Source organism: Capra hircus, chromosome 17, assembly GCF_001704415.2.
Source record: "Capra hircus breed San Clemente chromosome 17, ASM170441v1, whole genome shotgun sequence".
Taxonomy (NCBI): Eukaryota; Metazoa; Chordata; class Mammalia; order Artiodactyla; family Bovidae; genus Capra; species Capra hircus.
In genome coordinates this window covers 66,619,606-66,847,723 of record NC_030824.1, presented here as the reverse complement: position 1 = coordinate 66,847,723, position 228,118 = coordinate 66,619,606, and the positions used below count along the sequence as shown (strand labels likewise).

The 228,118-nt window shown below is 47.0% G+C and overlaps 1 protein-coding gene and 1 non-coding gene across 2 annotated transcripts; one reads left to right on the top strand and one right to left on the bottom strand.

Annotated features, from left to right (window-relative positions):
- Positions 27,041-199,959, bottom strand: KIAA0922 (KIAA0922 ortholog). Its single transcript, XM_018061620.1, has 35 exons — positions 199,780-199,959; positions 199,033-199,103; positions 186,118-186,161; positions 109,972-110,040; positions 105,774-105,897; positions 104,665-104,781; positions 103,703-103,813; positions 81,552-81,629; positions 81,214-81,367; positions 79,924-79,982; positions 79,491-79,599; positions 77,168-77,258; positions 76,489-76,642; positions 75,765-75,935; positions 74,396-74,465; positions 73,220-73,337; positions 71,314-71,455; positions 70,053-70,162; positions 68,960-69,032; positions 66,031-66,158; positions 63,412-63,554; positions 61,508-61,694; positions 61,117-61,302; positions 60,365-60,514; positions 59,455-60,056; positions 52,503-52,651; positions 44,110-44,234; positions 41,412-41,578; positions 39,923-40,108; positions 37,469-37,547; positions 36,529-36,608; positions 32,359-32,479; positions 30,228-30,319; positions 28,839-28,978; positions 27,041-28,236 (listed from the first exon to the last, which is right to left on the bottom strand). Exons 1-35 carry the CDS (start codon positions 199,901-199,903, stop codon positions 27,961-27,963), a joined length of 4,800 nt encoding a protein of 1,599 aa, XP_017917109.1. The 5' UTR covers positions 199,904-199,959; the 3' UTR covers positions 27,041-27,960.
- Positions 29,696-29,767, top strand: TRNAC-GCA. Its single transcript has one exon. It is a non-coding gene; the product is annotated as a tRNA-Cys (tRNA).

Below are 228,118 nucleotides of genomic sequence, written 5' to 3'. Positions count from 1 at the left end.
AACACAGAAATACAAAGGATCATAAGAGACTACTATCAGCAATTGTATGCCAATAAAATGGACAACGGGGAAGAAATGGACAAATTCTTAGAAAAGTACAATTTTCCAAAACTGAACCAGGAAGAAATAGAAAATCTTAACAGACCCATCACAAGCACGGAAATTGAAACTGTAATCAGAAATCTTCCAGCAAACAAAAGCCCAGGTCCAGACGGCTTCACAGCTGAATTCTACCAAAAATTTCGAGAGGAGCTAACACCTATCCTCCTCAAACTCTTCCAGAAAATTGCAGAGGAAGGTAAACTTCCAAACTCATTCTATGAGGCCACCATCACCCTAATACCAAAACCTGACAAAGATGTCACAAAAAAAGAAAACTACAGGCCAATATCACTGATGAACATAGATGCAAAAATCCTCAACAAAATTCTAGCAATCAGAATCCAACAACACATTAAAAAGATCATACACCATGACCAAGTGGGCTTTATCCCAGGGATGCAAGGATTCTTCAATATCCGCAAATCAATCAATGTAATTCACCACATTAACAAACTGAAAAATAAAAACCATATGATTATCTCAATAGATGCAGAGAAGGCCTTTGACAAAATTCAACATCCATTTATGATAAAAACTCTCCAGAAAGCAGGAATAGAAGGAACATACCTCAACATAATAAAAGCTATCTATGACAAACCCACAGCAAACATTATCCTCAATGGTGAAAAATTGAAAGCATTTCCGCTAAAGTCAGGAACAAGACAAGGGTGTCCACTTTCACCGCTACTATTCAACATAGTTCTGGAAGTTTGGGCCACAGCAATTAGAGCAGAAAAAGAAATAAAAGGAATCCAAATTGGAAAAGAAGAAGTAAAACTCTCACTGTTTGCAGATGACATGATCCTCTACATGGAAAACCCTAAAGACTCCACCAGAAAATTACTAGAGCTAATCAATGAATATAGTAAAGTTGCAGGATATAAAATCAACACACAGAAATCCCTTGCATTCCTATACACGAATAATGAGAAAGTAGAAAAAGAAATTAAGGAAACAATTCCATTCACCATTGCAACGAAAAGAATAAAATACTTAGGAATATATCTACCTAAAGAAACTAAAGACCTATATATAGAAAACTATAAAACACTGATGAAAGAAATCAAAGAGGACACTAATAGATGGAGAAATATACCATGTTCATGGATCGGAAGAATCAATATAGTGAAAATGAGTATACTACCCAAAGCAATTTACAAATTCAATGCAATCCCTATCAAGCTACCAGCCACATTTTTCACAGAACTAGAACAAATAATTTCAAGATTTGTATGGAAATACAAAAAACCTCGAATAGCCAAAGCAATCTTGAGAAAGAAGAATGGAACTGGAGGAATCAACTTGCCTGACTTCAGGCTCTACTACAAAGCCACAGTCATCAAGACAGTATGGTACTGGCACAAAGACAGACATATAGATCAATGGAACAAAATAGAAAGCCCAGAGATAAATCCACATATGGACACCTTATCTTTGACAAAGGAGGCAAGAATATACAATGGAGTAAAGACAATCTCTTTAACAAGTGGTGCTGGGAAAACTGGTCAACCACTTGTAAAAGAATGAAACTAGATCACTTTCTAACACCCCACACAAAAATAAACTCAAAATGGATTAAAGATCTAAATGTAAGACCAGAAACCATAAAACTCCTAGAGGAGAACATAGGCAAAACACTCTCAGACATAAATCACAGCAGGATCCTCTATGATCCACCTCCCAGAATTCTGGAAATAAAAGCAAAAATAAACAAATGGGATCTAATTAAAATTAAAAGCTTCTGCACAACAAAGGAAAATATAAGCAAGGTGAAAAGACAGCCTTCTGAATGGGAGAAAATAATAGCAAATGAAGCAACTGACAAACAACTAATCTCAAAAATATACAAACAACTTCTGCAGCTCAATTCCAGAAAAATAAACGACCCAATCAAAAAATGCGCCAAAGAACTAAATAGACATTTCTCCAAAGAAGACATACGGATGGCTAACAAACACATGAAAAGATGCTCAACATCACTCATTATTAGAGAAATGCAAATCAAAACCACAATGAGGTACCACTTCACACCAGTCAGAATGGCTGCGATCCAAAAATCTGCAAGCAATAAATGCTGGAGAGGGTGTGGAGAAAAGGGAACCCTCCTACACTGTTGGTGGGAATGCAAACTAGTACAGCCACTATGGAGAACAGTGTGGAGATTCCTTAAAAAATTGCAAATAGAACTACCTTATGACCCAGCAATCCCACTGCTGGGCATACACACCGAGGAAACCAGAATTGAAAGAGACACATGTACCCCAATGTTCATCGAAGCACTGTTTATAATAGCTAGGACATGGAAACAACCTAGATGTCCATCAGCAGATGAATGGATAAGAAAGCTGTGGTACATATACACAATGGAGTATTACTCAGCCATTAAAAAGAATTCATTTGAATCAGTTCTGATGAGATGGATGAAACTGGAGCCGATTATACAGAGTGAAGTAAGCCAGAAAGAAAAACACCAATACAGTATACTAACACATATATATGGAATTTAGGAAGATGGCAATGATGACCCTGTATGCAAGACAGGGAAAGAGACACAGATGTGTATAATGGACTTTTGGACTCAGAGGGAGAGGGAGAGGGTGGAATGATTTGGGAGAATGACATTCTATCATGTATACTATCATGTAAGAATTGAATCGCCAGTCTATGTCTGATGCAGGATACAGCGTGCTTGGAGCTGGTGCATGGGGATGACCCAGAGAGATGTTAGGGGGAGGGAGGTGGGAGGGGGGTTCATGTTTGGGAACGCATGTAAGAATTAAAGATTTTAAAATTAAAAAAAAAAAAGCATGTCTTTAAAGTTCTGTCATGGTGGAAAACTCTCATGGCTAAGCTCTCGTTATTACAGTTTCTATTCAGCCTGGTCTGATCATGGAATTTCAGATATCTGATTATCCATTTTCCATTTTCCTGAAGTATAGTCTTCCAGTTCTACATCCTCTAAACAGACTTTCAAATCATCTCGTTTAATAACTACAGCTTCTTTAACTATTAGTTTTTTCATGAGCCTGAATGTGAGATTCTCTTCTGTTGCCTATGATCTCATACAAAGAGCAATATTTTTCACTTTTAAACATTTTGGAAACTTGGAAGATTTACCAAAACCTTCAGAATAAAATTGACCTGTTCATATGTGGTCAAAAGGTACAAATTCTCAGTTATCAGATACATAAATTCTGGGAATGTAATGTTCAGCAAGGTGACTATAATTAATAATACTGTTATTATAACTTTGAAAGTTGCTGAGAGAATAAGTCTTAAAAGTTCTCAACACAAGAAAAAATGGTAACTGAAGTGATGGATGTTATTAACATGCCTGATATTATGTAAAAAGGTTGTAATAATTATTTCACAATACATGCATATATCAAATTATTAATAGTAATATCAAAATTATTATTGTTGTATTATTAAACTAATACAATGTTACATGTCAATCATATCTCAATAAAACTGGGAGGTGAGCTACTATTTGCTCACTGCGCTGTTGTCGGTCGTGTCCGACACTTTGCGACCCCATGGACTGTAGCCCCCAGGCTCCTCTGTCCATGGGATTCTCCAGGCAAGAATACTAGAGAGGGTTGCCATCTCCTTCTCCAAGAGATCTTCCCGACCCAGATATCAAACCTGCATCTCCTGCATTGACAGGCAGATTCTTTACCACGGAGCCACAAGGGAAGGCCACGTGCTCACTAGAATGGCTAAAAAAAATAAATACTGACAATACCAAGTGTTGGTTAGGATATAGAACGAACATGTTCATACATTGCTGCTGGCAGTGCAAAATGATACTCCAAGAAAGTCTGACAGTTTCTTGTAAAATTATATTAACACTTTATCAATGATTCAGTAATCTCAATCCTGGGTATTTACCCACCAGAAATGAAAAATAAGTCCACAAAAAAGCATGTACTTTATTCAGAGCTAGAAACAACCCAAGTATCTATCAACTCGTGAATAGATAAATTGTTGTATATCTATACCATAGACCACTGCTGCTGCTGCTGCTAAGTCACGTCAGTTGTGTTCGACTCTGTGCAACCCCATAGACGGCAGCCCACCAGGCTCCTCCGTCCCTGGGATTCCCCAGGCAAGAACACTGGAGTGGGTTGCCATTTCCTTCTCCAATGCATGAAAGTGAAAAGTCAAATTGAAGTCGCTCAGTCGTGTCTGACTCTTAGCGATCCCACGGACTGCAGCCTACCTTCTCCGTAGGAGAAGGCAATGGCACCCCACTCCAGTATTCTTGCCTGGAAAATCCCATGGATGGAGGAGCCTGGTAGGCTGCAGTCCATGGGGTCGCTAAGAGTCGGATACAACTGAGCATCTTCACTTTCACTTTTCACTTCCATGCATTGGAGAAGGAAATGGCAACCCACTCCAGTGTTCTTGCCTGGAGAATCCCAGGGACGGAGGAGCCTGTTGGGCTGCCGTCTATGGGGTCGCACAGAGTCGGACACAACTGACGCGACTTAGCAGCAGCAGCAGCACTCAACAATAAAAAGACAGAGGTACTGAAATATACAAGAACTGGTTGATCTAAAAGAATGATACTAAGTGAAAGAAATCAGACACGGGCAAATACATAGTATAGAATCCATTTATATGAAATTCTAGACAAAGCAAAATCATGACAGAGAGCAGAGATATCAGGAAACCAGATGGGGAAGAGGGCTGACTATAGGGGCCACAAAGGGACTTTGGGACATAATAGAAATGTTGTGTATCATGATTGTGACAGTGGTTACATGACTGTATGTCTTTGTCAAGCTCATCAAACTGTACTTTTTAGATTGATAAATTTTATTCGATATAAATTATCTCAATAAAACTGAGTTTAAATAATCCTCTTCTCTCCAAGAGCAAAGAATGGGTATATCAGGCCTCCAAAATAGAGGACCATTTGTCTGCTTTTTATAGAAGGAAGGAGAAAACACCTAATTTCTCCAACAGGTCATTCTGCCTTGCTTATAAAACATCTACTTTTACCTTAATAAGTTGACATTAATTTCTCACTTACAAGAGATCTGACTAAGGTATTTCTTGATGGAAAGAAAATTATTTCTTAAATAGCTCAGGAAGTCTAAACTACATAGAAGTATAAATCATAAAATCTTCTAATATCATATTCAGATGGCTTTATCCCTTTTGGAATGCTCATTTTCAGCTTTCTGTCTTGCCAATACTACTCCATGCATGGTCAGAGCAATTCATCACCCAAATTTTACAAAATCCATTCCAGGACTAGACTCATTGGGCTACAATGATTCTAGAAATTAATAGATTCCTAGACCACTCTTGATGGCCTAAATGTTCATTCTTTGAAAAAAAAATAAAGGAGGGAAGAAAGAAAAAGACAAAAGTTCTCAGAGTAAAATTGACTATTTCATCTGTTAGTCCAAGAGACTGGTCTACATTGATTTCACACTTGTTGGTACATATTTCTAAGGATCAGAAGCATCAGTCTTAAAATTCAGAACATAAAGCCCATAAAAGTTTGTTTCTTTTTTAGTTTAAAGAATTTGGAAGTATTTCAGGAATCTACAACTTGGAAAGATGAAAAAAGAGGGAAAGAGATTTTTCTCCAAGTTCTCTGATGCACTATCCCAGATGCAAAGGGCCGAACCACGAAGATGACATATGAGGTCAGCTGTTATGAGTTAGATTCAAACATACAAGAATCCAGACAAGGCAATAATCTTCACCTGTTGCAAGGCATGTACTAGACTTTAGACAAGGAGATTTCAAACTCACATCCAGCAGCTGGTTGTGGCTAGATGTATATTTCATGAGGACATGGCCTTTGTGCTCCTCTTTACAGGGACGCCTCACCAGCCCTGAGAATGCAGGGGCACTAATCAACTATTACTTGTTGAGTAATGGGTTGATGAGCCTTTTCGGAGTGTTAGTTGGGCTGGAGGAATGGCGTGTGGACATTACAGACACAGTGAGACTGCAAGGGACAGAGGTGTGACCTGACTTCTTGCCCCAACTTCCTATCCTTGCCACACAATAGCTGACCTTGTTTACAAACAAGAATGAAGAAATGTTGGTGTGTTCTTTCCAACCATAGAGTCAGACGGAACCACCAGTGAGCAGCTGGTATCATTTTAATTCTGCATGGCCTCATTCATCAGGAAGAATATGGAAAGAAGGCAGAATTTTTATCAATTTCCCAGTTCTCTGGAGTGCCTGGGGAAACATGTTGAAACATTTTAAGAATCAGATAGCTGCTAAATCCAACCATGTGATGTGGCAACCTGCGTAGAAGTCGCTGCCTTCCGTGTGGATGGAAAAAATGAGCTCATGATAATGACTCAAACCCAGGGACATTGCTGTGTGACCACTGCCTTCTCTAGCTTCAGTCCTATTACAAAGCACAATCAGGGCTCAGTGTGTACCAACCATGGCCACAGACAAGAATATCGCCAGCTTCATAGTCCATATCATTGGCCACCTCTCTATGAAGCAATTCACAGATTATGTATGATGATGTAATGATTTCTTATATGTGTATCTTTCAAAGCCTGGAGGTTGCTGTCTTCTTGGACACTGTATGGACAGTCACGCTTGACCCAGAAAGTTTCTGGATGCAAACTCTGGAAGACTTTAATTAGTATTTACATTAATATTTTGTGTTAAGGAATCTGTGAGCATTTGTTTTTTAAAGATTTGTCACTTTTTTTTAAAATTTGGCCTATTAGAGTCAAGGTCAGGCTTGTAATTCCAACTTAAAATGTTTACTTCATTTATTGTTATTTTAAGCTGAAATTTTTCATTGTTTGTATAATCATGTATTGAAGTACTTGTCATACATTGAAACATTTAACAGAATTTACAGTTTATCACTCTTATAAGTGTATTAGTTATATAAGCATTGTTTAAGAACTCAGGAAAGTTTTACTAAGTCAAACTAATACACTTAAAGAGAATATCAAATACATTACACTTATAAATGCTGCTAAAATTATTTAGGCTTCATTAGCAAAATTTGTAAACAGGATCAAAGGAAAGCCAAAGTCCCTTTTAAAGTGATGTTTAAATTTGGTAGATTTATGAATAGTGGAACCTGAACACTTAAGGAAGGACAAAGTTTTTAACTTGGCAAAGTTAGTCATTTAGGTATTAAATCACACAGCCAAAGCAAATTTCCAAATTCTTGCTTCTGCAGACAAAGAAATTCTGAACACATTTTTAAAAAAAGCCAACGCTGACAGAATTAAATTCGAGTCACTAACTAAAGTCTGTCGTGTCTTCCTTCCTTTCCTGCTGCCTGTCCCCAGGCTTCCTCTGAGCTGAGTCAGTTCCTCTGGCCTCAGATTTCGTCTTCTGCTCTGCTCCTGGGTGTCCTGCCGGTGTCCTTCCAGGCGCCCCTCAGCTGTGGCTTCCCCGAACCGTCAGTCACTGGGACAGATTCAACTGCGTATCCATTACTTACCGCCTACTACTAACAGTGCCAGGCCTCTTAGATTACTAAGAGATGATTCGTGCTAAATCTTGGTTTATACGATGGGATTAAACCTATAGGGTTAAATCCGCAGTGTCCCCCAAAAGCATCATCAGACCCAGGAACTCCACTTCCTGAGATGTGAGAGCCACTGACTCTTATCTCTCCAACTATTTGTAAGAAAACCAGTTCCTCTGAAGTTCCAGGCTCACACACACCATTTGACCTCATGGCCTCTTCCGTCTCACCATCTGCGGACCTCCTATTCCCTTCCGTTCACTTGTCAAAGACTTTGGCACTTGCTCTTAGACTTCTTAAGATCTACCAGGAGCCCAGCTTCACTGTTCATAGAGACGACCTCCTCATCACCTCTCAGTTCCTATGCCAGCTCCTCCTCCAGACCTCCTCTCCGGCACTACCTCCTTCACTCCCTGAACCTGGACATCACCAACAGCTGTCCAAGTTCAAAATGAGACTCACTTGGCTTCCTGCATCTTTCTCAGGGTCCACTTGTCCTGCCTCTTCCTCCAACTCATTTGTCATTTCTTCCCTTCTCTTTCTTCCCTCTTTAGATTCAGGCCCACACTTGGCACAAGCTGGAGCTCACTCACAGTGGAAGGGCTAGCAGACCCTGGGGTTCCTATTCTCTAAGCATTCTATGGAGAGTCATACTTGACTCCAAATTTCTGGTTCACTATGTTCTTCCCCCTTTTTGAAGGGAAAATAGCAGCCTGAGTGCGGCCTCCAGATGGTCTGAATATGCATGCCCACTGCACAGGGGCACCAGGGTAGCCAGCAGGAAGCCTGGGGGAAGTTGGGATGATGCAGCTTTTCTGACTTCAGAATCTGTGAGTCACACTTACCTCCCACACAGGCAGGCTCTTTCGTCAATCGTGTCACCAAACACAGGGTTGAAGGAGAGGGTTTTCCTTCCCCCCAGTCTCCAGAATCTTCCCTGTCCTTCCATGTGAACAACTGGAAGCACCATCACCACCACCAGGTTCAATCCCTGGGTCGGGAAGATCCCCTGGAGAAGGGAATGGCACCCCACTCCAGTATTCTTGCCTGGAGAATCTCATGAACAGAGGAGCCTGGCAGTCTACGGTCCATGGGGTTGCAAAGAGTTGGACACAACTGAGTGACTAACATTTTCCCTGCCCTTCCATATGAAGGGCTGGAAGCACTGTGACCACCACCTCTGCCAGCACCGTCCCCACCGTCTCCATCGTCACGGCGTCCCCGGCACCGTCCCCACCGTCTCCATCGTCACGGCGTCCCCGGCACCGTCCCCACCTGCCATAGAGACTCTCATTTCTCCTTCAGGTCTCCGCTCACCTTCACCTCCCTTACTCTTCAACCTAGATATGTGTTCCCTTCCTTCATAGAATTTAGCTTAGATTGCAACTAGATGCTCCCGCGTGTGTGATTAATGCCCATCTCTCTCATGAAGCCATAAGAAGAATTGTTTGTTTAGCTCACTATTGTCATCTTAATGCTTACCCAGTAACTTGTATATGGTATGTGTTCAATCAAAACTTTTGAATAAATCAAGATACTCAGGAGATAAAGCTACAAAATAGAGCTCAGAAAGAAGCTTGAGGAACTGAAGAACGGAGGAGAAGTCAGGAAACACTATCAGATTTGGCAGGTAGGTTCCAAAAGAAAAGTGGAGGCATGGGAGGCAGTTCCTCCTGTTGAGACCTCATTTTGTGTTAATGTCTCTGCCTGCAGTTTAATGCGTTTGTGTCTAATGCCTTAACAAGTCTGAGGCAAACATGACCTGCACTTTAAATATGAAGCGGCTCAGAAGGGTTCAGGACTTGCCAAGTGGCACAGTTAGCATTGGAGCCTCAGTCTGCGTGATTTCAAAGTCCCTATACCACGCCTGTCACGAGATCTGAATAAACAACTTCCTAGGCTTCATAATCTTGCTTGTCTTAGTAAGAATAATATTATTCAGTGAGAAGGTGAATGAACACTCAAGTCATAGGAAAGGCTAGAGTTTTTATAGTGTGTGTGTGTGTGTATACGCCCCTATTTTGTTGCAGGATTCCTTCATACAAATATTGTCCATACGAACTGCACAATTCAAGTGTGACTGCCTCATATGAGGCTCTTAAGCAAAACAAACCGTGCCTGAAATGATATCATTTACTATTTCGAGAAGGAAGTTAACTGATTTTTATGAATCAATATTCATTCCTGGCTTACAACAGCGTTTCACTTATTTTCCACAGACATACTAAACTATAGGTTTATAAGAAGATGTTATTCTGGCTCTAAAGCACTTACATGAATCACTGCCATAAGTCAGCTTCTGGACGGACTTAGGGCAGACATCAACCATGACCCACACACAGTACAAACACAGATCCAAAGCCGAATGGACTGGTTTCCAGGACTCAGCACAACCGGTCACACGCCTCCTCTGCAGCCTCGCGGGGACAGTGCGGCACGGCTTGGGAGGGCAACAGCTTTGCCTGAGAGGCGTGGGCTCAAACCTTGCCTCTTCCGCGTGCTAGCTTTACGACTGAGAAGGTCACGAGACTCAGTTTTTATGTGTGTTACAACGCCCCAAACCTGGTAAGCGCTCAGTGTTAGCTGCTGCTTTTAACAAAGGCCCCAGTATTGAGGGAGCTTCCCTGTGGCTCCACTGGTGGTCTGCCTGCAGCGTAGGAGACCCAGATTTCATCTCTGGGTCCAGAGGATCTCCTGAAGAATGAAATGTCAGTGCACTCCAGGATTCTTGCCTGGGAAATCCCATGAACAGAGGAACCTGGAGGGATACAGTCCATGGGCTTGCGAGACTAAACCATCACCACCAGCAGCATTTAAACTGTGGGGATTTACTTCCTGCTCTAGTTTGCTGTAGGTCAGTCAGTCTAATCAAGTTATTGATGGATCCGGAAATAAATAATGAGAATGTCTGTCCGGGGGGAAAGGAATCTCACATAGTCACTTGCTCTGCCCACAGCCGCATTTCTATTTCCGATTCAAGGGGCCACCTGTAATCTCCACCCCCGAATCTGGGAGAGCAGGGCACTCCCAGCAGGAACATCACTCACCAATCTTGGACCTGCTCTGTGTCCAGTGGGGTCTGGCCTCCCAATGTTGGACAATCCAGACTGACTTTTAGAAAGTTAGGATGCCGTGACTCTTGTTTGTTATGAGAAACAATATTTACAAGTGATTTAAAAGTATGTCTGCTGTGAAAGTGCAGTAGAAAGGGTGTGTGATCCTCACCAGTTATCTCTGTAAAAGGAACTTCATAGGATTGTTATGAAGATTAGGCACAGGGCCTTCTGCAAAGCACAAGCAGTGCCTGACCTTTGAGAGTGCTATGAGCTGTTTGTCAGTAAAGCCAAATGAATAAATGTATTTATTTCATGGAAAATCAACTGGAGAAATGAAGCTACCTTTCTGTATATGTACACGCACATTCAGCATGTGAATAATAATAATAGCTACAAAAGTATGCACTGATAGGGTGAATGAGAAGAGAAATTGGATTGTGGATCAATTGACTAAAGAACTCTTAGCTAGACACGTGAAACCACCGAGTGCAAAGCTGTGCTGGCAGAGAATAAAAATTCAGATGATGTGAATGGCTGTCGGTAGATTTTCCCCCCCACTCTTTCCAAAAAAGCATCTGTTTCTGTTCTTAAGCTGATTGCCAGGAAAATAACCACATAACAGCTGCCACTCAAATAATCAGATCCCAAACCTATCTTTCTGGTCCAGTGAGGGCAGAAGACCCAATAGGCAAAGAAAACCCTTATCCACAGTCGACCAAATACCAAATCACTGACCCTCCCCTTGTTTCACTCTGAAAGGCAGAAAGTTATCGAGAATGAATTATTCCTTGAGGGACCTGGGAAGGACTAACTGGGCAAGAAATCTCCATGAAAGTGGTGCCATAGAAAGTACTCACTTGGATGAATAAGGCCCTTGGTGAAAGTAAATGCACTAAGGAATAAAGATATTATGGATGGATCCTGTTTCCTTCTTACCGATGTCATGAGCTCGGTTTCTCTCAGAAAATGAGGGTGTTGGGGACACCGGTGGAGGTGCAGTTTGTGAGCAGAGGGTGTGGCCTCAGGCAGCTCAGAGGGGATGATGAAGGTCAAGCGCTGGGGAGCAGGGGGACCCCCGCAGCAGCAGAGAACAGAGTCCAGGAAAAGGGAAGGGGCCGAGAAAGGTGTGGGGGGGAACCCACGCCATGAAAACCTCATTTGAGGAAGCGAGTGTGTCTTTGTCAAGGGAGGGCTCCAGGCCAAACCCGCAGGCCCAACAATAACTTGTTGTTCCTGTCCGAGGAGAGAAGTCCCGGGCTCTGGGAGGGGAGGGACTCTCATTCTCAAGGCTGTGCCCAGCTCTGCCAGGGACACTTCCCCTGGCATTGCGACGCACAGGAAGAGCAACTGTGCCTGAAATCACAGAAGGTTGGGCAACGGAGCCCGCCCCAGCTCGGCCAGGAAGCTCTGTCCTGCCGCGGGCCACCCAGGGAGTGACTGCGCCAAAATTCCGCTCTTGCCTCACGTTTCCAGAAATTTCAGTTTTAGGAAACGAAAGTGACTGCTGTGGAGAACCTGAGCTTCCTACGGTGTTGAAACTGCCCCAGGCTGGCACAAGTCATCGTGCAGGAAGCCAGCCCAGAAAGCGGGGACCTGAAAAGGGAGGCTGGCAAGACAGCGGGACGTCAGGCCCCTACAGGCATCCGGGCCTTTGCTTTCTGTCAGCCAGATTTACTCAGCGTGTCCTTTTATCAGGCAGGGAGTTTGTGGCCAGCGTGAACAGCACAAAGTCACGGCCCCTGCCCTTGAGAAGCTCACAGTTTAAAAAAATGAACGGGCAGAAGGAAACAGACTCGCAGACACAGACACCGGTCTCAGGGTTGCCAGAGGGGAGCGGGGAGGGGGGCAGAATGAGCGAGGGGACCCAGGGGCACACACCCCTCGGAGTGACATGAAGAAGACATGAGGATGCGACGTACAGCACAGATATTACAGCAACGTTCTCTACTAACTTTACATGGAGTATACTCTATTAAAGTGTCATCACTATGGTCGACACCGGAAACTAATTCAATACCGTAAGTCAAATATACTTCAATCGAGAGCAAAAATTCAGTCTTATGGGCGCAAGTAATTCCAAGAGGAACACCATGAACATTACAAGGGAGGCGGCAGCCTCTCCGCATGCCCGTGAGAGAACTGTGAACCCCATTTTGCAGATGGGCAAATGGAGGCTCATAGAGGTCAGAGGATCTAGAAACACAGTCAGGGTCTGACTCCCAGACACCTAATTCTTTCTGTTAGCTGATTTGGTCTCTACAACATGCACGTCACCAGGGTGAGCACTTGAATACCTGTTTACATGGGTGAAGACCTGCACACACAATAGATGGATTTGCCAGGGGCAGTGGAATGGAAAGTGACAGGAAACAGTGGCCCCTCTCTTATAAAACCCCTCAGGGTCAGCGGTTTTATGCATGTCAGTCAGTGTTTCTGGGCCTCAGTTTCTTCAGAAAGTTACCTTTTTGCAGGGTTGTTAAGATAAACTTAGGTGGTAGAGGTGAAAAGTAGTTTGTAAGTTAAAATCACTGTTTCCATGCTTAATATTCTTACTACTACTTTTCAGCCTTGCAAGAGATAGTACCTGCCTTGGAAGCAAAGAGCAGGCATGCTGATTGGCCAGCTGGAAAGCAGTGTGTTCCCCAAGTTCAGGCTCCTCCATTACACACCCCACTGTGTATGCAGCCTCCTCACCCTGCCCTGTGGAAAGCTGGGCTCAGTGAACCATGCAAAATGCTGCTGCTCTAGCTGCTGCCATGGCTGAGAGAGAGCAGTTGGTCTCCTATGTTCTGTCAGTATCCGTGGGACTGTGACAAGCCAACTGGTTAGCTTGCCGTTGGGAGAAACTTCGGACACGATCACTTCTGGACCTTGCTGTGTTAGTTTCCTATTGCTGCTTTAACAAATTACTGAACCCTTAGTGTCTTAAAACAACAATTTTTTTTCATCTTACAGTTTTGGAGGTCAGACACTCAAAATGGGTCACTCTGAGCTAAAATCCTTTGCAGAGAAGTGTCCATTTCCTTGTCTGACCTTCCAAAGGGCCAGCTGCATCCCTAAGCTCTGCCTCCGTCCCACATCTTCAAGGCCTTCCTCTGAACTCGATTCTGATGCCCTGGCCTCCTGCTTTCACTTAAAGGGACACTTACACTGGGCCCTCCCAGAAAATCCGGAATAATCTCCCCTTTTCAAAACCAGTTGATTAGCATCTTTAAAGGCTTCCCTGGTAGCTCAGCTGGTAAAGAATCTGCCTGCAACACAGGAGATGCCGGTTAGATTCCTGGGTTGGGAAATTTCCCTGGGGTAGGGATAGGTTACCCACTCTAGTATTCTTGCCTAGAGAATCCCTATGGACAGAGGAGTCTGGTGGGCTACAGTCCATGGGGTTGCAAAGAGTCAGACCCAACTGAGTGACTAAACACAGCACACAGCATCCTTAATTTCATCTGCAGCCTTAATTCCTCCTTGCCATGTAACCATACATTCACAGGGCCTGGGGATTAAAACATGGACATCTTTGGGAGGCCAGGACCTTGCCTATCACGAGTTATGGTAGGAGAGGAATCCAGAAGTGTGACAGCTGGCAAAGGGAAGCCACTTTGCAATATAACAATGCCACAAAATACCCACACATCTGGCTCAGGCTGTCTCAATCTCCTGCATTGCTCAGGAGAATTATAACCGTCACTATGGAGTAAACCCGTATAATGGAGTTATGGAGTTCCCTGCGTGAGAAATGGCTCTACTGTAAACTGAGGCCCGTCCTCGTGGCTTCCATTTCGAGGCTCTTACTTGACAACCAGTGGGACTATGTGGCTTCACGTTCATTATGTAGCCTATGTTGTAAACCAGACTATTTGAGACCTATTCTCAAAGTTTGCAAAAATACAATCAGCCATTTTCTCATGACACAGTTAAGACCAATGGAAGTTTTGTTGTATTTATCTGTTAAGAAATACTCATTTATATTATCCAATTTTTTGTTTTAGCATAAATTTAGTTCTACCATGGATCAAATCATATCATCTTCAGCCATAATGAAAACTGGAACTCAGCAATAATTTTATGGGGCCTCCCAGGTGACTCAGTTTTAAAGAATCTACCTGCCAATGCCAGAGACACAGGTTCAATCCCTGGGTTAGGAAGATCCCCTGGAGAAGGAATTGGCAACATACTCCAGTATTCTTGCCTAGAGTCTCACGGACAGAGGGGCCTGGTGGGCTACAGTTCATGGGATCATAAAGAGTCAGACATGATTCAGCAACTAAACAATAACAACAGCAAGTAATCTATGACAGAGCTTTAATTGCTTTAGACTTTTCAAAACGTATTTAACATTGTATTTAAACGAATTTATTATGGGTAAGTATCTCTCCTAAGTTAAAGAAAACATGTTTTTTCCACTTATTCATTCATCCATAAATATTTATTGAGTGCCCTATGTGCCAAGCAATGCTGGAGAAACCAATGAAGAAACAAATGTCTGCCCTCTGCTGCTGCTAAGTCGCTTCAGTCGTGTCCGACTCTGTGCTACCCCATAGCCTGGCAGCCCACCAGGCTCCCCCGTCCCTGGGATTCTTCGGGCAAGAACACTGGAGCAGGTTGCCATTTCCTTCTCCAATGCATGAAAGTGAAAAGTGAAAGTGAAGTCGTTCAGTTGTGTCCAACTCTTCGCAACCCCATGGACTGCAGCCTTCCAGGCTGCTCCGACCATGGGATTTCCCAGGCAAGAGTACTGGAGTGGGGTGCCATCGCCTTCTCCATGTCTGCCCTCATGGAGCTTAATTCTTCTCAGGTGAGGGAGGAGGCCAACATGGCAGCTTCACTGCGTCCTGTGTTGAGTCTCATTAGACTGAAACCCAGAGGCTGACAGGGGCTCTCATCACTGCCTAAACCAGGACGGGTCACTTCTAGCACTTCTCGGGTTTTGGCTGAATGCCTTTCCTGAAGCTGTGGGCTGAGGACTTCAGTTTCTGCTTGGGTTCACTGTTGTCTCCTAGGGTGCACGTGAGTGTCGCCAGTACGACCACCTGTTTACAACAACTGCTTCTTCAAAGCTGGCGGTAGAGACAGAGTCACTAGCGAGACAGGGGTCTCACACAATGTGACATGATCAGAGACTGACCCCCCATCACCTTCAGCACATGCTGTTGTTGAGAAGTCAGTCACTGATCTTGCCCATTCTCAAGAGAAGGATCTTATAATGGGCATGAGCACCAGGATTCAGGGATCCTGGGCACCAGCCTCGGCTCTGTCTGCCATCCTGGGACCCAGGATGTCGGCACAGTGGAGACTCCAGAATGCGGCCCCATGTAACCCGCCTACATGCCCAGAAGTCGGAAAGATGGAAATATTTGGCGAGTAGCACTAATGACCTACGCTTCCCCGGTGGCTCAGCAGTAAAGAACCCGCCTGCAGTGCAGGAGACTCGAGTTTGAGCCCAGGATCAGGAAGACCCCCTGGAGAAGGAAATGGCAACCTACTCCAGTATTTTTGCCTGGGAAATCCCATGGACAGAGGAGCCTGGTGGGCTACAGTCCCTGGGGTCACCAAAGAGCTAGACACGACTGAGCGAGTAAGCAACAATAGCAAAAAACAATGACCTACATAAGCAAACATGTAAACATACAATGTGTCGCGTGATGATAAACACTATGGAAAAAATAGAGCAGTGTATGGGAGAGGGACTGACGGCATGTGAGAACGGGCATCAATCAGGAAAGCTTAGGCTATGCTGCTGTAACAAGTGTAGAGTCCCCAGTGGGTCCAGACAAGTCTCCAGGGAAACCTTGGTCCTGGTAGAGACTCAGCAATTTAGCCGATGTTGGTTGCACCACCCTGTGGTCAAATCATCTGGAACGTGTGGTCTGCCCTGTGACTGCAGAAGAGGGCAGACATCAACGTTATTCACTGACTCTGAAGTGCTTCAACCCGGGAGTGACACGATCCGTGCTCAAAGGCATCGTCTGAAGCTTCCAAAGTTCAGAAAATATGGAAGTAAAACCAGTGCAACACTGAAATAGAAATTAGTAACCTCACTTGCTGCGTAAAATAAGTTAAACTAAGCTTTATTTCTGTGACCCCTCGGGAAATGTTCAAGTCTGGTCTCTATTTGTGTTTGATTTTAACAGAAGCAGTAATGATGGGCAAGGAAGTACAATCTCCATGAGAGCGATCAGGTGATATTCGGACAAAAACCTCGACAGAGAGAGGGAGTACCGTGGGGCCACCGAGGGAGTGAGTGCTCTGGGTGGTGAGGAGAGCCGGGGTAGGAGATGAGGAGGTGGCAGCCAGTCCAGCAGGATCTGCGGTGTCACAGCTCTTGGGCAGCACGGGAAACCCCAAGTGGTACAGAGTGGAAGTGTGACTCGGGCCAGTATGCTGAAAGGACCCTTTCAGCTGTTCTCTTAAGAACAGACCATCTCGATACCCACTCTTTCAACCCAAAAGCCCCATACTCCGTGATCCAACTTGGCCAAGGGGTGGGGCAGGCAGAGCTCTCCTAAAGCCTGGCTCTCTCACAGGTAACTTTTAATTGGTCTCTGAGTATTGGTTGTTATTCAGTCGCGCAGTTGTGTCCAGCTCTTTGTGACCCCATGGACTGCAGCTTGCCAGGCTTCCCTGTCCTTCACTAACTCCCAGAGTTTGCTCAAACTCATGTCCATTGAGCAGATGACACCATCCAACCACCTAACTCATCCTCTGTCACCCCCTTCTCCTCCTGCCCTCAAACTTTCCCAGCATCAGGGCTTGTTCCAATGACTTGGCTCTTCGCATCAGGTGGCCAAAGTACTGGAGCTTCAGCTTGAGGATCAGTCCTTGCAATGAATATCCAGGGTTGATTTCCTTTAGATCTCCTTGCTGTCCAAGGGACTCTCAAGAGTCTTTTCCAGCACCACAGTTCAAAAGTATCTATTCTTCAGTGCTCAGCCTTTCCTATGGTCCAACTCTCACATCCATATATGGCTACTGGAAAAACCACAGCTTTGACAAGATGGACTTTTGTCAGCAAAGTGATGTCTCTCTCTTTTTTTTTCCCCACAATTCTTGGCATTATTTTATATGCTCTTTCAGAATGTATCAGTTCTCCATTTCACCTTGAATAATTACTGGCAAGAAGCTGCCTGTTCAGTCACTCTGAGATTTGATCCCATTTGCAAATAGTCACTTTTCAGTGATGTGCTTTTATTCTGCCATCAGCTTTGGGTATTCTAGAGAAAACAGAGAGAAAACCAGAGGCATTTGGTTTTCTCCTTCTGAATCCAAGGCTGAAAGAGAAGCCTCTTTCTGAGCGAGCCCTTCAGTGGCAGAAGCAAAGAGAACGAGATAAAGGGCCACGCAGCACCTGCTCAAGCTTCTCTTGGAAATTAGCACAGCGTCGCTTCCGCCCACATTCCGGGCCAAAGCAAGACATCAGGCCAAGCCTGACGACGGTGCTTGGAGTTGTGTTCCGTCCACAGGAGGTGCTATTCAGAGTAAGTGCGCAGGGTCTACCATGGTCTCTGAATCCAGTCAGTCTGGTCTGAGATCCCTGCAGGAGGTCTCCAGCTTAGAGGTGCAGGTTCCAACCCAGTGTGGGGCTCTCCGGGGAGGGGGACAAGGAGGCTGAGAGCCCAGTCTCGCCGTCACTCACTCTCCGAGGCAGAGCGAGGCCAGGAAAGGAATTAGGAGAGGAGGGGGTGTGGGGAGCAGAGGAGAACCTCCAGGCCACAAAGTTTGCAAGAGGAGAGGCTCACCAAGGAGAGGGGTCTGCAGGGGAATGAGGGGTCGGTTGCCTCGATGAGGGGTGACCGATCCCACTGGGACAATCTTTGAGCCACTGACCTCCTGCCTCAAGTCACCGGGATACAGAAAAGTGAGCAAAGCCAAGCCATGCCTGCAGCTTGGCCTGCAGCTCTCCCTGGTGTGGCCTGTCCAGTTCCATCACACTTCGCTGTGCACAGGTCACTGTCATTGGACCGCCAGGTAGCACCTCCAGGGGCCCAGCGCTGCGCGGAGCAGGAAGGGGAAGGCAGGATTCAGGCACGGGTGCGAGGCACCCACGCCAGGCGCATGTGTGCTGAGAGCAGGGTGCCCAGTGGGAAGCTCTCCGAGGCCCAGGGGGCCCTGCCCCGCTCCTGTGTCCTGCTCAGTGGCTGAGGATGGGGCGCCTGCCTCGGTCTCTCCCAGCCCTCAGGTCCCCTGGCCGTGCCTGTGTGCTAGGTCACTTTTCTCCCAGGAATGACCTGAGAAAAACAAAAGGCAACAGAACTGGAGGATTTAAACATCGTATTTTAACAGCAAGGCGGGACTGTGCCGCAGTTGATTCTGTCGGCAACAAAACACACAGCTGAGTCCCTCGGGCTGGCCGGCGGCTGCTGGCTTGGCCTGGGCTTAACACCACATCACAGAGCCCCAGCGCCGTGCTCACGAGGGGGCCAGCCAGGGTCGCTATCCTGCTGCCTCTGGACTGTCCTGGTCTCAGCCACGGAAGTCTCAATTCCCGGGAAACTGCTCCATCCTGGGCAGTTCATCCTGCAGGGAACTGCAGGATGCTGGCACCACAGACACATGGATCCCAACGTCAGGTGGACCCAAGTTCAAATCCTGCGTGTGCTGCGTCACCCCCGAGCTGTGATCTTAGGGAAGTCACTTGCTATTTCAAAGCAGGGGTAATGTTTGCCTCGTGCAATCTGTTAGGAGGTCTATGTTCTTCCCTAATCGGGCGTAGTGTCCCCCTCACATGTTCTTCTGTGTCACCGGCCTCTGTGCTCTTTTTCAAGCATGCAGAGCTCACGCTTCCTGCTCCTCCGTCAGGGAGGGCCTGGGTGTTCGCACACAGGCCCCTTCTTGCCGTCGTGTCCCCGCACCTGTTCTCGCCTGTGATGTCTCTCCTGCCAGCTCACTGAGGCGTCTCCCAGGCTCTCTTCGTTTTCTCCCCATTTCGTTTCCTTCCTAGTGCTGAGCTGGAGCTGGAGCTGTCTTGTCCACTTGTGATACGGGCAGGCAACCTTTGAAAACGGCTCCCCAGGACCCCCACTACTACTTGCCTCCACCCCGTAAGTGGGGGCAGGACCTCGGGACATACTTCTCACAAAGAGCACGTGGCAACGTGACGGCATGCCGCTTCTGAGATTACGTCCTAAAGATGCGGCTTCTTCCTCCCGTTTCTCTTCCCTTCCCTCTCTCTCTCCCGCCTCCATACCCACACCCCCGGCCCCTCGCCGCCCCCGGTCGCTTGTTCTGTTGAAGCCAGCTATCCTAATGGAGAGAGCAGTCTGCCGTCAACAACCTGCAAGATGCTAAATCCTGCCAACGACTATGTGAACGAGCTTGGAAATGAACTTCACCTTCCCCCACCGCCCCACTGCTTGCTTAACTCGGAGGTGACTGCAGCCCTGACTGACACCCCGGCTGCAGTTGTGGGAGCAACTCCGAGGCAGAAGGCGCCGAGCAGAGCCACAATTCCTGACCTGCAGAAACTGTGGCGTAAGAGCTTATCTTCAGTCACTAAGCTCGGGGGTCATTTGCTGCAGTAATCAAGAACCAGTGCAGCGCTGCACCGTTTATCTCCCCCCGTAGATCCCTGGCACCCTGGAAGAAGGGAGTATGCCTGTCTGGTTCGTCAGAGCACAACACAAAGTCTGGTACACAACAGCTGCTCAGCTTCGTTGAATGAGCAGATCATAAGGACACAGACCGCTCACAAGGCATTTCAGGACAGATGGAATGTATGTGCTGAATGAATGATTTAGTGACCAATTAAACATGAGAATGGTTGGGAAGAGAGAGTGTCTGGGCAGACTTCTCTGTGACTATCCAGTGCTCAGGCCCCTACTGTGGGCTCAGAAGATGCAACAAGGAGTATGTTAGTGACTGAACAAACTCAGGCATAGATTTGAGTTAGGGATAGATAAGAAGTGGTGTTTGGTGTTGACACACTGAATGAGAAATATCAGTAAAACTTCTGTTAGGCATTCAGAAAGAAATCTAACTTTTTACAGAACATTAATGAAAAGTATTTCACAGAAGAGTGTGCATATCCTATTCTTGTAAAAACACACATATACACAAGTCTGGAAGGAAATGTCCCAAAATGTTAAGTGTTGCCTGGTGGGTGGTAGGATTACACAGTTTTTGGTTTTTGTTTTTCTTCTTATCCACATTTTCTACAACGGACAGAAGAAACAATAAATGCATTTCCACTTATCCTTAAAAAGCGATGCAAGAGCCCACAGCGGTTTTAAGTCAGTACCATGTTTTAAGTCAGTACCCAGGTGGAAGAGTAACCCAGTGAGAGGGAGGGGAGAGGACTTGGGTTGCTGTGGGCAAAACCCTAGGTGTCTGCAAAGCAAGATTTCTGGCTGGGCTAGCGAAAAGCATTCGGTGTTGACTATCGGCAGCACTGACCCCTCCTCTGTGGCCACGCTCCCCCTGCCTGGCCCTACAGTCCCCATCTCTGAAACGCGTCTCAGGCCCGCTTCCGTTTCTGGCCGCTGTGCCAGCCTAACCGTTCTTTGATTCACAGGTGCACGCCCACTGCTTCATCTGGCATCTGCCCAGCCCCGGAGGCCGTCTTGCGTTGGACAGCTAGACCGACATCCCAGGATTGTTTTGATCATCCTTCTTAATACAGGCTGGGCATGAAATCATGAGCTTAAAACTGCCTCAGCCTTCATCTCATCCCCAGATGAACTCGACCAGGCTTTCACTTCCCATGGAGCAGACACAGGAAACCAACGAGTTACTTCCAGTAGAGCCACCACCTGTTTCTCCAAGTTCTGCCCCGCAATTCCTCCAGCAGTGACCCGCCGCTCGGCTCCCGGGAGTCCAGTCTTACCAGTTACTCTGGCAGCCTGTTTCTGAACAGCTACTAGGCAGCTGACATGCATCTGTGACTGTGATCTTAGGCCTTCTCTTTCGGAAGCAGCAGCCACACGGGAGGCACACACTGTTGGAGTCAGGTCCCCACGGGGGTGTGAGCTGCATCTGGCTCCCCCGGGATGCGGGAGCTCGTCGGCGCGGGCGCTGCGGCCTTGGGTGAGTGACTTCGGGCACTTCTGGGATGGCGGGGCCGAAAGGCCTCATCTGCTGGCTCTGCGGAGCCTCCTCCCCACAGGCAGCCTGGGCTGTGCAGGCCGTCTGGGGCTTAGGCACCATGAATCTCTCCAGCTAGCGGGCAAAGAAAGAGACTTCTCCAAGACGGTCCAGTGCTGTTCAATTTTAGGAATGCTCAGCAGCATCCACTTGCCTCAGCTCTGACGCATGGAAGCCTCTGTTTCCTCTCGACTGGGACCACGTGACTGGCTCCAGTCAACCGACCGGCTGTGGGCAGAAGTGACGGTCAGAGCACAGGGAGTCTCCGCCGCCCGAGCCGGGCAAACACGCTGCGCCCTGCTGCCGCTCCTGCGGGCGCCAACGGCGAGACCGCGGGCGAGGACGCCAAGCGCCCGAGCACAGCGGTCTGGAGGCCGAGTCCCGCCGGGGGACCCTTGCCCTCAAGTGTCACGGGGCCCTGTTTGTGTAACCTAGCCCATCCCAACTAATACACCACCAGTTCTCGATTCCGACACATTATTCTGATTTAATGTAATTCAAGAAGGCAGGCAAATGTGTGGTTGGTTTCTTATCGGCAGCACCGCGGTTCTGGAACGCGCGATGGGTTGGGGGACACGGCCTCGCCCAGCGCCGCCTGCTGTTCTGAGGCCGGACTTGCTTTGCAGAGTGAAGCAGGCCGAGGGCCGCGTTCCGTGTCAGTGTGCGGTCCAGTCCCGCGGTCCGGCACGTGGTCTGTTCCATGTCCGCTGTTGCTCTTCTTTCTATTTTTTCAAGGTTGTAAATAAGTTCTTCATCTACAGTGAGTGAATAAACATCCATCCAGATGAGATGATACTGGGTGAAGTTTTTCAGTTTCTAAATTAAGAGTTTTCCTTTGAATTATGCATGCTGCTGCTAAGTCCCTTCAGTCGTGTCCGACTCTGTGCGACCCCATAGACGGCAGCCCACCAGGCTTCCCCGTCCCTGGAATTCTCCAGGCAAGAACACTGGAGTGGGTTGCCATTTCCTTCTCCAATGCAAGAAAGTGAAAAGTGAAAGGGAAGTTGCTCAGTCGTGTCCGACTCTTGGCGACCCCATGGACTGCAGCCCACCAGGCTCCTCCGTCCATGGGATTTTCCAGGCAAGAGTACTGGAGTGGGGTGCCATCGCCTTCTCCGATATCATGCATACACAAATAATAAATACATTCTGTTTTACTGGCATCTTCTCTGTACTCCAGGGTGAGTATTAATTATGCAAATGTCTGGGTCACAGAAATAATCAATTTGAAATGTTAACTTGAGTTTGCATAAACATATGTATTTTAAGTTGTATTTTAACTAATTATAATTAGACGGCATTACATTTTGTATGTTGGCTATAGACTGTTTAAAGACATTCTTATGTGCCTTTAATCCTAGCCCAAGTAATTACCACATACCTCATTTTATAGGGTTTTTATTAGGGAATGCTTAGCGAAAGTTTCACTTTGCCTTTGCCTTTAAATTATGTTCTTTTACAGCATAATGTAAATTTTATTGACTTTAGCATTTGTTTTTAGCATACTTACTTTCACCGTTGTTAAATAAAACATACATTCCCTTAAGATTTAATTAAAAGGTTTTAGAGAAGGGGGAATAATAGTAATACATACTTATAATAGGAAATACCAAAAAAAGGAAAGAAAGTGAGCCACTCACAATGCCGCCCACCAGATGGTGCGACCCCTCCTCCCCCAGCCCAGAAGGGTTCCTGCTGCTCAGAGACTGCACCCTGCCTCTCGCTGCCTGTGTCCTTCTCCAGTGATTCTCAGAGGCTTCCTCGCACTCGGACATCTGCACGTACTGTAATTTAAACATACTCCTGTTGTAGAGAGCTTGTAGCTCAGCGCTGTTCTAAACACTGGAACAAATATACTAACACATCAGAGGCAGAACGATGCCCCTGCCCCAGAGATGCCCACTTCCTAACTCTGGAGGCTCTGAACGTGTGACTGCATGGCGAAAACGTGCGACTCTGAAGGCATGATCGAGTCAGGAACCTTCAGATGGGGAGATTCTCTGGGTGGACCCAATCACATCACATGGGTCTTTGAAAGAAGAGAACCTCTCCCAACTGTGGTCAGAGAAAAAGGTGTGGCAATGGTATCAGAGTCACAGAGAGGCCACGTCGCTGGCTTTGAAGATGGCAGACGGGGGCTGTGAGCCAAGAAATGTAAGCCGCTTCTGAAAGCTGGGGAAGCCGAGAAAGGAGCAGATTCTTCCCCAGAGCATCACCGTGCTCTAGGTGGTAATTCCTACAGGAATTCCGCCTTGCCAACACCTTGATTTTAGCCCAGCAGAACTTGTGTTGGCTTTCTGACCTACAAAGCTGTCAGATGATACATTCATATATTTTTAAGCCACTACGTTTGTGGGAACTTTTTACAGCAACAACAGAAAACTGATACCTGATTTTTGTGCTTGAATCTTTTTTTTACTTTTTTCCTTAACAGTCAATTCCTAGAAGACCTTTTCAAGGTCCCTAATCCACACTGCCAAACATGCTACCATCTCATCAGCAATGTATAAAGGCCTGCTTCACCTGGCCGCTACTCAACCTGAGATTTAACTTCCTATGTATCCTATCGTTTTAATTTAAATTGATGTTAGTCATTATATGGGATACCAATGGTAGCCAAGGGTTTACTATGTGCCAAGCACTATCTAAACACTCAACTCATTTAATCCTCAGGCTTCTCTGATAGCTCAGTTGGTAAAGAATCCACCTGCAATGCAGGAGACCCCAGTGTGATTCCTGGGTCGGGAAGATCCTTCCCTGAGGGGATAGGCTACCCACTCCAGTATTTTTGGGCTTCCCTTGTGGCTCAGCTGGTAAAGAATCCGCCTGCAATGCAGGAGACCTGGGTTCAATCCCTGGGTTGGGGAGATCCCCTGGAGGAGGGCAAGGCTACCCTCTCCAGTATTCTGGCCTGGAGAATTCCATGTACAGTCCATGAAGTTGCAAAGAGTGGAATACGACTGAGCGACTTTCACTTAATCCTCACAATTCTATGAAGTATGTAACCACTGTTATCCTCATGTTACAGAAAGAGGAAACCGAGGCACAGGAAAGTTGGCTCAGTTCAGTTCAGCTGCTCAGTCGTGTCCGACTCTTTGCGACCCCATGGACTGCAGCACGCCAGGCCTCCCTGTCCATCACCAAGTCCCGGAGTTTACTCAGACTTAACAATGGGAAAGTTAAATATATGATAATGCTGGAGTGGAGACCCCACAAAGTCTGGTCCCAGAGCGGATGTTCACTGGTAAGCCTTCCACTAAAATCAAAGCTCCCGGAAGGCAGGGCTGGCCTCCCCTGCTGCTTCGCTTACTCTAGAGGTCCGCAAGTTTTCCGGGTGGCAGTATTATGCAACATAGTAACGACTGTCCTGGAGAGCTCTGCACGTGGAGCTCAGCATGTGAAAGCAAGGAAGTACGTTTAGCACGGAAAGAACCGTGGCAGTTCGCTTGCCTTTGCTTGCGGTCAGCCCCAGAATAATGGAATTGTCCTCTAATCACCTCTTTAGCTATGAGATAATGGTGCTCACACACGCCCCTCCACTCACTCCTTTCCACACACTCCGTGATTCACACACTACGCCAGAGACAGGACGGGGAGGGGAATGAACAGGACGCGAGGGGAGGATCGGGTCAGCTCTGAGGCTGCCACACGAGCCCCACACGGCAGGAGCCGAACAAGCAGACACGCGTGCTGCCGCTGCGAGGCCCAGGGCCCTGCTCTCCTGTCGCTCCTGCCACCGGAGCAAAGGCCGCAGGTGTTCTCTGCGAGGGACTGGTGAGCATTTCAGGCTGCGCACTGCTGGGTGGAGGGGTGAGGAGGCGCTGTGTTCCAGGAAGACTTGATCCACACACACAACAGTCCACGCGGGCATCCTGCCCCTCTCCTAACAGGTGCTCAGGTCTCCGCTGCCCACCCGCCCCGGGAGATGCAGCGCCCTGTGTGCCAAGGCTCAGGTGCCTGCAGGTGACCCCCAGGCCTGCCCGCTCCCTTTCTGCCCAGCAATCCCTGCCCCTGGCACCCCGCACACCTACACTCAGCTCCCCCCGCGGGTCTTCTCCACGGCCACCTCCCAGGTCAGCTGGCTGTGGCTGGCCTGGCTGAGGGGACCGGGCAGGTCACAGCCTGACCAGCCCTCGGGGCTCCTAGTCTGACCACCTTCCTGTCTTCATGCCATCATGGCCACAGCCTCCCCTCCTGGCCTCTCCAGCAATTTCTCCCGTCTTCTCAGCCACCTCCTCCTCTTCGAAACAGGGGCCTTGGCTCAGAGCTCCAGCCCCGTCTCCCAAAGAGGCCCCTCTAGAACCATCCGGAGACCAAGGATGGATGCCCCCACTATCTCCAGCCCTAAACTCCCGCGACCTTCAGATTTCTTGAGGCCACAGTCCCCGTGCTGTCTGCACACGGGGTACCAGCCTCCCCCAGGCCAGCATGTACCTGTCCCCTGCCCCCAACCCGCCCCACTCCCCGGCCCCACAAGCCCCTGGTAACCTCTATTCCACTTCCTGACTAACCCTGACCACACTAAACTGTTCACAGTGGAATCACATACTCCTGGCCCTTAGTAACCAGCTACTACACTCAGCTTCTTTCCCGAGCTCACCCGCGCTGCGGCAGGCATCAGAACTCTCTTCCCTCCCAAGGCTGACTCGCAGGCTTCTTTTCCGAGCTCACCCGCGCTGCAGCAGGCGTCAGAACTCTCTTCCCTCCCAAGGCCGAGCTCACCCGCGCTGCGGCAGGCGTCAGAACTCCCTTCGCTCCCAAGGCTGACCAGTGCCCACTGCGCCCTCACCGCAGTCTGCTCAGCTGTCTCCCATCGGTGGACACTGAGGTTGTCCCCACCGTTTGGCTGCCGTGAACGGTGCTTCAGTGAACACAGCAAACAAGGGTTTGTTTCTATTCCTTTGGGTGCACACCTAGAAGCTAAACAACTTTTCAGTATTATTCAGTTTTAAGGACGGGGTCAGTAGCCTGAAAGCATTCCAGCAGCCATGCAGGCCAGCAGGTGCTCCCTGCAGGAGGGCAGTGCCAGATTACAGCCCATTTACCCTCCTCCCCCAGGCCCCACAAGACCATAAGAAAATGCGCGAACCTCACATCCCACTCAAATTCCAATATCGTGTCCGACTCTTTGCGACCCCGTGGACTGTAACCTACTAGGCTTCTCTGTCCCTGGGATTCTCCAGGCAAGAGTACTGGAGTGGGTTGCCATTTCCTTCTCCAGGGCATCTTCCCGACCCAGGGATCGAACCCGGGTCTCCCGCATTGGAGGCAGACGCTTTAACCTCTGAGCCACCAGGGAAGATAATAAAGACACAACAACATGTAAAAATAAGCCATTTTTATTAAAAGTTGAAAAGGTTTCAAAGTTTATACATGCAATCAGATAATTCCAACATCATGTGAGTCTCTAAAATCACTGACAAGCAAATACATACTGGCCTGGGGGCCACATACAAGCTCTGTGGCCTGCTCAGAGCTTGTCAATGGGCTCAGCCTGCTCGCTCGGAGGGAACCCTGACACACTTACCAGCATGTCCCTGTTGCTGTCGCCCCCCGGGGAATGGCCTGACGGAGGGGAGGGAACATGCCTGCCACGGCCGGGGAATGGCCTGACGGAGGGGAGGGAACATGCCTGCCACGTGTCAGCAGAACAGCGCCGGGCTCTGCTCCACCCAGCAGCCGTGCCCACCAGGATCAGTGTGTCTAGGCAAGTGACTGGCAGTGAGGTTCCCCAAACCGGAGGCTTGTTTCAATAAAAGAAGCGCTTGAAACAAAATCCTCCCCGCCTGAGCCATAGGCCAATTATGGCGGCATCCCTGGGAATGCTACCTGATCGAGGTGGCTTTTTGCAAGCTCCCGGGGAGCTGATGCTCCTAGAGGTGGATCCACCGCAGCCCCTTCCTTCCCCACTCTTACCTTCTTAGACACTGTCCTGGTCCCGATGTGAACATCTGGCATGTTGACGTGTTTCTGGAGTCATGATGCTTTGTTTCTATCACTGATTTGTGAAGGGTTAAAAAAACAGAGCACCCAGATTTCATACAAAAATTTATTTTCATATAAAAGTGCCAAAATATCCACCAACGTCAATCTATCTGAACCAGTTTACGCTAGTGATCCAAACGCAGGCCTCTTTATTCGCACTGTTTGGACTCGAATCCTTCTCACACGTCCCCACAGTAGCCCGAGCCTCTCGACAGTGCGCAGGCCTCTTCATTCGCATCGTTTGGGCTCGAATCCTTCTCACACGTCCCCACAGTAGCCCGAGCCTCTCGACAGTGGGAAGTTCGCGCTCCTGCTCGCTGTGCTAGTCCATATATCCAGGTCCATGTAGGCACGGAACGGGTTAAACCCGGGGTAATACTCCTTGCACATGGCCGCCTGGTTCTCCATGTGAGCCGAGTGTTCCGCGGTGGGGTTGATGGCGCAGCAACTCTCATACATGTCGCTTTGCGGGGCCCAGATGGAACCAAAAAGTCCAGACATTGGAGACAAGCTTCGGGTGCTTGTGAGGTAGGGCTGAGGCATGCACGAGGAGGGGGGAAGAAGGAAATACGTAAAGAAATAAAGAAGCCTTAGAAAGCAGTATCAAGGTTGCCTGCATCCTCGGGGCCGCCTGGATGCTGCCACACTAACCCTCAACCACCGTGGTGTCTCTAACTCCATTTTTCTCAAACAGAAGGCCATGAAATTCCCATCCAACTAGATAAGCTCATTTCAGGTCGAACGCCCTCTATCTGTAAAAACATGGTGGAGCGGGTGTGACCAGGGGAAGCCCTCCAGACCACGGGTGACCCTGCCTGACCTTCCTGGAAGGTTCATCTCCTCTCCTCCCGCAGGCGGAAGGTCAGCGGGGCCACAGGAGCCCACCAGCCTCCCGGAGGGCTTCCTGGCCCAGGTGCAGCATCACCGATAACCCTCTCTCCTTGATGCAGTTTAGGGCATCGTGGCTGCCAACGTCTGCGAGCCCCCGTCCATCTGCCTACCTGGGAAGCCCCTGCAGAGAGTGGCTAGCAACCCAGGGGAGCAAACCAGGGTCCGGCGCATCTGAACCCAACCCTAACCCAGGCTGACAGGGGCAGCGGGAGAACCCAGGGCACAGCAGGGCGGGCGGCACTGACCGGAGAGCTGATGAGGCCGGCGTGTCCCCAGGCGGTCGGCACGCTGGGGGGGCTGCCCCAGGCCGACGGGGAGCTGTGGTCAACGAAGTCCGTCTGAACCTCGGCAGGACAGGGGAAGCCGCTGGGGTAGCTCATGCTGTCTGCAAAGAGCGGAGACATCAGCAGAGGTGAACCCGTTTCAGGAGAGAACGGAATTCTCACCCTCAGGCAATAAGCTTTCGAGGACTTACTGTGTTGACAAGTTAAAGACAGACAGAAAATAATTACTCCGTGAAGACACAGCACCTGGTAAGCCCTCAGTGAGGAAGTTTTTCCTCTGGGCTTGCTTTCCTGTATGTGAACATCTGGTGGGCTCTGTAATATACAGAGGACGCTATAATACTGCTATGCTTTATAGCAGCAAATGCTACTGTAGACTCGGAGTATCGTGGTTCTTACTAGTCCTTGAACTTTTCTTTTATTGCCTGTCATGCCAGAGTCGGCCATCTGCACATATGCCACACGCATTGATAAGGGCAGTAGGAAACCAAGCGTTTCTCAGATGGCAGTAAGAAGGCATAAACACAGCCGCACACGCAGACGAGAGCGACCACAGCACCCCCTTGTGGTTACCACGGAGCACTGCATGCGTCAAAACGCAGGCAAGTACAAGCATCTGTCCATCAACATACTTGAGCGCAAGCATCTGCAATTCATCAGTTTCCCCTCCACGAGCTTTCCCTTCCTTCTGCAGCACTATCCAGGGGTATAAGAGTCAGAACATGCTGAGGAACAAGCACGTGAATCATTCTACCTCTCCTGGGACTTGTCTGCCTGAAAACAATAACTAATAGGTGGGACCTTCCTTAGTTTGGGCTTCCTGGATGGCTCAGAGGTTAAAGCGTCTGCCTGCAATGCAGGAGACCTGGGTTCGATCCCTGGGTCAGGAAGATCCCCTGGAGAAGGAAATGGCAACCCACTCCAGTACTCTTGCCTGGAGAATCCCATGGACGAAGGAGCCTGGTGGGCTACAGTCTACAGCGTTGCAAAGTCAGACACGACTGAGCCACTTCACTCACTCACTCACTCAAAGACCCAGCCCCCCCAACAGATAGAGCACACTCAGGTTCATGTAGGTCCAAAAGGCCCTGTTCTACCCAATCTGAAGGACTAAACAGAGCAGGGTTATTTGTACATGTCCCCAGACCCCCTGGGTCTAGCAGGCTTTTTGAGGCCATATAAAATTACACAGGGCAAGCGTGCTGCGCCCACGTGAAGGCTCAGCGGACAACTGGAAGATGACTCTCAAAGGCACTTTCTCTGCAGTTAGTGCCCTAAGTACACACGCCCTTTCGACTCTGACTTTCTGAGAATAAAAGGATGTTGCTGGGACTGTCCAAACAGCTTTACCTTCTGGAAAGGCATTGAAGTCGTTCAATTCCAGGGGGCAGTACACACTGGGAAACTGGCCTTCACACGTGGCGTTCCAATCAATGAAACTGCTACAGAAAACAAGGGGTCTAGTTTCAGAAACACGGTGTCGACAGATCACGGAAAGAAAGAGAAAAAGATCTTACTGCCCAGCATCCTCATCACTGCGAGTTCTCCAGTTTTGGAGAATAAAAGAAGTACTTTATCGTCACAGAATCAAAGACCAACTCAATACCAACAATACAGTGCTGCAGGAGGGACGGCTGGGACCGGACACCCCCTCCCTCCCTTCTCTCACTGGATTACAGCTGCTTTACGTCATGTGAGTTTCTGCTGTGCGATGATGTGAACCTCCGTGCGTATACACGCACCCCCTCCCTCGGGGGCCTCCCTCCCACACCCATCCCACCCTCTAGGCCATCACAGAGCACCGGGCTGAGCTACCAGGCTACACAGCAGGTTCTCTCTACCTACTCTGCACATGGGAGTGTATGAACGTCAGGGCTACGCTCTCAGCTCGTGCCCCCTCGCCTTCCCTTGGCGAGTCTACAGGTCTGCTCTCTACATCTGTCTCCAGTCCTGCCCCGCAAATAGATTCATCGGTGCTACTTTTCTAGACTCTCTATATACGCGTTAATACACATGTTTTTCTCTGACCTACTTCACTCTGTATGACAGACTCTAGGTCCATCCCCACTTCCTTCAAAGGGGTCGTGATTAATGCACAGCATAGGGAATGCAGTTAGTAATGCTGTAACTCTGGTGAGAGAGACGGACGTAATCTTTACGTGATGATCATTTTGTAATGTATAAAAATATCAAATCACCATGCTGTACACCTGACATTAACACAATGTTTTATGTGGATTATGATTCCAAAGAAAGTTAGAGGTGGAATTTCATCTCTTGAGTACAGTATTTGGGTGAAAGGGGGCAGGGGAGTTCTTTGTAAATGAAACAAAGCAAATAAATTATGCATGGATAGGGGAATGGATCAAAACCTGGCTTTCAGTTTGCCAGAGAAGTACTTTCACTCAGACTGCAAAAAGTTCTCACCCCTAGTCAGGTGTACCCCATGTAAGCAGGACTAATATTTGAAAGAAAACTGCTCTCCCTTCTAACTAATAGCTATCATTCTTTAAAAAAAAAAAAAGAAAAAACAAAAAAAAACCCCAGCCAGGTTTGTGAAGTGAAACCAGAGGCAGGACCCACGGCTCTGGCTCTGTCAGCAGCGGGAGAGCTGGATGCCGCTGGGGGTTCAGGCAGCCACTCTGGGACTCTCACACACCCACAACTAACGACCACCTCCACTCGGGGCCAGGCCAGTACTCAGCTCTCCTGAACCGCAACCATACAGAACGTGATTCTCGATAGATGCTTTGATCCCGATTGCAATCTGGATCTTCATTACAGAAATAAGTAAGTAACGACTTTGTAATAAGCTGGAGCCCCTAAAAAACCTCAAATGGATTCTGATAAAACACAGATATTAACATTTTCTCAAGTGTTCGTCATCATCAAATGATAATTCCAATGGCAAGTCTAAGATGCGATCTTTAAAAGCTTTAAATGTGTTCAAGATTAACGCTATAGAAAACGGAAGTTCCTATTCTGTTGGCGAGGAGCAAGTGTGAGGAACTGGTTTCGCTTTTTCAGTTGTGCCTCTGATACACGAATAGCTCATCTTTTCCATTTAAAAAGGAAAGCGCTGATGCGGTCACTGGCTGGATTGCTTTCTTCCTTCAGGGCTTCCCTCAGTTTCTGGCTTATAATTTCTCAGACATCACAACTCAAGTCTGAAAGGCAGATGGCAGCACGCCGAGGGGCTGCCGAGGAAGCCGGGTCGGACTGCCGTGCGGACCGGCTCCCAGCCCCGCCGTGGGTGGGAGCACATAACCTGCTGGGCACCGCGGCGGGCGGGGAAGGCACGGCCGGCCCGCCGCTCTCCAGGGCGCAGCCGAGCTGCCGTGGGGACCGGCTCCCAGCCCCGCGCGGGGTCTCCCGGATGGCTGCGGGAGCATGTACCTGGGGGCACCGCGGCGCTCTCCAGGGCGCAGCCGAGCTGCCGTGGGGACCGGCTCCCAGCCCCGCCCTGGGCGGGAGCACGTACCTGCTGGGCACGGCGGCGGGCGGGGGCAGCGCGGCCGGCCCGCCGCTCTCCAGGGCGCAGCCGAAGCCGCCGGTCACACACACGGGCTGCGCGGGCCACAGGTCCCCCGGAGCACAGAGACCTGTGGGAGAGAGCAGGCCTCTCAGCCCCGCTTCCTGCAGGGCAGCACACCCCCTCGACCCCAGACAGCGCCCCCACGTCACCCACGGGGCTGCCACGCCCGGCGCCGCGGATGAAGTCACATGGAGGGCCTGCTTCCTGCAAAGCCCCATCGGGGTCCCAGGACACGGGCATGAACAGGCTGACTTCAGGTGAGCAGAAACACAACAGGCAGGAGGAAGAACCTGGGGCAACCGCGGCGTGACAGGAGACGCACAATCCTGTGCAGAGGAGGGGCGGCCCGCCTCCGTCGGGGAGGGGACGCCCGGGCCCCAGGAGGCTCAGGGCGGTGGGGGGACATGAGTGAGCCCGGCTTTCCAGAGCCGCCCCCCCCCCACGCCTTCCTGGGGAGGGACCTGTCCCCGCTCCGCGTGCTGTGGAAGGCCTGTCTGCAGGGTCAGCTGACACCCGCCACGCAGTTCTGAACCGTCTCCCAAAGCTGCCCGGGGGGACCCAGGCCTCTGCTCCTCCCAGCCAGCACCTGCCAGGACCTCCACGGGCCTCCACCGTCACCACCCCAGCTGCTGCTCAGCCATCTGTGGGATGCACGGAGATGGACGGACAGACACACGCCACTGGTTGGTGGCACAGATTAGAGACAAGCTGGCCATCTACACACAGGCTGGGCCTCCACAAGGAAAGACTAGACTCAGCTGCTGGAAACGCTCTGAGGACCGAAGATTCACCAGCCACCTGGCTACATGGGGACACCGCCTACCTGTACTCCTGGAGGAGGCAGGCCCACCGTGGGGGCCCAACATGTGGACACAACACTCACTTTGCAGGCAGCCTACGAGCCCTCGGGGAGCTGGTGGTAATCACCCGCCTACAGACCTGGAGATGTGCAGCTCAAGATGGTTCCAGTGACCCTCCAGCATTTAAAGAAACACCACCGGAGACCACGTAGCTATCACAGCAGTGGGGGTCCCTCAAAGATGAGGCCTGCCTCCTAGGGCCAGCCTGGTGCTTTAGGGCTGGCTCAGCGGCTGGGCCCAGACCCTGTGCTCAGTCCTGAAGGGCAACGCATCCTGCCCCGAGTCCCAGTGAGAGCTGCTGGAACCAGAGGCTGGATGAGCTGATGAGGAGATCTGGTTCCCGTTCTGCCAGTCAAATTCACCAAGAACTGCTTCTAGAGTCACGTGCTCACGAGCAAACGGACCAGCGGCCAGGACCACACAGAGATGAGGGGCGTGCGTGCTGCTGTGAGACTGTCTCTGGGGGATCTCCACGCCACCGAGAGGGTGCTCTGGCCGCCCACATTCTGACCTGTCTTTCCAAGGACAGCCACTGAACAAGGTCTCGGGAGATGTGGGGAGGGTCTCAGTGTAGAGCAAGGGGCAAGTCTGCTTTGTCCATCGTGATAAAGACGTCATCTCCTACCTATTATTAAAAACCGAAACACGTAGGTTTCCTAAGCGTGGGGCTCCCTTCCTATAACACAACCACAGACCGCTGCAGGTGCAGGTGGGCCCTGCGTGCCCCCCACATCACCCCTCAAAGCCTGGGGACCTGCAGAAGTGTGCTTATGAGGCTCTCAGGCTGCTCGTTGTGCTAAGCATCTGGTGCCTCTGACCCAAGCCTCCTGTCCTCTAGCAGCATCCACAGAATCATGGCAGGCAGAGCTGAGCTCAGGTGAGCACTGCAGACCCCTGACCGGTCTCCACAGTGACGCGATCCGATTCAGACCCAACACCACCCTCTGGCTGCAGTACTAAAAACAGACAGTGAGGTGGCAACACATGTTAACTACACTCACTGTGGCGACTGTTTTGCAAAATGTACGTACACTGAAACCTGGAGGCAGGCACGGCAACCCACTCCACTGTTCTTGCCTGGAGAATCCCATGGACACGACTGAAGTGACTTAGCATGCATGCACACACATACATTGAATCACTGTATTGCTTATATGCCAGAAACTAATAAACTGCATGGATCAATTACACCTCAAAAGAACAAACAGAAGAGGAGACAGTGAGGGGAGGGGAGAGCGGAGGCAGAGGCTTGTCAGGAGATTGTGGTGATTTCCCAGGTGAGAAGTGACGGTGGCTGAGAGGAGACGCGCTCAGACTCTGGGTCTATGCAGCACAGGGGAGAAGGCTCAGCCGGGATGTGACAGCGGGGCAGGGGGCAGAGGCTGGCATGGGGGGTGAGGGGTGGGGCGGAAGAAGGGGCTTGGCACAGGCCCTGCGGACAAGGAGGGCAGTTTCTGAGGAGCTTAAGGGCCTACGTAGGGATTAACAGGTCACCAAAAAATAAGCAAACTTAATTCAACATTCAAAAAACTAAGATCATGGCACCTGGTCCCATCACTTCATGGCAAACAGATGGGGGAAAAATGGAAACAGAGACAGGTTTTATGTTCTTGGGCTCCAAAATCACTGCAGATGATGACTGCAGCCATGAAATTAAAACACGCTTGCTCCTTGGAAGAAAAGCTATGACAAACCTAGACAGCATATTAAAAAGCAGACACGTTACTTTGCCGACAAAGGTCTGTGTAGTCAAAGCTGTGGTTTTTCCAGTAGTTGTGTACGAATGTGAGAGGTGGACCACAGAGAAGGCTGAGCTGAGGAACTGATGCTTTCAGACTGTGGTGCTGGAGAAGACTCTTGAGTCCATCCTAAAGGAAATCAACCCTAAATATTCACTGGAAGGACTGATGCTGAAGCTCAAGCTCCAATACTTTGGCCACCTGCTGCAAACAGCTGACTCACTGGAAATGACCCTGACGCTGGGAAAGAGTGAAGGCAGGAGAAGGGGGACGACAGAGGATGAGATGGTTGGGTGGCATCACCGACGCAAGGGACACACGTTTGAGCAAGCTCCACGAGCTGATGGTGGACAGGGAAGCCTGGCGTGCTGCAGTCCATGGGGTTGCAAAGAGTCGGACACGGCTGAGCAACAGCAAAAGTAAACTGCAGACTGTTAACAAAGACGAGGTAACAACACACTTGAAACATACACACGACAAGCAGATGAGAAAAGATTCTCCAACTGACAGAGACACACAGGAGAAAGTGGGAGGTGCCTGCCTGCTTTGATGCAGATTCTCTTTCCTCATCATGAGCTAAGTCCTCTCTCCCCTCTATCACCCCAAAGAAAAAAGGGGCACCTCCTAAACCTTTCCAAATCTTGTCTCAGCGAATTACTGAATTTAAGTTTTTTTTTTCATAGAAAACACTTATTTTTATTGGACTCACAAATAACTTATTTCTGGTGATAATCGGACAGCACTCCAAAATGTAAGCATAAAGCCTTACGGAGCCCCCTCCTACGTTCAAAGTTAACACACTCCACTGCGCCAGGCAGCCTTTAACTTACACCAGGGACACGAACAAAATCAAGAGCTAGACGGTGCCCCTGAGGGTGACCAGCAGACGTAGCCTGCACCTGGCGAGGCAGGACGGAGGCCCAAGGAGAAAACAAGAGACGTGAGACAAGGGCACGAGAAGGGATGGGAAGGAGAGGGGAGGAGGGAGAGGGAGGAGGAGGGGGGGGGGAGGAAAGAGGGTTGAGGCCTCTGGGACAGACCCTGGGCGGAGCGGCTTTCCTTCCCACCAGCCCCAGGTCCACGCCCCGGCCACTGTCCCCACCCTTCCCCGCTGTCCCTGCTCAGAGGGGCCGCAGAGCTCAGCACGTGGCCTCAGCTCGTGCAGGGAAAGACGTGGGTGTGGTCGACGTGGCTAACGGAGGCACTGGACCCTCGGTCTGCTCCCTGCTTTTCCGCCCGCTCAGATGAGAAGGGGACCTACAGGCAGCGGCAGACCCCATCGAGGGGCCCCCACACCCGCTCTGGGGCCACAGGCCGCCTGCGCCTTGCCCCTCCAGGAACGAGGTCAGGGTCCTAGCAGAAGGGGCCCCGGCAACGCCAGGGTAGAGGGCAGGAATGCTCAGGAGCCCGAGGCAGCGGCCTCGTCCCGCCCTCACCCCTAGGCCGGCTCCGTCTGCCCTCAAGCTCCCCGGCCAGCAGGGTGGCGTGGACACCTGAGCAGGAGGCACGGGCCTCACCTTGATCTTCAGCAGCAGCAGGCCCAGTGGGGAGGCTGGGGCAGGGAGCGTCCGCAGGCGTGGGGAGGCTGCTCACGTCACTGGGGGAGAGCAAGGTGAAGAGAAGCCGCTGAGTGTCTGCAAACAACTCTGACTGGGGCTCGACATAAATCCTTCCCCAACCAAAACAGAGAGATACTGTAGACATGAAGGCATACACCCAAAAAAAGGCTGAAGAATATTAGGTTCCTAAGAGCCAGCCAAGTCGTGTTTTAATAAACAGCAACCGCGCAAGTTTAAAGTAACTCAGATGGTCCGCAGTTTCCAGTTGGCCCCACTGCCGCTGGCAGCAACCTTCTACCCTGTGTTTATTCTCTACCCCGAACAGAAAGAGCTCACGTAGAGCCTTCCTCATCCAATTTCATTTCTGTGACATCCCCCTGTCCTGTGGCACCTAAAACCTAACTGCCCCCTCACTGTGAAACTCAATCCACCTTACATACCCTACCCCGCCCACCCCGCTCAGTAAATGGGCTTGTTTATGTTGTCTGACGCTGTGGAAATCATCACACAGTGAAGCTGTAAACATGTGACTTCTACTAGGTCCTTGCACATTTCTAAGACCCATCAATGCTGTTTTATTTCAAGACCCAGCAGAGTACCTGGCTCCCATTCTTATTATAACTACTGTTCTTCCTCCTTTCAGGACAGAGAATTCTTCTAACAGCCGTATCACTGAAAGGACCAGGGATACCAGAGATGCTCCTGCACGAATGTGTTACCTTGGAAGGATTGTATGCTTTGAATTATTAATAAAATTAATTCTACTCTCTCATATCATTAAAAGGTTTTCCTATTTTTAGCCTGCAGAACTGAAAACAAAGAAGACAGACACAAAATGAAAAAAACAAAAAAGCAGTACTTGAAACATATTATAAAAGCTGGAATACCAAACACTTACGTGGGATTGCAGATGTTACGAGAGAGATTCAAGGAGATGGGAGCTTCAGAAGAAAAGTCATTTTGTAAAACACTGTCTCCTGCATAAAAATAAAAAGACGATCAGAACTTTTTACAAGCATAATTTAACTGTATCTATTCTGCATTTAAGATGCAGATTGCTAACATTATTAACCTCCTTGAGGGACTTGTTTTTCACTATTCACACATTCAGTAATTTTTTAATTAAAAAACCTTTAATGTATAAATATATACAAAATTGGGATCATACTTTAAAAACACTTTCTGCTTTTGGTCGTTACATGATTATTACATTGGGGAAATTTTCTGATATTTATTATGCAACTTCCAAACACAACTAGACTGCATCTAATGCCCTGTGTCACAGTAAGGCATCAGTCACTCACTCTTCTCTCTCTCTTACTGCTGGCTGCATCCCACAGGCAAGAGCTGCTTTTCTGTTCTTGTTCATGTTAAGCACCAGTTTAAAAACACCCCCATTGGCATCAACAGCCAAACTGCCTTCAATGGCCAAGAACACCAAGCCCACCACCAAACAAAATGCTGCAATCCGCCCTGCACCCAAGCCTGCCTGCGCTCCCCACGCGGGTGGTGTCGTGCCTGCTCAGGAGGGGCTGGGGAACTGCTGATGACTTGTGTGTCAGGCAAGGGACAGCTGCAGAGAGATGTCTGCTGCATGCGCGTGGCACTGAGATTTTATGGGGGTCACTAGGCAAGCAGTGTCTGAAAAGATGCCTGCAGGGGGAGCCAAAAACGAGAAGAAGGCTGAGAAGAAAGGCGGAAATCACAAGCGGGCGGCTGTCGGTTTTTATGGGACCAGGGCCCTGGTCCCCCAGACAAGAGCTTCTGTTTAGGTGTCACTGTTGGCAGGAGAGCACGCAGAGGTCACTGTGACGACCAGGAGGCTGGGCAAGGGGCTGGGCTCTGGGGAAGCCGTGGATTTCTGGGAGTCCAACAAGCCACGTGACCTCTCCAAGCCAGACATTTCGGGGCCAGGGAGCCAGCCCCCACCCGTGACCACGCACACACACACAGTGAGTGCCTCCAGGATGAACCCCTGTCTCCCCGCCGGTTCTGGTAAGAGCTCAACCTGTGCAACGCTGACTGTAACAGTGGAAAGAAGTGGATTAAATCTTCACACAGACACAGCTAGAGCAAACCACGCCGAGTGAGAAGGCACAACGCAGCATGCTCCCTGAAGCATGGTCCCCCTTATGCACGTTAAAGACGATTCTCTACTTTGTTGATGGATATAAGAATGTAAAATAAAACACAGTGGACAGTGAGTCAAGGAGGGGGAAGCGGAACAGACTATGACATATTACTTTAAAAAAAAATCAGGGTAAATATGACAAAATTAAGAGCTTATTCATTCTAGGTGATAAAAATATAGGTGCTTCATTGACATTTCCTGTATCTGTAAATTTTTCAAAAATAAGGGGAGGATCACTGTTCATAGCAACATTAGTACTCAAACGATGGAAAAATCCAGGTGTCCATCAAGAGATGAACAGCCAGATAAACTGTGGTAAGAAAACACAATGAACAGTAACTCAGCCTTAAAATGAAGGAAACCCTGGTCCATCACAGCGGGGATGAACCCTGAAGACATCACACTAAATGAAAAAGCCAGTTACAGAAGGCCAGGCATGTATGACTTGACTCACCAGATACTAGAGTATTCAAATCCATAGAGAGCAGAGCAGAGGCTCATAGGGTTGCAAGGCGTGGGGAAGGGAGAGCTGTGGGTTTATAGCTGCCGAGTTTCTGCTTGGGAAGGGGAAAAGGTCTGAAAACGGATGGTGGTGATGGCTGTGCAATAATGCGAGTATATTTAATGCCCCTGAACCGCACACTTAGAAATGGTTAGAATGGTAAATTTGGGGTTACAGGTATTTGACCACAATAAAAACATGTACAAGTGAAAAACATGGAAATTGTTTGAGCTGTTTACAAGATACAGACATAAAATAATAATAGAGGGAGGGAGGGAGGAAGAAAGAAAAAGGAAGCGAATAAAATCCAAAGCACAGGGCTTCCCTGGTGGCTCAGGGGTAAAGAATCCGCCTGCCCATGCAGGAGACACAGGTTCCATCCCGCCTCTGGGAAGATCCCACGTACCACAAGGCAATTAAATTAAGCCCGCGGGCCACGACTTCGGAGCCTGTGGTCCGGAGCCCAGCAGCTGCAACTACTGAAGCCCCGGCTGCTGTGTTCTGCAGCGAGAGAAGACGCCGGGAAGAGGAGCCCGCGCACCGCAGTTAGGCAGCACCCCCCACCGGCCCGACTACGGAAGAGCTTGTGCAGCGAGGAAGACCCAGCACAGCCAAAGGAGGTGAAAGAGATAACAAACATTAAACGGAAGCAAAGCAAACACTGGACGCACAGCCTTCTGTGCCTGCGCGGGCCCCGCTCGGGGCGGCCGCGGACTTACCAGGCGGCAGGCAGCGCGGAGGGCCCACGGCCGGCTTCCTGTCCCCGTCGGAGCTGCTGGCGCTGCTCCAGCTGCCCCAGCTGCCCCGGCTGGCGCGCACGCTGCCCGAGGAGCTGCCACAGTCTGAGCCGGAGTCTGAGCAGGACTTCTCTGCGCCCTTCTTCCCCGGTTTCTGAAAGCAACCCTCTGCGGGAAGCGGGAAGCGAGAGAGGAGCTGGGCCACTTCCAGGAAGAGAAGAGTGGCCGGGTGGGGAGGAAGGCGGGGCTCGGCTTCAGGCCGCGCTCCCTCTGCCTCTGAGACTGAGGACCGCCCTGAGCCAGCCGCGCGCTGACCACGCGCCCCCACACTCCACGGCGGCCAGGCGATCAGGACGAGGGATCTGGGAACGGCAAGGATTTCTCTCCAGAAAATCAAGACTACTCTCTTGGACTAGAGACATGGAGGTCATTTCTTCTATTCAAATGTCTAAATAAAACTGAAGCACGTTGCTGTACATCTGAAACTTGACAAAACATTTCAAATTGACTATGCTCTAATAGGGAGAAGGCGATGGCACCCCACTCCAATACTCTTGCCTGGAAACTCCCATGGATGGAGGAGCCTGGTAGGCTGCAGTCCATGAGGTTGCTAAGAGTCGGACACGACTGAGACTTCACTTTCACGCATTGGAGAAGGAAATGGCAACCCACTCCAGTGTTCTTGCCTGGAGAATCCCAGGGATGGGGGAGCCTGGTGGGCTGCCGTCTATGGGGTAGCACAGAGTCAGACACGACTGAAGCGACTTAGCAGCAGCAGCATACTCTAATAAGAATATTTCTTTAAATGTTCATCTCGAATTTCAGAATATTATTTACGTGAGGGTGGGAAGAACCTCCAGGAAGACCAGAAAGACCCAGGTCTGGGCAGACCCAGGTGTGCAGGGCAGGAACAGGAAACCCATCAGGTCTGTGTCCTGGGTGCAGCCCAGTGGGCACATGGCGGGGAACGTGGGAGCTGGTAGGAGGATCGTGACTGCCCGCTCTACACCGCCCCCCTGGTGCTGCCATATCCACGGCCTTCCCTCTCCCGCTTTCTGCCCTCCCTAGACGTGCCCTGGCACCTCCACCGCCCATTCCTGGGGGCACTGCCCACTCCTCTGCAGGTGGCAGCCGGCTCTGCAGGAAGCGCCTGCCCTCTGGGGCAGGGGCGGGAGAACAGCCACTGTTCCCCCCTGGCTCCCCTCTATCCAAGGGGGTCCTGTCTCAAGCAAGACCCACTGTTCCTCCGGCCGTCTACATGACACCATCGAAAATGGCCAGATTTCAGGGGCGTGGAGGTCAGAGGGCAACACAAGGGTTCAGGAGAGCCCCAGCCTCCTGTCCCATCCAACAGCTCTCCATTCAGGCGTGAGGACACACTGCCTGGGAAGCGATAACCTCTGACCCCGGTACTTCCCCGAGGAAACAAGCCCAGCAGAAGTGCAGCTCAGAGCTCAGGGCGGTTCCGTACCTGCCTCTCCCTGCGTGGCACGCAGGCTGCTCCCAGTGCTGGCAGCTGCTCTGCATGCTTCCCCAGGGCTTTCCTGGACACGCCAGTTCCTTACGTTGATGTCACCGCTCAGCTCAGACCTTTCAAACTCACTGCACATCAGCTTTAACTCACTCTGGTCGGAAGGCCTGGAAGAGCCACAGAAAATCCCGTCTGCACGGCATCCTGCGCACACACACCTGCTCTCCTTGAGACTGAACAGAGGTGAGAGTGTAAAACTGTGGTGACTCAAGCCCTCTTCTCTCTGGGGGTGATGATGAGTAGGGCACAGAGATCAGGAAAAACAAGATTTTGCCATTTTAGAACCAGAACTAAGGTGGAGTTCATTTACTCACTTTGCATTTTACAGTGAATGGAGTTGAAACTGCACAGGTTAAGTGAGTCACCCAAGGTCAACTGGTAAGTGGCAGGTGTGGGGCTAAAACCCACAACTCTCGGCGTGTCTTCCTTGGATTTAGTATAAAATGACTCTGAGTGGATAACCCTGCTTCTTGGGGTCTGGGGGAAGGTCTCAGTGTTAACTGTTGTCTTTTCTCATTCATTCATTTAGCAAACATTTATGCAGTGACCACCACGAGTCGCATATTGTTAGGAAAGGTATCTACAAAGAAGAATGTTTTTTCCCCAAGGAATTCACCGTCCAAAACTTACTTCTCTCTAACTAGACCATGAACTTGAGGGAAGACCTGAAATATAGGTCTTATAAACGGAGACACAGAACTGCGCTGAGAACATGCAGGAAGGCCTAGGTGATTATTTCACACAGTCTGACGTCTGCACCTCATGTCAGGTGCGACTGCAGGATCTGAGCGTGAGATGGAGTCCCCCCGGTTTCTGAGCACTCAGGGCAAAGAGTACAGAGACAGAAGCAGGAGCCGCAGGAGCAGGACGGCCAAGAACCGTCAGCTACAGAAGCAGCATACGCTCATCTGATCACCTATAACATACTTCACAGTTATTCTGTAATAACTTAAATTTGCTTCTTTCGCATGTCAGAAATCTGCTTTCAAAAATGTATCTTAACATTCAGTTGATGAAACTCCACCCTAACCTTTTATCTTTCTGTGTGTCCATATCAAGCAAATATACCACTTTAAAGGAACCACGTAAGTCCATCAACTTTTTATGAGAATATAAGGGATGACTTTCCTTTCTATAGGAGACCACATTGCAGCTTTCAAATAATGTAGCCTAAGAATAATTACCCATGAAAAGAGTATTTAATAATTTAATAGATCAATAATTACCCATCAATAATCTAACAGTGGGTATCTGTCTTTTTTTTCCTATTTGCATGCTGCTGATTGCAGGGCAAAGAACCAGAGCTTCAAGGCCCCCTGAGGGTGGGGAGGGGACTACCCTAGTGGTCCAGGGGCTAAGACTCCAAGCTCCGAGGCAGGAGGTCCAGGTTTGGCCCCTAGTCAGGGAACTAGATCCCACATACCTCAACTAAAGATTCGTGTGCTGTAGCTAAGACCCAGCACAGCCAAATAAATAAGTAGCTTAAAAAAAAAAAATGGTCCCCTGGGGTCATTTGGCCCACCTCCCTGTAAAGCAGGACACACAGGGGCGGTGGGGGGCGGCAAGTCACAGGGCTGCATCCCAAGGGTCCAAACAAAGGAGAGATGCTGTGAGCAACATCCAGATGCCCCCACCCGGGGGTCCTGGCTGCCAAAGAGACTCTTCTGCCAGATTTCCCTTCCAACCATGGCAGCAACCACCACGGCAACGTGGACTCTCCTCCACACAAACGTGGAGCTGCCGGAGAGCATCGGGGCAGACACCCATGGAACCATCTGGCTGGGCTCACAAGAAAGAGGAACCTCAGAAGCCAGCGCCCGACTGAAGACAAGCCAGAGCGCAGAGGGCCAGGCGGGAGAGCAGGCGCTGAGGCCCACACGGACAGGGGTCGGCGAGCCCGCCGGTGTGGGGCCGCTCAGCAGGCGCTTCGCACGTGGGGTCAGGATGCACACTCTACTCATCTAGTGGGGAAAACCCTCGAGCGGTGGAGCTGACGCGGAATTAGGGTTAGACAGCCACTTGTGGAAACTCAGACAAGTGGGAGTCCCACAAATCCTGGTGGAGCCTTCGTTTGGCAGATAAGCCAGGTTTACCAACAAGAGTGTCTGACTGCCTGGGGTCACATCTGGCTCTGGGTGCAGGCCAACCTCGTAGTATCGGTACCTCACTTCCTGCAATGGAAGAAGCTTTCTTCTGCAAGACGGAGCATGGATCCACTCTTTCATTATCAGGACCCCAGGCAGCCCCGACAGCTCAGGGTCAGGCTGGGAAGATGAGCCCAAGGCTTTCTCTACCACCCGCTCCCTGTCACTTCACAGGCAGAACAAAGGCCCTGGCAAGGTGGAATGGCGAGGCTTTTCCCCTAAAACCTTCCATGGCTTTTTGCATTTTACCAAGTAAAATTTTAAAAATTTGTTCATTTTAAGGGGCTTTCCACAACAACAAAAGTGACCAGAAGATATATTAATTTTAAGAATGTTAATTTTAACAATATATTTTCCTCTCAAAACACAAATACCTACACTCTCACATTATTGTATCCAACTCAACAAAAATAAGATTGAAAGGTAACAGCTAAATGTAAAATTACAAAGTAACTAATAGATGAAAATTTAAAGGGATTGTAAAAATCACACACCTCAAGACCTGGGCAGCACCCCTTTTTTTGTTTTTCTTGCACATTCGATTTTTATTCCAATTTAAATTTTGTACATTTCCTTCTTTCTTCTCCTGAAGCGCCTTCTTCCTATAAGGATCTTCCTGCTAAAGAGGAAAAAAAGAAAATGTTAGTAAAGGCTTCACCTTTCTAATACACAGAAAAACCTCTGTGTGATTTTAACTTTTGAGGATTAACCCCATCTGAATTCAGAACATTCCAGTACTAGCGAACACTGAGGACATATATTTCTCACTCTCTAGTCTGTTTTCATTTCCTTTCTTTTTCTACCTCCTTCAACCTCTGCAAAAAGAAGAAGAAGAAAAAAAAAAAAAAACACAAACTGTTGCCTATGAAATTTCTCAGGGGCTAAAAAGGAAAGACACGTGTTAGCAATTTATGGTCAGCTTGCTGTTAACCTCAGCAGCAATAAATCCTCCGACCTTCACCTGTTTATTTGGTATGTGCAATTCACATGAATTACTACTGAAGAAAAGTCATGTAAAAACTCAACTTAGAGGAGTAATTTGTGTGTGTATGTTTTTATTTGTTTATAAATGAACTTTAGGAGAACAGCCAAAACTCCAGAGAATACTCCAAACTAGTTTAAGCTTTTCAAGTAAATAAAGCCAAGAATATGCTTGATGTTTTTAAATGTGGTTCTGAAAAACTTAATTTAGCATGAGACATACATATATGATATAATACATATCAATTTTTTTAATGTGGGTTTTTTCCTCTTTCAAATGTTGAAGGGCATGTGTGCTCAGTTGCGTCTGGCTCTTTATGACCCTGAGGACTGCAGCCCACCAGGCTCCTCTGTCCATGGGATTCTCCAGGCATTTCCTCCTCCAGGGGATCTTCTCGACCCAGGGATCAAACCCGTGTTTCCTGAGGCTCCTGCACTCGCAGGCGGATTCTTTACCACTGAGCCGCCTGAGAAGTCCCTTCAATGTGAGGCATGCTCACATTTTTCTAACAGGCCCGAAGGGAGGAGGGGTCCACTTGCCCTTTAAATAAGCAGCCCATCTCTTTAATGTCCTCTAAAACTTTTTTTCTTTCTTCTACCATGCTGCCCCTTTAAAGCAGAAGAAAAATAAAAGGTTTTAGATGCCTGCATATCACATGTCTGGGACAGTGAAAGCCTCATGTATCTATCAAAGAAATATGATAGATATCACTACCATAAACAAACACTAGAAATAAAATGACATTTTTAAACTGCATATGTGGTGGGATTACGGTATTTTTGCTATCTTTAACCTTTATTTTTCCCCCCAAATAAGTATTAACCTTTTCCTGATTCTGAGAGTACTTTTAAAACACGGCAAGTCAAACACACAAAATCCTGTCCTATAGGACTTAGTGCTGAAAAGTTTGAAACTAAATAGACACACTAAAGATGTGTGGTCAGAGAAGTTGCGATTTTAAACATCAAATACACACCACATTTATTTGAGTATTGCTCTCTTTCCAACCTGTGGTGGGGTAGGGGAAACGCCGGCTCCTCCCCACCTCACTCTGCCCCTCCCCCACCACGAGTTGCAAATACACAGCACAGCGGGGATCTGAGCCTTTCTGTCCCAGGGTCACCCACAAGTGAAGGGTGGTCACCCACAGGTGAAGAGCCAGCTTCTAATGGGGCCAGAAGGGCGAGCTGGGCCGGAGCCGCTCTGCCCCGTGGCCGCCTTCTCCATGCAACCTGGGGAGCGGCGCCGTGGCTCACAAGAGGGGCGCGCCGGAGGGCTACCCCAGAGGGAGGGCTGCCGGAGGGCTTCAGGGGAGCGAGCCTCCGGAGAGCGGGGGCCACGCTGCATGCTGGCCAAGGTGCCCCAGCAGACACGTTAGTGGCAGGGGAGAAGGTGTGTGTGTGTCTGTCTGTGTGTCTGTGTCAAAGAGGAACATCGGGCGGTGCAGAGGCACGTGGCCAGGGTCAGCGAGCGGAGGACAGGCCAGCAGTTGAGGCCACCGCTGGAGCTGAGGGGAACCAAAGCTACAGACTGTCGGGAAGCGGGAGGAAGAAGGGGGCAGTGGGGCTCTGGTCTCTGGCGGTGAGGACGCAGGGCTAATCAGGGTCTGAAGGGTCCATGCAGATCTGAGGCTGAACCGCCTGACCCGAAGCCCACTCCGTATGACAGGCTCAGTCATCTTGGGCAAGTAGCTTTATCTCCCTCTGCCTCAGATTCCCAAGTCTTCCAAAAGGCTGCTGTGAGGCTTCAAGCACCTGACACAAAGCAAGGCGCGTCCATAAGACTGAGCTATTATCATCATCATTGTTGAATTACCTGATCTTCCTGAATGAGGGACAACTCAACTGACCACAGGGTGGGGAAATAAGATTTCCTAAGCTTTAATAATAAAAACAAGGGAAGAAATAAAAAAGAAATCAGACTGCACAAAGGCATTCTTAGAGCTGCTGTACATAAGTCAAATAAAAGGAGGGAAGGGCACACTAAGGGAAAAAAATCGTTTTACTATTTGACGAAGCGTTAACACCTTCACCTATGTTCTCAAAGAAAACAAGGGGAAAAAACACACATTCAACAGCGAAGTGCACAAAGGACATGAAACGCAAGCTCACGAAAGAACCAGAGAAGGCCAAAAACATGAAGGGTTCCTCCAAAATATTTAATAATAAAGTATGCTTTAGAAAAGACAAATTATAGACCAACCCGCATCTCATCTTTCCATTTTGGCTTTAAAAACACAAGTGTGTTTGCACTGCGTGTTTATACCTGCAAAGACAGGGACAGGCCAGGGGTGGGGCAGTGCGCTGTAACAGCGCGTGTCTCTCAGCAGGGCGAGCGAAACGGGCTTGGACATTCACATCTCAACTTAGAAAAAAATACATGTTTTAAAAACGTCAGTGGTAGGATCTTGGATAATGATATCTGGTGTTTTTCAGAATTTTACAAAAAGAATGAAGGAAAATCCTTACTTTTCTCTAGTAAGAGATGCAAACAAACAAAAAAATGCAGTTGTTTACCTATCCCACCGGCCAAGATTTTGCCAAAGAACAGTGCTGCTGAGACCAGACTAACAGGACCATTGTCACGCACCCTGCATTTTGAGAGCAAGCTGGAGGTACACACGAGGGACCCTGACAGCTGATACTCCTTAATTCTATTTCTAGAAATCCACAGCAAGGATATGCCAGGTATACAGGCCAGACTTAGTTCACCATCCTGTTGTTCATGAAAATAAAAAGCTGCAAACAACTCTAATGTTCAACTGCAGGGAAATGGTTTGGATTACAGCACAATTAAGTGATGGAATGTTATATAACCATTGAAAACAAAGTTCCTCATTAATTTCCAACACAAGAAAATTCAAAATTGTGACATCATAACAAAGCTCCATATACACAATAATATAATTACCCCGAGTTTTTCAATACTTGCACAGAGAGGCAAGAGAATACAGAAAAACCCAAAAAGTGATCCATTCTGGACACATCTTTTCCTCCCTTCTTTACACTTCTATAATAGTCATGAGTTTCTTTTCTAAGCGGGGGACAAGGGGTGGAGATCTGCTTACAAGAGAATAAGCAGCCAGGGCTGGGACTAAAATTTGGTTTGTGGCTCCCAAATCTGGGCTTCAACCTCCTTTGCCAATAAATCTGGAGGAATGCTCCCCATGTGCTACAGACAGATTTATACAGTCTTATAAGCTGCAAAGTTAGGCCCCAAGAATGCACAGCAAAAACAAACGCTGAGCACTGCACTTGGGAATGTGTTTATTGAGAATGATTCCCTCCAAATGAACAATGACATGGAAAGTACACTCAAGGGGTTGTAAGGAAGAGGCTACGAAACAGCGAGCAGGCCCCAGAGCCAGCAGAGAGGACCGCCCACAGCCCACCCCAACCTGGCTGCCCCAGAAAGCCACTCAGGGACTGTGAGGAATCTCGGACCCCCGAGCACAGCCCGAGCCCCCAGACTCTTGGCCCCAGTGCAGCCCCCGTGGAGCCTGCTGCCTGCACGGAGCAGAGGGGAGGAGGAGCCGACACGAGCCCTGGACCAGAGTCCAACGAGCGTCCGGGCTCCATGCACGCAGGTATCGATGCAGAGGGCGAGTCTGGACGGGATCTGGGGAAGCTCTGTGGCTGGGGGCGTTGGGGGAGCGGGGCATGGTGCCCCCCACGCACAGACAGGGCCACACCTCCAGCCTGGCAGCCCTGCACGGAGGGCCCTGCCAGGATCGGCTCCCCCCTCCCCTCCCAGGACGCATGGCCGGGGGCAGCGGGATCAGCAGCCCTTGGAGTCAGCCCCCGCTTCGCCGCAGGGCAGCACAGCATCCTGTTCCCAGCCGCATCCAGTCCCTTCTCCCCCAGGCCCTCGGACTCGACTTCTGCTCTTGACCGTGCGTCCTGTCTCTGCAGCCTGGCCAGCTCGCCTGCTGTCTGTCTGTCTGTCCCACTCACCCAGTCAAGCAGACTCAGGCGGCTGGCCTCGGGGCCCGCGTCAGAGAGCTGACATCACCCTTCAGTGCTAACCTCTACGAGTCCCAGGCCCTGGGTCTGCCTCGCAGCGGCGGCTCCAGTTCCGCGTCTCCCACCCGCTGGGCGCTCCCATGCCCGTCTGGCCTCCCCTCTGTTGTCAGTGATCACAGTCACACCATCACCTCCTTGATTCTAACTACTGGGCAGTGCTTCCCAAGGGCCGACGTGCTAAGCACTTATCACAATCACTCCTCCAATCCTCGAGACCCCAGAGGTGGGAGTACCATCACTACTCTCGTGCTTGATAGAGGGAACTGTGATGTTGAGCAACTCACCCAACGTTAAGGAGTAAGAGCTGGGCTGGATTCATACCAGCTGCAAAAAAAACAAAACAAAACACCATGCCGCCTGACCATTAGGCAATACTTCCCTGAGATGAACATGAACACATCCCTGGGGAAGTCCCAATTCCCCAAATTCTAATTCCCCAGACTTAAAACCCTCGAGCTATGTCTACAAATGGCTCCTCTCCTTCAAGCACTGAGGTCCTCAGAAGTCCTGAGGTCTCTCTTCTTCACTGTCCCATCCTGTACCCCGGCTCCAGCCAAGCCCGGCCTTGATTACATCACACCGCCCAGCAGAGGAACAGCATCCCGGTGAGAAGAGAGCCAGTACCCATCCCTGCCCTCCTCAACCCAGCCTCCAAAGCCCCCGGACTGGTCCTGCAGAAGTGCCCTAGTCACACGTTCATTCGAGCACGTGCTAAACCGCCACACTGGCTCTTCATCACAGGCACTTCGCCCAACTTTATGAAACTGAATTTAAAGATCCTCAATCACGACCTTCACGAAGACGGCAGCATGCAGGCTGCTTTCCATTTGTCATCCTGCCTCACCACCCCCCGCCCAGGGCGGAAACCTTCAACAGCTCTCCATGAATCGCAGCAGGGTCCCCACACAGGCCACCCTCAGGCCAAATCCTCCAAAGAGCCTTTCTGTTTGGGCCAGAGTGCTTTTAAAACTTGGATCCTGGAATTCCTGAGCAGGCAAGCATCCCTTCCCAGGACCTGTGCTCACTTACTTCATTTTCTCCAACTGAGATTCAGGGACTAAAATCTAAACTTTTGAGTTGGCCTGAGAGGCCTTGGCGAGCTGGCCGGACTCTTGACTCTGCCTACCCCCACTTCCCCTCCTGATTGAGCTGCTTCTCGGTCAGACAATCCCCCCCGCTGTGGCTCCCAACTGCGCCTCAGGGTCCCGTGTGCTGGGTGCCCATCTGCCCTCCCCAGCCTCTCCGCAAACCCCCTGCACAAGCTCCTTTCTGCTCAGGGCTTCCACAGCCCTGCAGGCTAAGCCGACGTTCCTACCTCTGCAACCCGCGACAACGCGCTGACCTGAGCACCTGACTACATGGAAATGTCTGGTCTTTCTCAACAGACCACAGATTGCTGGTATGGAAGGTCTGTAATTTTCTTATTTGGTATCACACTCATTTACTTCAGTGACAAATTCATGCTTTTTATAGAGTTTAAGCAAAAACAGAACACTGTAAAGAAGGGAAAAAAGAAATCATGCAAAATCCCATCACTGAGAAATAACCCAGTTCTCCCACTGATTATTCAGCAAGCCCTGCTTTAAGGTGTCTTCTTAAAACCTATACGTACATAAGGGTGACAGGACAGATGATGGGAGTAATTTAGAAAACTAAGACCATGCATTGTTTCTAAATAAAACTTTAAGACTCAATTTTATTTGAACCTAAAGAAAATCAAGTAGAACCAAAGGAATGCCAACTTTCAATACATGTTTTTTTTCCACGTGATACATCAGTTCCCTAAGGGTGTCTCTAAGGTTAAGAGGAAGCTGGTGAAGAACATTTTGCAGGTTCTCACCTTTTTAAGCTACGTGCTTCAGTTTTGCACAGAATTGGCTCGCTACCAAGAAACTTACTTTACACTCACCTTTCAATCCCACCTCCTGTTTCTGCTGACTTTATTACTATTTCTGCTTCATTAAAGTTTTACTATTTGAATTCTGTTCTACAACCACAATTGACAGCCATTCAGCCTTAGTTCTGGATATAAAATGGACAGAAACCTCAAAAGATCTTTCACATGGCTTCCTCGATCCTGAGTCTATCTTTGCTTTTATCTTGGGTGCCTAAGTTTCACTAACTTCATTTTTCAAGCACGGCTGCCAAGTTCATTTGCACTTACAGATATGTGCCTACTGCCTCTGAACCTGAGTGCCAGCTTCCCTGGACCTAACGTTCCTTCCCGTTCACATTTTCACTGTCTCAAGGAGAGAGCTCCTCTACTCTCAGATGTTAGATGCTTCTACAAAGTCTCAGGCAAACCTAGGGGTGTGTTTGATTTTTCCTGCCTCTTCTTTAAAATTTTATTTTTAATCGGAGAATGACTCCTTTACAATATTGTATTGGTTTCTGCCATATCTCAACATGAATCAGCCACAGACATACGTATATTTATTTCCCGTCTTTTCTGCACAATTCTTTAAGCTTTAAGTTCAACACCTTAACCAGGATGTGCCTATGTTTATTATCACGGATCAGCATTTCTGGTGTACACAGAGTGTCTCTGAATCTTTAAATTCAGTTTTACCGTCACATTAGGAAATTTTTCTTCTATTACATCACTGAATACTTTTCTCACCCATTGCTGGGCCACTTACTGAGACAATCATTCTTTCACATTGGACTATTTTTGTCTTTGTTCCCCTATCTATTATCATCTTTCCCCTAAAATCTTCAATCTCTTAAAATTTTTCCTCCACATTCACTCTGGTTATCTCTAAGCCTTTCCTTCAGCTCAATAAGTAATTTTCAGCCACTGTCATATGCCTCTTCCAACTACATCCTCACCTATTAATTTGCCTTTAGGAGCTTGTGTTTTACTGAATTCACAGTCTACTGTGTGAGGTGTTCTCAAAGTTCCCTTCATGTCTCTGGACAGGTTTTCTGGATTGGAACTTTGGTCTGTTTCTGTACGCTCTGCTCCCCTTCTTCATTTTTCCCACAGTATACCTGCATAGTTGCAATGCTATTTTTTCCACTGTGCTGGTGCTAATACACAGACAGCTCTATTCTGAGGTAAAGCAGATAAATTCTCCTAAATCCCTTTCCCATCTTTATCTGGGAACTTTGGTTCCTATCAGATCCAAGGCTGGGTTCTGCTTTTTAGACACTCTGCAGTGGTCTACACGGTGGGACAGTAGGGAGCCAGCTGGGTCAGTACCCAAGCTTTGCTCTCTCTTCTGGGAGTCTGTCCTGCCAGAGCCCACACACTGAAGCCAGACAGGCATCCCTCTCCTATGGGACACAGGCTTATGCTTCTAATCAGCAAGACTGCCCTTAAAAAGGATGCTGGGTAACAGAGAGAAGATATATGTGACCTGGTTCTACTCTACCAGTTTTACCCAGGAGTTAACCCATTTTGCTTAAGAACAGCTTCTCTTGCAAAAAATCCCATGGATGGAGGAGCCTGGTAGGCTGCAGTCCATGGGGTCGCTAAGAGTCTGATACAACTGAGCATCTTCACTTTCACTTTTCACTTTCATGCATTGGAGAAGGAAATGGCAACCTACTCCAGTGTTCTTGCCTGAAGAACCCCAGGGACAGGGGAGCCTGGTGGGCTGCCGTCTACGGGGTTGCACAGAGTCGGACACAACTGAAGTGACTTAGCTTAGCTTAATGTCATCAAAAATTATTTTAGTATCTACTACAGAATTAGAAGATAACCTTTCTGAACACATCAACCTCACCAATTATCCATGTGAAGTCGAAATATATAACAATCCTCTTTGAAAAGTATGAAAAAGTATGAAATACAAAGGTACAGTTATTATATAGATATTCGCAACTTAAAGCCCTAAACCTGGGTTTTGTTCTAAAAGGCAAGAAAAAAATGGATACAGACCTCGACTGAAGGTATGTCCTGTTTCTCAGAACACCCATCTTCTTTAGCTGCTTTGTGAATCTTCTTCTCTGAAGAAGACTTTGTGTCAACCTTTTTCAAAGTTTCACAACTGTCTACTTCGTTCTTGACAGGCACTTGCTGGTTATTCCCTTGAATAAATAAAAATGATTCAATTTCTAGCTAATTATTTCCATTCACATTCCCCAAAGTTAAATTTCATTCCTATACCACACAATCTCATTTGATTTAATGAGGCTTAGACTTCAGGGCTGTTTCTGACATCCACAATGAATGCTCTAAAAATTTATTTTGTTTACAGGTGAAAATGCACTTATATCGAGTTCTACCAACAGTCATTAAGAGAGGTCATGGGAGGAAAGAGAAGGGACACGCCACTATTCACTATAGCATTATTCATAAACGCGAAAAGGTAGAAACAACCCGAATTTGAGCACAGACAAATGGATGGATAAATATAATATGCTAAATACCATGGAACACCGTTCGCTTTAAACAGGAATGATTCATCTACTGCAATATGAATATAATTAGCACTGCTGAACATACAAACAGAAACGGCTAAGGCAGGGAGAAAAAGGAATGACGGTCCACCATACGACACAACGCGGGCGAACACTGGAGACGTCATCAAGTCAAAGCGCTGGTCGCTCAGTCGTGTCCGACTCTTTGCAATCCCACGGACTGTAGCCCACGAGGCTCCTCTGTCCATGGGATTCTCCAAGCAAGAGTACTGGAGTGGGCTGCCACTTCCTTCTCCAGGGGATCTTCCTGACCCAGGGATCAAACCTGGGTCTCCTGCATTGCAGGCAGACTCTTCACCATCTGAGCTACCGGGGAGGCTACCAGGGAAGACACTGCACTGAGTGAAATAAGCCCGGCACAAGGCAGGTGCTGCGTGACCCTGCTTGTCTGGGGGACCCAGAGATGCCAACTTGACGAGGTAAGAAGAAGAGCAGCGGCTGCGGGACTGGAGGGGATAGAGCCTGGGGGTCACTGCTTGACGGCTGTATTCAGTTCAGTCGCTCAGTCGTGTCCGACTCTCTGCGACCCCATGAATCGCAGCACGCCAGGCCCCCCTTGTCCATCACCAGCTCCTGGAGTTCACTCAGACTCACGTCCATCGAGTCGGGATGCCATCCAACCATCTCGTCCTCTGTCGTCCCCTTCTCCTCCTGCCCTCAATCCCTCCCAGCATCAGGCTTTATTGGGATGATAAAAAAGCTCTGGAAATCAATGGTTTCCAGTGATGGCTGTACAATGATGTGAACGGACGTAAGGTCACTGAGCTTCATGATTTAAAATGGTAACTTTCAGCTTGTCTATTTTACCAAAGCTTTTTTCTGGTTGCATCATGTGGCTCGTGGGATCTTAGTTCCTCGACCAGGATCTAACATGCAATTTTTTTTTAAAGTTGGAGGAGGAGGTAAAATCCTGGGTTATGGACATGATTCAGACACTGATCAGTTTTATGACGGACAAGGCAATGGCATCCCACTCCAGTACTCTTGCCTGGAAAACCCCATGGATGGAGGAGCCTGGTAGGCTGCAGTCTATGGGGTTGCTAAGAGTCGGACATGACTGAGCGACTTCACTTTCACTTTTCACTTTCATGCATTGGAGAAGGAAATGGCAACCCACTCCAGTGTTCTTGCCTGGAGAATCCCAGGGACGGGGGAGCCTGGTGGGCTGCCATCTATGGGGTCGCACAGAGTCGGACACGACTGAAGCAACTTGGCGGCGGCAGCAGCAGCAGCTTACTTCTATGATCAGAAGTAAGTCTCTTAAGCTGCCTGAGCTGCAGTTTTCTTAAATATGAAATGAAACACCTTCTCCGCCTGCCCTGACTGACTGTAATAAAGGTGCAACCAGAAAAGACAAAAATATTAAGGGTTATCACAGACAGACACACGAACAGTGGGAGGGCAGGGTGTCTTCAGGCAGGAGGTGCCCATCTGCCCAGGGAACAGCACCCTCGGGTGAGAACTGAGCTTGAGCCAATCACGAGGCAAGGTCGGCATCAGCAGGAAAGTGAAGTCGCTCAGTCATGTCCGACTCTTTGCAACCCCAGGGACTGTAGCCTACCAGACTCCTCCGCCCATGGGATTTTCCAGGCAAGAGTACTGGAGTGGGCTGCCATATCCTTCTCCAGAGGATCTTCCAGACTCAGGGATCAAACCCAGGTCTCCCATATTGTAGGAACCATCTGAAAATGTGACCTCTCCATTGTTCTTCCAAGTAACTTCATTCCTAAGTGTGTTTCTTCTTCTATCCTTGACTTCAGAATAAGTTAAATCAACCTCAACCCCATGATAACTGGCCTCAAGACACTAGTATGAGTCAGAAAGGATTTCATACCTTCCCCTTTCTTCTTTCGGGAAGAATCCCTCATAACACCTTGGCCATCTGGGGAAGGGTAGATGCCTGCCTGCAAACACATCACAGCAGAGCAGGCTACAGCCTGTCATCTGCTTGCTGAGGGGCCCCGGGCAGGGCGAGGCTCTCAACACAGACAAGAAGAGCAGTCAAATGCCCTCCAGATTCTGCAACCTTGAAGCTCACTCAAAGCTCACTTAAAGCAAGATGCATACATTTTATCAGTAACACTTACAAGGTAAGTATTCTTTTGTTAATGGAAAATTATGTAAATATTACGTAGCTATAAACATGCTGGGAACATGAAATCCTCTGCAACACACATCAGGTGTGAGACACCCACAGGTGAAATATTCACCACCTCTGGGACAACCCAGAGGGACGAGGTGGGGAGGGAGGTGGGTGGGGGGTTCAGGATCGGGGGACACATGTATACCCGTGGCTGATCCATGTCAATGTGTGGAAAAAACCACCACAATACTGTAAAGTAATTAGCCTCCAATTAAAATTAATTAATTAGGGTGGGAGGTGGGAGGGGGGTTCAGGATTGCGAACTCATGTACACCCGTGGCTGACTCATGTCAATGTATGGCAAAACCAATACAGTATTGTAAAGCAAAATAAAGTAAAAATAAAAACTAAAAACAAAATTAATTAATTAAAAAAAAATATCCAGCACCACAAAGGAGCTGTGAAAGAGCCAAGAGCAAGGGAAACAGGGTCAAAACAGAAAGTAATATCACAAACAAAGACATCACACTTTGGATTCCTGAAGCCATCCATGTGACCAGAATACAGTTATCCTCTAAAAATGCGCCATAAGTTTCCCAGAACCTTAATTCATGAGAAAATCATTCTCCTCAAGTTTTCTTCAGGCCAAGAACAGTACTAAAAGTATCAAACATCACAGTTTCTTAGCAAGGATCCACATTTAATATCTGACACTAAGCTACTCCTTGAAAGGGATAAAGCACAGACGCTCAGAAAATCCCCAATACCTTCTGTGGGGGTTAAGAATCAGGCAGGTAAAGTCGCTTCAGTTGTGTCTGACTCTTTGCAACCCTATGGAGTGTATCAGGACCAACAATAAGACAAACTCAAATTTAGTCTTCCAGAAACTCTAACATGGCAATACAAAGGATTCAGAAACAACCGTGAGCATATACTGGGCTCTAACCATGGACCGCCCCAGGGCATCCTGCTGAGTGTGCGGACTCACAGGGCCACACACTCTGGGGCCACAGCAGGAGTGTCTGAGCCAGAGATAGAAACAAAAACAAAAGAAGGTGAAAAGGAAGACAGAAACCAAAGGGCAATCGAAGAAACAGAAACAGGTGAAAGGGCCAGAGCCCTGCTCAGAGTTTTACTGTGTCAAATCTAACTGTATGCTGTATTTTGGGTAAACCACAAGATTTTCTTTTCTAGTTCTTGGTATCTGTAAGTATTAAATAAATGAGATTATTTTTTTAATTTCTGAAATACTGGTATTTCAGAAATTTTGCAAGTAAGTATCTGTCCAATTCATTAAAAACTTCCATGCACTGTTAATTTCAAGGCTTTAGGGTATTAAATTTAAAAGTTCATTATCCCTTACATTAGTACAAGCAGAGACAAAAAAATGCCAACTATTCCTCCTTCATCACGCTGAGGCCAGGAGCAACTGGTCTCCAGCTCTAAATCTACATTATTTTGATCACATAATGAAAAAGTAGTAGTTATAAACATTCGAAAAGAAATATATTTCAAAAGATCACTTATTTACATTACACGTAAGTCCTGCTCCTGTCAGACTATCAAGAGACTCTGGACCACATAACACACACTTCGAGGGTGTCCCTGTTTCACAGCTGTTTTACAGGCTGATGGCGAAAGACGAGTGTGTCAAACAGAGCCGTGAGGAACCTGCTGACAGACTGCACGTCTATCACCAATTTTAATTTATTATTTACTATGGGCCTCTCAGAAGGAAGCAGGAGAAAGAGCCTGAGAGGGATGACACATTTTCGGTTACTCAGGAAACAGTTTCTCCACAACAACAGTGAGCATGTAACCATTAACACGCAGCTCAGAAGACTGTTCTTACAGCAGGCTACGCGCAGAAAAAGCACTGCCTCAGAGTGACAGAAGGCACCACGCTCAGGCACTCTGGAGCTCCACCGGGCTCAGGACCTCGCTTTCGGTGCTCTCGGCAAACAGGCCACCTCCCCAGACCCTCTTCCCAAAGGCTGTCTTGTCACTAGGCATGTCCCTAAGAGCGTCTGTGTGCTTTGGGGGAAACGGCGAGAACACGGCCCAGAGGCTGGCTGGTTTCCGAGGAGTGTGGTACCTCCGTTCCCAGGAGGCTCCTGGGGGGCTGAGTCCAGCTCACAAGACTGAAGCTGTGTTCTTCAGATTCTAGAAAGGATCTTACGATGGAAACACAAAGTGAAATCCTCTTCAAGACAGAAAAAAGACTGATGCTCCCAAGTTGGAAGTGAAAACTCAGAAGGGTCTAACACTTTTGGTTTTCTCATTCTTGAGTGTTCTTTACACATGACGACTCCCCGCCTGTCACCATCTGCCAGCTTATCACAATGCCACCCTTTACTATCTGACAAAAGAACCCTGAACCCTCAGTATTACCATAAACCCCACATCCTATCTTTAAACTACAATTTTCTTGCCCGAGATTTCTCAGTCCTTTCTTACTTTTAAAATTCTCAATTCTTTAAAATGCTTCAATCACAAATTAATGGTAGGCCATTTGTTTCCTTATCAACCTCTTTGGTATTTTCCTACCAGAAGACAGAACCAAATACATGTCAGTGAATGTGTTTCCCTGTGAGGAGCCTCTTGCTGACAGATTAATTCTGGGGAGAAATACAGGCCTGCGAATTAGCACCTTTGAATTTGCTGGTACAAACATGGTGAAAACCCATGGCTCCTTCATCAACTCTGATCTGATCTGACCCACAATCACCCTGACACTGCTTAACAGGCTGACAAGTCAGCCAAAGAGCAGTTTCTAAAAAATTCTTGAAGTGAGAAATTTGTTTCCAGTTAAAGCATCCTAAACATACCCGTCATTTGCACAGGGCAGAAGGGTTTGGGGACAGGGGGGAGTAGCCAACTACTGCCAGGATACAAGCAAATTCTATGTCTGCGGGCTCCTCTGTTTAATTTATTCACTCTTCCTGAGTGCTATTAGATATTACACGGTCATCTAGGCTCTGCTACAGGAACTGAACGGCAAGAAGTAGACGAGGATTCTGGAGCAGGGATCTGAATCCTCTGAGCCTCCTGGCACTACATCATTTGAAGGTCCACACCCTTCAAAGTGCTCTGACACAGCAGAAGGTCCATCCATCCACCTGCAAGACCACAGCCCTTGCACGCAGCAGGCAGAGTTACACAGACGTCGGACAGACGCAACAGGCCACAGAAGACGCGCTTGCGGAGCGACAATTCCCTCGAACAAGTCTGATTTCAAGTTTGTGTAAAGTCAGTCTATGTCAAATACCGTTCTCAGACCTATGTGACGCATGAAATGAGAGATGCGTGGCTAGACTCACTCCAAAATTTCACCCTTTTCACAAGAGTTTTGCAGTCTGAGCTGCAGAGAACATCCGGGACAGAAACGGAAGCACAGGCACCCACAGCCCCACCATCGACACCCTCAGACAAGCAACGCGGTGCCTTGATGGAGACGTGGTTGAGTGCATCATCCCAGGGCGCCCTCGCATGTGGGAAGAGGCCACGGGGACACGAGTCCTTCAAGCAGACACTGCTGCACGGAGCCCACGCCAGCACGGCAGACAAGGGCACCAGGAATGACGCCAGTGGCCCAAACCATGTCCTACTCAGAGCACCCCGGCTTCCTTTCAAATGAGAAATGTCCTTTGAGGAACATTTAAAATTCAGCTTGGTGTTTCTGTCCCCCTGCTAAATGCATAAAGCTCATTATCAGCCAATATATGACTTCCTCTATAATATCAAGGAGTGAAAAATATGAAGTTATTTATATTCTGATGTTTCAAATAAGGTCACAGGTAACTAATTCTTCAAGATTAAAAAGTGTCAAACATTTGACCCCCGAAGGGAACAGAAATGTGCTTATTAAAATGGTCAAGATGGATACACAAAAACAAGCACCCAAGTAGAGAAGAACCAAGGATGAGCAGCATGCTATGGGGGCAGCTGTTAAGCCCAGAAAGTTGGGAAGTTCCATTCTATCAGAAGCATAGGCTGACTGATCTTTGCAAACCGTCTGAAAGGCCAAGATAAAAGATACTTAGGAACAGGTGTCCAACAATAAAACATGGTATCTGCATCATTTCAACGAATGTACTAAAAAAGTAAACCTAACCACAAAGCTCTAAAAACTTGGTGTCCCACACTACACTTCCCATCGTGCAAACAGTATTTCCGTATTTACACCTGTGCCAATAAAACTTAGGGCGTGAACTAAAAATTCAACAGCCACAATTCAAACTAAAGTCACAGGGGGAAACGAATTCCACTAAGAACGCACTGGAGACAGACAGGAGAGAAGAATCACTGAGGAGGAGGAAAAGATTACCATTGTTTTTCCTAGAAATGTCTGGCAAGTCTGACTGGCACTGAGGTGAACTTCTCGGCAAATGATTTTCAGGCAGTTTCTTAGGGGTCTTCATTGGACAGACCTCTCGCTCCTTGAGCTCAGCTACGCTTTCTGAAATCTGAAAGTCCGTTTCCTTAGGAAACATACACGTCTGCGCCCCCTCCTTCACGTGACCCTCGGAAGAAGGACTACTGGCAGCAACTGCGCTTTTCAGGGTGCTTTCCTCTTTACCCAGGAAGCTCCTGGGGAGCACCAAGCTCTTCTGCAGGTTGGCGCTCAGGCCCCCGGCACACCTGAGGCCCACCCAGGCCTCGCCCGGCCCTGCAGGGCACCCGTCCCCCTGGGCCGGGGCCGGCCTGTCCTCCGCGGGGGCGCCGGCGCCGCTCGCCACGGCCGCGCTGCCCCTCTGCCTCCCGTAGTAGGCCGAGCACTTGTGCTTCTTCTGGGAGTGGCCGTAAGTGGCTGGGCTCCTCTTCGTCGCATTCTGGATCCTGCTCTGCGGGCTGCTGACCGGGAGGCAGCTTTTCCCTCGGCCTTTGTCGGGGGGGGCGTAGGTGTCGAGAAAGTTCTTGCAATTGCTTCTGAATGTAAGAAGAAAAACATTTAACATAAAGGCAAGCTGAATCAACCTCTCCTCTCTAACTGCAGGAGAAAGAGGGCGCAGTCAGTATGGTGGGGACACCTTTCATTCAAGCTCCATGAGGTATAACCTGAGCCCTTACATTAAGTCAAGCATATATTAGAAGGGATGGCTTAGCTGCCACACAGTGACTTGAAGAAAACTGTACAGATTCTAAAGGTTTATCACCTTAATATAGAATCAGAAGGAAGTAATACCAAAGGTGAGACCTGCCACCATCTGCCCCGCGCACAAGACAAGAGTCCTTACTTGTGAGAATGAGGGCTGATCACGTCCACTGGACTAGCGCTTTGCTGCGAAGAGGAGCTGGCGTTTTGCCTCTGTCTCGTCTTCATGAACTCCATCAGAATGTACTGTGCTTGCTGGAAGGCTATTAAAATCACACCCAGCAGGGACAGACTGAGGACAAAAACAACACTCTCATTCCTGCCTGGTTCTGGGTAGCGTTAGAAAGATAAGCTCTACAGGAAGGGAATGAGTGGTGGGACACTACTCAGATTCTATACGATGGGCGACATAAAAATTTCCGATGTCTCAAAATTTCAAAACGCAAAATTTCTAAATAGGTGAATACTTATCATTCTGATCAGTTCAATTTTTATAGATTTTTCCAGGATAAAAATCACATCCAAAAGGGTCATTCTAATCTAATCTCAAACTGCCACTGCCCTAAGCTAGTAACACCAGATACCATAGGTGATGTTCATCTATCTTAAATGTCATAGACAACACTCACATCTTCCCCTGGGACTGCCAAAGAACATACACGGAGGGCAACTGTCCATTACACTCTCAGGTCCTCGAGCTCTCCCACACTTAGTTCTCTGTTCTCTTAAAGCTCACCAGGAACCTGCCTACTTCCTGACTGTCAGGGTTCTCAAAGCAACGTAATCCACTCAATCCTGCTGCTTCGGTTCTGCCAGGCAATGTGCATTCCCACGCAGCCCGGCTGGGCGGCGCCTCCCTTGGTGAGTAGGAACAGTGGAGCAGGGGTGGCCTACCTAACGAAGAAGACGGTGAGCCTCCAGAACGACTCCTCCCAGCTGGGTCCCGGGACCACATCGGCACACAGCGGCAGCAGGTGGTGAGGCAGGGTCACGTTGAGAGTGAAGCGGAACTCCAGGCCTGCCGCCGTGACCAGAGTCAGCTCGCGGATGACCCAGGAGGACGTGAAGTCCGGAGTAAACCTGCCGAGGAGAGGCATCTGTATGAGCTTCTGATGGTCTTCACTTTAGGCACAACACAAAACAATCCTAATGACGGCTGATTTTTACCTCTACAAGACAATGATTTACATGAAAGCAACTGAAGACAATCTTACCAGTGACAGAAGGTTTTCCCCCACAATACAGTGAATGCAGCCCCGAACTGAAGTTGAAACCCAGCGCTTACACGATGCTGATGTCCCGGGATGCGTTGGGGCCCAAGGAAAACTGATGGCAGTCCAGCACTTCGAATCCATAACCTTGGCAGTTATACCCATTAATTTTCAGAGATGTCACAGTTATAGGAAGCGGGCCAATATTCTCAACCTTAAAGTTCTTCGTAATTGATAAAATTTGCTTGCTGTCTTTCGGTTCTAGTGAGGAAAAAACTGAGATTTTAGTACAGATGAACTGCAATTTAAAATAATTTACTGAATCCACATTTACAGAATTAACAAACCATAATCTACACGACTAAAACGCAGAAAAATTCAATATAACCTCAAAGCATGATTCCTAACTAATTTCTAGAACAGTTCTAGATGCTGCTCTATTACCAAGATATGATAAAAATACGTAACTCATTAAGATTTTTCTTAAGTTAAATGACTTGCCTAGGTACCAAAAGTAACCAAAACCTCTTCTTTGTTCTTTTCCTTATTAAAGGTGAAGGTGGAAGATTTCATTCTTCTCAGAAGCCTCCTAGTTTGGATTTACCAAGAGCTACCAGGCACCCAGGATCCTTTCAGACCCAACAGGGCCAGTCAGGAGGGTGTGTGTGCTTCTGCGTAAACACACCACAGACACAAGAAATAGGGTTCAAACTCTCATTACGTGAAGGGGAGGAAAGCAGCAAAATCTTTGCAAATAAATGAGCGCACATTTCATACTGGGCATTTAAAAAGGGAGGAAGTTATCAATTTATAAAATATTCCTATATATCCATAATCCACAATCTATTCCATGTTAGGACTAACATGTTATCTGGCCCCACAGTTTTTATCTTCCTCCTTAATTCTAGCTTTTAAGGTCAGCTCTAAACTGCTCAATGAGTAAGTGGAGGACTGACTTAAAGAGCACTCTGATGACGACTCTGAATGCAAAACGGCTAATCTTTTCAGACAGTGCTCGTCAGGCTTTAAAACAGTTCTACAAGCTACCCAAAGGTCTCACCAATCAGCTTTCCCCATGGGAAATACACTGTTACGCTGAAATACTGTCACTGTGTCCTGAAATTGTGAATAGGAGTAGGAAAACAAACCAGAATTTACCAAAAACATTTTATATCTCCAGTTTGACTTTCGTCTCAGTTCCTGAGGAAGTTCTTAAAACTAATGTAAGCACTTTAGAAGCATTAAATACATGCAAAATTTAGAAATTTCTAATGGAACACTTAAATAAATGTCTAAATCTGCAGAGCCTGATATGCTGCCAGTAGACACATACGGCCGCTTTAAATAAACTTAAACGCTGACTTTCTCAGTCACACGAGCTCTGTTTCAAGCACGCATCATTCACGTGTGGCATGTGGCCGCCGCACTGCAGGACACAAACATAGAGCATCTCCATTGCTGCAAAACGTGCAAGGTGCTGTTGGGCAGCTCTCCCTTAAGCCTCCCTCCACTTACATTTGGTGTGATTTTCCATGCTTAGGTACCAGATAACCAAATAACAGTTTCATACGATTGGTCTTATATTTTAACACTATTGGGAACTTAACATTATACTCCCCCCCACCAACCATCTATTATTTAAGTTGGGTTAAACATCTAAACGGTTGTTTCCTAACCAAGTGGTACCAGACTACATATGCTCAAATGCCTGCCTTATCTAATCACTTGCATCGTACAATGAATTACTGTAAACTGTTGAAGACTCTGATAACCGCCTTTTGCCCCGGGCTTCAGCACACAGCCCCCCTGCCCGAGTGCCATGCACATGCATCCTACAATGAATTACTGTAAACTGTCAAAGACTCTGATAACTGCCTCTTGCCCTTGGCTTCATCATTCAGCCCCCTGCCGGAGCGCCGTTGACTTCAGCACCCAGCCCCCAGCCCGAGCACTGCGCACAGACCACACGCAGACTCACGTCGCCGGCAGTCCATCAGCGTGGACTCGGGCACCTTAAACCGCAGTGAGCCCCCGGTGCCAGGCAGTCTTCCACCCACTTTCAGTAGCTCTCTCGCCCCAAATCCTTCCACACCAATCATGTCGATAACAGTCAAGTTATTCCTACAGAGAGAGCAGACGCAAACAAAAAGGCAACGCAACAGAGTTACAGGATACAATGCCCTTGGATTTAAACATTCGTAATTAGCCAAAAAACATTTCTAGAGTTTGGGGGGGAAATCAACTTAAATAGTATGGCATCTCCCGCCGTCTCGGAGCAGAGAAGCTGCTAAACGCACAGAGGCAAGGCAACCCAACTGGGCAAAAACGAGCAAATGACCGTGATCACTCTCCAATTTCCACCCAAGAATGGAAACCCGCTTTTTTCTAACAAGGCACCAGATGGTGATCAGACATTCAAGTGACAAAGGTGAGTAAACTGGGATCCACAGAAAAATACTAATAAATGTAGACAAATTGATAAAACTGTTTACAGGGTGAATTAAGGAGTTTCCACAGTAATTGTGACTATAAGCAATTCTTCCTTAGGGGTATTTCTAGAAATGAAATGCTACCCTATATTTTGAACCAAAGATTTCAAATAGCAGCCCTCAAATAGCAAGTATGTACCCAAGTTCTTATTAATCAAACTAATTCAGATTAGCTTTTGCCTTTTCATTAACTTTTCATTAATCATGATTTTGGGGATGGAGAACTGGAAACGATGTTTAAATGATGCAGACTGTGCTTAAAGGCAGTTATCATTAATGTAAACAGAAGAAGCAGGCAGAGAATTCATTCCTAGTTATGCAGAACACACTGAGATATCGTTACATCTTCATCTAAAGGACTAAAGCCTTTACTGAACCATTTAAAAGCCTTTAAGCAATGTTAGATGATTGATATTGTTTACAGAAAAATACTGTGTCTCTCAATACAGACACTACCAAAAATAAATTAGCTACTATAAAAAGCCGAAACTTTCAAGTCTGGGATAGTCGAAACTGGGGTAAGGTAAAGTTTATCTCTACACTTCCCATGACCTTAGTTCTTCAACAGAGAATGAGTTTAAAATGAAGCACCTGTCAGCAGAGCACTAAAATGCTCACTAGAACATTAGTTACCCGTTCTACTAAGCATTAGTTGAGGGAAAGTGAAAGCCGCTCAGTCGTGTCCGACTCCTTGCAACCCCATGGACCGTACGGTCCATGGAATTCTCCAGGCCAGAATACTGGAGTGGGTAGCCATTCCCTTCTCCAGGGGATCTTCCCAACCCAGAGATCAACCTACGTCTTCCGCATCGCAGGCAGATTCTTTACCAGCTGAGTTATCAGGGGAGCCCTAAGCATTAGTTAAAATGCTTAACAAAACAGACTCTTTTAAGAACTTTATTTTAGTGCATTTTCTTTTCAGTAGCATTCACTTGCAGAAGAATAAACTCATATAATATATTAAAGAAAGTCAAGAATAAGAAAGTCTTTGCCAGCTGTTCTGAAACTAGAAAAGATTAAAAAAAACAAAAAACAACTAAGGCTGGGACTCCATGCTTCCACTGCAGGGGGGCACATAGGCTCAGCCCCCGATCAGGGAACTAAGATCCCCCATGCTGCATGGTGTGGCCAAAATAAAACATAAAATCAAAAAATATCTAAAACATCATTAATGAAAAATTAGTGTTAGACGTCTCACCAATGCAGTGAGAGGTTCAATACAGATCTATATTTACTGTAAATTTTTGAAACAAGACTCTCAATAAATTTAAGAATGAAAAACATTTAGCTGCATATATCAGTTGGCAAGTAAAAAGAGCCAGTGGGCCCAACTCAGCACTTTTTTCATTATCCTCTGGTGCTACCAAGAAGTACAGAAGCAAGACAGGTATGAGACTGGTATAAACCCAGACACTCAGGAATGAAAACATATACAGCAGTGCCTCAGTTATTCTTCAAGGCGGAGGACAGAAAAGTGCAGACATGTGTGTGTTCATGCGTGTGTGTGCTCGTGTGTGTGTGTTCGTCTGTGTCCGTGTGTTCGTGTGCATGCATGTTCATGGTCATGTGTGGGTCCGTGTGCTCGTGTGCATGTGTGTGCGTGTGCGTGTTCGTGTGTGTTCCTGTGTGTGCGTGTGCGTTCGTGCGTGTTCCTGTGTGTGCGTGTGCGTTCGTGCGTGTCCGTGTGTGTTCGTGTGTTCATGTGTGCGTGCGTGTGTTCGTGCGCGTGTTCATGTGCGTGCATGTGTTCATGTGCGTGTGTGTGTTCATGTGCGTGCGTGTGTTCGTGTGTGTCCGTGTGCGTCCGTGTGTTTGTGTGCGTGTGTGTTCGTGTCTGTGTGCGTGTGTGTGTTCTGCCCTCTGTGATGGTGGATGAGGCACTGTGTGAAGGGAGCGCACACGTCCTGCCTGGTACCAGGGAGGAGCCTGACACCCAGGGAGATTAAATGTGGAGCTTCGGGAAGCTGCTCTCCTCAGCCACTGCCTTTCCAGTCCTGCCACACAGCTCATCACTGGGGGCCTGAGGACATGTCAGCTTTTAGCTAAAGAGACTATGTCTTCTTGAGAGAAAGAGTCAGCCAACCAGAAAGCAACAGAAACAGACCTACCGGATTAGGATGAGGGAGCTGACTTTTCCGTAGTCGGCTGGAGTGAACACTACACCAACCCTTTTCCTTTCCAAAGGCTGCAGATGTAAGTGGAGGATGCCAAATCTGGATTCCTCAGACGGCACACCCTGAAAGTTATCAGTAAATGCAATTAACTTCTGGAGAGCAAGCCTCCATCTTCATTAAATGCATAAACATGACTGCTGTTTCTTTAACGTCGGGATCTGACCATCCAAATCAACCTGTGGAACTTGTTTATCACGACAGTTCAAGCCCATCAACAGTTGCTGAGCCCAACTGAGAAGCAGAGGCAGGGGCTGCAGGACAGCCCAGTGTGGACGCTGGACAGGGGCTGGGCCTCCTGGATCGGCTGGGAGCTGGGGCTACAGACCTTCATCAGCAAGCTCACCCGAATGTAAAACGTCACCGAGAAAACAGACCAACAGCCTCTGCCTGAATGCTACAGGGATCTGACCAAAGCACTTTCCACTGCTGGACAACCCTAAATTCTCTGTATTATTGTTTAAAAAGAAGCCATCTTTATTAGATTTAGTCTCTCCATTTAGGAGAATGACCTGTTTATTCACATCCTCCTTTTATTCTCCCCACGATTTCTAACTGTCTCTGAATAAACTGCATTCTAAATTTAACATTCAAGATTTAGCTCTTCATTATTGTGACAGATTTTCCCTCCTTCCATTGTTTTTTCCCAGCTCTTTCTCACTAAAAGTAATGTCTTAATTTTCAGAGCTATAACGATATAATCTGCCCAATATCTCTCCTCTGTATTTTTAGCTTTTGAATTTGTTTTATCCCTCAGTTATTACTAGCATTTCCCGTACTATCTGAAAGAAGAAACAGTAGTGGAATTTGATTCATTTTCATTAAAATTATAAACTTCATGAAGGAAAGAATTCTGCTTTATACACATATGAATACTGAAAAAAGCTGTCAATTTAAGTATTTAAAGTATAAGAACAATGCACTAATTATTAAGCAATTCTTATATGCCAGGCACTGGACTATAATTAGGTATATAAAATGTTAAGCATTCTATAAAACTATGAAATTTTCAAACATCATTATAAGTGAGAAAGAGGAGACTTGGAGAGGCTAAATTATTCACCCAGGACCCCATGGAGGAACCTGGATTTGGAACTTCGAATGTCCAATTCCACATGCTCTTAACCAAAGGAGCTACATTTCTAAAAGCAAACCAACAAAAGAAAAATGAAGGCCTTTCTTAAACGACAAATGATTCTATTAAAAATTTTAAGTTAAACTTGTGTGTCAAAAGCACTGATACTGCTCAGGAGGGAGGGGATATATGTATACTTATCACTGACTCACACTGTCATATGGCAGAAACCAACACAACATTGTAAAAAAATTATTTAAAAACAATTTTTTAAAGAAAGGAACATTGATACTCTCCTTTTTTGTAACTGTAATAAATTAACAATGGTGATAATTTCCTTTGTCACAAAGTGTAATAATCTACGGAAAATCTTCAATCACCGATTAAAGACCTTTTCCAAGTGAGTTGCACCATTTGCTTAAGCCTGAGGAGAATACTAACGTGCAAAAGAAACAGGCATCATTTTTGGAATTTCAGATTACATATGATTAAACGGTCGTGGGGCGAAACACCTGTTAGCATATAGGACTCGCTGTACCCCCCAGCACTCCTGGGAAGCTGCCTGGTTGGAGGGGCAAAAAGCAGGACCAGCCCAGTAGCACAGGACGCTGCTGCCTGGACCGCTGACAAAGGGAAGGAGCGCTGCTGCTGGCGTCTCTCCCTGCAAATACGTCTCTGCTAAAAATCCACTAAAAACTTTGTTTCGATTCATTCTGTCTGAACTCACACTGGAGGTTATCTGTGGCCTCCCTCTTTCAAGTTATTCTAGAGCCAACAGTGTATCTTTGGAGGGTATGAGTAGAGAAAGAGGAAAACACCTATGACATTTAAATATACTGTGTACATTAAAAATACAGCGATATGCATAGGTGTGTCTACATGTGTTTATACTTCTTTAAGAGATGCTTCGTCTTTTTAATTGCTCTCAAGCACAGAATGCTGTGCTGTGCTGATTAGCTGCTCAGTCGTGCCTGACTCTTTGCAACCCCATGGACTGTAGCCCACCAGGCTCCTCTCTCCATGGGGATTCTCCAGGCAGGAATACTGGAGTGGGTTGTTTTGCCCTTCTCCAGGGGACCTTTCCAACCTGGGATCAAACTGGGGTCTCCTGCATTGCAGGTGGATTCTTTACCAGCTGAGCTACCAGGGAAGCCCCAAGCATAGAATACCCGCAAGTAAAATACTCAGCTACCCCAGGGACCCACAGAAGGATTGAGCGAAAACTCAGTTTCCAGTCAAGCGACGTCCTCGCCATGTGACATGCTTATTACTCCCTCTCCAGAGTACTTGTGCAAGACCTCATGAGGGCCCAGAGGTGCAAGAATTTCAGAGAAATCCTTTTATATAGGTAAGGTCAATATCACAGAAATTGGGTTATCTGCTAAAAACATGAAGCAAGCTTAATAAGACTTAAAAAAAAAAAAAAAAGCGTTTGCTTTTCCTTTATCTTGCCCCAAAAGAATTTGATGGGGCTGAGGAATTTTAAGAGAATTATAAATTCTGGGGTCTCAAGTTTTACAGTTTTCTACAGAGGTCTGATTCAATTGTTGTTTCTTCATGCACATGAATCTAAATAATCAAATTAAAATTATTTATAGGCTCACATGAACCCCGGGCTCCTGCTGCACGAGTTAATTGGAAAAAGCTGCTATGTATACTTAACTCCTAGAATATAAAAATAGAGAGCCACATATATTATGAAAAGACACTTGAAACATAAATCAGTGAGGCCCGTATGCTATGAGTCTAGATTGTCAGCATTCTTTTTTCTGTTTAAAGATGGCATCCTACCAGGTAAGGGCAAGCTTTGGTAAGCTGGAATTCACTGGTTGTGAAATTAATCATCTGCATATCGGTGCCAAACCTACAAAGAAAAAAAAAAAACATTTAAAATAGTATTCAGATCACCAGGAAAGAACATATGTGTGCATATATACACACAAATAAACATATGTGTGTATGTTTACACACATCCAGTTCGCCCTGACCTGTCATCCCTGTGCCCGCTCCCCACAGTACCTGGCACGTTGTAAGGGCACAGTAAATACCGTGGAATGAACAATGTTGGCAGCACAGAATGTAAAGACTCCTATGGTGACAAAAGCCCCCCATGTGAAGCAGTTCTCTTCCTCCAGATGGTTAAAAGCTGTGGAAGCTGACAGGAGGCACCTCTCAACCAAGGACAATGCCATCTCCCAGCAGCCATCTGGCCACACCTGGAGACACTTTTGATTGCCCCAGCTGGTGAAGTCCTACCGGAATCTACCGGGTGGAAGCTACGGATGCTGCTCAACAACCTCCAAAGCACCAAGCACATCTCCTCTCTCATCAAACAGTCAGTGTCCGAAACAGCGGCAGCAGCGCTGAAGCTGAGACACGGGGGAGGAGGCGTCACTAAGCCAGAAGAGGAAGTGTTCTAAGTGAGACCGTGCCTGTGGCACAAACACAAGAGTAACAGATACAGTTCTGATCTTACCACCTTGTATCACAACACTAGGCTAAAATATACTAAACCACCACTAAACTCACTGCTTGTATTGCCCAGCAGTCACTGCTTTCAATCGTAAATTTTAGGAGTATATGTGAAAAATCATGACGGGAAAGCCTCCCTGATAAGAAAAGAATAGTCTGTTGGGCCCTGAACTTGACACAGTAACACTGGAGAGCCACACGATGCATGGGACTGGCACGCGCCACCGGGTCTGCACGGAGGGCCGGGGGTCGACGTCACAGGCTGAGCCCACGCACGTCCATGCACAGAACCGGGGGAAATGCAAAGGACACCGAACAGTTGCTAACAGTTGCGGTCTTAACAGGACAGGCCCTCAACCCCTCCCAGCAACCACCCCCGCCCTGTGAGAGGTCTTCACCGGCTGGGCGTTACCATTTGTGCAGCAGGCGCGCAGCGGCCTCGGGCTTCGGGTACAAAGAGATGGGCAGGAGCTGCAGGGAGACTGGCCAGGAGGAGGGGTTCTTCACCACGAAGTACTTCACCTAGAGGTGTGGGAAGGAGAGTCAGTTCCGGAGAAAGCACCACCCCTGAGACGCAGCTGCAAAGACTCATCACCTGCGCCTCACCAGGAACCATCACCTAGGCAATTCCAGGAACGGTCTAGAGAATCAACGGCCTGCATGCGTCGTAACAGCCGCACAACGTGAGGTGGAGGAGCTGCCGAAGCTGGAAGGAGACGCAGGCCACCGGGCCAGGCAAGGAGAGGCCCTGGGCTGGATGCTGTGAAGTGTGCATGTGAGTGGGATAAGTGGAAACCTTTGTACGGAGACGGCAGATCAGGCAAAACTGTTGTGCTTAATGCTTACGTTTTCTGATTTTGATAGTTAGACTCTGATATGCAAGAAGATGTCTTGTTCTTAAGAAATTCACCTGGAAGTGGAGTTGGGGCATCATGTCCAACCCTCTCACACGGCTCATAAAAAGACGTGTGTGGAAAGAAAGGGGAAACATCAAGCCAAGTGTGGCAAATGTTAAAAATACATGAATCTGCATGAAGGGCAACTGGGAGTTCCTGGTACTGCTCTTGAAACTCTTCTTTAAGTTGAACTTTTCAAACTAAAATGCTTTTAAAAAGCAGTCTTGGGATGTCTTCCCTAAGAAGCTCCATGAGTACCTGAGGAAGTATAAATTATTACTCAGACCACAGTGACCTGGCTCTCAGGTAAGGAGACTTTCCAGATAAAACCTCAAGGCTGGTGGCACTGCCTTTGCTCTGCCCTCCTCTGCCATCAGCTCAGGAGAAGCTTCCACACAGGAAGGGAGCCGAGGATGCAAAAAGCGACAGAGGACGCTCCGTTCCGAGCTGCAAACGCGCTCGCTTCTACTGAAGCCTGTGTCAGCCCCGACCCCCTCCGCGGCTACAGCTGAGTGCTGGCTTCGCTGGTGGATCCTGAGCTGAATACGGACTTCGTAACATGCATCTGCTTAAAGCATTTCAGTCTGTTCTTGAGTTTATTCCTCATCTTGTTCTTCCGACACCTCCCTCCCAGAAGCGCTGAACGGCATACATGTGTCACTTAAATTCCAACTTTGATTCTGGAACCGTATCCCAAGGTGGAAATGCTCAGTTAACGTAAAAACTCGAGTGCCGAGAGGTCACGGACAAAGAAATGAGAAGACGTGGGAGCCTCACCATGCTGTTCCTCAGGGCGGTGGCACTGAAGTTCAACACGAGGCCAGGCTCAGGGACCAAACGAGGCAGGAAGACAGCAAAAGGCTCCGACTCTTTGGATTTCTTTGAATGGGCAAACCGAGTCACTTCTAAAACAGTCCTTCTGTGAAATTCGTAAAGAAAGAAATTATGGGAAATAATTCTGACATATAAACAAGAAATCACTAAATATCACTCCAACTAAAACGAACAAGAGGCTCTTGGGTATGTGTGTGTACTCAGTCACTCAGGCGTGTCCAGCTCTTTGTGTGGCCCCATGGACTGTGGCCCGCCAGGCTCCTCTGTCCATGGGATTTCCCAGGCAACAATACTGGAGTGGGTTGCCATGCCCTCCTCCATCTTCCAGACCCAGGAATCAAACCTGCCTCCCCTGTATTGCAGGTAGATTCTTTACCACGGAGCCCCCTGGGAAGCCTGTTCAGGGTATGGGGGAGGCAAAGCACAAGATGATCTTGGAACACCCCATCTTACTAGAAAGCAAGGAAGTGCTCAAAGAGTGATGGGTACACACCAAAGACCCAAAAGCTAGCCTCGGCGGGCTCCCATCAGCCTAATCTGGGACAAACTGACATCAAAAATAATAATGATGCTAGACGGTAACAACCAAAGAATTCATAGTGATGCTCCAGAGAGTGCAGAGTGAACAGAATAATTAGCAACATCACCATTTTTGCAGCCATCAATTCAATAACTGATCCCAGGCAATGATTACCAATGGGTGCCAAAATCCTACGGTGAAACATTATCAGCGAACAGGAAATGTGTACAGACTCAAACTACCAGAGCGCATATTATTTATTCATTGTAAAAGGAAAACCATAGGCTACAATGGAGAGGGTCAAATGATTCAACCAAACGACGTCAATAATGGGACAGATTGATATTTATGTCCCTCCTCAGGTAACACAACGATAAGGACACAAGGGCAACCAAGTCATGAGTACTCTTCCCCAAAACGTTTAACGGGAATGTAAACCTGAAGAAGCGATCCCAAAAAATCCAGAGGGTTGAATGTTCCCTAAGACAGCTGGCTATGACGCTCTGAAACATCACACTACGAAAGATGAGGAGAGGGGGGCACTAAAGAAAATTAAGGGAACATGATGACTAAATACGAGGCATGCTCCTTGGATGCATCCTGGATTTTAAAAAAGGAAGACAGCTATAATGGATATTCTGGGGTCAACGAGGGGCTTTCCTGGGTTCAGATGGTAAAGAATCCGCATGCAACGTGGGAGATCTGGGTTCAGATCCGCATGCATCGCGGGAAGATCACTTGGAGAAAGGAAGAGCTATCCCCTCCAGTATTCTTGCGGAGAATTCCATGGACTGAGGAACTTGGCAAGCTCCAGTCCATGGGGTTGCTAACAGCTGGACCTGACTAAGCGACTAACACTTTCACTTTCACACAAGGGAAATGTGAGTCTGGGCCGTTTATTAGTTCAAATAACCCCGTCAGTGTTAAGTTCCTTGGGTATGTAATGACGGTGAAGTTATATGCAGGAGAATGTTCCTTAGGAAAGAAAGTCTTCCCTAATAAAGTGCTAAGGGCTGAAGCGTCATGGTATCTACAGCTTCCTTTCAAAGGACTCAGCAAAAAGGAAGTGTGTGTGTACGCGTGCATACAGACGCAGGTGGAGAGAGAAAAAACAGCAAAAGCGGTAAGATGTAAACATCTGGTGAGTCCAAATTAGGAATATTTGAGTACTCATCATACTATACTTTTCAACTCTTCTGAGGTTTGAAATTTGTCAAAATGAAGGCTGGATATTAAACATTCACTATTGAAATTTCAGCAAAGATTATGTTCAAGTGCCCCCCCGCCCCAGTGCAGAATATAAGAAACAAACAGAGGTGGAAAACATACTTGCAGACGTCCCTGTGTTTTAATTTCTTCCATCTTTCATACAATGTATTTGCAAGTTCGGAATCCACATCCCAGGTAGACCGATCCAGAGAAAGGCTCCCTTCCCAGTTAGGATTTTCTACAAGTTAGATCAGACTTACTGTTTAGATGCACAGGAAACACAGTTCACTTAGTAAATAAAGCCAAGGGTTGAGGGCTAAAACTTCTCAAACCCAGAGGACAGTAAAGTGGTCAGTGACTCCTGTCCACTGCCTGCTCTACTCCAGGTTCTTCTAACTCAATGGTAAATGAGATATCAAATCAAAGGAACATATATAAAACGAAACTGAATCGAATTATGTGAAGGTAATAACATAAAAGACACATGGCTCATGAATACAGCCTGAAACAAGGGAAAAATCTTACTCAGACCATGTTCAACAGCTTCAAACCTAGAAGGCTAAACTGCGCCAGGAAGTGCTAGTCGTCTCTGAGCTGGGTTACCAGGCAGGGCCAGTGCACAATCAGGCGGCAATCCTCAGAAACGAGGGCTGCGAGCAGGGCTCAGCCTAGCGGCACCTGTTTACACTCAAACGGGTCCCTGTCTGCTGGCCTGCCCTGCCTTGTCTGTGCTAGAAGACAAGGGTGGAAAAGTGGGAGTCATCCAAAGGAAACCTCTGTGCTAGAACGCTCTCCTCGGGCTATATATTTTAATAAGTCAACAGGCAGCAAGGAAACTTAGAACAGCTTTCTCTATCGACACCTTGGCCTCCAGTCTCACACAACAACGAGTGCTCCCTATAAGATGCTTATACTCTCTTCAAAGACAATTCCAAATTATTATTATTTTTTTTTTTTTACTAACTTCTAGGCAGCCCTTTTATAAAAGAATCAGAGTCCAATTGTTCCTGGCGACAAGGTTGCTATTATGATCAAACATCGTGTTTGAAAAAGCCCCTTACAGAAGTGCAAGTTAAGACGTAAAGGGGTGTTAATTACACAGGTACCGCAGACGGTTCTGGAGGATTCTTAATAATTTCAAGTCATTCGGTTAATGATCATGCTCTTAAAGAACAGAATATGATGCAATGATGTTAAAGGACTAATTATTCCATCTACAAATGTGAACCTTCCTCACTACTTCCCACCCCACCCAACACTAGAGGTCTACAGAAAGCCTAAGGGCAGAATACTTACCTGCTTTTGATTTTCCCATGAAATAATGCATGCCACAATGTGCTATCACTTCAAAACCCAGACTCCCTTCCTAGATTGAAAAGTAATATATGAATAACTTAAAACACAACACTAAACACAAAAATCCTAACGCACTCAAACGCATAGCACACATGGGCCTCCACCTCCGCAAACTTCCCTTTAACCAGAAGCCAAACAACTAGGAAGTGATTTCTTGGCCTTCTTTCTCCTTGATTGAGAGCTCTGACTGTCTCTCACAGCAGGGTCACTACAATGGATTCTGTGCAATAATCAACGCCCACAGTTGACACCCCCAGGGCCCTACAGACACCAAGCTGCCTTCTAAATTAAAGATTAAATTAGTCTCAGGATATTCTCAGTAGGGTTTCTAAAACACTGTATTCTAATCCATCATAACTCCTAAGCTATTCAGGACATTTAAATGAATGTTCCACTTCCTAAGTTGGGAAAGCACGGATCGCCTCTTCCACACTCCTGCAGCCTGCCTGCTCCCTCCCAGTCACTCTTCTCATATGCAGCCCTTGATGGAAAAAGGAAATCTCTAAGAAACCTCCCCTGCTCAAAATATGGATTAATAAAATTAACCTCACATTTTGTTTACCATATTTTTAGAAGCCCTATCTTTAAGTTTTTAGCAAAACATGAGGCAATTCTATCTATGAAACACCAACGCTAGTGAGAAAAATCATAAAGATGGTTGTATGAATGTCTCATAGTGAAAAATTAGAACCCAGCATTATACAGAAGAGCTTGGATCAAAAAGAAGCAATAACAGTAACTAAATGAAAAGAAATAAACATTAAGAAAAAATGAGACATGTTTAAGGTAAGATCTAAATTAAATACAATATACAAAGACTTTAGAAAGTATTTGCTTAATCGCGAATCCTTTCAGGCTTTAGATTATGGCCCACTAGGAAATTCAAGGATTATGAGCAGCTGAGAGTCACTTACCAGAGGTCTAAATAAAGCATTTAACAATTTAGTTTATTTGAAATCACTGCAAATACGTACTAATGGCACAAATGTGTTTACTATAGCAAGCACATAGTCCTTGCTCATTTTGGAAATAGGTGAAAATGAGATCTATCGGCCTTTAATACCTTATTTCACTTGAAAATTACTTCATGTACTACTTTACAAAAAATAGAAGCTGTTTTCAAACAGATTTCCATACTAAACAATTTATCATCTAAGACTGGCCTGGTAATATCCATTAATTTCTTAGACAGCCTTAGAAAATATGAGGTCAACTCCATCAACAAAATCCAAGCACCATAAGGTAAGCTAATAAGAAGAAATAGTAATTATTACAAAAGTTATGAAACATTAGCATATGTAAACAATACCTTGGTGGGCGCTGAGTAAATCTGAAGAGGTATTGCAAAAACAGCACCTATGTTTGTAGTCAAAAATACATGGGTGAATACATTTAGGGCAATGTCTTTAACAGCAAGTTTCAAAGAAAATATTTTCCAACAGCCTGGAGGTAGAAATAAAGGGCCAGTGAAATTCAGAATCTAAAAAGAAAAGAAGTAAGAGAAATTACTTTCCTAACTAATGCTAATTATGATTAAAATCATCATACTGTGTGATACTAAAGTTCTTCTATACTTTGAGAAATAAAATGTTATTCAATTATTTCCAGTCAAATACCGACATTTTTCTATAAATAATGTGTCATTTAATATTTAACATGCACTTGTTTTTAAATTTCACAAAAGTAATCTTGACATGTTCATAGCCGGTATTTTACCAAAACCTACTATTTTATCATGAAGAGGCTTATTTTTACTAAATGTAATCTTCTTAGGATAGATTATAATTTATAATATTTTTAAATAATGGTAGTAACAAACATCTCTAATGGGATATATCCTGGTCCCTTTGAGCTCCTTGAACAATAGTTTGAAAAAATAAAGAGAGCCTAAAAGTAATTCTGAAAATGTTAAAAGAAACATACTTGCTTTAAATTTTGTAAGTGAAAGATTTTATAAATAATTAATTTCATAGTATTTGACCTTAAACAAAGCTTAAAATAGGCTAAAACTTAAATAAAAATACCATATGTACCTTTATAATGTGCTTGGTCTCCTTGGAAACAAACACATCATTTAATACAACACCACGGTCAAAATGGTTGAGGTACCACATGGACCAAAGCCCTGAATTATTCTCATGATTCTCTATGTGAAACTGGGTGGCAGAAGGGTCCATTCGAAAATACCTGCGAACACAAGACAGTCACAACATCAGTCCCGTGTATACAGACAACCGTAAGGGCGAGAATGAGCCTCTAACTGCAACAGAACGGTCGCACATAACCCTAACCTAATCTAAAAAAAACACAGTCGTTGCATGAAAGCATCACAGAATGAATGTCAGCGCCTTCTTCAGCCTTCCTGCCCACAAGTGGAGCATCTGAAGGCCCAAGGGTGCAGCGTGGCCAGCACCAGGACAGCTCACAGAGGCCACCAGGCAGAAACCAGACCCCGAAGGTAACTCAGAAACGTGGCGGGAATATGCTTTCCTCCTTCCACACACGGCTGCCTGGCCTGGATCCCATCCACCACCTCCATCATTCAGCTTCCCCTTTCCCATCCTGCTAACACCCTTTCACAGCCTTCTAGCATTACTAACTCTGGAAGAGTCCAGAGAATCACACAAGTTATCACTTCCTTGTTAAAGTCACCTCCGGGCTACGGCAGGGCAGGGAAGCAAACCATTCCAGGGAAAGAGGAATGAAACCCACCCTTGAACCACAGGGGAGGAGAGGCACGCTTTTAGTGTCGGAGAGTCTTTTTTCTTTCTGTCTTCTCTTAGCCCACTCTCACAGGACGGAGCTGTTGGGAGGCAGAAGGAAATAAGTGTGAAGAATCGGTATCTCTTCTTTCATTTGCCCAAATGAAAATAACTGTTTTATCTATAACATTTTAATTACTTCACATTTTTGTCTCCATTAAAATCGTGCATGAGATATAAATGGTAAAATCCTTTCCTAAACACTATCTTTCCTCCTTACTGGCTGGTTGTCAGTTACCCAGAACATGGTACTACCCCCCTCTTTGCTAAACCAACCTCTCATTTCTTCTTTTGGAGGAAAAGAGAGTCAACACTTTGTGGCTCTCCTTTAGTAAAGATCTTAAGAGGCAAGATTGAAGGCAGGAGGAGAAGGGGACGGCAGAGGATGAGATGGCTGGATGGCATCACCGACTCAATGGACCTGAGTTTGAGTAAACTCCAGGAGTTGGTGATGGACAGGGAGGCCTGGCCTGTTGCAGTCCATGGGGTCGCAAAGAGTCGGACACAACTGAGCGACTGAACTGAACTGAACTAACAGGTAAGTCCTTGGATCTGCAAAGACGACAAAAGTGAACAGTTAAGCCCACTAGGGAGGGTGAAGAGATGCGTGTGGAGGTGTAAGCCAGAAATGAACAGGTGAACCCAAGATCACGGAGGAGCCACAGCCAAAGTGGGACCTCGCTGCCAAAATCCACTGCTGAATCGCCAATCACTCAGTGTGTTCCTAGAGCCAGGTCAGGACACCGTCCCACTGGTACTGAGTTCTTAAGTCTGATACTGACACCTGACTTTTTTTCTTGCTGTGTGTTAATATATGTTCCCCTCCTAAAATTCAAACACTAACAAAAAGATGTGAAAATAAACGTCTACCTTTCCCTAGACAAGAGAAACAACTGGCAGCAGACTCCAGGCATCCGTCCAGTGCTCTAACACACGCGCACACACACAGGGCCCCTTAGAGAACCACCCTGCCCACACTGCAGACTCCAGGCATCCGTCCAGTGCTCTAACACACGCACACACACGCACACACACACACACACACACACACACAGGGCCCCTTAGAGAACCACCCTGCCCACACTGCAGACTCCAGGCATCCGTCCAGTGCTCTAACACACGCGCGCGCACACACACACACACACACACACACACAGGGGCCCTTAGAGAACCACCCTGCACACACTGCAGACTCCAGGCATCCGTCCAGTGCTCTAACACACGCACACACGCACACACACACACACGCACACACGCACACACACAGGGCCCCTGAGAGAACCACCCTGCTGACACAGCAGACTCCAGGCATCCGTCCAGTGCTCTAACACACGCACACACAGGGCCCTTAGAGAACCAGCCTGCCGACACTGCACCCCTGTGTATGACTCTTAACGCCTAGGCCCCACCCCCATGCAGATGAATTACAATTTAACCAATCTCCTGTTCTGTTGCCACAAACAGTGCATATTTCTGTTAGTACAATTCTGAATATACACAAGTGTATATCTCATGAAGATACACTCCCAGGATAAGCTCGGAGAAGCAGAGTTCAGGATCAGAGAGCATACATGCACATCTTAAGTGTTCAGAGAAAGGACCAATTTTCTCTCCTAAATAGCATGTATCAAATTATACTCATGTCAAAAAAGTCAGTGTTGTTTTCTTTCTAGTCACTACTAACACAGAATACTAACAATCTTCTTAACCTGCACAGACCCAAGTCCTAAGTTATACCTCACTGACTGCTTTGAATTAACGTTCCTTTCAATATAAGTGAGTCGGGTCTTGTTTTCCTATATCTAACATGCGTCTCACTCCTCTGTAGAAGCCTCCTGAACCGTAAGTGAGACTGAGGACAGGACTGGGTTGGACACTCACTAGGTATCCTGCATTGCATTCTACACAAAGAAACCGAACTGGGGGTGCACAGCCCTGCCTGGAAGAGCAGTGCGCCCCTCACACGCGTACAGCCCGGCCTTTCCAACCGCCGACTGAGAAAGCAGTGCGTCCCTCACACGTGTACAACCCGGCCTTTCCAACCACCGACTGAGTTATGATCTGTAAACTCAAAACCCTACTCACGTGGCATCATAAAAGCGGCACAGCACTACTGCTTCCATCAGGCCACGTCTTAGAACTGTTGAGGCTGTGGAACTGAAAGGAAGCCCAAGCGCCTAGGCTGTAGCTGAGCCGTCACAGAAAGAACTAGAACCATAGCGACTAAACGACGAAAACAAGAAGACAGCCTCCAACATTTTTAAAATCTGTACCTTTGCAAGTAAAAGAAGCAATCTTTGTAAAGTTGGTTGTGGAAGTAGGTAGGAGTACCGGTTCAAACTGCAGGGACAGGACATCTCTCTGGGAGAAATGACGTACATCCTGTAACAAAAATAATCCACAATACTGCTTTTAGCGGGGTGGAGGCTGATGCAGGTGGAATCAACCCTGTTAAAACGGCTGAGTAGCTCAGGGTGGCATAGAGAGCAACTGTTCAGTAGCAGGGGTAACGACGCGTGCTATTCTGTAACAGCACGAAGGGGTGCTGACAACCGTCATCCAGATATGGGCTCAAGCAAGGGAAAACGGGTTTCAGTGGAAGCAAAAGGTAACAGAGACAAGTGTTCTCTCAAGAGTCCTCATGTTCTGTAATTAAATATACATTTGTAAGTTTAAAGTATACTTTACACAAGTATTTAAAATTACCTGTATCCATATAAGGCTGTTTCCTGAATGTAATATATACATATTCACTGCTGAATCATCTGTTCAAAAGAACCAAAGTAATGAGATTAAAACAAAGGGCCATCTCATTCTCACTACTGAAGTTAAAACATCACCTAGCACAATTCTCTTAAAAAATGCAATTCATCTTCCAACATGAAAACTGAAATGAGGAGGTGTTTTCTGGTGGGTATTCTTCGAAGTCACAAGAAAAAGGACTCTGGCAAAAAGACTGACCTGTCAACACAGGCTCTCTAATGATGAACTGCTAGTAGAAAAAGTCTGAGTGTAGGGTCACACTCCTGCTCCCTAGATGAAACTAACCAACTGGACAGCTTCCAAGAAACCTGAGGTCTCCTACTGATCAGACAGCCCCTCACTTCCTTACTTGACAACCACACTTGGGAAAAATAAAACCCTGGACCTCAGGATGCAGGCTTCTCTTTAATCCTCACCAACAGAAACGCTGCCCATGCTGCAGGAATCTTCCCTCCACTGAAGTCCACCTAGCCATCCTGGGAACCGGCAGAAACTCGGAACCCCAGGACGAGAAGGCTCTCCTGCTGACCCCTGACTACTGTAATCAGTTCTGAGGACGGGAAAGTAAACTGTGTTCAGTCAACGATTAAGGCCAATGTAAAACTGTATTTCGGTACCAGAACAGTATTGATAACCAATGGCAAAGCTGACATGGTAAAATTCATGGATCCTAGGTCCTCTACAAAATCTCTTAGAAACTTAAACTGATAAACAAGGTTATTCTTGGTAAGTAGGATGCACAGTTTCAAAGGTAAAATTCATAGACGGGAACACTGTAATTCACACTACTCTGACTTGTCAGGCATCCAGGATCAAGCCAAACCAGGCACATACCATCAACTATGAAAAACACAAGCAGCATGACTTGGTCAACTGAGCTTCTGCAAGTCATAAAACAGAACCAAGACACAAGACGTAAAATACTGCATAAATGTTTATATTGGACTGCGGTGCCCATTTAATTTGTTCACCGTCTTCAAAACGTCAAGAAAATTATTTCTCGGGAAAACACAGAATGCTCTGCAGTTGCCACTTAATTTACTTTAAAAAATAATACACCCTTACAAGCAGATGCAGACTGAAAACTAGTCACTACTGCAGGGTTTCAGTAACGAAAGCAAAATCTCCTTGTCTTGGATCACAGCAATGCAATCTCTCAGTAAATGATTCAGAAAGGCGATGCAGGTGAATCAAAATATATTTCAACAGAAAAGTTTACAGATTCTGCCATACCTGAGCTCTCAGATTTATCTGTAGCTACATAAATAATAGAGAGATGATCTAACAAATCTTGCGTGTTTTCTTCAAATTCTTTGGAGGTGTTTTCCATTGTCACAATTATGCTCATCTGTAGCCGTAAAACGTCATCCGATTCCACATAACAACTCTGAGATCGGAGGGATGGAAAAAAAGGGAAAAACTCGAGAAATCAACTTAATTTTTTATTTCAAATCTTAGGGGGGAAAAGCACTTAGGGGAAAAGCATATGCACTTCTGCAAATAAACATGCTGTTTTCTTTTTTATTTCTAAACAAAGAGGCAGGAAGGAAACACTGAATTTTTAACTTTACCTTTAGTTGCTGGCACACTTTATTATGTAAACTGCATTCCAGCTGCACCTGCAAGAGGCTGGAATTAGTGGTTTCCGCCTAAAAGAAGAAAAAGGAGGGAAAGAAATTACAAGGAAGCAAAAGTCTCAATCTACTATCAACAGTAAACAATCTATCACCTAATCAGAAATTAGATTTCTTCCTTCATTTTATTCATTCAACATGTACTTGAGCCTCTGCTAAATGTTGGGCAAAATTCTATTTGCTGGGAATACAACAGTGAATAAAACAGAAAAATCTCTTCTGTCACTGAGCTCACATCTAATGGAAATCACAAGCTCTCCCATGGGCAACATGAAAATTCCTGTTATGGCAATAAGCAGATAAAAATGTTCTAAAGATACACAGGAACACTGTTGCTTGGCATTTCTTATATTTTTTTAACATTCTGCTCCAACACAGGAGCCTGCTCTTATTTAAAAGTAGGTTCGCTCTGTTCAGTTCAGTTCAGTTCAGTTGCTCGGTCATGTCCGACTCTTTGCGACCCCATGGACTGCAGCACCCAGGCTTCCCTGTCCATCACCAACTCCCAGAGCCTACTCAAACTCATGTCCATCAAGTCGGTGATGCCATCCAATCATCTCATCTTCTGTTGTCCCCTTCTCCTCCCACCTTCAACCGCATCAGGGTCTTTTCAAATGTCAGTTCTTCGCATCAGGAGGCCAAGGTATTGGGGCTTCACCATCAGTCCTTCCACTGTACATGCAAGACTGATCTCCTTTAGGATGGACTGGTTGGATCTCCTTGCAGTCCAAGGGACTCTCAAGAGTCTTCTCCAACACCACAGTTCAAAAGCGTCAATTCTTTGGTGCTCAGCTTTCTTTATAGTCCAACTCTCACATCCATACTACTGGGAAAACCATAGCTTTGACTAGACAGACCTCTGTTGGCAAAGTAACGTCTCTGCTTTTTAATATGCTGTCTAGGTTGGTCATAGCTTTTCCTCCAAGGAGCAAGCGTCTTTTAATTTCATGGCTGCAGTCACCATCTGCAGAGCCAATTAATGGTTCTGATGCCTGGCTCTCATCAGTAGAATGAGCTTAGATGCTGTGGCAAAACCATAGGAGAAGGTCCACCATTCAACTGGCTATCATTTTTAATAGGCGGAAGAGAGGTGGATGGAAGAGACAAAAGTATATGAAAAGACGGCAGAAGTTCATAAAGTTCAAAGATCTTAACGCATGGGATGATATCGAGGAAATGCAGAGTGCATCCAGGCATACGGCCACTTGGGAAAGGCTACCCACTCCAGTGTTCTGGCCTGGAGAATTCCATGGACTGTATAGTCCATGGGGTCGCAAAGAGTCGGACACGACTGAGCGGCCTTCACTTTCACTTAACCAAGGTTGTAAATAGGACCAAAGATTTAGCCAAGGCTCTTTTAAAAAGTAATTGTGCAAGAGAAACACCAATACGGTATATTAACGCATATATATGAAATTTAGAAAGACGGTAACAATGATCCTATATGCAAGACAGCAAGAGACACAGATGTAAAGAACAGACGTTTGGACTCTGCAGGAGAAGGCGAGGGTGGGACGACATGAGAGAACAGCACTGAAACATGTATATTCACGTATGAGAAACATGACGAGGGCAAGCTTGATGCGTGAAGCAGGGCACTCAAAAGCCAGTGCTCTGGGACAAGCCAGAGGGATGGGGTGGGCAGGGAGGTGGGAGGGGGTCAGGATGGGGGACACATGGGCACCTGTAAGTGATTCATGTCAGTGTACGGCAAAAAGCACCACAATACTGTAAAGTAATTACCCTCCGATTAAAATAAATTAACTGAATTTTTTAAAAAGTAACTGCTCGTATCAGTTAGATTTAAACAGTAACATCATCTGTAAACTGAACCTCAAATCTCAAGGAAGAGCTCGATTTTTAATTTGTCTTTCTATGAGCCAAGTCCCACATCAAAAACATAAACAAAGAAAGCCCACCTACTCCTTGAAACTGTTAGTCAAGCTCTAAGTGACCCTGTGTATCCCAACCCCAAAGAAACCCCCTTCTGCCCGGCCCTGCTCCCCTCTTGGCGTCTCCTGGTGTCTGTCTCACCCTCTTTGGCGCGTCCGCTGGCTCTGCTGCCTCCGGCACAGCCGTCACAGTCACTGCAGATTCCGTCTGTCCCCTGCTCTCTCGCCCAACAAGAGGGGCGACCCTGCCCTCTCGCCCGACACGCCGAAGCCACCCATGCTTATCTCATTGGTGCAGGCGTCTCTGCACACCCACACGTGCAGCCTGGGTGCCCCCCGCACCCTCACACACAGCCCCTGCTGGGGGCCGCGTCTGCACACCACTCCCCATAGCACTGCTTAAGCCAGAAACCTGGAAACCAACCTCCCCGTGCCTTCTCACTCAGCCTCCCCCAACAACCCAGAACCCAGGCGTACTGAGCGGCTGTCTTCTGCAGCCCCTGGACGTGTTCACTTCCCTTCATTCCTAACACCATAAGGACCAGGCCAGCACACTGTGCCCATGGGCCAAAACCAGCCTATGTGTAGATAAAGTCTGGCTGGAACATGGCCACGCTCTCTCTGCAAACTGCCTGTGGCTGCCTTCAGGCTAAGGAGGCACAGTAGAGTCTACAGCCTACAAAACCAAAACAAACGCCTCTCTGGGCCTTTACAGAAAAAGCTGACAGACCTCTGCCCTGGTAGAGGGAGGAGGAGGGGGCAGCAGGCTGGCATAGTAACTCCGTCCCGGTCTCCGCGTGTCTACCCCTGTCCTCTCCTCTGCACTGTCCACAATGCATCAGGAATGAGTTTACTAACACACAAACCAGGTGACATCACTACCTGCTCAGAACCCATCCCAGACTGCCTGCTCAGCCAAAGCCCCAAGTCCTTTACGGCACCAACAAACCCGGGCGCCTGCCTCTTCTCTACCTCCGTGTTTATGCTTCAGCTTCACCTACTTTCTGCTCCATTTTGCCGTCAACCTCTGAACATGCTGTTTCTTTGCCTTGAACTCTCACTCCCAATCCATCCTCCGCTCCACCTAACTAAATCTGATTCATCCTTCACGTCCCAGCAGAAACACTACTCTTAGGGAGGTGGTCCTTGACAGCACCAGGGGGGTCAACGCCAGTACTCACACTCAGGCCATAGGCCACGACACTACAGCAACCTGTTCAGGGTCTGACTTCCCCAGCAGACCGAAAGCACCCTGCCTGATGCTTTCTCCACAATGTCTACCACTTAATCAGCACTCGGTAGACAGCTGATGTTGGAAGAGAAGTGGGTGCACCGTCACAAATGCTCACTTGAAAGGTGCAAGCCTGCTAGGGGCAAGAAACTGAAAATAAACAATGGCTCTAAAACAGACGTGTGCGTCGGAACTTGATATTTGGCACGTGCTTCTGATCTGAAACTTTCCTAAAAAAAAAGTTTAAAGAGAAACCCATATCAACACGTTTACAATTAGGCTGGGTTTTGTTTAATTAACCTATAACATCTTAACTATAGGTCTTAATCTGACAAGGCAATTTTCTTGCCTAAAATATTTCTTCACATGTTGAAATAAAGGTAAAAGTCCAAAATTATGACTTTGAACATGATTAAAAATCCTACCTGCACAGTGATGTGATTTTAGAGCCCACTATTTTGTCATTCTTGGTAAATTTCTGGATGAATGAATTTATAATGTATCATGTTAAGTAAGATTCTTCTATCAGTTGGAAACATAACAAAAATAAACTATGTCGTTTTATTTGCTGCACAACATATTTCAGAGCCCCACAAGGGGGAGTGCCAGCACCTCCAAACTGCCCTTGAAGATACAGGCTTCTCTCAAAGAGAAATTTAAATGTCCATGTCTCTTTCCCAAAAGAACAAAAGTATTGCACTCTCCACTTAAAAAGGGAAACTATAACCAAAACATGAGCCGCTTGGGGCAACCACTGGCACACTGGGATAACAAATTCTCTCTGAAAGAGCCCCAGCTGAGCACGTTTGTTTTAACCGCTTACGCAGACATGGGCCTGGGCAGGTTATAAAAGAAAAACAAAAGCCTACTTTTCTTTTGAAACCTCCCACATTATTTTAACAAATTAGTTCACAAATCTGACAGCTAAAAGAAACAATACCTCCTCAGCAGTTTTCACATAAGTGTATGGTATTATTCCTTTTTAGAAGGTGGGAAAAGATGCAGTCTGTAGGACTTAAATGACTTATCAAAGGTCCCCAAAGGTTAGCTAGTGGAAAAACAGGGGGGAAAGTAAAAGCAGTTCTTTTACTGAGTCATCAGTACTTTTTCCACGTAACTCTGAACAGGTCAAGTTTATTTCTCAGGTACTTGCAAGCCTAAAAACTCTTCAACATGAAAACATGTCTTAGAAAACCATACCAAGAGAGAATGCAACTGTCAAGAAAATAGCCCTGTTAAGATGCCTTTTGTATGGCATGTATTTCCAAGGTTTTGTGGAGAAGTGGTCTAAACTTAGGGAATGAGATGAAAGAGAAAAAAATTACCTCCCTCTACTTGCTTAAAAAACTGGTCTCTGTGTACCAGGCCAGGAGCACAGGGTGATTCTGGGGGGCTGTGTGCAATCAAACAGGAAAGATAAACGATGGGCTGAAAGTTCTAAGTCGTTGGAGACGATTTTCATTGACAAGAAAGAACAAACCATATCCTGACAAAAGTATAGGAGAGTCTATAATGCATTAACTCAGAATGAACAAGAGACTTGAAATTACAATGTTTCCATTAATGATCAGACGTGAAAACATCTCATTTACAGAATATGATGCACGAAATACAAAAGAATTTCTTGGATAAACCCCAATTACTCAGATTCCCTTTCACGGTTTTTCTTACACGTGTTGACTCCCTTTAAACACGTTTACTTGTGTGGTTGCATGCTGTCTCAGTGACACCATGCAGGGTCTTCACTTGCAGCGCATGAACGCTTGGTTGCGGCATGTGGGATCTAGCTCCCTGATTGGGGATCAAACCTGGGGGCCCCTGCACTGGGGGCCCGGAGCTTTAGCCACTGGACGACCAGGAGGTCCCCCTTTCACAATTCTGAATGCTAAACCATAGAGGTCTTATCCAGGTAAATCTCTTCTGCCCACATGTGTCTTTGGAACACAGAGCCCACGTAAGTCATGTGACCGTTCCAGCCAGTGGCCCACTCACACGGTGCTAGTACTTTCCTGGTCCCTTCTACACAGCACTCACACTCTTTAACCGAAGTCCTACGTTAGCGTCTCCTGTGCAGCAGACAGGCTCAGCTGGTTCACCAACAGGTGCTGCAGGGTTAACTTACCCTGGTACTAACCAGCCCTCACCACTACCACTAACCTGGTTTTCACATATGTAACCACTGAAACAGAATTTACTTACATTGCCAGGCCCACTCACTAAAATATCTGTAAAATCCTAAGAACTGGCTGAAATGAGTTTATTTATTTAAGGGAAAAGGGTTCAGCACACATATCAGATTTTTCCTTATCCACATCGTTTTAGAAAAGGCGGTGCGGCCAAGTGACTCTGCAGTCAACACAGATTCAAGATGAAACCCCAGACGTGAAACCTTGGGGATATTCTCCATAAGCCTTTTCCAGGACTCAGCTTTCTCTTGCATAAAGCAGAGGTAATGGGCTCATGGCCATGTCAGCAGCGTTAAATGAGACCCATGCCAATCACAGCACACCAAACAGACCCTCAAAAGGGAGCATTTGCTTGTTTATTCACAATTAATGCATTCAATTAATGAAATCCCACAAGTAACTTAAATGCTTCTAGAAAGTATTTTATTTTCTCCACGTCCAAGCTGTTAGACGGGGGGACTTTCCTGGTGGTCCAGGGGTTAAGAACCCGCCTTGCTACACAGGGGCACATGCTCGATTCCACAAGCCTCAGGGCATCTAAGCCGGTCAGCTGCAACCAAGACCCAGTGAAGCCAAATAAATGGGTTTTTTTTAAGTTGTTAGAAAAGAAACTCCTCTCCCCCAAACCTTTGGTTTCCAAGAAAAGGGACTTTCTTTCCCCCTTAAACGCTTCAAATTCTTCTTGTCTTACCTCATAATTGGTTCAGAACGCAAGAAAAGAGAGAGAAGTCATTCACTGCACTCCACCTCCCTCTCCCCCACCCCTGAAATGTGCCAGGAATCATGAAAGACTACACGCAGCGGGGAGAGCAAGCTAGCACTGACTATGAAGACGTCCAGTTGGACCAAGCGGCAGCGGCCTGCGCAGCGTTCTGGCCTCTCCAGCCGGCAGCTGGCTCGAGCTGCCACAGCCGGGCTGGCAGCTCCAGGGCCGCGCTGGGCCTCCACCGCAGCGGGTCACGGTGGCTCAGCCCGACGGCAAGCGGCTATTTTATCCAATGGCTGATGCCAGGCCTTAAGCAAAGGCGAGGGAGCCCTGAAGGCCTGGCCCGCCCTTGAGCGGGGGCCCGGCCCTGCACGAGTTCAGGAGCAGCACCACGCGGCTCTGACCCAAGGCGGCACGGCACAGAGGGGGCCGTGAACAGAAGGGCGTCTCCGTGGGAGACAGTATGGTGGCTCCTCAAAAAGGCGAACGCGGAACCGCAGCATGCTCCAGCGGATCCGCTCCTGGGTTCATGCCCGGAAGTGACGGGAGGGGCTCCAACAGGTATTTCTACACCTAGACTCACAGCAGCATTGTCCACAGTAGCCAGGAGACAGCCCAAAACCCACAGACAGCTGAAGAATAAACACGAGATAAACACCGAAGGGAGTATGATTCGGTCAACAGGGGAGGGAATTCTGACACCTGCCACCACATGGCTAACCCTTGAAGACACCTGTGCTAAATGAGAAAGGCCAGCCACCAAAGGACAAATGTTTAAAACAACTCTCATGTATATTTTATTACAATTTAAAATCCTTTTTTTTTTTTTTTGGCTGCACCACACGACATTAAGGATCACAGCTGCCTGACCAGGGATCGAACCTGCACCCCGTGCAATGGAGTGCAGAGTTCAACCACTGACCTCCAGGGAAATCCCCGAAAGGACAAATGCGGTACGAGTCCACGTATGCGGGGACACAGGACGGTCAAATTGGGGGCAGGAAGTAGAATAATGTTTACGAGGGACTAAGGAGGAATCGCTGCTTAATGGGGGCAGGGTTTCAGTGTGGGTGGACAGAGAAGTTCTGGGGGTGGACGGTAGTGATAGCCACACAGCTATGTGAGTGTAACTCATGCCACTGAACTGTACACTTAAAAACGGCTAAAATGGTAAACGAATCGGGGGTTACACATAGTTTACCACAGGAAAAGGGGAGGTGAGAAAAACAAAACAAAAAGGTACCCCAGAGTCAGGACCCTCTTCAAGACAGAGAGAGCTTCCAGAACACGAAGGCAGCTGTGCTGAATCCAACGCCAGGCAGGCAGTATGGACAGGCTGCTCCAAATGCTGTTCCTTTTTATGCATTATCTTGGCCAGGAGTCAGAACTGTGAAAGGGTTTGTTGACTTTCGTGTGGTTGGTCCACAGACTCAAGAATTCCTCTCTAACTCGCTGGCCCCACAGCTAACAACCATCTAAATGCCAACTGCCACTTCCGATTTTCAAGATCCAAAGAGGTACACATATCCAGGGGTAGCAGCTCTTATACCTAAAGAGGCAATAAGGGTATTCTTATTAAAGAGACATGCTGTCATCTCAGGTTGAGTCAGAGAAGCAGCTGACAAAATACTGCGCGCGTGGAGAAGGCAGCCACTGAAGGCTGTCCCCTGGAACGATCAGGCTCACACCAGAAATCAGAGAGGTTAGAGAAACATTCTCATTTTCCTATCAGGACAAGAGGAACTAAAACAAAACAACAACAAAAGGAAGGCAGACCAATGAAGCAGGAGGGAGAGAGGGCTGCCCTCTGGAGAAAGGCTGACACCTCTGGGAATAACAGACAAAGGCGCAACAGAAAAGCAGATCGTGCTGCCTGGGTCACGGGCAGCCAGGGACAGCCTGGAGTCGAACTCAAGCGACGGAGCTGCATCTTCGTGCTTGCCTGAGCTTTAAGGAAACCACCAAAACCCCCCTACTAAAGGAAGACAAGCAAGATCTCAGAGGACTGGAATTGCTCCTTCAAAAGGCAACAGGATTCAGCTCTAGGAGCTATGGGGAAACTCACTTCTAAAGCCAGGCAGAGAACCTGCAGTGAGACAACTGAGGACCTATGTGCATCTCCAAAGATGGAGACAGCTCTGCCAAGGACTGCACAAACTGGGAGGGCTGCGAGGGCAGGGAGACGGGAGGACGAGGCCTGTGCCCCGAGGGAACACGTTCCCAAAGTCTATGGGATCAGGGCCCAGTCTGAGAGAAGGCACAGCACGGAGGAGACCCATTCAAGGGGAACCAGGGAGAACAGGAAGACTGACCCCAGCCCTGTATTCGACGCTGGCCTACTGGGAGGGCGTCACCAACATACGCGCACCCAGTCAGTGTGCGGAAGAGAAGCCAAGTCAGCAGACCCAGACCCCAGCAACTGTACCTCTCTTGCCTTGGGAGAACTCACAAGAAAATATCTAGAGGACCCTCTCGAGGAAAAACCACTTCTAGACCAAAAAAGAAGGAAAAGGTTAAAAGCGGGCAGTGGGGGTGCACCAATTACAGCACCCAGCAGGAGCTTACAAGTGGCAGAGACAACGGCTGCAAAAGCAGCTGGTTAAACAGAAACTCATCCGAGCCTCCCTGACGGAAGAGGGGACAGGAATGAACCAGCACAGCCTGAGGGCAAAGAATGGCAGGTGCACAAGCCGGAGGAGGGGGCACGGGACTGGGGCCCAGGTGCTAACCCCCGACTGGGCCCCCAGCCCCCAGCATGCCAACCACAGTGCCCCGTCAGGAGTCTGCTGCAAACAAGCTCCACCCGAAACCAGCAGGATGAGAAGGAACCACCTTCCCAAAGAGCAGCTTCCAGGACCCTCTGCGAGAGGCGGGGAAGCCACATCCCACATCAGGCACAGGTCTCCAAGTACCCCCATCCGCCACTCCATCCTGAAACAGAGCGGGGCTCCGCTCCGCAGAGGAACGCCTGCCCCACGGGCTCCCTGCAGAAGGGAGGGGACAGACGCGCGGCCACCGCAAGCCTCTCGGAGTCGCTTCCCAAGAGAGGAGGTGGCAGGCGCAGGCGTCTTCTCCTCCGATTCCCCTCTGGACAGGCAACCTCCGACCGTGGAGCTTAGGTCCAGCGGTGAGGACTCCACCTTTTAATGCAGGGGGTGCGGGTTCAATCCCTGGTCAGAGTTTTTTGCCTCATGGCCAAAAAAACAAAACATAAAAAAGACAAAGGCAATACTGTAACATATTCAATGAAAACTTTATTTAAAAAAAAAAAAAGGGCACAGGTCTTAGGCTCAGAACAGCTGGCACAAACTGAAGCTGAAACCAGAGGATGCTCTCTCGGCCCTCCACCCCTCTCTCTGGCAAGTGATGAAATACTGGGAACAGTTCTGCTCAGAATTCATGCCCTGAGGGCTGGGGGGCATGTTTTCCAAATTTGGTGGATGTAAGGTTGATAATGTAATACTCCTACGTGTCAGAATTCTAGATCAAGAGAGACTTGGTGTTGAACTACTGTAACTCCTGAAGCCCCCGGGGAGGCACACACATCCTCGCAGGGAGGGGTGGCGGCCGGGGGGGTGCAGTGCCCAGGCTGGGGCTGCTGGAGCTCCTCAGCTGCACACAGGCACGGAGTCCCTCTCTAACACAAAAGACAAAATAAGGAATCAGGGAGGACTTCAAATTCTCTGCATGTTAACTCACAGCCCAACAAAATCTGATATGGGACTAGAGCTTCCAACTTTCATGTTGTGCCAGGGACTAAATCTCTGAATTTTAAATTTCTCCCTGAGAGTTTTCATAGTAGGAAAGAGCCAATACACAAAAACTTTTTTTTGTTTTGTTTTGTTTTTGTTTTTGTTTTTTCACAAAAACTTTTTAAAGTGATAAATGCATTTCGTCTGTGTGCCAGAAACTAGGTTCTAAGCTTTTTACATGTATTAATGTATTCAACAGCTACAGCACTACTAGGAGGTAGCACTACTATCTGTATTATAAACTGAGCCATAAAAAGGTTAGGTAATCTGGCCAAGATTACTCAGAACCAAGACTTTAATCCAAGTGGGTTTGAGAATTCACTTTATTTACTATATTATACAGGTCTGGGATGGGGCATCCGTACAAGGCTGGAGTTGTGTTTTTAATTGGAATATCTTAATTCTGTTATTCGAGCCTCTTTCAAAGCTCTGGGGAGCTATACTGGACACTCAAAAAGAATCTGGGATGGGAACCATGAGGACATGCACTTTAGGCTCAGGGCACAGAGCGGCTTTGGAGCAGATTACTGACGAATTACTACGGTGCAGCTGAGAGCTTCCCAGGGCAAACCCCACTGTGCACCCCAGTAGTCCCCAAGGAACACAAAAGAGGGCTGGTAAACCGACAGGAGAAGGATCAGCCTCGGAAAGGAAGGTGTATGGCCACAAGCAGTCAGCTCACCTCCGAATCGGGGGTGGGGGGGTAGACAGGAGGCTTAACCACAGATAAGTCCAACGTGTCAAAAGTACAAAACCGAGGAGCCAATGGAATAAGGAAATTAAACAGGGATACTCCTGCCCCTCTGCCCCAGCCTGCCTTCCCCTCAAGGCAGAGGCAGTCACCTATGACTGGGCCAGACAATGAGCCTGTACTGCAGGCAGCGTGACAGGGTGGGGACTATCGGAGGAGCTGGTTTCTTTTCTCCTCTCTACATCCTGGGGAAGGGTGCTTGTCCTGGATTCAAACATCCCTTCCCCAAGAGGAAAAGCAGATGGCCAACAGGCAATGAACAGATCACTGCTAATCATCAGGGGAAAGAAAGCAAATCAAAACCACGGGAGGTATCACCTCACGCCTGTCAGAACGGCTTTCCTCAAGGGACCACAAATCACAAGTGCTGGTGAGGATGCAGAGAAGAGGGAGCCCCTGTGCACTCTAGGTGGGGATGTGAATTGGTGCAGCCGCTCTGCAAAGCCAGGGCTTCCCTGGTGGTTCAGACGGTAAGAAAAATCCACCCGCAGTGCTCGATCCCTGGGCTGGCAAGATCCCCTGCAGGAGCGCACGGGAAACCACTCCAGTGTTCTAGCCTGGAGAATCTCCATGGACAAAAAAGCCTTGTAGGCTACAGTCTGTGGGGTTTCAAAGAGTCAGACACAACCAAGTGACTATCACAGACAACGTGGAAAACAGTCTGGAGGTTTCTCAAAGAACTGAAAAGAGAATTACCATGTGATCCAGCAATTCCTCCCCTGGGTATATATCTAAAATATACAAAAACGCTAATTTAAAAAGATACATGCATCCCAACGTTCCTAGCAGCATTATTTACACCTGTCAAGATATGGAAGCAACGACAGATAAATGGCTAACGGTGGAATACACACGTACAATGGAATACTACTCAGCCACGAAAAGCATGGAATTTTGCCATCTGGAACAACATGGATGGGCTTAGAGATTATTATGTAAGTGAAGTCAGACAAATATGGTGTGGCCTCACGCACATGTAGAATCTAAAAACTACAGCTAACCAGTGAGTCAGACAAAAAAATAAACAGACTCACAGACATAAAGAACAAACCAGTGGTTACCAGTGGGGAGAGGGAAGGAGAGTGGGGTAAGACAGAGGGGGAAGACTGAGAGATATAAACCATTCTGCCACATAAACTAAGCTGCAAGGATACACTGTACAACATAGCATATAGGCACTATTTTAGAACTAGAAATGAAGTATAACCTGTGAATCACTGTATTCAGTGTACACTTGTAACTTACATAACACTGCACATCAACCTTTCCTCAACTTGTAAAGAAGTCCCTTCCAATGGGCCACACCAAGGTCTGCCCTTGGGGACAGGGAGTTAGAACCTCTGACTCTCTCATGACATAGGGGAATGTGGCTTATCAGTAATATAAAGAAGGCATTTTAGTGTTCCAGCTTCTGATTCTTATCCACCAGTCAGAACTCAAGGGGAAAAGTGCTATTTATCGGACATGTTCAAATCTTCTAGCAAAAGCTTCTAGAATATTCAAACACAGTTAATGTTGGCAGGACAACAAAAAAAGATCCATGAACCTCCCTGGTGACGCAGTGCTAGAGAGTCTGGGTGCCAACGCAGGGACACAGGCTCAATCCCTGGGCCAGGAGGACCCTACGTGCCTCAGGGCAGCTAAGCCTGCGCACCACAGCTACTGAGCCAGGGCTCTGGAGTACACGCTCCGCAGCAAGAGGGGCCAGCACCACGAGCGGCCCACTGGCCGCAACGGGAGAGCAGCCTGCGTGCAGCGACGAAGACCCAGCACAGCCCGAAGGAAATTAGCTAACTGCTAAAAAAAAAAGACTCCTTTCATAACTTTGTCAATAGCTGAAACTATACTTTCTTGCTTTTTAAGGTGATTTACTCAGTCCCTAGGGAGGCCTGGCACACTGCAGTTCACGACTGAACAAAAACAATTCAACCCTCAAGCATTTATTTACTACAAGTTATGTGATGAGGCTCTGTGCCAGGTGATAAAATACTGATTAGAACATGACTGCTGCTCCTAAGGTGCTTATAATCTCAGTGAAGGAAAACACACACACCAAAAAACCTTCCAGCATATTATTCTTGCTATGATTGGGGTCTCTCAGATTTTTCAGTAAGGAGCTAGTCATTTTTCCCAGGAGGCAAAAAAGGGACCAAGCAAATGCTGAGTTAATAGAGGGACCAGGAAACTGTTCTAGAACGCTGTTGTGCTCTGCCGAGAGAACAGAGACTTCAGAGTTGCAGGGGCTGATGGGTGGGGCTGGGGGGAGAACGCCCCTGGCTGGGGGGTCAAGGTTATGCCACACCCACACCTCTGGGTATTTTCCTGGGCTCCACCAGGATCCCTCCTGGCTGCTACTCGCCAACCATCTATCTCTTCCCAAATTCCCATCCCACTGAATCATTTTCACTGGAGGCTCCAATGAAAAAAAAAATTTTTTTTTTAACAAAGCAGTTTCTTTGCTTTAAAAGCTGTATTCTGAGGTCGGTAGGTAATGCAATATATTTTCGTAACATACAGTAATAACTCTCCAGAGTTGGACAGCCTAATGTTCTTATGTTTTTTAAAAAAAAGATAATTTTTATCAGGCAAATTAGTGTCAAATTAAAAACATTATGATTCTAACCAGACTGTTAGGAATTCTTAACTATCACATCCAGAAAAGCTGTGTATTTCATTTAACTAATTATGTAAGATCTCAGGAAAACACGGCAGCTACTGAGGCCTTTAACCTTTCCCTGTTTTGATTTTCCAGCTCCAGATCCTCAATCAGACCTTTGCAACTGGTGAGTGAGAAACCCGCCCCTTTCCACTTCTCCATCAAACTGTGGCTGGAGCTGTTCCTGTCTCCTCCCAGCAGAGTTTACAGCTTTCCTTGCCCACGGCCACCCTCACTTGACAGGGATCAGCACCTCGGCGGCGGTGGCGAGGTGCAGGACAACACTTGGGGCAACCCCCCCCCGCCCAGCCTGGCCCCACAGCCCAGCCCACACCTGTCCCACGGCGGGGGCAGGGGGGAGGGTGCAGGGGGCAGGCAGCAGGCCCGGCGGCGTGCCCAAGCCAGCCTGCGCCAGGCTTAACCGGGCAGGAACATCAGGGTTGAGGTACATTAGATACCACCCAGAAGATCCAGAAATAATCTCCCCTTTACACAATCTAGTAACAGGATGCCGTGCCGGGGGAGGATGGCTCCCACCGCACACACACAGGAGAGCTCAGCAAGGAGGTGAGAAAACGTGCCTCTTGGTCCCTGTGCTGAGGCCCTCGTGCCCAGCTCCAACTTTTCACTTCTCTGGTTTCCTGCACTTTCTTAAAATTATGCTGTAACTTCTTATCATCACAATCTCCCTTTGAGAGAATTCAATACGATACCATCTTAGGACACACATACAAAGAAAAAGAACTTTTACTTGGTGGGAACTGTGTGTCATCGGTTTTCCTTTACCTTTAAAGCCTCTCTGTTTCCCATACTGCCTTATAATTCCATCTTTAACAATGAGTATTATTTTACAGTGATTCCAGTAATAATACTTTAACTCTCTGAGACAACGTCATTGTTATAGGGACCTTATATGCCAGATTCTAAGAGAATGCTAATTTTAAGTTCTTTTTTTGCCCAAATAAATCACTCAAATGTTTCTCAAATCTCAATGGCTTGGATCCAAAACAACACTAAAGGAAAATGTTAAAAAAAAAAAATAGAACTTCTTGGGACTTTCCTGGTGGTTAAGACTCTGCGCTTCTACTGCAGGAGACACAAGTGTGATCCGTGGTCTGGGAACCACGATCCCGCACGCCGCATGGCGCAGCCAAAACCCAAAGGAATAAAAACAGAACTTCCTGCTTTTTTGTGAGCCTAACACAACTCTATTTACATATTATATCCCACTATCTACTTTATAGTTATAACCACAGAATGCAGTCTAGCTTATATTCTACCATTTGCTTGCAGACACTTCTACGTAGCATTATAACTGTAATTTGGAACAATGACTTAATATTGTACTACGCTGACACACTTAGATTTATCAAACCCTTTTCCCATGTTTGAGCCTTTAAGCTGTTTCTACTGTTTTTGCCATTATACAAATGCTGCAAAAAATTTTTTTATCTGCATTTATCTTTCCTGGAACATCAATTACGAAGTCAACAATATGAAATCATTACCTGGGGAAAAATTTAAAGCAAACTGAGCCAGGACTGCCGATCCTAGCTGTGTCCTCAACCTCCACCAAGTAACCTAAACTCTAAGACCATTCTACAATTTCTAAAATAAGAATTTTAATACCACCTGCCCTGGTAGTAAATCTGTAGAAGGTCATCTGGTTGATGTGGTGAAAAGGTGAACTCACACAAATCTTAGATATTCTGCCGAGGTGATGTGCTATTTGGGGCTCTTAACTCGGATGCCCACTGACTCATCTACCTATTAAAAACTCTGGGGGCTGCCCTCAATGTACTAACCGCTGAGCTGATGCTGAGATTATAAAAACGAAGAAGAGATGGGCCTGGGCCTGGAGATCCTCGTTGTGGAGCAGGGGAAGGAGGCAGCCCAGGAACCTCAATGTTGCAGCAAGGCTTAAACCACATGCTGAGGGACCAGAGCAGACATTAGCCCGGGGATCTGACAAGGAAGGGATAGCTGAACTGGGTCTCAAAGGATGGAAATAGAAGGAGAACTGGAGTCAGAATGGGAAGAAAGCTTGTGAATGGGGAGACTGCCTGGAGAAAGGGATGGCAAGGGCTCCAGGCATGAGCAGTTTGTGAAATCAAAGCTGAGAAGAGCGAGGGTATCTCTGAGGATGGAGAAGATGCTGGACCTGGGGGATGAAGGGCCCCAGGTGCCAAGCCAGGATGCCTGTGCTAGGTCCTGCAAACAACGGGGACCCAGCGATGCAGTGACCAGGGAGAACAGCTCTGTTTAAGGAGACATCACCAGCCCTGGCAGGTGATGGAGGCAGGAAAGCCTGACCACGGGATGATCCAGGTGCCAAACGCAGATAAGACTGCAATGAAGTGGAACGAACTGGGAATCTCACTTAAGCCCAGTCACAGAGACATCTTGTCCACTAGGAATGCTCACTCGATAAAGGTCAAAAAAATACAAGAGGAGGACCAAAGGAAAAGGCAACCCAACTCTCCGTGTCGGCTGCCTTTCTTCCCCTAGAGCAGACACGCATGTGGAGCAGAGCAGCTGCAATGTATGCCCTCCTGCCCCCTGAACTCAGCCACTGCCAGGGAACTCCCGGCCAGCACCAATTTAGACAGAAGACCAGTCACACAAACACTCCTGGCTTCAGCATCAGAGAGTGAGCCATCTAATCCAATTTGACTGAGCAGGAAAAATGCAAAAGTCAGATACGAACGGACACACACAAAAAGGGCCAGAATGAGCTCAATACTACAAGAAAAATTAGATAACCTAACAATTTTTCATGGGTACCCTAGTTTATTCCACAGGATGAACACAATTTTTTTTTTTTTGTTATTCCAGAAAATAAACTGAGATCTTAAACTCAGGATTCATATTAAGAGGGCAGAATCCATTATAATCTACATGACATTATACATATTCCCACTATTTCCCCACATTCATAGAAATAAGATCATCAGTTCAGTCGCTTAGTTGTGTCCAACTGTTTGCCACTCCATGGACCGCAGCACGCCAGGCCTCCCCATCCATCACCAACTCCTGGAGCTTGATCAAACTCACGTCCCTCAAATCAGTGATGCCATCCAACCGTCTCATCCTCTGTCATCCCCTTCTCCTCCTGCCTTCAATCTTTCCCAGCATCAGGGTCTTTTCCAATGAGTCAGTTCTTCGCATCAGGTGGCCAAAGTATTGGAGTTTCAGCTTCAGCATCAGTCCTTCCAGTGAATATTCAGGATTGACCTCCTTTAGGATGGACTGGTTGATCTCCTGGCAGTCCAAGGGACTCAAAAGATTCTTCTCCAACACCACAGTTCAAACGCATCAATTCTTTGGCACTCAGCTTCCTTTATAGTCCAACTCTCACATCCACACATGATGACTGGAAAAACTAAAGCTTTGACTAGACGGACCTTTGTTGGCAAAGTAATGTCTCTGCTTCTTAATATGCTGTCTAGGTTGGTCTAGCTTTTCTTCCAAAGAGCAAGCGTCTTTTAATTTCATGGCTGCAGTCACCATCTGCAGTGATTTTGGAATCCAAGAACATAAAGTCAATCACTGTTTCCACTGTTTCCCCATCTATTTGCCATGAAGTGATGGGACAAGACCACCTTACCTGCCTCCTGAGAAATCTGTACGCACCTCAAGAGGTAACAGTTAGAACTAGGCACAGAACAACAAAACTAGCTCCACAGTGGGACAGAAGTACGTCAACGCTGTATACCATCACCCTGCTTATTTAACTTATACAAAGAGTACTCTATGCAAAATGCTGGGCTGGAGGAAGCACAAGCTGGAATCAAGATCGCTGAGAAAAATATCGATGACCTTAGATATGCAGAGGACACCACCCTTATGGCAGAAAGCGAAGACGAACTAAAGAGCCTCTTGATGAAAGAGGAGAGTGGAAAAGCTGGCTTAAAGCTCAACGTTCAAATAAGATCACATGGACATATTTTATTTGACCATTTTCCCTAAATGTACGCTCTTTTAAAAAAGGAGGACGGAGTATCAAACAAAACCCTTTTCAGGGTACTTAATTATACTTTGTGAGCTGAGGCTGGGCTCTGTCCTGGGGTTTTACAAATGCTCATTTAACAATCCAGCAGGATATAGTGGGCTCAGTGGAAAGCTCACAGGCTGGAAGCAGACTGAGGGAGATCAGCTTCTGCTTTCACGGATGTAGTTAGTTTTGCCTCCAGTTTGTATTCGTAAATTAAATCTTTTTTTTTTTTTTTTAAATTTCCCTGGTTGTACAGTGTATAAGAATCCGCCTGGGGACATGAGTTTGTCACGAGTTTGATCCCTGATCCGGGAAGATTCCACATGCCTTGGGGCGACTAAGCCTGCTCACCACAACTGCTGGGCCGGGGTGCTGAGACTCCTGAAGCCCATGCACCTAGCGCCCAGGCTCCCCAACCAGAGAGGCCACCAAAACGAGACGCCCGTGTGCCAAACTGAGAGCATCCCTTCCTCACTGCGACCAGAGAAAGCCCGAGTGTGGCAGCAAAGACCCGGCACAGACGGAAAGTAATCTGTTAATTTTAAAAATCAAATGAATCCACGATTTTTAAAATAGCATGATGTAAACTTGATTTTGTAATAGCTGACTACATCTTTTAGCAGCTTGGAAGATAAGACCAAATACCGCCACTCCCTGCAAGTGAGGCAGCGTGTGGTAAGCCACGAGGAAAAGTGAGCCGACGTGTTCTGACTGCATGAAAATTCTAGCTGCTACCTTAGGAAGCAAGTGTAAGTGTGAGCAAAGACCCCGTCTAAAAGACCCAGGACATAATCATTTCTGCCTAAACCTTGCTCTTCAGCTTCTTTCCACCAGGTACGCTTTCCTACTCCATGCTGAAGAAGATGCAGTTGTGAGCAATCCCTCTCACACATCCCAGCCCTCTGAGAGAAGTGACTTCCCCAGCTCAGCACCCACCCCAGATGATGGGTGCTGGACCACAGGAAGGAAGGAGACAAGAACAGGGGACAGAAAGAACATCAAAATAAAGACACTCCTTCCTGAGAAAGGACAGCTGGCAACCTTACATCCATTTAAAACAATACAAAGACATTTTATGTCTGTGGTTCAAATGCAAACATATTGTAATCAGGACTTTTTCTGAGGAATGCCATAATTATTTACATCTAAATTTTGTAGGCTTTTTTGTTTCCAGGTGTAGTAAGCCTTGAAAAAAGACTTTAAAATTTCTTTTTCTGAATCACCATAAAAATGAAAGAAATTTAGTAACTGATTTTTAAGAGAATTTTTTTTATATTTAGGTCTCTGAATACTGGGCTCTAACAAAACATCAGCCACAAAAACTGAGCTTTCTGTGCAAACTCTTGAAGTGCATTCTGCATTGTCATATCACAGGAGCAGGGCCACTGTGCTGCGCTCACTGCTCTAACACTTCCGGGAACATTCGAGAATGATACCTAGCAACTATCTGCTGACTGATGGAGCAGCCTCAGAAAGTGACTCGACTAGACTCACAGATCCCAGCACAGACGAAAAGCAAGGAGAGACTCTACGGCTGAGAATGGAGTCGAAGCCGACAGATTCAAGGAAGAGCTGAGACAACCCAGTGGGGGAAGAGCTGTCTGCTCACCAGAGGTACCGGACCACAGGAAACGCACGTGAGAAGAATGAACTCAGAACCCAAGCTCACATTCCACACTGAAATGAAGTCAAAACGGGCCTGGACGCAGGCCTCACTGGAAGAGACGACCTTTAAACTCTCAGAAGAAAACACAGGAGTAAATCTCCAAAACCTTGAGCCTCACTAGATATGACACCAAAAGCATAAAGGACCAAATAAAAAACAAGTAGACTGGAGTTCATAGAAATTAAAAATACAAAGACAACCTACAGAGTGGGAGAAAATAGTTACAAACTATGACCCCGATCAAAGTCCAATATCTAAGAACACTGACATCTCAACAATAAAGACAAAAAACCCAGTGTGAAAATAGGCAAAGGATTTGAATACACATTTCTCCAAAGAAGATAGACACATTACCAAAAAGCACATGAAAAGATGCTCAACATCATTAGTCATTAGGGAAATGCAAATAAAAACCACATGAGATACCACTTCACGCCCACTAGGATGGCTATAAAAAAACAAAACAAAGAACAGTAAGAAAACAAGCCTTGGCAAAGCCGCAGAGAAACTGGAATCCTCATATATTGCGGTGACATTATAAAACAACGGAACCACGCTGAAGACAGTCTGAGGATTCCCCAAAACGTTAGACACAGAATTATCACGTGAGCCAGCAAGGGTTTACCTCTACATATAAACCAAGAGAGCCGAAGACATGCGTCCACACAAACCTGTCTGTGAACGTTCACGGAAACATTATTCATAATAGCCAAAATAATGAAAATGAATTAAATGTCCACCAACTGATAATGCCTGAAGAAACTGTGGAACATGTCTATACAATAATATAGTATTTGGCAATAAAAAGGAAGGAGAGATTGATGACATGAGTGAAACTTGAAAAGATTTTGCTAAATGAAAGAAGCCAGTCACAAAAGACCACACAATTCATTTACACGAAATGTCCAATGCAGACAAATCTATAGAGTCAGAAAGCACAGTAGTGGCTTCCAGGGACTAAGGCAGTGAAAACGTTCTAAAATTGGGTTGTGAGATCGGGGTGATGGTTGCCCAATTCCCTGAGGGCACTTTAAGTGGCTGAATTGTGTGGGATGCGAATTATATCTTAGTAAGAGCTACTAAATATAAAGAAAAAAAAAAGAGAAAAAAGAAACAAAGAAAAGTTTCATACCAGCTAGAGCAGAAACATAAACCCAGAAAAGCTACTGCGGTGCTGGGCCACAGGGCAGGGAGCAACAGGCACTGCTCCTGATTTTGAGGCGGGGAACCTGCAGCGCCTTCCTGGGCCCCTGACAGCAGGCTCAGGCTGGGCCGGGGAGCGGCAGAAAGCCGAGGCAGGGGGCCCCGTCTTCATGGGCTTCAGTTCCACAGAGGGAAGGAGAGGCTGGGTATGGGGTCATCTCATGGGAAACAAGTCCTCACGGGAAAGAACACAGCTGTACTGAAGTCTGACCAAGGTCCGAACAGAATAGGAGCGGCAGCTAGGTCCCTGGAGCGTCCACGTGAGAAAGGAGGGGTGACGCGCAGGCGCACCAAGGGGACGTGTCTGGGGACGCCGGGGAGGGGCGTCTGGGGACGCGGCAGGACCAGTGGCGGGAGAGGCCGTGAGAGCAGAGGCGGGGGCAGGCCCACGCGGGCGGGGAGGACGGCGCCAGGCTTCCCAGACACAGCCCGTGCCGCTCGGGAAGGGGACTGGAAAGGCCCAAGCAGGCACTGGGGACCAGGGAAGGGGCTGCTGCGCCGCCTAGATGAGGAAGGCCCGGATGTGGGGAAGGGCAGAGGGCGTCAAAGCAAGGATGGGCTCTGCCAGGCAGAGCAGATGACAGGCAAGCTCTCACCGAACCAAGGCCTCTCTCTGAGGCCCCTAATAACCGTGTATCCTTAAATCAACTCCGTTAACTGAGGAAATCTGAACACCCGCCTTGCTTTTAATGCTTTTGTCACCACTAACACGGCACCAGGCATTCAGAGCTCTCACTCGCAGTCAGCAGAGAAACCTGGCCCATCTCAGCTCCCCCATCTCCTGCCACCAAAGGACAGCCCCAAGATAAGGCTGAAAGGGCTCACAGGAAAAGCCCTCGCTGTCAGCACGTGCAAACTGAACTTTCTCTAGGCCTCCCAAGCCGTTACAGAATGCAGGTCAGATCGGCGCAGTCTCTGGCCTAAAACCTTTCAGTACAGTCCACTGGTTTGGGGACTTGAAGCAAATCCAAATTTGCAAATTAAATCTCCCTTACAATTCTGAGGAAGGGCTATTTCATTTTATAAAAAATGAAAATAGTAGTAATATTTTAAATCCCTAAGAATAACATATTTGGTGGCAAAGCGCCCAGACATTACATTACGGGTAAATTAATTTTTTTTGTCTCCCTACTGGAATGAGAACTCCATTGAGACAGAAGTGCCAGACCAATACCTGGCCGAGGGCAGAGGCTCGGTGAGGCAGATGGTGAAGGAAAGCCTGGATAGCAACCTACAGAAGTCCCAGCAGTGGGCTTTATTTACTCACTAGAAGAAAGAGTAGTAAGTAAGTAGTAGCAGTAAGAAAGTAGTAGTAAGTAGTATATAAGTAGTAACATATATTCATAATATGTTGAGTCAAGAGCTTTTGGAATGTCAACAGTTATCCACACAAAGAAATATAAATAATCAAAGGGAAAAATGGACAACCCTATAAGCTATCCATGAAATATACATTAAAAGAATTTTAAGGTACCATTACATATACCTCCTAAGACACGGAAAACCTTTCTTTCTGGTGAGCCACACCCAGGCAGGACTGGAGGCAGGTGGGGAGGGAAGATATTTGCAGGAATGTCATTAGTGGCGACCAGGGAGGGTCTGGCTTCCTGAAAAGCACTCTGGCAATATTAACAAGCTGTACAGAATAGTGCACGGTCTTTAACTACAGAATCCTTTTTACAAAATACACCCCAACGAAATAGGTAGTCCAAAAGAAAAACAAAGAAAGCCGTAAAATATGTACACTCTCTGATGACAATAATGAAAACTGGACACCCTGCAGGTGACCAACAGGACTAACCAAACTATGAAATATCAACACCAGGAACCACACAGCCATTACAAAGACGGATACGGACTCCTCTGACACTTTACACACGTATGTTATTTCCGTATGTACCAGGATTTTTCCCAAAAGCAGAACGTGTTAAAAATCCCAATTCTGGCTATGTAAAAAGGGCTGTTTGTCCTCTTCATCAGACACCAAAATGTAGAGGCTACAAAGGTGGGTGTTTTACCAGCATTCAAAATCAAGGTACTACTAAAATCACCTGTGTTTGAGAAAGCTGAACACTCTGAACCTGTGGAAGCAGAAAGTAAGCATTCGGAAGCTGCTCTGCAGACCCTTTCGCAGAGATTCTGCGAGTACCAATTCCAGATACCTACAGAAAAAGAAAACAAAACAAACAAACAAAAAAAAACTGAGTTTCGAAACACATTTGAGACAACACTGAAATACTTTTCCAAAGGAAATTTGTGTTCATCAACTTGGCCTTCAAGACTATTTATCCAATTACTATACTTATCTTTGTCTACTTAAAAAACTGCAACAAAAGTTGCTATATTTAAGCTGAGTGTTTCTCACTGTAGCAAATCTTTACAGAAATAGACAGCTTTTCTGATATGGGACAAAAGTTTAATGGAATTCAGTTAGACTTAGCCACAAAAATGCTAGATCTTGGCACTTAAAGATGTCACAGATACTACTTAAGATAAAGATTTCTGTTTTTGTGAACAAAAAGACTGCTGTCCCTTGCCACCCCCACCCCCTCCGCCCCAACCCGCGCTTTGCTAGAACAGGGAACCCCTGAGGACTGGCCTCCAAGCCCACAACCCTCGCCCAACAAGCAGAAACACTCCTGAGCCCAGGAGAGGAGGGGGCAAAATCCCCAGAGGCGCTCCCAGCTCCCAGCCCTGGACTGCTTGAGGTGGAGGGCATGAGCTTTGAAACCCCACTATATTTTACACTAGAAACTGTACAGCGCATTTCTCTGTTTCGTTCCAATACCTTCCAAGATCCAAGGTGCGCTCCAGCCCGGCACTCTGCAGGATGGACGGCGGCCCACGAGCAGTGGAAGGAGGCAGGCTGCTGAGCTGAACACCAACTAAGCAGCCTTACGTGTGAATGACACAAACCAGCTGGCAACATTTCCAAAAGGCTTTTCCTTTAATTTCCAAACACCTTCATTACATCAACAGCCAAATTATATGACCAAAAGAAAAACCTACTTACATGATAAGAGAGGACTCCGTGTGAGGAGGTATTAATAAATAAAGAACTTTCAATGCTTCCTTCTTCAGTGGGTAAGAAAATAATTCTGAAGGAAGTTTTCCCCATTGCTGGAATTACCTGAAAGAAAGGCACTTCATTAGCCACTTGAAATGGCCCTTCTTTGACAAATTATCTTACACAGATTTTTTTTTTTTTTTACAATTCCAGATATTGCCATATTCTTGCACCCTTGATTTATACATATCATGGATCCCTGAGAACGTCCAAACAGACCATCACCAAAAATCTAACAGAAAATATCAAAAACACCGTGAACCTAGGGCAAGACCGCTCTCAGCCCAGCCGGAGTCACGTGTCCCACACTTTTCTCTTCCCTGCTCTTCCTCCTCCTCGTGTTCAAGAGCCAGTATCTACACGGTTCTACCTTAAGTAAACAGAACCACCAGTGTTCAAACATGCTGCTGCTTAATAAAAGCCAGGGACAGCATTCATCTGGACAGACTGCGATGAACAAGATACCAGGCTCCCCCTTACACCACTTCCTGAGTCCCAGTATTGTTTTTAAGAAGTGGGTATCGCATAGGCATAGTAAGGAAAATAAATAAGCTCTACTAGTAACCTGGATTGTCATTAAAAATTAAAGGTAAATTGAATTACTAAAATTAAACCTATTGGAAGACTAGGTTTGGAGCTCTGCGTTGATGCAAATGAGCTTCACAAGGAACCACTCACCCTCTCTCAGTCCTATACTAAGAAAACAGTCTAGTAGCCTGGCCAGCTAGAAAGATCACCGCTATAAACTTGACTAGTTACTACATGCTTCAGCATTTGTAGTCGTCATGAGACAAGCAATATTAAGTTTCTCTAACTACGAAAAAGTCATATTGAATATACATGCATTTCTTTCCACATGAGGATCAACAGCCACAAAATTATGAATCTGAACAACTGAAAAAATAAATGCTAAAGCAAACACACAGAAGGAAAGAGCTTGGGTAGCAGAAAACGGAGAGACAAGCAGCAGAAAGTAAAAAAACTGCAGGCCAAAGAAAGCAAGAAAAGCTGGCAGCCCGCCACAGCGTAGCTTCCAAGAGCTGGTCCACACTCACCCTGCAGTGAACAGGAGGCACGTGGAAATGTCTCGCGGCTGTAAACACGGAATTCACTACAACCTCACTCTCCCTGCTTGGGTTATAAGCATAGAGAATCTTTGCTGCAGGCTGTCCCAGGAACCTAGGAGGGGAAAGAGAAGAAAATGCAAGGGACTGTATGGTTATAAACAAAATAGCTATCCATTCACCCACCCATCAATACATAAATACATACATATACACACTCTAACACAGAAAGCTGTTGATCTTCATTACAAAGTTAAAAACAATCCTATTGCTAATTCTATCCACAAAGAGTCCAAAAAACTTTTTAAGACTGTTATGCCAACCCACAGCAGCACCCCACTGATTTTTGTTTTAGAATTCAACCCTTCTAGGCCATTAAACAGGCTTCCCAGGTGACGCTAGTGGTAAAAAAACCTGCCTTCCAACGCAGGAGACATAAGAGACTGGAGTTCAATCCCTGAGTCAGGAAGTTCCCCTGGAGGAGGGCAGAGCAACCCACTCCAGTATTCTTGCTTGGAAAACCCCACAGACAGAGAAGCCTGGCCGGCTACGGTCCAAAGTCGCAAAGAGTCAGACACGACTGAAGCGACTTAGCATGCACAGGCTGTTAAGTGCTTGCAAAAAACACCCGGAGGGATCTAGGTACCTGTCTGACATGGGTCTCTAATTTGAATGAAAATATATTTAGAAAAGAAACTGTACTCACAGAAAAATCCAATCTTCTTAGGGTTCATTTACTGAGTAATAAATTTAAATAGACTTTCGGGGGGAATGGATTTTAACTAGCAAGGAGACTTCATTAAGTCTTATAAAAGGAAACTTAATCATTAAACACCATTCTTCTGAGGAAAATGAAAACTCTACAGCACTTTCTAGCTTTGGCTCTCATCCATTTAAATCATGAGTCTTTCAGAAAACTCTAATGAAAGCTTTGGCTCCTCCATCCAAAATATGCGCACAAAAGTTTTATATATACTTTCAAAACTTTCCATGACCCTCGCAGTAAGAGTTTCTGTTCTTCAGCAAATACCCTAATCGGGAGGCCTTGATGCCAAATCTTTTCAGCAAGGATCTCTGTCTACAAGGCGGGCTCTCACAAACAACTGCAAGAGGGAAGGGACTGGTTTCTGGCCCACCTACCTGGAGCTACCTGCAACATTTCCTGGAATCATTTACTCTGATCCCTACCACCCAATACCAAATTCACTCTAGTTAAGTGTTGTGATAAATAGATAGCCAGAAAAAACTTCACCGAAGTCATCTCTCTAGTTTTAACACCCTCAGTGGCAGAGACCCAAATAGACAGTTCTCATGAGTATGGCCCAGAAATAAAACTATATTTCTAAATTCAGCAAAAAATCATCTACACTATATTTGTGTGTCTCTGATTTCGTTCCAATTTCTCTGACATTAAAAATGTGTGCTTTAGGAAAAATTAAATGCATACTTTTTCTCTTACAAACAATGTGGTTTCCAAAATACTGTATTCGCCATCAATTCCTTAAAGTTTTTCTTTCAACTTTTCCTCCTACTTTTCATCACAAGTCTTAACTGAAGGCTTAATATATCCAATATGTATTTTAAAAGTCCTTAACAACCAGTAACAAATAAAATATATATCAGTGTGATTAAAACTTTGATTTTTTTTAGAGTGTTCTTAAATAATACAACTAAAAATTTTCTATACTATCATACATAGCAGGTCATCTCAGAAAGCCCTAGCTCAGGAGTACTGGGCTCATATCTGCCTTTTTCCTCAATTAAATTAAGTGAAAACTTCCATGATTTTAGGTTTTTCAGTGAATAATATGAATCAATCAGCAAAGTTACTAATACTTATCTCATTCACATTGTTGCAATACAAGATTTTTAGTTTCAAAAGACAGGAATGTCTCCCAGAGCAACACAAAACTGCCATGTTGCAGAGACCAGAGGCTATGTCCCCCAGAATCCTCACCAGACCTAACAGAAAACGCTGGCCAAAACCTAGTTACCACTGTGCTATTTTTATCCTATTTTTTTTTAACTCTATTTTTAAAAGTGTCATGAGGATAAGAATTTCCTTCACGAGTGACAACTGGAAGATACTCTATTAATTTAATACTACAAAAGAATGATTAAAATTTCTTATGAATGATTAGCACTTTTAATCTCAGGACCAGAAGAATATTAGCCCTTAAAATAAACCCTAAGAAGCAGGCAGAGGGTAACAGAGTAACATGATCCTGATTCTGTATCCTAGAGAGAAACTAGAGCTGTGAGAAGGGATGAGGTTTGCTCAAGGTCAACGTCAAAATAAACAATAGCAAAACTTGACCCAGGGCAGAAATGAAATGAGAACGTGCTGGTTAAAGTGTGTCTAATGCCTATAAATTGGGCCATTTGTTAGGAGTAAGATAAAACCTGACTAATTTGGGGGGCTGTATTTTGTTATCACTGAATGACTGTTTTACACTTTAGCAAAAAATAATGTTCCCATAACCATATCCCAGATCTCAGTTATGAGAAAACAGCATAGAGCATAGTGGCTTAGAAATCAAAGCCACTTCTAGTGAAATAACCAATAACCTTGGAAAAAAATGCATTATTTCTCAGCCCAAATATATGAGCATCTATAGTACATGCTCAAATATATAGAGATATTTGGAAATAATTCTCTCTTTTTCAGGTAACACCTATCTCCACTGTCCTTCCAGGATTGATATAAGATTCAACTCACAAGAGATAAGATTGCATTTTAGAAGTGTAAACCACTATATAAACAAAACTGAATCATCCAAAGGTGATTCAAGTCTAAAACTTAGTAACCTTTTAAACATTTCTTTTCAACGTGACTTACCGCTATCAGAACCAGGAACTGATGTGCAGAGCTAAGTAACATATGGGCACTGACTGCAGGATTTTTATATTGACAGAGTAAATATACTACAGACAGCCAGTGTCCTATGAACTGGAATTGCTATCACAGCCTAACTGTATTTACTGCTATCCCTCTGATATCTACCAATCTATAATATACAAGTAGGTCCTGCATTACGAGTTCTCTTAACCATACTTTTGACAGAAGTAAAATAATCTCTTGGAAATTGAAACTGATGAGGTTTTATTATAAAATCTCATTCTCTACTTAAGAGTAAAAATATAAAAATTCAAAAACAAAAAAGGCAGATGCCCAGAATCTTGTAAATACAGCGAGTTCCCCTTGTACTTTCATCACGTCTTCCTTTTACACACTCTCCTTAAAAAGTTCAACAATGTACTTCTAAATTTAAAATTCATTCTTCTTCACTGCAGCTCTGATCGTCTGCCGATCAGAAGGAAATGGAAAGAAGGAAGCCAGATGGATGAAGGAGGACACGCCAGGCGAGCACCGCTAACTCACCCCAGATGCTCTCCTAGCACCACGGTTATTTCACTCACATAACTTTTTTTGCAACTCAGAAAAGTCCTCCATAAAACTGATGTTGCAGGGTGCTGAAACTAGCAGAGTTCAATCCTAGAACACTCTTTTACTTTCACCTTGAAACTCTATTAACACGAAACTGAATCTATTCAGCACAGCAAAATTCTACGTCCAGTGAGCCTAACACTTCCCCTCTTAACTCCACTGCAACATGAGGCCTGGAGTGCCCTCCTGAGAACAACCGCATCCTTCTCTTCCTTGATTTCTGAGTTCCCAAACCAGTCCCTCACCTGACACTCAGGTCACCTCCTTCATCTTGTGGTTCTCAGCAAGATGTACTGAAAGGGACTACCGCTTCCACGCTGTCTTCCCCACCTGTTCCCAAAACCCCAATCTCACTAACCAGTGCATGTCCAGTTTTGAATCCCAAGGCACAAGGAGGACTAAAAACAAGTGAATAAGTGAATCTAATTTTAAAAATTCAGCAACCATTGATACGTAGAGTTTTTCATTGAAAAAAAATAGCCTGCTTTGTTTCAGAAAAACAAGGATGTAATACCACAGACTTAAATTATAACACATATTTATTAAAACCTATAGAAAGGACTAAAACAACTCTCATACTCTCCTTTTCACAAAAAAGTTCCTTCCAACAAGTTCTAGGAACAGCATCTCTTTATATTATCTATTTAAAATATATTTAGTATCATACATATATAAAAAATATCCTGAAAGCAAACAGTATTAGTAATAAATAGCTAAAAATTATAAGGAGAAAATACTTACTGAACTCCAAAATCTAGAACTGATGGCTGAAAATGTAAGCCTTTTCCACTAAATAGCTTGTCTGAGAAGCTAGAAAGAAAAGAAAACACAGATTAACTTTTGTCTGTTGTATGCTTCTGTTGAATGCCGAGTTAAGAGGCTATATACTTAGACTGATAGCTCTCATGAGATATAATTTTACTCCCTAAAACATGAGTTTGAGCTAGATCTTAAATGATAAAATGTTAACAGTTAAATTATTTGAAGTCTAATAAAATTCTACAGCTGCGAAAATTTAAGTCGCCAACGTTTGTCTGACTCTCTTGCTACCCCACAGACTGTAGCCCACCAGGCTCCTCTGTCCATGGAATTTTCCAGCAAAAATACTGGAGCGGGGGGGATCTTCCCGGCCAACCAGAGTGTCCTGCTGCACTGGCAGGAGGATTCTCCTGATGCCACTGAGCCGCCGGGGAAGCCCAGGGTACTCTTAGATTGTGGTTAATGCACAGCTTTTATAAGCATTCAGATAAAAAACGGGGATGGAGTTGATCCTGAGTGGGCTTCATTTCAGGATGAATTCAGGAAACATACCTATTTTCACAAGCCCCAAATCAGGAAAAAACACAGGGATGGGAGTTGAGGGTGGGGGCTGGAGAGGGAAGGAGCTCTGCCCTCTACTTTCATCAGACTAGTTATACCAGGAAAAGGACTGGGAGTAAGGGTTGCCCCTTCAGACTGAAACCATCACCAAGTCTGTATCTTTAAGATTAACAAAGCAATAAAATATCACACAGCAGGTCATATTTTCAGCAGTTGTTAATCATTATTATGATTTCATTTTCCTTCAGAATCAAAAACCAGAAATTAATATACCCCCAAAGATGCATTAAAAATAAGCCACAATGATATATATGAATAAAGACATATAAAAACTACATACAAATATATAATATATATCATATAAAATATATGTGTCTATCAAGAAACTATTAACTGTCATATACCTTTTTAAGTAATTTTTTTTAATCCATTTTAAATCTAGCAGTGTGTATACGTTAATCCCAAACTCCCAATCTATCCCTGCCCACAACCTTCCCCTCTGGTATCCATAACTGTGCTCTGTGAGTCTGCTTCTGTTTCGTAAATATTAATAAGTCCATTTGTATCCTTTTTTTTAAGATTCCCCATATATCATATATTTGTGTTTCTCTGACTTACTTCAGAGTCATGCAAGATCTTAAAATCCAGGTATTCCAAAAATACTTAATTTAGAGAAGCTCCTAAGTGCAGTATACACAGCTGTTTTCAAAGAGACAAGTTTTCCCAAATAACAATCTTTCCATTTCCTCCTCCCACAAGTAGCCCTGCGCCAAGCAGGATCCAGAGCCTGGCGGAGTGGACATTTGAGCTCCACAGCTGCCGGCCCGCAGAACTGCTGTGCCCCGCAGCAGGCCGGCTCCCGGCTGTCTTGAAGGTGCAACAGTGCAGAGACCAGAGAGCCCATCCAAACCCTCACCTCACACGGAGCATCCTGCCTGCAGCCTCTCCTCCTCCCCTTTCCTGACTGCACCTAAGCTTCCCTTCCTCCACCCTCGCTCCTTAGAATCCCATCTGTCCTCTCATCTGTGTCTCCTTTACTCCACATCTAGCATCATCTTTATTAATAATAAAGGTGGCACTTCAGTTTCCCACCTGCCAACTTCCTTCCTTGTGTCCGCGTCAGGCAGTCACAGGTACGCTATTTCCTGGGCGCTCTCACACCCTAAAAGGCCAAGACTAACTCCATGATTTGCTTGCAAAAACAGGCCACAAACACACCCAGCTGCCTCCAGAAATGTTTTGAAAAGCCACCGGAGGCCAATGGTCATAAAGAGTTGCCAACATCAGAGGCACCACAGTCAGCCCCTCTACAGACCGAGCTGGCCAGGGCTCAGCATTCCAGAAAGAAAAGAAAGCAGGCAACTTCACATGCCGAAAACTACCTTAGAAAAGTCAGGCTGATGTATTAGCAAAAAGTGAAAGAGTCAATGACAGTCCACCTCACGCCTCGTATACTGAAGGTGAATTTATCGTCAGATTTCACACACAACTTCGGAATGAAGACGAGCTTTGGAGGACTTAAGTAATTCACCCAAGATCACATAGCTACTAAGAGGAAGAGCCAAAACTCCAATGCAAATCTGTCTGGGTCAAAAACATGAACCCTGTTCAGAGTTCAAGTCTATCCAAGTTCTTGTGACCTACCCAAGGAACCAAGGTAGTTCCTCTGCCAGGAGAGGAAGCAGCTTTGGAGCCGTCACGATCTAGTACTGAACAAACTGCTCACTTAGCACCTGCAATATGAAAATGACAACAGGATCTGCCTTATAGTTTTCAGGAGGTTAAAATGAAAGAATGATGTCTTTGCGTCACGCCTGGCACATAACGCAATACCTATCAGATCGTGTTACTAAGAGGATGACTCTCGTCTAACAGAAAAAGCAATGGCAACAGGTGGAGAGGCCAGCTGAGCTTGGAGCAGAGCTGACCCTAGGATTTAGAAGTCCCAAATGGAGCAGCATTGACTACCTGTGAATAGACCGAGTGAAACAGAAACCCGGGCTGTCTTATGCCACAACAGAGTGTACTAAAGCTCACAATTGGGAAGTTCTTTATGCTCAGTGAAAGTCAGACATTTAAGGGTCAACCTGAAGCGAAAGGGTAGAAACAGCCACAATTTCTCCAGCTTCAAAGAAGTCAGAGATCTTAGAATGGAGAAATAAAACCATGTCAGTATTTCTTCTAAAAGTCACAGAACAGATACATCTTTCTCCTTTGGTCAGTTTTAGCTCAACTTACTTTTACAGTCTAGAAACTGGATTAAGTCACACAAGGAGAGTGTGTAAAAGGAGTGCCCACTTGGCACCTTCAGCAGGGGCAGGCACAGGGCCAGAATAGGACAGTGACAGCAACCGAGGCAAGGCTCTGGGTGTAGGGACCCCCTTGCCCCCCCCCCACTTTTTCTGCAGACGCCCACCTCCTGTAAAGAGCCATGCCTTCCTCAGCTGCAGGACACGTGGGCAAGGAATTCCACACACGCTTTTCTGAAAGAGTGTCTTTGCCTAAGAGTATGTGACTTTATCTTCTCTCTCTTTTTTTTAAAAAAACAAGCTTTGGCCATCATTTATCTCTGTATATAAAATAAAGAAACACAGTTCAAAAAAGTGGCTAGTATAAGAGGAAACAATTTCCCTGGAAATGAGAAGTGAAATGAGAAGGTGCCAGCCAAGAGCTCCTATGTGATACGAGGCTTGGTCTCCTCGGTGCTCCTCTAGGGGGATGGGATGGATGTGCCAAGATCCTTAGAAAAGGGCTCAGATGTAAATTACATCCTAGGAAAATTCTACCCATCTGCCAATATCAGGCACACCCTTTAAAAAATTCAGCCCAGTAACAGGTATAAAAATGAATTAACTCTAAGCAACTGTTCTGGCCATTCACAGCTGTTATCTGACCAAGGCTCCCCTCTTGGGAACAAGCGTCAGGGCTCAGGGGCTGGTTCCAGTCTACCAGCCCCCTGAGTTCAGAGCACCCGGCTACATGGGGTGGCGGGGCGCAGCCAGGTCAGAGGACCCTCCCCTCCAGATCTGATGCAGAAGGCCAGGCTCACGTGCCAACAGGCAAAACTCACAGATCAAGACAGTGCAAAGAGAGGGAAGGAGAAAGTTCCTGCAAGAGTCATGAAGGGCTTCTGGGCTGGGGCTCCACGGACAGCTACCCTGGAGGTGCCTCCAGCCAGGCTAACGGCTTCAAGAAGCACAGGTCACTCTGAAGAACGCCATCTGAGTTATCTGGTGGCGCCAAGCAAGCGGCAGAGAGCGGAGTGCAGAGACAGGACAGGGTGTGAGCAGGGAGGAGCGGGTGTGAGCAGGGAGGAGTGGGTGTGAGCAGGGAGGAGGGGGTATGAGCAGGGAGGAAGGGGTGGGCGGATGGGGGCAGCCCTGAGACGGCGCCTGGACCCCGAGAGTGGGAGCAGCACGTGAGATCTGCAGGGCCTGCGCCGGACCTTCTCCTCCAGGCCTCACTGGTCTCTGGGAAAACCGCAGCAGTCCACAAGCCTGTGGGGGCTGCCATCGTCCCCCACCAGGGAGGAAGGAACCTCGCCTTCCAGCAGGGATCTGAGAAACAGCAGTAACTACCGAAGGGAGGGTGGGGCTGCCCAGTGGCCCACATTCCTAAATGGACCGGTTTTCATCTGCCTCTCAAGCCCCGCCGCCTACAGCCAGCTGCCTTTTATAGCCAAACTGTTTCAATGGAGGGGCGGAGAGAAAGAGCACTTTTTTTTTTTTTTTTTAAGGTCAACCACGACAATGGCTTTAGGCACTGGATGAGGATGAAAAGGCTGCAGCATCTAGATGCTGAGGTGTTGAGGAAAAGCAGGTTATGCTAATGAGCTCCTTAATGAGCCACTTACTGGGCTGTTTTTCTCTTAAGAAGCTGAGCCTATTCAGATCCCAGAGCTGGGAAACCTCTCGGAAGGTAGGGATTCCTGCACTATTAATTCCCCTGGGCCCTGAGCAGGAAATAGGGATTTCTGAGAGTCAGCTGCCATTCCCAGGGGCCCTAGAAGAATTCAGTACTGGCTTTCTATGCAGTGGCCTGGCACCCACCCTGTAGGATACAGGAAGCCCCAGCCTCCTGCAGCCCCTAGTCAATCGGGCGGCCTCAGGGCAAGACCTGCAGCTGCCACCAGCAGCACTGCCGCTGTGAGGACTCCTGGGACCCACCCGTACTGTCCGAGGGCCTTCCGTGGAAACACAAGTGCCCAGGCTGCAGGACTGATGGAATGAGCTCTGTAGCCGCATGAGTTATAGCATCATAATCATGGTGCTACCAGTCGCTCTCTGCTTTAAATTAAAAAAATACTTCTCCCCAGAAGTTCACTGAAAGGAGAAAATATGAAATACACAGGCATGTCTACTTAATTAGAAATGTCATTCTTCCTGGTAAATTAATCAACTTGCAAGCAACCACTTAAAAATGGAGGCAGAAATCCACATTCTTCCCCATTAAGTTCCCACAGAGGGAGAAAAAGTCATTTGGTAGGACAAGATTTTCCTAGCTGCTTCTTTTTTTTTTAATATTTATTTATTGATTTGGCCACGCCAGGTCTGAGCTGCGGCATGTGGGATCTAGTTCCCTGACCAGGGATCGAACCCGGGCCCCTGCAGTGGAAGCAACAAAGTCTTAGCTATTGCACCACCAAGGAAGTCACCTAGTTTCTTCCACTAAAAGAAGGCCTGGGCTTCAAGATCGAAGCCAAGGGAAGTTCCTGAAGCAACACCAATAGTGGTGTATCAGAGGGACCCTCACGGACAAGGCTTCCCTGGTGGCTCAGACAGTTAAGAATCTGCCTGCAATGAGGGGGACCTAGATTCCATCCCTGGATAAGGAAGATCCCCTGGAGAAAGGAATGGCAACCCACTCAAGTATTCTTGTCTGGAGAATTCCAAGGACACAGCAGACTGGTGGGCTATACAGTCCACGGGGTTGCAAAGAGTCGAACATGACTGAGCCACTAACACTTTCCCTGACGAGAGATCTGGGGTTTTAAGCCACCTGGTTCATTGGTGGTCAAGCCCTCCAAGGCCAGGACCAAAGTCCTCCACAGCATTCTGTACCGTGAGTTGCTGATGACCTTCTCCACCCACAGAGGAGGTGTTCCTCCCTCAAGGACGACCCCCCACCTCCCAGCCCCGTCCTGCCCTGCCGGCCCCAGGGTTTTCACCATCTCCTCACCCGCACCTCCCCCTCCACCTACTCCTGCCCCCTCCCTTGAGCAGACGCCCTGATGCCCTACTCACCCGCACCTCCCCCTCCACCTACTCCTGCCCCCTCACTTGAGCAGACGCCCTGATGCTCTACACCTGCTCCAATCCCCTTCTGCCCTTCGCAGTCAAACTGCCGGTGAACGTGCCACTGGCAGCACGCGCATTTATTGAGCACTTACAGCATACAGGATGCTGTGCCAAGCACCTGATTATCCCATGGATACCTGTGTACCAGGTGGAGTCTGTTACTACACATTTTCATATAGGGACACAGACGAGCTGAGTGTTTAAAACAACCTGCCAAGGTCCACTTGGTGGCTGAAGGGGCCTGTGAGCACATGCCCAGAGCCCGTCCCCATCTGTGCCCCACTCCACTTCTCTCCCACAGCCCGCCCCTCCCTCACTGAGGCTGCTCGTGCTGAGGTCGCCAAGAGTAACAACCTGGCACCTGAAAGCTGAGCTGGCTTACCCCCTCCGCCAGCTCCTCCTTCCTGAACTGCCCCTTCTGTGGTTCCTAGAAGTCTCGCCCAGCCTTCCTCGCCCCCTGTGGCTGCTCCCGCTCAGCTCCCCTCCAGGCCCTCTTCCCCTGCTCACCTCTCCCAGGCCACCCTTTCCTCAGCCCTCACCTCCAGGCTCACCCATCACCAACAGTGTGATGCTTCCCATAGAGACATCTGGGTTCTTCTGACTGTTCAGCATCATCAGAGCTTCCTTACCCCATTCCCAGATTTCACCCCTTCTGGCCTGTTTGCGAACAGGCCAGTTACGGGTGACCCTGGCACAACACTGGGGCTCCGGGGCTCTGCCCCCACACAGTCACAAGTCTGCATGTAACTCTACAGCTGGTCCTGGGATCTGCTCCACATTCTCGGTTCTGCACCAGAGTCAACCAAGCGTGGCTCATCGAGTCCATATCTATAGAAAGCAAGCACATTTAAGTGGACCTGGCAGCTCACACTCGAGCTGCTCAAGGGCCAGCCGTCCCAGTTTCAGTGGTCCTGCCTGCAGCCAGGGGCCCAGCACACGACCCAGGCTTGGGCGGCTTCACTGGCCCGAGGCAGGGCAGCGGGTGGGGGGAGGAAGGCGGCCCCAGGGGAACGAGCACCATGGCCAGCAGTGGGCCGGGGGTCCCGGGGGAACTGGTCGGGGGTCCCGGGGGAATGAGCACACAGCCAGCGGTGGGCCACGGGTCCCAGGGGAATGAGCACACGGGCACGGGGTGGGCCAGGGGTCCCGGGGGAATGAGCACACGGCCAGCGGTGGGCCAGGGGTCCCGGAGGAACAAGCACATGGGCACAGGGTGGGCTGGGGGAATGAGCACACGGGCACGGGGTGGGCCACGGGTCCCGGGGGAACAAGCACATGGGCACAGGGTGGGCCAGGGGTCCCGGGGGAATGAGCACACGGCCAGCGGTGGGCCAGGGGTCCCGGAGGAACAAGCACATGGGCACAGGGTGGGCTGGGGGAATGAGCACACGGGCACGGGGTGGGCCACGGGTCCCGGGGGAACAAGCACATGGGCACGGGGTGGGCCAGGGGTCCCGGGGGAATGAGCACACGGCCAGCGGTGGGCCAGGGGTCCCGGAGGAACAAGCACATGGGCACAGGGTGGGCTGGGGGAATGAGCACACGGGCACGGGGTGGGCCACGGGTCCCGGGGGAACAAGCACATGGGCACAGGGTGGGCCAGGGGTCCCGGGGGAATGAGCACACGGGCACGGGGTGGGCCACGGGTCCCGGGGGAACAAGCACATGGGCACGGGGTGGGCCAGGGGTCCCGGGGGAATGAGCACACGGCCAGCAGTGGGCCAGGGGTCCCGGAGGAACAAGCACATGGGCACAGGGTGGGCTGGGGGAATGAGCACACGGGCACGGGGTGGGCCAGGGGTCCCGGGGGAACAAGCACATGGGCACAGGGTGGGCTGGGGGAATGAGCACACGGGCACGGGGTGGGCCACGGGTCCCGGGGGAACAAGCACATGGGCACGGGGTGGGCCAGGGGTCCCGGGGGAATGAGCACACGGGCACGGGGTGGGCCAGGGGTCCCGGAGGAACAAGCACATGGGCACAGGGTGGGCTGGGGGAATGAGCACACGGGCACGGGGTGGGCCACGGGTCCCAGGGGAACAAGCACATGGGCACAGGGTGGGCTGGGGGAATGAGCACACGGGCACGGGGTGGGCCAGGGGTCCCGGGGGGACAAGCACACGGCACGGGGTGGGCCAGGGGTCCCGGGGGAATGAGCACACGGCCAGCGGTGGGCCAGGGGTCCCAGGGGAACAAGCACATGGGCACAGGGTGGGCCGGGGGAATGAGCACACGGGCACGGGGTGGGCCACGGGTCCCAGGGGAACAAGTACATGGGCACGGGGTGGGCCAGGGGTCCCGGGGGAATGAGCACACGGGCACAGGGTGGGCCAGGGGTCCCGGGGGAATGAGCACACGGCCAGCGGTGGGCCGGTGAGTGCCAGGCAGTCTCTCTCCAGAACGCACTCTGACTGTGGTTCAAGCTACTAAATCCCCTTTCTACTTGTTTATTTTCTGAGCCAGGTTCTTAAGACTTCCTTGAGATTCTGTCAGCTGCCCAACATCTCTTCAATAAATTCCTTTTCTGCTTAAATCAGCCAGAGTCAGTCTCTGTGGTCTGACTGATTCATTTCCCAAGCCTGTGCATCTGTGGCCTGGACTCCTCTGCTGAGCTTCTAACTCTTGTTTCCATCTGAGGCAATGCTATCCTGCAGATGCCCCCAACCCTGGCACCCCCAACTGCGACTCAGGATGGAGGTCAGTATCTGCCTCGGTCTCCCCAGCGGTTCACAGCACGGTCTGCCCCTCCTGGCGAGCGACAGCCAACCCACCCAGCCCAGAGCCCCGCAGGAAGTGCGACGTCTCCCTGCTTTCTAACTCCACACATAGCCAACACTGACAGATACCCCAGGACCCACATGCTGACACCATGCAAAGCGGTCCCCTCCTTCCAGTCTCACTAGCAGGACCTTACATTCAAAAATCGTTTCATTTGCACACTAAAGAATTTTAAAATCCATAATTGGATTTACACATTTAATCATATCACAGTCCGCATGCTATAAAGAACTCCTTTAGTCAAGTGGTTAAATAGCATTGCAAAAACCTATAAAAGAAAAGGCTGGTAATTAAGCTCATGTTTCCTATCCCTGGTCCAACTTTCTCTTTACAGCAAAGCATGGCTTCTCATCTAGGAGTTGAAGATTTCACATCTTTTCCCAGGCTACTATATGTTAAAATAATTAAACATGATTTTTAAACCTGCAAAATACAAAATACATTTTGCACTCTCTTTCAGCTCTAAGACAAGTTAGCATGAAAAAGTAATTCAGTCCTAGACGTCTCCAGCAATAACAGTCTTGATCAAATGCTACATGTGAGCCAAAGCAGAAATCCACACAGACAATCAGTGAAGTGGAGACTGGGAATGAAGGTCTTATCCTAGGCCACAGGTGGACCAAGCACGTTTACGCAACACAGTAGCTGTTCTCAAAAAAACAACTCTGACTTCTCAAAGTGCCCAGATGAATTTAGACATTAGTAATCTGAACAGGAAAAAGCTGTTTCCTTTTTTTAATTGAACTACTGTTGACTTACAATATCGTTAGCTTTAGATGTAGAGCAAGATTACTCTCATATATATATACATATATATACACACACACACATTCTTTTTCAGATTCTTTTCCATTATAGATTACTACAAGATACTGACCATAGTTCCCTGTGTTATTCTGTAAATTTTTCTTGTTCATCTATTTTATATATGGCAGTGTGTATCCGCTAATCTCATACTCCTGATTTATCTCCTGCCCTTTCCCCTTTGGTAACCCTAACAGAAACAGGCACATAGACATACGGAACAAGCTATTTTTTAAAGCTTCTCTGTGAACTAAAATGGACAGCAATGCGTGAATTTAATTCAGGTGACCATCATATCTGCTATTGTGGGCAGGAATCCCTTGGAAGGAACGGAGCAGCCTTCACAGTCAACTCGAGAGTCAGAATGCAGTACTTGGGTAAGACCTCAAAAAAGACAGGATGATCTCAGTTCATTCCCAAGGCAAACCATTCAACATCACTGCAATCCAGGTCTATGCCCCAACCTACAAGACCTTCTTGCGCACACACACACACACACACACACACACACACACACACACACACACACCCTTTTCCTCATAGGGAATTGGAATGCAAAAGCAGGAAATCAAAGGACACCCAGAATAACAGCCAAGTTTGGCCTTCGAGTACAAAATGAAGCAGAGCAAAGGCTAACAGAGGTTTGTCAAGAGAACACCCTGGTCATGGCAAACACCCTCTTCCAGCAACACAAGAGACGACACTACACACAGACACCACACACGGTCAACACTGAAATCAGACTGATTATATTCTTTGCAGCCAAAGATGGAGAAGCTCTATAGTCAGCAAAACAGGACCTGGAGCTGACTGTGGCTCAGATCATGAACTCCTTACTGGCAAATTCAGGCTCAAAGTGAAGAAAGGGAAAACCACCTGACCATTCAGGTATGACCTAAATCAAGTGCCTGATATTATACAGTGGAAGTGACAAATAGATCCAAGGGGTTATATCTGGTGGACAGAGTGCCTGAAGTACTATGGGTGGAGATTAGTAACACTGTACAGGAGGCAGTGATCAAGGCCATCCTCAAGAAAAAGGCAAAGTAGTTGTCTGAGGAGACTTTACAAATAGCTGAAGAAAGAAGAGACGTGAAATCAAGAGAGAAAGGGAAAGATATACCCAACTGAATGCAGAGTTACAGAGAATAGCAAGGAGAAATTAGAAGGCCTTCTTAACTGAACAATGCAAAGAAATAGAGGAAAACCGAATGGAAAGACTGGAGATCTCTTCAAGAAAACTAGATATCAAGGGAACATTTCAAGCAAGGATGGGCACAAAAAAGGACAGAAAGGCCAGGACCTAACAGAAGCAGAAGAGATTAAGAAGAGAAGGCAAGAACACATAGAACTCTACAAAAAAGGTCTTAATAAACTGGATGACCGTACTGGTGTGTTCACTCACCTACACCAGACATCCTGGAGTACGAAGGCAAGTGGGTCTTAGGAAGCATTACTACGAACAAAGCTAATGGAGCTAAGCTATTTCAAATCCTAAAACAGGATGCTGTTGAAGTGCTGCACTCAATGTGTCAGCAAATTTGGAAAACTCAGCAGTGGCCAGAAGACTGGAAAATGTCAGTCTTCATTCCAATCCCAAAGAAGGGCAATGCCAAAGACTGTTCAAACTACCACACAATTGCGCTCATTTCACATGCGAGCAAGGTTTTGCTCAAAACCCTTCAAGCTAGACTTTGGCAGTACATTGAACTAAGAACTTTCAGATGTACAAGTTGGGTTTCGAAGAAGCAGAGGAATCAGGGCTCAAATTTCCAACATTCATTGGATCATGAAGCAAGCACGAGAATTAAAAAAATATATCTAGCTTTATTTCACTGACTACATTAAACTCTTTGACTGTGTGGACCACAACAAACTAGAAAGTTCTTAAAAAAGATGGTAATATCAGACCACCTTACCTGTCTCCTAAGAAGTCTGTATGCAGGTCAAGAAATAACATTTAGAACCGAACATGGAACAATGGGTTCAAAATTGGGAAAGCAGTACAACAAGGCTGTATATTGTCACCCTGCTTATTTAACTTATATGCAGAGTACATCATGAGAAACACTGGGCTGGAGGAAGCACAAGCTGGATTCAAGATTGCCGGGAGAAATATCAACAACCTCAAATATGCAGATGATACCACTCTAATGGCAGAAAGTGAAGAACTAAAGAGCCTCTGGATGAAAATGAAAGAGGAGAGTGAAAAAGTTGGCTTAAAGCTCAACATTCAAAAAACAAGATCACGGCATCCGGTCCCATCACTTTATGGTCAACAGAAGCGGAAAAAGTGGAGGCAGTGACAGATTTTCTCTTCTTGGGCTCCAAAATCACTGCAGACAGCTATTGCATGAAATTAAAAGACACTTGCTCGTTGGAAGGAAAGCTATGACAAACCTAGACAGTGTATGTATTAAAAAGCAGAGACATCACTTTGCTGACAAAGGTCTATATAGTCCATGCTACGGTTTTTCCAGTAGTCATGTACAGATGTGAGACCGTAAAGAAGGCTGAGCGCCAAAGAATTGATGCATTCTAACTGCGGTGCTGGAGTTTCCTGGACTGCGAGGAGATCAGAACAGTCAATCCTAAAGGAAATCAACCCTGAATATTCATTGGAAGGACTGATCCTGAGGCTGAAGCTCCAATACTTTGGCCACCTGATGCGAAGAGCTGATTCACTGGAAAAGACCCTGATGCTGGGAAAGAATAAAGCGAAAAGGAGAAGAGAGAGGCAGATAATGAGATGGTTAGATACCATCACCGACTCAATGGACATTAATCTACGCAAACTCCGCGAGACAGTGGAGGAAAGGAGCCTGGCGTGCTGCAGTCCACGGGGTCACAAAGAGTCAGACACGACTGGGGGACTGAACAACAATAAGAAACTTGGTATATAAACATCATTATACAGAATAATTTTATTTCCTAACACATGGTGAAACACAGATATTCAATATACACTTATCTTACATATTTATTCACAGATGACTTGCAAAATACAACCGCCTTGATACTTAAGCGGGAGTTAAATGTTACCTTAGTTGACGTGGAAACGCTTTTGGATGGATAGCAGTGTGAATATACTGGATTGGTCACAGCAAAATTTGATTCATTAGATTGGTTCTATAAATTCAAAGCTTGAAAAAGCTACTACTTTCACATATAATGCTTTCAGGCAAATAGGATGTAGCAATTTCAGCTCGTATTCCAGAGAAACTTCCTTAGTTTTTCTGGTGATGGAACCACCATCACCGGAAAACAAGCAGCAGTGTCAGATCCCACCCCAGCAATTCCGACACTTGAGCTGCACTAGCTGCTACACCTCAGCCAGGGCAGTCTGACCCTAGCCGTCAAGGAAGAATAAAAGGCCTCCTAACTCCCATGGCGTCCAGTCTCACATCGCACATGGGGAGCACAGCCCACACAAGGGAGAGGCGCTGCAGAGCAGGCTCAGAAAAGCCTTCTGGAAGAGGCGACGCTTCAGCGCAACATGTTGCGCTCAGTTGAACAGGGAGGAAGGAGCTTTTGACTAAGGGAAGAACAAAGATGAAGGCGTGCAGACTTCAGGGAGGTCGGTAACACAAAAACAGATGTACCTAAGGTGATCTTTCAGAGTTTCTTTGTACAACGAAAGAAGAATCCTATGTAACTTCATGGTCCAAAATTTTAATTCAAACACAATAAACTGACTTTTTTTAAATCCCCATGGGAGCAAGTATATCAAAATAATCTTTCAGTTCAGTCGCTCAGTCGTATCCAACTCTTTGCGACGCCATGAATCGCAGCACGCCAGGCCTCCCTGTCCATCACCAACTCCCGGAGTTCACTGAGACTCACGTCCATCGAGTCAGTGATGCCATCCAGCCATCTCATCCTCTGTCGTCCGCTTCTCCTCCTGCCCCCAATCCCTCCCAGCAACAGAGTCTTTTCCAGTAAGTCAACTCTTCGCATGAGGTGGCCAAAGTACTGGAGTTTCAGCTTTAGCATCATTCCTTCCAAAGAAATCCCAGGGCTGATCTCCTTCAGAATGGACTGGTTGGATCTCCTTGCAGTCCAAGGGACTCTCAAGAGTCTTCTCCAACACCACAGTTCAAAAGCATCAATTCTTCAGCGCTCAGCCTTCTTCACAGTCCAACTCTCACATCCATACATGACCACTGGAAAACCCATAGCCTTGGCTAGATGGACCTTAGTCAGCAAAGTAATGTCTCTGCTTTTCAATATGCTGTCTAGGTTGGTCATAACTTTTCTTCCAAGGAGTAATCTTTAGGCAACTACAAAGAACATGAGCAATACTACGGGGGAAATCTACGAGAAACGCTTCACCTTCCTAACTGCCCTGTGCAGGGCCCACCCCCGGCCACAGCATGAGCAAACTGGGAAGAGCAAGGACGCAAGTGACCAGGCGTTCCAGTCCCTCCGACCAGCTGGACAACATGCACTAGCCAACAATCTCAGGGTTCTCCCTTGCAAAGAAAGGAACAAAGCAAAACCCAACCTCGGAAAGCAAACCTGTTTTGAAAACAGGATAGAGAAGAAACTCTTTTAATTGGTCTGTCAGAGGGTCCCTGTAACACACTGGCACAGACCCCATGCTTGCCCGCAGAGCATAACTCACCACCACCAAGCTCCTGGCTTGCTGCTGCTGCTGCTCTTTAGACGCTGAGCCGTGTCTGACTCTCGGCAACCACATGGACTGCAGCCCGCCAGGCTCCTCTGTCCATGGGATTTCCCAGGGTCCCATTGGAGTGGGTTGCCATTTCCTTCTTCACAGTTCATGGCTTAAATGATATAATCCCACCACCAGAATGGCTTCAACGCTGAGCTTTCTCACGTGAAGCCCAAGGCTGACTAACACTGGAGAAACCGTCTGAATGTGCCCAGAAAAAGGACTCCTGAACATAAGCCGCGGGCGCTAGGGTTTTCTCTTAGCGGGTGGAGCAATGGTCATTTTAGGATGTGCTAGATCAAAAGCATTTGCCCTTGGGAAATAATGGTTGTGGTTTCACGGCTTCTTCCCCAGAGCTGTCAGGCTCTCCTGCAGCTGGGTATGGCCATGGAACCAGGCTCCAGCAAATGGGGAGGTTTCTGACACGAACCCTCTCGCCCTCCCTCCACCCTTTCTTCCACCGGCTGCCATGCACAGGCGCCACCACCTCACATTCTGAGTACCAGGCTGGTACATCCTGGGGATGGGGGAACTGGTGGGGGCAGGGCTCCCTGAAGATTGCCTGGAACCAGAGGTGGCGCAAAGCATGAGAGAGGAAAAACTATCTTGTTTTAAATTGCTGGTACTTTGTAACTGAGTTACCTTAAAGCTTAAGCCAAGTTGAAACAGCTCTCACCAGAACGGCCAGTGGTCACTGCTCAACAGCACTCACACTGTCCAACAGCCCTCCCCTCCAAGCTGCTGCTTGCCCTGGGGAGGCAGGTTCCTGCAGTGCCAGCCTTTCATGCGGCCCAGAACCAGAGCTTCCTGATAGATAAGAAGGCGAAACGGCTACAGCAATAAAAGGAACCCAAACCTGACACCAAAACAGACATTTCTCAGACAGTCCCTGCTGCCCCACACCGAGAAAAGCCACCGATGATGGCGCGGGCCTGTGGTGGCTTCGGCCACACGCTGGGGCCAACTGACAAACGCCTGTGCAAGAGCTGCCCCGAGGACAGGGAACCCAGAAACTGCCTTCTAGTTCGGAACCTACTGTTCTGCCTCGTAACTGCACATGCAGGGACAGGTCCCGTCCCGTGCAGGGGACTGCCAGGACCTCCGTCAGACACTGCAGGGAACCCAGAGCTCAGTCCAACACCAAAGACGCTGCAGCGAACCCAGAGCTCAGCCCAACACCAAAGACGCTGCAGCGATCCCAGAGCTCAGCCCAACACCAAAGACACTGCAGCGAACCCAGAGCTCAGCCCAACACCAAAGACGCTGCAGCGATCCCAGAGCTCAGCCCAACACCAAAGACGCTGCAGGGAGGACAAGGAGCGGAATTATCCTCCTCTTGAAAGACTGCCTGGAGGTTCCTCAGGCATGGATACACGGCTCCTTCCCAGGATTGACTGAAACAGCCATCTTCCTGCCCTGCCCAGAGTCCTGCAGCACGGTGGCCGAGGGCAGAGCTCTCGAAGACCCAGAAGAGGGCTGTTTTCTCTCCGTCGTGCTTCGCGCTGCCTCTAGTTTCAGACTGGGTCCTGTTTCCTAGTCAGTCTTGGGAGAAAGGAGTCCAGAAGGGTTACAGCAGTGGAGGAGAGAGATCTGCTAAATTCCCAGGGCCTGGAGTCACTGGGACCCCAGCTGAGACCAACCCTCGAAAGGCGGAAGCGACTAGCTAGATGAGGACACAAGATCATCTGACTCACGTGGCCAGAATTTCCGTTTCCACGACTATAGAATTAAGATAACACGCCTAAGTCCACAGTGCGGATTGAAACACAGGTACAGAGCTGTGCAAAGTGCCTGGGGATGTAGGGAGAGGATGGGGGTGTCAGCTCTAAAGCCAGCAGAAATGGCCAAGATTCATGTTCTGATTTCCATGGACTCTCCAGAAGTAAATCAGGGCAAGACCGAACTACACTCCAGAACTGTGTGTACTGAGGAGGAGGGTGGCGGCGGAGGCTGAGCTGCTTCCAACCATCCCAGGGAGCTGACAGCTCCAGGCTGTTAGCAGTAGTCGCCTCCCTTTCAGTTCAGCCCAGGGAACTTAATTGTTCTTAATTATACAGATGCCACTCACATGCAAATAGTGCATGAAGGGCTTTCCTTTTAAATTGTAATTTTTCTTTATTTTCTTGAGGCACTGAAGTGTTACTGCTGAAGACTTTAGAGAAGAAAGAATGGCCCAGAAGTGCCCAGGCCCAGGAGGCAGGCCCTGGGCACAGGCCGCCCTCCCTTTGTGCGGCCCTTGGGCTGGGTCCCCTCCCATGGTCCCGGCCTGCCAGGGTCTTGTCTCTTTTAACTCTTTCCCCTCTCCTCCCAGCATTCTCCAGCCCAGACCAAGCACCAGGTGAAGCCCACAGAGGTCCCAGAGCCCAGTGGAGAGGAGGGGAAGTCTAGACAGCGGGCCACAAGGTACCTTCAGCCAGTCAATCCTTCTATAAATGAATACCAACTGCAAAGGAGAGCGCTCCAGTAAAAACTGTTCTTAAGATAATAATAGCAACATGGGGGAAAAAAAAGCTGACAACAAGTAAATAAAAGGAAACACAACTGTCCTGTGCAGTATGATTACAATGAAAGACTTACAAGGGAAAATGAGCAGGCAACTACTCAAATACTAACCGGCCATGTTAGGATGGGGGACTATCAGCAACGCTTCCCTCACCCCACCCCATATTCCAAATTTGTTACATGGAGCAATGTCTTTGAGAATATTAACAATTTTCAGTCACGTGCTTTCAGAGAACTCAAGAGCAACAGGAAGGTACATTCTTATTAAAAACAACTTGAAATTACTTTTTCAACCAAGTAACACATTTTCACGTTCACAAGCTACTGAAAAACTAACAGAAGTTTCAACTCCCAGTGTCCTGTTACTTTGCTCCGTTTTCAGCTCCCAGTGTCCTGTTACTTTGCTCCATATTTCCCTGTCTCTCCAGGCTCTGCCTCCTCCACCACCCCTTTCAGAGACCCCCAGCCTTCAGCTGCCGGCCTTCTTCCCCATCTACAACCACCCACTGGCTGATCTGATCCAGTCTCCAAGCTCCGTCACCTGAAATCACATCTCTAGCTCAGCCCTCCTCTCTCCAATCCCAGCTTTCCAGCTGCCCACCCACACACAGGTCTACTACCAGCAGAAGTAGTTTGGTAACTAAGTCAAGTCACCCTCTTGCAACCCCATGCCAGGCTCCTCTGTCCACAGGATTTCCCAGGCAGGAATACTGGAGTGGGTTGCCATTTCTTTCTGCAGGAGATCTCCCTGACCCGGGGATCGAACCTGGGTCTCCTGCACTGAGGGGCGATTCTTTTCCACCTGAGCCTCCAGGGAAGCCCAGCGGTCTCCTGAGAATTCTCAAAGACACTAAAAACAAAACCCTCCACTGCTGCATCGACAGCCATCCCGGCTCAGCTATTCCAGCCAAGAATCCTAAAACCATCTTGACTGCTCTCTCTGCCCTACACTCCACATCAATCTACTGGAAACCCTGTGAGCTCTGGTGCAGAACAAATCCAGAACCACACCACCTTCCCACCTCCACCAGGCCTGGACACTTGACCACTGACTGCAATCAAGGGACCTCAAGTGGCCTCCCCACAGTGCAGGTCAACGCCAACCAGGACGGCCTTTCAGAACCGAACTCAAGAGTCTCATGGCTCTGCTCAAAGGCCCAGTGACTCCCCACTCACTGGTCTCATAAGCCATCACTCTGGGCTGCTGCTGCTGCTGCTGCTAAGTCACTTCAGTCGTGTCTGACTCTGTGCAACCCCATAGACAGCAGCCCACCAGGCTCCCCCGTCCCTGGGATTCTCCAGGCAAGAACACTGGAGTGGGTCGCCATTTCCTTCTCCAGTGCGTGAAAGTGAAAAGTGAAAGTGAAGCCACTCAGTCATGTCCGACCCTTCGCCACCCCACGGACTGCAGTGACTCACCTTCAATTTGCTCCCTCTTCGGTACGTTCTGCTATAGCCCACGGTCTTCTGGCTGCCCTGGGACCACTCCAGGCACAAACACCCATCTTACAAGGCCTGTACACTGGCCAGTCTGTCTGGAACATTCTTTTCCCAAGGAGCCTCATGGCGATCTCCTTCACCTCCTCAATCTTTGGAAAAGCTCACCTCTTTAATAAGCCCTGACACCCTGTTTATGACAGCTCCCACCCTTCCTCTTTTATTTGCCCCATTTTTTCCACTTTCTCCACACTACATATCACCTTCCAAAAAGCCATACAATTCAGCTGTTCCTTATATTCAGGTTCGCTGCCTCTTTCCCACACCCAGACTGCAAGATGACAGGGGTTTTGGTCTGTTTTGTGCGGAATTGAACATTCTTAGGCATTGCCTTTGAGACTGGAATGAAAACTGACCCAAAAATGCTTAAACTACCGCACAATTGCACTCATCTCACACGCTAGCAAAGTAATGATCAAAATTCTCCAGTCAGGCTTCGATAGTACGCGAACCAAGAACTTCCAGATGTTCAAGCTGGATTTAGAAGAGACAGAGGAACCAGAGATCAAACTGCCAACATCTGCTGGATCATAGAAAAAGCAAGAGAGTTCCAGAAAAACAGCTACTTCTGCTTCACTGACCACACTAAAGTCTTTGACTGTGTGAATCACAAGAAACTGTGGAAAATTCTTCAAAAGATGGGAATACCAGACCACTTTACCTGCCTCCTGAGAAATCTGTATGCAGGTCAAGAAGCAACAATTAGAACTGGACATGGACAATGGACCGGTTCCACATTGGGAAAGGAGTACATCAAGGCTATATATTGTCACCCTGCTTATTTAACTTACATGGAGAGTACATCATGCAAAATGCCAGGCTGGATGAAGCACAAGCTGGAATCAAGATTGCCGGGAGAAATATCAACAACTTCATACATGCAGATAACACCACCTTTATGGCAGAAAGCAAAGAGGAACTAAACAGCCTCTTGATGAAAGTGAAAGACAAGAGTGAGAAAGCTGGCTTAAAACTCAACATTCAAAAAAGAAAAAGCATGGCATCCAGTCCCATCTCTTCATGGCAAATAAACGGAGAAACAATGGAAACAGTGACAGACTTTATTTTCCTGGACTCCAAAATCACTGCAGGTGGTGACTGCAGTCATGAAATTAAAAGACGTTTGCTCCTTGGAAGAAAAGCTATTACCAACCTAGACAGCATATTAAAAACCAGAGATATTAGTTTGCTGACAAAGGTCCATCTAAGCAAAGCTATGGTTTTTCCAGTAGTCATGTACAGTCTAGTCCAGAGAGCTGGACCATAAAGAAAGCTGAGCGCCGAAGAATTGATGCTTTTGAACTGTGGTGTTGCACTGCAAGGAGATCCAACCAGTCAATCCCTAAAGGAAATCAGTCCTGAATATTATTTGGAAGGACTGATGTTAAAGCTGAAACTCCAATACTTTGGCCACCTGATGTGAAGAACTGATTCATTGGAAAAGACCCTGATGCTGGGAAACATTAAAGGCAGGAGGAGAAGGGGACGACAGAGGATGAGATGGTTCGACAGCATCACCAAGTCAAGACATGAATTTGAACAAGCTCCAAGAGTTGGTGATGAACAGGGAAGCCTATCGTGCTGCAGTCCATAGGGTCGCAGAGAGTCGGACATAACTGAGCAACTGAACTGAACTTGTGCGGAATTGTGTCTCAAGAATTTAGAGAACAGTTGCTCAATCGCATTTATTACACAGGTGAAAAAGTTTTCAACCCGTGTCATGGATCTTTAAAACCACAATCCAAGCCTCAGAATATCTTTTAAATTATCCAGTTAAAGTTAGCCTCACCAAAATATACCAGAGACCACAGGAAATGTCATGAAAAAAGGTTTCTCAAATTTCAATGTAAGCCTTGACCATATCAAATTTTAAATGTGTGAAAGAGAGGGGAAAAACAGCTACGTATAGAATAGTTTTTAAAAACCAATGGCAGGTAAGTTACATTTTTTTATTCACCTTAAAAAGAAAAAAAAGTCAGATCTAATCAAGCCAAGGGTATACAAATTACAGTGACTTACTAAATTACAAACGCTATACTTGTTAATAGGACTTCCCTGTAGCTTAGACGGTAAAGCGTCTGCTTACAATGCGGAAGACCAGGGTTCAATCCTGGGTTCGGAAGATCCTCTGGAGAAGGAAATGGCAACCCACTCCAGCACTCTTGCCTGGAAAATCCCATGGACAGAGGAGCATGGTAGGCTACAGTTCATGGGGTCGCAAAGAGTCGGACATGACTGAGCAACATCACTCACTCACTCACTCATACTTGTTAATAAAATGCTGAGACAACTAGGACATTTTTTTAAAAAGAAAGGATCTTGAGTCTATTGAGAAAAATAAGGCCTTGAACCAGGCACTGTAACGTGGAAAGATTAAGCCAGGACTGTATGAGATCCCATCTGTTAACCCCCGGTTGGGAAGGATCTCTGGGAAGCAGCATCCCAGGCCTGGGCCTGTTAAAATTGTCTGACTAAGGCCTTGAAGCAGCAAGAGGCCTGAGATGGCAATTCTGGTTCCGCTGTTTGAATGAGTGGATTCATAATCCCAGAATGAAGAAATAATCCAAAACCTACAGTGTTTAGCGGAGAAGGCAGTGGCACCCCACTCCAGTAGTCTTGCCTGGAAAACCCCATGGACAGAGGAGCCCGGTAGGCTGCAGTCCATGGGGTCACTAAGAGTCGGACATGACTGAGCGACTTCACTCTCACTTTTATGCACTGGAGAAGGAAATGGCACCCCACTCCAGTACTCTTGCCTGGAAAACCCCATGGACAGAGGAGCCTGGTGGGCTGCAGTCCATGGAGTCGCTAAGAGTCAGACACGACTGAGTGACTTCACTTTCCCTTTTCACTTTCATGCACTAGAGAAGGCAATGGCAACCCACTCCAGTGTTCTTGCCTGGAGGATCCCAGGGCTGGGGGAGTTGGTGGGCTGTCATCTGTGGGGTTGCACAGAGTGGGGCACAACTGAGGCGACTCAGCAGCAGCAGCACGGTGTTTGGGGACTTCTCTGGTGGTCCAATGGCTACGACGACTCCACACTCCTAATACACGGGGCCCAGGTTCGACCCCTGGTCAGGGAAGCAGATTCCGCAAGCCCCAACTAAAGACCTCGTGTGCCCCAACTAAAAGTAACAAAACAAACAAGGGATTCCCAAATGGAGAAACTAAGACCTGGCACAGCCAAATTAAAACAAAAAACCTACAGCACTTACAGACGGGCGAGCGGAAGTGAGCGCAGCGGCACATCTCAGCCGCACCTCTGCTTCCCCAGGTGCACCCCAGCTTCAAGGCCCGGTGCAGAGATGCGTCCCCCACAGCCACATCCAGTCCCCCAGCTACCACGGGGGCAAACGTGGCCAACATGGGGATGAAAGGCCTGAAGGATGGAGAGAAAGTCTCTGACTCTGCTTATTCCAGAAGCCATCATCTGTCCTTCTTTAGGCTATGAGAACAAATTCTTTTTAGTTCGAATCTTGTCACTTGAGACTAAAACGACCCCAGCTAATCATCAGATAAACCCAGTAACTAAAATCTAATTTATGAGACTGGGTCCAAAAATAAGGAATGCAGGTAACCTCTGAAACATTAAAATATCTTTTATTGCTATTTATGAAAACAAATGCTTTCGGAGAAATAGGGTGACTGTGCAAAAGGTCTAAAAAAAAACGGCATCTCAATCCAAAAAAAAGTGTTCCTTAAAAAGTACAAACTATATTTTCTTTATAAAAGCACCACAGCTTCTTTTGAGCGACAGACACTGCAAAATTAGACTGTGGTGGTGGCTACCTGTATTAGAATAGCTGCACTTTCTAGATGGGTGAACTGTAGGCTATGTGCATTGTATCTCAATAAAGCCGTTTCAGGGGGGTAAAAAGGGGAAGTGCACACATTAGAAGGCAAGGCCAGCCTCCTAATTCCATCTTTCTGTCAGGATTCAGAAGGGAAGGAGGCCATTTCTGCAGACACATCTTCTCAAACACGGAAGCCCCACAACACAAGCTCATTTCCTCTCTGTGCACACAGATGCCTCCTATACAAAATGAAAATGCCATATGCAGATGCCTCTGATTAGCACGTCCACGTTTCTCATTATTATGCAGCACTCTGTAACAAGCTGCAGTTAATGCCTGCCTATTATCCAAGTGCAAAATCATTCTGCCTAATTCCAAGCAGTCTGACAGCTGCAGGGGAAGAACAGCCTTGCCTTCAGTGGAGGCCATCTGACATACAACCCCTGCCGCTGCAAGGACCCCAATTATCTAGGGCTCATCAATTGCAATCAAGCAGGCACTCTCAGACTTCATTTGCTGTCATGGGCCTTCCAAATGACAGCATGAGAAGATGAAGAGAAAGGCAGAAATTAGGCCTGGAGCAGTTTGGGGGCAGAGGGGTTGTTTTTGGTGGCCCCTTTTTTTTTGGCGTGGGGGCGGGTAGGATGCACAGGTGGTAACGAAATCTAACAAGAGCGGAACAAGTGCTTCCACCGAGCAACGCCGTCCCCTGCTGCGTCCGCCCCCATTCTCATCTTCACAGGCCTGGGAGCCGGGATCTTCCATGGCCTGGCCTCCAGGGCCCAGTGAACTCCAGTGCCACTCAGTGACTCTCAATTTGCCAGTTTTCCAAATAATCCTATGACCTCGCCTCTGAGGAGGCATTTCCGTATTTCAAATACTCTCCATTGTGGTTTTCCTTTAACTATAAACAGAGATAAGAAAATACACTAACAGTACTTTATACAATGAATCAGGGGATTATACTGCGACATGCTACAGTTACTACAATAACTACGCTGCATATAAAGTATTACGTTTTTAACTCTCATGACAAACAACTCAATTTTTATTCTGTGTTCAGGAACACTCTTTCCAAAATCTCTATTTCTTTACTTTCCTAGTAACAAAAGAAGGAAATCCTGTATATTCCACGCTAGAAATACTGCCACATTCCGGCACTAGTTACAGAATTAATCCATTTGAATCCAAGAAAAGGTAAATCCCCTGTAGTGAAATTTTAAAATGTGTAGCTCCTGAACACTTCCTCCCTTTTAAAAAGAATCATCGTGAGCACCGGATCATGGAGTCAAGAAATTATTTAGTCCACTGGAATTCAACCTGGCTACCTGTCAGGATAACCAGAACAGCTTTTTAAGATATGGATTCCAGAAACTTCCCAAATGGACCAGCCGTTAGCTAGCTGCCTGGTGGGGAAGCTAAGATCCCACATACCTCGTGGCCAAAAACCAAGAACTTTAACAACTGAAATAATATTGTAAATATTCAATAAAGACTTTAAAAATGGTCCACATTCAAAAAAAAAAAAAAACACCTTTTTTTTTTTTTTAAAATAAAATAAAATACGAATTCCAAGAATCCACTACTTCCTCCTGAATCGGAATCTCTGGGGAAAGAGCCTGGCAATCTGTTTCGGGAGTAACACCCCCAAGCAATCCACTGCCCCTGCACCCTCTAGGAGCGCAGGTGTCATGCATTTGGAAACCACAGATCCACTCATCCATCTGTCTGTGGCTTATTCCAGAATCCACTCAGCATACTTCTGCTTCCAATGTGGTTTATCCCCATTATGTTGATAAAATATTTCCATCTCAGCAAAAGTCAGGTTGCAGGAAACAAGCTAGCTGTTTTATGCAGAAAGGGATTTTAACGTAGGGAATCAAGTGCTCATGAGATCACTGAAAGGTTCAAGAGGGAAGGCTCGAGGCTGGGCTTCCAGAAAGGAGCCCCGGAGCAACAGGGAACCGCCCTGCCATGGGCGCTGGCCTCTGTCCCACAGGGAAGGTGGAGCCCCCCTCTAGGGAGGCCGTCCTGGAACCACTGAGTCAGGAGCACCCAGGACTTGCCCGCCACCGGCTGTCCTACACCTGACAGCCACTGAGTCGGAATGTGGGAAGAAGCACTCGCTCGAATGCTCCAGAGGCTGAACTCACATGAGTTGGACACAACTGCACTCAGGGGTCCCCAGAATTGCGTCCAGCAGGCCAGCCCACTCTGAGCAGAGGCCCGCACCTCTAACACGCACACAGCAGTCACCACCAAGCAGTCTCCCTCCCCTCTGCAACCTCTGCAGGCCTCTCTCCTTTCCATTTCTCCCTCCTGTGGGGACAATGCGCACTCCACTACTGTGCCTAATGATACCTTTTGAATTTCTTCTTCTACGATTCAGCTCATAATGCAGTCAGGAGATCTTTTAGGGTTCTGATTTTTATCACTCAATAAGCTGACTCTTGGTCCCCAAATTCTGTCATGCAACAAATTAATGATATAACATTGAAGAGATAGAATTAATTTTTAAAACATACTAACTTCTACTAAACATACATACTAATTTCACTGGGAAATTGTAACAATTGCATTATCAATATCTGCCCAAATTCAACCAGCCTTTTTTACAGGGTTATTTTCTGGACCATATGTCCAAAAGAGTATGAGATGTTACAAATGCATAAAAGCCCCTGACCACAAACAAGGAGTTGGTATTCTTACAGGAGCGGCAGAGACGTAAGAAAAAAGAAGAGCAGAAACAGCAAGAATTTTAAGTGCTGCAAACAGAACACCTGACACCAGTGTGAACCGTGAACTACTCAGACTCGAAATAATGACCGTGGTTCTCTTCTTCAAGCATGGTTTTGTGAAATGAACATATGGTAACATCTTGTGTAACAGCCCACAGAGTCCATTTTTGCAATCAGATCTTACTTAATTCAATACACCGTGTGAATTCAAAACGTGGGCATATGTCAACTTCGAAAACTCTCCCACAGTTAACCTGGATGGGGTGAGGAGGCAAGGGAGGTCTTCTGAGCAAATGAAATCATTCCTAACTCAGGCAGCAAGCGTGCGTTATGTGCGTGTTAAATTCTAATCTGTCTTCTCTAATGAGTAAGATTCATTTGGTACCTTATTTTTACCCGCATTAAGACTCCCCCTCTGAGGATTCAGTCTTCCCTTCTCACTGGTTTCTCACCTCTTTCAACCCACTCCCTTCCAAAGCGGCCGCCTGTTTCTAAATGAGTCCACACAGCTCTCTTACGTTGCATACTTATTTCCGGTAAGTGGAAACACACACACCGGGTGAGTTCTCTTCAAGGTGTGACTGAAGAGGAGGAAGGCCCACACCCACAAATGTTTGCTAATTTAAGTGGAAATTTTACTTTCATTTCTTTTGTAAATGGATTCCATCCCACCTACCACACTTCAGAAGCATGCTGTATGCAGTGCCCTTAAATAGAAAATTCAAAGTAATCTGTCATTTCTTCTACTACTGGCAAGTACCACCAACTGTATGTGGAACGTTTCCATTTTATACAGATGAAAGTCAAAGTTCACAGATGCTAAATTCAGTGTAATTTCTCAGAAGCACCAAGATAAAACTAATCACAGAATATCCCGGAAATCGGGCTTCCCGGGTGTCACAGCGATAAAGAACTCATCCACCAACGCAGGAGATGGAAGAGACACAGGTTCAACCCCTGGGTTGCAAAGATCCCTTGGAGTAGGAAATGGCAAGCCACTCCAGTATTCTTGCCTGGAGAATCCCATGGACAGAGGAGCCTGGCGGGCTACAGTCCACTGCGCCAGAAAGGGTCAGACACGACTGAGCAACTGGGCACACACACACATCCTAGAAATCACGAATGATCAGACAACAGGCCACAGTGGTGTCCGAGCCCTCTGGACAGTCAGGGCAAAGGCATGCCTCCTCACCCCCCAGGCCACACTTAACAGAGTCTGCCCGCAGAAAGAGCAAGAGTGTGGCACCTCACGTGACCCACAGCACACCCGTCAGGTAAGAAACCCTACCACGCTCCTACAGGATCTGGCGCTCCTACAGGATCCGGCCCATCTCAGCCACCCGCATTCTCCCAGGAGGGCTGGTGCCCCCACCCCCTACATCCCTCACCCTCAGCCCCCTCCACCCCCAGCCCAGCAAGCCCTCTTCTTCCCACGCTCTACTGGGCTCAGAAACTCTAGACCTGAGGCCTATGCTGTAACCAAACTATGATACCAACACTCTATGAGACAGGCCTAGGAAGGGAGCCAAGAGACAAGACCAGTGTTTTCAAAGAAGAAAGAGGGGGAACGCAGGAGAAAACGGGCATGAGAAAGGCTATTTCCTGACGCTCTGAAGTCAGTCTTCCCTTCCCTATCTGCTTTTAAGCCAACACTTGTTCTCACTGGTGATGGCCCAGTTGTTTTTCCACCCAGAGGCTTCGCCTGCCCCTCCACAGGTGGATGGTGGGTCAGCATTACTGCAAACAGTCTGCACACTCTGGTTTTAAAACCAGTCCTCTTTTCTCAATATTTTAAAACAGCCACATGGTTTTCTCCAGTCCCTGGAAAAGGATACACCAAATATAAAACTTAGGGCTTTCAACCCACGCAAATCTACCCAAGCCAAGTGCTAGGAGCCCAGGTCCGACTTCCTCTCTGTTCTGTTCTCACAGCCTAGATTGTTTCAATAAATTTCCATCTTTACAACTAAATAATACACTCTTTGAAGAGGCAAGTTCCAACCTGTTTTACATTATCTAAGGCCAAAATCAGAAAGTGAGCGAAGCTTACTTATTTCACCCCCAGTTCTGAAACCCCACAGGTACCACACTGCCGTCCCTCTCTCAGACACCGAGCTCGTGGGAAGGGCCGTCCCGGGCACACAGGCGGCAGCCACGAGCACCAAGGACACCCAGCCCAGACCGCAGGGCAGACCAGCCGCTCACGCAGCGGTTCAGCAAATGTTTGAAACACATGGGACCGAAACTCAAAGCAGCCTCTCAAGTTGCAAAAATATGGTGCCAAAGAGATGAAGCTAAAGAGCAATAACTGCAGGATGTCCATGGAGGCAGGGAAGGCTACCGCGGGGAGAGCGGTGGGCTCCGTCCGGCAGGGACCCTGTGCCGGTCCCCCAGGCAGCCCACGGAGGGCAGGCACCTCCCGGACAGCGGGTCTTAACAAGGCCACCCTCCACGGGGACAGTCCCCGCCTCCCCCACGGCACACGCCCGGAAACCCAGAGGAACACAAAGCCAATCACATCTCCCCACAGGACCTCCAACAGGGAAACGGCACAGAGTCACAGCCTGGCAAAGGCACCGAGCACACACGCAGGGCAGGGCTGCACGAGACCTTCAACACAGCCACAGACCCTCTAAGCAACATGCAGCGGCGAAAAGCAAGCCTCTGAGGGTCTGTGTCAGAGTGACCTGACACACCCCAGGGTCTGAATCTCTCCTTTGCCAGGCCAGGAAATGGACACCCAGAGGGTCACTCGCCCACGGTCAGGAATCCAGTCAAAAGCCAACTGGGAAACAAACCCCACACCTCCTGCACACCCGTCATGTACGGCCAGAAAAGCTTCTCCTCTTTACAAAAGTCCCTGGAGACAGGCAAAACACACACACACACACACACACACACACACCCCACACACAAACCACACACACACACACACACCACATACACATACACACACCCCATTATTATTTATGCTGTCTCCAAAACAAGACACACATAAATAAAAACATAATTCCCGCATAACACATTTTCCCTGCCAACCATGTCAGCCATTAGAAATTACGTATCTGTGCACGTGTTACTAGCTACCGCTTCTGCTTTTGGCAGTTTTTTAAAGTTACAGAGTATTGGGAGAAGGCACGTGTGGAGCAGCCCTGGCTTCTGGCTATTTCTCCTGCCAGGGAGAGGTGTGTCCTCCCCAGGACCTGCATGTGACCCGAGGCAGGCCCAGCAGAGCCCTCTGTGGGACCACGAGCACTGGGAGGGAACTCTCGGGATGCGAAGCTTTACCTGGCACAGCCAGCGGCCAAGCTCCCCACCAGACTGTCTGCGGGAGAGCCTGAAAAAGTCCAACAGGAGTGAAACGTATGGAGAGAAAGACAGTCCCACACCTAGAGTAAGGTGTGCAGATTAGGCAGTGCTAGTGAGGAGAGTGAAGGGGACAATTTCTATCCCCGTGGTTCTCTTCTGAATTACCTAATCCTGTTACAACAGACGTGACTTCTGTAATGAGAAGTGCAGGGAGAACCTCTGTCATGAAGTAAGGGCAGGGCTGACTCTTGATGGGGCTGGCCTCTCCTTCCTGATTGCCTAAGACCGCCTCTGATTGGCTGGAACCCAGGGTATCTCAAGGGGTCAAAAATGAAACTTTCCGTATAATGTTGGCTGCAGGACCCGGCGACAGCTTCTTTGCTGGGTGTGGCACCCATTCAGACATAAATCTTAATGTTAACACTAGCTAACTGCAGATCTTTTTCCACAGAGCTATTGGTAATAGTATGTTAACTAACGATCACCTGGAAATTCAACTATAAAACCTGAGGGTAATTAGAAGTATGCAACCAACCTCCTTTCTGACTGCTCTTCCCAGAGCACCCTTCAGAGCAGGGAGCCAACTGACTCTGCAAAGGTCAGACTTTGCATTCCTAAACCTCAGTTCCTCTTCCTCAATGACTTCCCCACCTTTTCACACCAAATCTTACCTTTGGACTTGCATCAGATCTGGTTTTCTCCTACACAAGGAAGGGATGCTTTTCCTTCAAATTTTGAATTTTTTACTTACCATCATGCCTCTCTCCCAGCTCATTCCTGAGGCTACTATGCCCTTCTCCAGCCTTAGGCAAACCACCTAACCTCACGTCTCATAGAAGGAGTCCCATTCAACACACAGCAATGGAGACAAACAGAGGAAAGCCCTAAATTCCACCAATACGTCTACTCAGGCAGCAACATCATGCTGGCAGCTTTAATTAATGTAGTTTGCCAACAACTGGCGTAGTATTTGGGAATTACATCCACAGGAAACTACTTCAGGTCTTACTTCGACATGGAACGCTAAAGAGACAACAAATGTCCAAGGGAAAAAATACAGGTAATGCCGCAGTCACATAGTTTTCTTTTTTTAAGACCAAAGAAAGCACAGTACCTCAGAAATACTACACAATGGTTAAGTCAACAGACAAAGCCACGAAAACCTACTCAATCCTTCAGTCCTGTAAAGTCTAACCACCAAGTACCAGAGGGGGCTAAGGGGAAACCCAGAGCCCGGAGCCCTGCAGGGGCCTCGGGGATTTCCTCTGATTTTTCTAAACCACCAAAGGCAACTAGACGCAGGGCCTCAGGCAAACCCAGGGCAGAAAGGGGTCCGTGGGAGGTGGGAGTGACAGGACGGGGGAGGAGGCCTCGTGGTGGGGGAGTAGGGAACGCGTTGCAGAGAGAGGGGAAGCCGCTTACCACGGGCTGGGACTTCAACCTACGTGCAGGGCCTCAAACCAGCCAAAGCCCTGCCTGGTACTCGAACCCAGTCAAAATCCACAGTACCTGGTTTCAGGACCTAACGTAGCCATCACAGAAAGAATTCAGGGAGAGACAACTTGATATCCCATCACAGAAAGAATTCAGGGAGAGACAAAGCGATAGGTAAGGAGCAAATCTATTCAGATTCAGAGAGAAGCGCACCCTACAGACAGTGTGAGCCATCGAAGAAGGCGAGTGCAGCAGCTGCGGAACGTGGCAGTGGTTACTGTCCACAGGCTGGCTGATTTCATATGCCAATGAGTGGGAAGGTTCCAGAAAGGAGAGTTCCAGAAAAACATCTATTTCTGCTTTATTGACTATGCCAGAGCCTTTGACTGTGTGGATCACAATAAACTGAAAAATTCTGAAAGAGATGGGAACACCAGACCACCTGACCTGCCTCTTGAGAAACCTGTATGCAGGCCAGGAAGCAACAGTTAGAACTGGACATGGAACAACAGACTGGTTCCAAATGGGAAAAGGAATACGTCAAGGCTGTATATTGTCACTCTGCTTATTTAACTTATATGCAGAGTACATCATGAGAAACGCTGGGCTGGAAGAAGCACAAGCTGGAATCAAGATTACCAGGAGAAATATCAATAACTTCAGATATGCAGATGACACCACTTTTATGGCAGAAAGCAAATAAGAACCAAAGAGCCCGTTGATGAAAGTGAAAAAGGAGAGTGAAAAAGTTGGCTTAAAGCTCAACATTCAGAAAACGAAGATCATGGCATCTGATCCCATCACTTTATGGCAAATAGATGGGGAAACAGTGGGAACAGTGCCTGACTTTATTTTGGGGGGCTCCAAAATCACTACAGATGGTGACTGCAGCCATGAAATTAAAAGATGCTTACTCCTTGGAAGAAAAGTTATGACCAACCTAGACAGCATATTCAAAAGCAGAGACATTATTACTGTCAACAAAGGTCTGTCTAGCCAAGGCTATGGTTTTTTCAGTAGTCATGTATGGATGTGAGAGTTGGACTATAAAGAAAGCTGAGCGCCAAAGAATTGATGCTTTTGAACTGTGGTGTTGGAGAAGACTCTTGAGAGTCCCTTGGACTGCAAGGAGATCCAACCAGTTCATCCTAAAGGAGATCAGTCCTGAATATTCAATGGAAGTACTGATGCTGAAGATGAAACTCCAATTCTTTGGCCACTTGATGCAAAGAGCTGACTCATTTGAAAAGACCCTGATGCTGGGAAAGATTGAAGGCAGGAGGAGAAGGGAACAACAGAGGATGAGATGGTTGGATGGCATCACCGACTCAACGGACATGGGTTTGGGTGAACTCTGGGAGTTGGTGATGGACAGGGAGGCCTGGCATGCTGCAGTTCATGGGGTCACAAAGAGCAACTGAACTGAACTAATGAGTGGGAGGACTACTCCAACTATTTTAGGGGAGGGGGCGGAGATTTCCGGGATCTGGCCACCGCCCACTCCGTGGTCTTTTCACAGTGCCTTGGAACTGCCATGGCACCTCTGGGTCGGTCATTTCACTTGCTGATTGAGGATCAAGGTCTAGTCTTGCCTGCCACCTTGGTCCCATTTGACTCTAACTGGTTTATGCTGTGTCTGGGCTATGCCATTCTTTCAAAAGTTGTGCCCTGCCCCCTTCTCTCCCGTTACAAAGGGTGGAGGAACAGAAGTGGGCGTGCTGTTAACCAGGAAACCTGGGACCAACCACCTGGGCAGGCTCTCCTATCACTGAAAAAACATCTGTTAAAGGCACTCAGAGAGGGGCTGAGGGTACAGAAATCTTAAAGTGACAGAAGGATCCTGCTGTGAAAGACCTTCATTGAGTGGGTGGAGACAAGCCAGATACTGATACTCGGGCAGGTGGAAGGCAGAATGTTCCAGCAGGAGTCAGGGGCTGGGGGAGGCCACCCCCAAGCCCCAGGGAGGAGCAGCGCACCCACCTCGGTTCCGTCATGCCGGGCCCCTTCCTTGCCCTGGGGTCCCGCACAAGGCCTCCCTCCCAGCCCGCCCCCACCTCTGAGGCCTCCTAAGACTCACACACAGTGAAAGCCAGCGCATCTCTTTACTACAAACTCAGGGACTTCGAAAGTTGAAATTAAAGGGCACAAAACAGGAACTCAAAAGCCACAAGCTGAAGCTTCAAAGGTGAGAATGTCCCGTTTCATACAAGGCGGTTGAGGGTTCCCACTCCTCGGCTCCACGCTCTCCCCGCCGCCGACACACACTCGATTCCCCCGTCCTCACGACTGGAGAGCCTCCCCCCCCCCGTGGCCCCCCATCGGACAGGGAGCAGGGCCCAGGGACGTGCATGAGGCGATCAGTGCCCTGCTCTGAGACACAGCCTCAGTGGAAGCACACACACCAAGTCAGGCTGGGTAGGACAGTTACGGTGTTGTTGAAAAACTGAAATAAACCTGCGTTTCTTCTGTAATAAAAGTAAGAAAGAACAAAAGGAGACCAAGAGCAAAACAAAGCACACAGGCTTCAGCGCGGGTGAACCCCGAGGAGCGAAGCCAGGCCCGGAAGGATAAACACTGCCCACTCCACGAAACTCGTGGCGGCTGGCGTGGCCACACTCATCGCGACGCACAGCACAGGGGTGGTGTCAGGGCTGGGGTCGGGGAATGGGAAGCTAGTGTGTAGAAAGCAGAGCTGCAGGTCTGCAAGAAGCAGAGAGTCCCGTGGATGGGTGGTGGCGCCTGCTCCACAGTGGGAACGGACTTAATGCCACTGAATGATCACAATGGCAAACTCTGTATTACATATTAAATATACTGGGTCACTACTAAGTAAATTTTGAAAAGGAACAAGCTTCAGGAATTTATTGTATCTGAAGTAGAGTCCACCTGAATTTAATGTATTTTTCGAGTAATGCACAATGCTTCTAGCAGTTATCAAGGAGAGTACCTAATTCCTAACCAGAATGTCAAGGGTGGACGTGTGTACTGAGCAAGACCTGCCTGAAAGGCCAGGACCCAGACTCTCCCCTGAAGAAGCAGCCAGCCCCTTCCCCGCAAGGGCACCGGCACCATCACCCTCAACACGGCCGCCGCCACCATCTGCTGAATCCCCAGTACACAGGAGCCTGATCCACGTTCTCTCCACACCCAAAATCAGCGAGAAGAGCGGGCACGACCCCCAGACTACGCAAACAGAAACGAGGCCTGAGACGACACAGCCAAGAGAGCCTGCAGCCTGGGTACTGCCCACCTGGGCCCAGCTGCTTCCCAGCATGGACCCCCATCACCCTGTCACCCCCGAGTCACATACACAGAACTGGCTTCCCAGGGTGGACTGCAAGGATCTCCACTCCCTCCTCCCACTGAAACCACTCTACACCTGCAGGAAGCCGTGGACGTGCTGGATCCAGAGACTTCAAGAGAAAAAGCAGAAGCCACAACCACACCCAGAAGGTTCCGCAGGGCTTCCCATTAACTAACTCCAGAGCAAAGGGAAGGGAGAGGTCTGCGCGGGGTTGAGCCCTTCTCCAGCTCCCACCAATGCTCCTTCCACCTGCCCTCAGCTCCCATCAGAGAGCACTCAACTCCAGGAGCCTGAGGCCTCCAAGGTCTCCTGCCTTAAATGTGAGAACTAATTAAAGGCTAGTTGTCTATTTTTAAAATGGGTGAAAACTAACATTCCACCTTTAGGGTTCATTTTACGATTAAAAAAAAAAAAAAACCTCCCTCCCAAAGCTTAAGTAAAATCAGCAGCTAGAAAGACAGACCACAGATGATGCCCAAGAGACCACCCCCCCCCAGTCAGCCCAGAGAGGAGGAAGCTGATCCGGCTGTCCAGCAAAGGGGGCGCCCCTTCCTGGCCTCATAAGAGCCCCTGGGCCGGCGCTGCTGCCTGCCTCATCCATGTGACCTACGCGCACCGGGCTTTACCCCACTGGTTCTGTTTTTATATGAACAGTGTAAACTCCCCGTGGTCAAGGGCTGTCAAACTTCCCTATTCACCCACAGCATCGACTCTTGTTTCCTACACAGAAGAGACACTTGGCAGTGCCGGTTCTTCAAAAGGCCCTGTATGAAAGGACAGTGTGATAGGAACCAACGGGCTGCCTTCCTGGAGACTCAGGGAGTTTCTGTCTCTAAGCCTGATGAGCCGCTCGGCTCTGATGGGGACCAACAAGGATGTGCCCCCACCAGCAAAGAGGGCCCTTCTCCCTGCATCCCTGCTGCTAAACTGGCCAGATCATTCATGCACTGCATTCAGGTATCTGATTTTTTTTGAGATTCAGCTCAGTCGCGTCCGACTCTTTGCAACCCATGGACTGCAGCATGCCAGGCCTCCCTGTCCATCACCAGCTCCCGGAGCTTGCTCAAACTCAAATCCATCGAGTCAGTGATGCCATCCAACCATCTCATCTTCTGTCGTCCCCTTCTCCTCCAAGCTTTAATCTTTCTCAACATCAGGGTCTTTTCCAGTGAGGGAGTTCTTCACATCAGGTGGCCAACGTATTGGAGTTTCAACTTCAACATCAGTCCTTCCAAAGAATATTCAGGACTGATTTCCTTTAGGACTGACTGGTTTGATTTTTTTTTTTTGAGATATTATTTATTTTTGGCTGTGCTGAGTCTTTCTCCAGTTGTGGTCACGGGCCTCTCCCGTTGTGGAGCACGGGCTCTAGGGCTGGAGGGCTCAGAAGGTGTGGTACATGGGCCCCGCGGCTCCTTGGCTTGTGGCATCCCCCTGGAGCAGAGATGGAACCAGCAGGTGAACACTCAAACACTGGACCGCCAGGAAGTCCATGTATCTGCTTTAAAATTAACATTTGCCTGTCGTTTCCCTCCTGTGCACACCCAAGAATTAAAGTTTCAAATTTCTCATTTTCCATACTGTAAATGTGTTCACTAGTAGGTAGAGATGGCCAATTTAAAGTGTCTACTCCTGCCTGTATCCCAGCTTTTCCCCTTCTATGGTGTTAACGTCACCTGAAGTTTAAGTAAAACTTCACATTTCTGTGGCATGAGTAAGAAGTGATTGGATTTGGGCACAAAGTCTTCAGCTTCAAAAATCTGTATCCGGGGCCCCCAACAGTAATCTTCTATCGCAGCTTCTGCCACTTCAGCAGCTTTCACTGAGAGCTCAGCCCCAAGCAAGCAAATCAGACAATATTTACACAAGACATCCGAACAAGTGTTGATGGAATCCCAGAGAACTTTCTCTACCAAATCTCTAAGCGAAGGGCAGCAGCACTGTACACCTCTCCCCCATCTCTCCAGCAGGCCAGCACACCCAGGAGGCCCCCTGCCGCTGCTGGCTCACACCACCCAGGTAACAGGCTCCTCACACACACGGCCACGCCGCCCCACCCGCCCCCGCCGCAGGAGGGCCAGGAGACAAGCTCTGCAGGTGAAGACTACACGCTGATCACAGGGCACATACGTGGTTGGTGATCAAGAGTTGTAAACATAGGAAATAAACCACTGGCTCACGTCTCTCAAAGTCTGTAAGGCCCCAACAAGTAGGATGTCCAGGACAGTCCCTGTCCTGACGGGGGGCAGAGACGGAAGAGGAGGCCCCGCTGGCAAACAGCTAAAGGACAGCACGTGTGTCACAGCAGAAAGCTGAAAACTAGGGCTCATCCATCTTCAGGGGTGATGGGGAGACCTCAGACAGAGCCTGGGCACCAAGTTAGGACATCAGGTTTTACAGTAAACGTGCTTAATTCATGCTTAGTCATTCAATCATATCCAAGTCTTTGCAGCCCCAGGTACTGTAGCCCACCAGGTTCCTCTCTCCATGGGGATTCTCCAGGCAAGAATACTGGAGTGGGTTGCCATGACCTCCTCCAGGGATCTTCCTGACGCAGGGGTCAAACCCAGGTCTTCCACATTGCAGGTGGACGCCTTACCGACTGGGCCCACAGTAAACACATACTAACATATACCAAAGCCTGTCATTCTCTTCTGAAACTTCACACAAGATTTAATCAGTGGGAAACTTCTCAGGACCTTACCAAATTCTCCCTTTGCATACTAGAGCCATACTAGAGTCTCACCGGTCTTTCCCCTTTCCCTGAAACAGCACACACACACACACACACACACGCACATACGCACACACGCACACACACACACGCGCGCGCGCGCGCACACACACACATAGACCTTCTCTCCAGGGTGAGTTAATGCTGAGACAAAAACTCAGTTATTCACTGTGCTTTCAGCTTTTCTCTTCCATTAATAGTTTCCCAGCTAACTATGCCTGCTTCTTCTTTTCAGAGACCTTGACATTGGGCTCAGTCCCTTCTGATTCCGTTTTCTCTTTGGGTCTGCTCTGGGGTATCCTGCCTCAGCCCTGGCTGACACAGCTTTCTCTTAGGCCAAAAACACCACCTTCTGAAATGCTCAGCAGCACCCAGCAGTGCTCGCCGAAGACGAAGCTGCTCAGGAGACGAGGAGGCATGCTTGCAGTAAGGGCTTGGTCCGACAGCCACAGTGCAGACATGGTGAGGAAAGCTGGCAAGCAGCCAAAAGCCCCTGCTGACCTGCCTCGGTTCCAGACCCGGACCTGGTGGGGGTCAAATTACCACCCTCCGTGTGCACCCCATTCTCCACCCAGGTCTCGGTGCTCACTGTTTGTTGGGTTCTTCTCACCCGGTTGGAAACCCACACACAGTAAGTTTAGGAAAATATGGAAAACTAGCGATAAACAAATCACCCTGAAACGCCACCACTCAAGTTGGGCAAATTTCCAAGATAAAAACAGGGTTCCAAAAGACTCCTACTCCATGCAAAAGGCAAAAGAGGTGACTCACAGAGTGAGTTTAAAAAGAGGCTAGAAGGGCAGTGAGTAATGCGACCCGGTTATCACAGGAAATCAGCAACGGGCCGAAACAGATTTCCAGCTTCTGGCTAACAGAGCCTGGGGACACACGGCTGCACAAATACACACGCTGCACACACAGTCGTCCTACCTGCTGAAAACCTGCAGAGTGCTTCTTTCGCTGCCACCACGAACCTACCAGGAACCAAGCCTCAGACAAACAAAAGGTTCCTTACCTAAATGCTAGAAAAGCTAAGGAGCGCTACACTTCATGGGTTCAATTCAATTCAGCTCTGAGTTGAACACCAAATGGGTCTCAGGCAAGGGCAGACCTGTTTTCATGGGGCCTGAAACTTACTGCTTGGGCGGTGGGAAGGGTGTTGTTTAATGCGAAAAAATACACAATGTATTTTACTTTTGAAAATTTAATAAAGAGCATAACCATGTGAACACATTCCTAGGCTCCTCCCACGGTCTTGGAAAGGACTCATGGAATGGAGAATGAGTGTGTGTTTATGCAGGTGGGGGAAGGGGCAGGAGAGACTTCTAGACGAGAGGGTGTCCAGGGAGAAATCAACCTGCAGGAAGCACGGAAGACCTCCAGGCTCAGGAAACAAGTCCAATGGTGGGAATCAAAAAAAACTTCAACTACTCTCATTAACAGATGAATGCAAATGAGAGGCATATAACACCAATTAGGGCCTCTTAGATTAAAATTAAAATGCACTTCCACGGTGGCTCAGTTGGTAAAGAATCCACCTGCAATGTAGGAGACCCGCTTGGATCGCTGGGTCTCCTGGACCCTCAGGAGAAGGAAATGGCAACCCACTCCAGGATTCTTGCCTGGAAAATCCCAGAGAAGCCTAGCGGGCTACAGTCCGTGGCGTCGCAAGAGTCGGACACAACTTAGCAACTAAACCACAACCACAAATTGAAATTACAAAGATTAAGAAAATATTGATGGGCCTTCCCTGGTGGTTCCATGGCTAAGACTCCCAGATGCAAAGGGCCCGAGTTCAATCCTCGGTCAGGGAACTAGATCCCACATGCCGCAATTAAAGAGTTCATACGCTGCAACTAAGAAACCCATGTGACATGACTAAGACCTATGGAGCCACAGAAATAAATATGCATTTTAAAAAAAGAAAGGATTGTTCAAAGACGCAGATGCAGTGTGGCAGATACAGTGTGGTTGAGGTGTTTTGTTTTTTTTTCCCCTCTTAAATAAACCTCGTATACAAAGTGTTAGATTTTAAATTTTGGAACATTCATTCAATGTACTACAAAGCAGCCATCAGAAGCAATATTAAGCTTAAAAATCAAGCTGCATTAACTCAAAAGATGCCTGTACCCTGTGTTCACAGCAGCATTATTCAATAGCCAAAAGCTGAAACAGCCTAAGTGTCCACCAATGAACGGATAAAGTCACGGTGCATATAAACCATGGAATATTACTCAGCCATAAAAAATGAGGAAATCCTGCCATTGGCAACAGCATGGACGGACCCAGAGGGCATCATGCTAAGTGAAATAAGTCAGAGAAAGGCAGATACTGTAGCAGCTCACTTGTATGTGGAATCTTAAACAAAAAAAACAACCCATAGGAAAAAAGATCAGACACATGGTTACCAGGAGGGGCTAAGGGGACCTGAAGGAAGGTGGTCAAAAGGCACAAGCCTCCAGGGACGTCCCTAGTGGTCCGGGGGTCAGGAATCCACCTTCCAATTAGGGAGCTAAGACCTCACCTGCCACAGGGCAACTACTAAGCCCAACTACCGTGCCACAACCAGAAAGAAGCCTGCGAGCCACAATGACGATCCCACACGCGACAACTAAGACCCAACACAGCCAAATAAATAAAACCTTTTTAAAGAGATACAAGCTTCCAGTTATGAGACATATAAGTACTCTGCATATATGTACACATATGTACATATGTGATGTAACACTGTTAACACTGACATATGATACACAGGAAAGCCGTTAGGAGAATAAACCCTGAGTTCTCATCCCAAGGGAAAGAATTTTTTTTTCATTTTTTGCTTTTTCTCTTTACTGCATGTAAATGAGATGATGGATGGTAACTGAATTTACTGTGGTAAGCATTTCACAGTAAGTCAAATCGCTACGTTGCGCATCTTAAACGTACACAGTGATATCTCAATAAAACTAGCAAAAAGGGGAAAAGTCAGGTTACAAAATTACGTGTCAAATAATCCCAACAAAAATATATAATAAAAATAATACAACAAAAAAAAACACAAAAAATGCTTTATTAATAGAAAAGCGTTCTGGCAGGATACATTAAAACATTAAAATACACAATTCACCCAACAGAGACACGAAGAATCCAATTTAAAAATGGGCATAGGATTTGAACAGGCGTTTCTCCAAAGAATATAGACAAATGGCCAAAAAGGGCATGAAAAGACGCTCAACATGACTAGTCTTTAGTGAAATACAAATCCCAACCACAAGACGCCACTTCACAGCCACTAGCACAGCTATAATCAAAAAGTCAGCTCATAAGTGCCGGTGAAGATGTGGAGAAATCAGAACCCTTGTTCACTACTGGAAGGAATGTAAAACGAGGCAGACGCTTTGGAAAACAGCTTAGCAGCTCCTCAAAATGTTACACATAGAGTTACCATAGGAACTAGCAAATCCACTCTTATATACTTAACAGAATTAAAAACATATGTCCACCCAAAAACCTGTACACCAATGTTCACAGCAGCATTATTCATGAGTCAAGAGCTTGAAATATCCGAATGTACGTCAACTGATGAATGAACAGACAGAAGACGGTACCTCCACATGAAGGCACGTTATTTGGTAACACAGAGGAGAGCAGTCCTGACAGACGCCACAACCTGGGAAAGCTTGCGAACATCACGCTAAACGAAGGGGCCGCTCACAAGGCTGCCCGGACAGGACACGATTCCATTCATGTGAAATACTCAGAACCCAGGTCTGCAGAGACAGAGGGCGGACTAGCGATTGGTTGCCAGGGGCTGGAGCGGAGGGACCGGAAGAGACGGGAAACGGGCGTGAGGCTTCTCTTCGGGGCGATGAGCATGCTCTGCAATTAGACAGCGGGGCTAGCTGCTATAGGCTAACAGCCCCTGAGCTGCACACCTTAACAGGGTGCATCTACAAGCACCGCGTGAACTACAGCTCAGCACAGCTGCTTTTTTTTTTTGCTATTTAACTTTTTTATTTATTAATACAGCTACGTTTAAAAAATGTTTCTTTAAATTTTTTTTTATTGAAGTATAACTGAATTATGTGTTAACTACCGCTGTACAGCAAAGTGACTCAGTTACACACATACGTACATTTACATATATATATATTCTTTTTCACATCCTTTCCCATTCTGGCTTAGCACAGGAAACTGAATATAGTGCCCTGTGCTGTACAGAAGGACCTTGTTATTTATCTATATCTATATATGCCACTTGTTATCTGCTAATCCCAACTCCCAACCCTCTCCCACCCATTTCCACTTATCATTGATTTTCAATGTTGTGTTAGTTTCTGGTGTACAGCAAAGTGATTCAGTACATATACAGTATACATATATATATATATTCAGATATCTCTCTATATATATAGTTGCTATTTTTAAAAATACAGTATGTATTTCCATACTTTATGTGGCTTTAATTTTCTTTATATTTCATAATATTTTCTAAGAAAAAATTAACACCAGCTGGGCAAGCTTGAGTTAGTACTAACTTTAACTTTGGTTTCCAATTACTACATGAGGAGAGCAGCAGTACCCATTTATTTTAACAGCATCTAACTTATAGCTCTTTCAAAGCAGTAAGTGAGATTCAAAATGTAACGGGGTTGCTTCCCAGGGGGCACAGTTGTAGAGAGTCTGCCTGCCAATGCAGGAGACACAGGTTCAATTCCTGGGTCAGGAAGATCTCCTGGAGAAGGAAATGGCAACCCGCTCCAGTATTCTTGCCTGGAGAATCCCATGGACAGAAGAGCCTGGACAGCTACAGTCCATGGGGTCACAAAGAGCTGGACACAACTGAGCGACTAAGAACAGGCACGCTCGCACAAACACACCATGAAGCAAGCACTTAAAAATCAGCAGACATGGGTTTGGGTGGACTCCAGCAGCCTGTGATGGGCAAGGAGGCCTTGTGCGCTGCAGTCCATGGGGTCGCAAAGAGTCGGCAACAACTGAGTGACTGAACTGAACTGAACTGAATGAAGTGAAAGTCACTCAGCCGTGTCCAGCTCTTTGTGACCCCATGGACTATACAGTCCGTGGAATTCTCCAGGCCAGAATACTCGAGTGGGTAGCCTTTCCGTTCTCCAGGGGCTCTTCCCAACCCGGGGACTGAACCCAGGTCTCCCGCATTGCAGGCAGATTTTACCAGCTGAGCCACCAGGGAAGCCCAGCTATTATTATAATCTTTAAAGTTAAAAATGATTTCCATTTTGAAAACAGAAACATGGCCTCCCACTGTCGCCAAGATTGCTGGGAGAAATATCAATAACCTCAGACACGCAGATGACACCACCCTTATGGCAGAAAGTGAAGAGCTAAAGAGCCTCTTGATGAAAGTGAAAGAGGAGAGTGAAGAAGTTGGCTTAAAGCTCAACATTCAGAAAACTAATATCATGGCATCTGGTCCCATCACCTCATGGCAAATAGAGGGAGAAACAATGGAAACAGTGAGAGACTTCATTTTGGGGGGCTCCAAGATCACTGCAGATGGTGACTGCAGCCATGAAATTAAAAGACGCTTGCTCCTTGGAAGAAAGGCTATGACCAACCTAGACAGCATATTAAAAAGCAAAGACATTACTTTACCAACAAAGGTCCATCTAGTCAAAGCTATGGAGAAGGCAATGGCACCCCACTCCAGTACTCTTGCCTGGAAAATCCCATGGATGGAGGAGCCTGGTGGGCTGCAGTCCATGGGTCGCTAAGTCGGACATGACTGAGCGACTTCACTTTCCCTTTTCACTTTCATGCACTGGAGAAGGAAATGGCAACCCACTCCAGTGTTCTTGCCTGGAGAATCCCATGGACAGAGGAGCCTGGTGGGCTGCCATCTATGGGGCTGCACAGAGTCGGACACGACTGAAGCCAACTTAGCAGCAGCAGTCAAAGCTATGGTTTTTCCAGTAGTCATGTGCGGATGTGAGAGCTGGACTATAAAAAAAGCTGAGAGCCGAAGAATTGATGCTTTTAAACTGTGATGTTGGAGAACACTCTTGAGAGGCCCTTGGACTGCAAGGAGATCCAACCAGTCAATCCTACAGGAAATCAGTCCTGAATATTCATTGAATATTCACTGATGCTAAAGCTGAAACTCCAGTACTCTGGCCACCTGATGCGAAGAACCAACTCATTGGAAAAGACCCTGATTCTGGGAAAGATTGAAAGCAAGGGAAGTGGATGACAGGGGATGAGATGGTTGGATGGCGTCACCGACTCAATGGATGTGAGTTTGAGTAGGCTCCAAGAGTTGGTGATGGACAGGGAAGCCTGGCGTGCTGCAGTCCACGTGTGTGGACACGACTGAGCGACTGAACCGAACTGACATCACTACACATTGTCGACTCGTTTCTCATCATTTAAGAAGTAGGGATCGTGTTAGCTGAGACAAATGCCGAGAGCAAAGCAAGCAAGGTCCAAGAGTAACAGGTCACCCTCTTGACGGCCGCCTCCAGCTGAGGGCACTGGGTGCAGAGTTCGCACTCTCAGCACACTCTGAGGGCACTGGGTGCAGAGTTCGCACTCTCAGCACACTCTGAGGGCACTGGGTGCAGAGTTCGCACTCTCAGCACACTCTGGGAAAGGTACCAGCAGTCCCCTTCTAAAAGAAGGAAATCAAAGCGTGCAGGGATTTATTTGACCAAGGTTGCCCAGGGCAAGGGGCTAAACCAGGATTCAAACCTAGAGTTACGCTTCCAAAGCTTATACTCTGCCATATCCAAGGGGCAACTGATACCTGAAAAAAAAAAAAAGAGCTCAAAGGAATCCATTTAAAGTCCACAAAAGTGAGAGAGAGAGGAAAAAAAAAAACAAACAGACTTATATGGGACTTTAACCTTTAAAGCAAGAAGCTATAAAAATAAACATTTCATATTCAATAAATTCTGTTATAATTCTAACCATGCCCTAAATCTCAGTAGAAACAAAGTCAGAAGTTGAGAATTTTTAGTATAATTCCTGACAAATACTAGATGATATGACAGAAGTAATTTCTGCTAAAACGTTTAAGGGCTATATTAATTTTCATTAAACATTAAATATTATTTTCACTAAACATAATTTTAATTAAATATTAAGGGCATGCCTTTATGCTCTGACATTTAAACCACCCTCTTCTGAAGCATCAAACATATCATCTATGTCAGTTTTATCTTCTTCAGTTGTGAGCTCAAAGACACTGGCTACCAATCAGAAGAGAACTTGATGGAACAGAAGCTGGTATTAAGCAGGAAGGCATATTTGAATGGAGACCAACTTTACAAGTGTTACATTTATTATTAAATATTTTATATTATGACAGCTTCCGCAATACTATGCAAACTCAGTACTGAAAGTCAGAGAATAAGCAAGAAAACGGGCTTCCCTTATGGCTTAGACGGTAAAGCGTCTGCCTGCAACGCGCGAGACCCGGATTCAATCCCTGGGTCAGGAAGATCCCCTGGAGAAGGAAACGGCAGCCCACTCCAGCACTCTTGCTTGGAGAGTCCCATGGACACAGGAGCCTGGTGGGCTACAGTCCATGGGGTCACAAGAGTCAGACACGACTGAGCGATTTCACACAGTCATGGTCAAGAATACCTATGCTGTGTTCCCAATACCGGATCTGCTCACATAATGGAACCAAATGCGTTCTCTCCTTTTCCAATCTTCAATTTACTTTTTTATTAAGTATATTTTGATTATAGTATCTTTTCAAATTATCAAACAATTCCAAAAAGATAGAGATCCAATCCTACCTCCTCAAGACCTAGAACCAAAAGAATTAGCGTCTGGTAGTCAAATCTCACAGTTCTCTCTGATGAGCACACAAACGTGCTCAGGTAACGGTGTCAGGAAAAGGCACACACCAATTCCCCCTCACGTTACCGCGACACTGAATATCTGTACCCACAAACAGCTTGCAGCAGGAGGTCCCAGAGTACCCTGACTTTCTCCAGGGCCACATCTGCTGCTTCAGGCATTCCCAATCTGTCTAGACTCCTTGATAATGAGAACCAGCAGATAAAAATGAAAATTAGCCAAAGATAAAGGCATACCTGAGCGTGACAAACTGGTGAGTTAAAACCCCAGCAATATCTGCTGATACATGCAAAGCGCCTGCATATCTAAACTGGAAGACATTCTCTGAACAGGAAGGCAGATGATAAGGAGATATCAGGAATGTTATCAGCAAAGGCTCAGAGAAGTCTAGGCCTGGAAAAGTTGAGCGATCTTTAAAAACAAAGAAGAGTGAGCATTTTTGAACACCATATTAATATTTGGCAACTGTCCTTTTTTGTTAAAATACTCCTGACACACTTTAAAAATACAGAGCTGTGTCATCTTTCCAGGTATTTTACCTAAAGAAAAAATAAGTAAATAAATGACGTCTTCCTCCTCATCCTTGCCCCTGTGATGGGCCTTCACATTTTTGTTTGCATAATCCCAAAAAGGATTTGGAAAAGCTGTGTACTCCACACGTTTTGAAGTTAACATTTAAAACCTCACACTGTCATTTTAAGTGGTTGCAGAGAAGATAACGTCTTACTTATTGTGAATATTGTTTTAAATGAAACTATTATATCACTTTTAAATATATCTCTTCCAGTCTAAATTCTATCGTCTTCTACCAAGATATATCTAAAACGTAAACAAATCAACTAAGAGTTGGCAACTGTACATAATTTTCCTTTCTCCTTGAGTTCATCTTCCCAGTCCACTCTCCCCAGACTACTGAATCTCAATACACTTTCATGCATTAAAGTCCCTCACACCTCAAAAACCTGTAAATAATTTGAGATTTATATATCTAACCATAAAAATCAGTCTTAAAAGTTTCTTCTAAACTGAGGTAAATACAGTTGGTATTGTAAGGACAAAATTGACCAAAGAAATATCGCAAATTATTCTAAGTAAAATGTTATTGGAAATGTACATCTGAATGACATGGATGGTACTCCCCCTCCCGTGAGCTTATTCCGTGTAGAAGATTATTACTTATTACTGGAATAAGACAAGATGTCGCATGCAATTTAAGACTGTGTTTAGTTCTTACAAATGCACGCACTGAGAAGAGGAGCGCACATCAACGGGCAGATGGAAACGGAAAAAGATTTTTCCAGCAAAGAAAAATACTGCGCCTCCATGGCAGTGATATTCGAGTTTTCTCAGCTGAGCATTCAGTGAGCCTCCTTTCAATTTTACTGAAAGTAAATGGGGAACTTATTTGCAGAGGACCTTTCACCCAGTGCTTAGAGTCATTCACTTTCGGCAGTCACACCAGCTGTGTGATCGTCCCTTTGCTGGGCATCAGGCGGTGAGAGCTAGGTGAGAGGCGGTAATTCTGTAAGGAGCAGGCCACCTGGGCCACAGGCATGTTCTCAGGCAGGCCGATTTCAAGGCTGGTCACACTCATGACTGAAGAATCTGAAACGATTCCCTTTAAACGACAGGTGCCAGTACATCCGGGGGAAAAGGCTTCGCCAGGCGTGTATCCTCCTGGCTCTGAAGGCCGCAGCTCTAAGCAGCACAGGGTAGAGATTAAGAAAAAATTACCCCAAATCTGATTCTAATCTGGGCTGTTTCATACACTCATTCTTCGATAAAGGAGAGTCAGGCATCTAAATTACAACGTAAGGCTGAGTGTTTTCATACCCTCTCACATCATCAGACATGCCGTCAACTTTAAATGAAAAAGTAGACCTCTACAAAATAAACACGTGGTCCCTTTCCCGACAGATCATATTCCACTGAGCAAGAGGAGAGCAAAGGCACCATAAAGGCGGCCGCCGGTCTGTTACAAAAGCAATCTTGGGGCAGCAGTTTCGACTCTGGCTGCCCACATCCTGATTCAGTTACTTTACCGAGTGGCCAGGAGCATCATTAGTTTTTTTTTTTTTTTGACTCCCCAGGTGATTCTAAAGTGTGGTCGGGATTGAGAACCACTACACTAATTAATACCTAAATATCAAAATTTGTTTATTATGGAAGTGCAATGTATATTCTTGATTTATAGAGTAACCCACAAGTTAACTTGTAGATTAATCCAAACAGTCATACATCATAAATTTTAATCTTATGATGTATTATTAATAATTTTAAAAGCATGATAGAGTTCTATACAAAGTTTTTAAGTTATTTAAAAGAGGCCATTTAGAGTAAACATTAAATCAGATGTTTAATTCAAGGAAACCTATAGGAGACATCTTTAATCAGTGTGTGCTGGGAATGTATTCAGTGAATAATATTATCTTCAATACAGAGGTGAGAAGAACGTATTAAATGAGAAAACATTTACAAAACTTAGCACATCGTTTGATGCACAGGGGAAACTCAGTAACTGTGCTTTACAAGTTCTGAATCTAGGATTCAAATGGGAGGCACGTCCATATAATTTTCTAACTATACAATTCCAGTCTTCATTGACTTCTTTCATTTGACTTCTCAGACTAAAAAACATGTTAACATAACATGCTCAAAGAGAGGTATAATACACAGATTAAAATTTGATACTTTCACACCCCAACTTTTCTAATCCTTCCAGCTCAAACCTCAGAGCTCTCTTTGTTAAAATTATAAAAACACTGTAAGCAGACAGTGAACACAACCCATGGCGGGGTAAAAGCTGAAAACTATGTCTGCCTCCCTGTCACTTCCACACACCCGAACATCCCCATCACACCCAAATCCAATCCGGAGAGGCAATGCTGAATGCTATCTGATTTTTTCCCATCAATTTCTTATCTACCCATCATTAAATGTGACTCATTGCTTCTTTTATACTCTCTTAAACCCACTCAGGTTCTACCAAGTCCACCCTAGGTCAGGCCTTTACCAGTTTCCCCTGGACTGTGCTCAGTGTCTTTTGGCTGAGCCCCTGCCCCACGCGGGCTTCCGCACAATCCGCCATATGCGTGTTGTCAGGCCCTTAGCTGCCAATCACAGAATCCATTCTCCATGTTTCGCAGGCATTCCTGCAGCAGAGGACGAAGCTGTCACCCCAGGCCTAGGACCTAGGCTGAACCACAGTACAGGCTCGGTCCTGTAAGGGAGCCAGAAACACCCAGCTCTGCTGAGATCAGAAGCCACACCAGCATCAAATGGGCATTTCCAGTCCCGCCGGCGTTTTCCACACTTCAGTTTCAAATCCAAGTCTTGCCAGGGGCTCACACTCTAGCTGGCCAACACTCAGATCAAACATCTGCAGCCCAACAGCAAGAGAGGTTGGTAATACAGTGTGAGGGGTTCTTCGGTTTGGGGGTTTTGTTGTGCATTCTCTAGGGAAAGTCAGAATTCACAATACAGAGAGATACCCAGATATGAAGAAGATGTTCAGAAGATTCAGGGAAACCACAAAAAGAACAGGGGTCGACGGCAACGAGAGGAAATTCATCTTTCTAAATGATCACTTTGACCAGTCTTCTACGAAAGAAAAGGATGGTGGGCGTGGAGACGCACCGCCAGAGTGCAGTGGGCAGACAGTCTCCAGGGCCTGCAGGGTCTGCCTGGACCACCCTTCAAAACACGCCCTTCAAAGGGCAGGCCACACCCACTGATTGATGGAGAGAGGGGACAAGGGCCCAATTCTTTCAGCCCAAGCCTGGACCACTCCAATGGGCCATAAACACTCTGAAGCTCCCTGGAGTGCCGGCCAAGACTCCACAGGCCCACTGGGCAACTGGCTCCTCCCTCTGCCCCACCCTGCTTCTGCCCCTCCCTTCCACAGGCGTTAATCCTTCATAAATGTCCCTCACACCAAACTTCAGCTCAGCATCTGCTTCTGGGAACCCACAGGGAGACAGAAACCACTGCCAAGAGCTTCCAGTTACAGTTCTGGGGGTGGCTTTCACTCTCCCATCCTGCCTCCTCCTCCATTTCAGTCTTAAATCTGCAAATACAATACACAACACTCACCCTCAATCATTTTACTAAAGCTTCCCCAGACACTTCTTGGTTAAATGAAGTTCATTCTCTCAAAAACTCCTCCACAAGGGCATAAAGATGCAAAACTTCCTGAGGTTGCGTATGTTTAAAACTGGTTTTCTAGCTTTGATACTTGAAGGGCAGCCTGTCTGGATATAAATCCATGATCATCATTTTAAGATCTTTTGCAAATGCTGCTCCACTGTGGCCTTGCTTTTTATGTGTCATTTTGAGGAATGAGATGATGAGCAAATCCTTACTGCCCTTGTGCCTTGAATTTCAATCTTTTTTGCAAGGAGTCCTTGAGAATTTTTTTTTTCTCTTTTCTTTGAAGTCTAATACTTTTTCTTTAGAATATATCTCCAACTTGATCTTTTTAGGTTAATTTCCCCAGGTACTTGACAGGCTCTTCCAATTCACAAATTCAAGTCTTGTTTTATTTTTAGAAAGTTTTCCTGGATTTTAAATATTAGTACCACCAAACAACTCTGTATTTCTCCTTCACAGTCCAATCAAACATGTCATCTTCTACTTCACTTTTCCTCTGATCCTTTTTGCTTCATGAAAAAGTTTTAATTCCTCACACAAGAATTCAACCTGCCCTGGCGCCTCAGTGGTAAAGAATTTGCCTGCCAAGACAGGAGACACAGGCTCGATCCCTGATCCATGAAGATCCTGCTGGTCTCGAACCAACTAAGCCCGTGCGCCGTTAACTACTAAGCCTGAGCTCCAGAGCCCTGAAGCCACAGCTACTGAGGCTGCAAGCACTGAGCAAGCACTACTGAGGCTGCAAGCACTACTGAGGCTGCATGCACCCGAGTCCATGCTCCACAAAAGTCCCCACAGCGAAAAGCCTGCACACTGCAACTAGAGAAGAGCTGCCACAACTAGGGGAAAGCCCACAGCAACAAAGACCCCAGCACAGCCAAAGATAAGTAAGGACTTAGGCTACCAAAACCTGGTGTAACACACCCATATGACTTGTGTTTGCCACACCAATAAAACCCCTCTGCTCTGGCCGGAGGTGCCCTGGCAGAATTCTGGGTCTTGCTTCCAAGTTGATGCCCAAATTGATTTGATTCCTCTCAAGTCCTCTCCTGCTCACTGATGAGTCTCTCTCTTACCCCCATTTTTCTGAATCCTTATTATTTTATTGTTCACTTCATTTTAGTGGCATGAGATATAATAAGCGGGCAATAAACTTAGAGTACTCTCCTATACCACTGATGTGTCATGAGGCTTACAACTCATTTTTCCAAACAGAATAAGAGCCTAAATACTGAGAATTATGACTTAACATTTTTCTTTTCCTTTTCAGTACATAACATGCTTTCAAATTCTAATTCATTGATTGGTTGTACAAATGTGTGTACACTCACATTATAATTGAAGAATGAATTTAGAGTTGAGAAGTTGATTACAGACAGGTATTACTTGCAACTATTTACGGACAAAAACACACATAGGTTGTGCTGATCCCCTCTCCAAGGTCCCCGGACACTTGCCCTACACGCTACAGGGCACTCCTGGCAGCCCCAGCCACCCCCTCACAGGCCCCTGGAGCCCCAAGCTCTGTCGCTGCTCAGCAACGCTGCTCACTCCAGAAAACGAGCGAAGGTTTAAGTGAGCACATCTGTCCTTGACAAAGCCATCACGTCAGGACGAAGTGATGAAGAGGCTCGGAGTCAACAATTCTGTTTTTCATATACCCTGAATTTCATTCATTTGTAAAAACAGGCTTTTGACAGGAGAAAATCTGATACCTTTCTTAAAAGAACTTTTTCCTAGTTCATGGAATGAATGAAAACACAAAAAACCATCACTTATAATATAAGCTAGTATTACAACTCCGATTAACCAAGACACAAAATAATTATTCTAACAAGTCAATATTTTCCTTGCTTAGGATAAAATACAACCAACCAATGCATTTAGCTTTCATTATTCACTAAAAAGCAAAGACTTCTATATACATATATATTACTGAAAAGCAGTAAGTTTTGTTTTCTCTTCCTTTTTAAAGATTTGCTTCTAGTCTCAGCTGTGATTCTTCCATTAACATAACCTTACACTCACGACCCTCAATCATTTTCAAAGCACTTCCATAACCAGCATAGTATCAAATTCTTACAGTGAAGCTGGCAAAGTACACAATTAGCCTCATTTTGCTTGTGGTGAAGTAAACTCAGCAGTCAAATGACTTGCCCCAAGTCACATCACCAGCAAGGGGCAGGACCCAGGTTCCCTTGATCCTTGTCCTGGCTCTGGCCACAAAACTGAATTAAAGCATGAATTTAATACACACCTAACACTTTTTCTTAACTATTTAGTATTTCGGTTTATCCCATATATATCCTAACAATTCTTTCAAAGCTATATCCTAGTAACTTGCTTTAAATAGAATGCAGTATAAATAAAGACTGAATTTGAAAACGACAGTCACTGAGACAGAATCTACTCATTTTGCCGTGTTTTAAATAGCTTTCCATTTGCGCCACTTAGCCTACTCCATTCTACCCTACTTAATATGGTTAGTCCTGTCCCGGCATATGTTTAAAAGCTATGTTGTGCTCCAAGGGCAAGAAGGAATAATAACCAAATCCCTGAAATGTGAAAATTCTCTTGCATTCTAAAAAGCTGTAAGGGAAAAAGTGAACTGAACAAGAAAGCTATAGCAATGGAAAACATCACATGAACATTTGCTAAGTGTTAACAGTTCTAGAGAAATTTCCTAAGTGAAAAAGTACTCTTCGAGTTAAGTTTAAGAAAATGAAATTAGGTCTTTAGCTTCAATATACAGTGTATATAGTTTAAGATTAACCTTGAGGCATCTCTGAGTTTTTCCAACTAAAAATAAATCTCAAGTATTTGGGTCAAGAGAAATAAACATAGCCAGGAAGGCTGAAAAAAAAAAAAAACAAACACAAAAACATCCTACAAGATGAGACTTTGTAGTAACTGGCTTTCTAGAAATTTCATCTCTAGGAAAAGGGTCATGGACCCCATGGTCATCCTCCTAACACACGGGAATAATGTGAAAAAATCTAAGATGCGGATTTCCCAGGAGTGATGATGGAGACTCAAAGCACTCTCAGGGCAGAGGGACCAAATCACAAGAAGGTAACAAACACTGACCACTGTAAGCGCCTGTCAGTCCAAGCAGTCTGGGCAAACTGTCTCCATACCAGAAGGACAGCATAACTGATACCAGCTTCACAAGACCATCTCAGTCATTTCCAATGCGCTCCTTATCAGCAGCTCCCTTCAAAAGTAATGCTCAAATGAACTTTTTCAGTGGAGCTCATTTAAATGAATTTCAGCCATATTATAAGCTTCTGTGGTTTAATGCCTGGTTTAACACATAACTCATAAATCAACCAACTTATAAGTTAATATGTCAATGAACCTTTGTGTGACATCCCAAAGAAGTGAAACCAATCTTATATTCCAGAAGTTTGGGATCTGATTCAGTTCAGTCGCTCAGTCATGTCCGACTCTGCGATCCCGTGAATCACAGCACGCCAGGCCTCCCTGTCCATCACCAACTCCCGGAGTTCACTCAGACTCACATCCATCGAGTCCGTGATGCCATCCAGCCATCTCATCCTCTGTCGTCCCCTTCTCCTTCATTACAGTATTTTCCAATGAGTCAACTCTTCGCATGAGGTGGCCAAAGTATTGGAATTTCAGCTTCACCATCAGTCCTTCCAATGAACACCCAGGACTGATCTCCTTTAGGATGGACTGGTTGGATCTCCTTGTAGTCCAAGGGACTCTCAACAGTCTTCTCCAACACCTCAGTTCAAAAGCATCAATTCTTCGGCACTCAGCTTTCTTCACAGTCCAACTCTCACATCCATACATGACCACTGGAAAAACCATGGCCTTGACTAGATGGACCTTTGTTGGCAAAGTAATATCTCTGCTTTTCAATATGCTATCTAGGTTGGTCATAACTTTCCTTCCAAAGAGTAAACGTCTTTCAATTTCATGGCTGCAGTCACCATCTGCAGTGATTTTGGAGCCCAAAAAAATAAAGTCTGACACTGTTTCCACTGTTTCCCCATCTACTTCCCATGAAGTGTTGGGACCAGATGCCATGATCTTCATTTTCTGAATGTTGAGCTTTAAACCAACTTTTTCACCCTCCTCTTTCACTTTCATCAACAGGCTTTTTAGCTCCTCTTCACTTTCTGTCATAAGGGTGGTGTCATCTGCATATCTGAGGTTAGTGATATTTCTCCCAGCAATCTTGATTCCAGCTTGTGTTTCTTCCAGTTCAGCGTTTCTCATGATGTACTCTGCATATAAGTTAAATAAGTAGGGTGACAATATACAGCCTTGACGTACTCCTTTTCCTTTTTGGAACCAGTCTGTTGTTCCATGTCCAGTTCTAACTGTTGCTTCCTGACCTGCATATAAGTTTCTCAAGAGGCAGGTCGGGTGGTCTGGTATTCTCATCTCTTGAAGAATTTTCCAAAGTTTATTGTGATCCACAGAGTTAAAGGCTTTGGCATAGTCAATAAAGCAGAAATAGCTGTTTTTCGGAACTCTCTTGCTTTTCAGTTCAGTTCAGTTCAGTTCAGTCACTCAGTCGTGTCCGACTCTCTGCGACCCCATGAATCACAGCACACCAGGCCTCCCTGACCATCACCAACTCCCGGAGTTCATTCAGGCTCACGACCATCAAGTCGGTGATGCCATCAGCCATCTCATCCTCGGTCGTCCCCTTCTCTTCCTGCCCCCAATCCCTCCCAGCATCAGAGTCTTTTCCAATGAGTCAACTCTTCGCATGAGGTGGCCAAAGTACTGGAGTTTCAGCTTTAGCATCATTCCTTCCAATGAACACCCAGGGCTGATCTCCTTCAGGATGGACTGGGTGGATCTCCTTGCAGTTACTGACAAGTAAAAATTGACGACAAGGAAGATGCTGGCTACCAACAGCGTGTTTTTTCCTTCCTCCTTAAAAGAAATGCTTAACTTGGCATATGGCTGTAGAAGACTCGTTTCCCCAGCCTATCCTGCAACTGAGATGCAGTCACATGACTAAGTTCTGGAAATGTGTTGAAATTTGGGGACTACCTCCAGGAAGTGACCTGGGAGAGGGGGTAGCCAAAAGCTCCTGCAGCACCCTCCTCCTCCATGGGACAGACACGAACGGGACTCCCAGCACGGAACCATCACATCAGCCCTGATCTGCCCACTGGGCTCTCAGTGAGCAGCCTCAAGGCAGACGTCTGTCCTGTTTACCCCACTGCTACCTGTTTATGCCACCGAGTTTGTCTCATGAAGCTGATCCTGGCCCTAATACACCGCTTCCCTAGGGAGCTGAGCAGACGCAGTGATAGTAAGAACCGCAGTGACGTCTGCACACACCCGGGCAGTGCCCACCACGCCCCAGGAAAATAGAGTGGACGCTCTGCACACACTACGGAATACTTTCCACAGCCGCGTGAGGTGGGCATCCTAGGTCCCACGCCCGCATTAGCCATCCTGCACGGGTTGACCAGAAGTCCCCCTGTCGTGTCTTCACTAGTGACCCGACCTGTTCCCCACCGGTCTCCAATGCCTCCCAAGAGAAGCCTTCAAGAACCATCCTCTTCCCCTTACTGTTCTGAAGACCCAGAGTATGCTTGGCGGATCCCTTCAGAGCCAGGTTGCAGGCTTTCCTTGGTCTGCTTCATCAGTCAGCATCTTCATCTATTTTCAATCTTCCAGGATTTTTTAGAAATTTCTTATCAACTGGTAACTCCTCCCTCAAACACTGTATACTGTGGGCTTTTTCTACCTTTTAAATTTCTATCCTGTCATATTAAATGAGGTCTGGGGAAAGAGAGGAGACTAAGTCACATGGTGGGACTCAGTTTTCACAACTAGGGGGAAAAACTGCCTCTGTGTGTGTGTGTGTGTGTGTGTAATTTTCTTTTGGCTCAACAGGCTAGTACAGGTCCAAATCAACAGGATGAAACCTTATAAGACCCAATGCAAATACTTACATTTAAAGTGTTATTTTTTTAAAAAGGGCAGTTGACTATGTGAGTATATATTAAGAAAGAGAACTGGCAAAAAGAAGAAAAACGATACAAGAAAAAGAAAGGCTTAAAGGCTTTTGTTCGTTTTGCATTTGGTCCTGTTTTCCTCTGGCCGTAAGATCAACACAGCCTAAGAGGGAAGGGACTGTGCAGATGAGCTAATGAAATTCTTAGGCTTCATTAAAACAAAGAGAGTCCAGACAAAAATGAGTTCTCTCCATGTGGTACCCTTCAGATCTCAACTGAATTCCTTTACCCAGGACTGGCCAAACTCTCAAAAAAAGGTTCTGATCAAGTTAACATCAGAGCTGAAAAACAATGAGGAATAATTTAGCCTGGAGATGTTCAATCAAGAGATGAGATTTGACAACTGTCTCTCAAACCTGTGAAGAACTCTGTCCTCCGCAGACAGGGCTGCCTCGCTCTGCGTGGCTTCAGGCTGCGTGGACGCAGCTGGTGGAGGCCAAGCCAGTGGATGGGAACCCAGCTCAGGACAGCCCAGCAACCACGGGAAGCCAGCCTCGGAGGAGGTGCGCTCCCCATCACCAGGAGCAGTCAAGCCGAAGCTGAATAACCAATCAAGCGTAGAGGACGCTATAGCAGGACTGACTTGTTCACTGGCAGGAGGTCAGACGACTCCCAGCAGGCCTGAGGCTCCAGCGGACGTGCCTGGGCCTGGTAGTAGGAGCCGAGGGGACGGCAAGCGCTGGCGGCTGCCACACCTCCAGGGGCCTGCAGCGGCTCCAGCGTGTGCATCTCTGCATCACCAACCCTGGGAAAGGGACCAGCGCTCACCAGGCATAAGGCGTCGTCTCAGAGCCACGAAATCGTGCATTTAGGCCTGGCCCAGCCCTAAATATCAATCCTCACAGAAGAAAAAAGAAATGCCTAAGATAAGCCAGATACAGGTTTTGGAAAGTCAGAGGCAGCCCAAGTTCTCTACTAAAACTGCATTCCAAGAGAAAGACAACAGGAGCAGGCTGCCACACTACAACGCAGAACTGGCCTGGCTGTGCAGGACCGGGACATTTCTCTGAACTCCAGAGGGCTTCTTTTTTTTTTCCAAGAAGGGCTGGCAAAAGCTCCAAGCTGATACAACTGCAGTTTGGAAAGACTCTCTTGCATATGCCATGTAAACTTCCAAATGGCAACTTCTTGATTTCCAGCTTCTAACTATTAGTTTCCAAAGTGATTGAAAAAGGAAAGCATGAGGGCAAGTGGGAGCCCCAGTCTCCCCCGAAGGACTGAGTGAGAAGATCCTAGGGTCCCAGAGGACCACGGCATTTCAACTCCTCCTTGTTTGCACTCTGCATACATACTAAGGCAGGAAATAATTTGCATCTTGTGAAGACAGAGTTTAAAAGAACTGTATTCACCCTCTATCTCCTTACCCACCTCAAAAATACACACACGTTTCTCTCTCACACACAGTGCAATGCCCATGTAGGCTGTGCAATACCCATACTAAAGAATGGGCAGCCTCTCTCCCAGAATCCTGCAAAAAACATTTTTATGAACCAATTCACTAGCACACATGTTCCACGATTTCAAATGAACCAGCAAGCCGGAAACGAGAGGGAGGGGCGGGAGAGTTGGCCTGGGCCCGGCTCTGCGGCTGCAACCTTGCTTCTCTGTCCAGAGTGGACTTTGAGGAACAGTTCCAAGGAGGGCAGGGCCCCTCACCATCTCCCTCACCCTCTTTGGGCAAAAGACATAAAGGGCTGGAGGGAAAGGGCTTCCTGCACAGGCCCCTGGGGGACCCTTGTCTCTGCCCAGAACCCACTGGGCAGGGCGTGTGGATAAAGCAAGATGCTCTCCCTCTGGCCTCCACTCTCCTCTCCCAGCCAGCCCCTCAAACTTACACAGACTCGGAGAACGGCAGACAGACAGAAAGGGAGCTTTGCCTTAAACCTGAAAACGTGAAAAGGCAGGGAAGGCAACACAGTGCTTTTCTTAATTTAGCCAGCAACTTCGAAATGCTTAAACACTGGCCTCTGCTATCAAAAGCTTTAAGGCTGCCAACAGAAGCTGGATCTAGGAAATACGGCGTTGGGCGTCCATTCTAGGTTTCCACGTTTCTTCTACGTTTGAAATGTGTCAAGAGAAGAAATTTCTGCAATTTGAGAGGCATCTCTGGAAACACAGATGAAATGGTAAAAAGTGGGAAAGAGCAATCTTAGATAATGATCCAGGCGCTGGTGTTTGTCATCACTTTCTAATTTCAAGGCTTCCCCGGTGGCTGAGAGGGTAAAGCGTCTGCCTACAACGCGGGAGACCGGGTTCGATCCCTGGGTCGGGAAGATCCCCTGGAAAAGGAAATGGCAACCCACTCCAGTACTCTTGCCTGGAAAGTCCCATGGACTGAGAAGCCTGGTAGGCTGCAGTCCACGGGGTCGCAAAGAACTGGACACGACTGAGCAACTTCACTTTCAGGGATTCCCTGGCGGCTCAGACGGTGAAGTGTCTGTCTATCATCTTCCTACAATGCGGGAGACCTGGGTTTGATTCCTGGGTCGGGAAGATTCCCTGGAAAAGGAAATGGCAACCCACTCCAGTACTCTTGCCTAGAAAATCCCATGGTCGAAGGAGCCTGGTGCAGGCTACTGTCCATGAAGTCGCAAAGAGTCAGACACGAAGGCTGTGAGTTCAAATCCCAAGTCAACTTTCTTCTATAGAACAGGATACCGTGGTACCAGTAGACGTGTTTCAACGATGGCGTGGGAAATGCTCTGAGAGGCAGACTTCAAAAATACATCTTTAAAAATACGGATAACAAAATATAAGGCCTAACTTAATCAAATTAACTCTCTAGGCAGACGATTCTATGGAGCAAAAAGTTTCAAACTGGGAGAGTCTCGGGTCTGTGATCTGTTTATTTTAGGGGCTGGAGACGAAACGCCTAAAACACAGGTATAACAGGATGTTTTCAGCTTCAAGCAGCACAAAGCCAAACTCGGTAAACAGGAGGTAAACAAAGGTAAACAGGAGCGTTTCTCTCACGTGACTCATAAGACCCACCGTCCCAGAGCGCACAGTCCCTGGCAGCGTGTCTGGTTCAGCAGCTCGGGGACATCGCGGGACTGTGCAATCTTTCTGCCCGGCATCACAGCCTCAGCGGTGCTCTCGGGACGTGGGGACGATGTTCCTCCAAGTCCCCAGAAGTATTCCCTTCAAAACTGTCCTCATAACGTCCAATCTTAAATCAGTCCCGGGCAAAAGTGAGGGGCCAAGCGTGACACGGCCGTGGTCCCTGCACACACACATCCGTGCAGAGGGGGCTGACTCAGGCTGACTGCGCGCTGCCTCAGGGGGCTGGGGCGGGATGGCCGTGAGAGGCACCCCAGCTGAATGATGAGATGTGGGGGTCTTGAAAGAAAAATACCCCTGCGCCTCGGGGAGCCTCCCCAACCCCGGGGTAGCAAGGCAGCCTGTGTCTATCATTTGTCTACCTGACTTCTACTGAAAATTCTGCTTAGGTAAAGCATTCAGCGATTTAAATGTATTCTAAGTGATTTACAGTTTTTTAAAACTGTACTTTAGGCTCAGCTTCTAGCCAAGGATTATTTGATACCATTCTAAAGAATTCCTGTCCATTAAAGCCAAAGCCCGATCTGTGTTGACACCCCGATTCCAAATGGTCTTCTCTCCACACTTTCTGACCCCAGCTACCCCACCCTAGAGCCCCGGGCCCCGCTGGTCCTCAAGGGAAGGGATTCAGCTTCTCCAGCCAGGGCGGGCCACTCCTTAACCTAAGGCACAGCCACATCCCTTAATAGGCCGAAGCACGTCACACTTGTCTGATAAAGAGCTGCTACCCCTACCCTGGTGCCCCTCACACCTCCCCAGGATGGAGCAAGGAACGCGTAGACAGCTGGCAGAGCCCTGTCAGGCCAGAGCCAGGGTTCAGAGCACTGCCCTTCCCTGAGGCCACGAGCTCTCTCCCGCCCCTCTGAAACCCAGCTCCGTAATCAAACAGCTCTGCAGGTGACCAGCCTCAAGCAAGGTCTACTACTGGACAGAACCACCTTCCAGGAGGGGCTCTCCCGGTGGCCGTGCTCAGCCGTGCTCAGCTGCGGTCAGTTCATTTCCCTTCTTCACTGTGAGTTTCCCTAAGCCAAGGTGCCTTATTTTTTAATGTACCTTATGGTATAATATGCAAAACCAGAAATAACATTTCACCACCAAATGAAAATGCTTTAACAACTTCTAGTGTGTTCCTCCAGACTACACAAGTGCTTCTGCGCAGCGCCACATAGGTAGTTCCGCCTCTGGGAGCTGTCAGAAGAACAAAGCGGAGTAACACACAAGGAAGCTGATCACAGTGCCTGGCGCAGACCCGCTGAGTCAACGTCACCCTCCAGGACAAACGACTCCATTAGTGAAGTGCAACTGACATACAACATTATTGTTAGTTTCATGTGTATAAACATACTGCCTTATATCTGTATATACTGCAAAACAGGCAGCACAGTAAGGCTAGTTAACATCCGTCTGTAATTTTTTTCTATTAAAAATTCACTATCATGAACCTCTTTCTCCTGCAGATATTTCACTGCAACCTATACGAATGTACTGTGGGACACATACACTTTCTAATTCTTTCCCAATATAAATTAGGTTGTTCCTAATTTTTCTCACCATAGAAAGGTGAGTATCATTTTAAGTATGTCTTTGTAAAACAGTCCACTGTTTATTAAGACACATAGTATAATGTCTTTTAAGCATGTACACACTTTGATACGTGCTGTATATTCCATGCTGAAGAAGTTCTTTTACACAGAAGCCCTTGAACCCTCACTTGATCCCGTGACTGTCCCAGTTTTACAGATAAGAACACTGAGGCTCAAGATCTCACAGCTGGTAAAGCCACACAAACAGGGTTCAAACTCTGAGCCTGGGGCCTGAGCTGCTCTAGCGCTGACTTCTCAGATTCCTTTAAAAAGCACGCTCCCCTGGAGAAGGGGCAGGTGCAGTCAGGGCAGGGTCCCTTGATACCAGAGGCAGCCACAACTGAGACGAGGACGACCTCCTCCTCGGAGCATGTGAGACTGGAGCTCCTACACGCACGGGGCTGTTCCAAACACCACACCGTGCTTACTCCTTACAACAAACTCTGCAGGGGGTATTACTCATAACACCCATATTTGAGAGAAGAGGAAACTGAGGCAAGGAGAGTTCCGGCAACTTGCTAATAAATCAGATAACAAGTCAGATCCAAACCCAGATGGTCTGGCTCCAAGCACAGCTTCAACCCTACCTGGAGGGCTGGGAAAACGTCCTCATTCCCGTTTCTGCCTGAGCTGCACGTCTTCCTACACAGCTCTGCCCACAGCCACCAGGGCGCTGACAGAAGGGCAGGGCCGTGACCCTGGCTCTTGGCTTACCATCCTGGCCTCTCCACTCCCATCCACAACTCCTCAACCTACCCACATCACACTTTCTCTGTTCCTCCCCCACCAGCCCTAATTCAACGTCATACGAAGCCAAGGGAAGATATAAATAAAAAGCATACGAAGCCCAGGGAAGATATAAATAAAAAGAACTAAGCTGACAACCCAGGGCATAAACACACATTAATCCATATGTCCTCAAAGTCATGCGTTCCTTCCCTTAAAATGAAGCACAATCCTTGAGAGCAGATCCTGCGTTCATAATGTCCGAGTTTAACCAGCACATTTCAGGGCTTTCCAGAAATATGAAACACCAGCTTCCTATTACTGGCATGTTATCTTTTAACCACTGAGTATGGCAGAATAGTCATTTTCCCCAGGTAAAATGTAGGAAATTTGAGCTATTTTATGCATAACCTTAAAACTCAAACAATGATTTAAGCAAAGTTTCGAGCACATCTATTAATGTCTATTCAGTTCAGTTTGCTCTGCGACCAAATGAATCGCAGCACGCCAGACCTCCGTGTCCATCACCAACTCCCAGGGTTCACTCAAACTTACATTCATCGAGTGATGCCATCCAGCTATCTCATCCTCTGTCGTCCCCTTCTCCTCCTGCCCCCAATCCCTCCCAGCACCAGGGTCTTTTCCAATGAGTCAACTCTTTGCAGGAGGTGGCCAGTGTATTGGAGTTTCAGCTTCAGCATCAGTCCTTCCAACGAACACCCAAGACTGATCTCCTTTAGGATGGACTGGTTGGTCATTTATTAATTACTATTAATCTTATTAATAGTCATTTATTAATGGCTATTCAAAATAGTCGTTGAAAACATCTCCAGCTGAAACATCATTAAAATTTTAAAATATAAAGATTTGAATAAGGGTGGGTGAAAACACAGATCTTCAGCAAGCTCCCTCTATTTTTAATCCAGGGTGAACTCAAGAGAAAAATAAGACTACACATTTAATTATTAAGAATTACCTACAATCCAACCAACAGGCTAATTTGTAAGTCACCATCACAGTGGATATTAGATCATTTCCCTTGGGCTAAATTATGTATTTTTTCACTGTTCTTTTAATCTTTAGGTCAAAGTTCCCATAACTCAATGTTGCATTTTCCCAGCTTACATGGACTAACAACATTTCAATACATGCAAATAAATGGCACTATTCCATCCTGTTTTTCTTGTTCTTCTCATGTTAGAATTGAAGGAGACTATAGAAGGAAGACAGAAACGAGAGCAAGTGAGAATTTTCTAATTCTTCTGTTAATCATTGACATCACACCTACAGATGGGAGAGACCCAAAGTCTGGTGGTTTGACAGCTGGACTCCCATCTCAGCTCCACTCCCCTCGGCTGTGGGAGAACTCAGGCCCCTAGAGGCACAGCCTCCGAGTCACAGCAGAATGGAGAGACAGCCACTTCTTCTTGGTCTATGAATTAAACAAGCTGATACTACGAAAACCACCAGAGATGTTCAATGTTCAACAAATGTCAGTTCTCTACCCACAGAATCTGGGTGTCCTTACCCCATTTTCCAGATGGGATCTGCTTTACAAGGTTATATGGATCGGATGAGAACACAAAGCTTTGTGCTTTACGCTGAAAAGCGCAACAGGTTAGCAAGTGTACGGGAAAACCAGTATGCTAAAGCATGCTCAAAGAACTAACATTTTAATTAATATCTAAGTGAATTTTTAAGGCTACAAAGGGAATGATGCTCAGTATAATAAAAACTGTAGCAAGCAGAGCCAAGTTCAGGACTTGTCCATATGGTGCTTTTGTACAAATCTGAATGAGACACCCCCTCTGGAGGACACAGCTCCACGGGCAGCGGGCCAACCTGACCACCCCATGGGCAGTGGCATACACAACGTCGAATGGTCACGCCAACCTCCCCTCCTAGCCCTCCTCCTTGAAGGCCAGAACCGACTTAGCTTTTCAGGTCTTTTCATGAGAAATAAAAGCTAAAGATTTACTTACTATAGTAAGTACGCTAAAGTCTTAATCAGGTTTCTTTTTTACAGTAGAAGTAACATGCACCAAGTGTCACCAAACACGTCCAGAACTAGACATTACAGGAAAAATACTCCAAAAGCTATATAAGTCTAGAAAACTTACAGACTGTAATAGCCTAAGTGATTTTCAGCTACTGAGAATCCTTATTTGGGAAACCAAAAAGAAACCTTAAAAAAAAAAAAAAAAAAAAAAACTACTCTATAGAAGTATGGAAGTTCAATTCACCATGAGGTTACATCCAGACAAACTCACCATAAGTTAAAAATGCATTTAATACACCTAACCCACCAAACACCAGAGATTGCTTACCGCAGCCTACTTTAAAGGTGCTCAGAACACTTACGTTAGCCCACAGGTAAGCAAAGTCATGTAACAGCAAAGCCTATTTGATAATAAAGTATTGAGTACCTCACATAATTGATGGAACACTGTACTAAAGTGGGGATCAGTGTATCAGCTACTTCCCCTTGTGATGGCGGAGCTGATGGGAGCTACGGCCATCCCACCCAGCATCATCCCACCTCCTATCACTAGCCTAGGAAAAGACAAAAATTCAAAACTCCAAATACAATCCCTACTGAATGTGTATCACTTTCGCGACAGTGTAAAGTGGACAAATTGTAAACTGAGCTATCCTAAGTCAGAGACCATGTGTACTACTAAAAAGCAACACAGAGACAAACTGTATTAAATGTGTATGGCGAGCTTTTACTACGTTTTGAAAAAAACGCAAGCTATGCAGACTGAATAAAATGACTAGTATGACAGCATATTTAAAGTTGTTGCTAAACAGGAGAAAAGTGATTTTTACCAACCACCTGAAGGATTTTACTTATAGAGGGACAGCAAACTGACACAGGTCACTAAGAAAACAATACAAAAGACTGGAGATTTAATTTCATACCATTAACACCCATAACCACCATCTAACCTGATCAAAATTCCAAGTAGCAAGGAAGGCACATACCCAAAAATGCATGCAATCCAGACCCTCTATCTAGCTGGGTTTTTTTTTTTCCCTTGTCCCAGTTTCTTATTCCATTTACTTCCCCGCCGGCGGCTCAGACGGTAAAGCATCTGCCTGCAATGCGGGAGACCAGGGTTCGACTCCTGGGTTGGGAAGATCCCTGGAGAAGGAAATGGCAGTCCACTCCAGCACTCTTGCCTGGAAAATCCCATGGACGGAGGAGCCTGATAGGCTACAGTCCATGGGGTCGCAAAGAGTCAGACACGACTGAGCGACTTCACTTTCCCCTCCTTTTATTAGTCAATATTACAGGTGTGCAGGTCTCCTGAAGCATCTCTGTCCTTCTCCAGTTTCCCCTTTAACCCCCAATTCAAAAGCAGAAATAAAAAGAAAATGCAAATAGTGTGCATTTAAGTGAGAAATGCTCCTTAAACTCAGCAAGAGACCAGGTTACTTCATAGGTGTGTGTCCACGAACTACACCACATGCTGCAAACATACTTCCGAACTGGGTTCTGTTATCGTCATGCCTGTTTCCTTTGGTTGTCAGCTCACTTTTTCAACCTGGAATTTCAGTTTCCAACAGGGAGCAACACATTTTTAATGGATTCTTGCTGTACCCACGGTAACTTTAAGGAGTTTAGGCAATTAGGAATAACCTCCCTCCCTTAATTATGGTCTAAATGTGGTGAATTAATGAAACCTCTTCAAGCTACCTAAATATATCTCAAATTAAAAGGAAGCCTGAATTTACAAACCAGGTTAAATGGATTAAAAGATTAAGGGATAGAGCACAAGGGCCTTCTCCACCTCATTCTCACATTTCAACCTCAAATTACCCCGGCCCTCTAATGACTAGAGGAGTCACTTCGAAGGCACCTAATTACCCATGAATCACGCCAACCGTAACCAATTTCAAGATCACAGATCAGATGTTCCCAAAGCATTCATCTACTAATTAAAGTTACATGAAAGTCAAACCAACAGGCAATGTGAATGGAACATCCATCCACCTGACAGGAGGCTGCTCCATGAAGTACTAAAATCTACATCACCGGCACCAACGCCTCACTGCTGGCACTCTCAGACCCCTGGGTAACTGCAGTCCAAGTATACGCAGCAGAAAGACTCATACTGATTCAAGCATTTCCAGGGAACAACAAAAGGATTCTCCCTTCAAACTGATGAATGGCTCACAGGGATCTGCGTCAGCATGTGGGTCAAGCCACATGGATTCACTTGCTGGGTTTAAACTGGGAATGAAGCCTGTTTAAGACACGTCCACACACCCCAACACAGCACACTCGGCCTGGCAGCAGTTTCAGTAGTTGGGTTTTTCTGAATTCTAACCTAAGGACTGTGGTTTGATTGCAAGGTTTTGTCTATTTGCTAAGCTTCAGTGGATACGGAAATATTCTTCCACCTTCCCACTTATTTCCACCGAGTTAAAAAAAAAAATCATAAAAAAATACTCGTACCTGCTGTGCACAATTCGGCGTAAAAAAAAAAAAAAAAAAAGAATTCCCATGGGCGTGCTCTTACAGATAGAGCTGCATAACTGTAAGTGCAGCTCTCAAAATGCAAACCCCTAGCCCAACACCAGTTACTTCCTAGGAGCCCCAGGGTCAGGGGAGGGCACAGGAAGTGGGCTCCCAAAAGGCTCACAAATGAGCCTCTGTACATAACAGGTTGAACTGTGTCCCCCTAAGATGACACGCTGACATCCTAGCCGCCAGGACCTCAGAACGAGACCTTACTGGAAACAGGGTCGCTGAAGACATGACCAGTTAGGATCAGGTCATCCTGGGGCAGGGTGGCCCCCTGACTCAGCATGCTGCTGTTCTGAGACAGCACAGGGGGCGAGAGGAATGCAGCTGCAAGCCGGAGTGGCGAAGGTCACGGCCAAGCAGCAGGAGCTAGAGGGGAAGGAGGGAGTCCCTGCGGGCTCCGGAGGCAGAGGGGCGCTGCTCCGACTCGGCTCTCCAGGACTGAGAATAAACTTCTGCTGTTTCAAGCTACTGGGAAGTCCTTTGCTATGGCCGCCCTAGGAAGCGAACACAGCACACTTCAGTTTGGGCTTCCGCCTCCTGCCCCTTCCGCTGGCAAACGCCCCCACTGCGCCAGGAGAGCCCCGAGGAATCCCTGTCTGGTCCGGCTGGCGGAGGCCTCCCGCCTCCCCGGGCTCCGCCGCCCCAGGCCCGGCCCCAACCATCGCCCTTCTCTCCAGCACCCCCACCCGAGGGTCCCATCCCGGCTCCTGAGCCAGGCCAGCACCCTGAGGGGGCCGGGGTGTGAGGCGGGATGGCCAGGTGCCCCCCAGAGTGGGCGGCGCCCGCCCACCCCAGGTCCTCACAGAGTATTTAGAGCATTTCTCTCAGTTTTTACTTAATATCCTCCTGCCCCAACAAACCCCCTACAGACTTGTGCTCCCTCTCTCTCTCATACACACACACACACACACACACACACACACACACACAGAGCCATGTGCCTAGAGGGAGCTGGGCCAGGGACAGATCCACGCTCACACACACCCTGTACTGCCGGTGGCCACTCCCCTCCCATAACTGAGACTCTCTGTTACTGGGCCAAGGTTTTCTGCCAGACTCACTTCCCTTATAATGAATGAATTATCCCTGAGAAAGTTCCTCCCTCCTCCCAGGAAGCCGACCTCGACGGCCTGCGGGGACACGGTGGGCCCGGGTGGGGGACCCGCCCTGCCCATCACCAGGACAGAGAACCGCATCGGCCGGCGAAGGGTGGCACCATAAAGGGCGTGCAGATATCCGAGGTTTGCTGGGCGGCCCGTGCGCGAGCTGAGCGCAGGCAGCCTCCCGGCTTCACCTCGGAGACCGCCTCGGCCACCCATCATTGCACCTTCGACCCAAAGTGTGTCTTGAAATGTGCCTTCTCGGAGGCCTCGGCTGGACCTCTCCGCGCCAGAATCACCCGGAGGGGTGAGAAAACAGCTCGCAGATCCCGCCCCAGAGCTTCTGATTCAGAAGCCGGGCTGGGTGGGGTCTGGGAGCCAGCCTAACAGGTTCCCAGGTGGTGCTGATTCTGCTGGTTCCAGGACTGCACGTCCAGAAACGCTGCCCAGGCCTCTCACTCCGCATTGGGCGCACGTGACGAGCTGCTGGCACCCCTGCAGCCAGCCTGCCCTCCCTCCCCTTTCACCCACCCACCTCAAAGACAAAGCCTGCGCCAGGCAGGGAGCGCCCCTCCCAAGCCCAGCAGCCCCACCACGACCGAGGCCCGGGAGGGGTTCAGGCTGGGATGGACCCATTTTGAAGTGTGAGGCGTAAGGGGAAGTCGCTGAGGGGTGCTCCTGAGAAAGGGGCCCAGGAGGAAGGTTCTTCACCTGCCCCTGGATGCTCACCCAGGCAGTGAGCACCACCCGGGCGCGGTGGGACTCAGCAGTGTGGACAAGTGGGAAGGGCCTGGCTGCCGCGGCCAACGCCCACTGCTCAGCAAATCCAACCAGCACCACCCTGCCTCCTGGTTTCTTGTTAGGTGACATAACTCCTTCATTGTTTGAGCTTGTCGAGTCAGGACTTTCTGTTACTTGAAGCTGAAAATCACAAAGCAAGCTAACAGGGTAACACGTCCATCCAGGACAGAGGGCAACCTCTGAGCATGTATTACACAGGCATGTGTTCCACCAAGTACTAAAATTCCAGATATGCACTTTCCAGACTATTCCAAAAGCCTCGCAGCTGACAGTCAGTGGGTGAGCAGCAGCACCTGGAAACACCGTAAACCGAAGCAGCTCTCTGCTGCTGCTGCTGAGTCGCTCCAGTCGTGCCCGACTCTGCGCAACCCCACAGACGGCAGCCCACCAGGCTCCCCCATCCCTGGGATTCTCTAGGCAAGAACGCTGGAGTGGGTTGCCACTGCCTTCTCCAATGCATGAAAGTGAAAAGTGAAAGTGAAGTCCCTCAGTCGTGTCCGACTCTTAGCGACCCCACGGATTGCAGCCTACCAGGCTCCTCCATCCATGGGATTTTCCAGGCAAGAGTACTGGAGTGGGGTGCCATCGCCTTCTCTGGAAGAAGCTATCTAGCAGCCCGTGAAGGCTGACTGAAGACCCAGCTCTGGGTCTGCCTTACAAGTGCCATGCTCCTTTGTTTCAGGGCGTTTGCCAGGTACCCTACACTACCAAAGCTTACTAGAGAGTTGAACTGCTTTCACCCATCAACCCCGGGCACCAGTACATCTAACTGGGAAAAGAGTCATCTAACTGATTCCTCTTTATTTTAGTTCATTTTTTTTAATTTTTATTTTTATGATTCCTCTTTAGAGATGAGACAGACAGGTATATCTAGAAAGAGGACACTTTCACTTATGGGCCTGCCACCACGCAGCTCTGTGATCTTCAACTGTTGGGCTTCATGAACTCGTTCCTCATCTATAAAATGGGAAGACCAGCACACATCCACCTGGTTTTCTAAGAACAATGCATGAGCAAGGACTCTGCAAACTGTAACTACAAGGGCAATGACTTAAATCTGATTTTGAATGGATTAACTGGATTGACATGGCCTGATTTTAAGAGAGAAAGATGAATCATATTCCCAGAAGAATTACTCCACCAAAAATTCACAGTATGTACACACACCTGCTATAAGTTATCACCTGGAACATTGTTGCACTGTTATTCAAACTGGGCTTTACCTCTTATCAACAATGTAGTGGTAGCTCAATAAAGGAGTGAACTTTCACAGGGTAGCACAATCCTGAAAGTCACTGTTGTACCAGGCATGACATCAGTGTGGATTAATGTGCACATTTTCACAAAGGTCAACTTGGGAGGTCACAGACTGTGTCTTTGCTGTTTCCTAGGAACTGCTTCAAGCACAGCAGAGGGCACTTCCAGACATTCCACAAATGGCAAATTATCTTTGCTACTGGAGAAGTGTAGTTTTAGCCCAACAGCCACATGCTCTGAAGGCAGAGCCGTGTTTACTTGAACAAACCGGGTAGAAACAACAGGACTTGGGAGTAAGGGGAAAAAGCAGCAACGTCATTAAACCCACGCTTCTCAGACCAGGGTAAGCATCTGTGTAGCAGAGAAGAGAGACTGCCAGAAAGTGCACAGGCTATCTGCGTTCCTGAAACATGGGTTTTATTAGATTTCGGAAAAAAAAAAAAAAAAAGGAATAATCCATGAGTAATTTTTAAATGACTGAAAATTCTCAATAAGTTGTTTAATTTAAAAGACTTTTCATACCCACAGCAGACTTTTCAAAACTACATCCCCACTACTTTGAGGGAAAACATTGGGAAGGACTACAGTTCACAAATGAGACTTTTTCTCACATCATTTACAAAGTAGTTGCAATGATACATCCTAAAGCAATGGTTCCAAAAACATCTTTATTGAGCGCCTCTAGGAAACACTGTCCAGACTACCGCAGTAATTATTTGTAAAGTGGCAATGTTCTTTGGTCACATTTACCGGGGAGGAGGGACCACTATTACTCTGGAGTCCTATTTCCTACGTGGAAGACTCTTACAACAAACTAATAATTTGATGACAATTCACTTAAAACGAGAGTAACAAGCTCCCAGGAGACCCTGTTACCTCATTATTGGTGTTCCCAGACAGAGAATACTGCCTTGGGAAATTATATTTCTTTGAACCTTGAAATCCCAGGCGCTGCCACCTTAAGCAGTAAGAGGCTTGATGTCACAACACATCTCCACCATCTTTACAGAACTTTACAAAAACGTAGTAAGTAACCAGGCAGGCCAGGGGATGGCCTAGGGAAGGAGGCTGGTGAGGCTGGTGAGGCTGGGCCTTCAGTACCAAGTTAAGCCACTTCTCCTAAAGGCGACCCGACCGAGTCTAAGTTAATGGACACAGAGGTTCTTATGAAACACACCCAAGCTCTCCAATTCCCCTTTTTTTGTTTCGGGATCTCCAATTCCCCTTTTTTGTTTCGGGAATATCAACATTAGTGATGTGTTTTGTCTGTTCTAAACTAAACCTTCAAAATACACCTGGAATCATTAAAGCTGACTCAAATATCCTTTTTAATTAAAGATACAAATTAGCACAAGTCTAACCACGCCAGTGTCGTATCTTGTTGCCTTTTCATACCGTTCATAGGCTGCAAGAAGATACAACCAGTCCATCCTAAAGGAAATCAGTCCTGAATATTCACTGGAAGGACTGATGCTGAAGCTGAAACTCCATATTTTGGTCACTGGATGCAAAGAGCTAACTCATTGGAAAAGACCCTAATGCTGGGAAAGATTGAAGGCAGGAGGAGAAGGGGATGACAGAAGATGAGATGGTTGGATGGCATCACCGACTCAATGGACATGAGTTTGAGCAAGCTCTGGGAGACAGTGAAGGACAGGAAAGCCTGGTGTGCTGCAGTCCAAGGGGTTGCAAAGAGTCAGAAATGACTGAGTGACTGAACTGAACTGAATCATACCAGAGTGTGTAAAAAATACATATTCAAGAAAAGAAAAACTTTCAGTGAAAATCAGTATAAGAGTCTGATCCTATTATTCCATTTTCCCAAGTGATTTCAGATGAGGCCTAAAAATTGTATGTGTCAAACAAGCTTTGCTAGAAGTTTCACCACCTAAAACAGCTGAAAAGGGTTTTGTGGCTTAACAAATTTAATATGTACAAAGAACCCTATTTAAAAGCTTGTAATCCTAAAGCCAACACCCAAATTATGAGCCCTATTGCAGTCTAAGGAAATTCACTTCACACTGTCCCAGCAACGAAAACCGTGACTGAACACGTCCACTCTGCACGCCCTCGGGCCCCACGACCCTGTAGAAGGCACCGCAGGGCACAGGGACAGAGCTAATAACCCATTCTCATTAAAAGCACACCAACTGCAACAATCCAAGTTAAAACCCACAACCCCTAGTAGGAATACCAGTTCTGTGGTTTCAGTGACAAAGACGGTTTGTGTGCTGGGATACGAAAGGCACCTGAAGTGTGACAAGCGATCAGTTTCAGAGACTTGAAGATAGGAGGGCTTGCCCCTTCATTTAGCAGACCCTCTCCTCGGTGTTAGCCAGCGGTTAGGTGCTGGGGGATCCGCTGACTGAGACTCAGACAGGTAGGTGGGCATCCTGAGGAAGGTGACTTTAAACACAGGAGTCAGCACCAGAGCCGGCAGGACTGCCCTGGTCCCTGCAGAGCAGGACAGACAGAGCCGGGTTAGGGCCTTGCGGGGGGCGAGACAAGAGTTCCCGCAAAGGGAAAGGGGCCACGTGCATGAGAGGAAGCGAGAAGGGTGGCGGGGTAAAGTGCGCAGAGGAGAGCGGCATCACAAAAGGCCTCTGTGCCAGGCTCAGAAGGCAAGGGGTCCCCAAAAGGCCGCCTGTAAGAGTAACGGCAGGCAAGGACGCACCCAAGGCTTAGATACGTGACTTGGGAAGGGACGCGGAGAACACGCTAGGGTAGCTGTAAAACCGAGGCAGGAGACGGTGTGAAAAAGATCCAGCCAGCCAGTGAGCCCCCAGGGACAAGGCGCAGACAGGAGGCGAGGGAAACTCTGATTCTGGCTTGTAGAAGCATGCGCACGGCGCGGGGCAGCGGAGGGGGCGGGCTCCGGGGGCGGAGGCGCGGTCCCCGGGGGGCCGCACAGTGCCCCCCGGGGGGCCGCACAGTGCCCCCCGGGACCGCACAGTGCCCCCCGGGGCAGGAGGTTCAAGTCCCTCCTCCATGAAAACCCGGGAGGGGAGGCAGAGGCAAGCTCAGGTTAAAAATGCACGACCCTATCAGCAGGTAGGGAACTCCAGGGTTGAAAACAAAGAGGAGTGGAAAGTAGTTCCGTTCCCCGTGGGGGCTCTGAGGCCCAGCCATTGCCAAGAGGAAGCTTCCCTGAAGATTAAGCCGTTACTGTCTGCAATTACATCTTTCAGAATGTTGCTGAAAGGTTAACGAGATCTTCTTCATGTTCTGACTCAGGATCGGCCTCTAACTGATGGAGACGGTTTCAGGAGCACACATGTTGCCGCTGCTACCAGACATAAGTACATTAAAAACAACCATCACCTTCCCTGGACACCCCAGAGCCAGTCAGTATGCAGGAGTTTGACATACCCATTTTAAAAGCGGAAATAACATACTGTTTATACTTTGCCAACGCTTAAATTTTTCACATTCTAACAAACTGACCCCATAAAGGCTTTTCAGAGATGCTTCCAGAGAGCAGCCAGTTCTAAGGGCTGAAGCCAGCCAGCTCCCCTTTTCTCCCGCCACTGAATCCCCAACAGCAATCCTTCTCAGCAGAGGAGCAGATTACTGCTGATATCTGAGAACACCCAGGAGAAAAATGGGGATGGAGAAGAGCGAGGGGAGAAAGTTTTTCAAATATTGCTTTTCTGGCTTTCAACCAAGTACAATTACATAGCATTCACAGAAGATGAAGTCAAGATAATATAAACAAAATCTTCAATGAGGCCAATTACCCTAAAAGCTTTCCCAAACTCTGTCTGAGATCACAGGCAAGCTGCTCTAGAAACCCCACGCCCCAGAACCCACAGTAGTCAGCGAGGACCCCGCCCTGGCTAGTCAGGAGGGAAACACAGAGCCCCCTTCTCTGTCTGCACTCTCTCCAGTGCCAGAAGTCAAGGCCACCGCCACTTTTCCGAGAACGTACTGAGACTGTTTTGTGGTCAAATCGATTGCCCAAGTTAGCAGCTGCTCCTCCACACAGGTTCTCTCAGAGACAGAGCACTCATTCTGTGGAATTCACATGTGCCGCCTCCACTGACTTCCAGTTCACCTCGAAGTCATTAGCGCTGGCACAGCAGGGTAGTAATTAAAATGAAAATCACAAAACTGTCCGAAAAATGTGTAAGGCCATACTAACGACTTTGTAAATAAGGTTAAGAATAAAGGGTGTTAAAATAGCAGAGCAGGGCTTCCCTGGTGGCTCAGTGGTGAAGAGTCTGCCTGCCGATGCAGGAGACGCAGGTTCGATCCCTGATCTGGAAAGATCCCACACACCACAGAGCAACTAAGCCCGCGTGCCACAATCACTAAGCCTGTGCTCTATGGAGCCCAGGAGCCACAAATACTGAGCTCGAGTGCCGCAGCTACTGAAGCCTGAGCACCCTAGGGCCCATGCTCCACAGCACGAGCAGCCGCCACAACGCACCGGGAGGGCAGCCCCCAGTCACTGCAGCTAGAGAAACGCCCGAGTGGCAGTGAAGACCCGGCACAGCCAAAAATAAATAAAATAAAAAGTCAAAATAGCAACACCGCCCTACTATTGGACTATCGTCCAAAGTATAAAATAAACATCCATGACATAAATAAGTGACTGAACAAATCAATAAGAGAGAACAGACATAGCTCCCATATGGAGGAATTCTAAACAATTTATGCAAGCGGAGCTTATTCTCCTTAATGACTTGCCTCCAAAGAGGGCGGTACGGAAAGAGGTAAGCAAAGAAGCTTCCAGTCGACAAACAGTAACTCAGCCAGGTGGTCAAGGTCAGCACTGAAGGGGTGTCAGGTTGACAGCCAACACCCTTGCTATATGACAAGAACGGCAATTTGTAACTGAGGTCTTCCTCCCCTATAACCTCAATCTAACCACAAGGAAAAACCTCAGACAACCCCAAATTGAAGGATGAACTCCTCAAAACTGCCATGGTTTCGAAAACAAGGGAACTCTGACCGACTGTCACAATGAAAAGGACCTTGAGACACGACAACTAAAAGTCATGTGGGTTCCTGGACAGGATCCTAGCACAGAGCACGTCAGGGGAAAACCAGGGAAATCTGAATCAAGCGTGGAGTTTAGTTCACAGTAACATACCCACATTGGTTTCTGAGTTGTGATCAATGGACCACAGTCACATAAGGGATTACCACTGGGGTAAACTGCGCCAAGGGCAGACAGGGAACTCTCTGTACCATCTTTACAGCTTTCCCATAAACCTACATCTATTCTAAAGCAAAAGGCTTAATTTAAAAGTAGCAAGAGGGACTTCTCTGGCAGTTCAGTGGTTAAGACTCCGTGCTTCCACGGCATGGGGACACAGGTTCCATCTCTGGTTGGGGAACTAAGATCCCTCATATTGCATGATGCAGCCAAAAAACACTTTTTTTAATTGAAAAAAAAAAAAAAAGGAGCAAGAGAATCTACGAGCTTTGAAAGTACTAAAAAATCTTCATTTTTAAAAAAGTTCCAACTGCACAGTAGAAGGTAAACGAACAGTAAGTACGTAGGTGACTGACCCATCACAGGATGTTAGACTTACAGAGAATTCATAGCGAAAACTCCAGAAGCAACATTTTCAGAAAATGGACACAGAGAAGGTTTTCTGGTTGCAGCATCCAACCTTCATCATGATCTTGCCTTTACACAAAAGGAAAAACACTCAACAACATCAACAACAGAAAAACCCAAGAGGCTTGAAGTCCAGCTAAAAGGAAAGCGACTAGGGATGAAGCAACAGCAAAGCGCTGGAATACTGGTCCTTGAGAAGACTGAAACATACAGATCGGGGTTGAGCCAGCAGGGAGTCATGATGAAGGAGTTCGGAAATCAGCTCGGCAGTGGCAGCCGGTGTTTTTTCAATGGAAGAGACTGAAGCAAGCTCTGTGGTGCCAAGCTGCAGACCGGCTAAAGTGCTGGGGGTTCCACGGATTTTGCCACAATTTTTTTAAATGGAGAAGAAAACAGAGTACACCACAGGTAGCACAGGTTAAGTGCTATTTTACAAATAAATTAGCAGGAGCACAGAGTCATACACCCCGTTAACTGCCTGTGGGTAGTAAGCAATCACACTGCAAAAGGCCTCTCACTAAGCTGCTGTCCGTAAGTCTGAAAGCCACTAACTCAACGCCCCCTACACCCGCACGCCAACTATCCATGTCAAAAGAGGAAGAGGGCAAAATCGACTCCATAGGTCTAAGTATGGCGGGAAACTGGTGAGAAGAAACTAGTTCTTATAAATAAGAAAGAAGCATCTGTGAAAGCAGAAATCCAGGGCAAAGGTACAAAGGACAAGGCCCCTGAAGACGCAGCCTGGCCTCCCTAGCCCACACCCTAGCTCACACTCACCCCCAAGCTCACAGTGCCTCCTGTCTCATCAAGTCTGAGATTCCTAGGAGGCAGTCAAGCAGAGTTCCCGGCTGCCCTGCACTAACCTTTCCCATCATATCATCGCTGATCCAGGCTTCTCTCCATCTCCACAACTGAGTCAACCCAAGTGCACCGCAGAACTGTCCACGCCCTCTGTCCCCACCGCTGCCAGCCAAGCTGGAACCACCGTCAGCACTCAGCTGTTCTTGCTCCCAGACCCTCAAACCAGACTGTGACAAACTTCAAGCTTTGACCCATATATTTAAGTAATCTCAAACATCTAAAATGTTACATATACTGTGAATCTAAATGTTTGCAAAAAATGTAATTTCTGACATATTGTAAATACTGGCAATTTTAATCAGACTCACACTTCTAAAATTATATTCAAAGGAATCTAAATACCACTGCAATAACTTTCATCATCATCAAAATATACAGATGGACTTCCCTGTATTGCTGGATATTCTCGCAAAAGGATTTTAACCTAAAATAGCTTTATGTTCAAAGCCTCTTTCAACAAAACTATGGGCTCAAATTGAGGTTTCAGGATTTTTTTAAATATCTTATGACCATAGGATCTAAGTGTTCATTTTTTTCTTGTGAATTATCATTATAATTTTATTAGCACACAACTGATCAAGAAATTTTACAAATTTTCATAGGTAATTGAACATAATTTTATCAAAACTGCATCCTTTAATGAGATGAATAAACTCTTTTCCCTTCTAATTGATTTATGTGAATATTACTGTTAGAATGAGACAAGTTTAATTAGCATCAATTTGTTCTTATTTTTCTTGTCCTTTTTTTTTTAATGCAAGCACTGAGAAAGTTTGCTCATATAGATGTGAATGGAAGAACAACCTTTGTTATAGCACTGTCCCTCCATGCTCTAACCTCCCTCAGCATTTTAGCCAAAAGTCTATCATTAAAAATAACTTTTAGGAGAAAATATTTGCAAACAAAGCACCTGACAAGGGATTTATCTCCAAAATATACAAACAGCTCATGCAGCTCAATATTGAGAAAACAAAAACCCCAATCAAAATATGGGTGAAAGATCTAAACAGACAGTCCTCCAAAGCACACATACAGATGGGCAACGAGCACTTGAAAATATGCTCAACATCACTAATTACTAGAGAAATGCAAATCAAAGTTATAATGAGGCATCAACTCATACCGGTCAGTATGGCCATCATCAAAAAAATCTACAAACAATAAATGCTAGAGAGGGTGTGGAGAAAAGGAAACTCTCTTACACTCTTGGTGGGAATGTAAATTGGTACAGTCATTGTGGAGAACAGTAACAGCTTTCGTTTTAAAAAACTACCATATGACCCAGCAATCCCACTCCTGGGCATACATCCAGAGAAAACCATAATTCAGAAAGATACATGCACCCCAATATCCACTGCAGTGCTATTTACAATAGACAGGACATGGAAGCAGCCTAAATGTCCATCAACAGAAGAACAGACACAGAAGATGCGGTGTACACACACGCGTACCAGGAAATATTACTCAGCCACAAAAAGGCACGACACTGCGCAATCTGCAGACAGGAGGATGGACACAGAGACTGTCATACAGAGGAAAGGAGTCAGACAGAAAGAGAAAAACACTGTATAGTATGGTTAATGTGGAAGCTAGAAAAATGATACAGATGCTCTTATCTGCAAAGCAGACACAGAGACACAGACACACAGATCGTATGGATACCAGGGAAAGAAGGGGGAGTGGGAAGAACTGAGAGACCAGGGTTGACATATATATACTACTGTGCATACAATCTGGAGGAGGGCGCGGCAGCCCACTCCAGTATTCCTGCCTAGAGAATCCCATGGACAGAGGAGCCCAGCGGGCTACAGTGCACAGGGCCCAGCTGGATGCGACTGAAGTGACTCAGCATGCACGCGTGCATGTGTGAAACTGGTAACCAATGAGGACCAAACCCGGAGCTCTGTGGTGACCTACCCGGGAAGGAAACCCAGAAAAAGGGCACGTAGGTGTATGCTTAGCTGACTCACTCTGCTATACAGAACACTGGACAGCAATGTTCTCTACAGCGTTCTAACACAACATCATAAAGCAACTATACTCCAGTAAAAATTAATAGAAAGAAACAGAACTTTTGATAGTCTAAACAACTGCCAATTTGGTTGGGTCCTCCTTCAAGTTTATAGAAAGTAAAGACGGGAAAACCACTAGAGTTACCAATGACCCTGTGATCCAATCAGAGTTAAATCATTTTCTCCTAACCAGTAACAGTATTTTAAACTGTCCCTCTGTCCAAGGTGAAGCACAAAGGAAAATGAGGCCCCTGTCAAAGGCATGCCTTTCTTCGGCAAAGCAGAGGAGTGAGATTGTGAGAGAAGAGGTGGGAAACGATGACCTGCAATCTCAGATCAGTTTCCGCACAGTACATGGATGCTGGGAATCCAGAAGCTGATTCTCTGCAACATATCCCGTTGCCCAGGCACCACTTAGAGAGTACTGAGGTCCTTCCAAGGCACCGGATATCCCAGTTTGACAACAGTGAACCAAGCGAGCCCTGGGACACTCTCTTAAAAAATGGAGTTTCCATCTTTTGATTTGCCGGCCACTTTTAACCACTCACCTCACACTTAGAAAAATAAAGCTGCATCTCGTCCCTGTGGCCTCCTCTCAGGTCCCGCCTCACCCCTTATCCTACAGAACCGCACTGGCCGCCTCCAGGCCCCTGCGCCGCCTCCAGTGCCTCCCACCGCGGGCCCTGGCACCCTCCCTTCCTTCCACCCAGCACGTGGCTGCTCCCACGCATTCCCACACTTCAGCTCCAGCGTCACCTCCGACCACCTGTCCCCGTGACCCACCTCACTCATCTCTCCCACAGCAGCTGAATTACTGATAGTTCTTATTATCAACATAACTATTTTGCTTTATTTACAGTAATGTCTGACTTCCCTACTGCACACAAGCAGGTCTTAGTCAAAGTGTTATGTGCGGCTTCCAGCACCGTGATGACCAACAGGTGTGTGTAGTCAGAACAGAGCGTGTACAGCACGGAGCGTGCAAGGGCGTCACAGGAGCGTGAAGTTGGGACGGGGGATGTCTCCAGAGCTTTCCGTGCAACTTCATTTGGAAACAAAACCGTGCTATTAGAGAGTCCAGATACCCCAAATGTCAAAAAGAAAGGTTTCTCACAGGTACTATTAAATACATAAACACATATTCCAAGATGTTCGGCAGCATCCAAAGCGGGCAGGGAGATTACCCGGATTCGCTCCCATCCTTTCCTTACCTCTGATCTTGAGACTGCTCCTCTGTGTCGTCTTCAGAATCACCCTATTGAGAAAGAATATGCTTTAACAGCTGTTTCAGAGAAACACTCCATCTCCCCCCCCCAAAAATAAAAACTTCTTCAAATCCCACGAGGGTGATGAACTTGTCTAAAACAGTGCCTGCCACACAGCACACACTCAATAAATACTCGCTGGAAAAAACAATGAGACTAAAATGCCGCCACTGACAGCCAGACCCTGCAGATGTGCCCTGCAAGCAGACAGCCTACCTGTTTAAAACTGCCACCAAAGCACAGTCTCAAAGCTGGCTGGACACCACTCTTCTCTCCAAGAGCCTTTTTCTGATGTTCAAGTTTAATTGCACAAGACAAAGTTTAATGATAATTAAAATCCCCAAATACAAAAGCTGTACTGAATAGCTCAGAATCCCCTATATGAACACCCGATATACGTCGACTCCAACATAAAGAAGCTGGCCATGCTATAAGTGGCATAAACATTGCACTCCGATCCACTTCCAGAATCTCCGCGACCTACCATGCCACGCTGCGGCCAGAAGACACACACCAAGAGGGTAAAAAGAGAAGGCACTCGCAACAGGAGCAAAGGGCAGACCCAGCTCAACGCTGCGTGGGTGGATGCGGGCACTCATGCCCTTGCTTTCTGTCCTCTCCCAAAGCCTCACCACGGGCAGCTTTCTATCCAGCCCTCCTCCTCCTCCGTACCCCACCCCCAGCCCCCCGCTCTCCCCACCCTGCCTCCCGAGCCCAGACCTCCATGCACTAACGCCCTCTGACTGTTAACCTGCTCCTGGAGCCACAGGGCCCAAATCCCTGTCTGTAGCCCCAACCTCTCACTTAAATACGTTTAGATCAATGCCCACCTTCCTATGAAAGCTGAGGCTCAAACAAGCTAGGTCAGACCCCACAGGACAGGCAGGACCAGTTAACTTAGCTGCAGCCCCACCACCAAACAGCTCCAGGGTCTACACACCATCTCCCCGGAAACAGCCACACCAGACTCGCAACGTCAGGGGTGCCTGCCAAGGGCCCACTCATGTCCAGGAGGCCATCACACCCCCTGACCCCGGGCAAACCCGTCACCTCCAAGCAGAGGATCTGTCCCCTCAGCAGACCTGTCCTTCTCCACCCCTTCTGCCTGCAAATGAGCCCGAGCCATCAGCACCCAGGCCTACATGACCACTGCAACAGGCTTTCCCGGCTATGGAAGGCTGCTGCCTTTCCGGGACGTGAAGAAAAGGAAACCCTCCTCTACCGCTGGTGGGAATGGGCGTCACAGAGAGTATTAACAGAGGTTTCTCAAAAAGCTAAAAACAGAACTAACATATGCCCAGCAGTTCCACTCTTGAGTATACATCTGAGAAAAACAAAAACACTGATTTGAAAAAGATACATGCACCCCAGTGTTCACAGCACCTCTATTCCCAAGAGCTAAGATATGGACACAGCCCAAATGCCCATCAACAGATGAACGGATGAAGATGTGATACACACACACACACACACACACACACACACACACACACACACACACACACACGGAATACTACTCAGCCATAAAAAATGAAAATAAGACAGAGAAAGACAAATACTGTATGATATCACTTGCATGTGGAATCTAAAAAAATTACAACTAGGAAATTAAAAAAAAAAACACGCTGATATAGAGGAGAAACTAGGAGTCGGCACCGGAGAGGGACAAGATGGGGGCAGAAGAATCACTTCAATTTATCTAACACTGACATTAGTTATACCTCAGTAAAAAAAATTTAAAGATTGCCACTGAGTCTGCATACAAAATCAGACAGAAGGAGAAAAGATATCTATGTTAACACATATGCGTGGGATCTAAAACAATGGTGTAGATGAACCAAATAAGCAGAGCAGGAACAGAGATGCTGACATAGAAAACGGACTCGCGGCCACGTGGGGTGGGTGTGGGGAGGAATCGGGACAGTAGGGCTGACAGATATATATACCACCATGTGTAAATCCGACTGCTAGTGGGAAGCTGCTGTATACACGGAAGCTTAGCTTGGTGCTCTGAGATGACCTAGAGAGGTGGGAGGGTGGGAGGCTCAAGAGGGCAGGGATGCATGAATACATATAGCTGATTCTTCACCACTGGAGACACGGGTTCAATCCCTGGATCAAGAAGATCCCCTGGAATAGGAAATGGCAACTGCCTCCAGAGGAGGCTAGTGGGCTACAGTCCATGGGGTTGCAGACAGTCAGACATGACTGAGCAACTCAGTACGAACACACAGTCACACACACACAGCTGATTCACTTCACTGTACAGCAGAAACTAACACAGTATTGTAAAGCAATTATACTCCAATAAAAAAATAATAATATTTTAACAAAGAAAAAGACTGCTACATTCAACCCATCCTGTGTGTCAGTTACTGTGTGGCCCATCTTCTTCAACATCAGTCATTACTTACAGACCCAGCAGTCAAGGTCACCACGTTAATCTCTGCTCAAGAACCTGGCTCCAAGCTCCTGAACTGGGAACTGAGCAACCGACACTTGCCTTTGACACATTCACCCCAATCTCTACAGCCACACTTCAGCAGGGCTCTGGCTGCCATTCAAAACACAAGCATAAAACACGCCCCCCTGTGACAGTGTGTTAATGCAGGGCTCCAAGTGGACCACTGCAAAGAAACAGAAGAAAACAACAGAATGGGAAAGACCGGAGATCTCAAGAAAATTAGAGATATGAACGGAATATTTCATGCAAAGATGGGCCCAATAAAGGACAGAAACAGCAGAAGAGATTAAGAGGTGACAAGAATACACAGAACTATACAAAAAAGGTCTTATGATCTAGATAATCAAGATGGTGTGGTCACTCACCTAGAGCCAGACACACCAGAGCAGGAAGTCAAGTGGGCCTTAGGAAGCATCACTACAAACAAAGTTACTGGGGGTGACGGAATTCCAGCTGAGTTATTTCAAATCCTATAAGATGATGCTGTGAAAGCACCGCCCTCAATGTGCCAGCAAATTTGGAAAACTCAGCAGTGGCCACAGGACTGGAAAAGGTCAGTTTTCACTTCAATCTCCAAGAAAGGCAATGCCAAAGAATGCTCAAACGACCGCACAATTGCACTCATCTCACACACTAGCATAGAGAAGGCAATGGCACCCCACTCCAGTACTCTTGCCTGGGAACTCCCATGGACGGAGGAGCCTGGCAGGCTGCAGTCCATGGGGTCGCTAAGAATCGGACACGACTGAGAGACTTCACTTTCACTTTCCACTTTCATGCATTGGAGAAGGAAATGGCGACCCACTCCGGTGTTCTTGCCTGAAGAATTCCAGGGACGGGGAGCCTGGTGGGCTGCCGTCTATGGGGTCGCACAGAGTCGGACACGACTGAAGCGACTCAGCAGCCGCAGCAGCAGCAGCACACGCTAGCAAAGTCATGCTCAAATTCTCCAAGCCAGGCTTCAACAGTACGTCAGCTGTGAACCTCCAGATGTTCAAGATGGATTTAGAAAAGGCAGAGGAACCAGAGATCAAATTGCCAACATCCACTGGATCACAGAAAAAGACAGACAGTTCTTGCTTTTTGTTAGTTTCCTACTTTACTGACTACACCAAAGCCTTTGACTGTGTGGATCACAACAGACTATGGAAAATTCTTCAAGAGATGGGAATACCAGACCACCTGATCTGCCTCCTGAGAAATTTGTATGCAGGTCAAGCAGCAACAGTTAGAACTGGACATGGAACAGACTGGTTCCAAATCAGGAAAGGAGTACCTTAAGGCTGCATATTGTCATCCTGTTTATTTAACTTATATGCAGAGTACATCACGCAAAATACGGACTGGATGAAGCATAAGCCAGAATCAAGATTGCCGGGAGAAATATCAATAACCTCAGATATGCAGATGACACCACCCTTATAGCAGAAAGTGAAGAACTAAAGAGCATCTGGATTTCTGAAAGTAAAAAGAGGAGAGTCAAAAAGTTGGCTTAAAACCCAGCATTCAGAAAATTAAGATCATGGCATCCAGTCCCATTAGTACATGGCAAACAGATAGGGAAACAATCACAGACTATTTTGGGGGCTCCAAAATCAGATGGTGACTGCTTCCATGAAATTAAAGGACGCTTACTCCTTGGAAGAAAAGCTATGATCAACCTAGGCAGCGTATTAAAAAGCAGAGACACCACTTTGCCAACAAAGGTCCATCTAGTCGCAAAGCTATGGTTTTTCCAGTATTCATGTATGGATGTGAGAGCTGCACTATAAAGAAAGTTGAGCACCGAAGAATAGACACTTTTGAACTGTGGTGCTGGAGAAGACTCTTGAGAGGAGACTCTTGGAGAAGACTCTGCAAGGAGATCCAACCAGTCCATCCTAAAGGAAATCAGTCCTGAATATTTATTGGAAGGACTGATGCTGAAGATGAAACTCCAGTACTTTGGCCACCTAATGCAAAGAACTGACTCACTAGAAAAGACCCTGATGCTGGGAAAGATTGAAGGTGGGAGGAGAAAGGAACAACAGAGGATGAGATGGTTGGATGGCTCACCGACTCGATGGACATGAGTTTGCGTAAGCTCCGGGAGTTGGTGATGGACAGGGAAGCCTGGCATGCTGCAGTCCATGGGGTCGCAAAGAGCATGACTGAGCAACAGAACTGAACCAACATGTCCATCCCAAGCTCCCTAACTATCCCTTCCCCTCATCCTACCCCCTGGCAAGCATAAGTTCATTCTCTAAGTCTGTAAATGCCTGTTTTGTAAAGCAGTTAATTTTATCATTTCTTTCTAGATTCCACATATAAAGGATATCACACGATATTTCTTCTCTAACTTCACTCAGGGACAGTTTAGGTCCATCCATGTTGCTGCGCATGGCACTGTTTCACTCTTTTTGATGCTGAGTAACAGCACATTGCACGCAGGTAGCACATCCTCCTGAGGCACTCCCCGGCTGGTGGACACTGAGGCTGCGTCCATGTCTTGGCTAGTGTAAACAGTGCTGCAAGGAGCGCTGGGGAGCACGCATCCTTTCAGATCACGTTTTTCTCTTGATACTCACCCAGGAGTGGGACTGCAGAGTCATAGGCCTACCCTGACCTCTTCCATTAAAACTGTAATTCCTACTGTCCAAGCCTTCCTCCAGTCTGCCACCCCAGTATCACTGACGCCCTTCTAACAGATACATAACTTACAATTTTTTTTGTTTCCCATTCATCATCCATATGCCTCCATTAAACAGGCAGCTCAGTGCGGGCAGTGGTTTTCTTTCCTTGTTCTCTGTGACAGCCCCAGCACCTCAAACAGTGCTCAGCCCACAGGATGTGCGTCATAAATGTCTGCGAGGCTGAGTACAGTCTGTTTCCTAAATACTAGTGAGTATTGCCCCATACCTGTCAGAAGGCTATTATCAAAAAGGCAAAAGATCACAAAGGTTGGAGAAGATGTGGAGAAAAGGGAACCCTCAGGCACTGTTGGTGGGATGTAACGTGGTGCAGCCACTATGGAAAACAATATGGAGGTTCCACAAAAAATTAAAACCAGAACTACCATATGATCCAGCAATTCCATGTCTGAGATTCATCCAAAGAAACTAAAACACTAACTTGAAAAGATATATATATATATATACACAAATCTAAGTTCACTGAAGCCTTACAGTAGCCAACACAAAGACGCAACCTAAGATGCAATCTAAGTGCCCACTGATAGATGGATGAAGAACATGTGATGTGTATACACGCTGGAATACTACTCAGTCATATTTAAAAAATGAAATCTTGCCATGTGTAACATGAACAGACTGTGAGGGCACTATGCAAGGCGAAATAAGTCAAAGACAGACCAGATTCCATATGATCTCACTTATTTGTGGAATCTTTAACAAACAAAACTAAACAGAAAAACAGAACACCAAGTTCACAGATACAGGGAATAGACCGGTGGTTCCCAGGGGCAGGGGGATGGGGGTTGGGCAAAATGAATGAAGGCTGTCAAAAGGTGCACAAGACTTCCTTTATCAAATGAGTAACTTGTCACAAGGATATAATGTAGAGCCTGGTGACCACACTAAATAATATTGTACAGCATATTTGAAATTGGCTGAGAGAGTAAATCTTAAAAGTTCTCATCACAAGAAAAACATTTTTGTTACTAGCTATGGTAATAGAGCTTAACTAGACTTATTGAAGACTTCCCCGGTGGTGCAGTGGTTGGGACTCCAGGCTTCCGATACAGGGGGTGCGGGTTCAATCCCTAGTTGGTGAAGGAAGGTCCATATGGCATGGGCAAAAACTAACAAATAAATAAAAGTAAACTAGACTGTGGTGATCATTTGTCAGTAGCTCCAAATATAGAATCATTACGGTGTAAACCTAGAACTCACGGAACGTTTTATATCAATTATAGCTCAACAGCCTTCCCTGGTTTTTTCCAATTAAAAATGTTAATAGCAGTAGATATAACTATTTTTTAAAACTCAGTTAAGCAAATATTTAAAATTTGAAACTGAACATCCAATTATTTCTCTTAAGACACGGGCACTTTATCAGCACCACAGTATTTTTCTGGTCAGACGGTGTAAAACTCATACAGGAGCAAGAGCGCCAAAAGCCCAATCTCACACTGAACATCTCCAGGGTTCAAATTCCACGACTGCTACGTGCTTATCACCTTGGACAAGTTACTTAACCGCTGTAGGGTCTCAATTTTCTCATCTGAAATCGGCTCTCAACACTTCATAGCTTCTGGAGTCTTAGCATGAGTTAACATCCAAGGGTGTTATAGAATGGGAAAGACTAGAGATCTCTTCAAGAAAATTATACAGACACCAAGGGAACATTTCATGCAAAGATGGGCACAATAAAAGACAGAAATGGTATGGACCTAACAGAAGCAGAAGATATTAAGAAGAGGTGGCAAGAATACACAGAAGAACTGTACAAAAAAGATCTTCATGACCCAGATAATCACGATGGTGTGATCACTCACCTGGAGCCAGACATCCTGGAATGTGAAGTCAAGTGGGCCTTGAGAAGCATCACTACGAACAAAGCTAGTGGAGGTGATGGAATTCCAGTTGAGCTATTTCAAATCCTGAAAGATGATGCTGTGAAAGTGCTGCACTCAATAAGCCAACAAATTTGGAAAACTCAGCAGTGGCCACAGGACTGGAAAAGGTCAGTTTTCACTTCAATCCCAAAGAACAGCAATGCCAAAGAATGCTCAAACTACCGCACAATGGCATTCATCTTACACGCTAGCAAAATAATGCTCAAAATTCTCCAAGCCAGGCCAACAGTACGTCAACTGTGAACTTCCAGATGTTCAAGCTGGATTTAGAAAAGGCAGAGGAACCAGAGATCAAACTGCCAACATCCACTGGATCACGGAAAAAGGCAGACAGTTCTTGCTTTTTGTTAGTCTCCTGCTTTACTGACTACACCAAAGCCTGACTGCGTGAATCACAAAAAACTGTGGAAAATTCTTAAGAGAGATGGGAATACCAGACCACCTTACTTGCCTCCTGAGAAATCTGTATGCAGGTCAAGAAGCAACAGTTAGAACTGGACATGGAACAACGGACGGGTTCCAAATAGGGAAAGGAGTACATCAAGGCTGTACATTGTCACCCTGCTTATTTAATTTATATGTAGAGTACATCGTGTGAAATGCCAGGCTGGATGAGCACAAACTAGAACCAAGATGGCTGGGAAAAATATCAATAACCTCAGATATTCAGATGATACCACCCTTATGGCAGAAAGTGAAGAAGAACTAAAGAGCTTCTTAATGAAAATAAAAGAGGAGAGTAAAAAAGCTGGCTTAAAACTCAACATTCAAAAACCTAAGATCATGGCATCCAGTTCCATCATGGCAAACAGATGGGGAAACAATGACAGACTTTATTTTCTTGGACTTCAAAATCACTGCAGATGGTGACTGCAGCCATAAAATTAAAAGACGCTTGCCCCTTTGAAGAAAAGCTATGACAAACCTAGACAGTATATTAAAAAGCAGAGACATTACTTTGCCTACAAAGATCTGTCTAATCAAAGCTATGGTTTTTCCAGTGGTCGTGTATGGATGTGAGAGTTGGACCATAAGGAAAGCTGAGGGCCAAAGAATTGATGCTTTTGAACTGCGGTGTTGGAGAAGACTCCTGAGAGTCCCTTGGACTGCAAGGAGATCCAACCAGTCCATCCTAAAGGTATCAGTCCTGAATGTTCATTGGAAGGACTGATGCTGAAGCTGAAACTCCAGTACTTTGGCCACCTGATGCAAAGAGCTGACTCACTGGAAAAGACCCTGATGCTGGGAAAGAGTGAAGGCAGGAGGAGAAGGGGCCGACAGAGGATGAGATGGTTGGATGGCATCACCGACTCGAGGGACATGAGTTTGAGCAAGCTCCAGGAGTTGGTGATGGACAGGGAGGCCTGGCGTGCTGCAGTCCATGGGGTCACAAAGAGTCAGACACAACTGAGTGACTGAACTCAAGAACTCGAGGGTTTTTAAACAATGCCAACAGTATTTATCCCATGTTAGTATTTTTTGACATTAACAGTGGAATCTGATGCAACCAAAAATAAACCTCTGTGACAAAAAGCTTTCCAAATAGGAGGCGGTGCTTCCTGGCCTGGAGCAAGAGGCTATTTCCTTAGTACCTGAGATACTCACTCTGCCATTTCCTGCTTCACTTTCCACCCCTTTCCGTTATCTACACGCTCAGGCTCAAGAGGGTAAAATAAACAAGCTGTGGGATCTTTAAAGGCAGAAATGTTTCTTATTCAACACTGTACTATCTGAACCCGGGTCAGCTGTTTGCTAGATGGACCAACCAGGCCAGAAGAGTGTGGCCTCCCCATCCCATCCCGTCCCACGCCGCCCCATCCCGTCCCATGCCATCCCAGACCAACACGCTCCTGGACCAGGTAACAGCTGCTCCTCCTCAGCAGCCATGTTCATGGCTCAGACCTTATGAGTGAGGCTTCTCACCCCAGCAAAGGCTGACGAGCCTAAATTAATAAATTCTAGATTGCCCTTCTTGCTCCTAGAACAGAAATGTGAGTATTAAGAAGAACTCAATGCCTAAGGTAGTCCATCGGCCATCTTTGAGAAAGACTAACCTCCTAAACAGAGAACTAGAGACGCTGACCACTGCTCCTCTTTCAGCAGGAAGAACCCCGAATGTCCACTGTAGACACAGCATCGTTGCCACAATGGGGCCACCGAGCGTAGATGCCCAGACTCTCTTAAGGGAAACCCAATTAGGGCAACAAGGCATACACAATAGAAAGAAAACAAATCTATACACTCAAAGAACTCAAAGAGGTAAGAGAAATGTAGATCGTGCCAATGCCAAGGTAGGGGTCAGGAAGGGCCAGTCTTGGACAAACAGCAAGGCAACAGAATTCGTGCTTTCATTCAACAGACCCGTGTTGGGCCTAGCTAGCCAAGGGGCAGATGAGCGTCCCCGAGGACCGAGCGAGGCCGGGGACAAGGTCAGATCACAAAAGGCCTCAGGCCCAGAGTAGGTCCAGCGGTTCACAGGGAATCCCAGAAGTTTCTGACCTTGGAGGAAGAGTAAGAAGGTGCACAAAGCAGTGTCTTGCACACACGCAACTACTTCTTGGCAATAAAATATCTGACGAAAGCATTTGCTTGGGAGTTGGCATGGTGAAAGCCTGGATGAAGCACAATCAGAGGAGAGGGAAAATTCTGTAAATCTAACCGTCAAATAATGTGTTTTCTTCTCCCTTCTTGTTATCAACACAGATCAAGTTTTAATGTCCTTAGATCAAAATATTTTACAAAACAAGAGTATATAACAAAAAGATATGAATAATATAACTTATGTATGCAATTGCTGGGCACAGAATAAGTGTGAGGTGCTCAGTTGTGTCTGACTCTTCAACCCCATGGGCTGCAGCCTGCCAGGCTCCTCTGTCCATGGGATTCTCCAGGCAAGAATACTGGAGTGGGTTGCCATTCCCGTCTCCAGGGGATCTTCCCCACCCAGGGATCGAACCCAGGTCTCCTGCACTGCAGGCAGACTCCTGCAAGAGTCTGAGCCACTATGCAATTGCTAGGCACATACTATTGCTCAGTTATCCGCACTGGCTCAGCCCCTTCAAAGCAGGAAAGCTGTTCCACACTCTCCAGTGACAAAATATAGGGGTCAGATGAGACTACTGCCACAATAGGAAACCTGTATTAAGCACTCACTAAGTTTAAGGCACTTAATCAGCACAAAATCCTGAGATCAGCACCACTATTAACCCCGTTTTGCGGATGAAGAAACAGAGGACAGAGAGGTGGGAAGAATGGAGCCCCGAGTCAAACCCTGGAGGTCTGGCAGTTTATAACAACTCAATTATATCCGGCTTTACTAATGGTGCATTATTCAAGTTCTTGGTCCGTTAAGAGAACCATTAGAAAAAGAAAAAAGGCCCAATCGACAGAAAAACATTTCCAAAAGAGATACCTGTGCAAATAACAAGTGTCGGCCAGTGTTAGTATTCAATTTCGTAATACCACATCTTCGGACACTCCTATTTGACCAATCACTGACAAATCTTAGCTTCTGAAGCCATCTTTAAGTCTTCCTGAAAGCAACCCAACTTACAAATTCATTAAGCAGAAAACCTTCAAATTTAAATAACACCTATAAATAGTCTACTTTGAACTGACTCCATAACACACGAGGGAACTTTTTCTGAAAAAATTCAAACTACTTTGAAAAGAATTCCCTAAAAATAACTCTCTCCAGAATTCTCTGCAGTTTACACTTATACTGACACACACACACACACACACACACACACGTCCATGTGCCATTTAGATAGATATGCAGCTTAGATAGATAAATATAAATAGACCCACATCTATCCTTACCCCTACCCAGGTACATGCACGGTAAAACAACTTCAAAAAAATACACATACACACAGAGATGAAATATTTAGAAAATAATTTTGAACATCAGTTTCACTTTCATTACAGCTTTGATTAAAATAGCTTAGGTATAAACGCTTCCATAGAGAACATTCCAGAGGGACAGCTTCTAAAATTCTAACACTACTTTACCAAAACAAACTATATTACACATATCAACAAAACCAGAAATTAAGAATTAAACAAAATCACTTTGGAGCCTATAAATAAAATCATTCATCATATCAGAGATAGACATTTCCACCTCTGAGGACAGTGACTGAGCTTTCAACTACTGCTGTCAACAAATGAAAGTCTATAATTTACTTTCCTTTCAGTCAGGGTTGGCTTTCAACACTAACCAGTTAAGAGGTAGAGGGTACAATTGAGTAAAAATGCAAATATGCATAGATATACGCCAGTGCTTCTCAACCCAGGCAATTCTGCTCCCGAGAGACATTTGGCAATGTCTGGAGACATTTTTAGCTGTTACAGATTGGGGAGGAGGGAGGGACAAGGGGGAGAGAGAAGTAAGAGCCATGGCTGGCATCTAGTGGATAGGGGCAGATGCTCTAACAGCACGCCAGCCCCCGACAATCAAGAATTTTCCAGCCCCGAATGTTACTAACACCTCTGTTGAAAACTCTGATATACACAAATATGACCATACTTTATTTGTTAAAAGTAAATATGTCAAATGTTAAGTATGGTTCTCTCATCAGGAACTGAATGATTCCTAGTTTGTTCTTTTTATCTTACTGCATTTTTTAACACTACACATTTGCCATTTACAGTGGGGCCGGGGAGCGGGGATCCATTTAGGAGTAAACTTTTAAGAGAAGGACAAACTGTTTGATCCCTATCCCGACAGGACTTTTTCTCCAAGGACTGGTTTTATGTAGCACCCTGGCCTTCAGCGAAGGGTCAGGAAATTTTTCCTCTAAAAAAATTACCTTCTCCACCTTGAAGCTGTTATTCATCAGCCCTGTATTAAAACGAATATTCCAAATATCTAGCAGCACTCCGAAATGTAAAACTGCACAGCGTCACCAGTCAATTTCCAGCTACATATCCTGTTTTCTAAACAGCCACAAGAGACAACATAGAATTAAGTGCTACCACCAATGGAGGAAGTAATGAACGTCCTCGAAACTACCGCACACAAACTGCCTATTCCCTGAGGATTCAAACCACTCCCCCACCTCCCCAAAACATGGATCTCCCATGCTGGGCATGCATACTGTCGCTGCTTAAAGACAGTCGACAATATTATATTTAAAAATGTACATCTGCAGTCAATGAAAATTTCTCAATTTCTCCTAAAGTTAAAAAACCTTAAACACAAAGGCTTTGCCTTACTCTTTGGCACTGGTAAACCCTGCATGATGCCAAATGTCCAGCCAATCTTCACCAACGGTTTTTCCACGTGCCATCATTATGTCGCGAGGGGTGGGAGTGGGGACACTAAATACGAGTTCTTGATAAGAGGCTGTATTTTAACACAAATTAAAGGCACTTGGAAAAGATCACCATCCTTTAAAGTCCCATCTTCATCCAAACAAAGCATTTCTGCAATAAACCCTGCATCTTCCGGTGGTCCTCAGGCACAGAGCAGGCTCACCGAGAGATCAGGGCACGGGCCCCTCGCCCACCCTGGACCACCGCCGGCCGAGGGGCCGGCCCTGTCCCTGGGCACCGGCGCCGCGGGCCGCGGCCCTGCTGAGGTGGCCTCGGCTCCCACCTCCTGAACTTGGGGCCGGCGTGACTCACGCCCTGTCACATGGCGCGGGAGGAGGCCGCGCAGGCCACCGTGGCCAGGTGTTCAGGCTCGGCCCGACCGTTTATTTGTCTTGCAAAGTGGCTCGAGCGCCCGCGCGGCGGGGGGGCCGCGGCCTCGGAGCCTCCCCCCCTCCCCCCGCCCCGCTCCCCGCAGCCGCCCTGTCACCTCGGCCGTCCTCACCTGAGTGGGCAGCAGGAGTTCCCCTTCCTCCGCCTGCCACAGCTCCACCACGTTCGGCATGGGCTCGATCGCTGCACCAACACCAAAAGACACACCGCGGGTTTAATGCACGGAAAAGAAACGCTTCCTGTTTCCCGATCGTCTCCTCCGTGCACCCGCCTCACCAAAACAAGCCTCCCTTCCCTTCCAGAAGCGGAGGCCACCCGAGGAGCCAGCCGCGGAGCAGAACACAATGCACCCGGTGGGAGCCGGCAGCCCCTCGGACTGTGAGAAGACGGCGTGCGGGCTCGCGGGCTCTCGCGCTGGGGGGAAGGCAGGCCACCCCGCGGGACCCCAGCTCCGCATCCCGTAGCAGCTGCGGCGGGCGAGTGCGGGACGCGGCCCTGGCGGCCGGGCTCCGGGAACAAAGCTGCAGGAAACCGGGCCGCGGCGGGGCCCCAGCGCGCGCCACACAAAGCGGGGGCTGCGCCCGGGGCGCCCGGGGCCCGCGCACAAAGGCTCCGGGGCGCGCGCGGCTAGCGGTCCGCGCCGCGGTCCCCGAGCCCCGCGACTGCCCAGCTTTCGGATGGCCGGGGGCGCGGGAGCGGACGCCGCGGGGAGCGGAGGGCACCAGCCCGGAATTGCAGCCGCTCTTCTTCCCCCTTTCCCGTTCCTCCCCTCGCCCTCTTACAGATCTCAGCGGTTCCCCCAAAAGAAAGAGGGGGGGCGGGGTGGAGAGGGGAGCCCGCGGAGCGGCGCCAGGCTGACCTTGTCCCTGAGCCCCTCCCGGGCGGCCGCAGGGCAGGAGAACGTGGAAGACGCCCAGCAGGAGGTTCACGGCCGCGGCGGTGCGGCGGTAGCAGCCGGGCTGCGGGCGTCGGGGCCCCGCCATGCTGCTGCTCGCGCTCCTCTCGGCTGCTCGCCGCGCTCGCCGCCCGCTCGCTGGCGCCCCGGCCGCCTCGCCCGGGCCCGCCCCCGCGCCGCCCGCCCGCCCCGCCCCGCGCCGCCGCGCCGCCCCCGCCCCGCCGCCGCCGCAGCTGCTGCCGGCCCGCCTCGGGCGCGCCGCTGGCTCCGCGCGTGTGCGCCACAGATAGGGAGGGACGGAACGCCGAGGGGCGCGGGGAACGCGGACAATGCGAACGCCGCGGCCGCCGCCCCGCCCCGCGCGGAGAGCACGGCCGTGGGCCCGGCCCGAGGCCCCTCGGCGGCCGCCTCCCCGAGGCGGGGGCTCCGGGCATTTTCCGCGACCGTGACAGGGGCTCTGAGAGCCGGCGGGAGGGCTCCCGGGCCACTGTCGCCAGGAACTTTGGGGTGGTTTCCGCTTGGTTTGGGCACGCGGGCCACGATCGCGTTATGACCCACAGGGACGCCCGGTGGTGGTGGGTGGTGGGATGAGGAGTCGCCCAGCGGGAGGCCCTGGACAGGATGTTAGTGGAAATAAGGCACTGGTTGTCCGGAAAGGCGAGTGCAGCCACATGGCTACTGCCAGTCTGCAGCGAGGGTATCCGGTGGCTGCGAAGTCTGTAATTTAGCATAAAAAGAGCTCCCCCCAAGACCCGAGAGGCTGACCTCAGCGCCGCGTGGCGGTGGCGCGCCCGGCACCCTCGGTGGAGACCGTCCAGTTGTGACAGGTGGGGAAGCCTCTTCGGAGAGGATTTACAGTTTCAAAGACCCTGCACACACTCCTCTTCGGATTACTATTGCAAATTTTAGCCAGCCTCTTCTGAAATCTGGCTGCGGTCTGGGACGTGGTCAGTTGCCTGTCTGTAACATTCCCGCGGAAATATAAGTGGTACTCGGAAATGTGTTTTCTGGCTCCATTTTTTGATGCCTAGAACCAAAAATTACACATAAGATCGGAGATCTCTTTTAAGTTAATGCCGTGCCAACGGGATCACCAGCAAGGGTTTATTCAGCCATTTACACAAGCTGGAAGTATTGGCAGTCTTAAGATATTTTTAGTAAATTTGCTGCTTCCAGAGTACCTTGTATGAAATTCAGAAAATAAGAGCAATATAAAGAGGGGAAGTGACCGGGGCACACCTGTCTGCTTACATTGATCCTCTGTTTAATTGCTTCTGGTGCCTTAGAGTCTAGACAATGGCAAAGCAGTGGTCGAATAGCAGGACAGATGCGGAGGGAACTAAATCAATTATGGATCCTCTCTTTCCCAAGGACATAATACAGTACTGTGAACCCAGCCTCACACTGTCTGGGCATAACTCTAAACAAGGTTAAATAACCTAATTGCTTGGCCAGAACTTAACATTTAAGAAGATTAGCATAAATATAAAACCTCCATGTTAAAAATAAAAAGCATGTTGCATTATCTACTCTTTGGTATCCTCCCATCCCTTGCCTTTTTCCCACTTGCCTGCCAGCATCTACCTTTCCTTAGCAATAATCTCCAGTCCCAAACCAGCATGTCCCTTATTTCTCTTCATTTCACTTCTCTAGGTTTGCTTTTGCCCCTTTGGCTCTGAAGATCTATCTTTTACTGTGTTAAGGAGGCCTATTAAGACAAGAATACTTGCCTAGACCACTTAGGTAGTAACTGTACCTTCGAAGTATGTTTTTACATGAAAGTTCCCTCATTGACCTGTTTATTTACAATATGTATTTTTTCTAAGATTTTTTTTGAAGTAAAGCATTTTTAAAGCCTTTTTTGAATTTGTTACAGTATTGCTTCTGCTTTATATTCTTTGGGTTTTGGCCAAGAAGCATGTGGGATCTACCTGACCAGGGATCAAACTTCCACCCTCTACATTGGAAAATGATATCTTAACCACTGGACTGCCAGGCAAGTCCCTACAATGTGTATTTATATGTCTTCTGACCATACTACTTAGAAAAGCAAGCAAACATTGGCAACGTAACAGGTTTTATTAAATAGTTTAACAAACAGCCACAGGCAAAAGCTTTTTTTTTTTACTAATTTTTAAACTGTTTTCCTTTTTGCTGAAACTTTTTCACACCAGTCAATACCATAGAATCAATGAAAATGGCTTAACAAGATAGAAGAAAATGGCTATAGACAGTATATAAATACAGCTCTATTTTGTATTTCTACTGAAGCTTTTTAAAGGTCAGCTTAATTTTTCAAGTTGTGGTCTTGTGGACTTTACAGAGTTGGTAATGCTATTTAACTGTTGTTCAAAAGCCAGAAGTATGTCTGCAGTGCCATGGGGTTGGAGAGGGATACAGGATTACACAGCTGTCTTCTTAGATAAATCTGACCTACTTAGCCTTCTCTGGAGGTATTTTTCATGCTGACTCATGAACAACAGGAAAGTTATGGCCCATTAAGTAGCATCCCTGTTTTGAAGTAAACTTCTCCTCCAGAAAAGACTCCCGTGTCATTCATGCTATGTTTCTATTATTTCCCTGTGATAATAGGTATTCTAGTAGAGCTAGAAAATCTTTGCTATTAAATAATAGCCTAACTGCCTCATTTTGCAGAAGAAACTGAAGCCCAGAAAAGATGAGAAATATCCAATGTTACAGTGGCAGAGTTATGGAGAAGTATGTATGAAATAATGTTAACTGAAAAAAATGAATGTAAACATGATTTAACTTGATATGCAAATTATATACAGAAGATTAAAGCATGAAAGAGACATAGGAGGTAAAAAAAAAGAGAGATTTTACCAGAGTATATCGGTTTCAAATTAGATCTATATGTTTTTTTAAGCCACATCTAAGAGCAACTAAATCAACCTTTACTTTAAACATGCAAGATACTGACCATGCTTTTGGCTTACTTTACACTTGTCTTTTTTTTTTTAACAAGTACAGATGAAAACCAAGCAAGTTTATAAATATGAGTTATATCTCATCATATCCTACAGAAAATTGACGGGGAAAGGTCAAGCCCAAATCATTTATCTCTAATCCAGAGAAGATTCAACACACCAGGTTACAAGGTGGTTGTGAAGATTAAATGAGATACTGTCGGGTGAGCATCCAGTAGATGGGCTCCCTAAATGCTAGTAGTGGTATTACCATATGCTCCCACTGAGGGGATGGGCCAGACTTTCCTGTACATGGTAAGTTTGATACTGATGTTCAGTTCCTTGCATTACCTATTCACTGCCATTCACTGTCATCTCTTATCACTCAGACATGCTGGAAGTGGGAATGATTAATGAAAATGCACATGTAACAGCTGTTTTCTAGTTCATCTGTTCATTTACATTCATGGCCTCAGCCCAGTGGAAACAACAAAACTAAGTCTCCTATCAAATCATCACTGCAGTCACTGCTGGGACACCAGCCTCTTCCTTGCCTGGGAAGAAAGGCGCAGAAGGGATGGTTCCTGAGCTTAGCAGAAACCTAGGGATTACGGTCAAGAACTCTTGAGATGCAGACTGCCCCCATGACTCAAGAGGACCCTTCTCACTCTTTATTCCACTTTATCTCATCTCTGGAATTCTCCAGGCCAGAATACTGGAGTAGATAGCCTTTAGCTTCTCCGGGAGATCTTCCCAACCCAGAGATTGAACCCAGGTCTCCCGCATTGCAGGCAGATTCTTTACCAGCTGAGCCTCAAAGGAAGCCCTTATCTCATCTCAGGAAGCATCAATTAAGTATTCACACCTTTCTCCAACTACACATTTTGTTGAATAACTGTCCTTTCCCACTGTTGGAACATCAGGCAATTTGGCAGGAGCAGCAATAGCCACAGTTAAAAACCCATCTTTTCTGTGTTTTTTAAAAATTCATAAAACCATGCAATACAAAAGGTACATTTTTATAGTATAAAAATTAACTGATTAAATTTTATATTAGATAGCTTCCAATAACATTAAAGTAAAAAATTTTGAAGAGAAGCTAGCATGTGATTTACACAGGATGCCTTGAGTGTGGTCCTGCTACATGTTTAGTTATGATTAAATGAATGAGACATGAATAAAAAAAAGTAGTCACCTTCCCAGCCTCCTTTGCAACTTGGCATGGCTATGTGGCCAATTTCTGGTCAATGTGATGTAAGCAGACTTCTACTGGCATGGCTTCAAGAAAAGTTATTGTTTTCCTGACGAAGAGGAATAGACTCAGCTAGTACAAGAGTTTTGCTCCATGTTTTTCTTCCTCCTGGAATATAGATGTGATGCCCTGAGGTTTGGCAGCCTTCAGATAAGCCTGAGGAAGCAAACCCCTGCTGAGGATGGTACACTGGAAAGGTGAAGTGTTGATCCTAGAGGATTTCTAGAATTCCTGGATTGTCTGCCTTTCAACATCTTGTTTGTAAGCAGAAACAACCCCTTCTTATTGTAGTCAAGTTTTCTGTTCCTTCCAGTCAAAAACAATCCCAAGTGAAGGAAAGGAAAAATCAGTACAAAAATGGAAGTGAATCGTAATCATTTACAAGAACCAGTCTCAAAGATATTAACAAAATGCTCATATAACAAGAGGAAACAGCAGAGCAATACTTGGTTTGTTTTACAAGTGCAAATTAAAAGAACTATCATATCATATCAACTAAGTTAGCAAAATCAAAGCAACAAAAATAAATACTGATCGATAGCTGCAGAGAAACAGTGTTTATTACTTAGTAAACTAGTTTATTCTCCAGAGAAGAGCCTGTTCCCCCAGGGCCATCCCTGTAAGTCTGTGGGAACTAAGCACCCAGCCCCCATGGCAGACAGCTCTATACCATCCAGGAGGTTGTCCTCACCTCCTCAATCTACTTTGCAGCCATTACCTCCTAAGCCCAACCTTTGAAAGTAAGAGGACCCAGGTCTTGGTCCTGTATTCTTTCTCCCTCTCTAGATCCAGCCCCGTGTCTTTAAATATTATTTATAAGCTAAAAGTCTCAAGTTTAGAATTTTAGCCTTAACCTAAGGTTCCACACTTACATATCCAACTGCCTGCTTGCCATATCCATTTGAATGGCTATTAAGTGTCTCAAACTGAACATGTGCAAACTCTTGATTGCACCCATCCAAGCCTGTAACACCCCTACTCTTCTTAACCTCCCGCCCATGGCGGTGCCATCTACCTGCGCCTGCGTGCCTGTTTGTGACCCCATAGACTGTAGCCCGCCAGGCTCCTCTGTCCACAGGATTTCCCGGGTAAGAGTACTGGAGTGGGTTGCCCTTTCCTCCTCCAGGGGGTCTTCCCGACCCAGGGATCAAGTCTGAGTCTCCTGTATCTCCTGCGTCGTAGGCAGGCTTTTTTACTCGCTGAGCCATCAGGGAAGCCGTCTACCCAGTTGCTGGAGCCAAAAGTCAAGTCATTTTTTTTTGTCTTTTTTTTTTTTAATTGTATAGTTGCTTTACAGTGTTGCATTGGTCTCTGCTGTGCAACAAAGTGAATTAGCCATATGCGTATATATATCCCCTCCCTCTTGGGCCTCTCTCCCACTCCACCGCCCCGTCTTCCCACCCCTCTAGGCCATCACCGATCATTGAGCTGAGCCCCCTGTGCTGTGACGCAGGTTCTCACCCGCTATCTGTTTTACACATGGTGGCGTATGTATGCCAATCCTAATCTCCCAATTCATTCCACACCCCCTTCTCCCACTGTGGCCACATCCATCCTCTCCGTCTGCATCTGCACTCCTGCCCTGCAAGTAGGCTCATCACTACCATTTTTGTCGATTTCATATGTGTGTTAATATGCGATATTTGTTTTTCTCTTTCTGATTTACGTCACTCCATATGACAGACTCTAGGGCCATCCATGTCTCTACAGATGACCCAGATTCTTTCCTCTTTATGGCTGTAATATGCAAGGTGAAAGTGAAAGTTACTCAGTTGTGTCCAGCTCTTGGCAACCCCATGGACTGTATGCAAGGAGTCTATTTAATTCCACTTTCCTTTATAGCCTCTAACTCTCTGAGCAAGTCCTGAGGCACTCCCCTCTCCTTTATTCCTCAGCCAGTAGCCGGACTTCTGAATCTTGGGACATCAGCACCCCGTTGCTCATGGAGACACCCGAGGTTACCTTCTACTGGTCCCTCTGCTTCCACACTCATCACATTATCTTGGCTGGACTGTGGCCAAAATGATCTCTGTAACATAGATTTCATATCATCTATAAAACCCTTTGGTGGTTTCCCGTATAATTAGGATAAAATCTATACTCTTGTCCTCGTCCTGAGAGGAACTGAGCAGTCTGGCCTTGCCTGCCTTTCTGGCCTCATCTTCCACAGGCTTCCGCTTGATAACTGCTCTTCAGCCCGGGGTCTGTGTGTCCCCCGAGCTCAGCAGACTTGATCCCCATCCCAGGGCCTTTGTACTTGCTGTGTTCTCTTCTCAGAAATCCCTCTGTCCTTACAAGCACACATCTGGCGCCTCCTAAACACAGACGCCGGGCTGCTGCTGTGCACGCTCATGTCTGGGGAGCCCAGGGACTGGACTCCAGCTCGGATGCACCAAGCCAGGCCCTGGTGCCAGGGTGCCTGCAGTGAGAGCAGCTGCCTTCTGATTCCGCAGGACCACTGACAGCCCGAACCACAGGCCCAGGACACTGCGTCCTTCCATCCTCCCGGAAGAGGCAGCTTTTTCTGATCTAAATATTCTTTTTTTATTGAAGTATAGTTGATTTACAATGTTGTGTTCATTTCTGCTGTACATCAAAGTGACTCATATATATATATATATATATAAACTTCCTTTTTCATTTTCTTTTCCATGATGGTTTATCACAGGATATTGAATATCGTGCCTATGCTGTATAGTAGGCCTTTGTTGTTTATCCAGCCTATATATAATAGTTTGCCTCTGCTAATCCCAAGCTCCCCCTCCATCCTTCCCTCAGCAGTCTGCTCTGTGTGTCTGTGAGCCTGCTTCTGTTTCCTAGTTGAGCTCATTCGTGGCATGTGGCTCAGTGATAAAGAGTCCACCTGCAATGCAGGAGACCCAGGTTGGAGCCCTGGGTCAGGAAGGTCCCTGGAGAAGGGAATGCTGCCCACTCCAGTGTTCTTGCCTGGAGAATCCCGTGGACAGAGGAGCCTGGCAGGCTGCAGTCCCTGTGTTCACCAAGAGTCTGACTCGACTGAGCAACTAGCACGTTCACTTTAGATTCCGCATATAAGTGATAACATAATGAATTTGTCTTTCTCTGTCTGACTCACTTCACTCAGTGTGACAGTCTCCAGGCCCATCCGTGTTGCTGCAAATGGCAGGATTTCATTCTTCTTCCTTGCCGTGTATTATTCCATTGTATGTATGTACCATATCTTTATCCATTCATTTGTCGATGGACATTTAGGTTGTCTCCATGTCTTGGCTATTGTGAATAGTGCTGCAATGAATATAGGGGTACATGCATCTTTTATAATTATAGCTTTGTCTGGATCTATGCCCAGGAGTGGGGTTGCTGGGTCATATATCAACTCTATCTTTTCTTTGAGGAACCTACGTACTGTTTTCCACAGTGGCCACACTAACTTACATTCCCACCAGTGTAGGAGGGTTCTCTTTCTGCACACCCTCTCCAGCACAAGTAGGAGGGTTCTCTTTCTGCACACCCTCTCCAGCACAAAATATTATTTCTTATGTCTAAAGAGAGAGGAGGGGCTTCCCTGATGGTCCAGTGGTTAAGAATCAACCTTGCAAGGCAAGGGACACCGGTTCATTCACTGGTCTAGGAAGATCCCACACACCGCCAGGCAGCTGAGCCTGTGAGTCACAAGTACAGAACTCACACGCTGCAACTACGGAAGCCCGTGAGCCTCGAGTCCACATTCCCAGCAAGAGAAGCCGCCACAGTGAGAAGCCTGTGCACAGAAAGTAGAGAGGGGCCCCCACTCACTGCGGCTGGGGAAAACCCACACGCAGCAGCAAAGCCCCAGCACGGCCAAACAGTAAGCAAATCTTTAAAAAAAACTTTAAAAAGAAGTGAGAACTGTCACTGGGCACTCACTTTATATGCATCTCTCACATAAACCTTGCAAAAATGCGGTGGGATTAGCCTTATTGTCCTTAGTTCACATGCTACAAACTGAAACTGACTGTAAATTGTTTCTCTGGAGTTAAAGTTGGACTCCAGTTCTACTGCATCATACAATCTCCAAAGATAAAGGAGAACTCACTTGGAAACTTCCATTCCACCACCCCCCGCCCCGCCCCACCCATGTTTTAATTCTGCTTATTTTAGGATGCTTGTAGGAAGGTTTAGAAAAGTCTATGAAGGCCCAGCTATAGTCATTAAGAATGAGTTACTATTGCATCCATAGCTACAAAACATACCCCATCTATACACCTGCCAGGTGATAAATTAAGGTCAAGATGAAATTCAGTAAAAATCTCTCATGTTTCATTTAAGCCACAACACTTTTGGACTTACCGATCTTGTCCCTTTACTGACTTTTGTACATACTAGCTTACAGTCTATTTGAGAAGGTTATTTGTGTAAACCTCTAAAATAATGACTGCATTAACTTATTTGTTTATATGTGCTATTAAAATGTTCTACTTGGGAACTCAAAATGTAGAACAAAGAATAGAATTTATTTTTCTCTTCCTTTCTTTCTTATTTGTTACTGGAAAATATGTAGATAGAGATTTCATTTAAAAGATTGGCAAGAATTCCAATTCTGTAAATTGAGTCAATTTCTTAGAAGATGATCTTAGAAAAACTGTTTTTTAAAGGTCTGACTTAAGCTGTAATAAAACAAGGCCCAGCCTTCATCTGGGAAGCAGAAATAGTATTTTTTCAGCTCCATTTAACAGTCTGAAGTGATTCCATTATAATTCAACTTCCTCTTCCAGAAATAATGATAACCTTCACACAGTGTTTATGCCAAGCCCTATCCTAAAAGTGTTGCTTATACTAAGTCACTTAATCCTGCCATCAACCCTATGGGGTATAGGTGCTATTATTATCCATATTTTACTGATGGAGAAATTGAGGCACAGATAGGTGAAGTGGAACTAGCAAAGAACTGACTCGTTGGAAAAGACCCTGATGCTGGGAAAGATTGAAGGCAGGAGGAGAAGAGGACGACAGAGGATGAGATGGTTGGATGGCATCACCAACTCAATGGACATGAGTTTGAGCAAACTCCAGTAGTTGGTGATGGACAGGGAGGCCTGGCGTGCTGCAGTGCATGGGGTCTCAAAGAGTTGGACACAACTGAGCGACTGAACTCAACTCAACTAGCCCAAGGTCACAAAGCAGTAAGGTGCAAACCTAGGCTGATCTGGAAACCACGTTTTTCACCATCAGAGAAAAACCGCCTTTATCCTCGTGTGAATGGAAACTGAAGGGATGGTAACCATTAGAAACGTGTGTAAAGCACATGGGAATCGGAAACACTGATTAAAGGCCATAATGGAACCAAGAAAACTAACAAATTGTCTTTAAGAGGATGTTGATACTGTGCAACCAATTTCTGGACGTTGAATATGTCACGGTTCCAGAAAGAATGGCATGCTTACTGTTGAAAATGGATCTGTCTATGTGAGGTAATCTTGATATAGGATATGAAATAAGTCGTATGAACCCATGTTGCTATAGGAACTCCCCGAACTAATAGCTCCTTAACTAGATAGCATCCTAATAGTAGCATTTCAGCAACACTTAGCTGACTTACCCATCTAAACAATCTGAATGCAGTTCTGGAAAATGTGTTTCATGACCTTGAACAAGGCACTTCAGATCCCTGAGCTTTTTTTCCTTGACTTTAAATGAAGCCATAAAATATGACCTCTAATGTCCTATACATGTTATGTAAAGAATGCCGAATGATTTTCTGTCCAGACTTGATGACTTGAGAGCAAGAAGCCTGCTTTTTTTTTTTTTAATTCATCATTTCTTACTATTCCAAAATCTACTGAGTCAAGCAACTTCACAGCTTCCTGAATCTGCGTGCTTTCAGATTACAATCATGTTAAGTTTGGCACATCAAATTCAAATAAAAAACTGCCAGGTCAGCAGCAGGGAGCCAGATGTTATGGTTCTGAGATAAGGGGGACTCTTCTTTCTGCAGCTTCAGACCTGGACTGCCAGGCTTGGGCCGCTGGCTAAGAGCACAGCCAGCAGAGTCCAGGGTCCTAGCTGGGAGTCCAGGCAGGTTACCTCGCTTCTCTGCACCTCAGTTTCTCACCTGTAAAATGGAGATAATCGTCTACCTTGTAAGTTGCAGCAGAAAACTGAGCTCCTATATATAAGCCTGGAGAAGAGTGCCTGGCACATTTTGGTTGGTTGTTGTCATTTCCTGTATTAAGAAAAAACGGGAGCTTGAAGGAGGTCGGGTGGAAGCGTGGGTAGGATCACAGCAGCAGAGTTGCTCAGGTGATGGCCTCGAAGATGCTTCTACCAGTCAGCGTTAGTGCCAGTGTGAACCGAGTGCCTTCATGTTGTGAAAGGGCCCCACTTCAGTTATTTTATTGTGACTTGTGTTTCAATTCCCAGGTGCCCAAGGCAATATCGGACTTCCTTATTTTTCCTTCAAATGCAAAATAAAACTACCCACCCACTGGAAAAGGAACATCTCCATTAAGATCTGATCTGGATTATCGAACAGTTCCTGCTCAGGGTGCACAAGGACTCCACATCCTGCTAAACCCAGAGCTCCCGCACCCCTCCCTAGGGAAAGGAACTGCAGACACGCAACCAGAGAGGGTCTTCACTGCACACAAAATCAGTTCCCTGCACCTGGCCATTCTCGGGATCCCCTGACCGCCAGCCGCGCAGGAGAGCGAGCCCTAGGAACCAAGCAGCAGGCAGACAAAGGGCAGGGAACACAGCCTGAGTCAGCCAGCCGCCAACAACAGCTGGTGGTGGGAGCAGGAGCATCCTGAACTAGGGCGCAGCTCTTCCAGCACAGCGAGAGGCCAAGGGCAGAATCACACACAGCGGCGGGTGAGCCTTGCACAGTGGCTGCGGTGCCTGCGGCTGAAAGGCTGGAGGGAGAGCCTCCAACATCAGCCAGCAGCTCTTCCGAGGCATCTGGATTCTCAGACAGTGGTGAGAAGCGCAAGATGCAGGAGAAAGCTGGGTAAGCAGGCTGGGCCCCTGCCCCTCCCCCACCCTACTTCCTCTGTGAGCTCTTCAGACTGGTGGTGGTGGTTGGTGCCTAAGTCATGTCCGACTCTTTGCAACCCCACGGACTGTAGCCCGCCAGGCTTCTCTGTCCATAGGATTCTCCAGGCAAGAATACTGGAGTGGGTAGCCATTCCCTTCTCTAGGGGATCTTCCCAACCCAGGAATCCAACCCAGGTCTCCTGCATGGCAGGCAGATTATTTACCAACTAAGCCGTAAACCAGAGCTGTGGGTTAAGGACTGGGAGAGTAGAAGGTTGGTGAATCTGTTAAGAGACTTTGGCAGTCACCCGTGAGGAGAGAAGACTCTAGACCAGAGTAGTAGTAGCATATTTTGGCTAAACAGCCATCAAGAGTTTCTCTCTGACAGTGTGTAGGCAAATTCTTCTGAGTCAGCCTGATAAATTTGAAAATGTGACCCACTCCCCCTCCCCTTGGAAGTTATTTTTGCTCTACGTTAAATTATTATTTTGCTCTACATCTCAGTCTTGACATTTTTTTATTGATAGGTCAGCCTCACTTAGAATTGCAATAACTCTGCAGTGGCATTTCATGATGGTCAAATGAAGGACAACAACAAAGCAAATTATTAAAACTCAGTGTTGGGAGGAATTCAAAGAAGCCCGCTCTTAACAGTGCTAAGGGTAGGACAAATGGATACTTCTTGAGGGTAACCTAAATACAGAACAAGAGCTGAGAAAATGACCATACCAGTTGACATAATAATATTCTTGGAAGTTTGTTTTGAGGAAATAATTTTAAATGAAAGATATTTATGGCCATGTTACTTGTAAATAGCTCCAAATTGGAAATACCCCAAATAAATCCACTAACTTGGAAATGGCAAAGATAACTATGATAGGTTCTGTGAAAAGCTACTCAGTACAATGACAATATATAAAAGATTTTTACAAAGAAAAAAAGGTGCGCTGTGTAGTTGGAGCAAAAGGGACTTCTGGCAATAAAGCCGGGAGAGGGTAGAGAATGGTGTTTCATTTGGGCAGAATGTGGGGCTTGTGAAAGGGGAAGGGACGTGCAACTCCACCTGGAAGGGTGTGAGTGCCAGGATCAACAACGACGAGGCATGTGCATTTAAACACACACCACGGGGCGTCTCTGGTGGTCCAGTGGGTAAGACTCCATGTTTCCAATGCAGGGGCCCGGGCGCTATCCCTAGTCAGGGAACTAGATCCCACACGCTGCAACTAAGAGGTCATATGCCTCAGCTAAGACCCAGTACGGCCAAATAAATAAATGTTTAAAAAATAAACACAAACCAAGACCTGAAAACTCAGGAGGTCGTGATGTGAAGTGAAATTCTCCCAGTCGTGTCCGACTCTTTGCAACCCCATGGAATTCTCCAGGCCAGAATACTGGAGTGGATAACCTTTCACATCTCCAGGGGATCTTCCCAACCCAGGGATCAAACCCAGGTCTCCCACATTGCAGGTGGATTCTTTACTGGCTGAGCCACAAGAGAAGCCCAAGAGTACGGAGTGGGTAGCCTAGCCCTTCTCCAGTGGATCTTCCTGACCCAGGACTCGAACCCGGGCGTCTTGCACTGCAGGCAGGTTCTTTACCAACTGAGCTATCAGGCAAGCCCAGGAGGTCATCGTCATAAGCAACTGGAAGACTGCAGAAGAGGAGGTGGCGAGGAGTGCGGTCCATCACCTCAGTGGGCATGGGCTCAGTGGCCAGTCCTCTCTCTGCCCCTCCAGCGAGTGGCTAATGAAAGGCAGTCCTGAAGCCGGAAGCCAGTGTGCGGGTCAGTGGCTTAGAGCAGGCAGGACTCTGAACAGGAAACGGCAAAGACAGCCTTTCTAGCTGTCAAAGGAAGTTGACGTAATGAAGACAGGGCTGCTCTGGGAAGATGTTGCTCAATTATTAAGACCTGACACTTCAGATCACCTCTGAAAAAGAAGCCCAGGGGGTAACTTAAAAAGGTAAGACGCAGGTTGAGAGGATTAGATAGAACAATACAGGTGAAATCCTGTGCCAACCGGGAAAGGCTTAATCTGGAGACCAGGGAGTCACTCTGTGGAAAAGGCTGCAAAGTTAGCTGGTGTGTTCTTAATTCTAACCCTACATGGATAGGTGGCTTTATAAATTCTTTCAGTTCTAGTTTTGAACAAGTAGTGGTAAAATTGTATGCTTGTATCTTTGACTCTTTTTCAAGAGATTTCTCGTGATCTTTAAGCCAGCCTATTTAAATGAATCAACTGAATTAGAGAAACAGTCTAAACCACCAAATCAGCCATGATTGGCTCCATGAGGTTTGTATTCTAAGTATTTTAATCGCACGACCCCTCCATTCATCATTTGTGCATTCAGGGCAATCTCGAGAGGAGTACGTAGGATAAAGCGTAAGGAAATAGAAAGGTACAGAACTCTACAGATGACAGAGAAATATGAAAGTGGGGACACGTTATACAGATTGTCCTTCCTGCTGACCACAGTGAGTAAAGAACTCACCTCTATGCAAAGAACAGCATTTGATCTGTCTTTTCTAAGCGTATCTCGCGGCTTCGTGAGGCCGGGACATCCTGCTCACTGCGTACTTGTACTCACGTGTCTCCTTACCGGTTGGCTCGCCAGCCAGGACTCCGCTTCTGCTTCATGCTTCAGAGAGATCAAGTTTCAGCTCCCGTTGTTTGACTCTTCTGTACCTCCCCTCAACGCACCCACCTTCAGTGTCTTATAAAAACGAACACTTTCTTTTGATTTTCTTCTTGTAAACACTGGTCTAAGGCTGTTTTCTCTCCCTGCTGCTGTGAACCATCACGTGTGGCATTAAGCCCAGTTGTCTGAAGAGATAGAGCAGGACTTCTAGCTGAGAAAGGTAGTCATCCTGACTTGATACCAGTTTATCCTTGTGATGAAAGTACCATTTCATTTTTGATGGCCTTAATTTAGCATGTATCCTGGGGGCTGGGTTTTGTGTTGCCCTTATAAACACACGCACGCACGCACACACACACACACACACACACACACACATACACATACACACAGAGCCTAATTCTTTTTAGGCACTTCTCCAGCTGTGAGTTTAGCAAGCCTTTCTGTTAATGGGGAGACAGAATTACTGCTCCAAACATTCCCCTGCCACTGATCCAGAACATGTGTTATCGTATCACACACTGTAAATTGATTCCGGATTCTTGCCAACGGGGCAGAGTCTGCATTCCAAATACCTAAGACCCTGGGACAGTGAGTTGTAAAAGAAAAATACGCCACACTTCCTTCTTTAGTTTGAAGTGAGCACAAGTAAGTTTGCTAAACATATTTAAGTCTCAGAGTCTGTCTTTTCTTTTTTCCTGAAAATATAGAACAAGCCCACGAAATCTCTATACCTCAGTGAAAACAGACTTTATCCTGAAAGCCCTCAGGTCCCCTGATTGTTAATGTCACTTCCAATCTCTTGGTGAAGGGTGGTTGACAGGAAGGAAGGCAAGATGGAGGGGGGTTCATATTTAAGATAATAAAGTGACTTTCGTTCAACTGGTGAGAGACATAAACAGTCTGACCGTGATGGTCTCCTGGGAGCAGAGGTCTAGGATTTCAAATGGTATTTAAACAGTTGCAGAATCTCTGAAATTACTCTGGAAACTAACTCCTAGCCCAGATGGTAATGTGAGGAGTAAACATCTATTTTCAGTCCTATGCTGTCCTGTATGAACGCCCTGAGCTATTGTCAATTTATTTCTTGTTCCTGATAACTGTAGGTTATGGAACAAATATCTCCAAAACGTCTCTTTATTTTTGTGACTCTTGAGGACTGAAGGGTGGGAACTGGGAGAAGAGAGTAAGTGTCACTAGGAACTTGGCATAGGGAACAGCCTGGGGATGAGCAGGCAGGCTGGTTGATCTCCTCAGAAGTTCAAAGTCCCAACTTGGTTACCATGGTGATGCCATTCCTCTCCATAATTTCACCTGACAAGGCCTCCATTGTGTCTTCACTCCTGAAGACTAGCCCATCCCACTCTTCTCTGATCCAGACCTTCCTCATCAGGTGCTAAGAAATAGTCATAAATGCACACATACGTACAGGGAGTTAATATTTGCAACAAACGAGTTAGTGCCACTAGTGGGTGAATTGCCAGATCAGTTACTCAAACTTTAATAGCCGTGGCTCATTCTCAAATCTCACTGTACGTGGAAGAGTGGTGGTATCGTGGTGCATGGCTTGGTTTCCCCCGAGTGTAACAGCTAGTGCTAACTAATAAAATCTGGCTAGCTGCATAATTATCCCAGTTGATTTTCAGGTTGGTCTGGTATAATAACGACATTATCTGCCAGCCTTGGGGAGGCCTGGCTTCCAGAACCAGTTTGTGGTCAGCGAGCTGAGTGATTTCTACTCACACTCTCGAGGGCTCTAGTGCTTTAACATTAAGGTGGAGGAGTCAAGCTGGTATTGCAGCCTGAAGCTGGCCCATAGATCTCAAGTCCAGTGATTCCTTTCCTTACTGTTTCTTTCTTCTCTGAGATTAAAGCTTTTACTGTACATTTCTAGGCTGATTTGTTTGATCTTGCTAATTTCAAACCTTTAGGAAATGAAAACAATAATGTTTGAAAGAGGAAGCGTATATTCTCAAAATAAAGGAATTTGAACCTTATTATACAATTTTTAAAGGTGTAATTATGTTTATAGAAAAGAATGATTCAAGTCTGTTTAAGTATAATGGGTGTTTACATTTCCTGAAATGTCAAGTTGTGAATCATGTTTATAAAACTAGATTTAAAGTCTATAGCAACATGGGTGGATTCTTCTTAGGTCAAGACATGTCTATATATTAGAAGTCTCTCTGAGGAATGTTCTCCTATGTTTATTTCTTTGCATCTTGATACAGGGCTTCCCTGGCGGCTCAGCAGTAAAGAATCCGTCTGCTGATGCAGGAGACGTGAAAGACTTGGGTTCGATCCTTGACTGGGGAAGATCCCCTGGAGGCAGGCATGGCAACCCCCTGCAGAATTCTTGCCTGGAGAATCCCAGGGACAGAAGAGAGTGTCGGGCTACAGTCCATGGGGTCCCAAAGGGTCAGACACCACTGAAGTGACTTAGCACACACGCACGCACATCCTGTCACAACACACGTCACGCTCTGCATTCTGCTATAAAAGCCACTGACTGCAAGTACTTGGATTCGTTGACCTGGGTCCCACCATAGAATGCTGGAAGGAAGGAGGTCTGCTCTAGCTGGTTGTGAGATGAGAATATTTAAGAAGCATTTGTAAAAAGGGCTGGAGCAAAGTCTCCTGTGTAACTCGGAGGAGGAGATGACCGTTGGTGGTGTAGGGGCACGAAGAAATGGATCATTTTTCATAGGGAGTGAAGGTAGGACTCCTTTAAAAGATGACATTTGAACAGAGTTAACTTGGCAACTATCTGGGGGAAGAGCATTTTGGGCAGAGTATGGTCCAGGGCCAGGGCAGGGGCATGCCTGTGGGAGGCCAGGGTGGTGAGAGAGAGAGTTTGGAAGATGAGCTCAGAGGCGGAAGGGTTGGGCGGAGTGAGCCTGGCCTGCTGGGCCATTGTCAGGGCTTTGGCTTTGCAAAGAGACGGGGAGTCAGGAAGGACTTTCAGCAGAGTGACCTGATCTGATGGGCATTTGGGGGGGTCCTCCTGGCGCAGTGTTGGGGGTAGACTGAGGGCAAGGATCAGACAGCCCGTGTGAGGTCCCAGTTGAGCTGGTCATCTAGCTTAGAGGTTATAGTGACTTGGAGCAGGTATGAGCAGGAGGGGAGTCGGAGATAGATACCAGATTTTAAAGGAAGAGCTTGTGGGATGTGGCTTTTAAAAGTGAAGCCAAGCAATGACGACCCTGTATGCAAGACAGGAAAAAAGACACAGATGTGTATAACGGACTTTTGGACTCAGAGGGAGAGGGAGAGGGTGGGATGATTTGGGAGAATGGCATTCTAACATGTATACTATCATGTAAGAATTGAATCGCCAGTCTATGTCTGACGCAGGATACAGCATGCTTGGGGCTGGTGCATGGGGATGACCCAGAGAGATGTTATGGGGAGGGAGGTGGGAGGGGGGTTCATGTTTAGGAACGCATGTAAGAATTAAAGATTTTAAAATTAAAAAAATAAAAAACTAAAGAGAAAAAAAAAGAAAAAAAAATAAAAGTGAAGCCAAGGATGATTCCAAGCAACCTCAAAAGTGGAGTCGCCCTCACCTAAGATGGTGATAAAATAAAATTTTCAACTCTCCCCACAAGTCTGTATTTTCCCAGTTTGAAAATGGTCAGGGAACCTTCCCTGGTGGTCCACTGGTTAGGGATCTGTCCAACAATGCAGGGGACACAGGTTCAACCCCTGGTCCGGAAACTAGGATCTCACATGCCACGGGTCAACTGAGCCCCGCACGCCGACTGTGGAAGCCCGTGTGCCCTGGAGCCTGTGCTCCACAGCGTGAGAAGCCCCCACGGGGGAAGCCTGTGCACCACCAGAGAGGAGGCCCCGCCATGTGCAACTAGAGAAAGCCCTCACAGCAACAAGGACCCAGCGCAGTCAAAAATAAATAAATAAAATGTAAAAATAATCTGTTGCTTTTCCAGTCTTTCAGTCGCGTCTGATTCTTTGTAACCCCGTGGACTGCAGCACACCAGGCTTTCCTGTGCCTCACCATCTCCCAGGGCTTGCTCAAACTCATGTCCTTCGAGTGGGTGATGCCATCCAAGAATCTCATCTGTTGTCCCCTTCTCCTCCTGCCCTGAATCTCTCCCAGAATCAGGGTCTTTTCCAGTGAGTCAGCTCTTCACATCAGGTGGCCAAAGTATTGGAGTTTCAGCTTCAGCATCAGTCTTTCCAATGAACACCCGGGACTGATCTCCTTTAGGATGGACTGGTTGGATCTCAGGTTGCCGAAGTACCCACTTTCATTTCAATTATCACTTCAGTTTGTTCACAAGCTTGTCTCTTTTTTTCACACCGTTCTGTGTGAGAACCCATCTCTTCCCTTCTCTCTCTGCGTGCCTCTAAAGGGCTAGTTCAAGTTCCACATCCTGGAGAATGCCTCCCCTGACTGCATCCCCAGCAAGATATTTCTGCTTATCTCTTCAATGTGCTTATCTGTAAAGGCTTATTTTAATCAAGTAATAATATTCATGGGATGACTGTTGAGTTTGTTTCCTCAACAGCTATTTCTCCCTCCAGTTTTTAGTCTTCCGCTTCTTCCCCCCAACTCCCTCCATTTATTGAGATACAATTGACATGAACTAAAGCAGGTTAGACATAAGAGACTCATGTTCGATCCCTGGGTGGGGAAGATCCCCTAGAGGCGAGCATGGCAACCCTCTCCAGTATTCTTGCCTAGAGAATCCCATAGACAGAGGAGCCTGGCGGGCTACAGTCCATGGGGTCTCTAAGAGTCGGACACGACTGAGCGACTTAGCACGCACATAGTATTAGTTTGGGGCTTCCCTGGTGGCTCAGAAGGTAAAGAATCCGCCTGCACTGCAGAAGACCAGGGTTCAGTTCCCAGGTCGGGAGGATCCCCTGGAGAAGGAAATGGTTACCCACTCCAGTATTTTTGCCTGAAGACTCTCATGGTCTCCTGTCTGACAGGCTATAGTCCATAGTGTACCGGACAGTGGGTGTGACTGAGCGACTGAGCACGCTCACGGAATTAGTCTTAGGTGCACTATCCAGTGATTTCATGTGTGTGTACGTCGTGAAATAAGTTTAGCCAACACTCACCACCTCACATAGTTACAAAAGTTGTGTGTGTGATGAGACCTTTAAGACTCACTCTTAGCCACTTTCAAGCATGTAATATATTGCTCACCACAGTCACCACGCTGCACATTACATTCCCAAGACTTATTCATCTTATGACAGGAGTTTCTAATTACTGACTCTCTTCACCTGTTTCACTCACTTACCATTCCCAACGTCTGGCAGGCACCCATTTTCCTGTCCATTCTTCAACGTTTTTTTTTTAAACATTGAAAAATGTATTTATTTACTCAGCACACGGGGTCTTGGTTGCATCATGTAGGATCTTCTGTTGCAGCTCAAGGACACAGTAGTTGCTCTGAGGCATGTGGGATTTTAGTTCCCCAACAGGATCAAACTCGCATCCTTTGCATTGCAAGGCAGATTCTTCGCCACTGGACCCCCGGGAAGTCCCATTCTTCAATGCCTCCTTTCACTCCTCTTCCTCACTGAGAAGTCACTCAGCAGTGACTGCCGCAGCCTGCCTTCCCTCAGACTTGGTCACCGTTGTGCCCCAGGCCTGTGCTGCGCCTGACCTCCTGCATCCCGCCTGGGGTCCCTGGAAACCACTGGGATGGCTTTCATCGCGACGTCCTCAGACGTTTCCAGACGGTGAGTGATGAGAGCCCTGCTGGCGCGGGGCTTGGAGCGGAGGCGTTTCAGGGCTGTGTGTGTTGCACGGGAGTGAGCAGATTCCACACAAGAGCCTGCCTCACGGAGTCCACACAGCACTCAGCTCCCAGAGAAACATCCCGGAGCCCGGACGGGCGGCTCACCTGTCGCCGTGCAGGAGGTAAAGAGCTCGGGGGGGGGGGGGGGGGGAAATGCTGGGGTCATCTCCACTCACTTGTCCTGCTGTTTCAGCATCTGTATCACAGGGAGCGAGACAGGGAACTTTACAAAGGGGCAGGGAATCTCCATTTCCCAGGCTCGCTGTTTCTCTCCCCCCAAGGAAAGGTTGTGGGCTCCCCATCCCGGCACAGGCTTCTGACTCCCACCCCTGCCGCTGTCTCTGGGCCCGGCTTCTCTTCCGAGCATCGGATTACTGACCACAAACCCACGGCTGTCCCTGGAAATGTGTAGGCTCCTCAGACTCCAAGTATTCAGAATCGAATGAGTAATCGCTCCTTCCCCGGCTGCTTCTCTTCTTCGATTACGTCTCTTGGTTTTTGGCTCAGCGTCAAACTAAACTAGAAACTTGATGTCATTTTCAACTCTTTCTATCCTCTTAATACTAGTTGTAGAGCGACTCCGACTTTTCCCGTAAATGTCTGGCCCTCTATTCCCCACTAACAAAAGGGCTGATGCGTGTTCCCTGAAATGCCCCCCTTGATGTTGCCACCAGGGATCCCTCTAAGGCACAGACTCGATCATTTCCCTGCTTTAAAACTTCGAATGGGCTCCTCCTGCGTATGTGTCACGTCCGCCTTCTTAGCAGAGCCTGTGAGGCTGTCCTCCCTGAAGCCTGGCCACACTTCTGCACTTCTTCACTCCCTCCCCTCCCCTCCTCACCCCACGTTTGCATTTCCGGTCTCACTGAAGTTCCCAGTTCTCTGTTTTTCTCGGTTGTGCTCTTTTCACCCAGAGTAACTGAGCCCTTTCTTTCTTTCTTTCTTTGGCTGCACCATGCAGCATGTGGGATCTTAGTTCCCCAACCAGGAATTGAACTCATGCCCCCTGCCATGGAAGAGTGGATTCTCAACCACTGGACTACCAGGGAAGTCCCATCTACTCACCTTCCAAGATGAAATGATGACAATCTGTAACTTCGAAAATAAATACAGCAGAGATCACCCTATGCCTAGTAGTGTGCAAAGCTAAGATCTGTCACAAGCGCCCCTGCCCTCAAGGAGCAGCAGAGTGGTGGAGCCAGGTGGATGGACCAGTGGCTTTAGTAACCACACAAAATGACCAGTGCTGGGGGCCAGTCCTCGTCACCTGGGGCTGTCTCATCATTCTCCACTCTCTCAGGAGGGCTGGCACCTCTCTTGTCCATAGAGGCAGAGCTCTTCACCATCTCCTCTGTTCACCTCAAGTATACTTAATCACCCTTTTTTAAATTTTACTGGTCTTTGGACCCCTAGCCCCGGTACGTCTTCTGCTTGTGTTTCAGAACCCATGGTGGTATCCTCAGGAACGCTGACCAGAGCCACCCATATATCCTCCACTAAACTCGATCCAAACGGCAGCAAGCGTGGGGATGGCAGCCGCAGACGTCCCCTCCCAGCGTCCTCCGATAGGTCTACAATGAATGTCATTCCTCTAGCAAAATTTCTAAATCTTTTTTAAAGCTCTGACCCATTTTTATCATGTCTTTCCCCTACAGAATCTATAGTGGCTTCCTGTGGCTGAGAACGGGAGTATAACCCGGTTACCAAGTCACTGATTCCTTCTCTTCCACCCTGATGGTGGGGAGAGGAGATCGTTGCCCAGAACTGGCACAGAAGGGCTCAGACTCACCCCGTTGGTTACATTCACTGAGGTTAAGAGTCCCTCTTCTGAGACATGAATGTGTCTATCTGGACTTAGAGCACAGTATTCCAACCAGGTAATTTCAAGCGCGTGTTGACTTTGAAGCGCGCGGCAGCCGTGGCTTACGTAAGTGTAGGGAAGGTGATCTGATGCTTTTCCAGGAACTGGAATCTTTACTCGAAGGGCATGCCTAAGACAAAGCAGGGTTTGAAGAATATACTTGTTCTGGGTGTGGTTGTGTTGGTGTGAAGGGCCAGGGCACCTGGAGGACACTGAACAATCAGGATTGTGCCCACGGAGGGTGACAAGCATGGAAAGTTCAGGGAAAGAGAACTAATTAATAGATTCTTCTCTCCCTTTAATTATTTAATTCTTTTTTAGGATTCTGATGGTTTACATTCTTTGCCAATCAACTGTACATCTTTTGGGGTGGTCACAACCTAGAGGATACAAGTCAAATTCAAACTCATTCAGAACTTCCGCTTCCCCACTTGAACCTTAGGTCACAAGTTATCTGCACTCTAATTTGCCTGCCTGCCCTTACTTCTGATTTTGGACTGCTGTGCTTACCCAGGGCTAGAATGTTACCTAAGACCTATCACCTCTCATTCATTTACTCAGTGGACAAATATTCACCGAGGGCCCATGTTTGTGGGATGACGCTGGGAGGGGCCACGAGCACCCGTGTGCATCAAGCAGGTCTCCATGGCAACCTTGCTCTTTTGGGTGCTTTCCCCTCCATGAAAATTTTATTAATAGTCCAGCCAATGTTCCTTTTTATTTTTTTTTTATATTTTTTTCAGGCAGACCATTTTTAAAGTCTTTATTGAATGTGTTACAATGCTGCCTCTGTTTTTATGTTCTGTTTTTTGGCCATGAGGTATGTGGGATCTTAGCTCTTTGATCAGGGATTGAAACCATACCTCTGCATTGGAAGGGGAAGTCTCAGCCCCTGGATAGCCAGGGAAATCCCTGAGCCTATATTTTCTGAGCCAAAAAACAAGTAAACACCTGCCATGAGGTATGATGATGGATCAGGATAGATGAAATCCAGTCTGCTCTGGAAAGTGTAGGGCTTCCAAGGTGGTGCTGTTGGTAAAGAACCAGCCTGCCAGTGGGAGACCCAAGAGACACAGGTTCGATCTCTGAGTGGGGAAGATCCTCTGAAGGAGGGCATGGCAACCCACTCCAGTATTCTTGCCTGGAGAACCCCATCGACAGAGGAGCCTGGTGGGCTATGGTCTATAGGGTCACTAAGAGTTGGACACGACTGAAGTGACATAGCACCCACGCACGCTGAGTTGGACACGACTGAAGTGACATAGCACGCACGCACGCTGCTCTGGAAAGCATAACCAGCATCCTCCGTTCTGTGCCTACAGACGTACTGTCTCCACTAAGAGCAGGAACTAAGGAAAGAAACATCTTTCTATTAGCAGACAAAGAAAGGGAAGTCGCTTAGCTTGGGGGACAGCAGGTTTAGGATAAACTTAATCGTGATCTTTAGTGGATAAAAGACCACAGAGGAGCAATGGACCATTATGAAAAAGACACAGTCTCCTAGCCACTCCATGTTAGAATCTGTGTTTTTAGAAAGGGATGATGGTGATGGTTTAGTCTCTAAGTCTTGTACGACTATACAGTCCACGCGACCCCATGGACTGTAGTCCACCAGACTCCTCTGTCCATGGGATTTTCCAGGCAAGGATATGGAGTGGGTTGCCTTTCTCTCTCCAGGGGATCTTGCCAACCCAGAGATCAAACCCGGCTCTCCCACATTGCAGGTGGTTTCCTGCATTTCAGGTAGATTCTTTATCAACTGAGGCACCAGGGAAGCCCCAAAAAGGAGTGATAGAAAACTCATAATTTTGTGAAGTTCAAAAATGAAAGGTCCTTGAACACTATGTGCAGGGAGTGATTTATACAAAATAGGAAGGCGCCTCTGCATTCAGAGGAGTAAAGGATTTTTAAAATAGCCATCAAATGTACTTAATGCCTCTGAACTGTGCCCCTAAAAATGGTCAAAATGGTAAATTTATGTCAGATATATTTTAAACACACACACACACATATCCATGAAAGAAGGCTAGAGCTAACACACTTACAATTGTTAAGTATGTCCCTTTTAGGAAAACTATTTCATAGCACTCAAAATATACCCTGGTAGCTTGGTTGTTAAAGAATCCACCTTTAATGCAGGAGACCCCGGTTCGATTCCTGGGTTAGGAAGATCAACTGGAGAGGGGGTAGGCTACCCGTTCCAGCATTCTTGCGCTTCTCTGGTGGCTCAGCTGGTAAAGAATCCACCTGCAATGTAGGAGACCTGGGTTTGATCCCTGGGTTGGGAAGATGCCCTGGAGAAGGGAATGGCTGCCTACTCCAGTATTCTGGCCTGGAGAATTCCATGGACTGTATAGTCCAGGGTGTCACAAAGAGTCGGACAAGGCTGAGTGACTTTCATTTCACTTTAAAATATATCAACTCCCAATATTTCTAAGGCTCATATAATATCCTCAGTTTTCCTGCAAAAGCAGAGCACTCTTAAAAGGAGAAACACAAACTGTTAGCACATAGCCTTCTGGCTTGAATCCAGATGCAGAATAATTGGATATCGTGGTCAAAGCACTGTCTCTTTAACTTCGTTGGTGCAGAATTTCAGTCAAGGCTGAGGAAGAGTATGCCTGTGAGGTTGGCTGGGTTATAAAAACGTCTAAGAACCGAGTGGAGAAATATGCATTCTTGGGCGCTCTTCATTCTTGACTTTTCCCCTTCCAGACCCTCTTTCCTCCACTCCTGAAGCTAGAACTCCCTTCCACTTTGTTCGTGGAACAATCAGGAGCCTAACTTGTAAACTGAAACTACAGTGGCTACACCGTTTTGTCTCCCAACCATCTTGACAAGAACACTAACTTTCTTATCTTGCTTGAAAATAGAAATCTTTTCTAGTTTCAACCTTCCAGAAAATGATGTCAAATCAAAACAGCTCCGGACGAGACCTCTCTGCTGGTCCAGTGGTTAAGACTTGGAGCTTCTCATGCAGGAGGCATGGGTCTGATCCCTGGTCGGACAGCTAAGATCCTGCAGGCCTGCCGCCTCAGTAGGGTGAAAGAAAAATAAAAAGACTTAAAAAAAAAATCTATGAAAACAAAAAACAAGACAAAACAAAAAACACCAACTCAGGATGACTTGTAAGTAACACAAAAGTGTTCCCTCAAAAGAAAATCTTCTCTAAATCTTTAAGAATCTATCTAAATGGATATATCTGTATATCTAAAAATCTTTAAAAGGTCAAAAACCCCATGCCTCCCATCCCCATATTGTAGTACTTTGAATTATTTCCATGGGTACTGTGTCTGTGCATTGACTGATGAAAACGCTCCTGTTTTTTCAGGCTCCTGCTCTGGGTGTGATGAGATGGGCTGGTGGGTTACTGACAAGCCCTGCCTCGTTTCACAACAGAGACGCCAGAGTCCACAGAGTTTGGGAGATGATTTTCAAAGCCAGCTGGTCATTTCAAAACACAAAATTTCACTCAGCTTGCCATTACTGCAGGCGCCCTACCTACAGTGACTTAAAGAAGAAGGACTTTTTGATTTGTAGGGAATAAGGTCAAAAGCATCTTTGGAGCTGGTAGTTCAGTTCAGTTCAGTCGCTCAGTAATGTCACTCTTTGTGATCCCATGGACTGCAGCACGCCAGGCTTCTCCGTTCATCACCGGATCCCAAAGCTTGCTCAAACTCATGTCCATCGAGTTAGTGATGTCATCCAACCGTCTCATCCTCTGTCACCCCCTTCTCCTCCTGCCTTCAATCTTTCCCAGCATCAGGGTCTTTTTCTAATGAGTCAATTCTTCGCAGTTTTTAGAGCTGGTAAGGCGAGTCTTATTTCAGTAAAAAGCATAAACTTTTGAAATTTAGGTTAGAGCTGAGAGGAGAAGAGTTAGAAATTTCTTTAATTCATTTGCTTTAAAAACCAGAACCCAGCTCGAAAATCAAAGTGTCCAAAATCTGGGTCCAAGAAAGGTATTCCTGTGTCAGGAATTCTACTTGAAAGATCAGAGGCATGCCTCGTCCTTTTTTTTTTCTTGGCTCCCACATGTTATACTCTTACAGGGTCCCTGGGGCAAAGAGAGAAGCGGGAGGTGGGGGGAGGCAGGAGTCAAGGGAACTGAGGCTTAAGCTCGGTGCTCAGTCTCAGCCATTGATGGATGGCCTCTTGTCTGCGAGATTAAAAAGAACCTTTCCCAGGAACTAAGAGCCCTTGAACAAGGCCTTTAAAGTCCAGCCTCTTTTGCAACCAAATACATGCTTTAAAATGTATTTGCTGCTGCAGCAGTTTTTAAAAAGTGATATAGATATATCACTTTTTTTTTTTTTTAAGAAAAGAAGACTTTGCATCATGCTGCTAAGTTGCTTCAGTCGTATCCCACTCTGTGCGACCCGATAGACGGCAGCCCACCAGGCTCCCCCGTCCCTGGGATTCTCCAGGCAAGAACACTGGAGCGGGTTGCCATTTCCTTCTCCAATGCATGAAAGCGAAAAGTGAAAGGGAGGTCGCTCAGTCGTGTCCGACTCTTCGCGACCCCATGGACTGCAGCCCACCAGGCTCCTCCATCCATGGGATTTTCCAGGCAAGAGTACTGGAGTGGGGTGCCATTGACTCCCACTTAAAACACACAGGTCCATTCAGCCTTAAACCGGCAGCAGTTCTGAACCACACCACCCTGCGCGGTGTGCGCTCAGTCACTCGGTTATGCCCGACTCTGGGAGACCCTAGGGGCTATAGCCCGCCAGGCTGCTGTCCATGATTTTCCAGGCAAGAATACTGGAGTGGGTTGCCATGTCCTTCTCCAAGCATGTGCAGTATGCTAAATTAAATAAGTCAGTCACAAAAGAATGCTGATTCCACTTACGTGAAGGATCTAGAAGAGTCAATTCATAGGATGTATTCAATAGAATGGTGAGGTTGCCAGGGGCTGGGGAAGGGGAAATGCGAGTTATTGTTTAATAGGTACAGATTCTCAGTTTGGGAAGATAAAAATATTCTGGACACGGATGGTGGTGATGGTGGCACAATAATGCGAAGGTACTTAAATAGTGCCAAGCTCTACACTTAGAAATAGTTAAAATGGTACATTTGATGTTGTATCTGATTCGCCACAATGTAAAACATTAAGTGCAGGCCCTCCTCTGGTAACAGTTATCTTTCCTAGTTATTTTAAGGTGGTGTTATCTACATCTGGTTCCCAAAACATACTGCAAGGCTGGTAAATTTGGTTTATCTCTTAGAAGATACTCTGGTGGCTCAGTGGAACAGAATCTGCCTGTTGGTGCGGCAGCCACAGGTTCGATCCCTGCCTCAGGGATGCCACATGCCTCAGAGCAACTACGCCACGACTTGAGCCCATGGGCTGCAACCACTGAAGCCCGTGCTCCCTAGAGCCCGCGCTCCCTACAGCCTGCGCTCTGCAACAAGAGAAGCCACCACAAGGAGAAGTCCCGTAACCAGGACGAATAGCCCCTGCTGCACCCCACTAGAGAGAGCCTGAGCATCAGCCAAGACCCAGCCTGGCCGGAAATAAATACAATGACTAAAATCTGTATATTTGAAGGTTGGCAAGAGAGTAGATCTTAAAAGTTCCCACCACAAGAAAAAAAAAATGTTTAACTATATGAGGTGACCGATGTGAACAAATCTTTTTGTGGCTATCAACTCACAAAATATACAAAACATCCAATCATTTTGTTGTGCACCTTAAACTTATTGAATGTTATATATCAATCATACCTCAATAAAACTGGAAAACCGGTCTGCTTATTAAATTCTTGTGATGTATTTAAGGGTTCTGTTAGTTAGGTTTCAACATAGGATATGAATAAAGAACTGAATGTTACATTAATGTTTAATTAGGAACTCAACCCACTCCAGTGTTCTTGCCTGGAGAATCCCAGGGACGGGGGAGCCTGGTGGGCTGCCGTCCATGGGGTCGCACAGAGTCAGACACGACTGAGGCGACTTAGCAGCAGCAGCAGCAGCAGCAGCATCAGATCTGAATGATTTGTGCTCATAAATTTGGTTCAGCTTGTTTTGAATCACAACTGGGCACTTGGTGACTCTCAGATCGCACTTACTGTCTGCCCGCAGCGGGGGAGGTACACAGCTCTTTTCACAAGTAGCCTCGAGCAAGAGTTGATGAAACCCTTGATAAAATACCTTCTTGGAAGACATTGCTTTCCTCCTACTTTCCCACCCCTCTTCCCCTCTTTCCTTCCCACGTGAACACCACACAAAAATTTACAGTTTGTAATTCTTTTTCCTTTCTTTTTTTAAAGTATTAGCGTCAGTGTTGGATGAGGACGTCATTCCTTTGTAAATGCCCACGTTCCTGTCTGGGGCCACGTCTGAGTCCTCCCCGGCCTCGGCGGTGACCTTTTAAAGAGCTAGCAAGTCATCCACCACCAAATCCGAGTCCACGGTGCAAAGGACACTGGCTGGGTGTCCTTCCCCCCGGGTGGCTGCTTCTCGGGGGAGGTGGGCGGGGAGTCCCTGAGTTCCTCTTTCTATTTCTGCTGCTCTCACTTCCCTTCCCATCAGAACCCCCTGGTGGTGGGAGCGCTCTCTCCTCTCCTTTCCCCATCACTTCACTGTCTCGTCTTCCTCGACGCCTCTTCTGGCCTGGTCCCTGCGGCCCTCCTACAGCTGCTTTCTCTGTCTTCACACCTTGAGTTCCATTTCCCCCAAGGTACTGGCGGCGGTTCCTACAGTAAACTCAGCTCCACTTTCAAGATCTGCTTCACATGTGCAATCCCGCGGGGACATGCCCAGCACTTCTGCACTGAAGACACTGGGCAACAGAGTCAGTCCTGCCTTCGGGCTCCTGTCACTGGCTGGCCTACACCAGCCGCCTGGGGTGAAAGGA

Excerpts from the sequence above, each read along its gene's own strand:
- KIAA0922 (XM_018061620.1), bottom strand. The coding sequence starts at position 199,903 with ATGGCGGGGCCCCGACGCCCGCAGCCCGGCTGCTACCGCCGCACCGCC. Across the intron at positions 71,456-73,219 it reads AAACACAGGGACGTCTGCAA|AAGGACTGTTTTAGAAGTGA; the intron begins GTATGTTTTCCA and ends CGAATTTCACAG. Across the intron at positions 66,159-68,959 it reads CCAAAGCTTGCCCTTACCTG|GGTGTGCCGTCTGAGGAATC; the intron begins GTAGGATGCCAT and ends GATAACTTTCAG.